The 275,819-nt window shown below is 42.2% G+C and overlaps 12 protein-coding genes and 1 long non-coding RNA gene across 33 annotated transcripts in view; 10 read left to right on the top strand and 3 right to left on the bottom strand.

The window, feature by feature from the left end:
- Positions 1–3,753, top strand: part of apex1 (APEX nuclease (multifunctional DNA repair enzyme) 1) — a 3,978-nt gene extending 225 nt beyond the window's left edge. Inside the window, exons 1-5 of one of the 2 annotated variants that reach the window (XM_077006697.1) lie at positions 1–253; positions 359–472; positions 572–729; positions 995–1,187; positions 2,380–3,753. The exon at positions 1–253 is cut by the window's left edge and continues 84 nt beyond it. In XM_077006697.1, the coding sequence (XP_076862812.1) occupies positions 409–472; positions 572–729; positions 995–1,187; positions 2,380–2,894 (930 nt within the window). In that variant the 5' untranslated portion in view covers positions 1–253; positions 359–408 and the 3' untranslated portion in view covers positions 2,895–3,753. The remainder of the gene's footprint in view (positions 254–358; positions 473–571; positions 730–994; positions 1,188–2,379) is intronic. The other variant, XM_077006696.1, reaches the window with a different exon arrangement.
- A 1,387-nt stretch (positions 3,754–5,140) lies between these two features.
- On the bottom strand, positions 5,141–11,936 carry LOC143514918 (uncharacterized). The gene is made up of 7 exons (XM_077006698.1): positions 11,754–11,936; positions 10,141–10,343; positions 9,887–9,976; positions 8,750–8,845; positions 8,534–8,644; positions 7,888–8,011; positions 5,141–7,684 (listed from the first exon to the last, which is right to left on the bottom strand). Exons 1-7 carry the CDS (start codon positions 11,785–11,787, stop codon positions 5,976–5,978), a joined length of 2,367 nt encoding a protein of 788 aa, XP_076862813.1. The 5' UTR covers positions 11,788–11,936; the 3' UTR covers positions 5,141–5,975.
- A 1,662-nt stretch (positions 11,937–13,598) lies between these two features.
- Positions 13,599–23,785, bottom strand: LOC143514920 (uncharacterized). The gene is made up of 5 exons (XR_013130987.1): positions 23,391–23,785; positions 23,144–23,195; positions 22,833–22,981; positions 15,371–15,503; positions 13,599–14,776 (listed from the first exon to the last, which is right to left on the bottom strand). It is a non-coding gene; the product is annotated as an uncharacterized LOC143514920 (long non-coding RNA).
- Positions 16,402–19,190, top strand: LOC143513885 (tetraspanin-7-like). Its single transcript, XM_077004580.1, has one exon. The coding sequence runs from the start codon at positions 16,444–16,446 to the stop codon at positions 17,563–17,565; it is 1,122 nt and encodes a 373-aa protein (XP_076860695.1). The 5' UTR covers positions 16,402–16,443; the 3' UTR covers positions 17,566–19,190.
- A 2,582-nt stretch (positions 23,786–26,367) lies between the features above and the next one.
- On the top strand, positions 26,368–35,299 carry LOC143514921 (angiopoietin-related protein 5-like). 3 transcript variants are annotated; one of them, XM_077006699.1, is made up of 7 exons: positions 26,368–26,572; positions 30,953–31,019; positions 31,980–32,013; positions 32,741–32,832; positions 33,865–33,982; positions 34,381–34,566; positions 34,707–35,299. In XM_077006699.1, the coding sequence occupies exons 2-7, from the start codon at positions 30,963–30,965 to the stop codon at positions 35,006–35,008; spliced, it is 789 nt and encodes a 262-aa protein (XP_076862814.1). In that variant the 5' UTR covers positions 26,368–26,572; positions 30,953–30,962; the 3' UTR covers positions 35,009–35,299. The 3 variants fall into 3 exon arrangements, with proteins under 3 accessions (XP_076862814.1, XP_076862815.1, XP_076862816.1); XM_077006700.1 differs by lacking the exon at positions 26,368–26,572 and adding an exon at positions 29,060–29,146; XM_077006701.1 differs by lacking the exons at positions 26,368–26,572; positions 30,953–31,019; positions 31,980–32,013; positions 32,741–32,832 and adding an exon at positions 32,869–33,292.
- Positions 35,300–50,233: 14,934 nt separating this feature from the next.
- Positions 50,234–71,636, top strand: mapk11 (mitogen-activated protein kinase 11). Of its 3 annotated transcripts, XM_077006706.1 has the most exons (13): positions 50,234–50,476; positions 52,515–52,568; positions 56,983–57,112; positions 61,940–61,998; positions 62,341–62,452; positions 62,576–62,608; positions 62,867–62,914; positions 63,026–63,140; positions 67,417–67,488; positions 68,237–68,316; positions 68,893–68,971; positions 69,159–69,332; positions 69,576–71,636. In XM_077006706.1, exons 2-13 carry the CDS (start codon positions 52,522–52,524, stop codon positions 69,647–69,649), a joined length of 1,023 nt encoding a protein of 340 aa, XP_076862821.1. In that variant the 5' UTR covers positions 50,234–50,476; positions 52,515–52,521; the 3' UTR covers positions 69,650–71,636. The 3 variants fall into 3 exon arrangements, with proteins under 3 accessions (XP_076862821.1, XP_076862819.1, XP_076862820.1); XM_077006704.1 differs by lacking the exon at positions 52,515–52,568; XM_077006705.1 differs by lacking the exon at positions 52,515–52,568 and having other exon boundaries at positions 62,579–62,608.
- Positions 71,637–71,674: 38 nt separating this feature from the next.
- Positions 71,675–77,701, top strand: mapk12b (mitogen-activated protein kinase 12b). The gene is made up of 12 exons (XM_077006703.1): positions 71,675–72,574; positions 73,481–73,610; positions 73,741–73,799; positions 73,922–74,033; positions 74,248–74,277; positions 74,531–74,578; positions 74,973–75,087; positions 75,553–75,624; positions 75,871–75,950; positions 76,311–76,386; positions 76,666–76,839; positions 77,067–77,701. The coding sequence occupies exons 1-12, from the start codon at positions 72,456–72,458 to the stop codon at positions 77,144–77,146; spliced, it is 1,095 nt and encodes a 364-aa protein (XP_076862818.1). The 5' UTR covers positions 71,675–72,455; the 3' UTR covers positions 77,147–77,701.
- Positions 77,702–88,154: 10,453 nt separating this feature from the next.
- On the top strand, positions 88,155–99,554 carry ccdc87 (coiled-coil domain containing 87). 4 transcript variants are annotated; one of them, XM_077006707.1, is made up of 21 exons: positions 88,155–88,631; positions 89,277–89,377; positions 89,879–90,102; positions 92,800–92,948; positions 93,144–93,394; positions 93,665–93,866; positions 93,967–94,060; positions 94,196–94,275; positions 94,483–94,640; positions 94,868–94,988; positions 95,359–95,568; positions 95,748–95,864; positions 96,037–96,161; positions 96,531–96,663; positions 96,786–96,889; positions 97,409–97,524; positions 97,883–97,917; positions 98,533–98,679; positions 98,762–98,876; positions 99,056–99,198; positions 99,269–99,554. In XM_077006707.1, the coding sequence occupies exons 3-21, from the start codon at positions 89,907–89,909 to the stop codon at positions 99,524–99,526; spliced, it is 2,754 nt and encodes a 917-aa protein (XP_076862822.1). In that variant the 5' UTR covers positions 88,155–88,631; positions 89,277–89,377; positions 89,879–89,906; the 3' UTR covers positions 99,527–99,554. The 4 variants fall into 4 exon arrangements, with proteins under 4 accessions (XP_076862822.1, XP_076862825.1, XP_076862823.1 ...); XM_077006710.1 differs by having other exon boundaries at positions 97,412–97,524; XM_077006708.1 differs by having other exon boundaries at positions 88,155–88,387.
- A 170-nt stretch (positions 99,555–99,724) lies between these two features.
- pnpla8 (patatin-like phospholipase domain containing 8) lies at positions 99,725–112,871 on the top strand. The gene is made up of 10 exons (XM_077006711.1): positions 99,725–99,864; positions 101,132–102,086; positions 103,162–103,311; positions 103,456–103,607; positions 103,752–103,846; positions 104,132–104,303; positions 104,450–104,507; positions 104,587–104,781; positions 111,164–111,362; positions 111,579–112,871. The coding sequence occupies exons 2-10, from the start codon at positions 101,307–101,309 to the stop codon at positions 111,851–111,853; spliced, it is 2,076 nt and encodes a 691-aa protein (XP_076862826.1). The 5' UTR covers positions 99,725–99,864; positions 101,132–101,306; the 3' UTR covers positions 111,854–112,871.
- On the bottom strand, positions 100,293–100,808 carry akap14 (A-kinase anchoring protein 14). Its single transcript, XM_077004629.1, has one exon. The coding sequence runs from the start codon at positions 100,806–100,808 to the stop codon at positions 100,293–100,295; it is 516 nt and encodes a 171-aa protein (XP_076860744.1).
- Positions 112,872–115,798: 2,927 nt separating the features above from the next.
- On the top strand, positions 115,799–166,487 carry nrcama (neuronal cell adhesion molecule a). 12 transcript variants are annotated; one of them, XM_077006712.1, is made up of 32 exons: positions 115,799–115,950; positions 136,193–136,266; positions 146,238–146,439; positions 147,063–147,080; positions 147,428–147,533; positions 147,830–148,023; positions 148,336–148,458; positions 148,679–148,849; positions 150,399–150,510; positions 150,613–150,797; positions 151,011–151,142; positions 151,253–151,396; positions 151,562–151,673; positions 152,508–152,671; positions 152,942–153,089; positions 153,349–153,473; positions 153,796–153,825; positions 154,173–154,274; positions 154,582–154,779; positions 155,180–155,250; positions 155,358–155,583; positions 155,699–155,814; positions 157,006–157,210; positions 157,377–157,499; positions 157,739–157,903; positions 158,460–158,495; positions 159,225–159,290; positions 159,577–159,699; positions 160,090–160,245; positions 160,848–160,979; positions 161,742–161,820; positions 163,411–166,487. In XM_077006712.1, the coding sequence occupies exons 3-32, from the start codon at positions 146,346–146,348 to the stop codon at positions 163,643–163,645; spliced, it is 3,891 nt and encodes a 1,296-aa protein (XP_076862827.1). In that variant the 5' UTR covers positions 115,799–115,950; positions 136,193–136,266; positions 146,238–146,345; the 3' UTR covers positions 163,646–166,487. The 12 variants fall into 12 exon arrangements, with proteins under 12 accessions (XP_076862827.1, XP_076862831.1, XP_076862829.1 ...); XM_077006713.1 differs by lacking the exon at positions 115,799–115,950 and adding an exon at positions 134,462–134,561; XM_077006716.1 differs by lacking the exon at positions 153,796–153,825.
- Positions 166,488–169,241: 2,754 nt separating this feature from the next.
- Positions 169,242–190,585, top strand: cntn1b (contactin 1b). The gene is made up of 24 exons (XM_077006725.1): positions 169,242–169,419; positions 176,084–176,162; positions 176,267–176,308; positions 176,445–176,571; positions 176,917–177,098; positions 180,852–180,947; positions 181,206–181,412; positions 181,610–181,709; positions 181,945–182,126; positions 182,345–182,469; positions 182,558–182,675; positions 184,383–184,533; positions 184,689–184,816; positions 185,004–185,176; positions 185,299–185,422; positions 185,625–185,792; positions 185,940–186,089; positions 187,160–187,230; positions 187,376–187,607; positions 187,830–187,942; positions 188,128–188,317; positions 188,714–188,829; positions 188,939–189,095; positions 189,714–190,585. Exons 2-24 carry the CDS (start codon positions 176,111–176,113, stop codon positions 189,794–189,796), a joined length of 3,087 nt encoding a protein of 1,028 aa, XP_076862840.1. The 5' UTR covers positions 169,242–169,419; positions 176,084–176,110; the 3' UTR covers positions 189,797–190,585.
- A 15,798-nt stretch (positions 190,586–206,383) lies between these two features.
- On the top strand, positions 206,384–253,089 carry pdzrn4 (PDZ domain containing ring finger 4). 2 transcript variants are annotated; one of them, XM_077006728.1, is made up of 8 exons: positions 206,384–206,497; positions 242,590–242,831; positions 243,964–244,066; positions 245,538–245,636; positions 246,962–247,024; positions 248,245–248,346; positions 249,146–249,262; positions 249,363–253,089. In XM_077006728.1, the coding sequence occupies exons 2-8, from the start codon at positions 242,641–242,643 to the stop codon at positions 250,944–250,946; spliced, it is 2,259 nt and encodes a 752-aa protein (XP_076862843.1). In that variant the 5' UTR covers positions 206,384–206,497; positions 242,590–242,640; the 3' UTR covers positions 250,947–253,089. The 2 variants fall into 2 exon arrangements, with proteins under 2 accessions (XP_076862843.1, XP_076862842.1); XM_077006727.1 differs by lacking the exon at positions 206,384–206,497 and adding an exon at positions 218,529–218,869.
- Positions 253,090–275,819: the final 22,730 nt, after the last annotated feature.

Below are 275,819 nucleotides of genomic sequence, written 5' to 3' on the forward strand. Positions count from 1 at the left end.
GTTAGTGTGCTTGTGCTACTTAACTCATTCATCTAGCTAGCGTGGTTAGCGACACAGCTAGCGCCCTCGCTCCTCTGCGCAGGCGCAGACCGAGCTGTGTATTTACAGTGGAGGTGATTTACGGTGTTTGTAGTACTGTAATTGCGTGAATACGTTCGTCGCTAGTACAGGGATATTTTTACATCTAGCTAAATATTAGCACTTACAGGGGGAGCAGTTTAGCATTGATTAGGAAAATTACGAATTGATTACGGTAAATGGAAATCTCTTCTTCGACCCTCAGTTAACAAAGACCGCTCTGCAACTGAGGTTGGGTTAAATCCGTGATGTTTAATGAACTGTGGTGTCTTTATCCAAGGTGTCCGGGTCTGTCTGTGTCTGCGAAGCTCGTGTCATTTCTCCGCAAACATGCCGAAAAGGGCCAAGAAAGCCGAGGAGGGTCCAGCAGACGGCGGGAACGACAACGGAACAGGTGCCCTGTGTTATCGGAACGGTTTAGTTCACGTAAAGGTATTACGTCTTGTGGCGTGGTTTATATTTTTATTAACCCCCTTTTTAATATAAATGACAGCAAAGAAAACCAAGAAGGCAAAAGAACCAGAGGAACCCGTTCTGTATGAAGACCCCCCGGATAAGACGAGCAGCAAGGACGGTCGTGCAGCCAACATGAAGATAACATCTTGGAACGTAGATGGGCTTCGTGCCTGGGTTAAGAAGAACGGAATTGATGTGAGTTCTGTGAAGAAAGATATACACATTTCCTTATCTATATTTTGGTATTGTAGCTATTGTATTGTAGTTGTTCATTGTTCATTTCTTTCTCATCCATCTATCAGTAGCCGGCCTTTTCTGAGTCCAGTTATTTTACATAGTGTACTGATCTGTATTGGATTGTCTACTATGGTTTTGTCCATTTACTTATTGTATTAGTTACACTCCTTCTAATGTATACAATGACACCTCCGAATACTTCTTTCCCTGTCACTGCACATAGTGGGTGCGTCAGGAGGATCCTGATGTGATCTGCCTTCAGGAGACAAAGTGTGCTGAGAAATCCTTGCCAAAAGATATCACCTCCATGCCTGAATATCCACATAAATACTGGTCTGGATCTGAAGACAAGGAGGGCTACAGCGGGGTGGCCATGCTATGCAAGACCGAGCCTCTCAATGTCACCTATGGCATTGGTGAGTGTTGCAAATATATCTTTACATATTACATATAAATGTAGGTCATGCAACCTGAATTTTTACTCAAGATGGGTAGGGCGGGGTGCACTAAACAAGAAAAAACTAAACTGTTACCTTTACATGCATTTTGCAGATGCTCTTATCCAGAGCTAGTATCAATCTCATTGTGAATAGTGATCTGAATCTTTAGATCAGTACAGTTCTGATACTAACGTTAAACCAAGGAGATTTTGGCTAGACATGCATGATACTCATTTGACACCATCTCCAAGGTGTGGTTGCTCTTTACTGGAAATGCATTATTACAAAGTCTCCTCTGTGTAGGACATCTTCTTTGTGAAAGCCTTTCATACAGTTTCAGGTAGGCTAAAATATGAATTTCAGTTAAATTAGAATAATATGTTTAAATAAAATGAATTACAAAGAATACCTCATCTTAAAAATCTTCAGCTTAAACGATCTGACAAGACCGACAGCATGAAACATGCTTGCTGGCTAGTAACAAACACATCTGCCATTTGGACGTATTTTTCGCTTGATGACAGAAATTACGTTTGTGCATGTGTGTGTTTAAAAATATGCATAAAGGAAGCAGACTCTGCCACAGCTGTGAGCACCCAAAAAGTAGATTTTGCAAAAGAGTAACATTTGAAATGTATTGATTCAGTCAGTATCCATCCATCTACACTATCCATCCATCTACATCCACTTATTTGGGTTGCAGGGGCAGTAGCCTAAGCAAGAAGGCCCAGGTTTCTCTGTCCCAAACCACCTCTTCTAGCTCTTAGTATTTATCACTAAACTTGCATAACTAGATCTAGTTATCTAGAAGGCTCTGTGTTAAAAATGGTGCCCTGTCAGGTCGAGTTCATGAAATTCTTTAGATATTTTCATTAGATAGACTATATTGTTTCTGATCAGACAGCATAACTTTTTTATAGAGAACTAAAATGTCCTTAATGTTAATTACTGGATTATTTTGACTTTGCTTGCTGTGTAGAAGCACTATTGAAGTTAGCAAAGCAAATCAAGCTACAGTTAATGCCACATTTGTTTTGATGGCTTCCGAAATCCCTGCTCACACTATGAAATTTATATTCCAAGATTGTGATTATTAATCTGGTATTTTTAACACCACACAAATGATCTCCTTCTTACCAATGTTCCTTCTTTGTTTTCTCCACCACAGGCAAAGAGGAGCATGACAAGGAAGGGCGTGTGATCACTGCTGAGTTCCCCTCCTTCTTCCTGGTAACGGCGTATGTGCCCAACTCTGGGCGAGGCCTTGTGCGCCTCGACTACCGTAAGACCTGGGATGTGGACTTCCGCACCTACCTCAGCAACCTGGACCAGCGCAAGCCGCTGGTGCTGTGTGGTGACCTCAACGTGGCGCATCAAGAGATCGACCTGAAGAACCCCAAGGGCAACCGCAAGAACGCCGGCTTCACCCCCGAGGAACGTGAGGGATTCAGCCAGCTGCTTGCCGCTGGCTTCACCGACTCCTTCCGTGAGCTGTATCCAGAGCAGACCAACGCCTACACCTTCTGGACCTACATGATGAACGCACGGGCCAAGAACGTGGGCTGGCGGCTGGACTACTTTTTGCTGTCTGCCGCCTTGCTCCCTGGCTTGTGTGACAGCAAGATTCGTAACAAAGCCATGGGCAGTGACCACTGCCCCATCACCTTGCACCTGGCTCTGTAGGGCTGATCCCTTGTAATGCCAGTATGTAATCTCATTCACTAGTATCTAAGGGTAGGTTTTTTTTTTTTTTTTCCTTTCTTCAATTTAGATATTCTCATGTTAACACCAGTAGTGTGTAGTGAAACTTTGTTTTATATCTCTTGCATATTAAAGGCACACATCTGGCATTAAGCTGTTCTGGTTAATACACTGACACATTGCAGAGACTTTGACCCATTCCCTGTGTTTTTTGTTTGGTTTACTCCAAAACTCTTGCTTCTAAATAGTGAAAATTAACATGTTCAAGAAAAGTGTTTTGTGGTTACTAATGTGAGAAATAAGAATTCCAAAATCAGAAAATGTTGATTAAATTGTTGTTTTGAATCTATATTAGCTTATATACTGTAATTGTGCATATAATGTCTCCTTATTCATGCCAAATTTGTCGTGCTCTTTTGAGGTTATTTAGAAGCATATTATTCCTACAGGTTAAATTCTCCACCAAAAATACTGTTAAAAATATAGGAAGTAGGATTTAGCATAGAGACACAGGCTTTAGATACAGGTATCTCTGAGTTGTAAACAGAATAAAGATTTGTTTATTCTTGCCTTGAGACTTAGATGTGGAATTCTCCCTGGAGTTGTGTATCAAGCTGTCATTGTTTGGTGCTGCTGCAGAATGATAAATTCCTGGTGCTAAAGTAGTCATGTCCTCACTGCATTTACTACAGTTGTTGCAAAGTAGTTACGGGGTTTTCATGAATTCACATAAAATGTAAACAAAAAGTCTTGTCACTGAACAGTCATTTTCATTCACTTTCATGTTTAGGAACTTTTCTGTTCATAATCATTTTTTAATAAAAGTAGTTTATTAAAAATATATATTGGTATTTTTTCTGTATGGGTCTATTGAGCTTTGGCTTAGTCATTTGTTTTGCTGTACTAAGTAGTTAGGAACAAATGGAAATATTAAATAATTAACTGTTTCTCAAGCAGGACTGGAACTAAATTCTACAGAAAGATCAACCTTTGGGATTGAACCTGGTGCAAGAGTCAGGACATTACCTAAATAAAATAAATTCAGTAAATTTAGCTCATTTAAAAATCACCAATATGTTAATTCTTTATTGTAAGTTAACATTAAGTCTACACATCATGTTCCAACTGAAGGTAGAATGTCAACTTTTACAGTACTCTTTTCCTGGTAGTAATAGTCATTGCAAAAAGGTCAAGACCAAGATAATGACAATTATATAGTTTTACTTTAAATCAGGGGTGTCAAACATACGACCTACTGGCCGGAACCGGACCGCCAGGGGGTTCAGTCCAGCCCGTGGAATAAACCTGCATTATTAAAGAAGAATCAACTCCATTTTATTAAAAATCTGCAGTTCCTATATAGTCAGTTCTATCGCTTTACCCGCTTTTTCTGTTGACCCTTGCACCCTTTTGAGTGAAATATCTTTGTTAAAAAAGAGAAAAGTGGACACAGATTGTCGGATTTTTCAAGAAAATTGTAAAGTTCATGTATTCAGAATTGCTTCACAGATGTGGAAAATGTCAGTGATCAGATGTTATGTATAATGCACTTAAATAAATGTTTAACTGAGTAAATTGCATACTATTCTTAAAAAGTAAAAGTCAGAAGTTGTTCATAATATATTTCGTAAAAGGACAATTCATTTCATATAAATATTTTTCTAATTTACTTTTTTGCACTAATACAAAAAAAAAAAATGTTGACTTATTTTTAGTTCCATGTAATTTTGAAATTGGTCTGGCCCCTTTGAGATCCGATTAAGTTGTATGCAGCCCCCAGACCAAAATAAGTTTGACACCCCTGCTTTAAATTGGTATCTTCGAGTTATTCACTACCACATAGGTGTGTGAGGTCAGGCCCTTGGGTATTTATAAATATCCATGTAGAAGGAGGCTTCAGAATAATAAAAAACGTTTTAGGCTTATCCAACACCTCACTGGTGTGGTCTGAAGTAATCACAAATGACCACCAGTGATCCCACCAACAACACACAATTTTCATAATTATTCAGAATTAGTACTGGAGCCACTTTTACTTTATTGTACTTAGCGTTATCACATTTGCCTTTTCAGTATTTAGTATTAGTTACCCCAATAACATAAAAGTGAACAACATACTTACATTAGTTAAAAACCTTATTAAAAACCATGCTTTGTCAGATGACTCACACAAGTCCATAAAATACAATGCAGATAGTAAAGAGTCAGCCATTGACTATTTGTTTATTTAATAATTTATTGAGTAAGAAAGACTTTGCATATTTACAAATCAATTTTGACTGTAGACTTTATTAGCAATGAATAAGATATGCCATTATTTTCAGTAGTTTCTTCTACCTCTTCCAAATGACTTTCTCAAAAGAGAGGTTTTACAATAAATGTTGAAAAGACTTAATTTGGAAATTCTAAATAAATGTTCCAAAAATGTATTTGTCCTAAACATAACTTTCTTTTAATGTTTTAATTGAACATTTATGTATTTATACAATCCCAATGCAAAGAGCACTACAGACTAGGATCAGGAATATCTTCAATATGTTGATCAATGTTCCTGGTACAGAAAATCAGTTACCATCAACAGCTTGTGATGGACCACTCCATGAAGTGAACTAATATTTCTTGTGGTATACAAGTAAAAAAAAAAAAAAAACAGTTCGAAACAAACAACAACAAGTATGAAAATATGTATTCTATGTAGCAAATCTAAATATCGCAACAAAATTATTTCATCTTACAAATGTACCTCATATTTTTGGTAGGTATGTGGCTCACACCTGTCGCTGCTGTCTGACTGTGTCCAACTTCCACATATCTCAAGTGATGGTTGGAATTTTTTTTGAAGTTCCTACAGATATCAACAGTTCCTCATTTTATACTTGCTGCTACACATCTGCACCATCATCACCTGCTCGATCAAACAGCACTTCTTTGTGTCCTCCCCTACAAGATTACCTCACTGCCATCCACAAAACCCGAGCCAGGCCATCTATATCGTAACTCGGGACAGAAGGCCGAGCTGCTCATCCAAAACGCTGGAGGAAGGTGCTGATGCTCCTCAGTCCTTTAGGAGCTCTTGGCGTGGCTGCGCTTGCGGCCGCTGGCCTGCTCGCACGCCCTGCGCTCGGCCAGGTGGGTGCGCTCGTGCTTGCGCAGGGGTGCGGCGAACTTGAAGCTCTTGCCGCACTGCGCGCATCGCCACGGCCGCTCGCCCGTGTGGCTCAGCATGTGGTTCTTCAGGTGCGACGAGTGCTTGTACGTCTTCCCGCACTCCGTGCAGGTAAAGGGCCTCTCGCCCGTATGCACCCGCTCGTGACGTTTCATGTTGCCGATCTGCGAGAAGCTCTTGCCGCACACGGCGCAGCTGAACGGACGCTCGCCCGTGTGCACTCGCATGTGGCAGCGCAGCATCTCGGGCCCGGCGAACGTTTTGTGGCAGACGGCGCAGGGGACTCGTGCGCGTGGCCTCTCGTGGTTCCGCTGGTGCTTCTTCAGGTCGAACATGTAGACGAAGGCCTTGCCGCAAATGGAGCACAGGTACTGCCGCTCACCCACGTGGTAGCCTTTGTGCCGGCGCAGCAGGCTGGCGTAGATGAAGCTCTTCCCGCACACGTTGCACTGGTAGGAGCGCGCCATGGAATGGTAGCGCACGTGGATGGCCAGCTTGAACGCTGTCGGGAAGCACTTCTCGCAGTGCGGGCACTGGTGCAGGCTCTCCGACGTGTGGCATTCGCGGTGGATCTTCAGGTACGAGCCCTGCGAGAAGCTCTTGCCGCAGACGGTGCACATGTACGGCTTCTCGCCCGTGTGCACGCGCGCATGCTTGACGAGGTCGGCCTTCTTGCGAAAGGTCTTGGCACACTGTACGCACTTGAAGGGTCGGGCGAGCGAGTGCGTTTTGATGTGGCTTGACAGGAAGCTGAAACAGCGGAAGCGCTTGCCGCAGTCCGAGCACTGGAACGGCCGCTCGCCCGTGTGCGTACGAGCGTGGTTCTTCAGCTGGCATTCGTAGCGGAACTCTTTCGTGCACACACGGCACACATGCTTCTTTTCTCCTGCGTCCTGAGGAACCCGGGATTCGGCCGGCGCTGCCAGCAACTTCCTGCCCAGTGATGGTTGGGTTGGGGCACTCTTCCTGTTAATAATGGCCTTGATCGATGGCGGTCTTTCAACAATGGGAACGTATGTCGTCTCTTCCGCAAGGACCTCCACAGGAGTAGTAGAAGGTAAGACAGGAAGGGATATCACCTTCCCGGCTATTTCAGAGATCCACTCCTCCATGCTCATTTCCCTTACACCAGGGGTCTCCGCTCCATCAGGCTGCTCTAGAAACTGCAGCTGAGTGGTCTCCTCTCCACCATTGTCCAATTCCGAAACTATGACAGTAGATCCATCTGCAGTGAGGTAGATCTGTTGGACTTCACACATCCCCGTATTGTTCTCTTGATAAATCGACTCCTCGTGTAGTTCATCCTCCACCCCGACTGTGCTGGGCTCGGCGATGCTGTCCAAATCCTCCACCTCCTCTGTGTCACTGGGGGTAGGGCTCATTATAGTGGCAGCAGCACAGTCAGACTCTGATGGGTTTTCTGTTACCGCTCGTGTAATAATGATTGTCTCTTGTGCCATGGACGAGGGAGATGGGATTTTGTCCTGTGCAACTGAACTGGCAGGCAACTGAACCTCCTCTTGTTCTACTGAAATAGAAGGTAGGACTGTCCCTCCTTCACTTGGGAGTGGCAAACAAACAACCTCTTTTGTTGAATGAATGGCTGCTGTCATAGGGGAAAAACAAAGAGGAAGAATTTTGCAGTCATTAACTATAACAATAATCACTTAAAATCAATATTGAATCTCTTGACAGAAAGCACTCCGTGCTTCAACACACTCAATTCCACTTGATCATTAACTATTGAGCAGAATCAGGTGTGTTCACACTACCCAGTGCTGGTATAATCAAAAACTCTGAGATGCTTACCATTTCTGTTACTGTGTCTCCTGGTTTTGAAATGTTGGAGCACATCCCGTAACTCTGCTGGGTCAGATAATGGCTGGACAATATCCTCCATGGCAGACAACGCACCACAGAGCCACGAGGCTGTCTGTAAAGTACAAAATGTTAATCTTAAAAACACTGTGTAGAAAGCTCACTTAATATAGACTGCATTAACCTCTTTAGTCTGTGTGAAGTTTGGTCAAAATGGCTCATGTTTCTATCATTAGATTTACTAGTATGTGGCTGGGATTGCCAGTATCTTATTTTTTGTACAAGGTGCAACAGAAATTGCTTAAATTACTGAGCAACTGGGTTAGAACACATTGTCACAAATTAATGACTGAGCCTAACAAAACCAAAAATCACAAATGTAATAATTGTAAATAGTTTTCACTTGAAGCAATTTTAGTAGCATATGAGCAGGGCAAATGAATAATTACTAATTTATTATTAAGGATGCAGAAATGTAATCCTGTCACAACAGGATATTTGTCCTTGCCCTGATAAAAAAAAACAACCATTGTTGTTCAACCATTGTTGTTGTGAAATTCATTGTTGATAAACAACAACAACAAATGAACAAATGCTAAATAAAGACACTGTTGCTCGTTTGGGTCAGATACTCCACCTCTTTAAGGTTCGGCACAGGCAGCAGTTCCTCTACTCGAGTGAGGAACTCCCACGCCAGGCTCTGCAGCACAGTGTCATATCCAGAACCATACTCAACAGGAAACACGTTCTGTGGAGACAAATTGGCAACAAGACAATAAGAAAATTGCAGAATGGGTAACAAGGAAAGACAAGGAAAGTTAAATTAAGAACAAAAAAGACCTGAATATCAAACCTGAAAAAAGTTCTCTCTTATGGCGGTGTCCTCCAAGATGTTATGGATCATCCTTATGAATTTGGTATTCACGATTTCACTTTCAACATCTTTGCACTGCAAATGTTCAAATGAAATAACATAACGTACTGATGTAAGCATAGGTCTGATATCAAACAGGTACAAATGTATAAAAATAAGCAATCTGCATTTCTCCATCTAGATATTTTCTTATTTAACAAACATTGCATGTCTGTATTACAGTATTTTTTTACAGAACAAATGTTTTAAACAATTAAAATGATTGGACATCTGGCATTTGAAGCTCATTTGAAATTAAACAGTTTTGTGGTAATATTTCCTAGTTTTTCATTGGCTGCACCACCTGGCAGGTAAAGTGCATCATGTGAGAGTTCAACGTAGCCAGTTTTTCAATAACTTAAAGAAATCTACACAATTTTTCACTCAGTCATAAAGATCACTTTGGGTCATCTTGATGAGGCAATATCCCGTTTACTATTGCTCCATCAAAGTTTTTCAGTTATCTTAACAGCCCTAAACATACTGGTATCTTAAAAGGCTGTTTAGTTGAAAGCTTTTAAACACAAAATTATTGCATTGTGTTTTATTTTGAATTTGTCTTAGTCTACTCACTTGCAGGGATGATTACATAGCTTATTATTTGAATGCGCAAGTAGTAAGAAGAAGTAAATCATATTTTAAGTGATAACATGTCATGAATTGATTCAATTGTTTAAAAAGGAAATATTACACTCAGTCACAAAAACATGCATGTCATCATTAAACCTTGTGTTTACCTCCACATACAGTAAATAGAGATTCAACATGTGGGCCGCAGTGCTAATGCTAGCGAGCCATTGCCCAAATTTTTTTGCTTTTTGTTTTCCAATATACACAGATATTTCAACAAACAGGTATTGCAGCAACATGGCATTGTATGTGCACATTTTTATTATTTGGTCTTTCTGATTTCAAGACTGCAACATGTAAGTGAGACCTCTTAAAGATCACATTTTGTTTGCTTGCATAATTGTGCATCTCAATGTGATTTTAATATACTGCTATCTTAATAAGCAACAATGAAATTGCTATATACCGTTTTGTCCAAAATATGTAAAACTATACGGTCACACCTACTTTATGAGTGAGGTTACGAAGTGTGTCCAAATGTGCTTGAATAATCCAGTGGTCAGGAGTTTTGTCCTTAAGACAGAGCTCTAGGATCACCTGCAAGAATTCATTATTAAGTGATTTACATGGGAGATACTAAATCTGATTTACATTTTGCATTGAGCTATTATCCAAATTTGACATGAAACATCACATTAACATTTTATTTATTTCTGAAATTCTTTTAATACAGATTATGATTTTCTTTATTCGAAGATTACCTTTTTCCGCAGGTGAAACACCAGCTTATTTACCAGACTTTGACTCATGATGTCTGGAACTGTTTCGGACACCAACATAACAAATTGCTCTAGCTTCGCATATTGTGTTACGTTGCGCCGCTGAACCACTTGCCAAAGAAAAGCTGACATTAGGCGCAGGGGTGGCACCACAAGGCGGAGGGCAGAAAGAGGGAGTGCAGGGGCTGAAAAAGAGGAAGCAGCAGTCGTTTAAGAGGGACATTTAGCTCCAGACCCCTTTGATTAGGGAATTGTTAGTGTTTGTCAGAGCAGAGTCAGTCAGAGTATATTTACACCTCACATTAAAATGCATTTTTGTTGATCGAATCACATTTACATTTCACTTGACCATTTCACTTGACAGATTTAAACTTTTTTTTTTACATAAGTGTAAACAGAATGCATATTCTGTATCCAGACATAATTACACAATGTATAAATTATGTCCAGATATAATTATAATTATATAATTGGAAATGTATCTGCTGACAGCAGAAATGACAACAGCTGCCTCACAAAGCCTTCTCCCGCACTGAAGCAGACACTTCACTGCCTGCTGTAGACCGTTTCTGCACATATTTCACAGCGTATAATACACTGGTATAATACACTTTCAGGGCCTAAAAGGGAAGGGATGTGTGGGTCAGTATGCTTTTTACTTGAGATGATATGACATCATCTGGTCACTCTGGGGCCACATTTTGGGGAAAGGGTAAATGAAATCTGGCCAAAAAATGCAGATACAATCCAAATATGAAGTACTTGTTCCCGCAGGTGTAATCAGGCATGTCAATCAATCATGGTTGCAAAATATGGACAGAAATACTGCATGAAAAACTGCAATTGGAATATGCTGTTAAAAATTTTTGTTGAACCCTTAAAGTGACATGGGTAAAAACTTATTAATGGATAAATGACAACCCCTATTGTTCCAAAAGGACATAGATATATTGTTTGAGCTGTCCTATTTCTATAATAATCACTGCATGAATTATTAATAACTGCAAGAAAATGCTACAATAGAAAGCCTAATATAGCTAAACCTCTAGAAATGCCAATGCACTGCAAAACAAATATGCATATACACAGCCTACTTCTTCACCAACAATCTTTATAATATGGGGATTTTTTATTATGTATTTCTAGTCTGGACTGAACAAAGACTATTAATAGCTGCATATTATTATTGTTGTTATTATTATCATCGTTAAAAACAATGGCAGCACCACAGAGGCCCACTGGGTGCCTTGGTAACAATCTAGTTAACTGTAGGAACTAAGCCATAAAAGTCGATATAACTCAGGATTGTTTTTGGCAAGTGATTGTTAGCAAATGGGCTAACGTGTAACCATAAGCACTATAGACCTAAACCCTTAGCCAAAATTACGAGGCAATGTTAATTACTCAGATGTTTGTCAAATATCTGTACTTGTATAAATCTGAGGGACAATGCTAGAACACAGTCTCGCCATGCCCGTACCTGCTATTTTGACACTATTGGATTTGCTTGCTAGCTTCACTCTCTCAAAATCGCGCCACTTATCAACTTGCTACCGTTTAGCTCGTAAGCTAAGTTGCTTATGGGTTTCACTTACTTGTTTGGCGACTCTCTGGAGCGACTATTTCCATTATGATTTTTTAAAGAAACGCGGAAGTATATATTTAACAAAATGTTAATAACCTCATATCAGTAAGGTATCGTATTATTAATAACAAAACAACTACTAATATGTATTTATCGTGAAGCTGACCGAAGCAACGAACAATCATGTGGAGCCGGAAATCGTACCGGATATACAAACCCCTTCTGTTTTGCAGCAACGGAAATTCGCTATAAATAACTTACAGTGCCCCTTGTGGTGCGGTGGTCAAGTGAACTGAAAAGCCTTTAACTTCTAATGCCCATTGTCATTAGATTGGTATTAGATAAGACCTTTCATTTCTTATTTCTTTTCATTATCTTATTTATTTATTTATGAGAGAACATGATGATCAGATCATTCATTGAAGAGGAAAATACAGATGTTGAATTGTTACTTCAGTGCCACGATTACGATGCAAAACCAGAACAATCAGCTTTGGCTTTAGCATGTGAGAAAATATAGATCCAGTAGCTGGTGATGGAAGAGCTGCGGAAGAGGCTGACTAAGGTTAGACTGAAGCAGTCATTTAGCTTGGAGAGGGTTATGCCTTATCAGGTTTGTATTATGTCATACTGATCCAATACAAGGTATGTATTAGGTCATACCAATCCTGTACCAAACTTGTATTATGTCATACTGATCTTATTCCAGGTATGTATTATGTCATACCAATCCTGTACCAAATTTGTATTATGTCATACTGATCCTGTACCAGGTTTGTATTGTGTCATACCAATCCAATATTATGTCATACTGATTCTATACTGGGTATGTATGCTATATATTATTCAGAATATACACCTGTCATTATTCATTCATGAGTAAATTAATAAAAGCAGGATACAGTTGACAATAACACACACTTACAGAATATGAATAAATAAAGATCTCTAATCAATCATTGGGACGTTTATAGCTGAATCCATGTTAATGAATTACTGAATGTTTACCTTTTACATTATGCTGCAGTTCCTTCTAACAGGACTGTAACATTTAGGCCAGTGTATTGCCATAGCCTCCTGTCAGCATCAATAATGGATTATGCTTTGATTTAAAGGTAACAATAATTTTCTTTCACTTGAAAGCTACTACCACCTACAAGCATTTTGGAGACAAATTGAACCTGTAACAAGGAGAATTGTAACTTTCTGTATACTTTATTGGGCACTATTGGAATATGGATGTCTCTTGAGAAAACTAGGGCCACAATGCCAACTGTGTTCTACAAGTACTCTGATACCCATTATTGACTGTGTGGAAATTAGATGTCAGATACCATCATCTTCACTTTTACAGAATGAGATGTTCTCACAGTGTCAATCTCACACTACCCTGAGATTGACTGGTGTGTCACCACATTATATTGTTACTTTTACTTGTCTTTCCTCATTGTATTCTGACTCAGTCAGTGATGTAAAGTGGTTCAGGCATTCTGGCACTATCCCTTTTGGTGAGCCCTGAACAGTTTACAGGCCACCTTTTCTCAGTATGCGGTCCCAACTTTCGCATGATGAAGTGCTGGTCACTCAGGACGTTGCACGGTTAATACACGTTGAGGGTTGAGTGGTGAGGGGAGAGGGGTGATGGGTGATGGGCGATGGTGAGTGTTGATAGGTGAGAGATCTTCGTTGGTACAGGTTTCAGTGACACTGTTAACAGCCTGTAATTTTACAACTTTGCTGTGATAAGGTACAAAAGCAGTATTCAAGACCAACACTGAGTGCAGAGTGTGCTATAGAAATGTTTCTCATACTGCCTATGACCTTTTAGATTGGATGGTGTCATAATTACAGCAACATCAGTTCACTACCTCACTTGATTCCTCCTTTCATGAGAATTTGGGTCTTGGTCTAATGATGACTATTTTGTCTATTGGCCCAGGTTTCACCCTGACAAAAAAAATTATAAAAAAACAATAATAAAAACACAATTGCAAAAATATTTAAAAAACTAATATAAACTTATATATCAGGCAAAGCATGTGAAATATTGTCTATGGCCAACTCTGTCAAAACAATGAGAACGAAACAAAATAATACTCAATAATGCATGGCTCACCTTCTCATGTTCCTTACCTTATACAATTTGTAGCCATGCATGGACAGATCATGCTTCCAATAAATTAATTTTACACTTCACAGACAGTGTTTACATTTAGATATCACTACACCAGGGCCTGCATATTTCATCTCAACATTTACTGCAGTTCTGGGCTTGTGCCACTGCTGCTCCGTCTCACTGCAGGTGTGGCCAGGAGACAAAACCTGCGCATTCAGCACCGAACTGTGTGCAGTTTCTAACAGTAAAGTAGCGATGTGGTTACACACTGCAGCTACACGTGAGCACTGATATGATATGAGGACAAGCAGGACAGAATCACTATATACAAAAGTATATTGAGAGAATATTTTACAAGCGCTGACATTGATATTCATCTGTTTCATTTATCGTACTTGAGCAGTGGTCCAAACAGATGCCACTGACTTTTGAGTGTAGTTAGACTGCTGGAGCAAGTTTGGGAACGATATTATACAATAACAGGATTTTTAAATACTGTAATTGTGGGATTTTTATATTGGGATGCCCGATTGTGAATAACATGGAATCAGGGAGCATCAAGGTTACCTCACAATTTTCATCTTTTAACAAGTCGACAACACCAAACTTGTAACAGCAATGCAAGCATTTACCAAGTATCTCAGAATATGACAGCTCTTGTCTTTATGACCTTGGTGATTTGATAGTCAGAGAAACCTGGTAATGATCTCTGATTTGTCTACATTTTCTTCTACTCTGCAGATACATGCCCTGATAGTCACATGTATGAGGAAGCATATACCTTAGACCCCTTATGCATTTTGGTGTGAGAAGTTTTTGTTATCAACCTACAATGCTACTAGCATCTGCTATGCTCATCTTTGGTAGTTCCTGACGGCCTTGTGAATATTCAGCAGGTCAGACAGAAGCGATGTAACCTGTTGTACAGAATACAGAGGTTTGTTGCGCATGCACCCACCTGTGACAGACCATTGAATAATCACAGATGTAGCTTGACTGCTGAAAGTCCTCCACTGCATGTCTACCAGCTTAAAACACTACCAGCATAAAACACCAGCTTACAAATCCATCTTAGGTGTGTTGGGACCCAGCTAGTGAAGATGATTTTTCATTTGCATTTACAGGATTAGCAAACATTCCGAAAATGTTACTTGCAATACTTACACATTATGAACAGGAACCATATTTGAGGAAACCAAATACATCATAATGAACTTAAAGGCTTTTATTGTTTATTCTTGTTTTATATGGACTTAAGCCAAAACTATTCTTGGAAAGCATCTTGGCAAAGTCATTTATTATCAGTCATTGTATTTGAGGTAATAGAATATTCAGTATCAAATACCACAGGTTAAGTATTTACGCTATATCACTTAAGATATATTTCCATAATCCTGGACATTACAGTATTAAGAAAATTCCTAATGCTAACTAAATGAATTATTATTACATGTTCCAGGAGTCTTGTTAGAACAAAGAAACAATATAGAATGTAAATACAAATGACTTACCAGACTCTGGAAATGAATAAGCTCTCCATCTTCATCTGCCCTGAATCACTGCAAGCCTGCCAGGCCACCGTTGGTCAGTCAGGGTTATTGATGGCTGTCCTTTTCTGACAGGACCTTCCATTTTATGAGGGCACTTAATTAATGGAAAAGCCAAGAATGACTATCATCAGGATGATGTTGATGTTGTGGCCTGGAGCCATTAAGAGATTACAGAGAGATATGTGCTTTCCCAGTAATCAACAACCGATTTTAAACGCTTTGCTGGTGGTGATGTCTGTCTATTTTTAACCCCTGCAATAATATAATCTGGGTGTTCCCTGGATGCATGCATAGTTTTTGTGTGTGTGTGTGTATGTGTGTGTGTGTGTTTGTTTGTATTCACGGATAGTCCAAATGAGAAGCAATGCTGTAACAAATTTATCCACCTGTAAAAAGTTTGAATATATGAATTCTTTTCTTATTATCATTTTTCACATTTTAAAATGTGAAGTTGCATTTCACAATGATGTCCAGGGAATCAAGACGCATTGACTAGTATTGTCAATGTAATGTTAACAGTTAGTACAGAACACAGTACGGGGATGTTATATTCTTTTGGGGCCCTGTAACTGTACAATACAAAAAATATTTTTGTCTACCACATATTTTGAATAGTCACCCCTGTATCAGCAGAGGCAGTTTCAGATGTGGGGTGTTAATAGCGTCCCAGATGCATCCAAAAAGCTCCGCCCACACTAACACGTCCCATCTGAAGAAGCACAGCGAAGCAGCCACAGTACTGGATAAAAGACTCACTGCAGAGGCATGGAGCGTTTATGGCTGGGCGAGTGCAAGCGATGTCAGATATAAAACTGTAAGCTCAGAGTGGGGCGTAGCTGCGGACGAAGATAAGACCTCCATGTGTTGATTCACTGTGGACAATTTATAGTGTCAGGAATGGGTGGGGGTGGAGGTGTGGGGGGTGGCTGTACGACAAAGAGTTGATGGCTAAGCTATAAAGAAGGGGGGGGGGGCAGTGAGGGATGCGAATGGACACTGAGAAACAAAGGGAGCAGATGAAGAGAGTGGAGTAAATGAGAGAGTGGACGGCGGACGGAACCAGACCGGCAACCATGAGCTGCACACTTGTGTCTGCGTCTTATGACTCTCTGCCCGCACGGCTGAGCCCCCAGCGCATGAAAGATCGGCACGCCGCTCGCCGGCTCTCGTCTCCACGTGGCTCAGGAGCTCCCGTCTCGCCTGGGGCGTTCCGCCGCTCCTCTGCCCTGCCCGGCTACCTGCTCTCGCCCTTCCAGGAGCCCGGAGAGCCCCGGCATCACGCACAGCAGCGCTTCTCCCTCTCGCTGGATTCCGAAGCCTCACTGGCGCCACATGTGGCCGTGGCGGGCGGCGCCCTGCCATGCTGCCAGGTAGTGGGGATGGTGCCGTTGCTACGCCTCGCACTGCTCATCTTCAGCTGCTTCTTCTGGGCGGCTGGACTGGCGATCTTCACACTGGGCATCTGGGTGCAAGCCTCACTGGCTGACTACATGCTGCTCTCAGTGAACCGTTACCCCAACGCCCCAGCAATACTGCTAGCCACAGGGGCGACCATCACCATCTGGGGATTTCTGGGCTGCCTGGGCGTGGCGGTCCGCCTGCCCTGCCTTCTCCGGGCCTACGGCTTCTTCCAGCTGGCTGTGCTCATTGGGGGTTTGGCTGCTGGTCTTTCGGGGCTTTTCTACAGAGAAGACATTGCTAGAGGTTTCCGCAGTGGCCTTCAGAGAGCCGTCCTGAGCTATGGGGATGACGAAGGCCTTGCCAACGCTCTAGATGGCATCCAGAGGGCACTTAAGTGCTGTGGGGCAGAAGGTTGGCGTGACTGGCTCCTGTCTGAATGGGCCACTCAAGAGGCTGTTTCGCCAGTAGGCAGCTTGGGCAATGACACATTTTCCGTGTCGGTGCCAGACAGCTGCTGCATACGTCGTAAGGCCTGTCATAACAGGCCTTTGCCAGAAGGGGGCAGTGGAGCCATTGAAGCTGTGGGGATTCACCAACATGGCTGCTTCAGGAAAGTCTTCAGTTTTGTTAATGATAATGTATTTCATATTGCAGCTTCTGTGCTCGGGCTTGCCTTTACCCAGGTGGCAGGTATTGCTTTAGCATGTATGCTTGCCAACCACATGGCTTCTCAGCCTCGTAGACAAGGTCGCTAAGAAATGTCAGGTTTCAGGAGAAAGACCAGCAATCCTATATTATTCTATGACAAGGCCAATTTCACACAGAAAGTCTAATCATATATTGAACAAGACTTTCAATAGAGAGTATGTAGAATTTAGACAAAGAAAGAAACATTCTTTAAAAGAGCAATAAGTCATTTTCATGAAATTTTTGAATGATTGTTTTTTATTTCTATGAAGTGAAGCTCAAGTGAGATTTGACCAAACTGCATTTGTAGTGTATGCTCCATAGAGCAAATCCACCCCAAATCTCTGAAACATAGTATACAAGTCAGTATAATATAATGTTTCATAATGTGAAGTGACTCATTGCTCTTTTAAGTACACAATATTGACTAGGGAGATGCTTCAAAAGGTGCTTTAAAGTTCTGTATATGTGCTGGATTCTAATCCATGCTGCAGAAACTCTGGACTTTAATTTACAAACTGTGCAACTATTCAAACTGTACACTATGACAGACTTTCTTTTGAGAAATACAATGCAATCGACTATATCAGAATTAAGTTTGATTTGACTTCGGATTGACTGTGGAATTTGTAACATTTGATTGGATTTTCTTATAACCATTTTAATATTAGTATCTATATTCCATAGCATTTATGCAGTAATATATAGTATACCAGGCATACCATATATAGTAGCTGTTTGTTGCATGATTTCAGATTAGTATTTAATGATAACCTACATGCAAATATTGCTGACACATTCTGTTTATAGTTTAAATGAGAGGGTGTATAATGTCCTTCACACAAAACAAAAACTGAATTGTTATTTGAAACAGTATTAAGTGAAAATGATTGTATTCACAATAAACCTTGCTATTATACCAACAAGTCCTAATTTTACTCTTAGATAAGATGGTTTACTGGACTTGGATAGCTGTATCTTTAGTGTTCTAGTGTGTTTTTATAGTTGTCTGCCTTAAAACAGAAAATCAACATAGTCTACTTATTATTTACATGTAAAAGATGGAGTTAAATGCTTAAAGCTACAGTGTATAGAGATGATGTCTTGCCGCTAGACTTTTCACATATTCTACTTTTGACAAGACAAATGTCTTACAGGACCGATTTCTGTGATGGCCACTTACTGTCTACAGATTTGATATAGTATAAACATTCATGCTCTGAGTGTTTCCTCATTGAATGATGAATCCAGAGTGTATGTAACATGCAGCATGCAGAAGAGTTATGCTATGGGAGGCGTATCCTTAAACTTGTCATATTCAAATACATGCAGATAGGGGAGTCATATTCTTAAACGTGTCAAATTCAAGTACATGCAGATCAGTTTTGCTAGGGAAGGCGTATTCTTAAACGTGTCATATTCAAATACAGAGCGTCATGCCTGTCACATGTTTGTGTGAAATGACAAATCAGCTTGCTTTATGGACAAACGCTTGCCTGCTGTAATATGTGTGCTCAGTAGAACCAGGCACCAGTAGGCCAATTGCAACAAACTTCACTGAACGCCAGGCAAGGCGATCTCTTCCTCTCCAATCTCTTCCTCTGCCCACAAGGTGACCTGTGCAAGTTGCTCTGCTATTGGATGCAAGGATTGTGTAAAGTAGGTTTTTTTGACAGTTTTGTGAGCCATGTAATAAATTAAAATGAATAAACATCCGAGTTTGACTCCTATTTTAATCATTCATCTTTACAGTCATCTTTACAGTGCTGTGCTTAAAGCTTTCAGCCATTACTGACACACTGTATTCTATGTGGTGTTATAATGTGTTTTTACATTAACTTTCCTAATGCACTTCAAAAAGGTAAATCTAGGTAGCCAAGTGTAATTAAACTGCTAGCACTTGCAAACAGGGGGACATATACTAGTGGTAATAAAATATAATGAGGTATTGAAACTGGGTTCCATTTCTCAAAAACCTTTGCAGCACTTTACATTATCTTCAGACTACAGAGTACCTGAAGACAAGAACAAGCCTCATTTGCATTGTAATACTATGAATGATTAATAGCTATATTTCTTTATCATGATTCCAAATTACAAATGTAAACAGGTCTTAAATTTTGCCTGAATCGGTCGATGGTATCTGGTTCCTGAACGACTCAACAGAGTGTGGATTCATGGCCAGTCAAACGAATCTCATTTTGACCTGAAGTCACCTTCGTGATTAGATTTTTCCTTTACCTGGGCAATACTGTGAAATACAGTTATAAGAAGGAAGCCTATAAATAAAGCAGTGCTACTTCTCTCGTGCTCTCTCTCATTCTATCAGTCTCTCTTTTACACAACCACACACACACACACACACAACTGGGATAGTGTGGATAGATACAATAAAAAATAAAATCACTGACATATCACAAAATGAGCAGTGTTTATAACACTGAGGCTGACCTGCTGCACAATCCACAAGCTTTCATACGAATCCTTTGGAATAATTCCACTCATCTATCCTACATGTAACAAATCCCAAGCGCCGTTTATAACATTGCCCTCAGAGTAGGCTTCATATTGTTTCAAACATCATAGTTTCACTTCATAAATGTTATACTGAAAAAAAAAACCCACCCTTCGGTTCTTCAGAATAACCTGGCTCACCAATGTCTCATCAGCCCCAGTCACCAGTCCACCAGGGTTCAGCTCAGCTTCTGAAGCAGCTCTGGTGGGACAGCGACTTGACGCAGAGTGTCTGAGCAGCTCTAAGTACATGTGAGGCTCTGGGCCTGACGCACTGTTCCTATGTGTGAGGCAACTTCATAACGATTCTATATGTTATTTGAGAGAAGTGGAGGTCAGTGGTAACTAAAGTGTCAACCCAGAGTAAATTGCTGGGATATTGAGGTCAGAGGCACAGAGCTGAGGGGTATTTCAGGCCAAACATATACCTTCCTCAGTCAGCTAAAATGTAAACAGGAGCCAGCTGCCTACCAGTTAAGGCTAATGTGAAAATATAGGAGATTAGTACAATGCAATACAATGTAAAATGCTATATAATGCAATACAATATCAACACCTATCATTTTAACATGGATGTGAAGAGGCTTCACTTGATGACCTTGATGGTCTGCATCCAATGGGACCCCTTAAACAATCATAAACTGCAGTTTCACTGAGCAGTTAGTATTGAGTGAGCTAGTACTCATATTAAAAATATGAACCATGCTTAATGCCACTTCATGTATAATTAAATTCTTCAAATTGTTTGTACTCACTGCTAATGAATTTGTTTGTAGCTCCAAACTCACTGTGCAATCAAATCAAATCAAATCAAATATACTTGTATAGCGCTTTTCACAACACATGTTGTCACAAAGCGCTTTACAGGATTTACAAGGTTAACAATGGTTAATAGCAATGGTTGCTTCCAGCCGAACATTAAATGCATGTGCATGTATCGCCTATAATGTCGTTTATAAGGCCAATCTTCCTGAATTCTAGTCCACATTTTTATTCCTGACACATACGGGCAATGTATTCAGACCTCTATGTCCAGGCACTTAGCCAGGCACATATCTGGTGCCTTTGGGGTTGGCAAGACTGGGAGCCTTTAGGCACTGGATTGAGAGTCTACTTTCTGTAACACAGAGATGACTATCACGATTGTGCCTGTGATGCTGCTCCTGAACATTCTCATATTCTGTTGTTTGGGAGGCCATATAATGTGCATAAGATGTGGAGTAATTGGTTTTATGTTCCTCATAAATTTGTGTTTTTACATTCTTTTGATCATCACTGTAAGTCACGCATACTGCAGCTTCATGCTACTCATGTCTATGGATGATGTCATGCATAAATGAACATAATTATGCAAGATAATCCTTAACAGACAACAGTCAGTCTTATATTCAAATATTTAAACAACATTTATAATAAATTATAAAGAAATTATAGAAATGTACAGAACTACATTCACTACATTCTGTACATTTCTATAATGGCTCCAACACAAAGCACTGGGTTTCCAGGCAAATGCTGCATACATTTGATGAGGAATGGCAGATATTTATTGATAATGTAAGGATGAAAATTCCACCTTTCTTTGTGGAGATACGCATCACTGTTTTGGTTATTGTTAAGTGCTATCACGTACACCAAGTTCTGAAAATCATTGTCACCCAGCAATAGAAAAAAAATATGCTGTTAATTTTTTGGTCTACATGGAATTACAGACATATATGTAATAATTATATTTATGAGGGAGAAAATGTATAAAAGGTATAAGCTAACAAATTTCGATTGTGGTGAAAAATCACAATTGACAAATATGGCACGTTTTCGTTTAGTTCCTGGTATATAGGCCAAATACTTTGTTGGATAAACATTGACACCTGCTGGTCATGTCTGTTATTGCAGTTAAGTGGCTAATGCATGTGCATTGAAATGTGAAATGAAATGTGCCATATTTTGTCAATTGTGATTTTTACACCCCAATCGAAATTTGTCCTCCGCTTTTAACCCATCTGTGCAGTCAGAACACACACACTAGTGATTACTAGGGGGCTGTGGATCACACGTGCCCAGAGCGGTGGGCAGCCCTAGCCCGGTGCCCGGGGAGCAGTTGGGGTTAGGTGCCTTGCTCAAGGGCACCTCAGTCATGGCCTGTCTGGGAATCGAACTCACAACCCTCCGGTCACAAGACCAGTTCCCTAACTGCCAGGCCATGACTGCCCCTGAGCAGCATTGTGGCTGCTCAGTCCCTTTATAAAGATATAGACTATAGTGTATGCCTTCCAGTCCATCCCATCCAAACAAGGCTTTTCTGGTTTGACACAAAGGTGTTTTTTTCCATTCAGGCTCAGGTTGTTTCATTATTTCATCAAGGCTTTCTGGCTTTTATCCTTCTAACATAAATCACTTAAGATATCCAATAGTTTATATAATATATAACGTAATATATAATGTGGCATGTCTGCATCTCACCACGAGTGCTTGCACCATTTATCTTCCACACGGTCAATGACTTCATCTGACAGCAGGCCAATAGTGCTGATCAGCATAATACACAAGAACCACTCAGTTACACCATCAAGACATTCTACTCTGAAATCCTGGCGGAGCACACCAATCGCAAGACAAGGAAGAATGTTGTTTTCAGATAGGCTGGAACCTCTAAGACAAACATCACTTTGATCTTTCCAGCCTGTCATATGTTTGCATTTATAATGTTCATGACCATATGACAATAAAACACCATTATACATGTTGCCAATATAGTTACGTGCAATGCCTTCCTGTTTAGTCTATCAGTTTAAAGTCACTGGAACAGCAGGAAACTTACTTGCTTCATTGTTGTTGCACTAGGTATGTCTTCTGGTCATGGTGTCCTCAACACAGACAATATGAGCATGCTGGTCCTCAGCATAGAAGTAAGGCCCCATTTAACTTTATGAACAGATGTTTCAAAATCTCCACATTTTACAGTGATAGCTAAAATGAGAATAAACAGATCACAGGAAACTTTTTTGTAATCAGATAAGTGAGGTGCACAACATCGACTTCTGCTAAAACTGCAGACCGAATGTAATGTGCTCCAAACAAATGCAAAGCTTAGCTTTAGTTCAACTGGCTGATTCACTGTGTCATTCTTACCCAGGGTTAACTTCGACCGTGAATTCATGTCCAGTGCTTCAGATGAGAATTGCTGCAACAGATCAGAAATGAAACACATTTACAGTTATGACATTTAGCAGACGCTCTTGTCCAGAGCGCCTTACAAAAGTGCTTTTGGGTGCCTCTGGAACTTGTCATCCTGGGCAGGGCCCTGGGCTTTGGGCTGCAGACATCCATGGCAGTAACCAATCAGGGTGAGTTCATGCCCTTGCACAAGAGCTTCTACCTGGGCACCACAAGGTGGAAGCAGGTCTCTTGAGAAGGGAGGAAGCGGACGATGCTGGGTTGGTGGTGGATGTGCTGAAGGTCATATGAAATCCAGGTTAGTATGAAAGCCACAACAAACTTTAAGAACAGAGCAGAGCATTTTAACGGTAGGATTTTTTTTGAGTAAATATGCATAAATGTAGAGAGAAAAAATAAGGATTCAGAATGAACTATCTCCAGAGTGACAGAAACAGCCAGAATCCTGCTGTTCCCAGAATCCTTCCTGACTGCAAATGATTCATCATACTGCGCCATGACGTGTGCATTAAATGTGCATTATTTATTTCCAGTTATTTTGCAAAAATAAACTTTCTTTGTAAGCAATGTGACCACTGACCACCTTTTTTGCTCCAGGCAAAGATTTCATCAACATGTTTTGCTTGCTGAGCTGAATATTGTGACCCATGGCAAGGAAACTGTGGGGGCGGTACAGGCTCCGTGCTGGACCTGATCCTGGTGCAGTATGACTCACCAAATGAAGTTTGTTAACCATCCCATTAAAACCTTGATAGCAGATGTATGTTGTGTCTGTGTCACAGAAAGACTAAATCATTATGTCGTATTTCATTGTTTTACTGTTGTACTGACTCCTTTTCATTACAATTCCATCAGTGCTTGGCACAAAAAGCAAAGGCAAAACACTGTGATAAGGTGAAAAGTCTGTACTGGGATGTTTTTTACGTGCATTAGGTCCTAGTGGGAATAGACCACATGTCTTGAAACAGATTTTTCATTTGCTATTTCAGAACTGTTAAATTAGCAAGCAGGTTCAGAACTGCTTGACAACTTGAGAAGTCACTTATTATAAAGTGTTACAGGAACATTTGTGCACCATTTACGTCTACCTTATCATTCTTAATGTTAATAATGAAAATTCCTCCTTTTTCAATTTATATTCAACTTCAACTCAAATGAAGGTTCTCTGTCAATCCTCCATAAAGCTGCTTAGTAAACACTGAAGCAAGTTCTGCTTCAGGGTACAACACAGTAATAGTATAGCAGCACAATACTGCACAATATAACACACTGTGAAATACAACGGTGAGAAAAGAGTACAGAACAAGCAGGAAAGATAATAAAGGCATTCAATTAAAGGACATACTGAAGCATGAAGAGAATACGGTATATATTGTTTGAAAAAAAGAGAGTAGTAACCCTGTCAGTGTACTCTGTTTATAGAAATATATTACTTTGCATTTCTTTCATCTGACAGCAAAGTGTTGCTGCAACAAACTAAGAAGTCAGGATGTCGTAAACTTCAAAACCACTTTCGATATTGAGTAATACTTGCTCTGTAAGATCAGCAGTATCTGTTTGCTAATGGAGATTAGCATTTAATTTATAAACAAAACTGAAGCTTTCTAAAGCAGTCACCTGATTTGTCATATATCACATCATGTGTTTCATGGACCTGTTAGATTGTTATTCAGCATCACTAGTCTACAATATAACCATGAGGCAGTATAGAGTATAGTTTTGTTTAAATTTAAATAAAACAATGCATCATCACCAATGCATAATAACGTACAGTGTTGCTCACTGGTATTTAGCAATACAATTCACGAATAAACTATATGATCCTTCAAGCATCATACATTATGGTCTAGTGTCCTTGGCTTGAACATGTGACTTCAAGACACAAAATTCAGCACGCATGCCGTGATATCTGACATTCTCATGACACAGTTGTATGCATCAAATTACTTGTAGGTGTGCAGTGTCTCGTTAGTGTTAATGCTATCCCAGCTTTCTCAATCAAATAAGTAACGATATGACCACTGAACTGGAGCGCATTTTGACAAATCATCATCTACATTCCCTAATCTATAGATTTTTGGGACATGAGTCCCCTTCTGAGTTTCCCGATTCACATAAAGACATACACTAGGTCCTGCCATTATTGTGAAACGTTTATACCGGAGGACCTTGTGGTAGTTGTTTCCTGCTTTTTTTTTCCTGTCGCTGAAACATAAATAACTTGTATGCGATGGCTGTTTTCACTGGAAGTTAAATAAATTAAAGGGGGTCTCTTGCTGTGGTTCATTTACCTTTTTACAGATGTTGTGTTTTCTGTTATTATTCTATAGGCTGTTTAGGTTTGCTGTTTGATGTCACATTTATCACATGTCCCTCCCAATTTAAATGAACACTTTTGCTTGTTGGTGATTTTCAGTTCACTTCTGTAAATACTGCAATGTTTGCCAGTACTGCAGTTTGCACCTGCTTTCCCTCCCTATTGATCCAGAAAACGAGAGCATGGGGTCATTAGCATACAAATCCAAAGCCAAGAAGATTACCTTTTCTTTACAGCACAGATATCTGAACCAGTTCAGTTAGTCCACGTGGCAATAGTACATACAACTGATCAAATAGAATAACAGTTCAATTATAAAGCCATGGTAGTGCATTGGAGCTATACACAATTAAATGTTGATATTCTAACTGTTTCTTCTCGCTTCAGATCTGTGTAGTGAGGATGACTATGACCCGGGCTGGATTACTGGATTACACTGTCACTACTTGGATAGTGACAGTGTGAGCACTCAGTCCTCCGTTAAAAATGAAAGCATTCAAATTAAATCTAAAGTCTATTAAATGAATCAGTATCGCTCTGTGTAAATATAAAAGTGGGTTAATGTTTTTATTCATTCAGTGTATTGGCTTATTTAGAATTGAGGTGTTAACGAAATGGGATCAAAACAGGGCCATCACTCCCATTCACCCAAACAATGATTAGCAGTGAACCTGTGCTTTGGTGCTCAGGTATCAGGCTTCTTTTAAACCCATCCCCACCCCACAAATCGCTGGTGTTTGTACTTTATGCTGTAGTGTGGCCAACATGCGTGCGCAATTTTCTGGCGACGTTTCCCTTTAAAGCACCTTTCGTAAAACATGGCTAATTCGTTCATCATATCGACAGGTGTGCGCAGGCGGACAGGTGTAATCTAGTCACCTCAGCTCCTCCCATTCACTTTAAAAAAATGTGTGGGACACGCTGTGAACAGTGACGGTTTCTTAAGAGAAACCCACCTACAACAGACTTGTGCTTGTGTTGCTGCTTTCGTAGAAAACGGAGATATTCCACTACTCTAACAGACAGCGAGGAAAAACTAACATCCTTATAGTTTTCACATATTTTAGGTAAGAAGATAAATGTTTGGCAGTTTTTCGCGTGTCGTATGGTTTTGTTTGTGGTTGTTTACTTGCATGTGAGCCCTCTAGGTTGGCGCATTTTTGTGGCTAATTCCTCTCGTAATCTGTGAGTTTGGCACTCCAGTGAGTCTATTTATTGTATTTCGTGAGTCACTGCACGTTTTGTTTCTTGAAGTGCAGGGACAAGAGTTTGGTCGTGTAGCCAGCTACGTTCATAAAACGTAAGATATAGGGCGACACTTTCAAGTTTGACGTGTATACACAAAAGGAAGGCTTAAACTGTGTTGGGTTTAAGAACACCACTACGCTTCAGGTGGGCCTAATTACGCACTTTACGCCATCTGTACGGGCAGACGTGAACAAAAAAGCTGAACCCAACAGGAAATACTTTCGTCCATACAATGTTTGTAAATACATGTTGTGGTTCCAAATTCGTTTGATCCCTTTTTTATAAGAAGGATGACCACACTGTTGGTATCGATTTTATTTTCTGACTGCGCTAAGGCTTTACTTACCTCTGTATATGCTCCCTTTGATTATGAGCTGAGAATGTTCAGTACCGTATGAGGTGGTTCATACCTGCTACAAGTGGCTTTGCCTGATGGACTAGTTGTAGTGAAGCAATAGAAATGACCTTACACATTTGACAGACGAATTAGTGTCCTCAAATCATTATGTTTTATCATGTGTATCATGTGTTATTCAAATCATTCTGTTGATCTCTGTAAGGGCGTACTCACACTAGGCTCTGCGATCCGGGCCCGGGCACGGTTGCCTGCCGAAGCACGGTTCGTTTGGCTAGTGTGAGCGCTCCAACCGTGCCCGGGCCCGGATCAGTTAACCGTGCTCGGGCCCGCTTTGAAGAGGTGGGCCAGGGCACGATTCATGTGGACTCGGGCACGGTTCGCTTCTAGTGTGAGCGCTATCCGTGCCCGGGCCCGCTTGGTGCCTCGTCTGATTGGTTCATTTCGCTGGAACTCAAACATGACATCAGTGATGCGACGCTCACGTTAAACAGTCATAGCGGCAAAGCGATTAGCAGACAATCGTTGTGTTAAATTATCGATAAATCTGTGCTTGCACCGTGTTTCTGCACTCCCAAAACGACTCCAAAAATACAATAAAAAGAGAATCATGAGCTCTATAGTGTTGTGCGAGCGCGCTTTTTTTCCAAATAAAGCGGCGTTGTGATGACGTAAGCGTGCTCGGGCCGGGTTGCTGAAGCGAGTGTGAGTGCAGGCCAGCGGGGGAGTGGGGAGGGGGGATAACCGGGCCCCAGCACGGATCCAGCAAACCGTGCCTAGTGTGAGTACGCCCTAAGAGTAATATGGCAGATGGAATGGTTCGCCACAGTGAGACTATTGCCAAAAGCTGTAAAGTAGGCGGGTAGCATGTACATGCTACAAGCACATGGTAAGTGTACTGAACTTTGGAGTCTGGTGTCTAGTGGATGTGGCCGCTATGTACAATGGGATTTGGACTGGTTTACTCTGGGAGTTTGCTGTCAGTGGGTGGGTCAAGTACTTGTTACAATAATTTCTCACTGTTTCTGTTGTGCGATACTGTTGACCGCAAGAATCGGTCAAGGTGAGTTTAGTCAGTAGTATGCTATTTAAAAATGTTAAATTGTGATTTTTACTATTCTGTATAAACAGAACGATTTACATTTTGCAACTTAATCTCTGACCTGAAGACAAGAGCATATTTAATACAGTATAGATTTTGCCTCGTTCTATAGCTTCTATATCTTATAGCTTTGTTCTTTGAAATAAGAGACTTGTAAAATGTTTCTTTAAATGTTTATGCTGTTTTGAACTGGTGAGCATGCTTTCACTATTCTAGACATAATAGAATGTACTGACAATTCTGAACTAAAGTGTTGAACAAATTTCCAAAATTCTCATAAAACCTGGTGTTAAACTGGTCAAGATACTGGTAAATTCATAATTTGCAGCACTTTGAATAAACTTTGTTTGGTTTACCATATGTTGACACGATTATGTATGGCACTGACATACTGCTGATCTATGGAGCACATTTTAAAATGCTTACTAATCCAGTAATTATGGTTAATTTGTCTGGTTTGAGACAAAACTTCCCCTAGTCTCGTGGTCAGTGGTTACATTGTAAACAAGCTTATCTGAAATTTCCTGCTGCTGAAGTGCTTTTTACCATCCAGAGAGCCTGAAATGAAGTATTGCTTGTTGTTAACTGCAAAAGCCCTCCTAGGTCTATTGGGGTTAAAGACCTCCTCAAATTCGACAACTGGTCGAAGAATGCAATAAAGGTATGATGGTTTCCCAATCTCCCTTCCTGGTTTTCACCGGCAGTCTGGTGGCTTTGCTGCCATTTGGCAGCCCGTTGGCCTTTGCAGATGTTCCTACTGGAACATAAGTGAGGTCATGTGTGGTGATGGGGCAGGAAAATGTTGTTGCAGTTGCTATTCTCCTCAAACTCTGTAGGGGTTGCTACCGGCCAGTATGCACTTTGGGTGATTGCGGGTTTCCATCATGACAGCTAAACATTCCCCCTGCTTTAACATGGTTCTGTTGACACATGAAGGTGAGTACTAAATGAATAGGATGGTGTCTGGTGGGTGTATGGGGTTTTTACCAATTAATGTAAATAAAGCTAACACTCTTATGAACTTCAACAAATGTGTTTTAAGGCAGTTTGCCTTAACTAGTCTTAGTAAGATGTATTTGTACATCTTACTATATAATCTTAGGTTGATAAAATATGCTGATATGGCTCTAGTTGGACTTTTTTATAAGGATAATGATAATTCTGATTATTCTGCTCAGGTCTTGAAGTTAGAACAGTGGTGTAAATCTAGCTACTTGTCAATTAATGCTGGGAAAACAAAGGAGCTTATTTTACATCACACAAACTCTCTTCCACCACTTATACTGTGCAACCAATCAGTGGAGAGGGTGAAGTGTTTCAGGTATTTGGGAATACAACTGGATCATCAGCTGAGTTTCGCAGATCATGTTGACAGTGTATGCAAGAAAGCCAGTCAGAGATTATACCTAATTAGGAAATTGAAGGAGTTTGGGGTTGAGAGTAAAATTCTCTGTAAGGTATATGTGAGTTTGATAGAGAGCATTCTGGTGTTCAATATTTCAGTCTGGTACGGACATTTGACAGAACTAAATAAAAGTAAATTGACCAGAACGATCAAGATAGCAGGGAAAATAATTGGCCAGCAACAAAAGTCACTAGACGTCCTTTATAGTAGAGCTTTGTCTAGAAAAGCTGTAGCAATAATTAGGGACCCCACACATCCTCTTCACACTGCGTTTGAGGTGCTCCCCTCAGGCCGGCGTTATAGAATGCCTCTGGTGAAAAAAAAGATCTATAAAGGAGCATTTGTTCCTAATGCTATCAAACAGATTAACAACTCACACTAATTTGTTCTAAGGTTTGTGTATGTTTTTATGTACTTATGATTATCGTTATTACTTTGGTTGTGGTGTTGCTGTGTTGTATGGTGGTGAAACCAAAGAAAAATTTTCTGCTTCGGCAGAACATTAAAGTTTTATTCTATTCTATTCTATTTCTGGTATATTGGGAAGTGAAACAAGGATACATTTGTCATACCAGTGTTGCAAATACTTAAGACAGCATTCTTTGCTGGTTATATTTATTCGCTGACAAATTTGTACAGCACAAGGGACATGTCTAGTTGATTTGTGTGAATGTGAGGTTCTCTTTGAAGTGGAGATGTGGTTTTAACACTGGGATAGTGAAAATGGCATAAGGATGCAATAAAGACTAACTATTGACAGGTTGATATTTGAGTATTCATCTTTTTCTTTTTTTTTGGCCCTGATGCTAAAAAATAACTTGTATGTGATGGATGTTTTGACTGGAAATTAAATCACTGACAAGGTGCTCTCTTGCTGAGGTCAGTAGTGTCTACCAGGTAAAATCGTGGAATTATTTATTTATTTTTTTTCCCTGGTTCATTTACCTTTTTTACAGATGTTTACTGTTTAGGTTTATTTGAAGTCACATTTATCACATGTCCCTCCCCGTACAGATGAACACTTTCACTCTTTGGTCATTTTCAGTTAATTTATGTAAATACTGCAGTGCCAATACCTGATCTTCCTGTTGATCCAGAAAACAAGACCATGGGGTCTTTAGCATACAAAACTAATGCCCAGAAAATGACCTTTTCTTTACAGCTGATGGGTAGATCCAGAAGCAGATATATTCATAAGTACAGTTGGTCTATGTGGCAATTGTGAATAAAACAGATGAAATGGAGTAAATATTAAATTATGAAACCATGGTGATTCATTGGAGCTTTGCACAATTAAATTTAGTTAAAGTGAGTCTTCCTCTTTCTTCTCATCTCAGATCTGTGAGGATGACTACGATCCAGGCTGCATTACTTTTAGTGACATTGTTTGCAGTCAGCTCCCTGGTAAGAATGAAAGAATTCTGGATGTGAACACATACTTTCCACACCTGTTGTGGACATGCCAAATGTCACAAATGTTACAAAATGGTACATATTAATATTGTGTGTGTCCTTGTCACTTTGTTTTGAAGGTCAGTCCAGGTTTGTGTGGTGGTCTGAGTACTTGGCAGTTGAGACAATGGACCATGAACATAGTGCGCTTTGTTCTGGATGCTTGTCGAACCCATTTCAGATTGTAGCTGCTGCTGTGTTCTGTTAAAGCAACTAGTGTGTGCATAGGGTGTGTGAAATCTATAGTCATCGCAGTAGTTTCTTAGTAGTACTGGGTAGTTGAGACGATGTGTCTTGAGCATAGAAGTTGGGTATTATTAGATCATAGTGGTTGGTTGGTTAATACATCCTAGCCAAGCCTTTTGCATGACTCCAGATGTTGGGTGCAGGATTTTATAATCTTCCTGTATTGTTACTTACTAATGTAGCTGTGAGATTTCCCACCAGGAGCAAAAGAAATGCATGCCTTCAGTTAAGTTCCAGTGTGTTCCAGAATTGATTTCATGGTATTGTTTTTTTTTTTTTTTAATCTATAGATTGAAAAATAACAAAGTATATAACTGATATGCACAAGAAATATAATTTGAGCAGTTCATCAGTTATCTTTGTGTGAACACCATGCACTGAGAAGTAGCATCTAGCTTTTATGATCTTGGATGGAACTGAATGACAGAACCTTAAGTGTACTGACATTTAGACTTACCAGTTCAGTCAGGCTTTATTAGATATTTTTCCTGCTGTTCAGAAATGGTGTTGCACTTCTCTTGAATGTTGTTGCATAACTTTATGCTCTTATTCTGTTGTATAATATTTTTTATTTTTCAGATGTATTGTTAATTAACTGTTTTCTGCTTTTAAGTGGTAAACCAGTGTAGAAAATGTACCATATAAATAACCATGTCTGGGCTGTAGGGGCTGCAAACACTGGGGTCTGCAGAGGTTCAAGGTGAGTCACCCCCTTCACCCCTCTTCATAAAAAAAAAAAAGAGGAATAATATTGTCTTATTGCTCCCAAATTCTCTTAATTCAAGGCATGGTTGCTATTTTATGTGCGTTTTGGTGAATGTGTACATGTGCAGTGGAGTAAGAGGTTGAATATATAGATAGGACATCTGCATCAACAATTCCCTAGCCATAAACAGTAGGTCAAAGGACACATGTGCACCTTGCATTTTGTTATGCTATGGATAAGACCTGAGAGGAAGCAATTTCCAGCTGTAATCTCATGTGGAATATAAGCTGAAATCCAGATCTCCCAGCTATGTAGCTGAAAGGTTATTGCATGTGTAAAATTTTAGATCCATATAGTTTTGTGACTTTCTGCTGTTTGAGTTTCAGTGGTCACTCGATTCCCTAAAAGCAAATTGAATATTAAAATATTCAATTTGCTCAGAATGAATACATCTGCCAAAAGTTGAAAATGAGCTCTAGGTTTAAACTCTTGGATTTTGATTGCATTATATTTTAACTTTGTTGGATGTGACTTTGCTTCAATCTGGCTTGAAACTCACTAATCTCTAGTGCACTAAATATAATCCATAAAGGGGAGCTATTGGCGCACTCTAGGAGTGCTTATGGAACTGGGCTTCTCTTCAGTGACATTTTGAATACCTCACCCCCTCTTCTCTTGCTTCTTTTCTCTCTTGCTCACACACTCTCGCTGTCTCTCTCAGGGACAGACTGTACAAACATAAAGCAACGTTCCCCCAGTGCACCAAGTGGCATCTACACTATACAGCCAACCGGAGCCAAAAAGGCTTTCAAGGTGCTAACAGTTAAACAAAGCCTAACCTAAAGAAAACAAACGAAGTAGCTGGCAAAAAATATGCTGGTACATTTTTATGCCTGGTTTTCATAATCGTTTTAACCAGAGATGGACATTCTAGGTTCAGAAAGATTGCTGGATTTTCTAATTTGTGCAAGCCAGGTAAAATTAGTGGAACCAACACAATCCAGATAGCCTGAGCAAAATCTTGGTGAGGACACTTACTTTCTGAAGCTGGAATTTCCACCTCTTGTTTTAACAGGGTCTTAGGGTGATGAGAGATGTTGTGTTGCTTATTGAAAATGTAACTTGATTCTGGTCATTTAGTTCCAGTGAAAGGAACTCCTTAATGCTTTACTATACCAAGAGTATCACCAACAGCTGTGTCGAGCAAAGAGAAACCCACACAACAAACACTGATAACTGCATTCATGATGTGACAACAGTCCAACCAAGACAAGTGAGTGGACAGAGCATTTGGTGTCTGTAAAATTATGTTGGCTGCCATCTCCTTCGCCCTTGGAACAAACAGCGGGGCCTTTGCAGCTGCTCAGGAGTAGTATATCTTGCCAAAGTACAAGCTCGTGAGTGAGACCACCATTTGCTGACAGGAGCCCCATTTTGTTGAAGTGGATTCTTTAGCAGAAAAGTGCCATTACAGAGGTCCTCTCAAAGGACAAGACCAGTGTGACAAGTGGTTCCCACCTGGCAGAGAGGATGACGCAGCTCACCTGGACAACAAAGACAACAGTAATGGGATACCTCAACAAAAACTGATTACCCAACAATAGATGATCTGCTTGACATGGCATACATCATTGCCCCAAGATTCAAGCTTCAATACACTCAGGAAGAGAGAACACGTCAAAGAAGGAACTGTGTTGGAGACACTGAAGGGAGAGCGCACCGTTGTAGTAAAGGAAGAAGAGTCCAGTGAAGAAGCCGTTTGAGAAGCTTCTGCAGTGCCACCAACCAAGAAAGTTGGTTCATTTTTCAGCCCACTTAAATCTTGCTGTGTACATTTTTCCCCAGGTTTACTGTAAGATGTTGGAGAATGAGGGGTGGACTGTAATTCAGACACGTACAGGAAGACGAGTTTCCTTCAATCAGAACTGGAAATCATACAGGGACGGATTTGGAAAGCTTCAGAGTAAGTTTTGGCTGTTGAATTTTTCCCAAAAAAACCTGAACTAAAATGTGAATTATGACTGCATTGACAAGTTCTTGCTGTTGTATTGGAAGGAGTGTCATGGAATAAATATCAGAGTCGTTTGGCCTTGAGGGTTGAGCTTTTGCAAACACGGTGCACTGTGCACACAGTGAACCCTAGTGTTGATATTTTCTTGTCTGTATGGGTATTTAAACTGTTGTAGACTCCAAGTTACTTGCAACTCCTGTAGAAGAATTATGTAACATGCTAGTAAATATTTACTGTAATACTGTACTTTTAATCATTCACCTGAACATGATAAGGTTATGAAATGTATTTCACAAGTCTGAATGTATGTTCAAGGAATTTGTTATTCTCTCGAACACTTCATTTTTCAGAGGATCACTGGCTGGGCCTGGCCAAGGTATGGGCTCTGACCAAAGATAAGAAGAGAAATTCAGTTCTCCAGGTAGATCTGTGGGACTTTGAGGGAGGTTATGCCTTTGCCCAATACCAAAACTTCAGTATTGGCAATGAGAGAACAGCCTATAAGCTCCACGTTGGTGCTTACAGTGGAAATGCAGGTACACTGTCTGAACTGCACTTTACACTTCACTTTACTGCACAAAGGTACTGCATTTACATTTTCTTGTAACTGAATCTGATTCAAAATGGCCTTTCACAAAAGGCCCATTTATAATTCTTTCCTGTCCCCGCTTCTAAGGTGACGCCATCCGTGGTGCATACGCTGGCATTGATGAGAATGGCTTTGGTTTCAGCACACTTGACCGCGACAATGATGGGTGCTCCCCCTGCATCTTTGGTGATATAGCCATGAACACCTGCAGCGGAATGGCGGGTGGTGGTGGCTGGTGGTTCAGCCGCTGTGGCTCTGCAGACCTCAGTGGCGAGTGGCACCCAGCCAGAAACAACCGAGGCTGGGCGTCTGGCCTCCACTGGAACACCTGGAAAGGTCCTGAGCCCTATTCGGTCAAGGCAACGTGCATGAGGATAAAGTCTGAGTGAACATTAAACATTCTTAAGTGGAAATGAGATCTGTCATCAGCAGTATATTTATGCCAATTTTAAGCAACCAATTCTGCAAGGATTATGACTTTGTAGGTCTTTCCTTCACTGTCATTGTTTTTGTCACTGCCAAAAATGTACATCTGCTATGCTGCAACTAATGCTGTGCTATTATAAACATGCAAGACCAAATTGCTTCATTATGTCTTGGAAAGAAAAGCAGATGTGTAACTACTGTTAAAGAAATTAACTGAACATGTAAAGTGGCTGGTAATAAATAATTCCCATTTATATGCCCGTTTAGCTGACTCATTTCTGATTTGTAGTAATTGTACTATTTACACAATGTCCTGTTGCCTACTAAATGGCCTATTACATGCCTATAAACTCAAAGTCAAACATGTAAGAGAATTTTTCTAATATAGCACATTTTTAAAGTCACTACTTTTTTTAGGTAATAAATGACACTGTCATTGTTATTCAGTTATTAATGTTGCATTTACTCGGTGATCGTTGGCATTCTGCTGGTATTAATTCAACCTGACTTACTCCTCTCACCCTCTTGTGATGATGGCTATTTTTTATTTTTGCAACCATTTTAACACTCAACTGAATTCATAATGCTCAGAAGCATTATTACCCAGTGGTGGACGAAGTACAGCAATTATGTACTTGAGTAAAAAAAGTAGTTACATTGCATTGAATATTACTCAAGTAAAAGTATTCACCTCAATTTTTTACTTGAGTAATAGTACAAAAGTATCTGCCTTCAAAAATACTTAAGTATTAAAAGTAAACACTTTTTTTTCTTAGCGTCACATCAAAACCCCTAGGCCTACTCGATCAACAAGTGAACAACAAAACAGTGCCTTACATTTGCCTAGCAAACACAAAATACTCAAAACTATATTATATTTAAGACCAAGTGCTTTTGAAGCAACAACGCAAAAAGCATTCATTCAAGTTTCATTATTTTATTTTTCATTCATTTCGGTTGTCAAAAAGCTAATAAAAAATAACACCATCACAACTGATGAAAATCAATAAAAACACAACTGATAAATCATTCACTATAAACATTACATTTGATGAAGCATTACCTAAGTTTTGAAGAGGCGATACAGTATATGAAGAGGTTATACGTTGTCCACTACATGGCGGGACAGGGACGCTTAGCAACTAGAACTGTGTGCAGCCCAACCAACTGAACTCATAATATTAAACTTGGCCAAATAATTAATAATTATTATTATACCAGTTAGTTCTGACCCTACAATGCGATTGGCTGAGAGGCGATCACTGTAACCGAAGCTCTCCATGTATTACTCCGCCACATACAGGTAACCTAGCAACGCAGCAGCGTTTACAGGCCAAACAGCGCAACTATAAACAAGCAGCAACATTATCAAAATGAATTACAGGGAGTTCGTTAAATCTATTGGCTTCGAAAGCATTTGTTTCGATCTGAAACTGAAGGCTGAAGCTATAAATGACCAGCCTGATTCTTCCAATGAGCCAAGGTTTGTCACGCTTACAAACAATGATTTGGATGAGCTGGAAATGCAGAGAAACGAAGTTAATACCGTAAAACAAACGTCCTGGGCTCTTAATGTATTTACATCCTGGTTAAAGAGCAACGACATTGCAATCGATTTTAGTATTAACCAAAATGAAATGAATCAGCTTTTACGACGTTTTATGGATCCGTCAGAAACGTGAAGGGAGAGTTATATAGCATCAGCAGCGTCGTTGGTTTAAGAGCTGGACTGAACAGATACCTGAACGAACCTCCAATCAGCCGTGGATGGTCAATAATTGTTGTACTTTATTTTTAATAAATACAATTTCATCAACAGTTGTTTTGTGTATATTTACCTCTATAATATTTATTGGGTAAGGCTGTTCCAGTGTTGTGTAAGTTTAGCAGCGAGCCATTGAATGGAACTATTTTAACTGGCGGAGTGTTTTTAACCAAACAGGTCGTATTTTCTCGTCCTCTTTAACTCAAAATCTTTCAATAAACAGCGATAATTGAACTGTGGTATAATCGCAATAATACACTCGAGGTTCGTGCTATAACGTGTAATATTGGCACTGCTGTGCTGATCTACGACCGCAGCACAGCAGTGCCAATATTACCCGTTATAGCACGAACCTCGAGTGTATTATTGCGTAAATAATTAATATAATAATAATAATTTTTATAATTTTGCTTCGCTTCGCTCATATTTGCTTGCCTTTGCCTCCCTCATAGGAATGAATTGCGAAGTTCGCTTCGCTTGGCCAAATTCGCGTGTATGTGTCCCCGGCTTTAACGTTTGATGTGGGAGTCTCCTGTGTTAAACTGGCGCTTAGCATCTCCACAGATTGCAATTTGGGTACTAGCACATTGCTTTGGATAAAAGCATCTGTTAAAAGTTGTGTATTTCAATGTGATTAACCAGGGTATATAAACCACCCTGTTGGTAGTACTCATCTAATGGCGAACTTACCTCGATGTGTTTTTTCAAGTTTGACGGCGAGTTCATAAATGATGACCGCGATGTGTTCTTCGGAATGCAGAGGAGACACTTGAAGGAATACGAATCATTTTTCTTTTCGAGGAATTTAAACTATTCGGCTAAATAAAAAGCCAGGGGTGTTGGGGAAAGCCATCTGTTGCAGCCATGTCAGATCCTCAGCCAATTAGCGTACAAATCTTAAACTCTTACTGAGCGCTGATTGGTTATAGTCTTTTATTAAGCGTTGATTTGAAAATAGAAAAGGAACGAGATGTTTCTGTAAATGTAACGAAGTGAAAAGTAAAAAGTTTCGCTTTGAAATGTAGTGAAGTAAAAGTATAAAGTCTTACCAAATAAAAGTACTTGAGTAAAGTACAGATACATGGAAATGTTACTTAAGTACAGTAACGAATTACATTTACTTCGTTACTGTCCACCACTGTTATTACCTACCATAAAAATCTAAGTTAAACAAAAAAAAAACACACCCTGTAAATATTCATTTATAGCTATATCAAAAGTAAGGAAACGAAAAAAATAAAATTAAAAAATAGTTTGGCAGAGGCTCATCCAATTCTGACATAAGCTATGGGGGAAAATGGAACCCTGTTGTGGCCATATTGAATGCCACAATCTTTGATTCAAATTCATTCATGCTTCTTGTCAACATACCTGTTATACCTATATCTCATGTTAAAATTGTGATTTGTACTTTTGTAGAGGCGATGTCATCCACAAATAGTCACCACTAATCACCACACCCACACCAATCCGCCTCATCTGGATTTTAAACCAACACGTGTGCTTACCTGCTTCCTCTGTGTGCAGTATTGTTTGTCTTGAGCATACATACAAAGCCTTATCTAAAAGCTAAATAATGCCTCCCTACCATCTCATTGTGTTTGTCTTTTGTCCCAGTGTCCTCACAGTACAGTACTTCCTAGCACCCACTCTGTCTTTGTCAGTCTATTAGCTTTGTTGTCCTATTCTCAATAGTTCCCTGTGTTTGGATTCTTCTACTTTAATACAGAAGATGCCAATGATGTCCACTTGAAAATGTAATACGAGATAGTATAATTGTGAGATGCAGTATTAGATGAGGCAGTAGGCAAGTGCATGATGCTTTCATTTAGGGCAATCTATAAATCTTAAGTCATATTTCAAGCCATAGTTAAAGATGCAGTAGACAAACGTGAAAACGTAATGAAAGGACCCAGGAAATTTAAATTGTGAAGAGAAAACGCTACAACTATTTGTCATTTGCCGCCATGACTGTTTAAAGTGAGCGTCGCATCACTGACGTCATGTTTGAGTAACGGCAAAATGAACCAATCACACGAGGCACCAAGCGGGCCCGGGCACGGATAGTGCTCACACTAGAAGCGAACCGTGCCCGAATCCAAGTGAATCGTGCCCTGGCCCACCTCTTCAAGCGGGCCCGGGCACAGTTCGGAGCGATCACACTAGACAAACAAACTGTGCTTTGGCAGGGAACCATGCCCGGGCCCGGATCACAGACCCTAGTGTGAGTACGCCCTTAAACTCTAAAAATGAGTTAGGACTGACTTGAAAACACAATGTTGGCTGAAAACACAATAGGAGAAGCTACATTCAGCTATGTTCAGCTGATCTATTATAGACTTGCTAGAGCAATGCATTTTAGGAGTGCACCTAAACACCTGATCCTCCATCTGTTATCAGACTGTGGCTCAGCTGTCCACAGCTACCACTGGTGAAGGAAAGAGCAAAGAATGAACAGAGAAAAAAGGGAGTATAAGTAGGTGAATGGAAGCTAAGAGAGAGAGAGAACCAGAGAGAGAGAGCAGGCAGTGTGAAGAACCATATGACCCCAGCAGGAGTTGTAGAACTGATGGCACAGAAATTCAGACTGAAGAACACTGGAATCTAGAGTTAGTGGTGGAAAAAGGGTTTGAGGATTGAGAGGATTGAGCAGGGATAGCAGGCAACCTTAAGGGAAACAGTGAGACACCTCAAATCACCCACTTGCAGTCTTCACACACTGCCAAAGATATAAAAAAAGATTTAACTCTAGAGCAACAGATACTGCACACAGTAAAAGCTGTGCTTATGTCAGACATCTTTCTAAATGCATTAAACTGCAGTTGGTAAACTCTCTTGAAAAAAGAAAGATTTATATCCAATTGTGTTAAATAATTATATACCTATTTCAAATCTACCTTTCATTGTTAAAATCTTTGAAAAAGTGGCCTTCAATTTTTTTTTATGCTCTAAATAGCTGATTTGACAACATTCAATCAGGGATAAGATATAACCACAGCACAGAGGCTCTTGTATTGTGTGACATGCTATCAGGTTTAACTACTGAAAATACTGTTTGAAAATTATTAAAATTTTGTTTTTAAATCTAAACTTTTTCAGATGATTTGGGTAGCTGAATAAATAAGGGATTAAATTCAAATATCTAAAAAAGATATAACACACGTTAAATCAACAATTCTTAAATAGAAAAATAGGCATCTGTTTGGAAACCTGTGACCTGTGAGTGATCCTTAAGGTTCTACTCTTAGGCCACTTCTACTCAGTTTGTATATGCTACCTCTTGGCCATATCTTCCAAGACCTTCAAATATCTTATCACTGCTATGCAGTTAATATTCAGATTTATAGCTCTCTCACAAAATGGTCATATCAACTCACTAAGTCAAAACAGGATGTGAAAAAATGTCATGCAGCTGAATAAAGATAAACTGTAATTATTGGATTTGGAAATAAAGACAAGAGAGATGCAATTTCTGCTCATCTTGTCCAATCAAAAGACCTAGTTCACAACCTATAGGTGTCTGATGTGCAATTACTAGCCATCATGTTTAATATTAAACCTGTCCTTTGGATGACTCTACAAAACTTACCAGGTTTATCTCTCATTTTGGACTTTTTAAAACCTGCTGTACTTCAAGACATACTAAATGTGATCAGGTCATTGAAGCCTTCCACCAGCTATCTTGACATAATACCATCACATTCTGTTGTAAGTCTATTTCACAGTATCAGTACATCTATTTTAGCTATAGTGAACTCTTCATTGTCAAATGGTTGTGTTCCATCTTATTTTAAACATAATATTGTTACACCTATCCTGAAAAGCCTAACCGTGACCCAACAATCCTCAGTAATTATAGACCAATCTTAAATTTACCCTTCATAGTCAAAATCCTGGAGAAGGTAGTGGCAAATCAGCTGACTGCCACCCTGGGCAAATATGAAGTGTACGACAACTTCCAGTCAGGTTTTCGTAAGCAGCACTCTACCGAGTCTGCTCTTGTTAAGATTCAAAATGATTTACTGATGTTTGCTGATGCTGAGAAATGCTCTGTGCTTGTTTTACTTGACCTGAGTTCTGCTTTCGACACGGTCAATCATACCATACTGACTGATAGGCAAAGGGACTGGGTTGGTATCACTAGATCAGCCCTCAAATGGTTTAACTCTTATATTGAAGGGAGCAGTTTCTCAGTGTCCTCCATTGATAATAGGTCACATGCAACCCCTATGTACTGTGGGGTTCCACAGGGATCAGTGTTGGGACCATTGCTTTTTTCAGTATATCTACTACTCATGGGCCAGCTAATTGGGAGTTTTAACATCTCTTACCATATTTTCGCTGACGAAATTCAATTGTATGTGTATTTTGTTCCAGGTGCGACAATTAATCTTGATAGGCTCTTAAATTGTGTAAATGCAATCAGTGGACTGGGCCTCCAGTAACTCGCTCCAACTAAACGCTGCTAAAATGGAGGCAATGATTATTGCACCTGACTGAGTTACTCCTGCTGTTGTAAAGAGCCTAGGCCCACCTTCCTCTGCAGTGCGCCCCAGTGTACGAAATCTGGGTGTCTTATTTGAAAAATCACATATGTTTGACTCCCACATAAACCAGCTGGTCAAGTCTAGTTATCACTTAAGGAACATCAGTAAGCTGAGGCATGTGGTCTCTCTTAAGGAGTTGTAGATGCTAGTGCACGCTTTTATTACCTTGGGACTCAACTATTGTAACTCACTATTACCTCTACAAGCGTCCAAGCTTGGGGCCGCTTACAAGCAGTTCAAAACGCGGTGGCGAGGCTGCTCACCAAGACTGGGAGACGCTCACACATCTCACCGCTGTTATTTTCACTTCATTGGTTGCCAGTGGAACGGAGACTTCATTTTAAGATCCTTCTACTTACTTTTAAATCTTTAAGGGGTCAGGCGCCAATCTACATTAGTGACCTCCTACAATGTTATGCACCTTCGAGGGTAGTAAGGTCAACCAAAGCCAACCTCTTGAATGTTCTATGCACTCCGATTAAAACACAAAAATAAAAGTTAAAACATTGCCCATGGCTTTGAGGACAACCGACTCTGTGGAATCATTAAAAAAAAAACAACAACTAAAGACACAACTTTTTAAGCAGGCATTCAAATAATGTTGTTATTACAGTGTATATTGTGTTAATTTTGTACAAATTGCTCATCTGGTTTATCTAATTTTATGTATTTCTTTTCTATATACCTCCACCATTGTAAAGCACTTTGTGATTCTGTCTGTGAAAGTGCTATATAAATAAACTTTACTTAATTAAAAAAAAATTAGATTTCTTACAAAAACAAGACCTTAAAATTGTCACTCATGCTTTTATTTCTAGGATTGATATGCAATGGTGCATTCTTCCTAAAAAGACAATATATTCAGCTAATTCAAAATGTGCCTGCCAGAGTTCCTACTAAAGCCAGATAAATTGAACAATAAAATACTTACATTGGTCCTACAATGTTAGAGATTTGACTTGAAGGCACTATTACTTGTTTGTAAATCACAGCATAGTTCAGGGCCAGTATATCTATATATAGCGTCAACTAGATGCCTAGCATAAGATAAAAAAAACACTTCAGCAAAGGATGCACCAGGAGATGATGAATACTAACAAGTAAGGTAACAATAATGAAACAAAACAAAGAGAGAAAACATCACTGACAGAAAACACAAGTCAAAGAGCATATGAGTTGATTTTGGCATGATCCACAAACACAAGTGAGAACATGAACATAGAAAGTAGAGAGCAGCATTAAGTGCATTTCCATTAGGATCAGGTGCTGGTACTCATGGGAGGTTGAACACTAAGGATGTAAAGTTAAGACCTGTGACCTGTCTGCCAGGCACTACTTCTGCGCTTCTCCTCCAGTCCTTGGGTACAATGGGCTTAAGAACAGAGAAGGCAAAAGGTATAGCTGACTTGGGAGATGGAGATGATAGGTGATCCAGGTGACCTGACTGTGGATCACATAGAGCCCAATGTAGTGTGGGCTCAACTTTCAGCATGTGTAGTCAGAGAAGCAGGTTCTGGGTTGACAGCAAGACCCTCTCCCTAGTCCGGTATGCAGGCGCCTCCCTGCGGTGGTGATTGGCCTGTGTCTTATGGCAACAGATGGCCCTCTCCAGGAGGATGTGAGTGGATGTCTACACATTTTGTAGTGTGCACTTCTGGTGTGGTGTGTTAGACCTAGAACACACTGAATATATAGTGTTGTATGTCGACATGTAGGGAAGATGACCAGTAGCAGCTGTCTGGAAGGTGTTGGGTATGGGCCATGCCGGGATGTCCTGTCCTAAAGGAGGTGGGCACCCAGGTCATGACCCAGCCCCTCAGCAGGTCCTGGTGGATAATCAGGTAACTCACAATTGGATGATGAACTCTGCCATGACGCTTGGAAACGTGTTGAGAAGGACAACTGATTGTCCAAAGTTACTTTGAACAGTTTCTGATGGTGTTAGCACAGTGTTCTTGAAAGAAACGGTGAGGTCATTGTGTGTTTCGGGTGTCTGAAATTCGGTTCTGCTAGGGTTGAGATTCAGATGGTGAGCAGTCATCCATGAAGCAATATCTGCCAAGCAGAAACCTGGGTGTCAGAATGTGGAAAGGAAATAATTAGCTGGGTATCATCAGCAAAGCAATGAGAAATCATGAGAACAAATAATGTCACTATGGAAATGAGTACGCGAAGAGAAGAGGGACTAGGACTGAGCCATGGGGTACTCCAGTGGAGAGTTTACATGGATTGGATGTAGATTCTCTCCATGTTACCTGATAGAAGCTGTTTTCCAGATATGACTGGAAACATTTTCAAGCAGAGCCAGTCACACCGAGGCTAGAAAGAACAAAGAGAAGGAGGATGTGATTGACGGTGTCGAAGGCTGCAGAAAGATCCAGAAGAATTAAAACTGATGAAAGCTTGTTTGCCTTGGCAGCAGCCACTGCTTTGAGGGCCGTTTCTGTTGATTGTGTCCTTTTGAAGCCCGACTGACTGGGACCATGGAGTTGGTTCTGGGTGAGGAAAAGAGATAATTGGTCATAGACCACTCGTTACAGAGTTTTTCATAGAAAAGGAAGAAGTGATACCAGCCTGTAGTTACTTATGTCAGAGCTGTACATGACCTGAAACTAAGAAGTTGTTGATGATGGCCAAGATAAATGGAAGGAGATCTTTTAAAATTGTGGAAAGAATTGGATCCAATGGGCATTTAGTAGGGTTGCTGGAAGTCTTGAAAGAAGAGAAAGGAATTGGAGAAAGAAGCTAAGGAATTGGGTGTCAGATACTAGTAGGAAAATTGGGAGCAGGGCAAAATGACTGATTGACTGCTGCAATCTTCTCTTCAAAGAAGATGACTAAGTCCTCAGGAGTGAGAGAGGATGGAGGAAGAGGTAGAGGAGGGTTAAGGAAAGAAGAATAAATATTATGTGGGTTGGACGTGGATGAGAACGTTGAAAGGAGGAGCTGATATGAGCCGTTCTTAATGCTCTCCTGTGGCTGTGTAGCACTTCTGTTAGCCAAGGGGTGGCTGGGACAGATCCCGTAAGCCTGGGAGAAGGAGGACACAAAAAATTGATTGGCGAAGAGAGCGTTCAGACAAAAGTATTGGTAATTGTGTCCAGGGAAAGAAAGGAAAAACAGTCCTGGTGAGGAAGGGAGGACAAGATAGTAGCAGCAAAGAGGGGGTGATGGAACGTAGATTTGGATGGAAGAATGTATGGAGGAAATGTAAGTGGAAATCACAGGGAGGGAGAAAAAGAAGGATAGAAGGTGATTGTCTGAGAGGTGGGGGGGGGGGGGGGGATTCAGGTCCAGAACAGGTCCAGAATGTCACCTGCAGTGTGAGTCAGAGGAGACAGGTTGATGGTAAGGTCAAATGAAGAATGCAAGACAAATGAAGTTTGACTGATGGAATGTTGAAGTCACAGAGGAGAATGAGTGGGTTTGCTTCAGTAGTGAATTGACTGAGGAAGGTATCAAGCTCATCACTGAAGTTCTCAGGGGAACCTGGAGGGTGATAAATCACAATGATGTGAAGATTATTGGGGAATGATACAGTGATAGCATGGAACTCAAAGGAAGAGATTGAAAGAGCTGAGAAGAAGTGTTGGGTCAGACGCCACTCTGGACATAGTAGTAGACCTGTGCAAACAACCCCTGCCAAGGCGCTGTGGGGAATGAGTGAATGAGAAGGCAGAGGACAGAGTTCTTCAGGGTGATCCAGGTTTTGGTCAGAGCCAGGAAGTGTAGTGAGTAGAGGGATGCAAGGGCTGAGATGAAGTTAGCCTTCTGGACAGCAGATTTGAGAATCCTCCTGTCACTGTGATTGGTACTTGTGATGAACATTGTGGGGAAATGAGGTTGCTGGTGTTGCGATGACTAGGATGTTGTCTATGAGCTCTGTGGGATACATACACAGAAATTGCCAAACACATTATGGAACAGAAACAAGCTTTAAAGATACTAGTAGGGAAACAGAATGGCAGGAAAAGATGAATGGGTTAAAGATTCAGTGTCATTGGAGGAAACTACATGAAAACCAGACAAGTCTTTAACAGAAGTTAGAAGCCACTACAGACTGCTAGTGGAGTTGTCCTAATTTATCTGTTTTAGTGCTGTATCCACTCCCAAATTTACACCTTGGACCTGGGCAACCTACACCTGCAGTGAGTAATTACAGCCAGCAACAGCTAACAAGCAACAAGATTAGGACAAGACGCCTGGATTTTAACAGTATCTGAGGCAAAAGCAATGTTTCAAGAGTAGATAAACAAAGCACACTGATTTTGATGACCAGGACATCCCAATTACTCATCACAGTTGAACTCAGTTGATTGCTTGCTGCTGTGTTTTTATAATTAATCCATAAAAGAATTCTCAAACCTAGTGCCTCCAAGGTGTTACAAAAAGACTAGGTTAAGTAATAATATTACTTAATATTACCAGTCATGGCCTGGTGGTAGGGAACTGGTCTTGTGACCAGAGGGTCGTGGGTTCGATTCCCAGACCTGAGGCCATGACTGAGGTGCCCTTGAGCAAGGCACCTAACCCCAACTGCTCCCCGGGTGCCGGGCTAGGGCTGCCCACCGCTCTGGGCACATGTGATCTACAGCCCCCATGTAATCACTAGTGTGTGTGTGTTCTAACTGCACAGATGGGTTAAAAGCGGAGGACAAATTTCGATTGCGGTGGAAAAATCACAACTGACAAAATACGGCATTTTTTAAACATTTTTATTATGCATAAATAATGCCAATTATTAATAAAGTATTGGCTACATTCTTTCAAAAACGAAATACCCTAGGAATGTTAAGAAATGGAAGAAATGTTATGTTATGTAAAAATACAATAATGAAGAGACACAAAACTAAGGATAAGGCTTCACAGTCCTGAGAAAATAGTTTATTAGCAAATGTATCTAGCAAAGTGATCCTGAAGAGGTCTGTGGTGTTTTGTAACCATATAAAATCCATATATATAAACACTCACAATAATCCATATAAACTGTCACTTTCTCAGTAACAGATGATAATCCGTGTCATTCTATCTCGGTAACAGAGAATAATCCATACAAACAGTTATTCTGTCTCAGTAACAGCAAATTAGGAATAGTGTTTGCTGCCTGTGAAGCCACACAGAATGTGCATGCACATCTTCTCACTTGGCAGAGAACTCTTTGTTCTTGCCTAGCAGTTGTACACTTGTAACCCCACACTTCTAGGGTCTGGAATGTTCCATTACAGCCATGGGGTTAAGTAGACTATTTAAAAGATCATTTCAGGCACGTCATAGACAAACACAAACATGGAATTAAAAGCAGCTAATGAGCATTTAAGAGTTGATCCTTATGACTGTCATGAATCTTATATATCTTCATATTACTGAGATAAGCACACTCCCCTTTGCCGCACATTTTCTGGTAAGTGTAAACATCACTGCACATGTCATGTCATACACAATGTGTGGGTGCATTCATGGTAATGACAATGATACTGTCTGCCATCATAAGTTTAAATTGTTCCAAATGGAACCAGCATTTGGATTTGGCTGAGCTATAAACATCTTGGACTGAAATGATCCATGGAGTATTTATTTCAATACTGATTAACTGTAATTTTGGGAGGATCGTAAAACTTCAGTGCATGTTGTAAAATCATCAGTACAAGAGTAAGTCATATAGATTCTGCAGAATAAGATCTGTTTCAGTGTTGTTTGGGTAGGGCTTGAGTGAAATGTGCTGTGCTGCAATGACCAGATTTTGAGTTGTTACAATAGTCTGAAGTGTCATGATAATGCATATGAATGCATATTTAGAAGTTCTATTTGTTTATTTTAACTTTAATTATTTTCATGTTTTTGATCAAGATGGTGTTCTATGATTAAAATGGTCATTGTTTTTGCATATAGCCAAGCATAACCACTCTTTTATAAAATTTTATAGAATTAGACCACTACGAGTTGCTACCTGATTCTATTCTCACTAAATGGTACAAAATAAGTGTGTTTAAGAGACATAAATCTGACTTTTAAATGACCTTATGGAGCCAAACTTCTCAAAGGATTTCAGTCAAGGATATACAGCTAAATAGAACATGAAACATGATTTAAGTTTGACGTCTAGCCTGCTTTTTGCACCTTTAATTGGTATTAGTGTTGTCAAAAAAATTGATATATCGATACGTATCAATACTGAACATTCTGAAACGGTACAATACTCGTTTTTCTTAAGTATCGATTCTTTTTACATAAAATCGCTTTCGTTTGACCCACCCAAGCTGCCATAATGCACAGGACAATTTGTAATGCTAAAATGGCAGCTAAAGCAAACGCAGTGCTGTTGGATTCGAAGCAGATACAGATGGAAAACCGAAGGACATGAACAAGCCAGTTTGCAAGCGGTGCTTTTGGAACATTTCACCGAAGGGCGCTAAAGCCTGGTTGAGTGACCATAGCGCTCGTCTTCGCCCACCTCGCGCGAACCTCCACGAGCGGTAGAGGCGTTTATACTTTCCGCTTTGCAGTGTTGTCCGAAACTATATGTGGTAGTATACCACAACACCCCTCAACAACAGGGGAATGAACACTTACCTGACGAATTTTAATGCTGCTTTGTGTTTCAGTGTGTTTCAGGTTTGAAAAGTGCTGGAATTTAGGCTAAAGTACTTGAAAATGTTGAAATTGTAACTTCTTCGTTTCACAACAAATATCTGTCTGACTGAACAGTTCTCTTGTATTACGTTAACAAATACGAGCCTCTTGTAATTCCAGGACGAAACATGAGAAAATGTGAAGACGTTAAGATTGGGCGTGTTGAAAATAAACAACCATTAAATAATATGATTAAAACACAATATTTTGAATCATTTCGAGTATATGTATAAATATTTAACTTAAGTTTAATGTGCTGGGAAATATTGGTACAAGGGCTTGAATTCCACCTTATAAAGGTGTATGAACCCTGCAAACATGACTTTGTTCATTGCGCTGAGGCGCGGTGCGCGCGAAGTTACAAAATTCGAGAGGTGCACGACCTCGCATGCGCCGCGCTTCAGCGCGATGAACAAATTCATGTTTGCAGGGTTCATACACCTTGTGGAATTCAAACACTTGTATGTCACTTTCAATGTCCATTTCAATATTTTCCAGCACGAGCAAAGATACTTTGTCAGACGTTCAAAAGACGTCCACTGAAAAGCTAGAATGAAAGTTTTTGCGACGTCTTTTTTAAACGTCTTTTGAACGTCTATTACTGCCATTCAGTTGCAGTTTTTGCATGTCCACTGACATCCAATAAAGGTCCTAGTCAGACATTCAGATAGAAAACTCATCATAGACGTCCATGTTAAGTTAAGTTAAGGTTAAGGTCCTAGTCACACTGTCAGATTTTGAACCAGTTTTGAACGTCCACCAGACATGCAAAAATGGGTCTGGACTGATACAGACATGATTTTAACGTCTTTCTGACGTCGCATGTTTGTTGGGATAAGTTAAATATTTATACATATACTTGAAATTATTCGCTTTTTTATCACATTATTTAGTGGTTGTTTATTTTCAAAACGCCCAATCTTAACATCTTCACATTTTCTCATGTTTCGTCCTGGAATTACAAGAACGTAATGCAAGAGAACTGTTCAGTCAGACAGCTATTTGTTGTGAAATGAAGTTACAATTTCAAGCATTTTCAAACACAAAGCAACATTGATTTGTTTGTTTATAAAAAAATAAAATAAAAAGGCTTTAAAACGGAAATTAGCACAGTATCTGACTTTGGTATTGAAAATGGTATCGAATTTCAATTTTTTTTATTTTTATTTTAACTATCGTTGTAATTCTTAGTATCGTGACAAGCCTAATTGGTATGCTGTTTAAAATATTTGATGGGCTTAGAAGATGTGGGTAGTGTGACGGGCGGGGTGTGCGAACTAAAAAGGAAGCGATCATGCCAAGTCTCAGGGAAAAAGGATGGTTTAATAGAAAGTGTGCAAACAAAAACCGCGCAATAGATCCAAATTAAGGATATAATGACCAGCGGTCAACTGGTACAAAGACAAGACATATATAGGCAAACAAACGACCCTCAGGTGAGACGGATCACGGCCTCCGCCCACCTGAGGGATGCACACGACGTCACAAAACAACAACAGCCGCTGTGGACGGAGGCGACCGGTAGGGGGCCGCCTCACCGTGACAGGTAGGCTATATACTTACTAGGGTATTTGTTAGAAACTTTCCCTTTTTCAGACTTATTACTTAGTTGTTTGTTGTAGATTTATCAACTTTAGAACAAATTTAGAAATGACTCTTGACAGGGTGCTGTGTTTATGTTGCTATGTTTATGGTATGCTTAGATTCTGCCCAAATAGTAGTGTAAGGATTTTTCCATGGAGGCAGATAAAGTGATTTTGTAAGTGGACAAGAGAATATGCTAAATGTGACAAATTAATTAATATCATGGTCTATTAATCATTAAACCCTGTGAGTAATGTATAATATGTGTATAAGTGTATACAGTTTTGGTTCACAACATTATGGAAATACAAAACTAAAAAACTGGTAAATACTCTTGATCTTTTTCTCTACGTTTAAATAATACCTACGTGCGTAATTCGAATTCTCTAATTTGTTTTAAGATATAAAAAGACTGTCTAGTAAACTCTGATCGCTTTCAATGTAATTAATTGACCACCCTTTTAGTACGTTGCTTCTAACTGTGATATATGCGCTGTCGACGTTAAAAGTAGATAGTGTCCATCTAACTGCTTGTTCTATTATTGTCACACCGTATTTTCCATGTTCTAAGACAGTTATCTGAGCAAACGCAGCCTGAAATTGCAGACACCCACCACGTCGCCTCTCACGTGCGCGCGCATACCCACAGACAGATGGTAAGACGGTGCTTCCCATTCTTGTAAATTGCGAGAACAGAAAGACCAGGCTAATTCGCCTCCGTATCCTTCTAATTGGAAGACTAATATTGCTACTGGATACAGTAGTTTAGTCAGGGATTATTTACTGGAGATAATGTCTGCCAAACCGGGATTCTATCGCCAAGAGCTCAGCAAGACTGTATGGGAGGTGCCCGAACGATACCAGAATCTCACGCCGGTTGGCTCCGGGGCGTATGGCTCAGTATGGTGAGTTCAGATTAAGGAGAGATGGGGCAGTTATGTAGCTCATCTTAACACAATACGATCACTCTCAAAACAAATGAAACTATTAGCCATTAGCCTAAATGTTATAGGCTGTTCTCGTTGAAATTCAATTGCCGGATAGCGACAATTGTCCAGCGGTCGGTAATGCAAAGGAGGATGGAATTGTAATAAATGCATTGCTGTGTTTTCACGGAGATAGGGTTTTAAGAGCCAGCTCTATAGCTTTCGTGTTACGATTTAGATCGCATTTACCTGATCAAACATACCTCAGCAATGCACATACAATTCCCGTGAGGCGCAGTTTGGAACATTGTTGAACACATTCGTTGACAGTTCTGTGGGTGGAGGAGATAACGCATAGGTTTAAAGTGGATAACGAAAATGGACCCCTGGATTGACATGCCATTATGTTGACTCATGCCTGCTGGAATAAAAACAACAACATTCTTACATGTTTTATCCATCTGGATCTTTTCTTTAAAACAAAATAATCAAGTAGGCTACTGTGTATTTGGCCATGAGTTTTCAGTCTTGCTGTGGACTCGCTTTTATATTAATTAGAAACTGGACTCACAGATCTATGATAGCAACTGTTTAGTCAGTTGTGTAGGACTGTACATTAAACATTTCAGGCTATCTGGCATGACTTGTGTTTAAAAGTAAGGTAACCTAGCCCTGAATGTAGCTCACAGAATCTGGCTCCAAGCTAGACCATGCCAATTCTAACCAGTGCCCACTATCTTTCAGGAAAAATGCCTGAACAACTAAATGAACATTTACCATGTTCCCAGTTTGGGTTTGTCCCAATACATAGCTAAAATGTGAATTTATTCAAAGAAAACATAACAATAACAAACTCTTCAAAATAAAATTCAAGAGTAGGGTAGACTGGGTATGGTTGTAACAATTTTTGCTTCAGCACCTGTAACTCACTGAGGTTTTGAGCTAGAGTTCTCAAACTTTTATACAAAGTACACACATGTGTTTTCTACAAATGGCACCAATTCAAACCTCAATTCAAAAATCACAGCCCTTGTGAGTTGATGTCAAATACATGGTGTTCTGTTGTTACAACGTACCCCACTACCGGGGTAGGTTGTAACACATGCTGGGGTAAGCTGTAACAATTAGACAAAAGAAGCAAAAACAGAAGCTATATGCTATATATATATATTCCTGAGTAAAACAGAAGGTGGATATGAGTTATGGTCAGATACACTGTTCATGCATATATATATATATATATATATATATATATATATATATATATATATATATATATATATATATATATATATATATATATGCATGAACAGTGTATCTCTCTCTGTGACTGACCATAACTCATATCCACCTTCTGTTTTACTCAGGAATGTGTGTTTGTGTGTGTGTGAGGGAGTGTGTGTGTGTGTGTTTGTGTGTAAATTAGTGTACTAGAACAAACTTATTTAACAATATGTATGGTTAATGAACACTAATACAATGTACCTGTGTAAAGAACATGTAGGTAAAATAATAAACAATATCAATGTGTGTGTGTGTGTGTGTGTGTGTGTGTGTGTGTGTGTGTGTGTATGTGTGTGTGTGTTACATGGCAGATACCATGTGCCTTTGCAACTGATCTGACTGACTTACCCTTCTTTGTGACTTCATCAGATGCTTTTTTAAAAACATTTGCAAGCATACCACTGTCAGTCTTTCTTTTCCACTAACTATGCATTCTTTAAAATGATTAAAATCAAGAAAGCTTTCTTAGTTGTATGTAAGGTGATGGTTGTAACACTTTTTAAAGCTGTTACAACCCACCCCACCCCTGTCAGTCATTGTTTAACTAGCTGTATTACCAAGGTGATTTGAAACTAACAGGGGAAAATGCATCACAATTTACCTGAGAAACAGTTACAGTTTAATGTAATATAATTTATATAGTTTTATCTGCAATAGTATAAGTACTAAACAAAATATAGTCTTGATACAGAAATTTACTTTCTCACCTCAAAATCTGTTTTTTTCTCTATAGAATCTGCATGTGCCTGTTTCCAGCCTTGATATTCACCATTCAGGGAGGAATTGGGTAAACACTGAAATGATCATATGACTCCTATCTTATCCGTGATCGGTGGAATTTATGGTGTTACAACTCTCCCCATGTTACAACCATACCCGGTCTCCCCTACACATGAAATAACATCTAAAATAACATCTAAACATAACCATGACTCAAAAAATATTGAGTGGTAATTTATTCAAAGGAATTGCAAACACGTGTTGGTTATCATGGGAGAGTCAGGGAGTGTTCACACAGACATGGACAGTGTGCTAGGTGGTTGCAGGAATGTTCAGGGTGCAATTGTAACTGTTCTTTCCACAACCATCAGGCAGTATGACCACATTTCAATAATGTGTACACATGGTCTTCCTACAAAAATAGGCATTAACTTGCACTGAGTAATAGCTATACCATTAGACACCTCACCCCTTGTGTGATTGGTTGCTATGGTGAGTGATATAGCTTCCTGCACAAGCTTCCTGTTTTACATTGACATCTTTCATTGAAATCCACAAATAGAAACTCATGCCATTTCCTGAAAACAAAAAAAAAAGTCTGTTAAAAAAAAAAAAAGTGTTTTGGTTTGTTTATGCATGTGTCTTTAAAATCTGTGTATCATTCATTCATTTGATATTCAACTGAAAATCAAAATCAGAAAATCAAAAAAACTATTCATTATTTTGTTTTTCGTTTTGAATATGAAAACAAAAAAACAAACCAGGCTTGTATTTTTCTGTTTTTTATTTGATGATCCAAACAAAAATTGCTAAATAAAAAATTGATTCAGAGCCAAACTTGATTTTGATTTTTTAACTTGACCCATTTGTGTGCCCCGGAAGTTACTGATTTGTTTATTTGTCGTGGGCTTCGTTGGTAAAGTTGGTTTCACGTTCGCACATTTGGAATTCTTTCTTCAATAATTTTAAGACAGTATCAGCAAAAGTGCCAAAATGGGCAAATTTTCATTTCTGGCAAACTAAATAAATACCTACAATTTTGTTTATGCCAGGAATATACATATTTTAAGTTGTCGACAACATTTTATTTAAAATGTACTATTGTGACCACTACAACGTCTAAGGCACCGTCTACAAATTACATTAACACAGTTAACACGGATGCAAGTGGCGGTAGTAAAGGTCCCAGAGCACTGCACAGTTTTTTTTTCTCAATAATTTCAATAGCTTTTCAATGGTCCATCATAAGACCACCAAACAAGTTGTATTACACAAAGTGCATCCTAAATAATAATCTACAACTTTTATATAGTTGTGTAATACAACTTGTAATACAACGGGCAGTCATGGTCTGATTGTAGGGAACTGGTCTTGTGACCGGAGGGTCGTGGGTTCGATTCCTAGACCTAAGGCCATGACTGAGGTGCCCTTGAGCAAGGCACCTAACCCCAACTGCTCCCTGAGCGCTGGGCTAGGGCTGCCCACCGCTCTGGGCATGTGTGCACCACAGGCCCCTAGTAATCACTACTGTGTGTGTTCTAACTGCACATAGGGGTAAAAAACGGAGGACAAATTTCGATTGCAGTGAAAAAATCACAATTGACAAAATATGGCACATTTACAATTATATGGGTATTTCTACCTTGCACCAATTTGTGGTGGTCTATTATGTCAATAGCTTTTAAACGGTGCATCATAAGATCATAAAACAAGTTCTTATATATTAAGCGCAATCCTAAGCAACAACCTACAGTTGTGTCACGTAGGGCAACGCCCCCTCTCGTAGCTGTCACTCTGGGTTCCCTCATGTCCGTGTTCCCTGCCTGTTTGTCCCGCCCTGCTCGTTTGTCTTCGTGTTTCCTTGTTTGTTACCACGCCCAGTGTCATTGCCATCACCTGTCCCTAGTTAGTTTCTATGTATAAAGTCCCGTCATTCCCCAGTCGTGTGATCCGTGATTTTGTCTACTTCGTGCCTTGTGCTTTGTTGCCTGTTGGTTGTGAGTATTGTTTCCGCTGCCTGCATTCCTGCCTGTTCCGTGTATCCCCGTCGTGTTTGGTTTATCTGTCCGAGTATGTCTGTTGTTATTTCTTGTATGGACTGCCTTCCCGTTATGACCCCTGCCTGCCACTACGACTCTGCTTTTGGAATTTCCTGTATTAAATCTCGCTCTCCTCCGCGTTTGTGTCCGTCTCCATGTTCTGCCCAGCGCAGATCGTTACAAGTTGTTACAGTTGTACAGTTGTTGTCAGTATTTCTACCTCTTACCTAATAGTCGTGGTGAGTTTTTATCTTATAATTTCAATAGCTTTTAAATGGTCCATCAGAACAGCACCAAACAAGTTGTATTACATTAAGCCCATGATGACCGGCAACCTACAACTCAGATATGGGTATTTTTACCTATTACCTAATGGTGGTGGTGAGTTTTTATCTAATTATTTCAATAGCTTTTGATAATATTCTTATTTTATGAACAGCACCTGTAAATACCCATGTGTGAGATGTAGGTTGTTGTTTAGGATGCACTTTGTGTAATACAACTTCTTAGGTGGTCTTCTGATGGACCATTTAAAAGCTATTGAAATAATAAGACAACAACTGAGTACTACAAATTGGTGCAAGGTACAAATACCTATGTAAGAGTTGTAAGTTGTTGTTTAGGATGCACTTAATATATAACTACTTGTTTTTCTTGCCCATGACTGTGTAGCATACAGAACTAGACCGAGGGACCAGTTTTAGTTCATTAGCTATTTAATATTGTCTTCAATATTGAACCTTTTCACAATATTCAAATTTTCTGAAATATATCAGTCTGCGTGCAATGAATGAGTATAATATACAAGTTTTACCTTTTGAATGGAATTACTGAAATAAATAATATACCAATATCCGTGTAACGTGGTGGGAGTCAGGGTTGGACACAATCGCGACAGTTGCACCTACTTTAACGGAGCTAGTCTCCTCTAAGTGAACCGTGCACATGCAGAGATTTCATGCACATTGCGTCAAATACTACGGTAAAGTCGGTTTCACGTTCGCATATTCAGAATTCGTTCTTCAATAGCTTTAAGACAGTTATAGACAAAGTGCCAAAATATGCAAATTCTAATTTCTGGCAACATAAACAACCACCTACAACTCTGTTTATGTCAGGAATAGGCATATTTTAAGTTGTAGATAACATGTTATTTAAAATGTACTGCTGTCACCTCTGCAATGTCTAAAGCACCATCTACAAATTACCTTTGTGCCGCCACTTGCGTCCGTGTTAACCGTGTTAAGGTAAATTGTAGATGGTGACTTAGACGTTGCAGAGGTGACAGCAGTACATTTAAAATAACATGTATAACACCAATAACACCTGATCCAGTCAACAACAGTAATAAAATCCCAACATTATAATTGTTTTCTCCAGAAGTCATTACGTTTTGAGTACCACACAGAACAAGTCTGCATGTGTTTTGCAGGGCGGTTTGTCTACATGATGCACACATACAGTAAATGTGGCAGTAAGAAGCTACTTGTTATGTTGTCAGCAGCACAGAAATGGTGATTAGTCACTTCTCCAACAGTTCACCAAGTGGTAAACAGGAAAAGAGGAAAATTTGTCAGCCAAGCAAAACAGAAATAACTCCAATTTACAAATAGTGTCACATTTATAAACATTTAGCTCATTTTGCAAGATGGGTGAGTTATTATAATTGTATAGAAAGTTGCTTCCATGACCTTGTTGATTTGTTTGATAAGAAATGGCTAGAACCCCTTATTTTGTTTGGCTATAGGTACCTTACCATTCTTTATTACTCAAATCATTCTATAGTTTTATTCTAAGTTGATTGGTTATTATAATTAATCAGTGGTAATGATTTTCTTTTAAAATATGTATTATGTAAGATTTTCTTACAATTTAGAATTAATATGCCTATATTTGCATGTTAAATAAAGACAAGTGGTTAAATGAAATCTTTATGATTCATGAACCACTGATATTTTCAGGAGGTTACTACTGGCAGAAAGAAAATGTCAGCAGAGACTATCTTCAGTGAGTCAAATGTATTTGTCAAGATATATTAAAGTATTGAAAAGGTTAAGAAAAAAACAGACTTTAAAACTACTGAATATTTTACTATAAATGCTGAATACTGAATTGTTCACTTATTGAATTCCTGTAAGATTGTGAATTTGCTGAAAAGCTGAGTGTTAGCAGTCTTACAAGTAGGTTTCCAGGAGTATGCCAGGTGATGCATATAACATAAAAATAATGTTACATTTGTCGCTAGACAACTCTCTTGCAACAGTATTCAAAAGGCCAATTATGGCAGTCAGACAATCTTTGTATGTTTATGAATATGCACATAACCAAGACCTGCCTTTTGTCATGTGTTAGACAGGAATGGGGGAGTGGCCTTTTAAAAAATTGGTAATGGCTCTTTGTGCTGTCTCTAATTTTACTGCTCTTCTGTTCTCTTCTCTCTAGCTCGGCGTATGATGTGATCCTCCGTCAGAAGGTTGCAGTTAAGAAGCTCTCTCGGCCGTTCCAGTCTCTCATCCATAGTAGGCGCTCTTATAGGGAACTGAGACTGCTCAAGCACATGAAACATGAGAATGTGAGTTGAGGCCGCACACCACACCAGTGTCAGTTACTCAGATACGCATGGTGCTGAGTTACATTTGGTTATGCCTGCAGTTTTCAAGGATTTTTTGTTAACTTTCAGTAGCTGTGTTTTATATATTTGTCAATAAAGCAACTTCAAACCATAATTAAAATATTTTATTTTCAATGGCTATTTTTAAAACTAGTTTTATTCCTCATACAAGTCTAGATGAGCTTTCTAAAGATAATTACAAAAAACCAAAAATATATACTTGAATATATACATACAGGAGAGACACAGTGGCTCTCTCCCGTATGGCCAAACTCCTCACATTATCTCTAAGAGAAAGCACGGATGACTTGCAGAGTAAAATTGTGTCCACAATCTCATTCTTTCGGTCACTATCAAGAACTTCACCAGAATGGTCTGGTACAGAATCCGCAACACTGCAGATGCTGCACTGATCCGTATGTCAACCTCCCGTTCCATCCTTGACTCTTTTTTATTGAGCTTGTTGTGAGCTAACTGCTGCTATGAAAGCTGCTTTTGTATAACATTGTATTGTTAGAGTACTAGGAAGATTTGAGTTAGCTAACATTAACTGTGTTCAGGTTGTCAGAAAACACTCTGAAACATGATATAACGTTAGTCCTCTTTAGAATTAATGTTAGTCTTATCTCAGGAAAGCTCAAACTGTCTCAGTATTAACATAACGTGTTTAGTAATCTCATTTCAGGTCAATTTGCAAGTAATTTGTGGCAGTGAATGACAAGAGAAGACATTTTTTGTGTGTCTTGCTTAGGCCACATGTCTTGCCTAAAGCTCACCCTTCCGTCTCCTTCACATCCTGAAGACATAGACAATTTGCCTTGTATACTTTCTCCTCAGACATAGCACTGATCATTTCATTTATTTCAAATTTTCTAGCAAAAGAAAGTACCACTGTAATGAGAGGAAGGCAGGATGCTGACACATTGGCGTAGTGTTCACAATAAACATTTATTTAAATAGCACATTAGCGCTTAGCAACGATAAACACACAATCTAGAGTCAACAAAACACGTTAGCACACCCAATAGGGACTAGGCTTGGAGAAAGACGAGCGACAAACACAACGTTGACACAAGTGCAACACATAACGGTAGCTCATAACGGTTATGAGAAAAGCAACAGGTGCGACAAATGATGAACACACAGATGAACACACACACACACATACAGAACCAAAACCCACAAACACACATACACATAGACACAGACAAATCCCAGGGAGGAGTCAGGGGTGGATCGTGACAACCATGTAATATGTTTGTACCATGTTTGGTTTTTGTAAAGTGTCCTTTTAATGGATGTGTCTAATAAACAAGTACAGATATTGATGGAATTTGTATTTATTAACTAATTATTGTACAAATCTTGTTCCACAACAATATAAATAAATGTGAAAATACTAAATAAATTATAATAATCCTTACTGCCTTTGATGGACTACTATTGGCGCATTTCCACTAGGGCCTGCTTGGCGCGGCACGGTTCGAAACGGATCGATTCGCAACGGAACGGTTTGGTTGCGTTGTGTTTCCATTACAATGGTGGACCACCACAATGTGGGTGGAGTCGCTGTTGGCGCGCGGGTTGTAGTGTCATGACATCATTTGTATGCGACCACAACACCGGTCGATGCCCCTTAACACATACCATTATTGTACCTTATTTATCTTTATCTTCATTATTGTATGTGGTTGCTCTAATTATTGATAATAATTTGGTATTACTCAAACAGGCTGAACACACCCTGCATAAAAAGCATCAGTCATACAATCAAATGAAATCAAACTTTATTATGAAATATAGATATTTAAAGTACAAAATATGTAAATAATATAGTTATAGTTAAAAAAAGTGCAAAAAGCAAATTACCTAAAAATAACGTATAGCTTTATATGAAATAATTATTTATAGTACTACAAGCAAAATTTTGTGTGCTTTTACTGGCGTCTGTCTCGCATGGTGTTCACAAGTTCGCCAAGCACCCCGAGGAAAGCCCGGTTGAAGGAAACATTTTCCGCCAACTCCGCTCGCCTCGTCAGTGGAAGGGGAATCTTGAACGTAAAAAATAACAAATATTAAACACAAGCATTCCCGTGAAAGCAACAATAATATAGCGTAACTGCACAAAATGTGTAGCACGTCATCGCTGCTCATGCTTTGTTTATGGCTACAGCTAACTAGCAACTAGCAAGGCTAAGAGCTAGCTATTGTACAGTAGTGACTGTGGTGGTAACATTTACTACAAACACAGCTCTAAATTCCTATGTTTACAATAGATGCGTTCATATTACGTTCATATTACATCTTTTACGAGCCTAGTAAAACTGTGAAATCACAATACACTCACCATTCTCCGTGGCCTCCAGCACCGACATTGTCATGTCCAGCACGTTTTCTCTTCCGGTACTGGCTGGCCGGTGACCGTATATGGCATCCATTTGCTTGAACCATTTCCAGTCTTTGCGGTTTTGCTTCGCTGCGTCCGTTATGGTCCTTCACCGCCCGGTAATCGCTTTTAAGCTTTTTTAGCTTGGACCGACCGGCACTGCTGAACGGACCGCTGGTAGCCATGAGTGGCCATTAGCGCGGAAACCTCCCTAAAAACTTTTACATTTCTAGTGGCCCCGTCCAGTTCGCCCTGGATTGTTTGATCGCTGATTATTAACAGAAAGGTTTGTACCTCGGTGTTTGACCAGGGAACAGACTTCTCTCCTTGGGTTTTAAAAATGGCTGAGGAGTCCATAGCATAGCGGAGGAGTCGCTCGCCTGACGCAACCTGTGACGACACTCCCTGGCCAATCAGTGTCATGCTGTTCTTCCACGTCACAGAACTGTACCGCTTTGGAACGGTTAGAACCTCGAGCGAGTAGGTATGAAAAAAGTACCCGAAAGTACTGGCAAACTGGGACCTGGTACTAATGGAAACACTCACAAACCGTCGCGAATCGAACCGTACCGCGCCAAGCAGGCCCTAGTGGAAATGGGCCATATGAGTCAGGGTCTCAGATATAGATGTGGTGATTCTTATCCCAGTTGTTTTGCACTTGGCTGCAAACTGATCCAACAAAAGACCATAGTGGTCCTCAAACAGAAGTGGAATCCTGAGGCCACCAAACTGAACCCCTTCTGCTGCTTAAAAGTTCATGTAAGTTATGAACAGTGATAAAGGATAGCCCAGGCAGAGTCCAATCATGACTGGGAACCAGTCTGGCTTACTAGTAAAAAGCTGGTCCAGTGTTCCACAATCAGGATGGAACCTGCATTGGTCCTCTTATAACTGAAGTTTGACTATCAACCAGACTCTTTTCTCTAGTACCCGTACATAGACCTTGCCAGGAAGGCTGAAGAGAGTGATCCCCCGATAGTTGTAGCACACCATTCCGGTCCTCTTTCTTAAAAGGTATTACCACCGATATAGTCACCAACAACCTTGAGGACAATCCTCCACTGCTAGCCATTCCAATGGAGGCACATAATGTGGCCCCCTCAGACTCAGACTCAATGAATCTGGCCTCCCTCGGGATGCAGTCTAAGCTCTGCCGAATGTGGAGTTGAAGATCTTTCTGACAGATTCTGCCAGACATTCTCAGCAAACCCTCACAATATGCTTGGGTCTACCAGGTCTGTCCATCATCCATGCCCACCATCTGATCCAACTCACCACTAGGTTGTGATCAGTTGGCACCTTAACTCCTCTCTTTTCCGGAGTGTCCAAGACATCCAGATTCAAGTTTGACAAAACGACTATAAAATTAATTGCACTGCAGTCTAAGATGTCCTGGAGCTATGTGCAGTTATAGACACGTGCCTTTGTGCTTGAACATGATGTTGGATATGGACAAACCATGGCAAGCACAGAATTCCAATAACAACACCACTCTGGGTCAGATCGGGGAGGCCATTCCTCCCACTCACATCCTTCCAGGTCCTACTGTCATTGCCCTCACGAGCATTCAAGTTCCCCAGCAGAATAATACAATCCCTTCCTAGGACTCCAAGAAGGCCAGGTACTCTGGACTGCCATTTGGTGCATAAAAGCAAACAACAATCCCATTCACATTCCCTAACCTGAAGGAGCAAGGAAGCAAACCTCTCATCTACTAGGGAAAACCCTAATGCACAGGCAGCAAGCAGGAGCTATGAGTAAGTCCACTCTTGCCTGACACCTTTCACCATGGGCAACAGAATGGAATAACATCCAACCTCTCTCGAGAGGATTGATTCCTGAGCCCACACTGTGAGTTGAGGTGAGCCCAGCTATATCTAGTTGGTGTCTCTCAGCCTCATGCACCAGCTCATGTTCCTGTTCAATCAAAGAGATCACATTCCATTTTCAAAAGCCAGTTTCAGTAATCAAGGATCAGAATGCCTTCAACGTGGTGGGCCCATGGGAGATTGGACCTATGAAGCTCATTTGGGCTGAGCCCGGTTAGAGTAACTAGATTAGGTTCAAATGGCTCAGCTCAAAATGGCTGAACTCAAGACTTCTGTAGTTCCATACTTATGATTTGGCATTTTTGACCTTGATATGTCAAGGAGAAGCTGTAATAGACATTACTGAGTACTACTGTAACACAGAGGTGTACAGCATTTATGTCCATGAAGACCTACCCCACAACTGAAGTTGAGTTAGGTTGAGAAAAACTCTAATAAGCCATTATTTATGCTTGACATATTACTCATAAATTGTGTGATGTATTGATCATTTGTGTGTGTGTGTGTGTGTGTGTGTGTGTGTGTGTGTGTGTGTGTGTGTGTGTGTGTGTGTGTGCGCACACATTATCTTAGGTAATTGGGTTGCTGGATGTTTTCTCTCCTGCAGCATCTCTTGAAGAATTCAATGAGGTGTAAGTATATCCCTGCAATTTTAGCCACAGTTTGGGTCATGTTATATTGCATTAAACATTTGCAAGCCATTACTAGCAATGGCTTGCATTGTTAGCTCTTGTTAGCTCAAGAATATTAAAGAGGAGCTGTCTTAGGTCTAGTGGGTATGTTAAAGGTACTTCAGATTGATAAATACTTTATTTATCCCAGAGGGAAATTCTTCTGTACTTTTACAGTAAAACACTGGGATCCACTCTAAGCTACAAAATGACCAGTGCTTGTTTACAGGTTGTTTAGTGGATTATGAGGTGTGTCACCTGGCTCAGGAGTGAAAATCCTTCTCCTCCATACCTTTTTTGCAGCTACCTCGTCACTAATCTGATGGGAGCAGATCTCAACAACATAGTGAAGTTTCAGCGCCTTTCAGATGAACATGTGCAGTTTCTGATTTATCAGTTGCTTCGAGGCCTTAAGGTTTTTTCAAGAAATGTTTTTTATTGAGCTTGATGTGAGAGAAAATCTTTAAAATGCACTTCTAACTTTCCCTTGGATTCTTTGTCTTCTTTTGTTTCCATCCTCTCTTCTCTTTATCCAAAGCAGTATATTCATTCAGCTGGTCTGATACACAGAGTAAGTGTATCAGTGTATCTTCTTGCTCAAAATTGTCTCAAAAACCCAGTAGATACAAAATGAGCAAAGTGCAAGTTTTGTAATTGGAAAAGCTTCCAGCAAGTTGTAGAACTGATGAAGAATTAAGCTATATAGCAAATAATAAGATAAAAAATAAGAAAAATAAGAATCATGTTTTTTTTTTTTGTAATTTACTACTATATCTACATTATCATGAATACATCATTCCATATTTGATTCTCCTATTGTGTTTTGTAGGATCTAAAGCCAAGCAATGTAGCTGTGAATGAAGACTGTGAGCTCAGGGTAATGCATTTTTTACAGTCAGTAATGCAAAATAACAAATATAAAAATATTAGATCTTGTATGTCCTCTGAGCTACTGATTATGTAATCGGTCCCATGATTGTGTCATCAGATTTTGGACTTTGGATTGGCCAGACAGACAGATGATGAGATGACAGGGTATGTAGCAACACGCTGGTACAGAGCACCAGAAATTATGCTCAACTGGATGCACTACAATCAAACAGGTGAGCAAGCACTTACCCAAGTAGTCATTAGTCATGTACTTTTTATTCTTTTTTCCATTTACTTTTTATCACTATTTTTAATATAGATTACAGATGTTTCAGTTTTAAAATACTGTATAATGAGATAAAGTTTACAGAAGTACTTAATCGCAAAATTCTGGGAATATGGTTCACTGACTAATAGGGTGTACTATAATTAGTTTTGCTGAAGCAGGTAAATTTCAACCAATGTTCACTGCCAACTTGCCATATGTTGACGCTTGGTCAGAAATCTTTGGCATGAGTACATACAAAAGGTTCCCTTTCAACAAGCCTGGCAGTCCCATAGATTTAAATTAAATTTCACATCCAAATTCGATGCTGATGACGAAATAGAACCTGATCCATTCGTAATGTTTAAAATAACATTTATTCAGCTGCCACTTAATAGAATAGAATAGAATAGAATAGAATAGAATAGAATAGGGCAAATTAATTGTATCATTTTTGCCTTGTGAAATAGTGTTTATCTGAAGAGTAATTGTCACAGGTGAAGAACATGCAGAAAAAAGGAAGGGAGCAAACGGGATTCTCCAGCTGAAGCATTCTTAATAAAATTAACGAAAAACCAAACCAAACATAAAAGTGCACAAACTACAACAAAAGAAGCCAGTGTAATGTACACTGACCGACAACGGTCATGAAACTAAACATGGCACTACATTATAACATAATAACCAGTTGGTGGCGATGAGAGATCAGAACAGAGTGCAGATGGCAAAAGCAAAAACAAACAAGTAAACAGTGGACATAAACAAGTAAACAACAGACTTAAAGCCACATGCAGAAGCGTCACATGCAGATGACTACCAACATGGGAAAGGGCTGTGACAGTAATCTTACAAATATGACATAATAATAATCTTTATTTGTATAGCACCTTTCATACATACATGTAACTCAAAGTGCTTTACAGTATAAATAAAAGAAACATTAAAAGGAGATAAGACAAAGACAAAAAGACAGAAGAAAATTTTAAAAGAAATTAAAGATAAAAATATTAAAATAACATAAAAAGTAAAAAGTGAAGTAAGTAAGATAATAAAAAGTAAAGTAAATAAGATAAGAAACTCTATCTTAATAGTTTTAACTAAAAGCGGATCTAAACAGGAATGTTTTGAGACTGCTCTTAAAACTATGCAGGGATGAAATGCCTCTGAGCTCTTCAGGAAGAGAATTCCAGAGCTTTGGGCCATAGTGGCTAAAAGCACCCTCGCCAATCTTTAATCGGCTTTTAGGAATCACCAGTAGATTACTGTTTGAAGACCTGAGAGACCTGACTGGAACATATCTAACCATCATTTCACTTAGGTAAAGAGGGGCAAGACCATGAAGACATTTAAAAACCATGACTAGAACCTTAAAATCTATTCTAAAGCTGACAGGTAACCAGTGCAGTGAGTGGAGTGCAGGTGTAATATGATCTCTCTTTCTCCTGCGGGTCAGAACCCTTGCAGCCGCGTTCTGAACTCGCTGTAGGTGCGAAATAGAGCTCTTTGGAAGAGCAGATAGAACAGCGTTACAATAATCTAGCCTTGATGTGATAAATGCATGGACAAGTTTTTCACTGTCAGCAGGAGAGAGCATATCTCGGACCTTAGCGATGTTTCGAAGATGAAAGTAAGCTGTCTTGCATGTAGTCATGATGTGTGATTTGAAGCTGAGCTCATTATCAAAGGTGACGCCCAGGTTCTTAACACATTGTCTGGCTTTCAGATTCATTTGATTTAAATAAGTCTGGACATCATTCCTTTGTGAATCACTGCCAAGAACAAGAACCTCTGTCTTCTGTTTATTTAACTGCAGAAAATTGTCAGACATCCATGTCTGTATATCATCTATGCAGTCAAACAGTGAGCAAATTGATTTTAGGGCTTTAGGTTCTAGCGAGATATAAAGTTGAGTGTCATCTGCATATTGATGATAACTAATACCATGTTTATTAATGATGTGTGGTAATGGAAGCATATATAGGTTGAATAGTAACGGCCCAAGAATTGATCCTTGGGGGACACCACAAGTTATTTTTTGACGTGTGGAGGAAGAGGTACCTAATGCTACATAGTAATCACGCCCAGTTAGGTACGATCTAAACCAGTCTAAGACTAAGCCACTAAGGCCTACCCAGCTCTGTAGTCGATCAAGAAGTATTTCATGATCAACGGTGTCAAAAGCGGCGCTTAAATCTAGCAGAAAAAGGACTGAGAGTTTGCCTGCATCCTTATTCAATCTCAAGTCATTTACTACCTTAACTAGGGCTGTTTCAGTGCTGTGGAGAGCTCTGAAACCAGATTGAAAAGTGTCATTTATTTGATTTACTTTGACATAGTAATTCAACTGGATTGACACTACTTTTTCAATGATTTTGCTAAGAAAGGAAAGGTTAGATATAGGTCGATAATTATTAAGAATTGTGGGATCAAGATTTCTGTTCTTTAATAGTGGTTTAACCATTGCAGTTTTAAAAATTTTAGGGAATTCACCCAATTGCAGAGACTGATTAACAATCGTTAGAACTTCATTTGCTAATGAGCTCAGAACCTGCTTGAAAAAGCTTGTTGGTAAAGGGTCCAGTTCACAAGTAGAGGATTTTAGTGATGAAATCACATCAAGTAGTGTTACCATGTCAACTTCTTGGAAATAAGACATATTAAAGTTAGGCTGAGTAACTGATATAAGGGTTGATGGTCTATTAGTGCTTGTTGCTATGTTCTGCCTTATACTAGTAATCTTGTCCTTAAAAAATATAGCAAACTCCTCACATTTTTCAACTGAAACAGTCTCAGGGAAGCCACAGGAGGTGGGGTTTACTAGCTGATCTATGCTTCTGAACAAGACAGCTGAGTTATTATTGGAGGAATTGATTAAGGTAGAGAAATAGTTTTTCCTTGCTGATTTCACTTCACTGTTGTAATTCTGCAATGTTGTTTTATAAATATCAAAATGTACTTGCAATTTTGACTTTCGCCAACGTCTCTCAGCCTGCCTACAATCTTGCCTAAATTTTACAATAGATGGAGTGTTTCTCCAGGGCATCTTAATTCTACCAGAGATTATTTTAGTTACCTTTGGTGCCACAGCATCAATACAGTTCCTAACTCTGTGTGTGAATGTTTCAACTAGCTCATTCCCATTTTCTGAGAGGGGAGGGAGGGACTGTATCATGTCTGTGAAGGCCACGGCACTGCCAGCACTGAGATAACGCTTGGTTATTGTGCGCTTTTCACTGAGTGTTCTAGTAGATAATGACATGTTGAAAAATACACCAAAATGGTCAGAGATTGCAACATCAGTAATTTCAGTATTATTAACCTCTATACGTTTAGAAATGACCAAATCTAAAATGTGGCCATGCTTATGAGTTGGGCCTGATACATGCTGTATGAGATCAAAAGAGTTAAGCATCCTCATGAATTCTGAAGTGATTGGATTTGTGGATATATCCATGTGAATATTAAAATCCCCAGCAATTAAAACATAATCAAAATCAATTAAAATCCTTGAAAGCATTTCTTCAAAATCTTCAAGAAAATCTGCATGTAGTCTGGGAGGATGATAGATAACAATCAAAAGAACTGAATAAGTACTGTTGAGTTGTACTGCCAGATATTCAAACGTAGGATGTTCCCCTAATGAGATCTGCTTACATCGGAATGCTTTATGGTAAAAACATGCAACACCACCACCTCTCTTATTTACTCTGGAGACATTAAAATAGTTAAAGTCGGGAGGTGAAGCTTCATTTAGCACTATTGCTCCATTGCTATCAAGCCAAGTCTCTGTTAGAAAAAGAAAGTCCAGACAGTAATCTTCAATTAATTTAGCTATTATAAAAGACTTGTTTGTGAGTGAGCGGACATTTAGTAAGGAGACTTTGAAGACTTGATGTGTTTGATCAGCATCGCTTACATCACTTGTGCATTTCACTGGGATCAAATTTTGTTTGTTACAATGTTTTGTACCCTTATGTTTTCTTCTGATTACATTTTTATTTCGACTCTGAGAGCCATGCCACCGGCTATTTAAAATAACTGGAATGTAGCACTGACTAGGAGCATGGGTTTAATGTCATCTACTGGCTTGATACACAAACAGTAAATGCTAATATTTGTAAATCTTGTGTATTTTTCATAGTTTAAAATAGTTACAGTTTAACCAAAAAATTTAATTTGTTATTATATAATTTACAGTACAGTTTATTAAAATCAAAGTGAATTGTTTTTATCTATTTTTTCAGTGGATATCTGGTCTGTTGGGTGCATAATGGGAGAGCTTCTCAAAGGAAAGGTTTTGTTTCCAGGCAATGACTGTATCCTTTACCCAGTACTAGAGGTGGACCTATGCCCCATGACTGAGCCACACCTAGGCACCGTCTTTGGGTGAGCTTCCTCGGGGAAGACAAAAAGTTAATTTGCGAAGCTTATATTATACTACAGAATCCAGTGGCATTAAGTAACATGACTAATAGCAAACATAACAAAAAATATAGATTTTGTTTACTTTTTGAAGTAATTCAGCTATGTACCGCATTGATTTACAGATGAAGAGGTTTAGAGGAACCTGTAAATTTGCTACAAAAAGGACAATATACAGTAATTATATATTCAACTTCCTGATTCTCCAAAATGTCAGGGCTGTGATGCATCGGAGGAGGCAGGCACGACGAAACAATAATGGTGAAACATAGAACATTTATTCAGACGAAAGTGCAGTTCAGCATGGTAACATGAGCACACATACATGGACACTCACGCAGGCATGAACTCAAGACAAAGACGAGCACGAGACATTGCGCGAACGCACATTAAATAGGTGTTGAACACATTCCCTGGTGATCACGAGACATGGCACAAGTGAGACTACGAACATGCTCACAAACAACCCACACCCACGGAACTACAAACATGGACATAACTGCATGCAGACGACATAACGACACGCCCACAAGGAGAGGTCCGGAGCTGTCACCGTGACAAGGGAAGATTCCATTTCAGTAAAGTGATGCTAGATAAGAATTCAGATTTCTGTGATTGTGATCTTTTACACTGCCTCTTCAGATATAGATCAGCTGAAAAGAATCATGGAAGTGGTTGGCACTCCAACTCCTGACCTGCTAAAGAAGATTTCATCAGAGCATGTGAGAATGACATTCTCACATGTGTGTAGAGAGTACAGTTTCTGCAGGAATGGTGGCTTAGCAGTTTCACAATTGCTAATTCATAAGATGTATAAAACATTATGATTGGTAAAGGTATAGGCCATGCGCTGCTTTACTGAAATGATTTACTGAAATCCAGTTGAATTATTATTGTTAATTTTAGAGAAATTATATACAATAGCAGATGATGTATTTAAGTGCAGTGCAAAAGTCAAGGGTGAGTAAACAGTCCAGGACCAGACAAATGGAAAACAAAATATACTAGGCTATCAGATCATTAGTCAAATATAGCAGAACTAGATTAAAAACTTTAAAAAAAAAGGTTTCCAAATGACAATCTAAGGCATGTAATTTGTAAATGAGAGCAAGAGACTTTGCAAAGGACTAAAGCAAAGAATGGAGTATTTAAAGGGTGAGTGAATTAAGGCACATGCAAAAGACATGGGGGTAGGGGGCAGATGGTGATCAACAGGACAGTACTGCGGACAACAGGAGGAACTCAGGATGGGAGTGGGGCACCTCCACATGACAACTAAAGGCTAACTTTTTGTCTAGGCCCAGAAATACATTCAATCCCTTCCATACATGCCCCAGCAGGATCTGGGGAAGATATTTAGAGGAGCCAATCCACTGGGTGAGACTGAATGGATACATTACACACAGCACTGTAATATTTGATTCTTAAGTCTTTCCCAACAGGCTAAAACAGTTGACAAATTATTTCTGACATGATCGATATCTATTTACTGTAATCTCAAGCCTAATTTTAACTTAAGTGCTCTCTTAATGCTCTCTTCTGATTCCTTCTCTCTCTCTTTTAGCGGTGGATCTGTTGAAGAGAATGTTGGTGTTGGACTGTGACAGGCGGATCTCTGCCAGTGAGGCCCTCTCTCACCCATACTTCTCCCAGTACCATGATCCTGAAGATGAGCCAGAGGCCCCGCCATATGACCAGACCCCGGAGAGCAAGGACCGCACACTGGAAGAATGGAAGGGTCAGAGAGAGCAAGACAGGGACCGAGTGGTTTAAAGTTGATAACATGATCAGATAATGCTTTAGAACATCATATGATGCATCTTAAGTGGTTTAAAGTAGCTTTATCTTGATACTGTTTGTAAGACTACAAAATAATATAATAATTCTACAAACAAACGAGCAATATGTATGTGCACATTACAGCAATGATAAGCATTCATTATTTTGTGCATACATTTATCCTTCTTCCATTTTTTCACAGAGCTGGTGTTTGAAGAAGTGAACAGTTTCAAAACACCTGTCAACAAAAAAGACAGTCTCCCTGCAGAACAGTAAAAGAACTATTAGGCCTAACCAACTACCCAGGAAGGACGAATATTCGTATGTCTCTCAACATACTCAACATTGAGAACTCTAAGCATTTGGAGGATAACTATAGATGTCCAGAAGTGGCAATGCATTACCATTCCTTAGGCATGATGCCTTTTTTATTTGTGTGTGTGTGTGTGTGTGTGTGTGTGTGTGTGTGTGTGTGTGTGTGTGTGTGTGTGTGTGTGTGTGTGTGTGTGTGTGTGTGTGTGTGTGTGTGTGTGTGCGTACCTGCTTGTTTCTTGGATACTGGAATATAGCATGGGTCTAGTTTTCAGGGCAAAAAACACATACATGCTCAGCCATTGTGTTAAGATTATTGGGAACCTGATGTGGTTTCCTCTCCTAGTATTCTTTATTTAAAGCGAGATAAATGGAAGGCAATCAGGACATGTGTGTTAGTCAACCTAAATGTGTCATGCAAGTGGGAATCTTGGAATGTGAAACATGTTTACAGAGTAGAGATTACAGTAGGTGGGCAAAATGGTGGAAACACAAGAAAAATTACTTCAATACTAATTCCACTGTTATTATTTTTTTTATGACATCTATGACATAACTTTGAAATTTAGTCTATGAGTATGCCCCAAGTTGTCAAAACAGCAAAAAGAGGTAGTGTCTTAGGACAAACAGTGTTTCAATACAATGTTTGAGGCATATTTAAAGCAGCCTCAGGAAGAAACAAGTGGCTGTTATACATGCTGCCCATGTATAAACATTAGCATTTAACAAAAGAACTCTTAAGTAGTGATCGACAATGTATTATTATCCCCATAAAGCCAATACTTTGCAATAGGTGTTTCACTGGAAAACAACTTGAATAATCGTAATAATATGGTGTAATATTTTTGTCATCCAGCAACAGTCAACTAATGTATCAGTTGTGTTTTACATTTTTCTGCGTTCTTAAACCCAGTTTCCCTTTCTACAGTGGATCTGTTCTACTTGAATAGTGGTTTCTTATTATAAACTATTTTTATTAGAAATAGTTCTAAAAATATATGACAGCATTCCTTAAGACTTGAAACACAGAAGACAATGCCCAAATAATCACTGTTATATCTGTATATTTGTGTTTCCATTCTTTTGTCATTCTTCTGCATTTACATTTTAACATATCAATACAGCATGTCTAAATATTGAAGTATATTAACGCAATATTCAATATAATCCATCTTTTACTTATCATCGTAGATGCATTATTGAAATCTTACAATACCTCAAGTGTTCAATTATGAATGACCAGACAGGAAACGTTTATGTTTGGATGCTGTGTGTTATTTCTCCACTGCCTAAGTGGCCAGTTCAGAGTTCAGAGGTATAGCGAAAGCCCATATGACGCAGAATGGAATTTCATTTTTGTAATGCTAATATAATGTACATACCAGCTAATGGATAAATCAGGATGAAAACATATTTACAGTTGTTACAATTAACTATATATTAATCCAAGATCAATTCATCTATTGGGCCCTGTCTACTTACATGTAATTAAACCATCCAAACATCTCAGTACTTGCTTTACCCAAAAGCATAAAAGTCATTTAAATATTTGCTTTCCTAAGGAAGCTTCAGCATTGTTTCCATGTCTTTTAAATCATTGTAATTATTTGTCTTTTGGGGTGTTTCTGTCTTTTTCCGAAAATGAAGACTGTTTAGCCTCAAAAGATATCTGATCTGTACTGAATGCGCTTAACGTTTGTGAGGTATGTTTTATATTTCAGAAAACATGAATGGATTTTCCTTCGTTGGTTTTATGATTCTTTGATTTATATAACAATCTTTTTATCACTCATGTCATGCATTTTAACATTATAATCTTGAATTTTATCTGTGCTCCGTGATTGTAGATCATAATAATTCTCACCATAGTTACATGTGGTGCAATGCAACAGATTTAGATCTGAAATTTACTTTGAACAAACAATAAATACAAATATTTGGTAGCGGGATGAAGCGGGGGGGGGGGGGGGGGGGGGGGATTGACGTATTTCCAAAATTCGAATTCTACTCTGGTTTCTCTTTTGTATTCAAGCATTTAAATGGAAGTTTGGGTGTCTAATCTCAAAGATCATCATTAGTGTTGACAGATTGCTGCAGCGGTGAAGTGCTTTTGAATTACAGCATTATTTAAATGTGTTAACAGTAGTAATACGTACGTTGTGTTTTTCTATCTTCTCTACATATCCTTCCTTGCCTTCGAAACAATTTGCCGTTCCGGTGTTCAGTTAAAACATGAGAAATGATCTCGCCTTTGTTACCAGTCCAACGTGTTCGCCTGTGTCCGATTCCACCTCCCCCTCAAAACTAAGTTAAGGGCTCGTAAGCAGCAGCCAGCAGTAATAGAAAGTTATGTAAAGTGTGTTAAATATTCGACTAAAATAAATCATTTTAAATGGACGTTGCTCCATATCTCAGACCCACATTTGGATCACAACATTAAATACTAAAACCAAATGCACCTTTTTTCATTATAGGGATGATATTTCGATGAGCTATGTCGAAATTCAAGAAGGGGAAAAAAATCATGTGTCATTTATTTATTTTAGTTTGTTGGAAACAGATCTTATTTTAAAATGTCTTGAAAAGAATGCCAGCATGTTTTAGTGTGATAGTTTTACATGTAAACTATTGGGGAAGTGTAACGCCCCCAGTGCCTCGCAGTCGGTGCATTGGTGTTTGGGTGTCTGTGAGAGTTTGGGGTTAAATAACCGTTTGAATAAATTCATGATACAGTACCATTTGAAAGACTCCGACGTTCCAACAGGTAAAAATGTCGCTTCGTACCAGGGCAGGATTCTACCGCCAAGATATAAATAAGACTGTTTGGGATGTACCGGAAAGATATCGAGATCTAGTCCAAGTGGGCACAGGAGCGTATGGAACGGTTTGGTAAGTAAATTAATATTAACTAGAATATTGTACGTATTACTTTAGTGCGTGTCAGTGACCTAACATTCACATTTAAAAGAAATAGCTAACCTTTTTGAGTTAAACGACAAAGTTACGCTTAATTTGCATAATTACGTTGAAAGTCAACGCTCTATATTCTCATCGCAATTACGCACAAGATCGCAGAATCCTTCGCGAGTTAACTGCAGCTGTGGTAAACTATTCAACGTTGGGATTTGTTACTTTTAGAAGTCGCTTGCAGTACCCTCTTAATCTGATTTCGGTACTCCTATTGGAAATGTCTTCACGAATGGTCCAAATAACAAAGAGCCCCCTTAGTTGGCATTGTTAACATTTAACAAGTTGAAACAGATGAATTAAACATCTATTTGTTCACTGTTTACGGTCTCAGCATTTTCACAGGTATTTATTTTTTAAAACGTTTCACATTTTTATGTGTATTAGTCATTTAAACGTTATACATTTATTTATATTCTGATGGAATCTCCCGTTTCAGAAGCAGAATGGCGTTGGTCATCTTCTATTAGGTCGAACAGGTCCATTGAACGAACAGGCCATTGGCCAGAATGGCTGTATTAGCTGGGGGTTCACTTCTTGAGTGGTCACTTTTTCTTTCCATTGGATGGCTAACAAATTGTTTTACCTTCCAAGCCTTAAATGCACAACCCGTTACAAAAATGACATCCTACAATAGTAGTAGTGGTTGCTTAGACAAAGTGTTGCTTCTGGTCTTCTAAAGATAGGATGCTGTATGTCAGCAACAACACTTATCAGATTAACCTTCTGAGTTTGCGATTTCCAGATGTTGGTAGAAGGTCTTAATGAATATGTTGTGTCTTATTTGAGTTTGCAAGTGTGCTTGGTCATCCTTTCTCTATTTCACAGTTCTGCCATGGACAGAAAAACAGGTGTACAGGTGGCCATCAAGAAACTCCACCGCCCCTTTCAGACTCGACTCTTTGCTAAGCGAGCTTACAGAGAGCTGAGACTGCTCAAGCATATGAAGCATGAAAATGTAGGATCTTAGAACTGTTGACCAGTAGAATTTGCTCAGATGTGAAAACCGCCATAGTTTCCCAGTGCCCTCATTACACAATAGATCTCAATACCTACATTTCTCCTATACTATATATTGACTGACACAGGTGATAGGTCTGTTGGATGTCTTCACTGCTGAACTATCACTGGACAGATTTTATGACTTGTGAGTTCATTTTTCATTTAATATTTCATTCTGGGAAAACACTGTTTCTAATTATTAAATCTCACTCCTCAAACCCACACAGGAGCAGCCTTTAAATGCGTCTTTATTATTCTTTCCGGCAGTTATTTGGTGATGCCATTCATGGGTACAGATCTTGGAAAACTGATGAAAATGGAAAAATTATCTGAAGACAGGGTACAGTTCCTGGTGTATCAAATGCTGAGGGGGCTGAAGGTTAGACACACACACACACACACACACAAACACACACACACACACACACACACACACACACACACACACACACACACACACACACACACACACACACACAATGTGACTCACTCTGACAAAAACCTTTGTAAAAGTAGATTGATGAGTGTGTGGGAATGTGGACTTTACCTTTATATGTTCTCTTGCATTTTGACTTGTTGCCCTTCATTCACAGTATATTCACTCTGCTGGGATCATTCACAGAGTATGTGACCTCTGACCTTTTAATGATATGCATTGGGGGCTGGGTGGTAGGCCACTCCATTCAACACCCACACCCATTCAGCCTCTGTGCACAGCTCTTTTCTGTGCTCTTCTTTTGAATGTCTTAAAGAATTTACAGATTACTTTTTATGTCTCTTTCTAACAAAACATAATAGAATGCCACTTTCACATGTAATGATCTCACATCTTTTGACCGTGTGGTTTTGAGTTATCTTTGTATGGATTTTCAACAGGACCTCAAACCAGGAAACCTGGCTGTGAATCAAAACTGTGAGCTAAAGGTATTTTACACATCTTGACAAAATGTAAATAAAAGCGTGAATACTGTATGTCAAAAGTGTTTGTTTTCCAAGATGTTCTTCAATAGTCAGTTTTCAGCACCCACATCAGATGGAGTATACTTTCATAAAGTATATGAATAACTGTATATATTCCTAACTGTGTAATTATTTTGTAATTATTAACAAAATAAAAGTTGTAATTATAACTTTTGTAATTATTATAAAATTTAGCCATTTCTGATGTTTTCAGCCAAAATGATGAATGATTAAAGGGATTGCATCATATGTAAAATGAAGTATAAATCAACCCTTTCATTACACTTTTGCCTATGCTGTAACTATATTCTGTTTCACAAGTTTTGATAATCGGGTTATTCTTGTACTCTGTCTGCAGATTCTGGATTTTGGTCTGGCCAGGCAGGCTGACTCTGAGATGACAGGTTATGTGGTGACTCGGTGGTATAGAGCACCTGAGGTCATCCTCAATTGGATGCACTACTCACAGACAGGTGACAGAAACAGATGTTATTACAGCATGTTTTATTCTGTTGTTAAATATGCAAATGTGAATAAAGGAAGTGAGGAAGTGAGGAGATCATTGGGGAGGGGGGGTATATTTGGCACTTATTACTTTTTCCTGGTTATTTTCTTGCACATGACTCTTAATTAAAGAGTGCATAACCGATGAAGTAATATAAAAATATAGTAGCCAGTTCTTAATAATTACTCTGAGCTTTGAATCACTCTCGATAGCTGTTGTTACGCTGAACATTGTGTTTAGTTGATCCACATACTAGCTTAGCTACTCTCAGGGGGCATCACAGTATGTTGTGCACATTCATCTTCATATAGATTTTGCAAGCAAAAATGTATTTGAATGACAATATGTAGCCATGTATAGCCTATACAGCACAACTGCATTTTGGGTAATCTCTTTCATTTCTTTTGTTCGTGCTCTCTCCACTTTCATTTAGTTGATATCTGGTCTGTTGGCTGTATCATGGCAGAGATGCTTCTTGGAAGGCCGCTCTTCAAAGGAAATGATCGTATCTTTCACACCTTCACACATCCTTGCTGCCTGGTGTATATATATATATATATATATATATATATATATATATATATATATATATATATATATATATATATATATATATATATTGGCATTGGCATTCTTTTTTTATACCAATAATTAAATAAGTGGCTTGAATTTTCATCAAGGTGAGCTGTGATATTGGCTTTAGCTGTGTGCCTTGTTTCTCTAAGAGTTAATCCATGACCTTGTGCATTAGATTTGGACCAGCTGAGAGAAATAATGAAAATTACAGGTACACCATCACAGGACTTCATCATGAAGCTCCAGAGTCAAGATGTGAGTGATGCTAAAACAGACATAAGCACACATAAACAGCGACACTCTTGTTGTCATGGACGTAGTTTTGATTTCACAAGTGGGGGGGACACAACCTGGGGTGGCGAACTGTTAAGCGGGGGGGGTGCTGCATGATCCTAGTGCTAGATTTGTCGCTATTTGGATATTGGTTTTTTTACCGTTAAAAAGTGGGGGGGACATGACTTTGTCACTACTTAAATATTTGGTTTTAACTGTAAAAACTGGGGGGGACCAAAACCGGCTTTTGAAAAAGTGGGGGGGACATGTCCCCCCCGTCCCCCCCCAAAACTACGTCCGTGCTTGTTGTCACATATTTACTCCAATGCATCACTTTTTCAGGCTAAAAACTACATTAGAAGTCTTCCAAAAGTGCCAAAGAAAGACTTGCGCTCAGTTTTTAAAGTCAGCTCAGATGGTAAGCAGAACAATTCAAATTTGCTGACTTTTTAAAAGTTTTTTCCCCTTAATCCAATTTTATTTGAAAAATACTTTTAATGCTTGTAGTTTTGTGTAGTTTTATTTGTAGTCAGTCAGTCAGTCAGATAGATAAACAGACTGACAGACTATCTATCTATCTATCTATCTATCTATCTATCTATCTATCTATCTATCTATCTATCTATCTATCTATCTATCTATCTATCTATCTATCTATCTATCTATCTATCTATCTATCTATCTATCTATCTATCAGTGGTGAGTGCTATGGAAAAGATGCTGGTGTTGGACCCGGACAGACGTGTCAGTGCTGCTTCAGCTTTGGAGCTGACGATGTTCTCTGAATTCCGAGAGCCTGAAGAAGAGACGGAGGCCCTGCCCTACGACCACTCCATGGACAACGCAGATCTTCAGCTGGAGCAGTGGAAACGTAAGAACAGAAAGGGGGGAGGAGAGCTGAAGAGGGATAAAAGAAGGACAGATAGGGTAGAGCTTGAATGAGTAAGAACATGGAGGTGAGTGTGGAACTAGAGCCAGAGGAAAGAAGGAGATGAGGGGAGAGAAGAATTATTTACAGATTCTCACAGTAAACTGTGATGTCACATGATGTCTATGAAGATGAATTGATGAATTAATGTCTCCTCTGTGTCTGCATAGGTCACACCTTTACAGAGATTCTCACCTTCCAGCCCCCATTAATAGAGCCCAGCAGAGACACCAAAGAGACATCTCTTTGAATGAAAACACACACACACAAACTCCTTTTTTCAGAGATGTCTATTTCTGTGCTTGAAGATGCTAAAATTAATGGACTATGTCAAAACACTCCCCCTCCAATGTTTATATAGCTTAAAAATGGTAGGCTTTTTTATACATTTGTATATATGTGGTACTTGTATTTTTATATCTAATTTAGAAAAAACATGTTTATGAATAAAAATATATTCAGTAAAGAAATTGGTACAAATTTAGTCACAGTCCTCAAAATATTGTGTGTAATATCCGCTTTTACAATGGTCACAACTCTACACATTTTTGGGTTCACACAGATGTGTTACTGTAACAATGTTTCTGAACTTCAAATAGCACATTCGAAGTCTAGTTTTGCTCCATGGGTACAGTGAAACATTGTGTAAGCACTTTTGCTCAAAACCGATACCAATGCTTTTCTGTTGAATTTGATTACTCTCACTTGCATTGATGACTGGACACTGTATAAATCATTGCATGTAAAATAGCATAGACAAAAGCAAAAATTGTAAAATATATATAGTAAATATTGGTGTCCTGTTTTTGCTGTGTGAAGTTATTCGATTATTTATGAGTCTTGAGATTTAGTTTTCTTATGCTTTAGAGTGACATGTCATACAGTCATGGGGCAGTCATGGTCCTGTGGTAGAGAACTGGTCTTGTGACTGGAGGGTCGTCGGTTCAATTCCCAGGCCTGAGGCCATGAGTGAGGTGCCCTTGAGCAAGGCACTTAACCCCTACTGCTCCCCGGGCGCCGGGCTAGGGCTGCCCACCGCTTTGGGCATGTGTGCACCACAGCCCCCTAGTAATCACTAGTGTGTGTTTGTGTGTGTGTTCTAATTGCACAGATGGGTAAATGTGGAGGACAAATTTCGATTGGGGTGTAAATTCACAATTGACAAATATTAAATTAAATTAAGTTAATTAGATTAAATACATGTATTGGGGAATGGGGGTACAGGTGCATGACATTCTAGAAGGCAGGGCCACAGTTGCCTTTATCCATACCACTAGCAAAACAAAAAGGAAACTTAAACGAGGGAGTGGATTATGTTTGACCAAAATCACAGTGGGCATTGCATTAGATTGGATTCAGGATATGAAGTACCATAGTTTTGGGGATTTAAGTACACAGATTAGAAATAGGTGCATGACATTAGTGCATGTGAGTTGAAATAGACGTGTCATTAGTGCATGTGAGTGGAGAGGCTGGGAGGTGTAGGTGCAGGTGATTTGACTCGACTTGACTTGAACTCGTCCAAAATAACTCATCACTAGCACAGTGTGCAAGTTTTAGAAAAAATACTGTCTTCATGTTGGCATTATTCCTTACTTTTGTTTTGGTGCCTTGGGAGGCAGCCCCTTTTCTCATGATGCATCACAACATTGCTTATTGTGAGTGGAAAATCAGAGAGAAGCGTCAAATGTAAACAAACGAGGGTGGCATGGCTTTGACTGGAGGACCATACTTGGTAGCCTTTGGCTATAGGGAGTTTAAAATCCTTGGACATAATCAAAGGATGGCAATATGTAAAGAATGTGGGAAAAATTTAAGACTATTACATGCCCATACTATAACCATCTCTTGTCTAGGCAACTAGTGGGCTTCTAAACAACCAAGTTGCAGACACCATGTTATCAGCAGTGATGGCTAAATTACCTTGAAAAAGTAATCCGATTACTGATTACTCCTTTTAAAAGTAACTTAGTTACGTTACTGATTACTTGATTTTAAAAGTAACTACGTTAGATTACAAGTTACTTTAGTAGTTACATTCAGCAGCAAAATTAATTTTTCCAATACTCACTTTATTGGAAGTGCATTTTTAACAGTAAAAATGTATTGAAGCAGGTTCGGTAACCGAGGCAGAAACTGCTTAATCCAAAAATCTAGAGGAGGGAAACTTTATTGATAACGCAACCCTGGCGCGTGCAGGCCCCGCCCCCCAGTGTCACTTAAACCTACATCATCCAATTGCACACCCGGAGAGCCAACCGCAGTTTTAGACCTGCAGTTCTAGACCGAGATGCATCCAATTGCACAGCCGGAGAGCCAACTGCAGTTCTAGACCTGCAGTTTTAGACCTGCAGTTCTAGACGTGCTGTAGTTTTAGACATGCGCCACCTAGCGGCTCGGAATGTAGCTAACGACAGCCAACTGCAGTTCTAGACCAGCAGTTCCAATGCATGCCGTAGGCTCAGGGGCTTGTATATTATACTTAAACACAGGATAAGATGGTGAAATATCCTATGCCACTCCCATACTCCTCACAAGGCCCTACCGCCCATCTTCTCTCCAACAACCATAACCGTGCATGTTATTAACCAACCAACCACTATTAGAACACTGCAACATCTACAAACTGATACTGGCTCGGCAAGGATCCAGAAGCACAGCGTACTATGTTCATGGTCCATTGCTTCAACTGCCAAGTACTCAGATCATCACATCAACCTGGACTGACCTTCAAACAAAGCAACAACGACATCCTAAACACACACCAGTTGCTTGAGCAGAACACAACAACAGCTACAATCTGATACTGGCTCGGCAAGGATCCAGAATCACAGCGTACTATGTTCATGGTCACTTGCCTCAACTGCCATGTACTCAGACCACAACACAGCCCTAGACAGACCTTCACGCAAAGTAACAGCGACCTTCAAACAAAGCAACAACGACATCCTAAACACACACCAGTTGTTTGAGCAGAACACAACAACAGCTACAATCTGATACTGGCTCGGCAAGGATCCAGAATCACAGCGTACTATGTTCATGGTCACTTGCCTCAACTGCCAAGTACTCAGACCACAACACAGCCCTAGACAGACCTTCACGCAAAGTAACAGCGACGCCCACAACCACTTACAAGCTCTTCACTGGGGTCATCAGGTGGGCACCTCCCTTCGTTGGTGTTTCATTGATTTGAGCCCACAACACCTCCAGGAGGCTCAACGGTGAGGGCTGGCGTCCCAGCCTCACCCCCCTCAAAGCTTGCTGTTCAACCACCTTTTATGTTACCCATTTCACCTTCCCAACGTCTCACTCATAAGACCGGTCAAGCCACCTTTATGGGACATGCCCCCAAGTAGTCTGTGCCCTCTTAATCCACAGCCATTGGCTAGCTCTTTCAGCTACCACCGACAGCTCCTTCACAGCTGATCTTAGCTTTCTCCCTCTAAGGCAGAACTGTGTTAACAACGATGTCATAGATTTAGCCACAAAGCCCCTAGCACCTACTTCTACTGGTCTTATGTGCGCCTGCCATCCGCGTTCTCGCACATTAGCCACCAAGTCAGCATATTTTAACTTTTTCCTCTCAAATGCTTCATCAACCGCGTCTTCAAATGGAACCGTTAATTCGATAAAGTAAACAATCCGTTTACTTTCCGAGTACAACACCATATCGGGCCTCAATGAAGTTACTGCTATGCACTCCGGAACCTGTAGTTTTCTCCCTATATCTACTAGAAGTTTCCAATCTCGTGCTTCACCCCACCTGCCAACATCAACGGCACAATCGCGTTCTCCTGCACATTTACCCTCCCTCACAAACCTATTTGCGTACCGATTACCAACACTAGTCAATGCATTAACCTCTAAGCGCTTCTTATCAAATAAACACGCTAGCACACTTAGAACTTGGTTATGCCTCCATGTATATCGCCCCTGTGACAAACTAACATGGCATGCGGACAAAATGTGCTTTAGCGAGCCAACTCCCGTGCACAACTTACATTTAGGATCTTCACCTACCCACTGTGCGAGGTTTTGAGGAGTTGGAAGGACATCATATGTTGCTCCAAGTAGAAACTTGATGCGCCCCGCGTCCATCGCCCAAATTTCCTGCCAGGTGAGCCGCCTATTTTCTACACTCTGCCAACGAAGCCATTGGCCTTGTTTTGCCTGAGACGCTGCTAATGCACGTCGAGCATCTTCTTCCTGTTCCCTTATAAAACTCACTACCATTCGCCTTCTCTCAGGTGACGTGGCTTTATTAAATGTTTTCCATGAGTCACCTGATCCAAAGCCCGCTTTTCCACATTGGACATAGCCTACTATATCGCGCAACACTAACGCGCTTTCGGCCGCTTGCGCCGCTACCCGTGGATTCCACTTCCTCCCTACCTTAGCCACTGATGCTGCTGTTCTTACGACATTATCCTTAGATCCTAATAGAATCACCTCTCGACTCACCCTCGCACATTTAAATTCCTCAACTAAGCTAGTCATAGGTAGTTCTAGTATGCCTTTTCCATATAATGCTACACTACTTAAACAACGTGGCAAACCTAACCATTTCCTTATTGTTTTATTCAAAATCCTTTCCAACCTCTCAACCTCTGTGATAGGTACCTCATAAATTGTCAGTGGCCATCTAATACGAGGAAGCAAGCCAAACTGGATACACCATAATTTTAATTTTCCTGGTAACAGCGACTTCTCTATTCTATTAATTGCCTGCACCAATTCTGTCTTTAAGATCGCCACCTGCTCCTTATCATTTAATGCTGCACTATACCATCTGCCCAAACTTTTAACTGGCTTCTCCTGCACCGATGGTATACACTCCCCTTCCATACAAAAGCTCTCCTGCACCAACTTGCCTTTAACTATTGATATACTTCTAGATTTATTAGGCTTTACCTTCATCCTAGCCCACCTAAGATTTCCCTGTATTTTTTCCAATAACCGCCGCGTGCAAGGTACTGTTGTTGTTAGTGTTGTCATGTCATCCATGAATGCCCTAATTGGAGGTAGCCGTAACCCATCTCGCAGTCTTTCACCGCCTACCACCCACTTTGAGGCCCTAATTATCACCTCCATGGCCATAGTAAATGCCAAAGGCGAAATGGTGCATCCGGCCATTATACCCATTTCCAACCTTTGCCATGCTGTAACAAATTCTCCTGTATTAAAACATAACTGAATATCCTCAAAGTATGCCTTAACCAGCCTAGTAATATTTGCTGGCACCTGAAAATATTCAAACGCCTTCCATATTAGGCTATGCGGCACGGACCCAAAAGCATTAGCTAGGTCTAAAAACACCACATGTAGGTCCCTACCCTCTCTCTTCGCTGCCTGGATCTGACTCCAGATCATACTACTATGTTCCAAACAACCTGCAAAACCAGGAATCCCTGCCTTTTGAACTGAGGTGTCAATTAATTTATTTGCTTTTAGGTACTCTACTAATCTCCTTGCTACTACACTAAAGAAGATTTTACCTTCTACATTAAGGAGACTTATTGGTCGAAACTGCTCTATCTCCTTGGAATCCTTTTCTTTTGGAATCAGGATGCCCACTGCTCTCCTCCACTCTTTTGGGATAGTCCCTTTTTTCCACATTATGACCATCATTCTCCACAAAAACTTCAGGACATCAGGTGCATTCTTATACACTTGATACGTCACACCGTTAGGCCCTGGCGCAGATCCAGCCTTTGCATGGCGAACCACATTTTGCACTTCCTTCCACTTTGGGAGGCTGACATCCATGCAGCCCCCTATTGTGCCCACTGGTGGTAATAATCCATTGTATAAAGAGTTTATTTGTTAAATATGCCCATTGATTCTCAATTGTTTTAGCCAAATCTCTAACATTTGACAAGTTTTAAACGATAATCTACACCACATTTTGTATTTAAATAGAAGTAGTACGCCTCATTTTCCCTGTTCTTTTAGGGAGTTTGGATTAATTTTGTCATTTACACACACAGCTTGTCTCCTGAAGATATTTTATTTTTAATTAAACTACTGGATTACTGGCATAGGCTATTTTATATTAAATCAGCAAAAATTGCATAATGTCCGGATGCTTTCAGTGAGTAAGCATACGTTTCCAGAATGTTAGGAGTGATTTATTTTACTTGTATACCTTCATTGGCATGCAACTAGCAAATATTATGTGATACGTGGGGTTTTTCGCTCACACGCCACACATCCGATTTCTCACGCCGAAAAAAAATCTAGTTTATTTACCTCTCTCTCTCTCTCTCTCTCTCTATATATATATATATATATATATATATATATATATATATATATATATATATATATATATATATATATATATATATATATATGATTCAATGAGTTACCAGTTCGCTCTGGCGCAAACACTGGCGATCGATCGATCGATCGCTATATAATACTTAATTTTTGTCCATTTTACGTTCGCCACCCCCCCCCCCCCCCGCAACAACTTACGTTCGCAGGACTAGCATTTCTCTCAAAGTCGAAGTAGCTATAAAGTAGCCATAAAGGTAGCCAGAGACACACTAACGCTAGCCAGATTCATCCTTCATGACATAAACATTGCGATAACACAAAAATGACCTTCAGACCGATCATATTTACATTTACATTTATGGCATTTAGCAGACTAAATATATGTCTATCATATATTAATATGCTCAATTGTATCAATATTCAGAACATAGTCTGGGTTCTTATGGGTTAATAATGATGGGGAAATGCTACTTTAGCTTGCTTACTACTTTTAGTATTAATAGTAGCGTAGTACGTGCTAATTTCCTTCCTTTAAGTTGTTTCAAATTTAATCAAAGCTACTAAATAGCCATAAAGGTAGCCAGAACTAATGAACTAAGACACACTAACGCTAGCCAGATTCATCACATAAACATTCATGACATAAACATTACGATAACCCAAAAATGACCTTCAGACATTATCATATATCTATCATATATTATTGCTGCTTATAAATATCATTCTTCCATCTGCTCCCGCGACATACTAAAACACTATCTGGATATTACGTTACATACATCTAAAACTACGGCACGTCTAGAACTGCAGGTCTAGAACTGCAGGTCTAAAACTGCGGTTGGCTCTCCGGGTGTGCAATTGGATGATGTAGTCTAGACCTGCAGTTCTAGACGTGCCGTAGTTTTAGATGTATGTATGTAGTGGTGAGAAAGAAGACAATGAGACATGAATGAAGACAACTCCTTCTGTGTGTTAAAAACATTGGTGGTGGTGGTGATGTAGCAGTGGTGGTAGTGGTAGTAGTGGTAGTGGTGATAAAGAAGACTAACTCCTTTGGTGTTAAAAACATTGGTAGTGGAAGTGGAGTTTATGGCCATAGAGATAATGGTCAAAGTACTGGTGGCGGTGCTAAAAGAGACTAAAGGGGACCCTGGAAATAAAGGGGATCCCAGAATTACAGGGACCCTGAAAATAAAGGGGACCCCAGAATTACAGGGGACCTGGAAATAAAGGGGACCACAGAATTACAGGGGACCCCAGAAATAAAGGGGACCGCAGAATTACAGGGGACCCTGGAAATAAAAGGGACCACAGAATTACAGGGGACCAGGAAATAAAGGGGACCCCAGAATTACAGGGGACCCAAAAAATAAAGGGGTCACCAGAATTACAAGGGACCCCAGAAATAAAGGGGACCGCAGAATTACAGGGGACCCTGGAAATAAAGTGGACCCCAGAAATAAAGGGGACCGCAGAATTACAGGGGACCCTGGAACTAAATGCGACCCCAGAAATAAAGGGGACCTAGAATTACAGGGGACCCTGGAATTACAAGGGAAGGGGTACTAGAACTAAACAGATGAAGCAGATGCAGCAATCCAGCAGATGCAGCAATCCAGCAGCCAATCAGCTACCATAGCTACTTTGACATAAAAGCAGACATCAAGAGACTTAGGTCAACACATTCTGTTGCGAAAACAGTAAGGGTTAGATTTCAGCAATGACATTTTATGAGAACGGAGCAGATTGCACTATGTTTGAAGATGCTGACGATGCAGAGATGGAAAAGCTTGTTGAAGCATTTGAAAAAAGAAGTGAAAAAAAAGTCTGAAAAGTGAGGAGAGCGGTCTGGACCAAGCAGACGGCTATATCAACAGAGCGGCCCTCGGAATTATTCGAGCGGTGACCGTGGATCTTTTGAGCCAGGTTATCGACAAAGATATCAAAGATAACTGTTACGGCTGCGAGATGGATCACCCAAGCCATCGTCAACATGCATGGCTGTATGAGCCTGAAGACTTCTACTTTGGCGTCGGTGCTCCTAAAATGCTAAAGAAGCTGTTTAAGCCGTGGTTCAGTCACACCCTATCCAGAGTTCTCAAGATGTGCGGCATTAACAAGCCTCCATCGCTGGAGAAAATCCAGGGTGCTGCAGAGGCCATGGTGGCTGAGCTTAGTGATGAACAGAACATTATGGGGGCTCTCAGAGACATCCGAGAGAAACATCTCAACGTCTGTAGTGAGGCCGTGTATGAGGACGTCACGGACTACTGGAAAATTCATGAGGCGTTGAATTGGAGTGAGAATCTTGTGTGAAATTCTTCACCTGCGTGTGTCAGGGCTGGCCCCAGGGCGGCTGGCTCCAGTTGCCACCAGGAGGAGCCCACGAGTCAGACCACAGGCTAATCAGCGATGATGGCATTCACCTGTCATCCTGTGTTTTTAAGGACGACAGACGCAGTGCTTCATTGCTGAGTTGTCTGCTTCATGTCGTCAACCTCACGCCATTTCCCTGTTGTCTCTGCTCGGTGTCTCGCCACCCTGCCTCTTGCTCGTTTCAGTTGTTTTGTTTGTTTCTCTGTACATTCGAGTTCTTACCTCCTGCGCCGCTCCCTGGCCTCTCTCAAGTTTTCCTCCCGTTGTTATTCTTCCTGTCCGTTTGGTTTTGGTTTTTGGGAAGGGTTTTTTGTTCTTCGCAGCGTTTGCCAGCTAGCCAGCTACCTCCCCTGGCGTCCTTGGTTTTCTTTTTGGTTTTCTGTGTGTTCTCTTCGCGTTGAGTATTTCCGCGATTGTTTTCTGTTTTCCCCTTTATACGCGTCGAGTTTCTCCGTGATTACTTTCAGTTTCACCCTTGTGCAATTATTCAGTGTACGGACGAGGCGCTTGGGTTCGCCATCATAAAACATCCGCGGGAGATTCCGTCCCCTACATCTCCCGCTCTGATAGCGTGAGCAACTGTTACAGCCCATTTTGAAATAAGCAAGATCTGATGATGTTATTGTTTTATCCTTCTGTTTGTATCAATAAAAGAATGGTCGTTAACAAGTCTGATCATTGTCTATTTACCGTACCACCATGACCGATCGAGTGTTCAAAAATATTTACTATACACCATCTCGTCCAGAGTGGTTTAAATCTCTATTCTAAAATAATGAATTCGTCTCTTCATTCTGAGTCGTCAAGGTTACAATATAATGACCTAGTGCGTTTCAAGGATGACTATAGGCATCATGTCATTGTTTCCCATGATCTCTGGTTGTAAGGGACAAAATACAAACACATTTTTTACAAACACCATCTGACAGGGTAGGTAGTTTTTTGAAACACAAGTTGACCAATCCTTAATATCTGCAGTCTAGCCATGCTGAAGGAATAAACCATTCAGTTAAGATGTCAATCAGATCAGAGAAATACACAAATAATTTTCATAGTCTCAAGTTTCAAGTCTCCCCCATTGTTTTTTGGTTGGCCACTATTTACAATTTATAGTCTAATTTATTTATGATGCTGCTAGCATACATTCTTACAAATAACTGCACATGAAAATCTTGAAACTGACAAGCAATACACTTGTGTGAGATCATACCCAAAGTAAGTTTTATTGAAATGAGTCAAATCATGAGTCAGTTAAATAAAAGTAGCTATAAGGCATAACTCAAGTCCCCATTTCTGAATAAAGCATATAGGTTATTGGAAGCAAACACAATGAGTGGGACTGATTTCCCCTGATTTGCGGTATCAGGACTGGTGCCAATTCCCCCTCTTGCCACCGGAGGTCCCCATCTCCGGAATAACAGACTCCCGTTTCAGCTGATGAGCATCCTACTGATTCCTTCGTTCGCCCACTCCAGGCAGCTACAGTGAATTCTCACTTTTTAATGTATAATTTTTTAACCTTTGTACAGTGTCCTTGGGTTTCTAGAAAGACACTATATAAAAATATTATTATTATTATTATTATTATTATTATTATTATTATTATTATTATTATTATTATTATTATTAAAATAAAAGTCGAGGACCAGGAGACAAACAGGCAGATGAGTCACTTGGTAAGCGTTACAAGAATAACAATACCTTGCAATGAGTTATTGGAAGCCTACAATATAAAAAGGGCAGCTCAAGATAATAGATTAAGGATCAGGTGCGGAAGTTTCAAACTCAGGTGAACTAGATTTGAACTGACCAGATGTTGGAGATGTCAAAGCAGGTAGGTGCAGGACATTTTGGGTGGAGCTAATAGATTGTGTGACATAACGATGAAAAAATGAACTAATTTGTTGATCTTTATTGTACATGTTTTGTTTTTGAAGAGTAAAAAAATAGAAAAAAGTAGCACTTGCAGTTGAGTTGAGATTTAGAATGTACTATCTCATGTTCGCCTTATTTTTTATGTGGGGGAGATTTGTAATTAACCTATATGCCTGACACTTTAATTTCTACATAGTGCACATGAAGAATGCATATGGACTTTGGCTGAAACTTTGTGCCTAATCCAAAAACCATCCACCCACATTTCTTCAGTTCTCAGAGTTTACCTGTCCTATCAAACTGTGTTTTGTCTTAATGTCCTGGTATAAACACTAGTGCCATGACGCTGACTTCTCAACACCATTGTTATGAAATCTCCACAAGGTTTACCACTATAGTAAATTATTCCATTATTTAAATTTGAAATTAAAATCCATTATATATTTTTATATCTGTATAGAGTGAGTCATGGTAGGAAAGTTATTAAGGGCAAAGCCAATCATTGGCACTATAGCCTACCAGTTTCAGGACATGGTTTCCTTAGCGTGTTCTGTTTCTAGCGCAGGCTAATTTGTTAATCAGTAGACTGCGTCCGTGATTTAGACTGCATTTTCTTTTCTTGCAATGACAACAAAACCACTTTCCCCCACTTTCTTATAATCGGTAACTCATTTAAGAGGATGTCTACGTCACTTCATTGTAGCCTCTGTAGTTATTGACCATGTTTCATCGAATGACAAACGAACGGCAAACATCTGTACTGTTGACTAATGTATAGTATTACATCTTAAATCAATACGCAACACTGGATTGATTTTGCTTCTTAAATGAATTGAGTTGTTAATATATGAAGTTGTCAGCCAAGGTGTGCATGTGTTTACTGTAAGTGATTTGCGTCCATGGCCTGGTTTCTAAGCAACAGGACCTGCTCGGACGTCGACAGAAGAATAGACAGCCGGTAACTTGTTTTAGTTGCAGCCGTTGCGTAGCGAGAAACAGCAAAAAAAATTTATGGGGCAACAGTGTTAATAACTGCATAATCTGAATTTTGTTTTGAGTGACAGGCGTTTCCAAGCAAAATATTTGATACAGAGCCCCTTATTCTGGTCCATATACAGGCTGCTTAGTTACAATGTTACAAATCTAACCTGTAAGCTAAACTTAGTTAATGGCGATAGCTCATGTGATTACGGAAATTGCGGGTAAGTAAATCTGTGCATTAACTTTTAAAGTATGTTTCTTAAGTAACATAGCGAAAATTTTTAGAATTCTATCCTGTTGAGCCTGATGAGTAGGCCTCGCTAGGTAATTGGCATCTATCTATCTATCTATCTATCTATCTATCTATCTATCTATCTATCTATCTATCTATCTATCTATCTATCTATCTATCTATCTACTGTATGTATATCATAACCATTATATATATATATATATATATATATATATATATATATATATATATATATGAAAAAAAAATGAAAAAGGCAACCTTCAACTCAACTGGAAAAAAAAGAAAAATCCTGACTAAGAAATAATTATTTCCCATAATTATTGGCACCCATAACAATTTCTTTTCTTGGAAATGTATTTGAACCATTTATGCCATTTGTACAGTAGTTTATAAATTGGATCAAAGTATCTAGGAACCTTTAATTAGTAATTCATCACTTCCTGTTTCCCTGGGGTATAAATATGTCATTACACAGATGTCTAGTTCTCTTACTCATTCTTAAACATGGGAAAGACAACATACTACTCAAGTAAGGCAGATGTGTGTCAACCTTCATAAATCAGGCAATGGATACAAGAAATAGCTACTCACCTGCAGATGCCCTTATTTACAGTCAGAGCAATCATCAAAGATTTACAAACATCTGGAACTGTGACAAAAAAGCTTGAAAGAGGATGCAAGTGTACCTTGCCACCATGCACAGTGAGAAGGATGGTAAGAGAAGTAAAAAGTTCTCCAAAACTCACTGTAAGATAATTTAATCAAATGGTAGCATCTTGGGGTTACAAAGTCTCCAAAAAAACCATCAGGTGTTATCTACATGCCAACAAGCTGTTTGGGAGGCATGCACGGAGAAAGCTTTTATGAGTTATACTCATGAGTGGAGTATGCCAAGCGGTACTGGGATTTTAATTGGGACTTTAACTGGGAGATATATATTATATCGCTACGCATCTTATCTATATACAAATTGTAGTAAAGTACACAAAGTTTCCAGAGAAACAGGACATTTCTGGACAGAGGTCCATATATATAGGTCCACACACACACACATATATACACATTATACACATTATATATATATATATATATATATATATATATATATATATATATATATATATATATATACACATTATACCTTGAAATTGTCACAGAACTATTATATTGGAGCAACCGTTAGATGCTAAAGGTCCTTTCTGTCTTTTGTTTCAGGCAATGTGCCACAGTGATACCAGGTGTGATGATGTCAGTTAAATTGATGCAAAGATATGACACTGCGAGTGCTGTGAACCAGAGGCTGAAAGCTGAATGTGATGATATGGCACTGTCCATTGGCCAGATGGTCACCTACTGCCAAGAGACACAAAAGTCTTTCCAGAACATTCTGGGGCCATTATCACTTTTCTCTCATGCAGACAGAGATGTGAAGAAAAGAGGTTACATTTTGCTTTTTTGTTTACATTTTAGGTGACATTTCCTTCACATTTTTATGTGACTACAGTTCTTCTCAGTTGATTTGGTACACAACTGTTTGCCTGCACTATATGGAACAAAGAAAAAACTACAAAATTAGAAACTTACTCTGAATATTGAAAACAACTTAAGGAATTACTGTAGTGCTTTCTTTTCTATTCATCCTGATGCTCCTCTCTGTTGGATGAGTGGTGAACCATTGCCTGATGGTGTTAAGAGTGGTGAAATATGATCACATATTTGGGCAAATCCTCTTGCATCACACCTCTTTCATTATCTGGGAGGAGATCCCTATAGAGGGTGTCCAAGAATGTGATGAGATGCTGTGTGTTATAGGGCCCTGTAATGGGAATATGTGTAAGCACGCCATTCTCTGACATAGCAGCACACATCGTGATGTTTCCTCCCCGTTGGCCTGGCACATCAATGGTGGCCCTTTGGCCAATGATGTTTCGACCATGCCTTCTGCATTTTGTAAGGTTGAAACCAGCCTCATCCAGGTATATAAAAGTTTGGAGTGGTTCTCTTGATTCCAGCTCCATAATATACTACAACACAAAAGGAGTAAAGAAGTACAGATAATACATATCACATACATTTCAGCCATGGCCAAGTGTGTCAGTATGCATAAAGGCTTTATCTGTACATACTGGTACCATAGCTCTTTCACCCTGTCACTATTTGGAAATTTATACAGCTGTTTCATGGTCATCTGCTGTCGTTTCAAAACCCAGTCAATAGTGGAGATGCTTACAGATGTAATAATTGGAAAATACACTGTTGTTTTGTATGATGGCTTGCTGGATCTCCCTCAGCCTTATGGAATTATTTGCTATGACCATGGCACATTTGGGCTCCTCTTGTTGAGGTGTGAACAGGGGACCTTTGCCACCCCTATGAGCTGGTCTTGCAATCCTATATGGTATAAGAATGTAAAAAAGCAAAACATAAGAATGAACACCATTTCAGGATTTGTCACTTTGCAGCATTACAGCAGAGTGAACATTTCTGAATTACAAACCTGTTGTCTCTACAAAATGTTTGGACAATTGAAGACACAGTTGTTCCTCCAATATTCGGCTATACCTGGCGACCAGCTTCAGCCATTGTGAGACCACAATTGTTGCCCTTATTTAATCTGGGACAAATCTATGGACATGTACCCTCCTACGTCTCCTATGTCCCCTCAGCCTTCCACCACGCAGTCTTACCCTTCCTCTTTCCATTGTGAGGCTTCATTTACACTGCAATGTTTTGTGTCTATATATACACACATACACATGCGCACACACACATATGTTTGTCAATAACAGGCTCATGAGATGTACCTCTGATCTATGTTTCAGATCACTGGATGATCTAAATGTTCACATATTCCCTTAACTGAAAGCCAAAGACATTTTTTAAAAGTGTAAAATAAATGTACAAAATATGCCTGAGAGATTATGATGACATGTTAAGCACTTTTGCATGTAATGACCTAGGCGATGATTTAAAGCCTAAAGGTTTTGGAGTGTAAGCCAATTCAACAGACAATCAGTATAACACAGACAATTGTCCATGACCATTTGCATGATTGTACAAAAGCATTTGCAAAATGTGAAACACAATGAGAAATGCAATTATGATGTGCACAAGTGACATGGAGATGTGGAGATTGAATGAACAGTTTTGAGAATTTCAGTTCTGATCTGAGAATTGAACCAAATCAACTTGAGAAAAACTGTAACATGCTACACCAACAATTGCTTTATGATTCTTAATGAATTCTTCATCAGAGGATGAGATCGCATCTCATAGGAGATCCCTATGAGATATTACAATTACCAGTTTAAAAGATCTAAGTAAGTTTTGGGGGCGATTTTATAAAATCCTGACATCCCATGGTTAGGCATATACAATCTAATCATTTTTAACTGTTCACCACTGGTCATTACTTTTCTTTCCCTTGTTGCTAGGATAGCATGATGGCTAAATGGTACAGACCTTTGTAGAGCGATATTGCTCAATAGGAGTTGTTAGACTGAAAGAAACACAAAGATGCAACCACTACTGAGTATCACCAAGAACAAGGTGTGTTAAGGGAAGCACCGGGGGCAGAGAAGCGATCAAGAGAGTCTTTATTGTCCATGACGAGACTCAAGCTAATAAAATAAAGTAGCTGATGAGGCAGCAGCAGCAACTCAAAGTGCTGGTAAACAGCGACAGCTGGTAGCACTGGTAACTACTCGAAGTGGTGAAGCTTAGCAGGGTTACGTGGGTGGACCAGAATGTGCACCTGGCCATAGAACAGCTGGGGCATGCAGCATTGACAGCAGGAAAATAGGCTTAAATAGGGTCTGCAAACAAATGATAAATGGCAAGAGGTGATGGGAATAAGTAGGTAATTGGCTTCTAGGCAGGGTAGGTTTGTGCATATGCGTGTGTGTGACAATTCGAATAGCTAGATTTGTACTATAAAAATCTTATATACAATGTATGTAATCTGTAATTTATAAGATTAATATACAAATTTACCAAACTGCCTTTCTTGTAACTACTTAAGATGTCCAAGATGTGGGTTTTACTATATATTGCAAATACATAATACATTCATAATAGAAGCTGTCACTCCTTCCCACGCCAAATAATTCCATTATCACATTACTTGTGTCTCTTAGACAGGGCTCAGGAGGCAAAGTGTGAGTTGTCAGCCTCTGAAGCGGTGCTGAACATTCCAGCCAGTCTGTCAGAACTCTGTCAACAGCTGAGAGGCAGAGTCCTGCAGAAGACACCCCAACACTGCTGCGCTGAGGACCAGGAAATGCTGGTCAGTCTTTCTCCAGAACCCTTGGAAGTGTTATGAGCATAACATTGCATACATTTGCTCATTAGGAATACTATACTAGAGATCTGGAATAATGGAGACCATTCTTGGTAGAATACAAGTGTACATCTGTATAAATGACCCAGGGTACGATTTTTGTAAACAAACCCTTGCCATGCTGTCTTTGTGGTCCCACAGGTGTCACTTATGACGTCTGAGCTGGGACTGATCTGGCACGACCTTTGCAGGCTGCACACTGACCCTACGCTGACCTCGGAGGAAAACTGGCGGTTAAGGAGCGGGACCTTTGGCAAAGTGCTTCATGTCTGCGAGCGCCTGTACCTGCACTACCTCCACCTGCTGGACGCGATGGGGCGGCGCGGCATCTTCAGCCGCTGGGCCAACCGCAGCCGCCTGGCTGCCCACATGGCCTTGGATCTCGGCAGCCTGTAAGAGGATCTATCGCCATCTTCTCTCCCCTCACTTCTTCCCTGTGCCGCTTTTGCTGATTTTATGCAAAGTTCGTATAGGCTTTCTATTTGGTTCCTGAGAGCATAAAAATGACTTTTTTTTAACTAGAAGAAGCCTCTTTTTAAATTTAAGCAGAGTAGGCCATACACAGCTGTTTCTGGGCTCCTGGCCATGTAGTGCATGTTATTCAGTGACTTGGCCTGTTAAGCGTGTTAAGGGATGTTGTTTTAGAGTATATCTGTTTACAGTTTGAACGTTCATTCAATACGACGTCGTGTTGCCAATGGGATCAAGTCAACACGGGGCACGGGGTACCAACATGTGGTGGGACAGAGGCAAGCTGATGATCACCGTGGTGAGCCAGACCTCACACTGCGCGTCAGGCCCAGCCGTAGGAAATGTGTGGCAAGCAGGCAGCAGCAGACCACAGTGGAGAAAGACATTCTAGAGGTTGTTGGACATTCAAGTGTTAGCATGAGGGCTGGAGAATGTATGCATCAGAGAAACAGTTGATCAGAGGAACAGTTGTTCTTTTTTTACCTCTCTTTAGATCCAAGAAAAAATAGGAGAGTTGGATCTGGAACGTGTGTATAAACTCATGCCTTGTCACATGGAGCCGGTAACCAGCAAAATGGAGAAGCTCTGTACGCAGCTCACACACATCCACACACCAGTGCTCTCTGCTTAGGCCTTTCTACTTGTCTTTATCTGTTCATCCGTTCCCAGTAAACCTCACACAGGCACACGTCTCTCAGTTACTGTGTATGACGTGTGTTCAGGTATCACACCCAGCACACCTAAAGCAGAGGAAGAGGAAGAGGAAAAGGAAGATCAGTTGAGGATCGTCACCCGGCTGAAGGTCATGGAGTTCTTGTATTTGTAAGATGATGACAGTGGTAAAACTGGTGTGTTTTTATAGTCCTTAAACTTCTTGAGTTCATTATGCATGATGATAATAAATGTATAAAAAATGGCAGTGATTGTCAAAAACATACATTTAAGCGTTGAAGGTGCTACTTATTCTATAAAGTTTGCAGCAAAATTTTGTTCCTAATGGGCCTCTCAGGGATGTAATTCCATGCCAGACCTGCAGAGGGAGACACTGCTGGTGGAGCTGGAGATTGCAGCACTTCCAGCACGACCTCAGTCCTCTTTAGGACTGCTGTCTACAGACCTGAGTTCTGGCCTGGAGAAATACATCACCCCTGCTGAGGATCTGAAGAGGTCCACCACACAAACACTCACACTCACAGATACACCACCTAACTTCTATACCAGCATGCGGATGCAGAACAGATGGTTTGTCAAATACAGGCAAATTAGCACATTATTGTCAGTGATTACATTATACCTGTGTGGAGAACATCAATTACAGAAAATAGCTGCAGTGGTAGACCACACACTAGATGTCACCCTGCTACCACAAACCCTCATTTGGTATTTGTATGTAGACTGATTCAGGATACAAATCCTATGGAAATGTCAGACTCTGACACAGACATTCCCCCTCTGATCCGAGCTTTGAGCACCAGCGGCTCCAGCAAACTCAAACAGCTGACCCTTGTTCTGCAGGTAAGCGCAAAGACCCAAACACTCTACACAAACACATCCTCCTGTGGAGCATGGGTGCACTAGAGGTAACTCTTACATGCCAGATATGTGCTGTGGCCGCATGGGCTGAAAAGAAGGATAGAATATCTGACTCAGAGACAACTGCTGCTGATTGTAGCACACAGCACTGTAAGACTGAACTGTATGTGTTGATTATCTGGATAGGATGACTGTGTGACTAGCACAGAGTGTGTAAGTAAATGAGACAGGGTGCAATATGTATCATAGCCTGATGAACAGTAACATCGACAAAGGACAGATGGTCTTGTAGCTGTTTCAGTGCTTCTGCTGTGTTTCTTTCACCCCTCTCTTGGCATCCGTGTCGCGACAGAAGCTGGAGGAAGAAAAGGAGTGGCGAAGAGAGACAGAGTGTCGGCTCGAGGCAGAGAGACCCCGGCCACCCCAGGTGGCGGTGGTGAGCATGAGTGTGCCCGTCCAGGGTGTGGTTCGGACGGCCGCTTCCCGCGTCTCTGACAGGGTCCGCCTGGACACCATGAGCATCAGCATGTACCCACCCGTCTACAATGACCTAACCGGAGAGGTGCTGTAATTCTCCTGATGTACCTCACACACACACTCACACAAACACTTAAGTATATCAGGAGCTATTTCTAGCTTTCAGTGTAACTGTGACATGCAGTATATTTAAGAATTCTCCATTATCTTTCATTTTGTTTAATTGTGTTAATTGATAAATATGTTACTGGAAATTTGTTCCAGATTGAAGCTTCATCGGTTAAATGTTTGGATCGGAACCTGTTTGTTGGTGATGAAATTAAAGACATCTACAAAGAGTTATCCCAAAGTTGTCCGAATGAGTATTTCAACTTTGATGAGGTCATTACCTAGCTTGCACTCCTGGATCTGAAATGTGATTTTGTGTTAGCAGTGTTCATTATCATGCGTTACATTTCATATGGATTCTAATAAAACTCAGACTTTCAAATGGAAATTAGTCCATCATGTCTCCCATAGTGAAATGTGCCTTTGCTTTTGTTTTGATGGTGAGGACCCAATGATAGAGCCTTGTCTGAGTAATGCCACACCTGTGCTGGATGTGAAAAAGAAGAAACATGACAAAAAATTGATGAATCCTGCACTGCAGATGCCAGATCCTTATGGCATATCTCAAAGGTTTTGCTCTCTCTCTCTTTCTCTCTCTTTTTCTCTCTCTGCAATTCTCTCTCTTCTTCTCACTGCTTCTCTTTCTCTCTGTCTTATGGGCATTTCCCATGTGGTTAGGAGACTGCAGTATCATGCAGCTCAGGTAGCACTTCTTAGTCCTGAGTACTGAGCACATAGTGCTACACACAACATTGTAATAATAACATAAGACACATCCCAATATGTATCCAAACAGCTAGCAGTCAGCTGTCAAAAGTAGTGGGAGGGAAGTCGGGTAAGTTGGGGAAGACGTATCTCTCCCACTTTTTCTTCTCACTCTGCTCCATTACTCCGTTATTTGTTTGTTTGTTTCTCTCGATCCTGTAATTTTGCTGAAAGCAGGAACCGCATGGAGATGGTGGCAGATCACAAGAGGCCAGTGGATGTCAGGTCTCGTGCGTATGCAGCATGGCGCCGGTGGTGGGAGTCCAACCTGACGCCAGATGATTACCTTAATTACATTTCCGAACAGGTGTTCCTGTCGTTGGCACGTGGGCGTGTCCATACATCTCTAAGTGTTTTCTAGCACTGATTAAATGAAAGTTACAGGTATGGCTGTCCACCTAACAGCTTCTTGCTGTTCCTCACATGAAGGAGTCCGATTACCTGCATGCCGTGTTTCACCTGTACGACAGTGACGACGACAATGAGGAGGTTGAGCGTGAGAAGCTCCTGCAGCTTCAGCAAGAGAGGAAAAGGTGATTCTGTGGAAAGATGAAGGGAAGGAATACTGCTTGTTTTCTTCTAACTGTCCAAGTTTTTCTTCAGTTTTCCACTTAAGCTGCTCTCACAGGGGCCATCGTCACACTCTGAGACACTTCATGTTCATCAGTATGTTCATCTTAGTTTGAAGAGCAGGTTGATTGATGATGATTTCTTATGATGTCAAAAGTAAAATCATTTAAGCATCTTGAATGAATGCCTGAAAGCTATTTTTTCTAAAAGGTGTATATAGTCAGAGCTACCTCAGCAAGTGTCGTTGAAGTGGATGTGTACAAGATGTGAGATTCAAACCTGGATCCGATAACCTCTGACAATGATAGTAATGATAGCTGTTCCTCACATCTGCATTACCAGCCTCCTGACATTTAACGTCCTTTATAAATTAAATAATTACTGTAAATCACAGGTCACCTGGCACTCCTTAGTGAAACCTGATGTAGGTGTTTTTTTTTACTGTATAAGCCTGTTCATCGTCACCTGTTCTTTCATCCCAGCAGGGAACAGGAAAAGGCCGATGTCCTGAGGAGGCACAAGGAGGCCTTTACGCCCGGCCTGTGGAACGTCAACACCGTGCTGCTGGGGGGACTGGGAAGAGAGCCACCACTACATGGCAAGTCCACCAGTTGCTGTGCTTCCCTACATAAACTATTTCAGTTAGTCTCACTGATTCTGATACACTCTCATACCTGAAGAAATGGGGCAGCCAGTACAGTGACATTGAGAGGGCTGTCTGGTCTGGGTCCGGGTGGAGGGGTCAGTTGAGGGTTGATGGCATCAGTGTCCCGCATTTTCACTTGGCTCACTGTGTATGTAGCCTTGAGCATTTAAACAAAGGTCATTGTTGAGCTCTTTTGTTACTTCTGACATATTATTATTATTATTATTACTTGTCATTTACTTCATGTAAAGGTTGAAAGGGCATGGTAATAAAAGCAGACTGAAATAGGCCTCTTTTTCATGTGTTTCAGAGGTGGAAGGAGCAGAAGACGAAATCCTGCACATGGTGCGCTGGTGTATTGTTTTCAATCAATCAATCAATCAATCAAATTTTATTTATACAGCGCTTTTTACAACAGTTGTTGTCACAAAGCAGCTTTACAAGTGCCGAGTCCTAGCCCCCAGTGAGCAAGCCAAAGGCAACAGTGGCAAGGAAAAACTCCCTAGTTTTTTTGCATGAGGAAGAAACCTTGAGAGGAACCAAGACTCAGGGGGAGAACCCATCCTCCGCTGGTCACCATGACAACAACAAAAATTTAGACAGAAGGAAATATAGAAAAGGAAAAAGATGTAATAATGTCCATCTTGGTGTAGGCATCCGGTTAGGAGGTGGCCGCCATGTGGAAAAATAAATAAATAAATAAAATAAAATAAAATAAAAGTGAATGTCTAGTTTGGAGTGAGGATATTGACATTTTCACATTGACATGACATGTCTCATATTTCACAGGAATTTCAGCAAGTTCCTTGTTTGCAGTTATTTGACGGGTTCACAAACACGCACAAAGCTTTACCAAAACACATTTTTTATCAGCGGAAAACACATTTTTGTGTGAGTCATTGTTAAATGATAATGCCCTTAAGCAGATCTTTAGGTAATGTGTTGTGTGTGTGGCTGCAGGAGGCAGTGGATGACCCCAGCATACAGCAGGAGCACTTGCAGGCCAGGCTGGAGAGGATCTGGACTATGCTGCACCTGCCTCAGGCTCAGAGGCTGGACATGGCCATCAAGTACAGCTCCAGCGCACAACAGGACAGGGTGGAGGAGGTAGGGCACCATGGCACAACACGCTTGTCCTGTCTTCATCACCTGTTTGCTACACACAGTACAAAACCCCATATGTTCTTAGGCTATAGTGGCATGGGAGAAGGCAGCTGAGCTGATCCAGCAGAGGGAGTGGGTATTGTTGCACCTGGAGCACTTTGAGAAGGAGGCATCTGACCCCAACAGGTTCTTCCAGCGAGGTGTGTATATCCTGGCTTGCTTCAGCAGGAAACAAATGAACCACCAAAACCTAAACTGTCACAGACTTTTAGATATGTGGCACGGCAAAGCAGAAAATGGAGACAGAATGAGTGTTCCACATATCCTCCATCTTCTCTCTTGCTTCGATATATACAATACCACATCCCTCTCTGTCCAGGTTACCGTGGTTCCTCTGCAGCCAGGATGGAGGAGGCAAGTGAAAGAGAGAGACTCCAGTCTCAGATAGCAGCTCTGGACAAGGCGTTGTCCCGTAGCATCCGTCACATGGCCGTCACCTTCAAGGACACTATCACATATAAGGTGAGCACACATTTGGTGGGCAGGGTTTGGGTTCTGCAACACTGATGTCACCGGCCTGACACTGTTGCAGGGACGGCCATACGGGGAGAAGATGCGCTGGGACCGTGTTGAGATGCTCTACTGGTTGCAGCAGGAGAGACGTGTTCAGGTCCTGGAGAACCTGGTGGAGGGGAGGGAGAAGGCATTGGCTAGGTTGCCGCCTCTTAACTCCAGCCACATAGTTCATCCCCACATCCACCCTACCCCAGAAGAACTTTCAACACTAGACAGTGAAGGGACTTTCCAGTCCAAGGAAATCCTGTTTCCCATGCTCAAATATTCAAGCTAATGCAAAATAAAATACATGTTTTGATGACTCTCTGTGTTACATTTTATCATACATTGGAAATCAAAAACTGCAAGAAAATGTTAGAGTAAGGAAACTTCAAAATTATGCAAAACAACGTGTTTATTCCGTTGTCCTGTAGGTGGCAATATGCTTGTTTTCCCTTTATATCAAATTCAATAGAAGAAGAAAAACCTCTTAGTTGCTTCCAAAGGAGCAGGCGTAGTTAGCGTAGCTAGCTTGTTTTTGTGTTTTTTAAAGAACAGACTAGGATTGATTGAGTTCGGTCAGCTCAGACTCTTTCTTAACAAAATGATAGCAAGTTGTTTGGGATGACAGGGGTATGTTATGCTGTTTTATGTGTTTGATTAAACAGTTCATAATATGATGTCATCCATTCATAACATCGTAACTAACTACAACACACCCATATCACCACAAGCTAGCTAGGCAGCTACGGTAGTTGCATTGGTAAACTAGCAGATGGTAACCGTGGCTATAAAGTTCACCTAACGTCGTTGCGTTGCATCTGTATAGCTAGCTCGTTATAACTGTATAACTAGCTTAGTTAGCTAACTCACAATCTTAGCTACATTAGGTAACTAGCAAGCTAGCTAGCTAACTGTCAAACTTCGTATTTTCGCTAAGCTAAGCTTCTTTTGTTAGTTAGGAGTTGTCCGTGGCTTGTCAGTGCTTCGTTCTCAATAAATGACACAATTTTGAAGGAATGTTTAATTTCTGTGTAACGTACACGTTTAATCATAGTGATTTAGAAAGTGACAGAATCTTGAAGCAAAGCTTTGCTCTCAATCACATCTTTTAGCCACTTTTCACGGAACCTCGTTTTTCCTGGGACATGTATAGTCCGGTTTGATTCGATTTGATAGTGGACGTCCACAGGCTGCGTTTGTGGTCTGATCTTGGAGAGTATAATGACAAAGTAGACCGATGCTGTGCTTTTAGGAATGGGGTTGCGATAGGTGGGGATGCTCCACTGGGCTTTGTAATGGTACTGTTTCTGGAAGTCTAGTTCGGTTTCCTGGATAAACTCAGTGCTGCACATCCAGCTCGGGTGCATCTCCCAAGTCCCCATGTAGTCCTTGATTAGTTTTTCCCCCAGCTCGACTGTAAAGTCTTTGGACGTGACCCAGTCGATGTTCCAGTCAGACTGTTTCCTCTCTGACTTAGATAAGCAGGTCAACATGTTGTGTGCACCATCCAAAACACTATTAACCAATTCTAATGATTTAAGCTCCAGCTGTTTGTCGGCCGGTGTGGTTTCCATTATGGTTACGATGTGTTTTGTCTGGATTATTTGGTAAAAGTTGTTTATAAAACGGTCGAGGTTTGTCTGTTTTAGTTAGCTAATGTTGTTGCAAGTTTCCTTGGCGACCAATACTCGGAAACTATTTCCGGGTTTTCGCTCGCGCCCAGTGTCTAATTCGGGAATTGTCTAGAATGTAACACTATTTTCTGATTGTTTAGAATATATTTTCCTTGTTCCTTTCCTTATATTTTCCTTTTTCTGGACTTTACATTCATCATGCAAAATAAGTGCGTCGGAGCCTGTTATTTTTCTTCTACTTATTAATGTTTTAATCTTTTTAGGCGGATTTAAGAATGAGCAATACTGCTTCATACAAACACACAGACTTCCTCTGCAGAAGTCAACAAGCCAAAGCTAACCACTACATACATGAAGGCTGTGGAAATTGGAAGGCTATGTATTGATGATCTAAAATCCCCACTTTAATACTGGAGTTCACCACAGTGGCCTCACCGCATGTCGCGCATCAAGAGCACACTGACCTCTGTCTCCAAAGCCATTAGTGGGACAGTGAACACAGAGCTCCTCTCCAAGATAACACGCATCCGCCCCAGCGCTGCCTCCCTGCGCAAGACCATGCAGGTCAAAGTGGAGTACCCCGAGTCTGAATCCGGTGTGGTTGTGAATGTGGCAGCACCCAAAGAGGAAGTGGACAGCAAAGACATCAGCGGAGATGCCCTCAAACTATCTGTTAGTCCAGCCATGCCCCCAGGGGTCGTGTCCACGGCAGTAGCCAAACAGATGCGGCAACATTTCCAGCCAGCGGCTTTCACCGTGGACATGGATGAGACCTGTAGCCAGTTGAATGAGCATGTCAACACATACTTTGGGAGCCAAGATGAAAACAGGCCTCAACAAAGGGTCAGAGACGCCACAATGCTTCCAAGCATGACTCACTATGCTGAGACAAAGGAAAATGGGCCTATGCCACAGCCTGTGGCTCAGAAAATTGACCCAGACCCACCCACCACACCGAGTCTCCCAACCACAGGGAGCACATTGCCAGTTATCCCGACTACAGAGAAAAAAGGCATCAGCCAGTACTTGTCTTACAAGAGGCCAAACATGCAAGCTTTTATGGGAAATTACATTGCCCCACTGGTTCCCAAGTTCAGGGCTGATTCCACTGATAAGGACAAGGCCCCTGATGTGGGCAAGGTTCAGAACTCGGAGCATGCAGAGACCAAGGCGCTGGAGGAGGAAAAGGCCCAAACTGTGCTCTCCCAGAAGGAAAAGGTATCACAGCCCAGAGTAAATTAAAAAGCTTACCAAAGACATTATAGTGAGCTTGATGATCTTTGGCTTTATTAACAGTTGTAAAATAGCAATTACATAAGACACCCTGCTGGATTGTGCACTAAGAAATTATTGTTATATTTTGATAGGGGTGAATATAAAATTATGATCAATTAGTAGGTGAGTTCCACTTAAGCCTAATTGCTATTCTAAATGTATGCATTGTCCATACACAACAGCAATAAATTGTTGAATTATATATAGGTTACAGACCAGAAAGTAAATAGGTTAGCTCACTGGGAGTGATGGTGCACCCAACCCCTTCAGCGCTTACATGTATCATCTGTGGTGTTGTCTAGCTATCATAATGCAGTAGTCTATTGGCTTGGCAACAGTAAAACTTTAGCAGACTTAGCAACAGGCAAAACAGAACCAGCAAAGAGATGTTTGATTTACCAATGAGCAAACTAGATTTAGAAACAGCAACTTGCACTGTATTCACGCACATATATTTTTGAGTGTCACAAGAAATCTGTTCCTAAAATAAATGTTTTTAGCTTTGGGTACTAAAACATAGTGATGATTGTGGATGTGGGTAATAACCACTGTCAAATTAAATTTATTCACTCCAAGCCATGGATTATACCATGTAGCTCTGTCTGCTTCACTTGAGGTGGTTCTCTGCTTTTGCAGTCCTACATTAAAGTCATTTATAACAGTGTTCCTCATGGCCCAGTGTTTGAGTCTGTTGTAGTAGACATTTCTTGCTCTATCCCAGCTACCAGTATGCCTCAAGCAAGTATTGAATGTTCTTAATGGCTTGATTCAGGCATGCCGGGAGCTTAGAGAAAAATTGTGAACTGGGTTAAGAAACTGCTTTTTGCTACAGTCCTACTAAATGCTTCTTTCTAACTAGCAGAAAATAGTGCACTATTTCCTTGTTTGCTGATTTGATTGAGCATAGCTGGGTATTGTCTCTTATGAAGTGCACAGTTTAGATGTGAGTGAACCCTTGTCAGATGTGAGCAAGTAGTACCCTCTTGTCTAACCGGCATATTTTGTGACTGGCATCTAGATCAGAGCACGTGTGGGTGTGGATAATAAGACCAGAGCACTGGTCCAGAGTATAAGGAAAGTCACCAAAATGAAGATCACCATCCACAGGGTGGAAGAGCTCAGCTACCACCTGTTGGAGTTCCCTGAGACCAGAGGGGTGGCTGTCACCGTAAGTCTGAGTGTCTTCCTGTAAATGTATGACTGTGTCTGTGTATCTCACTGGTTCATTATGAATCATCATTATTATCATCACAGTCTCTCACTTTTCCCACCTCCTTTCCCCATTCTGTCTCTTCCCACTTGCTCATCTCAGGAGAGAGTTATCCCATGTCTGCTACGCTTGCGTCAGATGCAGGACTCTGATCTGCAGGCTGCGGTGAGGCAGGCTCTGGCTCTAGTGGGCTACACTGACCCTGTCAAGGGCAGGGGCATCCGCGTCCTCTCCATCGATGGTGGAGGGACAAGGTATGGGAGTCCAGACACTAGTTCATAGGATATGCTGGCACCAATGTTTTCAGGCCTGAGGTTTTCCTCGGACCTGGATCAGGTAGTAGTAAAGGAGTCCTTCTGAAGTGTATATCTGATGTTTCCCTACTGTTCTTCACTTAGGGGACTTGTTGCACTGCAGACTTTGCACAGGCTGGAGAGCCTCACTGGGAAGCCCATCTATCAGTTGTTTGATTACATCTGTGGAGTCAGCACAGGTACAGAGCTGGAGATGTCTTACTATGACCCTCACCAGTTTTTGAACTTGATGTAAACTACACAAATGATTCTGTCAGTGGTGCAGGTAATACATAACATGGAGTCTGAAGTAGAGGACAATCCGAATGTATTAGCATCAACAAATGTCCTTATTAGTAGATCATTGCCAATCAGAATCAAATCCATGGAGAAACCAAACACAACAACCTTGTAAGAAAAGAGAAAACTCTTTGTGAAAGGCCCCTGTTTGTAGCTGTCAGTGAACTACTGTGGCTCCTGAGCAGGTGCCATCCTGGCCTTCATGCTGGGCGTGTACCGCATCCCTCTGCCTGAGTGTGAGGAGCTCTACAGGAAGCTGGGCTCCGACGTCTTCAAGCAGAACCTGATCGTCGGCACAGTGAAAATGGGCTGGAGCCACGCCTTCTACGACAGCCAGATCTGGGAGGACATCCTCAAGTGAGACAACTAAGCACTGTTCTTTGTCCACAATGTACAGTCACGTGAGGGCAGTGCTGTCAGCACCATCACATGATACAGAAATAGGGGATTCTGCAATGAGTTAAAAATATTAAGATCACACGTTTTACTTTCCAATCCTACAGGGAGAGATTGGGGCATAGTATTATGATTGAAACCGCCAAAGACTCAGATTGTCCAAAGGTGAGTTTCATTTAGACCCCCGGTTGACAGTCCTTGTCCTGTTGAACCAGCGCAGTTGATTTATGCCTTCATCCTCCAGGTGGCAGCAGTGAGCACCATAGTAAACAGAGGGCTGCCATTGAAGGCTTATGTCTTCAGGAACTACAGCTTCCTTCCAGGGGTACGCTTCCATTATCTAGGCGGCTGTCAGCATATGATGTGGCAGGCAATCCGAGCTTCATCTGCAGCCCCAGGATACTTCCAGGAGTATGTGCTTGGGAACGACCTGCACCAGGTACACATGCCATTGGTTTGAAAATTCATGCTAGTACTATTAATTAGGCCTTGATTATATTGACAGAAAAAAAGATGTATCTTTGTCAACATCTAGTGAATCTGTTATTTTTCCTTTGAGATCTGAAATATCGTCCAGTGCAGGCTCAAACATATACCAAAGTCAAAGTTCGGATGTCAAAGTCATAGTTCACTTTATACAGCTACAGTATATAGCTAGTGAGTAACTGAGTTTGACCTATTGGTTCTGTGTGTGTCATCATGGTACATCATGGCCCATAACCCAGCGAATCAGAGCAGAGCTCAATTATTCATGAGTTCATCAAAAAAAGGGCAGGGAAAAATACTAATTTCATTCTATGTCAAATTATAGGGTTGTAAACAGGCCTTTAAAACCTCATCTGGACAATTTAAAAATACTGAATAGATGCATTCTGTGGCACATTTATGTCATACATATACATAGATCTAAATAGATTTTACATGTCTGATTTTAATGGTTCACAGAGTGTACCAAGTCAGAGTGGTTTCACTTGAGGCCTGGACAGTGCCATGTTTGTTTGTTTTTCTTTTTTTGTCGTCAATTGATATTCTCTGCACTGCTCTGTAATACAGTGCAGGAAGAGATCAGCATGTAACTCTTCTATAAACTGGCAGTTACATTATGATATTATGGCAGTTCAATTACTTCCAGGGATTCCAGGGAAAATGTATTTAATAAATCACTTATTAATGATTACTTAATAATATTAAATTTAGCCATCAGTTCAAGTTAATATCAGGCCACAGTTGGATTGATTTGGCTGACTAAGCTCACAGTGACTCACAGGGATTCCATGCAGGAGATGGTCTTTGGCTGTCTCTGAGCTGGACCCTGTCAGGGATACCTGGGTGACCACATTGATTTCGCAGACAAACTAAAGAGTTTGCTGCACTTTCTTGAGAGCGAAATGAACAAAGATAGAATGAACCTGACAAAAAAACAAAAAACAAAAAATTTCCTTGTTGTTCCAAACTTGACCAGCTTGACCGTCCCCACTCTGCAAATTTGAAGTGAACACAAAAGCAATCACTGCCGTAGACAGTGCAGCAGAACACCACAGTCACTTGGCAGACCTTAGATCAGGCAGCCTCTACCTGAGGGACTTCAGCAGACAGTAGCTCAGACTGACCCTAGATCAGGCAGCCTCTACCTGAGGGACTTCAGCAGACAGTAGCTCAGACTGACCCTAGATCAGGCAGCCTCTACCTGAGGGACTTCAGCAGACAGTAGCTCAGACTGACCCTAGATCAGGCAGCCTCTACCTGAGGGACTTCAGCAGACAGTAGCTCAGACTGACCCTAGATCAGGCAGCCTCTACCTGAGGGACTTCAGCAGACAGTAGCTCAGACTGACCCTAGATCAGGCAGCCTCTACCTGAGGGACTTCAGCAGACAGTAGCTCAGACTGACCCTAGATCAGGCAGCCTCTACGTGAGGGACTTCAGCAGACAGTAGCTCAGACAGACCCTAGATCAGGCAGCCTCTACCTGAGGGACTTCAGCAGACAGTAGCTCAGACTGACCCTAGATCAGGCAGCCTCTACCTGAGGGACTTCAGCAGACAGTAGCTCAGATTGACCCTAGATCAGGCAGCCTCTACCTGAGGGACTTCAGCAGACAGTAGCTCAGACAAACCCTAGCTCACGGACTGGTATCGTAACTACTCTGTGTGTAACGTGCAGCAAAGATGGCAGGACATGTGAAGGGTGAGAGTGACAAGCTCTTAAACAGCGAAGGGTGAGAGTGACAAGAAATGAGCAACAGGTGTAGGGAATTAACTAATAATAAGGAGATAATGAGGAAGGCAGTGACTGAGCCGGAGTGGGCGTGTCCCTCACAGGCTGGGGCCCGGTGCATCCTGACATTTATAATTAAAGACTAATTGCAAAGTTACGTTGTTGACCAGACAGTTCTTGATTGTTAAATAATTTGTGAACTGTGAACAAGACATTAAAAGACTTACACACACAGCATAGCATTACAGCACTTATTTGTGGTGGATCTATGGTAGGAAAGCAATTAATGTTACATATTGATCATTCTTGCTAAAGAAATCAATACAAAGGTGTTCTTGGCATCCTTAAAATGCACCCAGAGAATTTTGTCAGTTCAAATCTGATGGACTTTTGGAAACATAAATTCTAACGTGTGTCGGTAGCAGACCCTGGGATAGTCAGGGCAAGGGTCCACATTACAATCTGGTTTACAACCTGAGCGCTCAGAGGGGAGTGGGAGAACATTGCCAGAGGGCAGTTAGCCTCAGGCCGAGTCATAAAACCAGACATAATCCTGTTAGTGGTATGAATGGCAGACACAATGATGCATCGGCATCTGGTTTCGCTGCTGTAACACCAGCTGAGTCGGCTTTGATTTACAGCTTGCGTGCTGGCTTGCTTGCCCGCCCAACATCTTCCGCATTTCAGAACAGTATTGAACTGCTCTCACTAAAGTTACAAATGGCCTCCTATTATCTGCTGATACGGGTGCCCTCTCTTTTGTTAATGGTTCTCCTTAATTGGCTCATCTCCTACATCTCAGATAGAAAACAGTTCATACTTATTCTACTCTCCTTTCTCAGGGGGTCAAAGGTTTAGTCTTTGGACCACTGCTGTTTGATAATGTCCTTCTGCGTGGTCATACGATTTATTTGAACTAGATTTTCATTTATATGCAGATGATTCCCAGATATACTTAAAGATGAAATCCATTAACAACCTGCTTCTCAGACGACCTGCCTATGAAGCATAATTTTCTCATGTTAAACAGGGACAAGGTCAAGCATATTCTCATTAACATAAAAAAATTACAACATTGCCAAAATTAGACCATCTCACATCCTGCTGCTGAAACTCTTATTTATGCCTTCACTTCCAGTCTTCTTGATTATTACACCCGTCTGCCCTCAGAATTAGCTCCTTCTTGCTTCAGAAACCTCAAATGTTTCACAAGTGAGCTGCATGTTTTCTAACACATCCCTGCTCATCTCAGCACATCACATCCATTTTACATAATTGCCATTGGTTCCTGGTTAAATATCGCACTCCTTTCAAAATTCTCCACCTTCATTCAAAGCTCTTAACAGTCTTGTTCCTGTCACAGTACGCCAGGCACCCAGCCATCAGGACACACCACACCCTCCCTGCTCCCAGTCTCCTGATTATTGATTACATGCAACTGTCTTTTGGTTGCTTTTTGTATCTCTCTCTCTTTAAAGCCCACAGGAACGCTCTTTGGATTGCTTCCTTGCTGCTGCACTAGACATCCCGAGTGTCTAAAAGAATGTAAAAAAGAGTGTCCAGCACACTTCTGTGCTTTATTTCGGCATTTTTACGTGAAACTCCAAATGTGCCCTTATGCCTCTGTCCCTCCTTGCACCCATCACAGTTCCCTCTTCTATCTGCTCTCCTTTAACCCTACAGACTCACCCATTCTCTCGGGTCCTCCTCTGCGGGCCTGTTAGCTCTCTTTTGGTTCTCTTTTATAGAACTCTTCCCGTCTCTGGAATTCACTCCCCTCAGAAGTCAGACCATCTCTTTCTACATTTCTCTTTTACCTAGTCTGATTGTGTGAATTATGTGTGACTTGTGTATTTGTGTGTTAACGGGCCGCCCAATGGAGGATGGGTTCCCCTTTGAGTCTTGGTTCTCCCAAGGTTTCTTCCTATTCCCCACCATCATAGGGAGTTTTTCCTCGCCACTGTCGCCTTTGGCTTGCTCATTAGGGTTCTGGACCCATAGTATTGTTAACCTTGTAAACCCTGTAAAGCTGCTTTGCGACAACTTGAGTTGTTAAAAGCGCTATACAAATAAACTTTGATTGATTGATTGATTGATTTCAACCGAACTTCAAAACACATCTGTTTCTGTTGCATTCAATCTCAAACCTACTCTGTTCCTCTCATGTCTATATGTCCCTCTCCTCAGATCATTATATAAATCTAACATAACTATAATTCACTCTATGAGTCAAATGAGAGTGAAGTCCTTGCACAGCACGAGGGGGCGACCCTGTTCCGCCTTGCCATGCTGTCGCCCCGGCAGACTCACGGCTGGGGGGGCCCTCAATGCGGCCGTTGTCTGGAAAGGGCACGGCGATAGGCAGCCGTGACACCAAATGAATGCTGCGATTCAGAAGCACCCTCTGCCTGAAGAGACGAGCACCCCCGGTGGAGAGGCCGGCCCCATTGATCTAGGGAAGTGGCGGGCACAGAACCGATGGTGCTGTGACACTAGGATGAGAGGGGATTGTCTGTGCTGGAGAGCCTGCTTGGCCTGTGGTGCATGTGGAAATATTTGCCTGGTTGCCAAGGCTGATGTGAAAGCATGGTGGGAACTCCTCGTGAATGGACGTAACAGCCATTTAGGGTTTTCTGTGGATTGGATGGTCCCTTTTTGAGAGAGCTAAGCAATACACAGATAACAAAGTGGCCCAGATATTTCTGTTTTTAGAGGTTTTCAAAAGCCCCGAGTTGAATCCCTGATGATAGAAGTGTGATCTGATTATTTTTTAATAACGTGTTTTCAGTAGTTTTTCAGGACCTCATTTAGTGGCTGCATGGACAAGTCATGTTGTCTATATGATCCCACTGCTGTGTGGACTGTACCACTACCACTATGCCCCAAACCTCTGAGATATGAAATTAGCTTGTTCTGTATTGATTCTTTGACATCAGGTTTTTGTTTGTTTTTAATGGAGGATTTTATCTTTTTCTTTGAATCCTTGGTGATGCAGGGTGACAGATGACTCAAAGGGAGGCTGGATCTGATGCACCTCAGGAGGTCTTCCCATGTCCACCCACAGCTTCCTGCCGCGTTCGTGTGCTCAGCATCACGCTGTTTATTCTAGGCTCTGTTTTTTAACCGAGGTCTTAACGCATCAGGCATTCCTTGGCTTCTCATCATATTCCTTCCAAGATGAACCTAGATGGCTCCCAGGCAAAACAGAACTTTGTGAATTAAGTGTCGTGGCAGACATGCAGGGTTCTTGTAACTCTTCTGTGGGCACTTTGTTTAGTCAGGTTTATTCAAAATGATTATGCCATTTGATTTTAATTGGAGAGTTGGGTGATAATATCCTGTGGTCTGAGGTGAAGTGAAATAAAACTGAAGAAACACAGTGTACTCTACAGAAATGTATAGGTGTCAGCTTTTTGTCGAACATCCTATTCGGCTAAGCTCTGTGTGAGATTTGTGGCTTTTCACCAGATAGATAATCAGCACCGCACATAATTCTTCGGTTTGCTTTGGATCTACCGCAGAGCTAAAGACATTTTTCTGTATGTACCGGTGGAACACAAATAATAGAATGTAGTCACTTTGTGGAGAGTGAGATATTAAGCTATAAAATATGTCCTCCCATGTATGTCATTAAGAGTTTGTGTGCCAGAATTGGATATGCACTTAGGCCTGTATGGTAGACTCCCTCTGTTTCCCATCTAAGTTTTTGTTTTTTCTTTTATATACAGCGTGAAAATAGCCCAGCAGGAGACATGCATGAGATGATGGATCGATCCAAGTGACCTTGAAAAGACAAAGCACCCCAAAGCCTGATTTGTAATAGTTACCAGTTCACTTATGCTTCTACCAAGGCTTTTACAGCAGGGTGTATGTGTGTGTGAATGAATAGATCTGTTTCCTTGCTTTATTTATAAGGTCTGTGTTAGAATGTTTTGCCCGCCAACTAAAAGTGTTATTTCTTTAGTTAAACAAAATGGTTTTTAATGTAATTGGAGATATTAAACAGTGACAGTGTGGAACAGAACAGATGATGGGAGGAAAGGATGAATCCCAGATCTTTTCCTTTGCTCTTCAACAGATCTTTTGCACGCCTTGTCCCACATGCACCCCTTGGCCCCTTTTGGGCTTCTGCTGATGGTCTGTTATTGTCTCTGTCATGGCTACATGGCTGTAGAGCTGTTCTGAATTGTACTGAGAGTAGCCCAACCCCTCTCTTGCAGTCCAGCCCCTCCCTTGCTGGCTGCACCCCATAGCCCCGCCCCCTCTCCTCACTCCTCCACATGCCCCACCTTCATAACTGGCATAACTGACTTGGCATAACCCATCATAACTGGCATAACTGACTTTGGAGGACAAGAGCTACCTGCCAATGCAGGTCTCCTATGGAGAAATCCAGTAGTGTAACGCAGCGCCTGTCACATGGCCTGCTCATGTCCAGGTACAGGGTAATGGTATAGTTTATGTACTACATCCGGTGATTCAGAACATATAGCAGCACTATTTGTCTGGTGTCCGTTTTCCAGCATTTTGTGTAAAGTCAAAAGATGACAGCGTCATGGTTATGAGCTGGGCCTCTGTCTACCTTTCTGTTGTTTGATGTGTGCAGGACGGCGGGTTGTTAATCAACAACCCAACGGCACTGGCCATCCATGAATGCAAGTGTCTGTGGCCCAACACGCCACTGCAATGCGTGGTGTCCCTCGGCACCGGCCGATACGAGCCCGCCAGTAAGAGTGCCACTGGTACCTCCACCAGCCTGAAGACAAAGCTCACCCATGTCATCAGCAGTGCCACGGACACCGAGGGTAAAGAACCCAGCTCTCCTCAACTCCTGTCATGGAATCTCCCATTAAGGCTGTTGATTCAGTTTTTTCATAATAGTTACGATTTCAGTAGATAGAGATATGCAGTTGAAATCAGACGTTTACATACACTATATATGGAGACACATATTCTTTATATTTCATATTGTTTATATTTCACACATGTATGCATACATGAACTTCCCTGCGCTCTTCTAGAGGTCCACACAATGCTAGACGCCCTCCTTCCCCCCGACACCTACTTCCGCTTCAATCCATACATGAGCGAGGACATCCCATTGGACGAGAGCCGGCGGGAGAGGCTCAACTTCCTGCAGGCAGAGGGCCAGCGCTACCTGGAGCGTAACGAGGCCAAACTGAAGAAGGCTGCTGGCGTACTGTCTCAGAACAAGAGCGCCATCCAGAGGCTGGCAGAGTGGTTGCAGCTTAAGGCCGACATGTATGACGGGCTCCCCTTCCACTCCAAACTGTAAACCTTGTCGAACTGGGGTCCACAAAGTCTTGCAACACCTGCTGTGCCATGTTCCAAAGATCACAGTTAAATCCCACATTGCACAAGCAGATGAGCCGAAAACCATGAACCAGTCAATGGATTGTCTCTGTGCAGCTCACCCCTGAGCAGTTGGTTTAGCAGTGGTCCAGTAGCCACTGTTTTATTGGTAAAACAGCAATTCTGTAGCAAAGCTGTTATTGCTGTTTCAATCATTCTCTCACTGGTCTCTGGTATGGCTTAGCCACAACAGTTGAAGGCACTTTTGGGGAAGTTATTGGTTTAATTAGACCATTAAAGAGCTTGAACTGAACTGAACACATGGGTTAATGAAAGGTTTCATGTCGACTGCATGGGAAAGCACTTTTTACTAATAGCATATTTTTACTTCCGTTTGTTTTCTTTGTGAACAAGTTCAGTTTCGTGCAGAAATTATCTTTTTTTTTTTTTTTTTTTTTTGGGGGGAGGGGGAGGGTAACTGTGTATGTGTACACTTGTTTCTCACCAAAACCCTTCACTGGTCAGTACTGTATGGCATGCACTGTAATTTTAAAAGCACTTGGATATTTTTTGTGATTGTGGGCTAAAACATTTCTTAATCCTCTAGTCTCGGTGGGATGATGATGAGTATGGGTCACGGTTATTATGAAATAGGGGGCGACTTTTAAATATTTAACATTGCTAAATGCCATCACACAGAACACTGTTGGGAGGGACTTTTAATACAGTTAAATTATCACCACAGGCTTCTCTATACTAAACCAATTACCTTAAATGGACCTTTTCAAAATGTCTATGTCGTATTTCAGATGATGAGTCAAAATGCAGGTACTTTAGTTTCATTCACTGGTTAAGTATGAATAGGGAAAACAAGAATTAAAGTGATCATGTTAACATTTATCATTATATGTAATAATGTTTTACAATTTACAGAAGTAAATTTTCCTCAAAGTGCTTTGATAAGAGCAACTTCAGATTCTAGAGACAAATAAATGACTCACTTCAGACTACAAGTGTGCATGTTATCTGTGTAAGTACTTAATCAAAACATATTGCTGAAAAATGTGTGTATACACATACACACACACACACAGTCGATTCCGGTCAATCGGACCACATCGGGACGCAATCATTTTGGTCCTAATAACCGGCTGGTCTGATTACACGAATATGCCTTATTGAACAAGACGGGACGTGCTATATATATATATATATATATATATATATATATATATATATATATATATATATATATATATATATATATATATATATATATATATATGTGATGTATTAACATGTAGTTATGACATTTTTTTTGCGGCACATGCGTATGGCGAAAGTACAGTACAAACGTTATGCATTGAGAAATTTATTTACAAATTCTTATAGGTCACGGTAGGCCGGTTCGACTCCACAGGGGACTTCACAACACTCCACCTCCCGTTCACTCCCTAGATCACAATCCCCCACCTACTGATCACTGCTCATCATTGCGTGCACCCATCACTAATTTCTGGTCGCCCTCTTTTATAAGCCCACAGGTCCTGCCTAATGTCGCTGTGCATTGCTTGGGCCTACCCGGACCTGCTGCTGCCCTCTGACGTTGCGCACTACTCGTTGACGGCCATGTTTGAGTGACTCTCTTCAGAGTTCAGAGCACTATCCACTCCTCTGATCCCTTGCATTTAACTACCATTAATTACCATTAGTTACCATTGTAATATCCATAGGGAGTTTACACTCACATTACTCAGTGCAGTATCATGTGTCTCAGCAAAATATTACTGCGCTGACTTTGGTGTTGATATAACACATTGGACCTACACCAGCAGATAACATTGATCACCAAATCATCACTGATTGTGGAAACTTCACACTATACCCCAATCAGCTTGGATTGTGCACCTCCCCACTCTTTCTCCAGACTCTGGGACCTTGATTTGCAAAATGAATGAAAGTACAAAATGATGAAAGCATTATTAACTTTCTTTTGAAAGCAACACCTTGAGAAATAGTCCAGTTCTTTTTCTCCTTGGCCCAGGTAAGAAGCTTCTGGCATTGTCTCTTGGTCACGTGTGCCTTGGCACAAGGAATGTGACAGTTGTAGCCCAAGTCCTGTATCTGTTTATGGTAGCTCTTGAAGCACTGACTCCAGCAGCAGTCCACTCCTTGTGAATCGCCCCAAAATTTTGAATGGCATTTTCTTGACAATCCTTTCAAGGCTGTGGTTATCCCGGGCACAGTTTAGTCACTAAGTAAACATGTCCTTGTAGTTTCCTGCTGTGCTCATTCTCCAATGAAGTGGATTGTGAACTGTGTCATTTTAAGTTAGCACATAAGTCATTTTCCCAGAACTACGTGTAGGTCACCTAGTGCCCAGCAGGACCTTGGATACTGGAACTTTACACTCTATGAGGAATGTCTTCTTCGGGGCCGGAAAAAATGCGATGATATGACAAATCCCACAAGTGTGTGTGAGGGGCAGTTGGATCCAGGGAAGTGAAATGAAGTTACACATCCAACATGCAATCACTGCTACAGCCTAGACACTCTCATTCATGAGTGTTACAGTGCATTCACTGAACACAAAGGTCCCTTCAAAACTGATGGTGTTGGGCACTTTGTGTTGAGTACTGTGTGTGTGAGAGAGAGATCTGTATTGTGTGTGATAGTTGTGGAGAATGAAGCCTGGTGACATGCTTTCCAGACCTGCTCTCTTCTCCTGCCACATAGAGCTCCAAACAGCAGGACCCAGGAACCCAGACCTGCCTCCCCATGTGTTCCCTAGCAACCACCCGCCCAAGCATTCTTGTTTCACTCTGAAGCGGAGGTTTCCATTGAATGGTTATTGATAGTAATAATATTGATAAGTAATGACTCAATATTGCTTTGTATATAAAATAACATCCCTATGTCTTTTATGTGGGGTTTATGGTTGAACAGGTGTTCTGGTCAATACAGTTCCCCCTCTTCCCCCAAAATCATTATGCAGTAACACCTGTTCAGATGAAGTTGTTTTCATCTGAACAGGTCAGTGGTCTAGTGGGGAGAATTGAATCCCATATTTCTGGTGTAGTTCTTCCGTAGCCGGGGCCCTGAGTCCCGCTGTTAGGCGTAACGAGATTCCACCTACGCTGCAAAGCAGTCGTGCAATCAAGATGCTCTGTTTCTCATTATATGTGAATATAAATGTGTCCGCGTTTCATACATAGCCTATTGCTAAAAATACTCCGTTGTTCGAGTTTGATTTGAAGTTGATTTGCGTCTGTGGCTGTCTGCGTATGCGTATGGGGGTGAGAATTATAACACTGGTCAATAAAAACTGATCTTTCTTGCTTCACAGGCAAAGTACTTTTTGCGTAAAAATTTGAATGTGTATTAGAATTTTTAGAATGCTCCTGTTTTCTGAGTGAAGGATCACCAAATTAAAAATTTTTTTACATCTACTTTTTTTTTACATTTTTATTTTTACAATATATTTTCCCTGTATTACTCATATATACAGTACATATAGCCTACATCTATACCTATTTTCAGGGTCATCGTTCTGTCGACATAGAGAGAATCCTCTTTTCTTGGTGCGCCTTTTCTATTCTATGCATATTGAAATGTGGAATAAAAAAATTACAGGCGTTAAATATATTCTTAACGCATATTTAGATTGAGCACACAAAAATACACAAAACAGATTTTTATTTGCAGGAAGCCAAATATTTCACCTTGGTGAACCTGTTACCTTTTCGGATGTTACTTAAACTTTTGATTCATTCACTGGTTTAAAAAAAACAGACTCGCACACAACTGTTGTAAGGCGATTGTCAACGTCAGGATCTATTCTCTATACCTAAATGGTGGCTGTTGCTGCAGCTGCGCTTGCACTCAGCGTCCGCGAGTGGGCGCTGCTCGGGCGGCGTGATGAGCGCGCTGGTGGAGGAGCCACAGAAAGGAGCGCGCTCGCTCAGGCTGCGGGAAGGTGCCGACCGCCCGGAGACAGACCCTATCCGGGATACGCGGGGGAAAGGCATCACCTCTTCAATTCTGTACAACCGGAGGGTCGGAGATCAAACGCGACAGTCGGTGAGTTTCGGCCAGGGATGTTTTCTTTCATCAACCGAAATGCCAAATCAATTTCACGTTTCATTTAGCCTATACAGTAGACACGGATTCAGTTAAAAAAATGCGCATTTGGTGCAGTGGATGAGTCGATGGGGAGGATGACCAGTTGTTCATTCCCCATAGCAACCGAGGATGGTGCAGTTATTGTTGAGGACACGGCAGGTGTCAGTTATACGTTTTGAAACCAGCATCAAGAGAAATAGATCATAGTCTATTTTGGGTGAGCCTGTTATAAGATAAACCGAACCGGACTGTTTCTATGCTGTTGTCTTATTGATGCATAGGCCTGCTGTAACTGAATAGGCCATTTTCGATGACCATCTTGTCGAGTCGGCGACAGGCAATTTATCTAATTTCTTCGCCTGTTGTCTTATTCAATTACGTGATCGTCGTTTTTATTTCACAATCCCCGAATGCTGATGCAATGTACTGATAGTGAATAAAGAATTAGTGAATAAATCATTATGTTCACAGTTCAAGAAGGCTGCAAGGAGCTAGCTGTCTGTACACAGGTGCAAGGATTTCAGTCGGGGGTTTGTAATGTTAGTGAGCTAGTACATGTAGGAAACATAATAACACAGGCACCCTTATATTTTATGATATATCGTGCACACTGGCCTCCTCATTCATCTGCATAGAGAATATGACCAGCTTCTGATGATGTCTCCCACCACGCGTCCATCAGGCAGACCTATGCATAATGATTCAGCTTGTGAGGTTGCTGTCATCTTACTTGTATGTGGAGTCAGAGTTATATACGGTTGTAGACTGTCATGGGATGATAACCGAATATTTGGATGGTTGGATACAATAGGGGTCGTTACCGTTTTGAGAGCCTTATCAGATAGTTCTCAGGAGCGACTAAGATGTAATTCTCTTGCGAGTACGGCGAGGTCTCAGTAGAGCGGTGACATGTCGCGGTACCTTGTACACGTGGCATTGTGACAGAAAACAAAATTATTAAACACTTCACCTTGTCGCCATTTCGCTTTTGTATAGGCTATAAGAAACCTAAACGTATTCTATATTATTGGCGCGAAAGAAGAAGGAGTTTTCTTTCTGATCGAGAAACAGCGCGTGTAGAAGAACGAGCAGAAAAACTAATTAAAGAGGCACACAATTATTAACAGTTTAGCACAGCTCAACTAAATCAATGACATCCACTAGGTTATTTATCAGGACATTCATTTTAAACTAAATTAAGTCTGTACAGAGTTTCTGAACATTGTGGGAGTATCTCCGCTCCTCACTGGCCCAACTGACCCACTCCCCGTATATGTGCCAGTGGTCGTAGGGGCACTTGGAGCTATGAACCCCAAACTGGAGGATTGGATCCAACAGATCCTGGGAATGACAACCTCTGGTAGATGTTTTAGTAAAAATATATGACTACCCACTGGAAGAGTGAGATGCGATTTATTTTTTCCGATCCAGTATTAATAATATTTGCTTTGTACAAAGTATTTTGAGGGAAAGAAAACAGGCTATAGACGACAACATTCTCATTCTGACACATCACCAGGTGGCTAATAATATTATTTATAGTATTACCTATATTTAGGCCTATATAGCTTATTGTCTATAGGCACCAATCTTATGCATCTTATCTTATGCAGCAAGAGAAAAACATTGGCCCACATTTTCTGAATGATCAATCTGGAGGGTTGATCATTCAGAAAATATGGGCCAATTTTTTCTTTTGCTGTAGGCAGTTCTAAAGGCTGGAGGTGCACGTAGCTATATACAGGGAGGAAAATAAGTATTTGAACACCTTTGCTTTTTCTCTCACTTAGAAATCATGGAGGGGTCTGACATTTTCATCTTAGGTGCATATCCACTGTGAGAGACATAATCTAAAAAAACAAAACTGGAAATCACAATGTATGATTTTTTAATAATTTGTTTGTGTGTTACTGCTGTAAATAATTATTAGAACACCTGTGAAAATCAATGTTAATATTTTGTACAGCAGCATTTGTTTGCAGTTACAGAAGTCAAACGATTCCTGTAATTTTTCACCAGGTTTGCACACACTGCATGTGACATTCGGGCGCAGCCAAGGACGAGACACAGAATGCGGAGCAAACGTAACTTTTAATTGACAGGTATTGCGCAATAGCGCACGAGTAACACGGAGCAAGCACACACACAACATGTAGACTTAGACAACGACGAGCACAGGACACTGCGCGAGCGCACATTAAATAGACAAACCACATTAGTCCCAGGTGATTATGAGACGATTCACAGGTGAGACACATTATCACACGACATAGCTATCACCACGGAGTTCCACAGACGCAGACAAAGCACGTGGACTACGTATACACACACCCAAAGGGGAGGGGCCGGGGTCCTCAACGTGACAGACACCCCCTCCAAGGGCACCACCCGTCCCGGGGTGCCAACAGGACCGAGTGCCCCGAACCCACGACGATGGGCGGATCCGACGCGCTCAGTCCTGCGTCTGGGAGGTGACTGCCCTTGGCGAAGCGTCCGTCCCGAATCGCCTAGCACACCCTCCCTGGGAAGACCGGGGAAAAAACATTAGACACATTAAACGACACGGTCACAAACACACACACAGGCATGCTTACACACAGTGGCACGAGAGGGAATAATGGGTTAGGTACACAAAGGGGAAGACTAACAAACACTGGTACACACACACACGACATAGGCGCCAGGCTTCGCGCCAGGAGGAGAGCGAGTAGGGGAGAGAGATCCGGAGCTGCTGGCGCTGCGTTGGGCAGTCCCCCTCCTGCCCTCGCTGCGGACCGGCGGACATGCCAGGTGCAGTGCGGCTGGCGGACGTGCCAGGTGCAGCGCGGCTGGCGGATGTGCCAGGTGCAGCGCGGCTGGCAGACGTACCAGGCGCAGCGCGAGGGAGCTCCTCCTCGTAATCCATCAGCTCCTCCTCACCCTCCAGGACCCCTTCCATGGACTCAGCCGGGCTCTCACCCCGGGAATAGTCCATGGGGCTGGCCCTGGAAGGTCTGGAGGACGCGGTCTCTCCAGGAGTCCTCCTCCCTTTTACAGTTCCCACGGAGGAGGGCAGGCTCTCTTCCTCGTCCTCCGTGTAGGGGTCGCTCTCGTATACTCCCGAGCCCACGGACGGGGAATAGTCCTTCGCGCCGTAATCCACAGTGGACCTGTCGTCCTCCGAAGGAGGGTAATGGTCCCGCTCCTCTTCACCCTCCTGTACCGTGGGAGAAACCCACAGGCGGAGAGAAGTAGTCCTCCTCCTCTGACTCCTGCTCCTCCTCCTCTTCACCGTAGTCTACGGTGGTGTCATCGTAGATGGAGGGAGGGTACTCCTCATCCTCCTCCCCCTCCCCAACATAGTCCACGGTGGGAGCGGAGTAAATGGACGGAGGGTAAATCTCCTCCTCCTCTGACTCCTCCTCGGAGTCTTCCTCCCCGAATTCCGTCTCCGGGGTCGACTCCGTGACGCCGATCACGCTGGGACCCTTCTCCGGAGGCGAGAGGGCGCGGGATGGAGGGGAGTGTCGCTCCGGAAGGTCTCCACCAGCTCGGGGTCTCTCTCTTCCACCTTCTGGGCTGAGGCCAGCTGGAGGGCGCACACCGGGTCCGACATCAGCTGTTCCCGAGTCGGTGGGTTCTCCTCCTCTCCAAGCTCGCCCTCTGGTGGCGATGCCTCAAAGAGCTCAGGGACGCTCACCCGTATGGGCGAGCTGTCCCGGGAAGGAGCGGGGTGCTTCTCCTCCCACACCCGCGCCGCTGTCCGGCGGTACTCCTCCGCCAACTCTGGTATGGAGGTTTCCCGTGCCGCGCACAGCAGGTAAGAACACTCCGGGTCCGTCATCAGCTGCGCCAGAGTCGACGGGGTTTTGCGGCGCGGGGGAGAGGAGGAAGAGCGGTGGTGCCGCTTGCTGGGGCGAAGCGCCTTCTTAGGCTGGGTGGCGTAGCCTGGCATCTTATCTTGGTGTCTCAGACGGCTCGTCGTTCTGTGACGTTCGGGCGCAGCCAAGGACGAGACACAGAATCCTCGGGTTGTGGAGCAAACGTAACTTTTAATTGACAGGTATTGCGCAATAGCGCACGAGTAACACGGAGCAAGCACACACACAACGTGTAGACTTAGACAACGACGAGCACAGGACACTGCGCGAGCGCACATTAAATAGACAAACCACATTAGCCCCACGTGATTACGAGACGATTCACAGGTGAGACACATTATCACACGACATAGCCATCACCACGGACTTCCACAGACGCAGACAAAGCACGTGGACTACGTATACACACACCCAAAGGGGAGGGGCCGGGGTCCTCAACGTGACACTGCAGCACGGATTTTGGCCCATTCATCCACTCAGATCTTCTCCAGATCAGCCAGGCTTCTGGGCTGTTGCTGAGGAACATGGAGTTTGAGCTCCCTCCAAAGATTTTCTATAGGGTTTAGGTCTGGACCTTGATATGCTTCTTACGGAGCCACTCCTTGGCTATCCTGGCTGTGTGCTTTGGGTCATTGTCATGTTGAAAGACCCAGCCATGATTTGTCTTCAATGCTCTAACCGAGGGAAGGAGGTTGTTCCCCAAAATCTCACAATACATGGCCCCAGTCATCCCCTCCTTACTACAGTGCAGTCGTTCTGTCCCATATGCAGAAAAACACCCCAAAGCATGATGCTTCCACCCCCATGATTCACAGTAGGGATGGTGTTTTGGGGATGGTACTCATCATTCTTTGTCCAAACACGGAGAGTGGAATTAAGACCAAAAAGTTCTCTGGATCATCCAAATGGTCATGGGCAAAGATGGGCCTGGACGTGTGCTGATTTAAGCAGGGGAACCTTCCATGCCATGCATGACTTTAAACTATGACGTCTTAGTGTATTACCCACAGTAACCTTGGAAACAGTGGTGCCAGCTCTGTTCATGTCATTGACCAGCTCCTCCCATGTAGTTCTGGGCTGATTCCTCACTTTTCTTAGAATCATTGCTATACAATGAGATCTTGAGGTGAGATCAGGCTGACAGAGATTGACAGTCATGTTTAGCTCCTTCCATTTCCTAATAATTGCTCCAACAGTTGATCTTTTTTCACAAAGCTGATTGGCAATTGCCCCATAGCCCTTTCCAGCCTTGTGAAGGTCTACAATTTTGTTTCTGGTGTCTTTGGACAGCTCTTTGGTCTTAGCCATGTTAGTAGTTAGAGTCTTACTGATTGTGTGGGGTGGACATGCAGCTAATGACCTCAAACAGGTGCTTCTAATTTAGAATAATAAGTGGAGTGGAGGTGGACTTTTTAGAGGCGGACTAACAGGTCTTTGAGGGCCAGAATTTTTGCTAATTGCTTATTTCTTATTTGTAGCAGTAATACACAAATAAATTATTTAAAAATCATACATTCTGATTTCTGGATTTTTTTAGATTGTCTCTCACTGTGGACATGCACCTAATGTGAAAATTGCAAACCCCTCCATGATTTCTTACCTGGGTGTTAAAATACCTCTTTTCCTCATTTTAAGCCATTACCTTATCCTTCTGCAAGGCCATGGTCTTTTAACCATTTTATCCTAATTTTGTCTTATTTGGGTAAAGAGATGCATGCACAAGCTTTACGTCAGCTCCTCTGAATTTCTTCAACTTGCCAAAGGCTTTTTAAATGCAGTGAAATTTGTGAATATATGAGAGAGTAAGGAGGAATTAGGATGAGCGACAGAATGAGGAGACAAAGTATAAAAAAGGAGTGAGACTCTCCCTAAGAAGGGCACTGGAATTGTGAACTTTAGTCTCTGCTATATTATTAATGTTGTAATATGTGTGAGAGTAAGATGAGACATTTATCTCATCATTCCTTCCTGCATGGCTTGGTGAGCATGTTCTTCTCCAATGCTACTCAAGGGGATTTCCTGCAGAGCTCAGCTCCTTACTAAATTTCAAACGGTTTAACTCTAATAACATTTGCATATTGTCGCGACCTAATTGAGAGACTGCTGCTGTTGGCTGCAACTCAGAGCCTGGGGGATCGAGGAAGGTCTGTGTACCGCCATCACACTCAGAAGGCTCGTGCTCTGGTTCTCCTTGCTGTGAAGATGAGAAACTCTGCTGGGTCATGCTCAGTCAAGAATCAGTAGACATCCCGTCACTTGTTAAGGGCCATGGGGACATCATTTGGCATCATTTAAAATATAATCTTTGTTCTGAGCCAGCAAATGATTACAAGCGATTAAGGTCAAAGAGAGCAGCCTGCTGGTATTCTGCACATTGTAATTATTTTGTGATTTTGAGACAAACCAGAGGACATCAACCTAACTGGACATTTTGCTGGATTTTGGGGGTCCTTGCTTTCCGTCTATTATTGATCTTCCCCTTTACTCAGTCAACCAGTGTAAGTGACATGGGAAAAATTTGTCTGGCCAGCATGGTTAGGGAACAGAGTCCCCAGCCATGGAATGAATCGTGTAAAGATGGGGATGAACTGTTTGTCTGCACTCCTATTCCTTTGCAAATGGCAAACTGAGTTAGCTCAGAGGACTCCATCAGATGGAGTAGGGAAGAAGCTAATAACCCAACTCAAGATCCACCCCCCACACACACACACACACAAAACAATTGAGTCCCAGCACTTAGCATCCCGTTGTTTTTCAGAGCCCTTCAGTTCTTTTCTCCACTGTCGTTGAGTTTAGACTTAACACCATGGTTAACCTGTTTATTTGCCACTGTTTACAGCAGAACCACTTGATCTTTCTTGAATGACATTGTGAAATGTAGATATTTGAGTTAGGAAAAGCCATCAGACCTATGGCATTTAATTGCTTGTGGTAGGCAGTTTTTTTTGTATAAACAATAAATTGGTGTGCTCGCTTGGCTTGATCTCACTCAGGCCTGTGAGCCATATACTCTTAGTGACTTAGTGATATGGAGCAGTCAAAGAAAGAGGTTCATGAATATCCAGGAGACGTGCTGTCAGTAAAATACATGGAGACTGCAGTTGTTTTAATGCAGCCACTGGCAGCCGGGTTCTCTAACCTAGAGCTCCATTACTATAGGGTGCTAGTGCAGCGCCCCCTGGCTGCAGTGTGGAGAGGGGAGGTCACGTGTGCTGCAGTATTGGCGCCCTGACTGAGGCCGCACTTCTAAAGCCCTGTGACAGCAAATGGCAAGAAAGAATGCCGCAGCCTTCTGGCCGCATCATCGTCAGCGTGTGTCCCAGAAGAGTGGGCTTGTCTTTGCAGAACTCAACGTGTGGGAAAAAGCGCACACACACAGCTATGTTATACAGGAGCAGGATTCTGGATGTGGGATGGTGTATGTGATTTTAATTACTTTTTCCATTTCTCTGTTAAAAAATAATTATCAGTTTTTTACATGATTCTATTTGTTTTTTTTTTATGTAGTCCTGCCAGGGCTCATTTCAATGGTAAATGACATCTGACTGAAACTTTCCCATTCGTTTATTAAATATGGTTTGAATGTGAGCCATTCTAAACTACTTACATAGTTTGACAGCCACTGCCTTTTCCTTTATTACATAGTTCTTAAATGTTTAGTCACAAACGTTGAGTTACCCTTGCAGCTTAACCACAGCATTTAGCCACAAATATGACCAACCTGGCCAGTTTCAGAAATGTGAATTATTTTAATTAGTGGGTCCTTTAAGCTCTCGGTTTTACAAGAGGCCTATGGTCAGAGATCCATTCTCTGCTTCTGAGAAATGCTTGCTGACTTCATGGCTGTGGGTAAATAGCTGGTGCTTGATGTCCTGAGTTAGCCCAGTACTGGAATCCTGTCTCATGGGACAGGCGTCCACTTCTGCCCAACCTCACTGTCTCCTGCCCTGATCTCAAAACACTTATTCATCTTAACACATGCCCTAGAACCCCCAACATTCCTTAGCGGGTGGTTTGGATTTCTGATCTGGTTTAGCTTGTATGTTCCCAGTGGTTTTTGAAGGCTTAAAACAATGCGGAATTTGAATTTAATTGTGAGCTGTTGTATTGCCTATTTTGGATCATGAAGCTAGCTTGGTTTTTGGAATGTAGGCTAATCTCACGAAGGAAATGTCTCCTGGTAGGTGCATTGGAAGAGAAAGCAGTGAAAGAAGTGATCCGTTTCTTTTTATGTCAGTCTTTATCTTACCTCTAAACTTGATACTGGATTGCAGAGTTTTTAACAGATATACTATCACACAACCAATAGAAATAGTGAGAAAAGGTGAAACTTGATTCCATTTCTGCTGAGCACTGCTCCCCAATGCTGTGTTCTTTTTTGGTGTTAAAGAATGTTGCATCATAGGATCATACCCAGTGAATATATGTGTAATCCTGTCCTATTTTCTGAATTTACATGTATTGTAAGTGGACCTTCTCCTGTTACTTGTCCTCAATTTAGGTCCTACCATTTTCAGTTCTGCCTCTGTAGGATGTTGAGATTGATTTATCTGTCTTACCATCCTTTACTGAAAAGACATCCTTAAAAACCTCCCTCTGTTTCTCGGAGTAAATACTAAATATGCTAAACGTAACAAAATGTATTGTTGTATGTAACAAAATGTATGTGTGTCAGTTTTGATTTATGATTTATGTTTACTGGATAGCTCTGTACTCAGTTGAAATCAACTTCAGAGTTACTGATGTTTATGAGCAAAGTACTTTCGTCCTGTAGGCGTGCAGCACCGTTTTCTTGTTGTTGTTTGTTGTTGTGTGGTTTGTAGTATATATAGGCTATATATAATATGATTAAACCAGCTAAATCAAACAATTCTCAATACCATTCATGACTTTGTACCATTCATGTACTGCTGTTTTTATTCAGTGTGGCACGTCGCATTTCTGTCGCCTTGGGAGACTGGAACTCTTAGCAGCCTTTCTTGCACCTCTGTGCAAGTCTGATTATAGCCTATATTTTTTCTGCATGTGAGATGTGTGTTTAAGGTCAGTAGAGCAGTAATGTCTTGGCATACCCTCTGACCCCCTCGGTGACACAATTGAGTACCAGTGTGCATTCACCTTGTGCTGTGTTTGCAGTGGGGAATTTGCCATTTCAAGTTGAGTTTACTCTCTGTTGAGTAATGGATTCCATTTGTACAGAAGATAAACAGCTTCAAATAATTAGTGATAATACTTTTACACATAATGTTTTATAACTGGGTTTATGAGCTGGTTATTTCTTAAGAAGACAGCTCCCGTGTCAGGCAAGGGTCCGGGCTTGATGTGGGCCCTGAACTGGTAAATGGTATTGGGACAGCTGAATGGAGACTGGAGACATGTGGAAAGAGGGAGGGAAGCTCATTTGGATCGAGTTTACCGCTTTGAGAACGATCAGGATATTCACGGACACATTAAGCTGCAAGCCCAAATCCGCAAGTTCCTCACACATGGTGGTGTTATTTAAATAAAGGGAATGGCCGAATGTGTGAGAATGTGTGTCTGTGTGTTTTGAGGCATAATATTAAATTTTTTTGTTGTTTTGTTGCTGATATGCAAATGTGTGTAAGGATATGGGCTTTGGCCTGTTCGTGGCTACATTAAAGAAGCATTCCAAATTGCTTTCCTTCAGTTGTCTATTCTCTTTATAACCAAATGGTTCGCTAACAGGACTCTGCGTGACTGACAGTTAAGGACTGATTAAGCAGAGGTGTCATCAACAGCCTGGCACTATTCAGACAAAACACAGACCCCAGTATTAAGGTTGTCCCTTGGTGGTGAATTTGCAGAGCAATAGCTCATTGCACAGGATGCTACTACCCCACACAGTCCTTAACCAACACCAACACCAGTGTGGTCCAAAACCAACACCAAAATGGTTTAACACACAAACGGTCCAATACCAACACAGCCCAACACCAACACAGTCCAGCAACATGATTCTGCATCCCAGCCCAGCTCTGTTACTCAGTAAATGAAATGTGTAGGGTGTAGGGTAATTCTTATTATTATTAAATCCATTTGGTCAGTTGGGATTCACAGCCAGTCCTGTGGAGACTGAGTGGAAGTATCCAAAAGTGTAGAATGCAATGTCTAGGGTTGTGGCCTTTCCTATGTGTGCTTGACAAAGCTTTGGGCTGGGAGTGGATTATAAAGTGGTAGCATGTGGACAAAAATGGCTGACAAAGTTTGCTCACACCCTGGAGACAGAGAGAAAGAAAGAAAGACCTCCAGCTATATTTGTGACTAATACAGCAGCTGCTCAGAGCTGGTGCAGTAAACACTGCATAGTGTACCGCTTCAGACTGATTCAATTTGTTTCTAACTCCTTTTAAAAATGAGTGTCACTGCTTTCTGCTTTTATGGCCACAGTGAAATTTAAACACGGTGTGAGCTTTCTTTTGACATATCACTGTTATTTACTGAGCGGGGTAACTTGATCAGATGATGTTCTCCTGACGCATGTCTTGTCTTGTGTGGTGCAAAGTGATAACAGCAAGACATCAGCATGCAATCTACAAAATCATGATTTGACGGAACAAAGAAAGAAAAGAAAAAAACATAAAAAACTACTTATGATTACAACACTACAAAACTACAACATGATAAAACTACTTATCATAATGCTTCTATCTCACAACAACCCTCTCTCTCTCTCTCTCTGGATATTGATATTCCTGGAGGACTAAGACCACACAAGCTTCCACCAGCCTCATCAGTTATCTTGACAAGCTGGTTCCTGCTAAAATGTTTTTAAGCCTTTATGGCTTCACGGTCGGCTTTATAGGTTTCCCTCTTTCCCACTTCTTCTTCATTGCCTTCCTTGGCTTGTGCAGTACTGCCATCTGTGTGTAAATAATTTTTATTCCTTTGTTTAGATGCTCCAAAATGAATAATTTTTGTGTTTAGTAATATTGTTATTACCTTCGCAACAAATGACCAGGTGACCCGTGTTGATTTATGGTGTCCTCATTCACTAGTGCGGATCATGCGACTGGATTTGAATACAGGACGCCGTTGATGTCATAATGCCTCTTTGCTTAATGAAAATGGATGCAGGAGGGGTTTTTTGTTGTTTTTTGCATGTGCACAGACTGGGGGCCCTGGGGCCCATGGGCGAGTGTGCTCGCTCGGCACACACGCCAGGGAAATGGCATGGCTGCCCACTCAAGCCTGACTGGATACAAATGGGGCTAAATGGCCCTGCTGTTGTCGGGGACAGTCCCCTTTGTCATCTTGACAGGTGGAGAATAGATACTGGCTCCATTCCAGTTGGCATACTCGCGTTCAGTATACTGGTATACTAATAGTATATTCCAGTAAGAAACACTAGAATATACTTTTTTGTTGCTTTGCATTCAGTATAGTTCGAATTGTTGCAATTGCGACACACTTTGATGTCATCATTGTCCACCATACTCACTTAAGCTACTGAGCTGCTTAACACCTTGGCTGTCGTCTAGATAATTTTATCAAGATGTAGTGTGTAGTGTTTTTCAGCAGAATATTGCTGTCCTTCAGGGACTTGAATTTACATTTACATTATTCGGCACAGGCTGTTGTCCAGAGCATCTTTACTGAATACATATTCTTATGTGAGCATAGATAGGTTTATGTCAATTATATTAACAGACAGACAGACAGGTTTTGGGGGATTTTGGGAATATTTTAGTGCTCAGAAGAGGTGAGTCTTCAGTCAGACAGCCAATGACTCAGCCGGACAGACAGCCGGAAATTCATTCCATCACTGGATGCCAGGACAGAAGAGCCTTGATGGACGTTTACATTGTGGCTTGATGGATGGTGGGTTGAGGCGAGCTGTACAATAGGCATCAGGGCAAGGGAGACCTGGTCAAGGTAGCATATATTGCACCGTGTGTGTGTGTGTGTGTGTGTGTGTGTGTGTGTGTGTGTTTTCAGTCTCAGACCATTTGTTTTCACTGAATAGGAACAATGTATACATGTTCTTAATAATCTGAAATCTCCAGTTATCTGTTTATGCAAGTGGATTCTGCAGCATGCTCTGAACTCTAAGATCAGAATATGTCCTAAAAGTCAGATTAAGAAAGCTGGATTTTAGCTCTGCAATCAGATTTCTCAGCATATCTACACTTACTCTGCTTTGGGTGTTTGGGTGTGCTTTGGGTGTTATGTTTTCTGGGTGTTATCTTTCTGCACTTCTCCATCCCTACACTTCTTATTGTACTCTCCTGTGCTTTCCAACACTCCTCGTTCTGTCTGTCTACTATGGGGGCACAAGCATGCAGCTACTCAGCCCCTCATCTCTGGAATTCTCTTCCTTCTGTCATTCGCACCACTCAGTCACTTTCTAGTTTCAGAACATCCCTTAAAACATATCTGTTCAAACTGTCTTACCTGTAAGTTATGTACCCAAATGTGTCTGTCTTGTAATGTGTCCTTGAGTGTCTTGAAAGGTGCCTAAAAATAAAATGAATAAATAAATAAATAAAATATATTGTAATCCAGTCTTTTGAGATCTGGTGGGACACAAGAGACATCACTTGTGCAGTAGGCCTATAGCTGACACAACACAATCACAGCTATGATCAGCATGGTCTTCAAGGGTCATGATAACATTGAGTGCATTTAAATGTACTTAATATTCTTAGAATCATATTTTGTCAGTAATCTGATCAATGCGTTGAAATATATTCAGATGTGATCATAGACCCATATTACCAGCAAACATGGATCTTTGTATTAAATGTAAGGAGGAGGATTTTTAATTGTATGCGATACTTAACAGGAAGCCGGTGGGGTTGCTTTAGGATTGGAGTTATGTGTTGGGTGGATGGAGTTTTAGTAATAATGCGAACAGCAATGTTCTGAACCATCTGAAGTTTATGTTAAATTTTGTGAGATAAACCATAAAGGAGAGCACTACAATAATCAATTCTGGATGTAACCAGGGCAAGAACAGCAGCAGAATTTGGAGAAAGGAATGGACGTATGTGATTTATGTTGCGTAAATGGAAAGAAGCGAATCCCGTGATATTGTTAATATACATATTATGTGCAGAAAAGAAAGATTGTTATCTAAGATGACACCTAAACTTTTAACCTGGGTGGAATGAGCGAGTTCTGAATCATCAGTGAGAATGAATTAGCTTTGGCAAGAGCAGACGGTGTACCAATCAGAATAATTTCTGTTTTATCAGTATTTAATTTGAGAAAGTTGTAGAGAACCATGCTCGAATTTCCGTTAAACAATCAGAGATAGATGATGGAGGAAGAGTAGCTGTAGGCATGGTGGACATGTAGACCTGCGTGTCAATGAAAACAATGAAAATAACAATGAAAATGAATGTCATGTTTTCTAAAGATATGGCCAATGGGGAGTAAGTAAAATAAATACTAGGGTCTCCAGAACAGAGCCCTGGGGAACACCACTAGTAACATGAGATGGATGCGAGTGGAAGTTTTTTAATTGGACATGCTGTACAGGTTCAGAAAGGTATGAGGAGAACCAGCCTAGCAGATTATCACTGAGACCAATATATGCTAAGCAATCTAACAAGATAGCAGGGTTGCCAACTCTCACGCTTTGAGCGTGAGACACATGCATTTAACCGTTTTCACACGCTCTAACGCCACACTTCCGATATCTCACGCCGAAAAAACCTCCTCCAGGTTCAAATCTCACTCCAAGTGATCTTCAAAAGTTGGCAACCCTGAGATAGAGTGAGGGATGGTGTCAAAACCTGTAGTTAAATTGAATAGGATGAGAAGGCTTAATAGATTTTTTTTTTTTCGCAACAAGAATAGCATCCTTAAATTTAAGGAGATGAGTGTGAAACATGTCCTTGTGGGATGTTAGTCCAGTTTTCTTGTACAGACGCTCCAAACAACAATTCAGAAGTGTACTATGGGGAAGAGTGAGTAAAGTGAACACTTCTAGTTTTCATGGGAGCAAGCTTGTCAAGAATATTATGGAGGTCATTATGGTATGAGGTGATAAGATCCAGTGCCGAATTCACGCAACCATTCCAGTTTAGAGCAGTGATTTCATTCTGAAGAGTAGTTAAATCCAGGGTTTCAATGTTCCGAAATGAGATGGTTCGGGATATAATGCTTTTTGGCATTGGCAGCATTACATTGAATGAAATGAGCTTGTGGTCAGATATTGGGACATCGGATGCTCCACAGTTCAGAGGGACTACACCAGAACAGCAGTATGTCCAGTATGTGTCCTTTACAGTGAGAGGTAAAGTCAATATTGTTGCTTCAGAATTGGGGGGGGGGGGGGGGGGGGGGGGGGGGGGGGGTGTTGGTGGTCATTTGGTGGCGTTGTGACAGGAAGTGTCTGTTCTGCAGCTAATGCTGTTATTTATTCATTCACAGTAGATCTGTAGCATCGGAGCATCTCTACTTATACTTATTGGCTGTAATGCTGGATCTAATGCTAGCCATGGGGTTGGCATGACAATATCCAGAGCATTTTCTCATCTCTGCGCTTTGAGACGCCAGACCTTTAACAGCATGGCTGCCAAAAATAACATAGAAAATATTGAACCGCACTGCGACGTTTGCGGATGAGTAACAGAATTCTGTTGGATGGGCATCAGGCTTATTTTACCATTAAAATAAAATCCTAAACGCTGCCTCCTTATCTGCCTCTGTCAGAGAGACCCATTCAGAAAGTGAGATTTGAGTAGATGTTAAAATGGCCCAGTGTGACTTTATGAGCCTCAAGACTGTGCGTTGACTGTATTTCTTGGTCGACTGAGTGAGCCTGCTGGCTTAGGGAAGGTCATTCCCCTCTAGTGGAGCTAATAATAGCTTGGAGCTACGCTGTTCCTTTAATCCAGAGGTCTCCTCCATCAGCCTTACACTTGGAATTGTCCTGCACTTCATTCAGGCAGCTGGTGCTCCACCCTTCTTTGTTTGCAGCTCCAGCTGGTGGTGCTTGCGGTGGAGGAACACATCCCTCATCAGCCTGCTCCGTCTGTCCCCCCAAAGCCCCACCCCCAACCCGGATTTTGACTGTTTGTTTACTCCGTTATTTTCTCGACTGGCTTCATCTTTGCGTCCTGTATGAGATTATGTCCTGTCTGAGGTGTTCGCATTTTTTTTTTGCTTTGTGTGGGGCCAAAGTTGGCGGGGGTGGCAACGGCGTTGATGGGCTCGTTGCCATGGCAATGATGTCGTGTGCTTGGACCACGCGTTCCGGGGGTCGTTCGTTGATGGCATTTGAAAGCCATGGTGAGAAGGCAGAAGTGGATGCTGAGAGATTAGAAGCCTCTGATTTGATTTTCTCTGCTGTGAACTCGTGTTTTCCTTTTAGAAATGTCATATTACTTTGGGTATTGGGCATTGGAGATAAGTGTGTGCATTAATCAGCTCTCTGTGGTTGGGTTCTTGCAGAGGGACTGCTTTACCTGCATGGAGGCCTTGTTAGTACCTCTTTTTAATGCTTGGCCATATGCTGTTATACTGTCCCAGCCAACTTGCCCATGTGGGGCCGAATTGATTTTAAATGGGCTGAAACCTGAACCATATTTTGTCCCCTGGCTACTCCTTGGGCCCTCACGTGGATGCCCACCTGGGCTGAGACACATTAGCCATAGGGTTACAAACTGGGGCCAGTAGGCTATGGACTTGAGGGGGTGACTGTCATCAAATTTTTTGTTTCTCAAAATCCTTATCAGCCAGTGCAAAAAGGCATGGCAAAACAAATGCAGACATTTAGGCAATTAGCTAACTGTTTTGTTACAATAAATATTATTCATAGGTTTATTTATTTTCAAAAGAGAAAAATCTGTGAAAAAAACAAATAAAAACCAACAAAAAACCTATCACTTTATTTTTACACAGTCTGAATAAATGTTACTTAATAGAAGCAGTTCAATGCATCTGAAGTACTGCAAAAAATTTACAAAACTCTTTGAACACTTTTTGCATCAAAACACAAAATCCATTATTAAGTAAACCAGTGCAGGGAGACGCATATACAGCCCACTGATGTTCTCCTGGGCAGCATCACTAGGCACCCACACCCAGCCATTAACCCAACCACAAGCCAGATCCCACCGGGCCCCTCCTGCCCACGTGGGCCCCACTGAGTCGTGCCCAGGCCCAGATTATGGCCACCAATTTAAACAGGCTGGCTCCATGGGAAGTGACACAGAAGGGGAAAGAGGACAAGGTAGACGGATAAAGATGAGTCGTGGAGTCATGCTGAGGTTGCGTGCAGGCCAGCGTAACCCTGCAGTCTGGTGCATACAGATCACTGAGGACCCGTGGACCAGCACAGGAAGTGTGTGCAGCCCTGCTGTGGTCCTGTTTCACTTTTCTCCCCACAGGAGGCCTTAATTCAGCCTGCTGCATTACCATGAGAAAAAAGAGTACGCTCTCGTTGCAACATGCGGCCCCAGCAGAGGTAGGACACCAGCTCCTGAATCAGGGTAATTAATTGCATTTGTAGCACCCCTTCCCCCATTTAATTGAATCCAGTTAAATGCATTTCGGTTCAATTCCTGAGAATTCGGTTCAATTCCTGAGAATAAGATACTGAAGAGGGCAAGTAATTCTGATATTAGTCCTGACCGATTAAGTCATAAGACATCCACTTAAGTGGTACAGTATTATACTATAAGGTAATTAACAGTAATTGCATATATTCTTTATATATATACCAGTATATAATATTTTTTAAACATTCACGATAATTTGAATTTGAATTTTTCACAGTAAAAAATTAAGTGCAATGCTCTCTCTCCCTTTCTCTTCCTCTCTCTCTCCCTCTCAGTTCTTCTCCCTCTATTTGTTTATTTCTCTATCTGTCTCTCTCCCCCATCCCTTTGTTTTCAAACTATATGACTTCCCATAAATGTTTATTTCTTAGAAAATCCAGTCTAGTGAGAACACACTCTGTGTATCCATAGCGCAACCATTCCTAAACACAGGCTCAGACCTCCACCCGGATCTACAGTCAATTTATTTATTTATTTATTTGCAAACTACATGAAAATGCTCTCTGCAGGATCAACAGTATAGTATAAAGCACCTCACTGAAATCAAAATAATTAAATTCAGAGAAACAGATGTAAAGAGCCAGCTGCTTTTTGGTCAGTCTGCTCCACACAGAGGCTGCTGGGATGTGTGTCCCTTGTTGTCCGCTGGCCCTGACAACGTGCTGATATTGGAAGGGGGACGGGCAGCAGCGGGCCTGTCCTGAACTAAAACCCACGGCAGGAGAGCTCTAAATCTCCTCTGTGAAAAGGCCTCTGCATGTTCTATTGTGTAGCTCTGTGTGTATGTGTGTGTGTGTGTGTGTGTGTGTGCACGCTCTCGCTTGGCTCCCCAGTCTGACGGATGTTAACACTCTGTCTGTGCAAATGAAAATGCTGAGAGAGTGGAAAGTCATTAGTGCCATTCATTCTACAGCATGAATATGTACATAACACACAGCCGTACTGGGTGGGGTGGGGGTGTTTGTATTGTATGGGAATTAGCAAATATATGTCTATACATATTTGAGCATTTGCATAGTAATGTGATTCTCATCATTTGAATGCTTATTCATAAAGCGGTAAGAAAATAGTATTTTGTTTTAAGCCTTGCTACTTTCAGTTCTCCTGTCACGTTCAGTGTTGAAGCCACTAGCCATTATGTGTCAGCTACTGGGAGGTTTTAATGGCCTTGTCTCAGGGGGCTAATTAATATTATTGGAGACAAAATTCTATTGTTCCTTGATTAGCCCTTGGGTTTTAGGAGTGTGGTTGTTCTGAGAAAGAGGTATCAGCTTCCTCATAATCTATAAAAAATGAGAATTTGAAAAGCTGCCTTACAGTTCACACTTACTGACAGATGTTACTCATCAAAGTGTGTATTTAATCAGTGGTATTGATAATAGTCAGGAGGTAGCAGTCAGGACAGCTAGGATGCTGTCGAAATGGTAGCCTGCATAAAAATGTTAGACGTTATGGGCCATCTGCTTGGTACATATGCAGCCTTTTGTAATGCTGCAATTCCTTTTGTCCTGAAAACAATGAAATATAGTGGCTTGTCCTTCATCCACAGATTTGAGATCAGCAGGCAAGGTTCTGGCATTTGAGCTGTGCATTGCATGATGGTACTTGTAGTTTATCGCATGTGCCGAGAACACCCTTTGTCTGGGCCCGCTGCTTTCAGCTATTAGAGGTTAATTGAAATCTTCAGCTCATCAGTGACAAGCAGACGTGGCAGACAAATCTGCCGTGCCCAAGAGCTGGCTCTGTTATTTCTATGAATATAAAGATGTCAGTCATTTCCCCACCCAGCATCCCTCCACCCGCATCCCGACAGATGCTGTCAGTGAACGTGTACAATGACAAAGGCACATGGAAATCTAGTGAGGGAGGAGGAAGAGGCGTAGGTGTGCACGCACGTGTGGGTGTGCCAGTGCTCACAGGGCCACACACACCATCAATACACACTACCAGCTTCACAGGGCTTGTGGAGCCACAGGGTCCGGGCTGAGAGGCACACCTCCCGCGTATGCTAACGGAGCCTGACCCCTCCCCCTCTCCCTGCAAGGTAGTTCCGCCCGCCTCTACCCCGGAACGACCGCTTTTCACCGAGACACTGGTGCCGGTGGGATATCGCTCCATCCTTTATTCTCTCGCTCTCCTCAGCTGTCACACCCCCGACTCAGGGTCACACCTGGAGAAGGTACGTGTGTCCGGTCTCTTCTCCTCTTTCGTTCCTTCTTTCACTTTGACTTTGGCTGTGAATCCATTTCAGATTGAAAGCCCCCGGCAGGTGCACGCCGTACCGTATATACCTGCTATCAGCTGTTTTGGTCTGATCACAGGGGGAAAGTCGGTCGGTTTCTTTGTTTACATTCGAACACTACAACAGTATAGTATGACTGTGAGGTCAAATATTTATTTTAGACAGTATGATTGTGAAAGCTTCAGTCTGTATTCATGACATGTGATTTGGAAAATGTCCCATCTTATGAATTATGAGATGTGTCTTTAACATATGTATGACTGCTCCAGGTTTTGGACTGTTTTTTTTTTTTCGTCTGTGTGTAGTGGAGGTATCCAGGCTGGTCTTGTGCCTGTGTCCTGTGTTTCTGCTGATACTTCTTCCTTGGCTGTGCGATGATGCAGCATTTTCCACGTTTTGGTCTTTCAATAATAGATGCAACCTTTTGAATCTGCCAGCAACAGCCCCCCCTGCAAATCTGGCATTCGCCCTGTCTCCATAGCAACAGCTCAGGTCAGCTCTTGCAAGGTGGGAGCCCATCAGAGCAGTTTTTAGCGATCTCCCCATCTCTCTCTTTCTCACTGTGGCTGCATGCGTGTGTAGCGTGTGTAGCGTGTGAGGATGGGGGGTGCAGGGCTCTCGTCCCTCACGTTCTTCGGTGGGAGCGGAAAACGAGACCCTGCCCAGGAGCACTGGCAGCTGTGGAGACCTTGTGATGTTTTTGCTAATGTGAAATTAATGTACACGTCTCCCGGGAGCAGTCTAACGTATGCACGAGCATGAAGCAGCACAGGGTGTGTGTGTGTGTGTGTGTGTGTGTGTGTGTGTGTGTGTGTGTGTGTGTGTGTGTTTGTGTGTGTGTGTGTGTGTGTGTGTGTGTGTGTGTGTGTGTGTGTGTGTGTACATTTGCAAATCAAATCCGGTTCTTTAATAATTTTGTCTGTTGATTTAGGACGAGTCTTTACATTGGCAACAAGACAATACATGTCCAAAATCCCAGCGGGGATTCCAATAAAGCATTACTGTGTGCATTCTATATATACGCTATTTTATATTATCTCTGTGTGTTTATGTATTTCTAAATGATTACATTTGTCCTCACCACCCTCTTATCACGTCTCAGGCGAGGAGACTCCTCATTAATCGAGGACGCTTTTGCTTAATTATCCGCTTTATTTAATTTTTCCTGCATTGAGATAAAAAACAGGGTCAAGAAGAAAAACAGAATGATTTGAATGGGGTCAGTGGTGCTGCTAGAATAAAAGATGGATTGAAAGATAAAATCTCAGGCATGCACAGACACTGAGGGGATTTAAATGTCCAGGACGTTCCACTGAACAAGCACATTTGTTGGCAGGCTGTCCCTCACAGGCCATAGTGCTTTCTATTAGAATCGTTTGCTTTGGTTGTCCTAATAGAATAGAGAAGAAGAACACCGCTGGAACACAACTGGCAGAATCAGAATGACATTCCAACTTTACAAACAATTAAACATTGTGTTTTGGTCTTTTCTTTTCTGGTAATAATTTTTATTTATTCTGAACTTAAAAGCTGTGTATTTTACAGTGTGATATTTTTTGTGCTTTCAGGTTTGAGAACCTGTAATCCACCAACTTGCGGACAAAAGTACAGGAGCAACACCAAGTCGAGTGGATCTAATGAGGTAAGGCTGGTAGTGTATATGTAGTGGGTTAAACTGGTCTTGTGACCGGAGGGTCGTGGGTTCAATTCCCAGGGCTGAGGCCATGACTGAGGTGCCTTTGAGCAAGGCACCTAACCCCAACTGCTCCCCAGGTGCCGGGCTAGGGCTGCCCACCACTCTGGGCACGTGTGCACCACAGCCCCCTAGTAATCACTACTGTGTGTGTGTGTGTGTTCTAACTGCACAGATGGGTAAATGCAGAGGACAAATTTCAATTGGGGTGGAAATCACAATTGACAAATATGGCACATTTACATATTGACTTCCTTCAACACATGTAAGATCAAAACAATAGGCAAGGACCAAATTATCACCATTTCTATAGTTATACTTTTTTTTCATAAATATATTATATAGTGTCATTTTCTTTACCAGCAATTCCTGTGACCGTCATCATGAGCATCACCCACATCACCGTGAACAGGTTCTTGTTCAACAGTTCAGTCCCAAACCCACTGATTAAACAGCACATTTCAAGCTTTTCTCTCATCCTGCACTACACTGTGACAGCTCACCCTGGTGTCTGCTCTCCCATGTCATATTAGATCAACATGTCTTGGGTGTGTTAGAGACCATCAACTTTCAGAAAATCCTGTGCAGTTCTCTTATCTCTTATAGAAATCATGCCATCTGTGACAATGCTTTGCTTCCCTCTTGGCTTGCTTCCATTAAAATGTGGGATGCCCAAAATGTCTGCACATGCTCAAAAGCTGTCATGAATATTTTATGTTCTGTTTTCTTTTTCTTCTTACAGTGTGTATTTGTGTCCTGTGAATAGATTTTTTAAAAAGCAATAGGTGCACTAACAATCATTTAGCTATTTCTGCCTATTTGTCACTATGTTTTAAACACCTTGACAAATACAGACCGCCTTTACTATCTTGTGTGATATTTTCATGTATACAGGATCCCATGGATATGAGGGCAACTCATAAAATTATCTAATTACTCGTCTATCCTCAGGGTGCTACAATGAGGAATTACATTTAAACTGGCTTCATATTTCTGGAGTTGTGTGACTAATCAGCATCATAATGGCCACATTATGACAAGGTAATAAATAAAAGATGCTGCCGATATTTTCGAGGAAAACTGCATGAGCGTACTTTAGAAGTGGCAGATTTTGGTAAATATTAAGCATCTCTGTAGTAAATATGAGGCATCTCAGAAGTAGATATGAGGCATCTCATTAGTAAATATGAGGTATCTCTGTAGTAAATATGAGGCATCTCAGTAGTAAATATGAGGTATCTGTAGTAAATATGAGACATCTCAGTAGTAAATATGAGGTATCTCTGTAGTAAATATGAGACATCTCAGTAGTAAATATGAGGTATCTCAGTCTAAATTGTCAATGAGGTCATGTTTGAACTGAGGTTTAAATTCTTAATTTCCTAATGAGGTCATGTTCAAACTGAGGTTTAAATCCTCTCAGTGAGGTCATGTTTGAGTCTGTGGTCAACAACTTCACTGTGACTTTCAGTGTAAGCAATTGCAGAGCTCAGATTGAACCATATGTGTGTATGGTTTCTAGGGCTCAACGGTCATTTCCAGGAGGGCATTGTTTGCTTCCTGGACAATGAACACAGCGCTGAAACCAAAGCTGGGATGGGTGCACTTTGGCACATGATGAAACATACAAACATATTACCTCCACTATAGAGGGCTTCAGTAAATTCAGTAAATTCAAGTTTAGCTGCTTCCCCTACATGTAGTGAAATCAAACTGAATCCTGTGTGTTGTGTTTGTTCTCTGCTGTTTCCAGAATGATCATCAGTGTTTTTTAGTCTGTATGTCTTTTTGTTACTTAATTTTAGCCTCATATTACTATTTATCAAAAATTCCCCAATGTGGGACTAATAAAGGATTACTTTACCTTATTTTACCCTCTGATTTTAAAACATGTAAATTATATGGTCTGCTCAACTGTATTTGATTATTTAAGGAAACAAACTTGATTTCCCACTTGACTTCCATTCTGTCAACTTGAATTCCCACTTGACATCCATTCTGTCCACTTGGTGTTCCACTTGCCTAAGAACATTTGGATTAGTCTTATCGTTGGACGACTGCTGGTTCAATTTCTGGTGATGCCAGCACCGTCTGGATGAGAGTCCAAGTGAGCATCACTCTCTGGTTGGGTTGGACAGATCACCCCTCCCCAGCTGTCTGCCTGGCAGTGTAGGTGGAGTTGTGGGGTGATGCCCTTCTCCAAGCATGTGGAGCCATGCGGTAATGTTGTGCTGGTAACAGTATATGTGTATCAGAGGAACCACGTGCTAGCCTACACCATCTTGGCTTGGTGGCATTGTACAATTTGTGGAGAATTCTTAAGCGTAGTAGGTGGAACTGACATTGTGAGAAAAAAAACTACTCTATTCAGAGAAACACAAAATATTGAGAACATTTCTCAACCTACCTCTTCAAATGATGGGAAATGCTGCACAGCCAAGGGTCCTTTGCCATGCCTTTGACCCAGCGGCCCATGGAGACACGTGAGTGTAGAGGTGTTAGATGGCTGTGGGGCATAAGCTGCATAAGCGTTCAGAAAGTAGAATAGCAAAATTTCCTCAGAGATAGATCTTCCATTTACTCTTTGTTTACTCTGGGGAGACCAATGCCATATTACCCATATGTCTACCCAAAGTCTATCAGGTGCCTTGACATTTTGATTACTGAAGGTCTATTGAGAATCTAGCTTTCAGCTGACGTTTGTCATGGTTCTGGAGTTTTGTCTTGTGACAGAGAGTATCTACATTTTTATTTACCAGAATTATTACCAGACTTGGCTCACACTGCTCGTAAACACCATAACACAACTGAAGCGACCCCACCAGAATTCTGCTGGTGGTCAGTGGCTTTAAAAGCCCAGGAGAGAAGGGAGGCTCATGTTCTGCAAACACTGCTGAAACAGGCGAGTCCTGCTAGCTCTCGCACAATCGCTTTCTGGCTCTTGTGTGGAAAGTGTTGAGCTCATGTATTTGTACAGGGTTGTTACACTAATGCCAGCCGCTGGAACACACACAATGCAGACGCAATGTTCAGAGTAGTCTGATTTCCAGGAGAGCTGGTTGTTGGCTTTGGGACATTGTTAATGATGGCACAGCTAAGGATTTTATAGAGCAGACCAGCTAATGTAAAAGGAAAATGATACAGGTGTATTGATTTTCAGTGGAGCGAAATTCATGAAATGATACATTTGTGTCAGCTTACTGGATATGAAATTCAACCCCTTTTTTCCTGCCATGAAGTCATGTCCTCCAAAATAGTTAACCCTCTTTCTTATGTTGTCTAACAATGTAACTGCAAGGCAAAACTCATCTTCATTTGTCGAAGAAGCACATGTAAGTAAATAATACTTACGTCAAAGAATGCTGGAATGCCTCTGTGACCCAGCTCTCTGCTATGCCAAACTGTGGCCTCAAAAGTGACATTTAATCAAGTGTGATCTCTTGCCCTGAAGACACTTGGCGCTTAGGTAAAGAATAGTTCCCTCTGGTCTGTTCCCAAGGACAGCGGAGAGCTCTCGAACGCTTCTCTGTGCAGCCTCCTTTTGGCACATTTACATTAAAATGACAGACGGGCCTGCACGCCTTTCTGTGTGTGCTTCTCCGTCTGTGTTTGCGTGTGTGAGAGAGGGTGACCGAGCCCATCGTGCGAGCACGTTGCCTTGGATACAGAGTGGAGGGGAAGTGGCGATCTCATCTCTCGAGCCCCGAGGCTTCAGCAGAGAGGGCGTACTGTTGCGGGGAGTGAAAGGACCCGGTTTTGCCCCAGTGTTCCCATGTGCTTGTTCCCATGTGTTCTCACCTAGTTGCCCATTAACGTACAGTTTGACCACTTAAGGGTTGTGCATTAGTATAACTAAACCTAAGATGTGACAGTGTGAAGAAATGAGAATGTCTCTTTAAATATGGTGAATAGACCTTTTTTTTTTTTTTTAAAGAGAGAAAATTATAAGCTGAGAGAGTCTGGGTTCAGTCGACTAGAGAGGACTCTTCCTGAAAGGTGCCTTGGGATCTGTGTAGTCTCAGGACCAATAGACAGTTAAGTATATTTGGCTTTGTTAGACATATTCATGTAGGCTCGACATTCCTGTACTGGATGTTGGTCTATGGTCTATGGACTATGGTGTGCTTGTGTGTGTGTGTGTTTGCCAATAACTTGCCCATTGCATTCCAGTGGCTACTTACATGATGGATGCGGTTCATGACACATGAATGCATCACATATTTGTCCTGTCCTACTGTAACTATCATTACTAATCCTATCACTATACTGACCACACACAAAAGTTAATACATGGAATCTCTTGGATCATAACTGCTATCTGGTTATACGTCAGATACTTCTAGTGTTGGCACCACACAACTGAAGTCCTTTTGGCCTGCAATCTCATAAACCCCTGTGCCAAGCTGCCTCAGTGTTTGTTTACACAAGTGAGTTAAGATGCACACAGGCCATGGCGTGAGGCCCATGTAACGTGACCAGATGAATACGGGCTATTATGGGTTGCTTTTAATTCAGTGTCAGTACACTAGCAAAACTTCATTCAGATGTTAATCACACTAACCGTTTGCATATACCTCTTTTAGTTAATGCAGGCATTATGTTGAGATAAACAAACGGGCAGCTTGTCCTTTCAAAAGCTGTTAGTCAAACACTTTAGAGATAAAGCGAATAGGTCAAAACAGACCTGGGAGGACAGTGTAAATCAAAAGCATGAGGTCTCCCCCACAGCCTGAGCAAACGTGTTCCTGTTATCTGCTTCTCATATTGTCATTTTGCAGGATAATTTGTTCACATGGTCATACCCATGAAAATTACACCTGGTCTATGCGATTGGAAAGTGTAGAAGGGAAGTGCATTACAGTCTGCATAGGGGTCCGTGACTCAGAAGCACCATGATTCATCTGACAGCCTTGCCTCCTGGTGCCTGTGGTCATCTAACAAAGCACCAAGCTTGAGCCAGCCCTGGCTACCCTAGGCAGGGTGCACTGATGTGGGGCTGGTGCCAGACCTTATGGTCCTTCTTTTGGCTCTGCAGCCTGGAGGAGTAAGGATCTTTGGCCAGGTTGTGTTGCGGAGGAGAGCCAGGAAGAACGGTGGACCAATGGCTTGCAGAAGGCGTGCTCAAGAGAGATTTCACTCACAGCCGCTGTGCCTGTGTAACGGAATTGGCGTCACGATCCCAACGCATTAGCTTCCCTTTTACGATCTCGCGTTTGTCAATCCCAGTGATTCACAATGTGCAGAGTAAGAGTCTGTCGCTTCACTGAGTCCCTAGATGAAGCAAGGTCAGGTGGTGAGGGGGTGATTTACCCTGCATGCTGATTGGTGGGAGCTGAGATAGGAGGTGATGGGGCTTAGCTAAGCCACACCACTACCTCAGACTCACAGCTTCCTATGTGTGTGCACTCACTTTCCCCTTCAGCTGTGTGTGTGATTGATTGTGCCCTCCTGGAGGTGACTAAACAATTTGTGTAGAACTTTATAGATCATGTAATGGAGTGTACAGTCATTCAGTCAAACAGAACTGAGTCTTATTACTTTGTGGCATAACATAGTAAAACTGCATTCTTATTTTAAAATATTGCTGTGTGTACAGCGCTGTCTAACCAATCCAGCAATTCAAAGGCATTTCCTGGGCATTCAAACCACTGAGCAGTGCCAGCTTGAGTTAAACATCCCACTTTCATTACTGGTGTGTTATCTTATCCAGTCCTTACGTAACACTTAGTCATTAACTGACTAAGAGTTATTGTAATTGTGCTTGTGTGTGTATGTGTGTGTATGTGTGTGTGTGTGTGTGTGTGTGTGTGTGTGTGTGTGTGTGCATACTAAGTCTACCTGATGATGCTTCTATATTTACAGCTTCTTTATTGTGATGGGCAGACGTTGGGGGAAGGTGGAGGAATCCTTTCTAGCCTGTCAACTAGTGTGAAGTGTGTCGTCAGCTAACCTACCATGGCCGTTGTCTTGCAGCACATGTACAGTCCATAAATAACTTAGAAATGTCAGCAAGGTCTGTGTCTATGCAGAAAAAAGTGGAGCAGTTTTGAGGAAGGGCATACACCTTTCCCCAGGTGTGTGTGTGTGCATGTGCGTGTGTGTGTGTGTGTGTGTGTGTGTGTGTGTGGATGTGTGTGTGTGTGTGTGGATGTGTGTGTGTGTGTGTGTGTGTGTGTGTGTGTGTCTGTACGTGTGTGTGTGCGTGTGTGCATGTGCGTGTGTGTGTGTGTGTGTGTGTGTGTGTGTGTGTGTGTGTGTGTGTGTGGATGTGTGTGTGCATTCACATGAATGTGTCTATTGGTGCTGTTCTATTGGCTGATCTCAGGTGGCTCCATGAAAGGACAAAGGAATGTTCTCCTTTCTTGGACATTGTAAAGTGTGAAGCAGAATCAGGAGATATGCACAATCTCATGTAAGTAGAAAGCTAGATGTCAATGCAAAGGTTTTCCAATGGTCTAAAGCAGCAGTTGTTTCTGTTCTTCCAGCACTGAAGTGGTAGGTCGTTAGATTGTTAGGCAGGACGTTCTAGGTGTCACTCATCTTACATTTGCCGTTGTTGCTGAGGTAGTGATAGTTTAAAAAGAGCCTCTTCTTGTGTGTTCTGCATAAAGGCTCTCCTTTCCTTAGTCATTACTGAGTTAATGATGTGTAAAGCCGAAGCAAGTATGTTAGAACGACACAATTTACATCTGACAATTTACATCTGCACCACTAATCGACTTGTGATGCAAAATATCTGCCTGAAAATATGCTTCGTTCTTGCATTTGGATGAATCGGGTCCTTTCACATGGCTGGACCTGGAGACCAAATCAATTTCTTCATGATGTTATTGGACGTTCCTGTGGGATTTTGCTAATGTAACTCTGGGCTATTGCTTAACATTATACAGTGTTTTTCATCTCTGTTGGCTCCTGCCATTCTCTTTCACATGTTGACAAGTCCATTATCTCCCCTGCGGTCCACCTAGCACCAAGTCATTAGTTCTCTTGGGCCTAACTAGCAATTGAGATTTGTGACCGAATGTTTGCATTTAAGCCAGTGTCCTCCTTTTTTGCCTTCAACAATGGGTTAAGGTTTGTCCTACAAGAACTAGCAGATGAAAAGTCTTGTGGTGTGGTTCAAAAAACAAAAAGTGGTGTCTGCTCCAGGCGAAAGCCGACCTTCCTGCAGCTGGGCCCTCTTGGGACGATATCATACGGGTATTTTTAACGACGCCGTTGCCACATTCGCCTTCCATGATTAACGGTGAAAAGACCATGGTGGTGCACTACGTCTGAGCTCTCCGAGCTGAACACCTGCAGTTTCCCAGAATGCAGCATATTCAGCAAGAACACCTGAGATGAAAACCTTTACAGTTTGTTAGTGGCCATGTTTGATGAGTAATCTTATAGCCATGCCTGCACCAAGCAGCGCCTTTTTATAGAAATGAAACACTGCACAAAGCTCAGCAGAAATTTTCAGTGATTTCCAATGATTTCCCATAGAATACAGTTAGACCGTGTGGCCGTTAAGTGAGCAGCAGTGTATCCTTTGTGCTGTATGTTTCTTTGCTGACCTAAGACGGGTCCCCACCTTCAGTTCAAGGCCAGCTTGGTGTGCTCTGTGTCCTAGATGTGTTTGAAGACCTCTCTCTCCTGCTTTGTCTGGCTCTCTGCCTAAATCGGTGAAGGCTGCAGATCTCATGAATTATGCAAAGTGAGGGATGTTTACCTGACGCAGCTTCCTAAGTATCGGAGCTTGCTTGCTCGGAGCCATTCCCGGGGACTGGCAGGCTGCACCTTTGAAGGTCCATATCCGGTTTTCCATGCTACTTTTCCACATCAACCACCCACACACTTAAGAAGGAAGCAATAAATGCTGCAAAGTATCATGCCTTAAAGAAAGCAGACGCGTGAATTTCAGCACTGATAAACCTGCTGTGCATCATTCTCATCATGGCGATAGCTTATGATTTCTCATTCCTTCTGGTTGCATTGGTGCTGCAGAGATATAACCAAAGGCTTAAATGCTGGTTTTGTCCATAAGGCAGGGTTAATCTCTGAATTATTGAAACCAAACTGATGAATTAAGGGATTTTTGGTATGTATAACGGTGTTGTTTTCCTCATTGCAGCAGAATAGCCCCTGCTTAATTTGGACTCTCAGTGTGTGATCCATATGCCAGCACCAAGCATGGTGACATCACAACAGCACCCTGGCTGAGTGCATTATCTCTGTCTCTCTCCCACTCTCTCTCTCTCTCTTTCTCTCTCTCTCTCTCTCTCTCTCTCTCTCACTCTCTCTCTAGGGTACCAAATCAAATCAGCTGCACCATAAGCAGCGTGACTGTTTAAGTCACAAAATGTTGCCTTTGCCAAAGTGTAAGTGTAGGAAACTTCACAGTTTATTAGCCAGCAGCCAGGCTAAAGTCAAAGTAAAATAAATGTATTTATAGAGTGCTATTAACAGCCGTTGTCACAAAGCAGCTTTACAGATGTCTGAGTCCAAGCCCACAGTGAGCAAGCCAAAAGGTGACACTGGCAATGTCAGTGTCTCTTAGAGCATAAGTAAGAAACCTTGAGAGGAACCAAGACTCAAAGGGAGGACCCATCCTCCTCTGGTCAATAGCAGATACCATATCAGCAACAACATAAACAATACAAGACAAATATGTAATATAAACGATTACTGAGGTACTGTTCATAGAGTGTTTTTATGTTACAGTGGTTTTGTTAAACGTATTGATCAAAACAGTAACCTCAAAGTTGTTTGATGTAAAATATGCCATATTTTGTCAATTGTGATTTTGTACACCGCAATCAAAATTTGTCCTCCACTTTTTACCCATCTGTGCAGTTAACACACACAAACACCAGTGGGGGCTTTACTAGGAGGCTGTGGTGCACACGTGCCCAGAGCGGTGGGCAGACCTAGCCCTAGCCTGGGGAGCAGTTGGGGTTAGGTGCATTTACATTTACGGCATTTGGCAGACGCCCTTATCCAGAGCGACTTACATTTTTATCTCATTTTTATACAAGTGAGCAATTGAGGGTTAAGGGCCTTGCTCAAGGGCACCTCAGTCATGACCTCAGGTCTGGGAATCGAACCCACAACCCTCCGGTCACAAGACCCGTTCCCTACCACCAGGTCATGACTGCCTTTATAATATATAAATATATTATGGTACTTGTACATCATTTAATTCAGTTCATAATTCCCTTACTTGTTTATCAATGTGAAAAACATCAGGTATTATGGAAACTTGTGCCAGATTGTAGCAGCTAAAAAAATATTTTACAGTGGCCTTGAGCATGGCCTCAAAATTATGACAATTTTTCTAATATTTGTAAGATGATTGTAGCACTGTAGCACTAAAATTATTATTATGAAAGATCTATAGACCATGCAGCTGTTGTTTGTGGAAAATACAAATGAGCACCAGGAGTCAGGCTTGTAATATAACCTGTTTTAGCTTAGCCATCACAAACCTAAGAGCTTTATCTTGAGTTTATTTCTGACTTATAAGTGGCTAGATAACATCAAGGCTAAACATAGGATTAGTATGATGGACCTAAATAATCAATTACAGTTTAGTTTGACAACAATAGTCTGTAGTGCATACTTTTATACAGTAGTCTATAGTGTACTTTTATACAGTATCCTGTAGTGTATACTTTTTGTTATCTACCACATAACTAATAAGATATGTATATCCAGGGTCGGAGTGGGCCCCCTTTTCAGCCCAGGAGCTTCATGCCCAAATCCGGCCCAAAATTATTTTCCCCTCCCAACCAGCCCAAACTAAAGATTGACATGAGCCGGCCCATCAGGAATCCTCCCGAATCTCCCGATTAGCCACTCCGGCTCTGTGTATATCTATTATTTTTATTTATCTATTATTTAACCTCTCTCTCTCTCTCTCTCTCTCTCATCCTCTTCAGCCTTTTTGTGGATGTCCTGTATGTCTGAACGCCAGCTTTGAGTGTGCAGACCAGGGGGCACGTTGCTTTGACCCAGAGGGGAAGGATTTCCCTGTGACACGCCTTGCCATGAACAGGAAGAGGAAATACACACTCTGTGGAGGAGCGGTGATGGTGCTGCTGCTGGGTCACCTGACCACTGCCTTAGAAGTGCCTCTGGACTGTAAGTATTATGTCTTCAGTGGCTGTAAATATATTTGTGGTCTTTTCGATCAGTGTTATTAAATTAGATTATGCACGATAACAATATATTCTGATTTTCTGTTAATGTAATGAGTTGAGCTATGCACTTCAGTCAGAGGCCTCTACAGTACAACTTCAAAATGGTTATTTTACTGGCAAAAAAAGCAGGCTTATTACTGCTTTTGTCCATCAGGACAGTGTTACGTAACCTGAGCCACCTGGTTTATTCAGCATCAGTACCACTTAAGCTAAAGGACTTGTGCATTGTTCTCTTGCTCCTGCTCTCTCCCTCACTCTCTCTCTCTCTCTCTCTCTCTCACTCTCTCTCTCTCTCTGTCCATTAAATTAAATCCAAATGAAAGCAATAACCTTATCCATATAGTAGAATTGAATAGAAATAATTCTATAATATGACATTTATTTGGAGTATAGGGCTTGAGAAATAATTATATGAAGACTACAATGTGCACCTTTTTTACAAACTAGAAACGTCTTAAGCAGGTGTATAATGTCTTGGGAACTGCAGTCTTTTCTTTCCTTGTGTCTAACACTCAGCTGTCTTACTCTCTGCTCACCTATTTGCTGACTCATTTGGACCTAAAGCTAAGTTCTTGGAGGGATGTAAGTTGGGGCCCTTTCGGTGGGATAGTGGGATGGTTGCTGTGGAATTCCTTCACTTGACTGGATTGCAGTGGTTGTGAATTTGCATGCTGCTCACATTTTCATGTTTTTATTTGCATAATAAATAACTGCCTATGGACAACAGCAAACCAAACGGAAAACATTTCTTTTAGAAGTTAACATTTTTTTTAAGTATGTTGTATCACCTTACTTTATGTTTTCCCTCTAGTTTTCCTTTAGTCAAATGGGCCTGAAAGAAGACGCATGCTGTGGATTTTGCTGTTTTGTGCTGTAGTGTATGTGTATGTGTATGTGTGTCTATGATAACACTTCACTTTCCCCTTCAGTGCAACAACCTCCCACTATAACCCACCAGTCCCCAAAGGATTACATCATTGACCCACGGGAAAACATTGTCATCCACTGTGAAGCGAAGGGGAAGCCACATCCCAGGTGGGTGTCAGTTGAATCTCCATGGTTACAGTTGCCATTGGCACTGCTTGACACATACCATCACACACCACCTTTCTGTCATCATTTGAACCCTGAGCGTGCTGCTGGGTGCTCTCAATCAACACCTACAACACAGCTCCTTCTCAGCTGGGGAAGTGGATGTCTGGTTGGTCAGAGATTATTGTACGGTTGGTCAGATTGGTCAGAGGTTCTTATCCGGTTGGTCTGATTGGTCAGAGATGCCTGTCCGGTTGGTTGTCAGAGGTTTCTGACTCTTCACTGCTCTTGTCACACAGCTTCTCATGGACGCGCAATGGTACACATTTCGATGTGGACAAAGATCCAAAGGTGATCACGAAGCCGAACTCGGGCACACTGATTATTGACACCAGCGGGGAGAAGGCTGAAGTGTATGAGGGCGTGTACCAGTGCACGGCGCGCAACCAGCACGGCACTGCCGTGTCCAACGACATCGTCATACGGCAGTCTAGTATGAGCCCCTCCTCTCTCACAGTGTCACCACATAGCTAGTCACCTGCATCCACACAAATAAACCGAATCGTCCACTCATCTATGTCAGCGCTGGCTATGGAGATGAGAATTCCTCATGTGTGGACTACAGGTTTGCTAAATATAGAAAATGAAAATGTAACCTGCCAGAACGTTGTACAATTTCACTCAGTGTGTGTGTGTGTGTGTGTGTGTGTGAGAGAGAGAGAGAGAGAGAGAGAGAGAGAGAGAGAGAGAGAGAGAGAGAAAGCAAGCCCCATGGTTTAGATTGTTTTACACTTATGTCTCACAGAGTCCCCCTTGTGGTCAAAGGAGAGAAATGAGCCAATTACAGTACAGGTGGGCGTGTCTCTGGTTCTGCACTGCAGACCCCCAGCTGGACTACCCCCACCCATCATTTTCTGGATGGACAACAGTGAGTTCCTCAACGAAACTTAAATTATAATTAACAACATGAGGTAATTTGAATGATTACTTCTGTCACTCAACCACAATATCACTGTTCTTAAAGTAGAACCAGTGCTTGAATGATATTAATGAAGTACATAATGATAATAATACCAATGCTAATGATAACAACAACAACAACAGTAAGTAGTTGTTTAAACATTGTCCATGTCTTCTCCCTTGGCTAGACTTCCAGAGGCTACCCCAAAACAGCCGCGTGTCTCAGGCACTGAACGGAGACCTGTACTTCTCCAACGTGCTGATAGAGGACACCAGGAGCGACTACATCTGCTACGCCCGCTTCCCCCACACGCAGACCATCCAGCAGAAGCAGCCTATCACGGTCACCGTGCTGGATGGTGAGGCCCTCCTCTCTCCTGGCCCTGCCTCCACCAGCCTCCACCCTTCAGTCTCTTTCTAGCAGTCACTCAGCCAGTCTAGGTTTCTTCAGGGATAAAAAGCACCAGCAGGGAGTCTGGCTCACTGGGTTCCTAGATGAACATTTATTTTGAAGGATATGGTGATAAATTTGCATTCTGATCTGAAATTCTGTGTGAAATTCCGTGTTGTGGTTCACTGTGGTTGTGAGCACCACAACTTCATGCCAAACTTACCAGCGTCATGTTACAATATCAGGATTTAATTTCCACCAGAAGTCATTATCTCCTTTGTGAAGCTGAAGCTTGCCTGGTAGAGATGATAGTACAAGATCATGGGTTTGCTTCACAGGGGAGCACATATGCTGTAATTATACTGTAATAGTGATGAAAACAGTCACTCCTGATATGTGTCTGCTGATTGCTCTAATGTCACTCCTTTTGTTGACTTTTAAGTCATTATATAAGTATCTCTCATTTTTCTTTGATCAACAGAGAGTGTTATGTTCTTGTAGCACTGCATGTTTGACTTTTTGTTGTATTCCAGTTTATACAATGAATGAAACAGTCTTGGCATCTTATTTGAATGACACTGATATTTTGGGTGGTGAGTTTGAGTAGACCTTGTCCAAGTGAACCCTACCTACCCCTGTAGTTCCAACTAACCAGTAGCATAACACACACACCCATTCTACCAGCACCTCAAATGTCTCAACTTCCAATATTCCACACTTGACTTTTCATCCACTTGGCATTAATACCACGCCAACCCTTCTGTCATCCATCTTTTACATCAAATGTATGAAAACTAAATGATGAAAAAGAGGCTGGTGCTGACATTAAAGGTATATTTTAATCTGGGTATCCAAAGATGTTTAAAGTGTTTCTAAACAATGAACAATAATTCATTGCATAACCACCAATGTCTGTGTGATGGCAGTAGCTGGCCCTTTTTCATCAGACAGAGTTAATGTACAAAAAAAAAACTAATCACTAAGCTTGTCTGTGTCTTTACACACAGTGTACCTAGTACAACCACTGAAGCAAGTGGTCAAATAAGAAAGGTGGTATTATTCTGGTTGGCCTTTCCTATTTAGCATGATTTCTTTCTCTTGATCCTTCAATTCTCTTTTTAAATCTAATTTAAAAAGACACAACCGAAGGATCTTGTCATCCAATCAGCAGTCTTTGCTATGCCAGGAGAGGTTCACTTTGTACACGTAAGGTGATGGTCATAATTTAATTTAATTTATGTCTTTAGTACAGTGAGGGAAAACCTGAAGAAACAGAGCAGTGTTGTTTACCAGTGGTCATTCACACTGTACAGACCCTCCGCCACCTTAAGGGCCAGTAGGGAGTCCTTCAGTTGTACACCAGTATTGTAGCAATGAATCTTTGCATTATAGCACAAGTTCTTACTTGTTTCCCATGCTGGTGTACCAGTCTTAACCACTTCTTGACTGGCCACTCGTTCTGACCATGGCTAATCCCTGTATGATGCGCATCTGACTATGGCTGCTCCGTGTTTCAGATCGGCCAGCCGGGGAGCGCGCCCCCTCCTTTATGTATCCGTCAGGGATGAACAGCACCACCCAGATACTACGGGGAGAGACTCTGGAGCTGGAGTGTATTGCCGATGGGCTGTGAGTACCAGTGTGCCGAACCATGCCACTGGAAAACTGAATCAGTGAGGTATTCCGCTCATCGTCCTGTTTGCTTATCTAATCACGTCTTTGCTATCTCAGTCCGACGCCAGAAATCTCCTGGGACAAGGAGAGCGGTGAACTACCCAGAAGCCGCTTGTCCTTTTTGAACTTCCAGAAGAGTCTGAGGATCAGTGAGGTGACTGAGGCGGATGGTGGAGAGTACCGCTGCATGGCCAGCAACCACCTGGGCAGTGCTTACCACATCATCACAGTGGTGGTCAAAGGTCTGGACTGACTTTCACATCGATAAATATCCAAATGTCTTAACTTAGCAACACTAACTATAAAGAAAAAAATATTAAAATATAAATGTAGGCAATGCATTTGATTACATTTACAGAAGGCTCTGGTGACCCTGTGCAGTGCTGACAGTACTCTACAATGGCAATGTAAACTATATATGGTAATTTACTGACTCTGATCCCATTCCCAAACAGCGGCTCCCTTTTGGATCAGTGCTCCGCGGAACCTCATCCTGGCCCCTGAAGAGTCAGGCATGCTCACGTGTCTGGCAGGGGGCAGCCCCAAACCCACCATCACCTGGTCCATCAATGGTAACTCCATTGAGAGTGAGTGTCCCTCGATCTGAGATCTCATCTCTACTCACATGGACAGCATGGTGAGATGAAGGATCTGAGACAGAATGGATTTGTTTATGTAGTGTTGGTTCCCTCTGTAGACTCACCCAATGATCCCCGTCGGAAAATAGAGGACAACATGGTCATCCTCAGCAACGTGCAGACTGGATCCAGTGCAGTATACCAGTGCAATGCTTCCAATGAGTTTGGCTACCTGCTGGCCAATGCCTTTGTCAGTGTTCTCGGTGAGTTACGCGTGTCTGTTCTTGTCTGTCAGGTAGGAGTTGACTGGAAAATGAGTCAGAACAAAACTTCTGATATCAGTAGAAACATCAACCATTGCTTATACATGGTTTCAGGAAGGGTTAGGAAGCAGTTTCTATTAGAACTTTCCTTCATTGTTCTTTCAGCTGAGCCTCCGAGGCTGCTGACACCACCAAACTACGTCTACCAGGTCATCAGCAACAGGCCAGCCATGTTGGACTGTGCCTCTTTTGGGTCTCCACTACCCAAGATTTCTTGGTATGTCAGCATCAACAGTGTCTGTATTGAAGTCCAACTTTAACTGTGTGTCTTGAATACTACAGTAGAGAATGCTCACAGCAGCTTCTTTCTTTGTCATTAAATGGCTGCATCTCAATTCAGGGGCTGCAGCCTACATAGACCGCGTAGACCGCAGCCCACGGTGGCCACACACTTCAAAGGCCGGGTAGGCTGTATCTCACGGCTGTTAAATGAGACAGTCTAGTCTTCGCAAGACGTATGTTTGCGTGACCACGCTCTGCCCCATTACATACGTGTTAGCGCACTGTCCGACAAATATCACATCACCCACAAATGCCTAAAAGAAAATGCATTGAACATGTATTCACATGTTTGGCGGGAAGTATAACTTCATAACAAAATTCAATGTATTTTTATAAACGTTACTCTTTAGTAAATACTCAAAGCACAGGTTTACCTGCAATATCATTAATAACTGGCATGTTATTTAGCATCTCATTGCAGTATAAATGTCCATATTTAAAAAATACCGACATTTAAAAACAAATTCTTCGGCCCGAACACTAGACTCCGCCTGTTTATTGTTCATAGAGCAATTAATCCTGGAGTATCATGGGATGCGAAGGATACTCAGATGCATCCTTCGTTTTCGGGGTTTTGAAGGCTACATTCGTCGGCCGCATAAGAAGGAGCCCACGAATTGGGACAGCCTCGTCGCGGCGCAGTGACGTAACCGGCCTACAAATGCGCACTTCGTGGGCTGCAGCCCCTGAATTGAGATACACCTAATGACTAGGCCCTTGTCTTGTCTCGTTGTTACCCTGATTTTTTTCATTGACTGGTTTTCTGTAGGTTCAAAGATGGCCAGACTTTATTGGATGGGGAAATGTATCTGGTGCATGAGAATGGTACTTTACAGATCACTGCAGCACAGCCAAAACACAGTGGGAAATACACATGTGTGGCTACAAATAACCAGGGTAGCAAGGAAAACCATGTCTACCTGGAAGTGAAAGGTAGGAATCCCATGTCGTTTATGATGCGCTTGCTTGTGATGAACTAATTTTAGCACACCATCCAAGCATGAGACTCATTTGTATGAAGTACTTTGAATTGTTATACAAATCTGTTTGTACTGGATGTTATATCAGAAGGTGAAGCAAATACGTAAAAATACTGAAATGAACAAGTTTGCGTGAAAGAGGGAGAAGAGAAGAATCGGCGAAGCGTTGACAAAGTAAGCGAAGATTCCCGAAGTGTCATGACAGGTTTTGCCTTGTTCTCAGAGCCCACACGAATCCTCCAACAGCCAGAGTACAAGGTGGTGCAGAGAGGAGCGAAGGCTGTGTTTGAGTGTAAGGTGACGCATGACCCAACATTGATCCTGGTCATGATCTGGCTCAAAGACAAAGGAGAGCTGCCCGATGATGATCGGTAAGGTCAAGGGTCTCCTGCTGGACTAGTGGTCAAATGATCACATGCAGACCAGAGTGGTATTATGGAGGTCTTTATAATAGAGAGTAGGATTTAGCTATTTTAGTTATCTTCTTAGAGCTGTGCTTTCGACATTGAACATGGACACTACATTTGAATCTTAGTGGTTTTGATTGATTTCCTAAACAGAGATAGGATGGAAGCATACAGTAAATATTAGATTCACAGTTCTGATGGTGGTGTTTTGGGGTCTCTATAGGTTTGTGGTGGATTCTGACAGTCTGACCATAAATAATGTGATGGAGCAGGATGAAGGCACCTACACGTGCATTATGAACACCACCCTGGATCAGGACTCAGCCAGTGCCATGCTGACAGTAGTCGGTAAGCTGTCCTCCTTCAGTCCTTTGTAGAAAACAAGGTGGTTTCTACAGTTTACCTTAGATAGCCTAGTAGTTAGATTTCTAGATATAGTAGTCAAGTTTTGTCAGATGTGTCAATGTTGAAATGTGGTTTCAGATTATTACATTACGTTTTAAAAGTGCTAGATTAGGTTTAAAACTGTTGATGTTTCATCTGTTGGTCAAACGTACATGTAGCTCAGGGCAGGGCAGTGTTCCTATGCAGTTAGCTGATTGACGGGGTTCCATTTTGGACTGTACCACTAATAATGAACCTCTCCCCTACTCTTGCCTCTCGCTGGCAGAAGCCACACCAACTCCACCTGTAGTCTACGGTAAATCATGGGATCTTAGCACCCTCCAATTCCCAAGCCCATTCCTGACACCTTTTTTTTAAGTTCCCCCTACCTTTTATACTCTGTGTGTTACTCTCATGCTACGGTGTGTCATAAGCTAAATGACAACAATTATGTGGACATTCAGTCGATTTTGTGGACATTCAGAATTCATTGAGTTTATTGTTTACCATTATTTATGTCTGAAGTCATTGGTAGGTCATTTCTGGGACACTACTTTTTTTGGTATTCAAACTCGCATGTGTGTAAGTTTTGTTGTGAAGCATGTGATCGCTAGATTGGATTTGTCATGTACTGTGAAATGATTGGTGTGCATGATCTTCTAGAGCGACCAGACCCACCCATAGACCTGGAGCTGACCGACCAGCGAGAGCGGAGTGTGCAGCTCACCTGGATCCCTGGAGATGAACACAACAGTCCCATTCAGGGTGGGCGCAACAAACCACTGAAATCAAAAAGGCATTTTGAATGTCTCTATATTCAAATATCTTTACATTTTTATTTATTTAAGTTCTTTAAAATATTTTCACCACCAAACATTGAAAAGTGACATACACCAAAAACTCAATTCCTGCAACAAAAAAGTCAAAGAAGCATTGTGTCATACACATAACAGATAACATAACAGATTTTTTTTAAAGCAGTTGACACAAATACAAAGAAGTAGTGAAACCAACAAAAGGAAATGACTCAAAAATGACCCTTTTCACCACGCCGAGTGTGTTGTTCCCACAGTGTTCCTGATCCAGTACGAGGATTCACTCCATGAGCCAGGGATGTGGAACAACTTGACGGAGGTGGAAGGTACAAGCACCACGGTGCTGCTGGACCTCTCCCCGTACGTGTACTACTCCTTCAGGGTGCTGGCGCTCAATGACGTAGGCCTGAGCGAGCCCAGCCTTCCATCCAGCCAGTACCGCACCAACCCTGCACGTGAGTGGCCCCTGGAGCTGTGTGCAAACGCCCTGCATAAATGCCCTGTGCTGTGCATGCTTGTTATAGGTTTTTTTAAGCTTAAGATAGCTGTATGTTTGAGGGCAATTGTAAATTTTTTAGAATCATGGCAGATAAACTCATGGGAACATATAAATGCAGCATGACTTGGTCAAAAATATTGTAAGTAAAATGCTACTGTATTTTATATATTGTAGTGTATTAAAGTTTTGGATCACATGCGTGTGATCACATGCATGTGATATAAAAGCAAGTCCATGCAGTTACAACTTTAGGATGTAAATGAAAAATAAAATGTTTTAATTGTCCAAGTCACTAAAATGCTTTAGAAAAGCAATATTGTTTCAGAAGCATTTCTGCTTTTGATGTGTTTTTTCAGAGCCTGATGAAAATCCATCAAATGTTGAGGTGGCTGGAACTGAGCCTGATAATATGGTGATCTCCTGGCAGGTAAAATGGTTCCAAACACATTATATTAAAACACACTGAAATCACAACTGCATTATGCCATTTTAGATGTGTTTCTTTGAATATTCAATATGTAAATTGATGATCAGGAGCTAACAGGACTTCAGTCCAACGGCCCTGGGCTTCAGTATAAAGTGAGCTGGAGACGGCAGGATGTAGGTGGAGACTGGATGTCAGTCACCGTGGCAAACGTCTCCGAATATATAGTGTCGGACACACCCACGTTCGTCCCATATGAGGTGACTGTGCAGGCTGAGAACAACTATGGGCCTGGCCCCAAACCAGAGGTGGTGCTTGGATACTCAGGAGAGGACCGTGAGTCTGCCACTGCAAGTTTTCAGCAATCTTAGGTTTCGACATCAAAGTAACTATAAAGAATATTCGATTCCTTACAGGAGAGACCATGCAATGCTCCTTCTGGATTTTGTAGGACCCATGGTGCCTCCGGAGAGCGTGCAGATGGTGGTGCAGAACAGCACGCTGGCTGAGGTCCACTGGAAGCCCATTCCATCCTCTGCAGTCAGAGGCAGAATGCTGGGATACAAGGTATGCTTAGACATACACAAGAACAACCATTGCTTGCCATCAAAACCCAGAACCCAATCAATGCCACTGTTGCTGGGTCCCTGAACACCTTTAGCCCAAGTTACACCTGGAGAAAATCCCTACATCCCTAGTGTAGTGAAAATTCTCAGTGAATCCAATTCTCTAAAAGCAAATACACTGTAGAATTTTGAAGGATTCTTGTGGATGTGACACAGAATTTTGCTTTGGAATTTAACACATAACTTTGGTTAGAAAAATTTACCATTGATGAAATCAGAGTGCTAAAAATCTCTAACTGTTAAAATGATCTGTTAGATAAATGGCAAAATATATTAATTGTTTTTGTACTGATCAACAGTGTTGGGAACATTACTTTAAAAAAGTAATTAGTTATAGTTACTCACTACTTGTTCAAAAAAGTAACTGAGTTAGTAACTGAATTACTCTATAATAAAAGTAACTCGTTACCAGGGAAAGTAACTATTTGCATTACAGTTTAAAAAAAGTTATATGCCAATGAATAAGGATTTTTTGAAAAAGCAGTTTTCACAGTCAGTTGAAATGAGTAGATCAGAAAGGTGTTTAACTTTAGATATTTATTGCACATCAACAGACCAATGCAAGATAAAATCATTTAAAATGCTTTGTAAAAAAATCTTTGTAAAAAAAAAAAAAAAAGTAAAAAAGCAAAAGTAAATAGTTACACTACTATATATAAAGTGCATTTACATCTATCAAATTAAATAAAATTCTCTCAAACTGAGACAACTAGTTTGTTCACAACAGAAGTAAACTTAACAATAAAACCTCTATTCTTAATTAAATAAATCAAATACCCAGTCTGGACATTCAGGAACTTCAAGTATTTTCTTAAATAATGTTTATATTGCCACCTTGAAAATGCTAATTGTTCTTCAGCTTGCTCCTGACTCGCCATTTCTGCCTCTTCTCCGTTTGTGTCGTGTGTCACTGGTGTGCTTCGGCGGGTGTGTAAAAACACTGGCTCTGATTGGCTACCATAATGCTGCCTTAGCCAATCGCTTACTGACTTGTTAAATTGTATTAACCAGTTTTGGTATATATAACTCCTGACAGATACAGAATACTCATCGATCCATCCATTCATTTTAGGGTTGAGTCAGACTAGGTTTTGCACATTCATGACTATATGGTGTGATTGATGTGTGGTAGGTGAGATATTGGAAGGAGAGGAGCCTGCTGAGGGAGGACTCCCAGCCTGAAGATCCGCGGGTGCTGATTCTCAGCGGGAATGAGACAGAAGGTCACCTCCCTGATCTGCATCCTTACAGCCAATACGTCATCAGTGTCCTGGCCTTCAACAGCAAGGGTGATGGGCCACCCAGCGCTGGCCAGCATTTTGAGACTCCAGAGGGAGGTAGGGTATGGTTTGCTAAGTCAAACGCTATGGTTTGCTATGGTTTGCTAACTCCAAATCTCTATCAGCACCAGCAATTCTGAAGCAACTTTTTCTTGGTATGTTCTTCTTGAGCAAGAGGACAGTTTTTTTCACTTTTTTCCATTTTCTTTTGTATTTTTGAAAGTTCCTGGACCTCCTGCCTTCATCAGAATCACAAACTCATATCTGGACTCGTTGACGGTGGAGTGGGGTCCTCCTGTGGATGACAATGGTCGCCTCACTGGCTACATGCTTAGATACCAGCCTGGTAAATAAGAAATGGAGGCCAAACACCTTGAAATCAAATTTCTGCTTAAAACAATGCTGTTGAGGGACTCATTAGCTGGTTGAAGTATTAACTTTCATTTTCAAACTTTAGGTATTTGGTTTTTATTTGAATGGCTGTTGCAGAGGGCACAATGGCCATCCTATCGACAAATGTTGAACCCTACACACTGTCTCTTTCCCATGCTCCTTCATGGTCTTTTGTCTCCCTTTCCTCCCTAGTTAATAACACGGAGGAGCTTAAAGAGTTGACTTTCCTGGCCAATGAGACTAGCGTCACTCTTGAGAACCTCAAGTACAGCACACGTTACATGTTCTACTTTAACGCCATGACAATCAAGGGCGCAGGGCCCGCTATCACCACGGCGATCACAATCATGGATGAAGGTGAGCCTCAGCGGAGACACGAAGCTCTCCTGAATGACTTCTACTTTGATCGAAAAGGAACTGTTTGACCTTAAGATATACTGCAAATCACCTTTAGATTTATTACACATTGATGCAGGATGATAATTTTTTAACTAACAGGCCAGGTTTTGGCAAATGGAGTTTTAAAAGCCATTTTGTGGCACAACACTGAAACTGCCCTCACTGAAACATACAGATATTATGAAGCACTTCGGTATTGCTGATTTTTAACAAACCATGATTGGCTTTCCCCTGCAGATTTTCTTTTTTAGGATGTGCAGTATTAAATAGCATCCACCAGTCCATCTGTATGCTACTGGATTGTACTCTAGCATGCTTCAGTATTGAGCTCCACTGATTTACTGTCTTACCTCAGACCAGCCTTCTGGGGACTACTGTACTCGTTCAGATCTCCTTCTGCTAGTATTACCAGTGTGAACACGGGGTTAGCTGGATCCCCTGTGTGGTGTGGTCCTTAACCCGTTGCTCACGGCTGCTCTGTGTATCTTTCTCCCTCTCCATTGGCCTTGTGAAGCACTGATACGGCAGCCCGCAATAGAGGCGGGTAAAGGTAACTCCTGACCCCGGCATGCATGTCGCCGGGGTGCATGTAGCCTCATGTGCATGAAAAGTCCAGATGCTTGCCACAGATCTGCTCCATACTAGGCATGGAGGACTATCACTGTCAGGGCCAAACTTCCATCTCTCTGCTTTCATTAGGGTCCTGCTCTAAACCTCTTTTGATGAGCAGACGTAGGATCCAGATTTAAGATGTAGTTTTGTTTGTTCATTGGCCCTACTGGATGATCCAGTAGATCTTGTTTCTTCCTCCTGCTTTTCCTCTTCATCTACACTACTGAAACGCATGATTCTGCATGTGTAATGTTTTGAATTAGCCTGAGTGATAACTTTAATTGGTACACCTACTATATCACTACTTAATCCATTTTACAATGAACCATAAGTCCACTTGTAAGTGCACTACTATTGTACTATAAGGCTGTTGCCTTACTGTCTAGGAATCCTGGACCCTGTTGTTCCATTCTGTCTTGGTCTCTTTCATGAGTGGCCTGATTTTGTCTAAAGCTCAGATTATATGGAATAATATAGAACTGGCCGAAAAAGGATTGGGAGTCTAAAGATGCAGATTGGTGGTATGTGTACCTAACAAACTTGACAACCCTAATAGTTGTACTCTTTGTCTGATGGGGTCTCTCTGTGCCCTACTCTTCTTGTGTGATGTTGGTGATCTTGGAAGCGTGTGATGTTGTATGTCTTGCTCTTCTTCATGTTCTTCCAGGCACTGAACCCCCTTCTCATCCAGTCTCCCCTGTCTCTCAGTCTGTGCAGCCACCATTTTACAAGGGTACAAAACACCCACCTCTATCCTTTACCCTCTTTTCTCTTGTGTGTGTGTGTGTGAGTCTGAAATAGCATTCCTTTTACAGGCACGGATTTGATTTTTATTGAAAACGATTCAGAATAATTATCTGTGTACAAAGGACCACATGGAAATGTCTCTATATCATCTTGTGCAAAAATGTCTGGTGAAGATTTTGGATAGCTTGTCATGTTTTAGATCACAGTTTATACTGCTTGGTCGCGCCACAGTAACCGTCGGCATGACGTGTGTGTGTGTTTGTTGTGGGCAGCACGTCCGGTAGGTCCAGTGTTCGGGAGTGTGAACTTTTCTCTGGAAGAGGACCATGCCATCTTAAATTGGGAATATTCTGGGACGGAAAAGAATGTGTTTGTGGAATATGTGTCAGACAACAGTAAGCTCTTCCTCCTCGTATCCTGAGATTAGCAGACGTGCTAGTTATGCTAAACTGCTGTCAGGCATTTCAGAGCTACTTGCAGTCTTGGAAGGACATAATTGTTACCACAAAGACAGAATTGTTTCTACAGTCATGTTACCACTTCTTGTAGTATGCATTTATGAATTCGATGCCTCTCAATAAAAAGTAAAATTAGCAATGAATACATATCTAGCATCACTCTGTGTATGATAGCTTATTAGTGTCATGAACCTCTTAAAACCAGTCTCAACTTTTACAAAATATAATTGGTTCATATTACCTCGGATATACGTGTGGGATTTGACACCATGTTTCTCGTTGTTGCACAATCCGAATCACCGTCCCCTCCCCCGCGCCTCTCCTCAGGTAAAGAGGCCTGGAAGAGGGAGTTTGTAAACGGCTCCCAGACGTATCGGTTAAAGGGGCTAAAGGCGGGCGTGACCTATAGGGTGCGTGTGGTGGCCAAAGACCACGCCCATGTGACCGTCCACAGCACAGATGAGCTGCTAATTGCGGTTCCAGGTGAGGGAGCAGTACCAGCTCGGAGAGCATGCCACCCTGGATGGGGGGTTGGAGGGTGGGGTCATGACTCCACCAATGCAGTCCTGCTCTAGGGTAGAACGTGACTTTGAAGGATGTGAAAGGTCACAGTTGATCAGATGGAAAGGAGAGACATGGCATGCTTTTGTATTTATTTGATCAATTCTTTCATCTGCATAATTTTTGTGACCATTTGCTGAACTATAGATGTTGATATCGATAACCCATCCATCTCGCAGCATGTGAATTTTGTGACTTTCCTTTTCAGTTCGCTTTCCTTGTTTGTGATTTCATGTTCATGTTGCTCACTGGTAAATAATTTCTTGTTGCAGGTATTGTTTACAGTATTTGCACAAACACCACCATGCGGATATATAATGGAACTGTACACGCTTCAGCTCCTGTTTACTGTTGTGTACATGTGATTTATAAGTTCAGAAGGAAGTTACAGAGGTTATTATTACTTCTTGGTTGACTTGTGTGTGTGTGTGTGTGTGTGTGTGTGTGTGTGTGTGTGTGTGTGTGTGTGTGTGTGTGTGTGTGTGTGTGTGTGTGTGTGTGTGTGTGTGTATGCATGTGTGCAGCTATGACCAGCAGACAGGTCGATATAGCCACACAAGGTTGGTTCATTGGACTAATGTGTGCCATCGCTCTGCTGATCCTCATCCTTCTCATCGTCTGCTTCATCAAGAGAAACAAAGGTGGCAAATACCCAGGTGAGAGAGAATGTGTGTCTTTGTGTGTGTTATTGTGTGTTTCTGTGTGTGTTATTGTGTCTTTGCATCTGTGTATGTGTTATTGTGTGTCTTTGCATCTGTGTATGTGTTATTGTGTGTCTGTGTCTTATTGTGTGTGTGTGTCTGTGTGTGTGTGTGTGTGTTATTGTACGTTAGTCTGTATGTTATTGTGTGTGTATCTGTGTGTTATTATGTGCGTGTGTCTGCATGTGTGTTATCATGTGTTTTTCTGTGTGTTCGGGTAGAAGAAATAACAAGGTACCTGCTGATACATATAGTGTCTGTTGATGTAAGTAGATCCTTCTAAAAAAATGTATGAATTAACTGTTAGCAGGGTTGATTACTGTAGTCTCCTCTACAGACTCAGATTAAAAATTCAACTCTGGCAACTTTCACCAGAAGCAAAAGAAAAAAAACACATTTGCAGCAGAATAGATACTTCAAGATACTGCTCCACTTTTCAAGATGTTTTAAAGATACTGCTCCATGTCAAACTCGAAGTATAACATAATATTTCACAATACAAAATCTACACAGCAAAATTCCCAGTACTGAATTAACTCCCGCAATTCTTATTTGTGTCAGATCCACATACATAAACAATCAGGATTCTGCTTTGTGAAATCTATGACCAGTAAAAACTAAATGCTTGTATGTCCTGGTGTTATCCAACACGTTTTGTAACAGTTCCACATAAGGTAAATATGCACAACAAATAACTTTCACCTCTTTGGCACACAGTGAAAGAAAAGGAGGAGGCTCACCAGGACCCAGAGATACAGCCTATGAAAGAGGATGATGGGACATTTGGAGAGTACAGGTGAATGAACAAGAAACAGCCAGTACATTCCCAAATTTCCAACATTAAATCCCACGTTATGTCTAGAAAAAAGTCCTGTACCCTTTCAGTTTTAATGTCATCCAACTCCTCTCATACCATACCCAACTCATCTCATACCATACCCAACTCCTCACATACCATACCCAACTCCTCACATACCATACCCAACTCCCCTCATACCATACCCAACTCCTTCATACCATACCCAACTCCTCTCATACCATACCCAACTCCTTCATACCATACCCAACTCCTCTCATACCATACCCAACTCCTTCATACCATACCCAACTCTTTCATACCATACCCAACTTCTTCATACCATACCCAACTCCTTCATACCATACACAACTCCTCTCATACCATACCCAACTCCTTCATACCATAAACAACTTCTCTCATACCATACCCAACTCCTTCATACCATACACAACTCCTCTCATACCATACCCAACTCCTTCATACCATACACAACTCCTCTCATACATACCCAACTCCTTCATACCATACCCAACTCCTTCATACTATACCCACCTCCTCTCATACCATACCCAACTCCTTCATACCATACCCAACTCCTTCATACTATACCCACCTCCTCTCACACCATACCCAACTCCTTTCATACCATACCCAACTCCTCTCATACCATACCCAACTCCTCAAAGTCTGCACATGGAATTATACCATAAATCTGGAATGTGTGCAGATGAGTCCATGGTTCAACTTAAATGTTAAACTTATAATGATGAATTAACTTCTAATGATGAACTATTATTTAACAAAAAAGTATATGGATGAGATTATGTGGCTTACATAGCTGATGTTACCTAAAGTATATATGGATTTGGCAAAGCATTAACAGAAAATAGATGTAGTGTGAAACAAACTTTCATTACTCGTTAGCTCCGTAGTCCCAGGGCAGAACATCAGACCTGTTCTGGTCTATCAGCTACATTTAGGATACGTGGAAGATCATCAATCTGTTGTCATTATTCATCATTTCCTATTTTCACTGTTTTAATTCACTCACCCACGTAACATGGGAAATGATGTTTATTGTCTTACTAGTCCTTACATGTTCTTTGTATTTGGGGAACATGTAGGTCATTGGAGAGGTAAGAGGGAAACTGCTAGTTTTGCATGCAAAGGAATCCTTGTTGGTTTGAATAAAAAATGAGAAAATAAGTCCATCAAAAGAAAAATGCTTCCTGCTAACTGCATCTAATGTTACTCTCACAGTTTTCTGCTTGAGTTTGCATAATGTATGACTAATGTATGTTTACCTTTTTCAGATGCCTTGTGTTTTTTGTTTGATAGCAATAGTCAAACTTTGATTTTAGTTCTAGAAGTTCTAAAAGATTTTAGATGCTTTTAGATGATTTCTAGAAGCTATAGCTTTTGCATTTTGGCATACTGTCATACCTGAGTGCATGATGGCACAGCTGAGAAGATAAGCCCATGACTAGCGACTGTGACCATGTTGCTCATCTGCACGGCTCCTTACCACGCCCGTCTTGCTGGTATGTTTTTTAAAGTGTCTTTCCATGTGTCTTCCTCTGTTTTTAGTGACACAGAGGACCACAAGCCTCTGAAAGGCAGCCGGAGCCCATCCAATGGCACGGTGAAGAAGGACGACAGCGACGACAGCCTGGTAGACTATGGTGAGGGTGGCGATGGACAGTTCAACGAGGATGGTTCCTTCATCGGCCAGTACAGCGGCAAGAAGGAGAAGGACACAGCTGAGGGCAATGAGAGCTCAGAGGCCCCGTCGCCAGTCAATGCCATGAACTCGTTCGTGTAACGGCTCCAGGCCATGTGACCTTTGACATCGCCGGAACATCATAACTCCCCCACCCCCACACTCTCTCTCACACACACACACACACACACACACACACACACACACACACACACACACACACACACCATCCCTATGTCCCTCCTTGTCACACCTTCATCTGGAGAGCAGGATGTCCATATTTCACTGTGACCCTCCTGACATTACATTGCCACGAAGGAAAAAAAAACCCATACACAATCCAACCCAATCATCAGAAAGACAGAGAAAAAGAGAGCAAGTATGTGTGAGAGTGAGAGAAAGAGAGTGAGAGATGGGGGGAGGAGGCTAAGAGAGACAGAGAAGATCAGTGAGACAGGAGAAAGCAATATCCACAGGAGGAAAGCTCTGTCACCGAAGGCCAGTCCTCCCCCGACTATTCAAAGTGAATACAGGAGGACCTTAATCTGACGACTGCTGTATTATCTTTTGCAAACATGTATATGTGTGTACACGAATGTATAGAAAAGATATACACATATATGAAGATTATTTTTTGGAAGGTGGTGGTCAGTAGGCACTGAATCCCGTGTCCCTCCGTGCTGCTCCGGGCGCTGCATGGACCAGGCACCGCCGCCACCCCGCGCTCCTCTGTGATGGGCTGGGGCGCCAGGTGAACGGAACGAGGTGGCACTCGTCTGCCTTTCTGCTGCCTTTATGTTCTGTCGTCACAGTGTTGAAGCCGGTATTATGTGTGCTCAAAGCCCCAGTGTCTCTGTGAACACACTCATGGAACACGTGGCTATGTGTAAATGCTATTTTTTGACATCTTTTGTGCTGGATGGGAGCTGCAGCAAATGATTTCGATGGAAACCTTCACAAACACAAAAACACACATACACACACAAGCATACTCTTGACTGTCCCATAGCTTTTTACAACTATGTTTTTTTGTTTCTTTTTTCTTTTTTTATTAGTTCTGTTGGACTTACGGTTTTGTAAAGGTTTGATTGGTTTGCATGAGCTAACTCTCTTCTGGGAAAGTCTGGGATTTCTGGTTGTGTCTCGTTCTTTATTGTTGTCACATGGCATTATGGAGAGGGGCCCCCTCATGGCCATAATACAGCCACTGGTCATCTTGTCTTCTGCATTGCTCTGTGGCCACATAGGTTCTCCAGACTGCATCTTGCCATGCAGACAGTCTGGGCCACATGAAGGGTTCCTCAGTGCCTTGGTAGAGAGCAGTGTTCTGTGGTCGCACACAAACCACTTTCCACTTTCCCAACCAACCCATTCATCTTAGAGGGCATGACCATTCTCGAGGCCCTGCAGATCAGCCAATCATAGTCCTGGGGGTTGGGAATGGGGCGGTGAGATGTCAGAGCTCTGCAGTGGAGCGAGCACCTGTCACCACCCAAGCGATATGCAAAGATGATGTCATCCATGTTGTGCCACTCGGCTGTCCTGTAACTCTGCAGTTTATGATCTGGAGACATACACCTGCCATTCCACACTGTAGAGAGAGGCTGTGCGTGATCTGGAGAAGCAGCTAGACCTACTGCCAATCAAACTCTCGCGTGTGAACTGCCACAGTTGCTGACCAGAAGCAGATTGATCCGTCACACTGGAGACAGTTGGGGTTATTTATGAATAAGGAATGAAGGGCCTGCAGAAATCTCAGTCTATGTGAAAGCAAGTAGGTTGGGGAGAAAGGCCCTTTTCACATATAACCGTTTTTAATTGCATGTTGTCGACTTTTGCAAGCTGTCAAGTTCAATCAACAGTTCGCAAAAACAATGCTAAAGTGTTGCTGTCATCATGCTTGGAGCGCATGTGCTTGTGGGTAGGACTGTTCATGCGTTTATGTGAACATGCATGTACAGGTGTGCATGCCTGTGTGTGCACAAGAAGGTGTGAGTGAACAGTATATGTGTGTGTGTGTGTGTGTGTGCGTGTGCGTGTGTGTGTGTGTGTGTGTGTGTGTGTGTGTGTGTGTGTCTGTGTGTGTGTCTGTGTCTGTGTGTGAGAGAGAGAGACTGTGTGTACAAGAGAAAAGAAGAACAGTCTGTGTATACATCAACAAGGTATATTCGTGTGTATGTGTGTGTCTGTGTTCATGGTAGTGGTGTGTGTGGGACTGGTTGAGATTGGCCTCCTTTTGCCAAGGCTCTAGATTTCATTTAGTTCACCATAACTTGCATCAAGTTTTTTTAGTTTTCATTCGTCTGTTTTTTAATATGTAGATATTGTGTTGCTTTGTAAATATCCAAGACGGTGGTTTCACACACGTGGGACAGTGAGAAGAGAAGGAGAAGGTCCCACATGCTTATGTGCAGTACCTTTTGAAACAAACAGCAAAACTTATCTCAGATCATCGGACGAGGTGACTTCCATCTTCACGTCACTGCTATCTAGTGGGAAGCATTGTGTTTAACAGTCTTCTTCATGAATGACACTCCTTCTGCTGTGATTGTAGCTGTGGTGTTTTGTGGCCAGGTGACTGCTAGGCCCAGACTTTCCACAGTGCTGGCAATCCTTTACGCTCAGCACACTATGGGCTGTTTGTGCACACGTTTGAACCACAATCATGCAGATCCTAAAAGACTGTGATTCCTCGACTGCACAGGTGCGTGTGCAGATTCACATGTGGAGGTTTTTTTGTTAGTTTGTTTCTTTAGTTTTTGCGACTGGTAATGAGATGTGATAGAATACGATATATAACATTCTGGTTAATGTCGAGGCTTCATGGGGAAAAAAGCATGAAAGGTTGTAAAATGGTTTACTCTCTATGATATAATTGCAAAATATTTTGTATTTTAACTGAAAAACATGAAATAAATGTTGGTTTCAGGATTTCACTACCAAACCATGTTCAGTTTATTCTGCCAATACCTTTTTATTTGTGAACAGAAACAAGGTTATGTTGAAGCAAAGTGATGCAATATGTTCATACAAGACATGTCTTTGAATATCAAAGTTGTGCCAGCATTTTAGTACTATTTTATGTCACATAGGTCCACATTACTATAATGTTAAAGTGACTTCAAAAGTCAGAAATAAGAAAATGCATTTGTGTTTTTTGGGTGAGACTTCATGACTACCTGACTAGTCACTGTTGTTATTATTACTGCTGTTTAATGTTACCCTTCTAATGTAATGTACTTACACATAGCTAACATACCTAATGCTAGCTCACTAGTTTGCTAATTAGATTCAATTTCTTTGCAGAATTGTCTGGGGTTTTTCAGGGGGGTTGCTGCAGTATTTGTCCAACAATGCAGGCTAACCGTTATTCTCAGACCATTTCTGTGTTGTCGTGTTAACGTCGTGTTTATGCAATATCAGGCATCCCAAGTTGCAAAAGTTGATTTCCCCCCCCCCCCCCCCCCCCCCCCCCCCAGAGGTTAAGTTGTTGAGCGGGGGGGGATTAGAGAAAAAAAAATCTGTCGCCTGTGTGCACGTTTGTGTGGGTCACTCGTTCTGAATTTCGGGAGTTTTCCGGGAGACTTGGGATGTCTGCAATATGCATTCTTGTCACAAACATTTTCTGCTCAGTCAAGTTTACTTCTTGAACATGAATGCAGATAGCTGAAGAATACATGGTTAATGTGTTCTTGCTAAATTATGTTACTTGGAGTGGCATTGGGAGGCTGACACTCTTGTAAGGTTCCATTAGCATATCTAACTTTTGACAGATGTGCAGACAGCTAATAGCAGACAATGTCACAGCAATGGATTCAGTCAAAAAAGCTAGTTTCAAAGCACATCAAATGCATTCTATGGAAACCTACACCAACATATTTCTATCTACAGAACAGTAGCTAAACTGCTCATGATACTGACAATAGCAGGATAAACTGCATAATATAGTTTTCCTCACATAAGTTCAGATTGTCCTGCCACTCTTTTTGGTAAAGTTTAACCTAGAACGTGGTTTTATTTAGATACTGCATGTATCTGCATTTGAAAGGACTCAATTACAAATTCAAGATTATATTGATAAGCATGATTACAACAGTAGATAACACATCCTCCTCTACAGGTCTGAGTCAATTCTTGAGTCTCTGTGGTGCAGGTTTAACTCAAGTCTCAAGTATCTCAAATATCTTAAAATAAATTGCAAAGATAAAAAGCAGTAGCATGTTTCTAGCTACACCACAAAAGTAAAAAACTTATTACTGCTGATATGGAATTTACCAGGAAAAGTGCTTAGGCTATTAACTAGGTTTAGTTTTCATCCCAATAGGCTAGCTAGCTAACACTGTGTGTTTTAAGATGTCTTATAAAACTTTATCAGTGTCCTTTATTTTGGTAATTATGTTTGTCTTACTCAAAGGTTACAATCAAAGTCTGACTCAAAGTCTGACTGAAAGGTTACAATTAAAGGAGCTCATTGTGCCCATAAATAGAAATAAATAAATAGATATTGAATAAATAAATACTGCACATTACCATATTGGAACTGACAGGCAAGACACTTATATGCGATGAGATAGAAAAGATGTTTAATTCCTCTACCCCCTCCAAACATACACCCGCACACTTAAATTCACAATGCCATGAGTCAGTAAGTCAGCAAAAGTCAATCGTGTTACTCGTTATTTTAAGAAAAAGCTCACGTTCAATTGTGAGACTTTCAATATACATGGGAAAGGATATAATGATCCCTGATTTGTCAAATTCAAAGTCACGTTTATTTACAGTAGGCTATATAGCGCTTTTTACAAGACATGTTGTCACAAAGCAGCTTTACAATCATATGAGACCAGATCCCTAATGAGCAAGCCAGAGGCAACAGTGGCAAGGAAACTATCATGGCAGGGATTAAGAAAAAACCTTGGGAGGGCCAAGACACAAAAGATCTGGGATCAAAAGGGTTTGTGATCGTGTTGTTTTTCAATACTTCTTCATTGTGAACTCATTCAGAACCATCAGACAAATTCACTCAGGGAATGTGATGGCAGCAAAACACACATTAGTGAATATCCATGTGGGACAGTGGTAACTCAGTGATTAAGGTCCTTGCCTAGTAATGGGAATGTTGCAAGTTGAAGCATCACTGCCAATTTACCACTTTCGGGGACGTGAGCAAGGTCCTTGATCTGGTTGAACTGCATTCAGTTGTTTTATGAGTTGCTTTGGATAAAAGTGTTAGCTGAATAACGCAAATAATTTGCACATTTCGTGCAATTACATATTTCCACCAGAGAGGCCGCCAATACCCCAAACGTACGCAGTAAGAGCGAAGACTTTTTGCCAACAGTTCTATTCGGTCATCCGACTCTTTCTTTATCTCTTTGACGTTGATTTTGTCAATGGCACTTAGTAGATTAGTATTTATTCTGATTATCATACTAATGACAGTGTTTGCTGAACAAATAGATTTTGATTATACCTCTCTCTTTTTTCACTCAGTCATCAAATGAGTCTCTCTCTCTCTCTCTCTCTGTGTCTGTGTGTGTATATATCACCACTACAGTTTGAATTTATATTACAGTACAGCGCATTATATATAATGATTCATAACACCAGTGTAATCTTGTGTTATATACTCAACTCAGTAATGTTATAGTCAGAGGTGGTACACTAGCTCCACGAATATCCTTGCCAACTGATGCCTTTGCTCTGTCCAATAGAAACCCGAACTGCGCTACTGTCTGGACGTGCCGTTCACTCTGTTCCATCCAATAGCTGAGAACCGTGGCGGGGCTCCTTGGCGCGGCTGTGGGACGATGCGGCGGTCCTGACCCAGGTGTGCTTAGGAAAAGAGTTAATGGACGTTTAATCGCACACTACAGGTACGTTTTCCTTGTATATGTGTCGCATTGCAGGGTGTTTGTTAATGTGAAAGTTCCATGTTAGCTGAGAGAGAGTTTATAAAATCACAAAGCGTCCGAAAGAGATAGTTGCAGAGTACCGCAATGCAGAAAGACCGGCCCGTTTGATTCTGCATGTGTGCCGTTTTGGTAAATAATTATGTCAGTCCCTTGGTATCGCTTAACATCTTTTTATATTTCCAAGAGCTGTTTGGGACATGATTACATCAAAGTGTAATTAATCAAAGGCAGGTATATCACTTAAGTTTGGTTTCTCTCCATCGGGCACAGTAAGCACTTTCAGTTGCCTGACCGGTAAGCATACGCGTGCCACCATGACGGACTGATATCGTTGCAGACGGCGTGCTAAGGGCGAGGTTAAAGGCAGTGGCGCAGTACATTAGACTGGCACTGTTTTAGATGTGCATGGGTGGGGCTGGCAGACTTATTCAGAATACTGATTCTATACTCCCTTTGATTGAATTGAGTACATTTTGAATTTTATGAGACAGATCAAACTATACAATGACGCCGATACAGAGTGAAACAATTGTCGAGAGTTTTTTTAACTGTACATTTGTCAGGAGATTGCGTTGAAAGCTTTTAAATGTCTTTCGCCAGCTGTTCTTCGTGGCTTTAAAAAGATCGGATGTGTTTTTTTCGGGTACATAGAGCTTAAAGCAAGCAACGACCTAAATCTGCGCGTCGGTCAAAGAGGAGGCAGCAGACGAGATTATGTGATGAACTCCACACAGGACGTTAGCTGGGAGAGAGGAGCGCGCGAGGCAGGCCAGGGTTCCTCCTGGCGTTTTTTAGAACGCGAGAACGCGTGCGCACAGCTTCGGGGTTTTGATGCCCTTCCCTGTAGGTTTCAGAATGTAAGACTTGTTCGACTTAATGCGGCACTGCGTGGACCGACGCTGCTTGGCCCATTACGGTGCATGTCATTTAATGTTTTGGTCTGATTGCGCGTCACAAGGACATCCGCTGCTATAATATCGTGAGAGCGAAGGCAGCCGCACGTTTCAAAGCCGGCGCATCTGCACTTGCTCGTCACGTGATTGTGAGAGACGAAACGTTTGGGTGACAAAGCTTAATCTCCGCCGACATCATCGGCGCAGATGGAAATTCTGAAGTGAGGGGGACCAAGCTGTACAATATATACGTTTATGCTTGTAGATGCTAGATTTCGGATGGGGTCAATATAAATCTGGAGGGGACATGTCCCCCCCCCCCCGTCCCCAGTGCCATCTGCGCCCCTGGCCGACATACATGTAATCCCAAACAACAGCCAAAACAACATAATTATATAGAATACATAAAATACGAATAACATTCAGTTTGTGTGGATATTATAAATTCATGTCAAATTTAATTATATATTCTTCAAAGACGTTTAATATACAACAGATCAGAAACTGAGTTCTGATTGAATAATCAGTGTTTCACTGATCCTGATTGATCATTGATTGAAAATAAATAGGGCATGCACAATCCATATAAAACCATTCAGTTCGTTGAAGTCTCTAAAACAGCACAAGATGTCAAAGAACTTCCTTTAGATTTGAAAAAAAGAATACAAATGAAAGTTCATCGTTGCTTGTCAGCTAGAAAACCATGGACAATGTCATTCAGTCCTTCAAGAAGACTGGCAATGTGAAGTAAGCTGCAGCATCCTGGACGAAGACCTAAACTCACCCCTCAAGATGAGCACCATGCACTGCAAGTTTTGGAAGAAACTGAAGAACAAGTTCTTTAGAATCAGCCAACTCCATACAGCAGCAGACTGCTCAACTCTATACAGCAGCAGACTGCTCAATTCTATACAGCAGTAGACTGCTCAACTCTATACAGCAGCAGACTGCTCAAATCTGTACAGCAGCAGACTGCTCAATTCTAGACAACAGTAGACTGCTCAACTCTATACAGCAGCAGACTGTGGTGAAAGTTTCAGCGGACTCCGACCACGTAGGAAAACATTACTAAAACCCAAGCACAAAAAAGACAGAATGGTTTTTGCTAAAAACTAGGGGTGGGACGCGATCAAAAAAATTAATCGAATTAATCGGAAGCTTTGTAATTAATTAATCGAAATTAATCGCATTTTAATCGCATTTCAGTATTTAACATGAGAAATATTAATTTAAGTTTGAATGATGAATGAATCAATGAACATAATCATAAACTTCAACATCTTGTTTATTTTTCCACCAGTCTACTACATAGACCAATAGATGAGTGCAAAAAACAGTTCAGAACACTGGAAATTCTGACCAAAAATGTTGTTTAATTTTGGAAGTTTTGCTCAGGATATTGGAAGAATTGAAGTTAATCAGAAGATGTTTTTTAATACCATTTTAGATGGTATATTTTTCTTTAATTTTCCAGGCCTCTGCCACAGGGATCTCCATAGTGCCTATAAGTGGTCTTCTGCATGCTCAAAGCAAATGACTGGATCTTCATCATCTATAATATGAGCTGTCACAGACACCAAGATAATTCTTGTTGCTAACAGAGGTCCAGTGATCCCCAGTCAGAGCCACATTTGTTTCTTCACAATAACCTGTTTTACTTCCCTTTCCTCATCATACAGCTGCTGGATTTTCTTCGACATTGTCTTTCTGGACGGCAGTTCTTAACTTGCATCAGTTGACACAATTTGCAGTGCTTCTTGCAAGCCTTTAGCTTCGACCACAGAGAGCGAACAACACTAAATAATATGACGCGTCACGTATAAACGCGTGCGGAGTCGCGCGCGACGGTCACTCGCGAAAGTTTAATCCAGTCTTAATGGTCCAATGAAGGTAATTTAAAAACCAGGGGTGAGTTTCCCAAAACGTTCTTAGCGCTAAGTACATCTTAACCTCGTACGTAAGAACGAGGTTACGAAGTACTTAGCGCTAAGAACGTTTTGGGAAACTCACCCCAGGACATTTCCTCACTTAAAAAAAACCCGCGACGCCCGGGACAGGATGTGAAATACGGACATGTCCCGGAAAATACGGACGTTTGTTCACCATATCGTACTAGGAATACAATTAGCAGCTAAGTGGCTAAGTGATCATTACTGACCTGCGCGTTAGCCCCAACATGTTTTGCGTTGGTGTGGTAACGAAGGGTGGAAGTGCTCCCGTGATAAGCGAACTCCTTCCTACATAAAATTTAAATTTCCCATCCACCAGCGTAGCCTCTTCAGTCATCTGCATCATGCTCATCTTATTGTGCGTCCATATACTCTGTATGTCTGGAACTCGTGCACGGGGAAACATTCCACGGTGCAAAAGTGTCTCATGCGTTAAAATGCGTTAATATTTTTAGTGCGTTAATTTTCCTGTAATTAATTAATCGAAATTAACGCGTTAAAGTCCCACCACTACTAAAAACATTTAGCCAAAAACACAACACTTTTGGGATTGCTTTCTTTGGTCAGATGACACCAAAATCAATTTCCTCGGAACAGATGGTATCCAAAAGGTGTGGCGCAGGTGTGGGAGAAGACTACCATGATAAATGCATGGTCCTGACAATAAAGCAAGATGGTGGAAATGTGTTTGTTTGTATGAGTGCCAAGGATGCAGGACAACTGTGTTTCATAGATGGCATCATGAACACTGAAAAATGGTGTGACATTTTGGAAGAGAACATTCCCCTGTTGGAGACATTGGGTCGACAAGCAGTTTTTCAGCATGATAATGATCCCGAACACACAGCCAGGGCCACAACTGCCTTTTTACAACACAAAAGTGAAAGTCTTAGTGTATGTAACCTGATTTAAACCCCATTGAGTATCTTTGGGGAGTTCTAAAAAGTTTGGGGAGTTAATTCAAGCCCGAAAGGAAATTATCCAACAGGAATGGAGTTATCTATGATGGCAAAGGTGGACACACAAAATACTAGTTTCATGTCACATTTTACAGGTTTGACTGGGAGTATACTCATTTTTGATTGTCTACTATTAGCAGTATATTAAGTGTAAACCAGTATACTAAATGTTTCTTTCATTGGCATTTGCAATAGTTATGTTGGGATTAGTCAGATGTTTACTAAGCAAAGCTGCTAGAACTATTTTGCCATTGGGTTTTCTAGATTTTTGTTTCTCTAGATGTTTGTGTATACTAACAATGGGTGTGCTAATTTCTGAGCTATATTGTATATGTATGAATCCTGTAAGATCTGCTGGCTCACATGGAGTTTGATGAGTAAAACTGTCCAGAGGACGTGTCTCTGCTTAGCTTTTTCCCAGACTGCACCAAGTTGTTACATTGTGCTGTGATGGTGCACGCTGTTAGACATTATGTGCAGGGGTGGAGCATTGGGGTGATATCAACAAATAAACAAATAACATAAACAAACCAACATTTTAAAATCTATAATTCTTAATTACATGTATCTCTAATAAATGTATCTCCTTCTAATTAACATTAACAGAAAAACCAATTGCTGAAGTTCAGAAGTTCTTTTAGGTGGTTATTGTTACTGTAGTGCTGGTAAATGGTTAAGTCTTCAGAGGTGAGCATGGTGCTGTCACGTTGTGGGGGGGCCCCCTACCGATCGCCCCCGGTTACAGCGGCAGCGGTCCTGTTTTTGGTCACGTGATGTTCGTCCCTCAGGTGGGCGGGACCCGTGATCCGTCTCACCTGAGGGTCGTTTGTTCGTCTATATATGTCTTGTCTTTGTACCAGTTGACTGCTGGTTATTATTTCCTTCATTTGGAACAATGCACGGGTTTTTGGTTTGCACACTTTCTATTAAACCATCCTATTTCCCTGAGACTTGGCGTGATCGCTTCCTTTTTGAGTTGCTCACCCTGCCCGTCACAGGTGCTGCACATTTGGGCCCATGATTGGCTCTGCCAATAGTTATATGTGTTGTGAACATTATTATTATGTTCTTTCTGGTTCAAAATAATACATATGACCCTGCTCCTTCACTCCCCTACCTAAATGTTTGTGTTAGAGTCTGTAAAAGTTATCATAATGGTTGAATAAAACATTGGCATAAACACATGTAAATGTACATATAAACTGAAGAACATGCTGCAATTCATCTGCAAAAAATCTGGTGTAATCATTTTTACTACACATGTACATAATATGGAGTGGTGGTTCTAACACAACACTGGCTGATTCATTATGCTTATCAAACTTTTCATAAGACTGACAATTTCTAATAACAAACTGTAACAGTGCAAGTAAACTGAATCTTGTCACATGTTTAGAACATTTTAAAAAATAAAATCAGTTTAATCTTGTAGTACCAACTGAATACATACAAATAAAGATGGTTAATTTTTAAGATTTGTTCATAAACAAAGATAAGATTATTCATAGGCATCTCATCCTGTTCATACCAACACAACACACAGGAAATTAACTGAGACATAAACTAAAAAACACTTCCTAATTAAGTCTAAGACATTAATTGTTCACATACTGTTCATTCATCTGTGACGTTCCCATACTGTTCCTTCATGTGTGATGTTCACATACTGTTCCTTCATGTGTGGCGTTCCCGTACTGTTCTTCCTTTGTGATTGTTCCTATGCTGTTCCTTCATGTGTGGCGTTCCCGTACTGTTCTTCCTTTGTGATTGTTCCTATGCTGTTCCTTCATGTGTGGCGTTCCCGTACTGTTCTTCCTTTGTGATTGTTCCTATGCTGTTCCTTCATGTGTGGCGTTCCCGTACTGTTCTTCCATTGTGATTGTTCCTATGCTGTTCCTTCATGTGTGGCGTTCCCGTACTGTTCCTTCATGTGTGGCGTTCCCATACTGTTCCTTCATGTGTGATGTTCCCGTACTGTTCCTTCATGTGTGGCGTTCCCGTACTGTTCCTTCATGTGTGGCGTTCCCGTACTGTTCCTTCATGTGTGGCGTTCCCGTACTGTTCCTTCATGTGTGGTGTTCCCGTACTGTTCTTCCTTTGTGATTGTTCCTATGCTGTTTCTTCATCTATGATTGTTCCTGTTCTGTTATGAGTTCTGGCTTATAATATGTTGGCATATATTTGTGCATATGTATGCTTCATAGCTCAATGGTTGTGGAAGATATGCAATAATTTGCTGTAGAAAATAAGGGAGTGCTAAAGGAGATATGATCACTTAGATGTGTTTATGTAGATTCTGTACTGAAAGGGAGTCCATACAGATTCACACAGGAAGCCCTGGCTCCTCCCTCTGTCATGTGTTTCTGCAGAGTCATGCACAGATGGCAGGACACAGCAGTGCCACTACTGTGGTGCAGATGCTTGCACAGAACATCTATACTGCATTTGAATGAGAAGCAATGCTTGGGGGTCTGACTGAGTCAGGCTATGATTTTGCTGAGTCAGGCTCTGGAAAAAGATATATTCTTTGCTCTAGCAGAGGAAACATCAGCCTTTCATGTCTCCTGGGCTTGTCTATAATAAGCTGAGCTTTGAGCTGTTACGGTTGTCTGGAGAAAGCATTTTTGGATGTATGGATGGATGGTTTGCTATGTGAGGGGAAAGGAGACATTAAGTCAGACATGAGTGTCTATGTACAGAATCTGGACATAAACAGGTTTAGGCAGACCAAGACCATTTTTAAACTAATTTAAGACCAGCATGTTAACAGGCTGAATTATCTTAATTGGGATGGGTTCTCTCTCTCTGGCTGTCTAACCTTCAGGATCGTGTGATTGGTGAGGGCATCACCATGGCAACCTCACTCCTCCTGTGCAGTCTTGCCTCTTTGCTTTCATCAGTGGGTGGGTATCTGTTAAATGCTTCATTTCAATTCAGTTCTCAAGTAACACAAAATATGGTATTAGAATGTGTAATAACTTTAGTGTCTGTTACATCCCTCCTGTAGATGCAATCAAGCCCAGGTTCTTTGAGCCCAGAATCTTTGACAGTAAGTCACATAGCTTCTGGTTCCAGATTTACTTGCATGAAATCCTACAGAATTCATTTTGATGCAGGATATGTAAAATACTATTGCTGGATCCACTCTGAGAACTTGACTGTAATGACGTGTGTTTGTGTGTCAGAGGAAGCCACCGGTTTCGGCCCCATATTCGAGGAGGAACCTTTGGACACTGTGTATGCTGAGGATTCACCTGAAGCTAAGATCTCCATGAACTGCAGAGTGCGCGCTAACCCACCGGCCACAATCAAGTAACTTCAGTTCCTCTGCTGTTGTTCTCAATGGTTGCATGATTCTAAATTATTTAAATGGATCATATGTTTGTCAATGAGTTACCAAAACACCTCAAGAGTACTCATTTGAAATAGATTACTCAAAATACTCACAGCTCGCAATACTAAAAAAGTATAATACTCATTGCCTTATTGCTCTTTAATATCATTACAATAATGAGCAGTATTGCAACAATCATTAACACGCAATATATTTTACAACTCCTAGTGTAACTTTACAATTACTGTAACAGATTTTTTTTTTTCAGTGAATTACTTCCTATGTTTCATATCTTACTTGCTAAACCAACATTGTATTTGTAGGTGGTGGCATAATAATTGGGAGATCAAGTTGATGGAGCAGCCTGATGAGCACTACAGTTTAGTGGGTGGAAACCTAGTCATCACCAACCCAGATAAGAGCAAGCATACTGGGAAATACGTGTGCGTGGCCAAGAACATCTATGGCACGGTCATCAGCAAAGAGGCTGTCGTCAAGTTTGGATGTAAGTGAAATACATTTACGTTATCCTCCAAAGTGAGTCTTAGCCTCAAAGTTTTTTCAGTACAATGATTCTTGTTCTTATGGGCAGAATTAGTCATTAGTCATTAAGTCATTATTATTTGGCATAGTCAAAAAGAATCTGATGTGACACATACCCAATAAGAAGCCATATAATTTGTCTGGATAGGCCTGTCGTAATAATTACATTATCGACTTATCGTACGATAATTTTTTTAACCGCGATCATTTTTGCTGATGTCGATAATTGGCCATTGGGTTTTCGCGCAATTTGTTTACATGAGAATAAACCGCAACTACGTGAGATTTCAGAAAGGCACGCAGTGGTGCTCTCTCACACCCCCCTCCTTAAAGCCCCCCGCACACAGCGAGCAACTAGCTGAGCAAACGGTCACGCGTGCCCGTTTGCTCAGCTAGTTGCTCGCCGTGTGCGGACGCTTGAGACAGAATTCTCTGCCTCTTGAGCCTGTGAGACATTTATCTAAAGCCCCCCGCACACAGCGAGCAACTAGCTGAGCAAACGGTCACGCGTGCCCGTTTGCTCAGCTAGTTGCTCGCCGTGTGCGGACGCTTGAGACAGAATTCTGTGCCTCTTGAGCCTGTGAGACATTTATCTAACGTGTTTGATATTTTCAGGCACGCGTGCCCGAAATCTCACCGTGTGCGCTCGGCTGAGCAATTTGGCTCAGCAACTTTTCGTCACCAGCCAATTGGAAGCTCGCTTGGCGTCACATGACACTTCGGCGTTTACGCCGTTAACGGCCATCACTAAAGCCTGGTTCACACTACACGACTTTTCAGTCGTCAGGTTTTTGTGCCGTTCGCACTACACGACTGGTCGTGCTGTAATCGCGAGTCTTTCAGTTGTTGTGGCGTTCACACTACATGACTGATCGGCGACGCGGGCTCACGAATTACACGACTGGGGAATCGCCGACTCATCTGGCTGCCGTCCAAAAACACGAGAACACGAAACTCTCCCAGAACCAGCAACACCACGTAGAAGAAAAAAACAATGTACATGTACTCCACATTTTCGTTATTGTTATTTATTTATTTTTACCGTTTAAACACTCCATAGTCCCAAGTTGCCAGAATTATTTCATCTCTCCGTTGCAGTGAACATAGTTATAATCAATCGCACTATTTCTCCAGTGCTGTCACAATAACTTAAACACAGTGTTGTAGTAAAGTTGTAAGAAAGGTGAGGATTTTGTGTGTTTGCTGGGTTACTGTTTTGAAAGCATTCTTGAAAGTTTTTTACATTCTTCAGAGATATCTTCAGCGGTGCCGCGGTTCTCTCTCCGCGTTCCCATTGGCTGTAGCTAGACGCTGCTGCCGACTCGCAGTGGCCGACTGCTAGATATTAAACATGCTAGATATCTGCCAGTCGTCTGCGACCAGTCGGCGACGACTCGGCGAGCGTCTTTCAGCGTCTTTCAGCAGTTCACACTACACGACTGAGCGAGCGACGAGTGATCGCCGATTCGCCTCCGACCACAGTTTTTGTCGGCGATCAGTCGGCGACTGAAAAACCAGCCTAAAATCGTGTAGTGTGAACCAGGCTTAATCAAAAGTAAAGAAAGAAGTTGAACAAATAATAACAACCATGAAATTTAAGATAACATGGCTTATTACATCGAATTTGGCGATAGAACAAGAAAATAATCATTTAATCAATTCGGTGTCGTGAAACATGTCTTTATGAAACATAGCAGCATTTTTATTTGGTTGAGACACCATATACTGACGACACCGAATTAGGGTTGCCTGTCTGACAAAAAACAAGGACACTGTCATACTGACACAGTGGGGGGTGGTGGGTGGCGAGTGTAAATTGTTGACGGAGGGGGGGGGTGGCGTAAAATGTTACCGGGGGTGTCAAATGGACACAGCGAGAAAAAAAAGACAGATTTAAAGTGTGCAGAAACAGTCTAAATAGTCGTTTGAACTAACCTAGTGAAAACCAGGACATTAAATGATTTTTTTTGCCGAGACCTAATATTAAAAAGAAGAAAAACCGGGACAGGTGGCAACCCTACACCGAATTGATTAAATTATTATTTTATTATTCTATCGCCAAATTCGATGTAATAAGCCATGTTAACTATCTTATATCTCATGGTTGTTGTCTCATCTTATATCTCATTTATTATCTGTTCAACTTCTTTCTTTACTTTTGATTAGTGATGGCCGTTAACGGCGTAAACGCCGAAGTGTCATGTGACGCCAAGCGAGCTTCCAATTGGCTGGTGACGAAAAGTTGCTGAGCCAAATTGCTCAGCCGAGCGCACACGGTGAGATTTCGGGCACGCGTGCCAGAAAATATCAAACACGTTAGATAAATGTCTCACAGGCTCAAGAGGCACAGAATTCTGTCTCAAGCGTCCGCACACGGCGAGCAACTAGCTGAGCAAACGGGCACGCGTAACCGTTTGCTCAGCTAGTTGCTCGCTGTGTGCGGGGGGCTTAAGGGAAGACGAATCTGTGATCAGAGAGCGACATCTACCGGTTAGGAAATGAGTGCAGTACACGGAATGCGCATGCTTCAATAACAGTGCCTCCACACACACACACAGGTGGAGATGTGTTAACTCGCCAACGTATTCAAGGCTAATAATACTCGAAATGATTCGAAATAATTCGCCTTTTATCACATTATTTAATGGTTGTTTATTATAGTGACCGTAGCGCGCGACTCCGCCCACCTCGCGCGAACCTGCGCGAACGGTGAAAGCATTGTTGTTCGAAACGATATGTGGTAGAAATTAAAGACAGGGAACTGAACATTTACCTGACGAATTTTAATGTTGCTTTGTGTTTCAGGTTTGAAAAGAGCTGGAATTTAGGCTAAAGTACTTGAAAAATGCTGGAATTTGTTCGTTTCTTGTAATTCCAGGACGAAACATGAGAGAACGTGAAGACGTTAAGATTGGGCGTTTTGAAAATAAACAACCATTAATTAATGTGATAAAAAGCGAATTATTTCGAATATATGTATAAATATTTAACTTAATCAAAAACATGACTTTGTTAAATGCGCTGAGGCGCGTAGCGCGCGAAGTTCGAGAGGTGCACGACCTCGTGAATCGACAGCGCGCGATCTCTCGCGCACGGGCGAAGCCACCGCGATTACGTCATTTTCGCCGCGCGGACCCTTGCGCCGCGTCAAGTACAAACCAGGCTTAACTCGCTATATAGTCAGAGATGCTGCCGTTAAATACGGTCGAAAAGAAAACATTTATAAACATGCTGCAAAGATTTGACAAGGAGTATGAACTGCCAAAGAAAACCTATATCTCCCAAACTGCCATTACAACCTTATATAATGAAGTGAAAGATGGCATTCTGAAGGAGATTAAAGACATCTCATTTTACTCTGCCATTAGAGATATGTGGTCAAGCTCAAATATGACACCATACATGAGCTTTACAATACATTACATTACTGCAAACTGGTGTAATTGTATTCTTATGCTACTATATTATTATTGTGGCACATTGTCTTAAAGCTCCTTTGGGGAGCCCTATAATGGCACTTTAAAATGACAATATTATCGTTTATCGCAATAATTTCTGGGACAATATATTGTTCTAAAAATTTTGTTATCGTGACAGGTCTATGTCTGGATACTGTTGCTAATAGCAGTTTTTGTGTTTCTGTACATTTCTGTGTTTAGTTTCTAAGGATCTTATTCATTGTTCACTGTATATTTCTGTGTCCCTCTCTGTCCAGTTCTGGACCAGTTTTCTACTGACGAGAGAGAGGCTGTGCATGTTAAAGAAGGACAGGGGGTCGTCTTTCAGTGTGTGCCGCCCTCTCGCTATCCAGGTAATGTGCTTACAAAAAAACGTAGGACAACAAAATAGAATTGTTTAATACACACGTAACTGTATAATACACAATAGATTTGATCAAGTAGGCTATGTCAATTGTATACTATAGTCAGGATCAAAAATCAAGACCTTTGCATGTTATATACATGCTCTGATAAAGTGTGTTTATGCAGTCCACAGATCCTCACTAAACCCATCTCAGCTGAAAACGCATGATGTTAATGCTGCTCACTCTCCTCTGTTTCTCTCTTAGCTGATGTGATGTACCGCTGGATCTACAACGATTTCCCCAACTTCATCATCCCAGACCAGAGGCGCTTTGTGTCTCAGTCCACAGGGAACCTCTACATTGCCAAAGTGGAGGCCTCCGATATTGGCAACTACTCATGCTTCGTGTCCAGTCCTACCATTGGCAAGAGTGTGTTCAGCACCCCTATCCCACTGTTACCTGTCATAGAGAGTGAGTATAGGCCTGCATATGACAAGGATACTCATTTACTAATGATTATACATTATGCATTGTCGTCATAAATATGCATTGTCACATTCATAAATATGCATATCCAGAGTATCTTTAAGTTGCAAGGAGGGGCAGTGTCTACTCCTGTACGCTGCTATGAGATCGCTGGAAAATCTTCTTCCTCTGTCACCTTTCAGAGGAAGTGAAGCGGTATCCTGCAGACATCCAAGTGAAATTTCCTAAGACCTATGCTCTGGTTGGGCAGAACGTCACGTTGGAGTGCTTTGCCTTGGGGAAGTAAGTTGTCAACGTCGGATATAGCAAAAACCTGTTAGATGCACTCTGTGTAGCCCATGGGAAACACCATGTCAGCATAGTTTATTCAACGTTATGCATCTATTTATTGTAGCAAACCATCTCATGCCAAATGAAGGAGGCAGAATCAGAGACTCCATGGCTAGTCTGAGGGTTCAAGTAGGGAGGATTCACCAGTGTTTAGCCCATCAAGACCATGTTCTTGTCTCCCATGCAGCCCTCTGCCGCATGTGCGCTGGAGGAAGCTGGACGCAGACCTCCCGCCCAACTACGAGGTTAGCATGAACGGTGCGCTGCTGCACCTCATGAATGTGCAGTATGAGGACGAGGGCAGCTACGAGTGCGAGGCTCTCAACGTCCGTGGGATGGACTGGTACCGCCAGTGGCTCTACGTGGAGGGTGAGGACGCCTGCTGTAGCAATGCAGCTGACGTGGATTAGAATTTTTTTATAAAATCATATTATGCAAATAAATATGATGAAATAAATAAATGAAAATGCAATACTTGGGCGTGTCCTGAGAAACAAGCATGCAGGGTCACTTATGAGAAGAGGCTGCTGTTTGTGGGTCTTATGGCTCCACGGGTCTCAGTGGATCACTATGGTCTCTATGTCCAGGAGCACCTGAGTGGGCGGAGCATATTAACGATACCGAAAAGGATGTCGGCAGTGAGCTCACTCTGTCCTGCACAGCTGTGGGCAAGCCGTTACCATGGATACGCTGGCTGAAGGATGGCTACTCGGTCAGTTGCCCATTGTGGAGGGTCAAAAACGGGGGGTTATATCGTGCTTAACACAGAAGGCTGATGTCAGAATGACTCTTGTGTCCAGTATGGTAAGGGAGAGCTGAAGTTTTCCAGTCTAACTTTTGAAGACTCAGGCATGTACCAGTGTGTCGCTGAGAACAACTGGGGGGCTATCTATGCCAGCGCAGAGCTGCGGGTGGTCTGTAAGTCCCTGTAGACACTCACACACACACATGCACACGCACACACACACACACACACGCACACACACACACACACACCAGAGGTGGGGACTCGAGTCACATGACTTGGACTCGAGTCAGACTCGAGTCATTAATATTAAGACTTTTGACTTGACTTGAAAAAATATTCAGAGACTTAGACTTGACTTGGACTTTTACACCAATAACTTGGGACTTGAATTGGACTTGAACCTGTTTACTTGCAAAGACTTGATTTTTTTTACCCCAAATCTAAATTTTAAAACGCATATTAATATTTATAAAGTGCGCCCCATTAATTTCATTTCCGTCCTTCTGACGCAGACCAGTCCTCTGCTTTTCCATACTCTGTACGTGTGTGTGTGCATGAGCTGCAGCACAACCAATCAAATGGGGGGTTGGCGAACGTAAATTTTTACCGGGCGGGGTGTAAAATGGACACAAATTAAGTATTATATCGCGATCGATCGATCGCCAGTGGTTGGTGCCAGAGCGAACTAGTAACTCATTGAATCATAGATGTGGATCAGAGGTAAATAAACTAGAATTTTTCCGGCGTGAGAAATCGGATGTGTGGCGTGAGAGCGTGTGAAGACGGTCAAATGCGTGTGTCTCACGCTCAATGCGTGAGAGTTGGCATCCCTGGGTTCTGTATCTGAACTCGGGGAAGAGAGCCTCTCTCTGTCACCATCATAATATCCAGTTCTATCCCAGCATGGATTGTGTATTTGAAGACATCTACGTCGAGAAAAAAAATATATTGACAAAAGTGGAGCGAGTTTTCAGCTATGGGGACATCATTCATCGTGCACAAATGACACATACTTTTGGCCAGCAAATGCAATGCAGAATAGTTTACTGAAATGTCTAAAGTTGCAGATTCCTGTTAATTGTTCAGTTCTTATATTTGTTTGTCTTGTGTCACTCACACATGTTCTCCAAGAAACCAGATAAGAGAAGAGAGGGAAAATGCTGTTATGGTTCTTTGTATTGTACTGTGAAAATATCAGCACTTTTTATTTGAACATGGAGTTCTACTTATGACTTTTTCACAGAATATTTATTTCTGGAAAATTGTAGTTTAAAGTATGAATATTTTTGCAGCTAAGTTTAACAAATTGAACTGTGCAATAAAGAGGTGTAATTTTAATTTTTTTTTATACTTCATGTTTTCAGTTGCACATGTTTTATCAAGATTTGAGGAGAATACAGATTTAAAAAAGAACGCATGTCTATTATTTACATTTAAAATATACCTGCAACATTGGTAAAAAAAAAAAAAAAAGACTCGAAAGGACTTGAAATTCCAAGTTTCAGACTTGGGACTTGACTTGATTATTGCCTGTCTTGACTCGAGACTTGACTTGACTTGAGTGTCTTTGCTTGAGACTTGACTCGGGACTTGAGGTATAAAGACTTGGACTTACTTGAGACTTGCAAAACACTGACTTGGTCCCACCTCTGACACACACACACACACACACACACACACACACACACACACACACACACTCCTCCTTTCACCACTCACATAAGTGCACCATGAGATTCATTCCCGCGTGGAAACCTCCCTATGTCCTTCACGTCTACTTCCACTCTTGGCCGATACAAGTGTCCCGCTAACATGCCACATCCCGCTAACACGCTACATCCCGCTAATAAGCTACATATACTCCATGCTCTCCCTAGCATGCGCTCCCACGTTCATATACAATCCTGTGAAGAAGACCCTGCTGGGTGCCGAGAACGGCCGTGTGGTCATCGAGTGCAAACCACGTGCGGCACCGAAGCCGAGATTCGTGTGGAAACGAGGCTCCCTTCTGCTAACCAACTCCTCCCGGTTAGTTACACTCAGGTTCACCTTGCTGAATAATCAGTATATTGTGATAAATTTTGACAAATTATATTGTGATAATGTTGGAATATGTACATGTATTATCCCTGTTGCTGTTCATAATACCCAGTTATTTCTGTCTCCTATCTGACGTGTCACAGTATGTTGATCTGGGATGATGGGAGTCTGGAGATCCTGAACGTCACCAAGAATGACGAGGGCTCTTATACGTGCTACGCCGAGAACGACCGCGGCAAAGACAACAGCACAGGGATCCTCAGCATAACTGGTCAGTGAACGGGTTCTCACAGCACCATCTGACACGGCTGTGGATTAGGAAGGACACTCATTACAAACCAGTGTACAGTATTGCAGTATTACAGCAGTGTAGCTACTTTCTTGGTAACAAGTGAAGGTGTTTCTGGGTGGCTAAGAGTACTAATGCCTTCGTGTGTACATGCGTGTATCTGATTCAGAGGCTACTAAGATCACAGAAGCCCCGTCGGACATGGAGGTGGCTGTGGGAGACTCTGCTGTTCTCCCGTGCTCTGCTTCATATGACTCCAGCTTGGACATCACCTTCATATGGTCACTGGACTCCTACGTCATCAACTTCGACACTGACTTTGAGCACTATGAGAAGCGTATGGTAAGCACAAGCCTCACGCTCAAGCTCAGGGAGAAGCAGAACTTCAACACTTCTTTGTTGCACTCCTTGACTGCAGTATTCCGGCTCTCACGATGAAGCCAGACGTGTTTATTTGTGTTCAGGATCAAGCAAACAGAGGGGACTTGCTGATTAAGAACATTCAGATTGCGCATGCTGGGAATTACATCTGCACAGCACAGACCATTGTCGACAACGCCACCGCAGTCGCTAACGTATATGTCAAAGGTCGGCCACAACCACTGATTTTGTTCAGTACAAGACTTAATATGCAAATGATAGCCGAAGGTTGTCTCAGTAGTATTGTAATGGGTACTGATCTGTTTACCCAGTGAATAGTTATTCAGTTATGAACAATAGGCAGCTACTCTTTAAAATGACTTTGGCAGTAAACCACAAACACAGTGAATCCTTGGGAATCTGTTTCCAGGTAGGCCTGGTCCTCCAGGCTGGGTGCGTGTGGAGGAGGTCAGAGACACGTCTGTAAAATTGGTGTGGAACCTGGGCTCGGATCATGGCAGCCCCCTCATCCAGCATGTCATACAGAGCCGAGACTTCTACGCTCTAGACCCAGAGGACTGGAAAACTGCAGTTACCTGTGAGTCCAGTAGAGGGCAACAAACCATGTTTAGGCTGTGATTGCAACTTTACTCTTTAAAACCTTGAAATTTTATTCTGTGCTATGAAGCATACTGAATTTCTAGCCGCATAAGTGAAGTTCCAACACGAGGCTTGTCTTCTTCAGCTCCTGTGTTCTTGGACGGGAAGGCTGAGACTGCAGAGGTCACTGACCTCTACCCATGGATGGAGTATGAATTTCGTGTGTATGCCATCAATGAGGTGGGAGCAGGAGAGAGCAGCCTACCCTCCTTTAAAATCAAAACCTGGGATGCAAGTGAGTGCCTTTCCTCACACCACCAAGAACAAATAAGTCCCTCTGCAGCTGATGAAGGTGCTTCACTTATGGATGAAAATATAATACACTGATGTGCCAGATGTCATGGGACAGTAAGAACGTAAATCGATGATGAAGTGCCGTTACCTCCCAGAAAGCCCAGAAACAGCCACAGCTGTTTAATGTGTGAGGTATTATCATGTGAGGATGGTTAAACACTGGGCGATATACATTGTTGTAGTTTGAAGAAGGCATGATAGTGGATGTCAGATAGATTTGGAATTCCATTTCCACGGATGTGTGTGAATTTAAAGGTACTCAATCCACAGTGCTATGTGTACACCATGTCTCCATGGTTACTCATCACACACACATTGATCCTGTCAGATTCATTAATGCAGTAAATAATGTTTCCAGGATCTCACATTTTTAAAAAATATTTTGCTTGCCTTCTGCCTTTTGTACATTATTGTTTTGCCCCTTTTGTACTGTGCTTATCTGACTTCTTTTTTTGGATTCTGGCCTGTCTGGTTTTTGACACTTGCCTCTGGCTCTGTGATACTGTTCTCAGTGAAGTCCCCCTGCTCATGGATCTATGTGACTTTGACTGATGGTGGACCCCTGTTGTCAACAAGGCACTGTGAGGGTTCAGGTGACTGGTGTGGCCTGCACACCGTCCCTTCTGACATTTCCCATCCACTTGTAGAATCAGTGGAGCACTTCATTGTGCTATAGGGCATCCTGCTTGATACTAGTTCCTGTTCTATGACTTTTGGCACATGAGTGTATATTGCTTTAGATTTTGGACAACCTCAGCTATGATGAATAATTTCATAAACAACTGCTTAGTTTATGGTTTTGTACATAAGCCTTTGTAGATGTCAGTATGACTAAGCAAGTTATGTTCATGATGTGTTATAAGTGTTGAGGAATTTCCTACTGTAAGCCAAAGTGCTGCCAGTTCCTGCCCTGTCCAATTTGAGCCCTTTCATCTCCAGAGCTGCGAGTCCCACAGAGAAAAGTATACCCTTCCCCACAAAGGAAGTATAACCAAGTTTTGCTACTTTCAGTTCCCACGATGTCTCCCACTGATGTGAGTGGCTACGTTGGCATGAACAGGGAGCTCATTATCACCTGGACTGTAGGTTCTCATACTGTGCTGCATAAGCATGTGTTCATTGTTGCTGTTTGTTAATGTTTGTTGTTTATTTTTGTTCACTGTTCGTTATTATAAAGCTCTGAGCTCTCTGAATGACTCATTCCTCCATGTCCTCTGCCTCTCACAGCCTATGAAGCCGCAGTACTTCTTCGGCAAAAAGTTCGGCTATGTGGTGATGTTCAAGGCATATGAGGACAAAGACTGGCAGTGGGCGACGGTGGATGACCCAGAGGTCAGGCGCTTCGTCTATAGAGAACCTGTCATCCCCAACATCGAGCTTGAGGTCAAGGTCAAAGGCTACAACAGCAAAGGGGAGGGGCCAACTAGTGTGAAATCTGTGTTGTACTCATCTGATACTGGTGAGGAGACACTGTCTTGCCTTCGCTGGGGGTGGGGCCACCAAACAGCACATTTTACACTAGTAAAACACTGATACCAATGAATGGATTTTAGAGTCCTACCAGTCTTACTGCTGGCCTTGAGGAAACTCCTTGACTTTCCCTTCCTGATCATAGTAGGTGACAGTCGGTGAAACTTGGTGTGACTGTCCCGACCTGTTGTACCACGGCTTCTCCCTGCAGCCCCCACAGAGGCCCCGCTGGACGTGTACGCTCGGCAGGTCACCTCTACCGAAGCCCTTGTGTGGTGGATGCCAGTCTACCAGGTCCCTCCTCACTGGGTGGATGGCTACCAGGTAAGCCGTGCTCCACCTCCACTCTCTGCTGGTCATGACACCTCTGCAGCATTCCAATCAGGATACACCCAGTAATCCAAATGTATAATCCCAATCCTGACATTCAGCCCCACTGGAATCCAGCACTGCTGGCGCCCATGCAGGCCCGGCCCCTTGACGCGCCTCCCCTTTCCCCTTCTGCACAGATTCGCTACTGGAGGAAGTATGATGACAACGAGGCGTCGGCGTCACGCATCCTTGTGTCGAGCGCGATGAACCACACGCGGCTAGAGAACATGCGGCCGGACTCACACTACCTGATTGAGGTGCGCGCCTACAACGGCGCCGGGTTGGGCCCGCCCAGCGAGCACTGTGAGATGTTCACCCGGAGACCACGTATGCCTGCCATCTCGCACCACATAACTCACACACAGCATCCAGCAGCGTGCTGAAATGCCTCCTCTATAGAGAGCAACATAAGACAAGAATAGTGCATATTCAGAATTTATATTACTTTATTTATTTTGCAAAGGGCATATATAAATAATTTATTCTTTTGTAACATTTACTGTAAAAATATATTCTGACACTCACTCATGCTTACCTGTGCCACTAGTACTACCAGTACCACCAGTATTATTAACTTGCAATGTCAGAAACTTTGCTTTGTCACTTCTAACCAAACCCCACACTCAATCCTGGATCATTTCCAAAAACAACTCCAATAGAGTCATTAGTGTAACATTTTGCTGTTGTGTATGCTTTGTTGTACATTCTTTACTCTTTCTCCAGCTCCAGCTCGGCGTCTAAGAGTGTACAAATATGTCAGCTATGACCGCAAATGGCTGTATATCTACTGGGATCACATCTATAACTACTGGAACGAGTCATATGTAGAAGGATATAAGGTGGGTAATTGAATAACATCAGAGATGGCACGCTGATAAGTAATTATGTTCAATAAGACGTCATATCCGTCAGTGTGGAGTTTCTTTCTGGATCTTCCTTGTGCCACAGATCTTGTTCAGGAAGGAAGGCGAGCGATATGGGAAGGTGTACACCACAGGCAACCACTATTTTGACTTACCCATGCCTGAGACAGGTGACTACCTGGTGGAGATCCGGCCCCGCTGCGAGGGTGGAGACGGCCTCATCTCACAGATACGGGTGCAAGGTGATTGTCACCCATGGTGGACCCGCTCTTATCTGGGTGGACCCACTCTCACCCAGGACAGACCCGCTCTTATCCGGGCAAACCCACTTTCACCCAGGGTGGACCCGCTCTTATCCGGGCAGACCCACTCTCACCCAGGGAGGACCCGCTCTTATCCGGGCTTACCCACTCTCACACAGGGTGGACCCGCTCTTATCCGCGCGGATGCGCTCTTACCCAGGGCGGACCCGCTCTTATCCGGGCGGACTCACTCTCACTCAAGGCGGACGCGCTCTTATCCGGGCGGACGCGCTCTCTCCCATGGTGGACCCCCTCTTATCCGTACCCATTTTCACCAGCTACCTCTCTCCCTCCCTGGTGGTCTCTCACTTTGCCATGCCACTTTCCACCCCCCCACCCACACAAAAAAATGTGAAATGCAATGTTACTACTAAAGTATAAATGCTAAAGTATAAATGCTGACACCATACCGTAGCATGTTATCCAGACAAATTCACACAAATGTATTTCATCATAGTCGAGTCATAGTTCTGATAAGTTTACAAGATGTTATTTTAAACCGACCTTTGCTTATCAGCCCGTGACCTGACCCGTGACCTGTGTCCTGTCATCCTACAGGACGAGCCAGTCTGTGCTGCCAGTCTCTCGGTGCTATCTCTCTACTGCTGCTGGCCCTGGCCTGGATGACCTTGGGCCTGTGAGGAGACCCTTCTTTCCTCTAACTGGACAGTAGAGGCACCTGACCCTAACTCTACTGTTCAATGTTCACAGGTGCAGTTTGTAGACCACTATATGGAATTATTTGTAATAACCTTCTGATTGGCCTTATCGAGAATCCTCAACCTCTTGAATCTATTCATTTAAATAGAAGCAGATTGTCCCACCGAAATAATGCTATAGTCATGTGATAAAGATAATCTGATATCAGATTACAGGAATTTTAATATCACCAATTGTTTGCTTGCCATACAATCACTCCTTTTGTGCAGTCCTTTACCAACTATTGCATATTTTAGATTTCATTGGTGTTTGACATTTGATAATATATTGTGGCAAAATGAAAATACTTTTAGCTGTGCCTAGCTTTGAATAACGCTTTAGCTCTGTAAAAAGCCAGATGAAAGGTCAATTCTATTTGGTCAGAATGTATGAAATCGGGTCAATGTTTGAGTACTTCTTTGACTGCACTGACAGAACTGCCTCTATTTAGTTACTGGCTGTAGTTCAACGGTCCATGATGGCAAAATGTTGCCTTATATTTTGTTGCATATGCCATATAGTAGGCTACGTACATTAGAGACTACGCTGCTCACCACCGCAAAACCATCTCTGCATCACGTTTGTATATATTTGTTACTGGTATCTGAGATGCAGTTTCACGCCATTCACATTTATGACAGTTATGTGTTGTATAGGAATCCATGCAGCACAGTATGTAAACAAAACAAAACAAAATCCTGTCCTCAATAAAATTTGTATTTTGAACGGAAGAGACTTAGTCAAAAATCCTCTCATGAACTTGCTCTGCTCACTCACACTTGCACTTTCTGCAAAAGACCAAATTGTGTCACAAATAGTGACTAATGTTGATTATCGTGTTGCAGAGGCAGCTGTTCAAGGGTGGGATATATTAGGTTGCAAGTGAACAGTCAGTTCTTGAAATTCATGTGATGGAAGAAGAAGAAATGGGTAAGTGTGTGAAATCTGAGTGACTCTGACAAGGGCCGAACTGATGCCTAAATGAAAAGGTCAGAGAACCTACAAAACACCAGGTGTTGTGTTCCCGTGTTGTGTGCAGAGGGTAGAACCTACCAAAAGTGATTCAAGGTGAACAGGTGAATTGACGATGGGTTTGTGGGTGCCCAAGGCTCACTGATGCTTATGGGTAGTGAAGGCTAGCCCACCTGGTCATATCCCACAGAAGAGCTACTGTAAAGGTTAATTTTGGCAATTATACACATGTTGTCAGTACAATGCACCAGAGCTTGCTATGTGGGGCTGTGTAGACACTGACAGGTGAGAGTGTCTGTGCTGACCCCAATGTCTACACTGGACATGTGAGCATCAGATCTGGATCATGGAGAAGTGAAAGAAGGTAGCCTAGACAGATGATTCACATTCTGTTTTACATTATGTGGATGGCTTGCTAGGTATGCACCGCTTACCTTGGGAAGAGATGCATTATGGGAAGAAGGCAAGCTGGTGGAGGTAGCATGATGCTCTGGACAATGTTTTGCTGGGAAGCCTTAAGTCTCTGTATTCATATGGAGACGTTGATATGTACCACCTAGCTAGACAATGTTGCAATTTAAACATACTCATGGCAACTGTATTCCCTAACAACAGTGACATCTCAAGGACAAAGCTTACTGTCGTACTCCACAAATGGCTCAGGAACGGTGTGAGCAGCATGACAAAAAAAATCAGAGATTTAATTTGGCCTCCAGATTCCCAAGATTGCAATCTGATCAAGAAGCTGTGAGATGTGCTGTCCAGGACAGGATCTGAACGATCTGCTCCTCATGTCTTAATGCTAGATATCGCGACACCTTCAGAGGTTGTGTGTAGTTGATGCTTTGTAGTACAGCAGTTTTGGTGGCACAAGAAGAACTTGCATTAATGTCATGTGGTATTAATGTCATGTGGTATTAATGTCATGTAATGAAGTAAACACTGATTTGTAATAGCAAACATGTGTGTTGCACATCAGCAACATCCTGATGGTCCCAAACACACATAAATGTTACAGGCCAAAAATGCCCATGCTGTGATTTGGTCTCAGTTCTGGATCCTTCAAAGGTTGAAAAGCAGTCATTTCCAACAGACCTTATTGTAAATAAACACATGCCAGTGAGATTAGTGTCTTACTACATCGCTCTTTGGAACACGTGATGAAAAAACTAAGAAACCACTAAGGTGGACCCCAAAGATGAAAAAACTAAGGAAACACTAAGGTGGACTCCAAAGTTTTCCTGGTATGAAATGCACTTCCTGTGTCCTACCAGCAGATGTCAGCATAACTTTATTGTACAGTATAATGTTTGTTTTTTTCCTCAGTTTTCAGGCTTCATTACAAACATATTTGATCGCAACCACCTTCTCAAAATATGTAAAGGTAACAAAGATAGTGTATAATTTGATTAATATCATATATGTCAATGATGTGACAGAATTGTTTCATGGACTACTATCATACTACCATACATGCAATTTTTTATGCACTGACAGAGGGAAAATTTAAATAGCCAGCAACATGTGGGCAGATAAATCACACTGTATGTTAGGGAGGGAAGCAGATGGCATGGTTTGGTACAGAGTGAGTCTCCCACCCACTCTCCAGATGCAGCACAGTCTTTTGTGAAGTAGTCGATTCATTTGTCAGTTGTCAATACTAAATAGCAAGCGAGACGCAGGCAGTTATGGACTGTGGTGAACGAAGCGCTGGGCTTTGAAGGGCCGCCATATAGAAGGCTGACTACAGTCATATCTGACTGCCCTTCATATTTCAACCTGTTTCATATGTTACTACCGTATTACCATATAACAAATACACCACATAGATGCACTGACAGTGAAATAACAGTCCTTGGTTATCAAAAGCCCTATCCGGACGGGATTAGTTTCTCAGGGGGTCCTGGGGTAATTTTCTCTTTTACGGGGGGTCCTCTGTGATTTTAATCCCGTCCGGAACGAGCATGTCCGTGTTTTTCTCAGACGTCCTCAGAGAAAATTACAGGCGGAATTACCTACTGTTTTTCGCTGTACTCCGTGGTCGTCTGGTAATTTTAGTCCCGTCCGGATCCACATGTCTGAGTTTATACATGCAGACATCACCTCGCGTTTAATAAAACAGCTATATGTCCACTGCCACGCACCGTAGTTACACGTTGGGCGCGCGTTTTCACGGAGATCCACGTAAAGACAGCGGTGAGCGAAAATGGATTTACTGGATTTTTTAATGGATTTATTTTATTTTATTTAACGGATTTATTTAGCTATTTACATTCATTAGCGATTTTTTATAATGTGTTTTCTGTATTGGTTTAACAAAATAGCTTAACTTAAACGGAGATCTTAAATGCTGAACTGAACAGTAGTAAAGTTAAAAGTTAAAAAGGAATCATCAGAGTTGGCAGTGTGACATTATTAAACATGCTATCACGTGACAAGGCGATGTCATGTGACCGAGAAAGCCAAAAACTCACGGGTCCTCCTGTTTTTTCAATTGCTGTCCGGATGCAAGAGTTTTATCACTGAGTACAAGGGTGAAATATTTTTCACAGACGTCCCCCTGAAAAACTAATCCCGTCCGGATAGGGCTATATTCTGATTATGTTTTAATACAGTGTATTTAGAAGTAATTTTACAAAACACACACACACACACACAGAGACAGACACACATACACACACACACACACACTCATGCAAGAGTCTTTTTTCATTGCAATGTGTCAACCTGGTGTTGCTAGGACAGAACTGGGGACACCAGCATGCATGAGTCTCTGAAACAGGACTGAACTTTGTCACATTGCCAATATAACCACAATTCTGATTAATGCCAATTCTTAATAAAATTGGTTAATATGGTTCATGAAGGTATCCTTTTAAAATGAATGCAGCTACACAGGTCTCCTTAACAGAACGTGCTTGTTAAAACGATTATACATGATAACATTTAACTACAACTATAATTACTGTAATTACAACTGTAATAATGAAATTAAAATAGCATGCTTTCTGATACTTAGGTACGTTAATTGGTAATTAATTGCATAGTTGAAACAGTAGAAATGTACACAGTGGCCCTGTTTTGCTCAGGTAGCATTTCTCCAGTGGGATCTACGCCATAGTTGCCAGGGAGTATCAGAGCATGGCATAGTGGGTGATGTTGCTGACAGATGTTCATAATCAAGGCAGAAGAAGCACTCTTCAGGAGAAGAGTCAAAGCTGTGCGAGTTCTGAAATGAAGACATGGTGCATCAGAAGACACAGGAGCCTGAAAAAGTGGACGATGTCATTATAAATGCTCTGTAAATCTGGACATACCCAAGACGCCCAGAGGTTGGAGGAAGTTGGAGGAAGTTAAAATGAATGAGTGGTTTGTGAAGGCGTGGTACAGTGAGGAAAATATAGAAAAATATTTGAACACCCTGCAACTTTGCAAGTTCTCCCACTTAGAAATCATGGAGGGGTCTGAAATTTTCATCTTAGGTGCATGTCCACTGTGAGAGACATAATAAAAAATCCAGAGATCACAATGTATAATTAAAAAAAATATTTAAAAAGATAGAAAGAGAAAGAGGGTAGGAGATAGGAGATAAGGCAGATATATAGAGAGCATTTTTAATAACATTGTCCATGTATACAGGCCCCAATGTCTACACAACTCACACAGCTTTGAATATATATTACTGCTACAATGTTCAGAAACACATGAAAAGCACTATATACTGTTGTGCCAGGCTGGGATTACACCCAGCGTTGGACTCAGTGCCAATGGTAATAGCACTATATACTTACAGTATGTCCCAGGCCTGGATTAAACACAGTTCCAGTGGTAAATCACCATGGTTAGTCTAGGCCTTGGCTTAATCTGAATCTAGAGAAATAAAGTCTAAGTGTTTTGAAAACTGGCATACATTTCCGATATGCATGGGAAATGTAACTCCAAATTGTTCCTGCTGATATTTCTCTTTTACTGGTATCAGTGGAAAACTTCTCATATTACTGCTCACAGTCAGACACTACACCTTGCCTGGCATAAGTTTGGAATTTCATTATCCAGAATCAGCCTATGTTGTCTTATGTCTTTTTCTGGAATCAGCCTGTGTTGTCTTATGTCGTTATCCAGAATCAAGTTGCATTGTCTTATGCTGTTGCTACTGTTGCTGTAAAAGGCAGTGTCCTTCTTGAGCTGTGATAATAGTAGATTAAAAGGTTTTGGTTAAAATTTAAAGGATCACTCATCTCTTTCTCTCTCTCTTTCTCTCTCTCTCTCTCTAAACTGAAGGAGGCCTCCCTTCTTGCTGGCTAAGCCAAACTATAGAAAGTTCTGCTAGTTGGGGTGGGGGGGCACAGATTTCCATGGTGTTCATGAGTAAACACTTCTCCACATTGCCGCTGGGCACTTTTTGATTAGCCAGGTTCGAGGACCACCACCAAGGCAGGGTAGACCACCTCCTCCTGCGAAACTCTCGGGCAGCAGTACCTGCTTTCGCTAGCCTCTATGTATGTTATCGATGGTGAAACGGAGACAAAACACTAACCTGGAAGTCCAAACACCAACCTGCGAGGCTAAGCGCTAACCTGCAAGGCCAAGCGCTAACCGTTACCTCGCCTCGAAGTCGCTTGGCTTGACGGCATCCCAAGACGGCTTGACCGACTTTGTTCAAAGAGCGACGGCCTACAGGGGCCCAATTGTGCAGTTCCTCCGGATATGCGGAATTCCACACTGGTAATCTCCAAGCCCATAGCGACGTGTTAGGAAGTCCTGCCTGTGCATGCAGTCCCAGCGAGACTCGATGAATTTCCCTACTGAGTGGCACTGTCCATTATTTAGTAGGGCTGTTATAGCTGGTGGGGGGATGGTATGAATAATCTTACACTCTCAGCGGCGAAGAGTTGAGCTAGCAATAAAGTCCGGGACCATGGCAAGCCCGTGTCAGGATGCATGTAGAATGGCATGTATTGCCCATGACAGTGGTTCATAAATCACTGTGTCAGTGGCAGCGCCTGTGGAGGCGGCTGTGTTCTGGATAGAGAGGAGACGCTGGGGAAGGAGATAGCACAGAGGGGGCTTGATGAGCAGACACACACCTCCACGCACACACACCAACACACACACGCATGCAAGCACATGCACACACACAAACACACACACACACACACACACACACACACACACACACACAAACTATTCTCCTGGGCCAGTTTGATCCGGGTTGTCATTCAATACACACCATTCTATGTCGGTGTGTTACCTTGTCTGTCAAGTCTCCAGTAGTTTTACTGGCATGGCAGGGGGTGTCATATATGATCGGAATTGCTTGTTACAGTGACACTTTTATTGGGCTGTTTACCCAGTAAAGAACAGCAAAGTGGGGCTCCTCCTGTGGTTGCGATGGGTTATCCTTCCCATAGCGCTCTGCAGGCTGTCACTGGGCTGTCTTTCTCTGGCAGCATCCCCAAAATTCAAAGGTGAAGCAGGTTAGGCTTCCTCACTTCAGCAGACTTCAGAGGAGTAGCGCTAGTTTCCAAGGTTAGGGCTGGGGTTGGGGAGCAGATGCTTCTCAAGTTCTTCCTATTCGGCTTGGCAGAGTTCTGCTGGTTTCTGCCTGCTACCTTCTGTAAGACCTCCAGTGAGATTCAGAAAATCCACCAAACAGGACAGTGGCTTGGCAAGAAACACACAGCATGGCACACTTCTCTGGTCTTTTCTAATTAAGGCTCTTCTCTGGTCTTTTCTAATTTAGGATTAGGAGTTACCCAGAATGCTGAGGAGTACTGTGGCGGCAGCCTTTCATGTACAGAATCATTTTTCAAATCACCTCGTCTGATTGACAGGTTCTGCCTTTGCAGGAGATAAACTAGTGGCTGGCCTGTGGAAAATCGTTTCTCCTCAGCTCCATGCCACACTAAGGCTTTGGGATGCTGTGAGATTCCTGTTTGTGTTTTGCTGTGACAGATGTTGAGCTGGAGCTGCAGTTCTGAAATGGCAGCAGACCCAGTGCTAGTGGCAGCAGTAATGGGGCATGCGGTGGCAGAGGCAGGAAGGGGCGGTCATGTTATTAAGTGTGTACGTGTCACAGGAAAAGCAGTAGATGGGGAGATGAAAGCCAGTGCTTCTCTCTCCTCTGCCAAAGACACTCTTCCGCCAAGGGCTTCACTCCAGCCCTATGTCTTTCCAAACACCAATGCAAGCTCTAGCCCCTGGTCATACAGGGATTCTAGTCGGGATGAACATTCTGGAAATCTCTTTGTAAGCCTCCCTGTATGCAAGAGAGATACAGAGTATGAAAAAGGCCAAGACACTGGATCTCAGAGGTAGAGGTATGATCAGCCAACAGTGCTGTGGTGATCTGGTCTAGACGTACAGCCGTACAAATTCTGTGGTCAGTACCATTCTACAGGAACACACGAGAGATGAAAAACTGCATTCTGTGAATCCTTTAGAGGCAGGAGGCTGCCGTTGAAGTCTTTTGATATTGAATTCTCTTTCAGAGACCCGTCTGAGCCCCATTGTAATCCCAAACCACAGACAGGTCAGTCTGCATTTCTGTGTCCTGTATCATTAGGAAAGAGAGAGACACAGTGTGAAAGAGAGACACATAAAGAGAGACAGAGAGAATCAGCGAAAGAGCAAAAACAAGGCAGAGTGTGAGAGAGAAGACAAAGAGTCAGAGGGAGAGAGAGACAGAGTGAGAGAGACAGAGAAACGGAGGTCTAGGGAGGCAGGATGAGAGACAGAGAGGGAGAGAGAGAGAGAGGGGGAGAGAGAGAGGAAAAATGAGCCACAGTTGAGAAAGTGAGAGGCAAGTCTAAAGGGAGTGGAAGGTTACCGTGGCGATGCGCAGGGCCTGGGAGACAGTGACATCGCTGCTTTTCTTTCGGGCTGACTGACGGATCATCTGTAGCAGAAAGACAACCCTGAGACAAGGTGCTTCAACCACCACAAAGAAAGAGACGCCCCTCGTGCATCGCTTCCCTTTGAGGCTATGATCACACATCTAAGGCGCGGGGTTCAGAGGAAGAGTAGTCCAGAGGAAGCCACACCGCTCGACTGGCATGTAGCCCATGAGCAGAGGAGAAGGCTAACCGCACATGCAAGAGACATATGAAAGATTCACGACGCATCATGGCGCGTGCGTGCGTACGTGCGTACATGCGTGCGTGCGTTTTTGAGCTTCCCATTTCATTTGGGTGTCATGTGTCTTACATGACTCTGGCACCCATTGATGTATAAAGTTACCATAGATGTTTTCCCTCGATTTAATTATGAATCAGGCTGCAGTTGAGATGGTGGGAAGACCTCCTCTGGGCGATTCTCGCATGCACACACACCACACACACACACACACACACACACACACACACACACACACACACACACACACACCTATGCGTACAAAGTGAAACCTCGGTGATCGTACGTGCACCTGCGTGGCTAGGTCGCGGTGTGAGGTGTCTGATGTCTCGTTCCCGGTAGCAGAGGCTGCTGTTTGACTGTAAATGCATCGCCTAACTGAGACAGATGCATTTTTAATGGCCCAGCCTAGACCGCCCTTCCTCATCAAACGCGCAGGACGGTTTAATATGGCCAGGTTGGGGAGAGCACTAATAAGGCGGCTGTTGGCAAGCAGGCCGTGCTGCTGGTGCCTGCCACTGGTGTGCAGGTCACTGGAGTCGAGCTAACGAGGAAGAGACACACAGGGGGACCTGCAAGTCTGTGATGAAGGCCCCTGCTTACACAGACATGCCCATTTTGATGGGATTTAGTTTTGCTCAGTTCGTAGGAACCAAATATCTCCAGAGTAAAAACATGAAAAATGGACCGTGTTTACATAAAATCTCACATGTTTACATGGACTCCTCTGTGTTTATATGAAATCTGACACGGTTGCATGAACTCTTCTGTGTTTAAACATTTAAATAAACGGTTTGTTTGACTAATGTGATCGCTCCGAACCGTGCCCGGGCCCGGCCCAGTTAACTGTGCCCGGGCTCGTTTGAAGAGGTCGGCCAGGGCACGATTCGCGTGGACTCGGTATCCGTGCCCGGGCACGCTTGGTGCCTCGTGTGATTGGTTCATTTTGCCGGAACTCAAACATGACGTCAGTGATGCGATGCTCACGTTAAACAGTCATGGCGGCAAATTACAAATGATCGATAAATCTGTGCTTGCACCGTGTTTCTGCACTCCCAAAAATACAATAAAAAGAGAATTGGGAACTCCATAGCTTTGTGCGAGCGCGCTTTTTTTCCAAATAAAGTGGCGTTGTGATGACGTAAGCGTGCTCGGGCCGGCTTGATGAAGCCAGTGTGAGTGCAGGCCAGAGGGGGAGTGGGGAGGGGGAATAACCGGGCCCCAGCTCGGAACGAGCAAACCGTGCCTAGTGTGAGTACGCCCTAAAAAGCTAATGTGTACAGGTACATCTTTAGCCTTTTTTTAAACAATTCTATTGCTCCATCCCTTCTAATATCAAAGGGCAGACTACCCCAAAGCTTTGGGACACATACTGCAAAGGCACAGTCACCATTTCGCTTTCATTTTGCCCTAGGGACTTCTAGAAACCTTTGACTATAGAGCCTCAATGATCTGGCATTTGAGTATGGGACTAATAATTCAGAAGTGTAATTTGGACCATGACCATTTCTTGCCTGATAATATAAAAAAATTAAAATTAACCCTAACAGCAATGGGCAGCCAATGCGATGATGCCAATACTGGTATCATATGCTTGCTCTTCACTCATCGTGTTGCTTTCTTAAAAATCTGCAGCCATGTCAAAGATTTTTTATAAAAGACATGAATAAAACATTACAATAATCAAGATGTGATGGTATAAAAGCATCAATTACTCTCTCTGTATTTTTAAAAGTACCTGTATCTGTCTCTGTGTCTAATTTTGTCTATATCTGTTAACTGAAAATATTTACTACTTGTACTACTTTCTTTTAGATCAAGATGAAATATTACTCCCAAATTTCTAGAACAAGAATTGATTCTAGAGAGCCAATGGGCCAAGCTCCTTCTTAGCACCTTTTATACCTTTTACCAGTACCTCAGTTTGTTCTTGTTCAGCTTGAGGGAATTGCAGGTCATCCACTCCTTAATGGATTTAATGCATTCAGTTAAACTTATAAAGTCTACTGAAATAATTTCTCTTTACCGAGAGATAAAGCTGCATATCATCAGCATACAAATGATAAGTAATATTAAACCAATTAATCAATTTACCCAGAGGGAGCTTATATAATGAAAATAAATAGGACCAAGAACTGATCCTTGTGGGATCCCACAGGAAATATCGGCACAGGAGAACAATCTGTTATCTGTACAAACCATAAACTTTCTATTCGATAAGTATGGAACATGTAGTCCCAGATATTCCTACACATTTGTGCAATCTCTCAATTAAAATGTTGTGATCAACCATATGTCCCCACACTGATATCTACCAAAACCAATATAGACACATGCCCAGTATTAACATTAATTAAATGATCATTTAGAACAGTACCCGTATATTTTTAAAACCTGACTGAAATTTCAAGATACTGTACTGTTTTCTTCCAAACTGGCTAAAAGTTGTTTTGCAACTACTTGCTCCATTGTTTATTAAAGAAAGGGTAACTTTGAAATTGGTCTATAATTCACACAACTGAAGAGATGCCGATTTGGCTATTTTAAAAACGGGATGCAACATGAACTGAGAGATAGATTGACGATGTTCTGAACCAATACCAACAGAGAGCTTTAGTTGGAATAATATCTCCTAGAGAAGCAGAGGTATTCACACTATGATCAACCTCATTGAATTCTTAAAACCTGAATTCTTAAGGCTGAAGGCAGTTACCCTACCAAGGATTTGAACCCATGTCAGAAAGGAAGTAAAGAGGAGCTTTCACTACCAAAGACCCAGCTCGATAGCATAGCAACCAGAACACTCATTTAACCATTCTAAGTGACAAGCTCCGTTACACCATTCTGATGAGCCATTTTGAGATATTTACATTTTTACATTTACGGCATTTAGCAGACGCTCTTATCCAGAGCGACTTAGAAAGTGCTTTGCTTCTGATCACAGAATACATCCTAGGAAATAGTACAGATAGGCCAGAATTCAAGACACCATTGAGTCAGACTACTACTAAACTACAGGAGTCAATATCATTACCTAGTGTTTTGCAAGTTAGGCATTTGCCAAGAAGCAAAAATAACCATAGACAGACATACAATTTAAGAACACGGCAAGTGGTATCAACTGAGTTAGTGCTCTGGTAAGAACTCAACAAACAGGTGAGTCTTCAGTCTACGCTTGAAGATAGCAATAGACTCTGCAGTCCTAGCAGCTAATGGAAGATCGTTCCACCATCTTGGAGCCAGGACGGAGAATAGTCTGGAGCTTTGTCTTCCATGAGACTTTAAGCATGGAGTTTCAAGTCGAGCCAAGCTTGAGGTTCTAAGTGTTCGCTGTACAGATCGGCTTTTGACCATGGACATCATGTAGGGAGGGGCCAGTCCATTTTTGGCTTTGTAAGCAAGCATCAAGGTTTTATATCTGAGATCTTCTGAAGTTAACTGTTAAGCATATCTAAGTGTAATGTTGTGCAAGGAAGCAGGACACCAAGCAGAGAGCAGGCAATTTGAACATTACACACACTAGTCAGAGAACATCTGACAACGCTAGACAACACACACGCTTAAATACAAGAACATAAACAAATGCAACACATAACATTAACAAGAGAGGTGATCCAATTAACAGACAAAAACACAAACACACACGAACGTAAACATATGTAGACACTGATGTAGATACCAACACAGATGAAGGGAGGAGTGAGGAACGGTACCATGACACTTAGGTCCCTGACTTTATCCATTAAAAAAAAGTAAAATTATCGCCAACAATCACAGAACTAGAAGCACTCTGAGTAAAACCATTTACTAAGTAGTCTATCATAGAGAACATTATTAATGCATTAAAATATTTGGTTCTTGCATCCCTAACCATGTCATTAAACTGACCAAGTCTCCTTTAAATACAGATAATGTACATGAAGCTGAGATTTACACCATTCATGTTCCATGTGTTTATACGAACTCTTCTGCGGTTACACAAACTCTTCTGTGGTTATATGAAATCCATGTCTGACTTGGCTAAAAGCTAAAAGAGCCACTGAATGTCCTTTTTGCTTCCTGGTTAGTGCTGATGCAAACATAGTTACTTACACAGACAAGAAATCATAAGATTGTGTGTGTGTGTGTGTGTGTGTATGTATGTATGTATGTATGTTCATGTATGTGTACAAGAGAAAAAAAGAGAGAAGGAAAATGACAGGCAGATAATTTATCATGTCTAAGGTGGGGGGTTGGGAGTCTGAAATCATGATTTAGATTAGCATTTCATCAAGGCCCATTAACCTAAACAACATCTTCAAAGGCATGAGTTCCTAATTAATCTATTGAGACCTTGCCTAGAACATTTCTTGCGTTTCTAAAAGGCTCTGATTGTAAAGGAATTCCGTCTTTGTTCAGCTGTGCTCATCAGAGCATAATTGCCACTTTTCTCTACAGTCAAGATTTGTGTATCTATAAAAAGTCAGATATGGATTTAAATTGTCAGTAGTTTACCAAGTAGCTTCATGCTGTATTATGCTGTGAATTATGTTTTCATACACACACACATACACACACACACACACACAGTTCTTACTTCTGGTACACTCCTGTGCTCAGTAACACTCTTTTGTTGAGTACAAAGTGTTTTGTGTGACAGCATGGAGAGTCTCCATAGTCTCCAGAATTGCTTACAAGGCTGTTGAAAAGGCAGACCAGCCATTACACTTGGGAGAAAAAGAGTTTGCAAAGAGCTGCTGGATTACTTTATGCAATATTGAATGGGCCTGGTTACATTCTGAGATTAGTTAATAAAGCAATTGACTGACTGAGCAATGTCCTGGGATTAGTTAATGAAACACATTGAGCAGACTGGGTTGTATTCCAGGATTAGTTAACATAACATTGAGCAAGTTGGGCTGTATTATGGGATTAGTTCATGAAGCACCGAACAGACCAGGTTAGATTCCATAATTACTGGATGGGTTGGGTTATATTTTGGGATTAGTTCATGAAACACTGGATGGGTTGGGTTATATTCCAGGATTAAATGCTGAATGATTGAAATGCTGAGTGCCTTCTCCCACTGAGATATGTCAACAAAGAGGGAAAGGTTTCACAGTCTGTGCATTTGAGACAAACACAAACACATGCAAATGCATGCACGCACACACAAAAACACACACACACACACAAAATAATTTTTGCAATCTTTCAGCCACGTGGCTTTTTATACGCAATGACAGTTTAGATTAATGACTGTGTCCCAACAGACTGTGTTTTACTCAACCACCCCATTCTCCATTGCACTAATTAGAGCAATAAGACCCCAAACCCCCATCCAACCCCCCACCCCCCACGGACTAGAATATATTTAACAGAAACAGCACGGCGAACCTTTAGAAGGTAGTAATCTTATCTCTGCCTGGGTAAGCACTGTTCCAGCAATCCATAATGCTTAATAGTAGTCTCAGAGCACAGACGGCATTAAATATTTATCTTCTTTCTTCATGGGGGCTTGCATGTCTGCACACAGCGCACTGACTGTGTTTGTAGCTCCACGTGTTGCAAAGCAGAGACGGATGTGTTAAAGCATGCTGGGATGCAGAGACTGTCTGCAGAGGGCAGCAGGAGGTGATGAGACAGGAGTTCTGACAGTAAAAACACAGGATTGCAGCACCTAATCAAAAGACTAATGAGACTTGTGTGTGCGTGTGTGTGTGTGTGTGTGATGACATATCTTAGCCATTATGCTACAGCAGTTTTTCTCAACCCAGTCCTTGGGACTCACCAGCTGTTCCACATTCCTGCTCTGCACCAGCTCTAAACCAAGCCACTCAGGACACTCAAAACCTGGTGGAGGCATATTAGGAACTAGGTTAGAGAAGACATATGGACCATCTGTTCCAGCTGGTCATGAAGACTGGGATGAGAAACTGCTTCAAACTACTGCACTTTAAAGTTAGGGAGTGTGTGTGTGTGTGTGTGTGTGTGTGTGTGTGTGTGTGTGTGTGTGTGTGTGTGTGTGTGTGTGTGTGTGTGTGTGTGTGTGTGTGTGTGTGAGTAAGAGAGAGAGAGAGAGGCAGAATTGATGCTTAAAATTTCAAGCTAATTATATTCAGTCTCTTTTGTGTTCATGATAAGGGCAGGTTCTCATTTTTATCTTGTTTTGTCTGCTACTTCAGGTCTTCCTCAGGGATCATTCCTTCTTATGCAGTACCTGAGCAGTGCATTTCTGTATAACTCCCTAGTGTGCTTAACATGCAAAGCCACGCACAAGTTGCTTTTGACACCTGGCCTCAGGCTTCACTGAGATCTGTCCTAAACTCCATCAGTCCCCATCACCTGATCAGTTCTAGGACCAGTGCAGTGCTCCTCATTGCCTTTCCATTCGCTGTGCTAACAATCCTCCCATTTTCACTTGCGAAAGAGCGGGACACCCGAGACTATGACTAAACCTCTGGCAGAATGATTAATCTGCAACATCCAGGTTAATGCATCAGGATATGGAGGTTTCAAAAAGCTCGGTCACTGTTGGGTCAGAGTCCAAGGAAAGGGCAAAGTTCATGTCCCCATAGATGGTCTTCTGCACTATCGTTCCATGCAAAGGAAAGTGAGATGACCTCTGGCACAATGGGATGTGAAGTCAGAGTCACAGGGGTCTCTGCCAGGAATCAGTTCAGAGTGTGATACATTACAGTACCCTCTTCCCAGCACTGGCCCATCTGTGCCTCTCAGCCGATAAACACCCCTGCTGCTAATAGATTATCTGTGCATAATGATATTGGCTTCATATACCATGTGAGGCTGGTACAGTTGGTATTGAACCTTGAGATGGAAATCCCTGTTACATGAACATAGCCTGTCCATGCATGCGTTGTTTCCTGTCTGCTGCGAGCCATGTGCTTATTGGCCGAGATCTTTCGCTCCATTTGTGAAGAGAGTGTTTGTACAGCTTTGGCCTGATGGATATCTCCCACTGCTCGACCTATACTCCTTATATGTCACTCCTTCATCTGTTCCACCAGCCACACTGTCCTTGAGGTGCATGCAAACATGCAGACTGGTCATGCAGATTATCCATCGACCTTTGACTAGGGGCTGACCCCAGAACATTCTGCAGGGATTTAGGGATGGGAGTGAATCTGTTCCAGAGAGGGATGACATCTGGTCCCCCCAATACCCTCCCCCTCACCCCAGCCCCACCTAGCAAGGTCAATGTGCACTCTGAGAATGACTGACAGATCCTCCTCAGTGAGTGGGCATGGGCTCTGTTATGCATATGAGCAGAGCTGTGATACAGTCTCACAGAACGTGGTTTCATTTTTCAGCTTCAGCTCTCCCTGCTGGATCTACTTTATATTCTGAGCAAAATGGCCCTTGTTTAGTGTGGTATGTTAAGTGTTTCAGCATAAGCCAATGCGGACAGGCCTGGCATTTCTGATATGTGTTCTGAAGTCATGCCATATTTGCTGCAGTAATGACTAAACCTCCATGTTGAATTTTGCTACAATTTGTAGTATATAGTGAAAAATAAAAAAAGATGTCATCAAACATAACTTCTTCCTTTCATTTCAAAATGAGGAAAACACAGACTCTCCAAGTTTTGCACCGCAAGTCTAACGAGCATGAAGATTGAAAAGCTTGGTATAAACTCACCAAAACGTAAGGGTTTCTCACGGTCTCACTTTTAACAAAGACATTGCTGTTAAAAGTGCTGTTCGTATGCAGGAGATGTGCTGATAAAGACGACGACTAGACTAGTCTAGTAGATTGGAGGGCCTTTACTCTAGTAGACTCAACCTGGGCCTTTAGGAACGGCAAAATCCGAGAGTGAATCAAAACAACCGTGAGCTGCCCCATCTCTCAGATACACAGTGATTATTTTGTTGTTTATTATCAACTTAGCCAGAAAAGGCAGCAGACTTCTCATCTACCCTGACAGTGCCCTGTTGTTAGTCCTCCTTTGGGAGAATGTTTTGCGTCCTTCGAGCGAGCTCGTTCTTCCGGATGTCTGATGCGGATCCATTAGCAGAGCGGAGCAGAACAGATCTCCCTTGCTGGGCACCTGGGGAGGTTCTCGTGAGCCTCCTTCCCAATAGCACTCATGGCAGCAGGTTATTAAGGGCAGATGCCCGTCTTCTTTCTCTTTCTAAGTATAAGCGCACACGCGCAATTACGCTCGCGAAGCCTCAGAACGCATTTATAGAGAGCTGACTGTCCTGCTATAGGCTATGTTAACTATATGCTGTCATTTTCAGATCGCCGTTGTCTTTGAATAAAAGGTCATTTGAACCCTATTAAAGGACTCTTTGGATGGCCGCGTGAAGCTCTCTTGCTTATCCGCGTTCCCACAATAAAGGCATAGCGCTATTACACTCCTATTTGTGCCTTTGCGGGTGTATTGATCCGCGCACTGTCGCAGCTCTCTCGAGATGTATGAATGAACGTCATAGCACGGCTCGGTGCAGTGTTCGCCACGAATACACGCGTGTGGCCTGCTGAAGAAGCAGAGTGATCTTCAAAGGAGCCTCAATGTATTGATCCTGGCAGATAAGGTTTGGTGTAATTAATTTGATTAGCGCCGACTTTGTTGGCCACATCAAAGCAACGATTCTTAGGTTTCCGCTGACCTTCTAATGATTAGTCCTTTTTAAATGTGCGTGAGCGCGCGCACACGTGGGCGTATGGGAGGGTGTCTAAGAGAAATCCAATTTTAGATAATGGAGACTGTAATTGAAATTTATTTTGCCACTACAATTCGGACCGCCAATTTATCTGGCTGAGTTTAATGGCTACAGCTTTACTGTGGGAAGCGTGGCTTTTAAGATTTACATTAAACTAACGTCATCAAACACTTTAACATTCCCTTGCATTTGCCCTCTTTACTTCGACATTAGCTGTAGCCTACCAATCTTCATTTCTGCGCGAGCTAGCGCATTAACGGTCGAAAACATATGGTGTAAACATAAATTGCTTTTGAATCGTGTTTCCTAGACCTGAAATAAATAGCATAACACTGCGATTAGTCTTTAGACTTATGCCTTGTTTATTTTTACAGCAGGAAACATACCTGTTAATTTTTAAAAATATCTTTTGGTTTCACTTTTTATGAGGGAAAAAAAGCAGTTGCTATGGCGGTCTTATCTCTCATTGCCTCGAATACATCAAATAGTGCGAATCACTGAACTGTGGGCTAAATTATCCTCCTGAGTCCTGCACACGCATTTGGTTCTCTGTACTGAGTCTGTGTGTAGCACCGTGGTTCATTAGCCGATCCGCAGACAGCAACATCACCACTGCCGGAAACTTCTGCATACTTTGTGATAAAAAAAAACGCTTTTATGGCTCAGTGGGCACAGTATACCCTAACACACCTCAAACTACTTTACATAGGCCTACAGCTGAAACTGGAAGATGCAGGTAATTTGATTAAAATTAAATGGCAGTAAAAGGGCTTCGCAGATGTATTCACCGCTTCCTACACAACAACCTGGGTCGTTTTAAGTGTCATATTTGGCAAATGTTCTGATCCAGATTGATTTACATATGAATCAGTATGACAGCATGTGTCCTTCCTGGAAATCGAACCCACAATAACATTTTAACTGTAACACACTTTACTTTTAATATTCAAGAACATTTAAAACCATTTACTTTACCTGTTGCGCTCAAATATAAATATTGAGGACATATACTTCACTTGTTATAATAAGCGTAACGATCTTGTGTACTTTGTCTACCATTTTCTTTATTTGCTTATGTTGAGATTGTGCTTCTGACAAAACATCAAAGCCTCTGATGTACTGTCCCTCAAACATTAATGATGGCATCTGGTACCTATCTATGACTGGCCTGTTCTTTCTGCTGTCTGTCAGCTCGACGTTCACAAGCCACAAATAGCCAATTACCTCAGCTTCTAAAAGTCACAACAGGCCAATAAGCAAACAACCACTCTGGGATTTCTCTCGGGCCCAGGAGGTGCACAGATAACCCTGTACAGCTCCTCCCCACACACCTGATACCAGACCCCAGCCCCACCTCACATTCACGAATCACTTGCCACACGTTTCTGCTTGACCGTTGGCCACTCTTGAACCCTGGAGGGGTGTGTGTGTGTGTGTGTTCCTGGTAGAGGGGAACGGTGTTCTGCTAGGCATCTGGGGTCTCTGAGAGCTACTGTAAATCAGCTTTTAATGAGGCGCAGAGCTGATATCGTGGCTGGAGCCACCATGCTTTTGGACTCCTGGGGCCTCGTCCGTCATGAAAGCCTAGGAGATGTGACTTGTGGACACTCGACCGTTTGCTGGCGGGGCGTTGCCGGAGGCCAGCTGCGCAGACATGTTCTTCTTGGATTTTAGCAGGTTCTACCAAGTCCTGATAACTGGGACATTCCACTGGGGATGTCTGGATAAAGCTGAAGTTGCTCTTGACTGAATTTGTCTGTGAAGGGACGGAGGTGGTATTTCACCACTGTGTTGTTTGATGTGGTGTGAAATTTCTGGTTTATTCAATCTTTCTTGATAGGATGAGTTGTTGAAACACTGCTGGTACAAGTCTCTGTGACAGTCAGATGAAAAATATATAGACATTTATGAGTTCAGTGCTCGAATGAATAAATATATATTTCAGACAATTTGGACCAGTTTAGGATTTTTTTGACTCTTGCTCAAGATTAATTAAGTTTGACTGCTGTTCCAGTCCCACGAACTGGGGAGATTCAGCTATACAGAGGTAGTTTGGTCTCTGTGAACTTAAACATTGTAGGTGCTAATCCATCAGTGTTGGCTTTGCTTTGCCTAACTCTGGTCAAGATATTTGAGGTGTGGATTGATGTTGTGTTATCGCTGTCTCAGAACTAGTCAGCACATCATCAGGTAACCATCATGCCTGTCATGAGCAGGCCATTCAAACAGGGAGGAGATGTTCAGCTGGTTGGGCTGGATGGGGCCCTTGTGTGCAAAACATCACACTGCAGTGCACTGAGCCTCCAGCACAGCTTTCTGGGGGTCTGTCAAGGCAACATCACTTCAGACAGAACCACTGTGGACTGTGGACTTAAAGGAAGGGCTGGATTTCCTGATGTCTATAAGCATTGATTCTGAGAGTGTGCTCTTAAAAAGGAGAGTGTGAGAGTAGGGGCTATAATGATTTCATTAGTGCTGGATGGCTCTATCATGCTAGATGGGCTTTTATTCCTCTCTGCACAGCTTGCCGACAGCTGACCTATGGTCAGTGTTCACTTATTAACAGTGTGTCTCTCTCTGTTTCTTCTGTCACTGACAGCTGACCTCTGGTCAGTGTTCGCTCATTAACATTGTGTCTCCTCTCTGTCCTTTTTCTCTCTCCTCTCTCTCTACTCTTAGTTCCAGGCAATTTGAGGTAGTTTTACCAGAATGTTATTATTAATTTGAAAATGATTATCACTAAAATTAATACAAATTAAAAATACACTGAGTGTTTATATACATGAATGAGTTTATATATATATATATATGTGTGTATTTATCTCCCCCATCTCACTCAGTCCTCCCTCTCTCTCTCTGTGGAGCAGGGCTAAACTGAGAGAGTAGTGTGTGTGAGTGCTGATTAGCTATGGTCCACCCTGAAGAGGAAGGGGGCTGCCATCTCTATGTGTCGGACCAACTTCAGTGGCATTAGCGCGAGTATGGGGTTTCACTTCAGAGCTGGCAGGTCTAAAAGCCTCTCTTCCCTTTTAAACGCTTGTGATTGGGTGCACTTGAGGTGTAGTTCTCAACGGTCTGTGCCATCAGATCTCTCTTGAAATAGGTCTTGACTCGTTCCCCTGCATTTTGCCCGAATATTCTGCAAATGCCTGGGTGTGTTTCCATACAGGAATTCTAGAACAGGATTTCTGACTCTCCACACTTTTGCTGGATGTGTCATGGGGAGTGTATGCGCAGGGCAGGGTGCAGCGAGAGGGGTTGTAAATCCACAGGCGGGTGGGCAGATGGAGGTCTGGATCAACTGGAGGAGAGCTGAGCACTGACATTATCAACACAGCCTGGGGGATTTTCACGAGGCCTTGCGGCGTCGCAGAGTAACAACCTCCTAAGGGTTATGGTGGAGAGGGTGTGTGTGTGTGTGTGTGTGTGTGTGTGTGTGTGTGTGTGTGTGTATGGAATTTTATTCCATGAGAACTCTGAAGGATATGCCAGTTTGTATCAGCGTCTGTATCTTACTCGGAACCACCTAGACGAGGCTGTGAGGAGAAAACGATTAGTGGCCCCGCTGAAGCTGAACTGTCATTTTAGCTCCTGCCTTTACAGTCCAGCTATTCTCTGGTTCTCATCCACCTCATTGTGATCGGGTGAGTCTAGTGGCTGATACCACAAATCCACCTGCTACCCACCCGCTATGCGTTCCGCTGCGTGTACAACGTCAAAACACGCCGCCCTGGTCTCGCCTAGCTGCTGTCAATGTGAATTTAAATAAATACATTTTGCATTGTGTGCATACAGGCGCAAGCCGAACGCTGTCGCACGCACGCTTGCCCGCTGAGTGCAGCGACGGCTCTCCGGTGTCTATTTTTGAAATGAATCTCACCTTGCTACCTCTTTGTCACGAACTCCGTTACATGCCGAGGTTGCTATGACAACCATGACAAGGGTAGGGAACCTGTTTTGGGGGAAGGGAGAAGAAGAAGACGGAAAAGTTAAAGGAGAAGAATGAGATTATCCGCATCTCCATCAAGCGGATTTCCATGCGCACGTCTTGTTCAACCCAACCAGAAAATCAATGTTCATCGTCAGTTAGATGGCGGGCCATACTGACGTATCTCTGCAGCTGCGACTCCCTTTAGGCAGCCAGAATCACTTTGCTGCTGTTCAGCTTCAGGACTCTCTAAATGGCGATGAAGTTGTTTGCTTTCATGGCGTTGTCACAGGCCTCTTTGCTGAAACACGCAGGTTCCCACTTCACAAAACAGGGCTGTGTAATGGAGCGTTCTTGAGAAAATGCAGTGAGACAGTACATTGTGAAAATACAGATGACTGCAAACTCCCAAGGATATTGAAGTATAGTTATATTAATTTACAAAAGGAAAAAAATGGACAGAGATAATAGGCCTTCATCTTTCTTAGAGCACAATGCACTAGAACATTCTTCAGAGTGCAATATACTGCAGGAGTTATATATATATATATATATATATATATATATATATATATATATATATATATATATATATATATATATATATATATATATATACAAATTGCACTTGCATATGATCCATCCTATAAGAGTGCAATTTGGTATTTCTTAACCTATCAAGATGTACTGTATTGCTCTCTGAAAAAGCTTCTTGTATCCCAAGAAACCAAGTATTGCACTTACTGGTGTTAATCTTGACAGCAAAATCATTCTGTCAAAGTAGAGCCAACTCACTCATATCAGGGAAGCAGAGAAAGAAAACCCTTCCTTTGGGGTCCCTCTTTTCATCCTGGAATAATGTTTTAACATGAGAGAGAGAAGAAGGAAGAGACAGACAGTGACAGACACACAGAAAAAGGAGATGATTTTTAAAGGAAACAGAACTTCTTCAAAGTTATTTGAGAATTTCAAACCTGCAAATGGTCAGATTGTTTTAGCATACTGCCTACAGTCCTTCATTTAATAAGAAATCTAGTTTGTATTTACCATCATTCTTTGCAGCTCCAAAGTCTCCTTTTAGTGATGAGATATAAGGGGCTCCATAATGACTGTAAAATTGCATTGCATACGTGTCGGCATACACAGCTTCAGCTTTCAGATTGCATGCCCCATGGGGCCTGGGCCAATCTCGACCCAGTAAAAGTTTTATAGGGCTATTATTGCAACCTGGGGACCAGGAGTAACACACCAAGCTATGGGATAGGGTGTGTGTGTGTGTGTGTGTGTATGTGTCTTTACGCGTGTGTTTGGGTGGTTTATGCCCTTAGTGTAAATTTGTCTTATACATCTGCTTTCCTGTGCCCCACAGGGCCAGATTCCTTGCTACAGTCTTGCTTGTTATTGAAAATATTGACTGGTCTCCTGGTGGGATACATGGGGACACACAGAAACTGCAATCAATGCAGCAAGTGTTACTATTTACCCTCGGTCCACAGCTGCAAGCGTAATGTCCACCACGCCGGGACGACTCGTCCTTACACAGCTGCGACCCGGATTTTATTTTTTTGAGGGGGGGGGCTGGTATTTTGATTCCGCACTTCGTGATCAGGAATCCTCTATAGGACAGGAAGGATTTGGAAGTGCATAGTCTCCAAGGGGTGGATACTATCCGGAGGGGGGTTTATGTATGTTATGAGTAAAGGATGTGGTAGGCTTAGGGGGTGGGGAGGGGTGTGGCCAGCAGCCACAGACCAGGCTGCAGAAAACACCTGAACCAAGCGAAGAAAGGAGGCTGATGGAGTGTGTCAAATCTGCCCTTTCACTTCCTAAAGCCTCGTTCTGTGGGCCAAGATTAGGAGTTTTAAATGCAAAGTGCCTCCAAGCCTTAAACTAGACAGATCCAGAGATAAAGGTTGCATGCAAAACATGTGGCAAATGAAAGAGATCGAGACCCACTACAGGTTTCTTTCGTGTGTGTGTCTGTGTGTGTCCATTCATGTGTTCTGTCCTCTGTGCAGTGATTACATGGCCAATGCTTAGTGTTATAATCTAGTTAAGCACCTGGACAATGGGGGAACAGCTGGTGTGGCCTTCATGTGCACTTGTTTATATACACACACACTCTCTCTCTCTCTCTCTCTCTCTCTCTCTCTCTCTCTCTCTCTCTCTCTCTCTCTCTCTCACACACACACACATACACACACATACATTAACTCTTAGCGCAAAAGAACAAGACAATAACAAATGCACCATAAAGAGTGAACTGAGATCCCTCTTTGAATATACAGTCAACACAACAGCTGGCTAAGTGCAACCTGACACGACTGGACTCTCCAGGGTGAGAGGGAGAGAGATCGGGCGAGGGGAGGAGAGGGGAGGAGAGTGAATAGGTGGCATTAGTTTACTGTACTCCTGCTGTGCAAATGTAACCATAGCCAGCTCTGCCATGGAGAGCAGTTGGTAGTCACTGAGTTTGGCTCTTAATGGCAGGCGCTTCAGATCTGGCACAGATGCTGGGGGTGCTTTAAAAGACCCTCTAGGGCTGTTTCCAGCCCCACAGCCAGAGAGAGTGGTTTTACTGCCAGGCTGGACTGGGGGGAACCCCATAATCTTGTTTATGGGAGCTGCTCTATTGGGTTAACATGTCAGAGAGGAGCCTGCCCGCACGTTAGCTCGTGTGACCGTGTATGGATTGTGGTGGGGGCTGGCCGTTGAAAGCCCATCATTTCTGGTACAGCGATGTGGTGAGCCCCAGCTGTGAGGCAGATGGACCCTGTTCTCTCTCCGATTGAGCTGATGCAAAAATGAGCCTTGGCCAGCAAGCTGAGCAATCGTGCGCCTCCTTAAGCTGAGCTATCACACGCCTCCTTCACTATCTTCTACACAACAAAATCTTGAGTGCTGTGACGCTGTGTCCAGCAGCAGTAAAATTAACACCACCCTTGCTAATTAGTCACTTTGGGTGTGTAGTGAAGGAAGAAGGTAGCATCCATACCCATCAGCGAACTACAGCTTTGAGGGTGACAAATTTGTGCTCTGGCACTCAGACCCAAGTGCCAGCTCTCTGATAGCCACAGCACATATTTTATTCTCTTGAGTGACAGACTCAATCGAACTTCCATCTACTTCAGGTGGCAACAGAACTCCATCACAAGGTGTTAATTTAGTACTGGGAAGGGAGGGGTTCTACTAAAACCTAACATCTAATGCTCTAACCCCAATGAAGTTCATTGGGTCTTAATCTGACAGAGTTCAGAGGGTACTTGAGCCTGATGAGACAGCATGGATGTTATCATTTAAACACCAGTAAATGTTTTTTCCAAAACTTATCACTAAACTTACTTAAAATGGTGCCTGTTCGCCTGATTCAAAATAATTTCTGTTGAATTACCTGTCTGATCTGAGACATTTGCTTTCCTTTGCCAAGTATGTAGCTGTCGTTTGTAAGGTAGATGCCATGGATCTTTCCGTGGATGTGTGAGTCATCTGAGGAGTGAGAGATGTCATTTGATTCAAGATTGTCAGGTGCCTTATGAACAAGTAAGGCTGCTTACATATTTACATATTTAACCTGCATTTTGTATCCTGGTTACTTAAAGTACATAGAAAATGCTCTGGCTTGCCAGTGGACGTGCCAATACTGCCACTACCTGCCCCTACCTGAGGCTGCGCGGCCTAGATACAGAACTATAAAACTGGACTGATACTAGTTGGGCCGGCCAATGGAGATTGGGTTCCCTTCTGATTCATGGTCCTCCCGAGGTTTCTTTCTAATCCCTGCCTAGGGAGTTTTTCCTTGCCACTGTTGTCACTGGCTTGCTCATTAGGGATTTTGACCCACGTGTTTGTAAAGCTGCTTTGTGACAACATGTGTGGTAAAAGACACTATATGTATATATTCACTACCGTTCAAAAGTTTGGGGTCACCTAGACAATTTTGTGTTTTCCCTGACATCTCATACTTTTATTTATCAAATGAGTTGCAAAATGAATAGAAATATAGTCCAGACATTGACAAGGTAGAAATAATGGGTTTTTTTATTTGAAATTATTTTCTACTTTAAACTTTGCTTTCGTCAAAGAATGCTCCCTTAGCAGCAATTACAGCATTGCAGACCTTTGGCACTCTAGCTGTTAATTTGCTGAGGTAATCTGGAGAAATTTCACCCCATGTTTCCAGAAGCCGCTCCCACAAGTTTGATTGGGTTAATGGGCACTTTTTTCGTACCATACGGTCAAGCTGCTCCCACAACAGCTCAATGGGGTTGAGATCTGGTGACTGCGCTGGCCACTCCATTACCGATAATACACCAGCTGCCTGCTTCTTCTTTAAATAGTTTGTGCATAATTTGGAGGTGTGCTTTGGGTCATTGTCCTGTTGCAGGATGAAATTGGCTCCAATCAAGCGCTGTCCACAGGGTATGGCATAGTGTTGCATGATAGTGATAGCCTTTCTTATTCAAAATCCCTTTTACCTTGTTCAAATCTCCCACTTTACCAGCACCAAAGCAACCCCAGACCATCACATTACCTCCACCATGTTTGACAGATGGTGTCAGGCACTCTTCCAGCATCTTTTCAGTTGTTCTGCGTCTCACAAATGTTCGTCTGTGTAATCCAAACACCTCAAACTTTGATTCATCTGTCCATAACACTTTTTTCCAATCCTTCCTCTGTCCAATGTCTGTGTTCTTTTGCCCATATTAATCTTTTTCTTTTATTAGCCAGATATGGCTTTTTCTTTGCCACTCTGCCCTGAAGGCCAGCATCCCGGAGTCGCCCCTTCACTGTAGACATTGACACTGGTATTTTGCGGGTACTATTTAATGAAGCTGCCAGTTGAGGACCTGTGAGGCGTCGATTTCTCAAACTGGAGACTAATGTACTTGTCTTCTTGCTCAGTTGTGCAGCGGGGCCTTCCACTTCTCCTTCTACTCTGGTTAGAGCCTGTCTGTGCTCTCCTCTGAAGGGAGTAGTACACACCATTGTAGGAAATCTTCAGTTTCTTGGCAATGTCTCGCATGGAATAGACTTCCTTTCTCAGAACAAGAATAGACTGTCGAGTTTCAATTGAAAGTTGTTTTTTTCTGGCCATTTTGTGAGTTTAATCGAACCAACAATTGTAATGCTCCAGATTCTCAACTAGCTCAAAGGAAGGTCAGTTTTATAGCTTCTCTAATCAACAAAACTGTTTTCAGCTGTGCTAACCTACTTGCACAAAGGTTTTCAAGGGTTTTCTAAATATCCAATAGCCTCCTTACAGAGTTTGCAAACACAATGTACCATTAGAACACTGGAGTGATGGTTGTTGGAAATGGGTCTCCATACATCTATGTAGATATTGCATTAAAAACCAGATGTTTACAGCTAGAATAGTCATTTACCACATTAATAAGGTATAGAGTGTATTTTTGATGCATTTAATGTTAGCTAAATAGAAAAAAAAACTGCTTTTCTTTCAAAAATAAGAACATTTCTAAGTGACCCCAAACTTTTGAACGGTAGTGTGTATATATATATATATATATATATATATATATATATATATATATATATATATATATATATATATATATATATATAAATATAAAATTTATTTTCACTTTGACTGTGACTGCCTGGGTGAAACCTTCCTCATCTGACACCTGTCCATTGTCTCCTTATGGAACGTTTTATGGGGGAGAAAAAAGTTCCTGATATTTCCTCTAGGAGGATCGGTGGTTAGAGTCAGAGCTTAGTCAGCAGTGAACATGCTGAGTGAACATGACGGTGTTAACAGCCAAGGTTGAAAAAGCTTTGATCATTTGCTAAGACACAACTGACATTTCTGCCACAATGATATCACTGGGGTCAGAATTGTAAATGAGTGCTTTTCCAGGACTTGTAAAAATTAACCCTCTTCTTACATATATTTTACATACACAGACAACGTCATCAAGGTTCATCGAGGGGATTTTACCCTTGCAGACTGCATATTTAATTTTGAACTTGATCCTGACTTGAACCTGTATGACCGTGGTGTTGAATGTGCTGCTGTTTCCGGGTATCTCAGGGTTACAGAGATGAGGTCACCTCACCGTAGCAGCTCAAAGCACTTTCTGGTGATGTCACCTTTAAAGGGTCACTGGGATGACATCTCCTCTTGTTATCCTAAAGAACACCTTCTCAGATGACCTTTTCATGCTTTTGTGAAAATGAGAAGGATAAAACTGAATGTCTCTGATTTTGCCTTTTTAGGAAGCACAGAATAATTTCAAAGTGTTCAGTGTACTAAATTGTGGTGTCGGTTTCCAACTGAAACAGTATGAGGTCAGAAGACTTAAATGTACAGATGAGGGACAAATTAAAAAGGGATAAACAACATCGTGTGTCTTAGTAATGTGTTGGGCCTTTAAGTGATCCATAGACTGTACACCACACTGGAACACCACTCTTCCCTCAACTGGACTTCTGATGATGATAGTGTCTAACACACTTGTCCAATGGTCCACATCAGGCTTCCACTGCTGTTCACTTGGGTTATATGAAGGCCCCACCTTATGACCTACTTCATTTTGATTCTCATAAAACCATTCAGAGATCCCTCCTGTCTTATTCTGGGGGGAGACCACTTCTATCAGGAATGATTTTTTATAAAATCATTCTTATAAAAGTTGTTCAATCAGAATAACATTACACATTTGCAGTGAGCCTCCTTTCTGAAGGAATAAATGGCTCTAACCTTGCAAGCAAAACCTTCCCTATAGCATAATGGAGCATTCAGACCTGAACGTTTTTCATGGTGAACACCAAACATGGACCTGCCCAATTGTTGAGAATGTGGTAAAGTGACCATGTCATACTCTACCATACTTTTCCAGACCAGTGCCAATGTATTTTGCAATTCTCTTTGAAAGTTAGATATTTTCCTTTTGCTCTCTTGATCCGAACTTCAAACTAGGCCTGCTCAGCATTTTTATGTAGGCCACAGTATTAATGATTGTGTCATGAAGTGCAGTGCATGTTTGTGTGTGTGTGTTAGCTGGAGGGGTGTGAAGCACAGGGAGGTTCCTGATGTGGGCATCAGTGCTCACCCTTCTACTCTTCTGGCCTGCCGAGTGAAATTAAAGCTCTGCAAATCGGATTACTGCCTCCCGAGAGACGCGGTCCACAGCCAGCAGACAACTGCCCTGCTCGTCTGCTGTTAACTGCACATCCCTCTCGCCACCTCTGCAGCTAGTCAGGAAGCCAATTTGTTGACAATCAGTTGTCATGCTTTACAGCAGGTGCTCCATTTTTTACATTTTTAACTGGACATATTTTACTAATAACATTATGATTATCAAGTCATTTCAAAGTAGCAACACTGTTCATGTAAAACCCTAATGATGTTTGTGCTATAACAACATATTACCCATATTTTTGTAATACTTTATTAGCACTTTATTATTTCTTGCTGTACAGTTTTTATTTTGTTCAAATATCAGAATCTATTGAACTGCAATAGTAACTGACTGGGTGAACTTACACAGACATAAAGAAAAGGTCAAAACTACATAAAGGGAAGTATACACATACAAAATGGAAACAAAAATAAACATGTTTGTATTTAATATTGCAGCAAATATCGTACATAATGATTTTAGCATAAGCTACTATGTTTGTAAGCCATAAACATAATGCATTAATGAAATGGAAACGATACCTTGTAAATATACTGAAATATAAAACCAGTTAACACACACACACACACACACACACACACACACATACACACACACACACACTGCTCTTCTACCACCTTTAATAACCAATGGAGCTGTTTTTTTATTCATGACTTGAAGTAAGTGTAGTCTTGCGCACGAGTCAGAGGGAGAGATAGAGCGAGAGAGTGAGAGAAGGGGGCGTGTCTTTAAGCGAGCTCTACTACAGCACGCGCGTGTGTGCGAATGTGCTTCAGTAGTATGCGCGCGAACGAGAGAGGAGAGAGGCAGAGACACACAGAACCGGTCAACGGAACGCGCCGAACTCGGCTACTGTCACGCCCGCTCAAACACACACTTTTTGGAAGCCGGTGAAAAAAAAGATCTTGAGATTTTGGTCCGGTGTGTTTATTGTTTCGCATGTGAGCGGAAGAGCGGGAGGGGCGATCCCCCGATGAGAAACGCTGCTCAGAAGTTGCGGGAGCTCCCTAGTGTGGGTGCGTGTGCGTGGAGCGCTAGCGGACGCCCGCGGGGTGGTCCCACCGCCTCCTCCCCTCGGACAGGATGGGCTGCAATCTGTGCACGCTACAAAAGAGAGAGGAACACTACAAACTGCTGTACGAGATCGCCCAGGTAAAGCACCCTGTTCGTGGCAGTTTCTCGAGGGCTTGTCATACCTGTCTGAGGTATTATCTAACTGTGTCCGTCGGAGTTAGGGCTGGACACTTAGGTCAGTTAGGTCACTCTCTCTCTCTCTCTCTCTCTCTCTCTCTCTCTCTCTCTCTCTCTCTCTCATATCACTTGCTTTTGGGGGTCATGGGTTAAAAGAATATCCTCCAGTGAGTTGACAACATCAACAACCGTTTTCGCTTGTATTGACACTGGAGTTGCGATTACTGTGGTAGCACGTGTGCTTATGACATCTGATGATATCTTGGCCTCACTTGTTGCCACTGGACAGCTCGGCGATGACACGCGCTGTAAGATGCGCTTTGCTGCCGTGTGACGCGCGATGACCTAAAAGGTTTCATTCATGCTGGAGCTCCGCATCACTGCGTGTTTCAGTTCAGCCTCTGTTATTAATCCAGTAGCTGTTATTGCGTGTGATGTGAATTTGAGTAACCCTACCTGACATTTAAATTTTTTATTTTGTTTTGGATGCACTTTTTCTCAGGCATGAAAGATGATGATCTGAGACTAGTTTGGTTATTTTGGCTTGGGCCATTAAGCTTGGCTTTTGGGGTGGAGGGGCAGGTCTGGGACCAGCTCATATCCCTCCTGGCTCCTTTCCTTTCGTGGCGGGGCAATTCTGGCTTCACGCCCCTCACGGGAGGAACGCTAAATCTCTTTTGAGCACCGCACGTGCTAATGAATATTTTCACGCCGCTCTGAACGCAACCTTATTCAGCCCTTTTACAAAGCGGCTTTGCGCTTTAATTAGATGTAAACAGGTCCCTTTTTGTGTTCATAGACGACTATCAGAAAGATTATTCCTGTTGGTTGCTGGTTAGAGGTGATAGGAAGTTCTCTCTTTTTGAGAAAAAGAATTGCAACTGCTCTAAACAGAGGGATATGACTCAGAGCAGCTGTGGTTCAGAAAGCTTTAGCACTTGTCCCTGTCAGATTCCCAGTTGTCCTCGGTTGCCTGGTATAACAACTACACGTATGTGGAGCTATTACTTCTTTTGTGGCTGGTCATTGAGGAGTGAAGTGCAGTAAAAGGGGGACTTGGCAACCGGCTTTATCCCTCACTAAGTACTCTTCTTAGACGACAAAGAGGTGCATCCTCTCCTATTTCTGTCCTTTTGTGTGGCATTCGTGTCAGCTCCTTTTTGGGTAATTTGTGTTATGCATTGGCGCTCTGCACGTGTGTTCCTGGTGTGCTTTTGCTGGTATTTCCCAAATGACACAAGAGTGTTTTTTATTTGTCACATGACATTACTCCTAATCAAGTAAAGAGCATTCAGTTCATACAGGAACCACATCTGGAGAGAAGCCCTGCCAAACACAGTGAGTAGAGATGTGAAGGAGGAGTCTGGAAGTGCAGGAGCCTCGAAGGGGCTGGAACTCTCATTGGAGCAAATTTCCTCAGCAATGCCACTGAAAGTGTGTCAGGGAGGCTGTGTCTAACCTCTTACTCTGCCTGTGTCTCTTTTTACAGTGCTCAGTTCTCTTGTTACAATGGCCATATCTAATTACAGCTGCTAAGGCTCTGTAATAATACAAGTTAATGAGAATGATAAAAGGATAGTAAAATGCCTATTTTAAGCTACAACATAATTATATTAAATCGTAATATTGGAATCGTGTGAAAAAAATGTATAATACCATTGATGAAGGAGCAGAAATTAAATATGAGTTCACCAATATAAGAGCTGTGACACTGGTGGTGTTCCTTCTCATGGAAGTGTCTATATGTGTGCGAGTCACACTCTTTGTGACACACACACACACACACACACACACACACACAGTGCGCATGTCTGATAGTTCGTGGTAGTTAGATCTTCTAGTCCTGGGGGTGTGAGAGAGTTATGATTAATGAATGTAGTGTGAGCGTTCTTACTTTCATGTGCTTGCCACAGACACCTAATGCCCCTTCCTCTCTTTTTGCTCCACTCACCATAAGGCTCCTGTGTATTTTGCATGTTTCTCCCACTCTGTCTCTCATTTTCTCTCTTCCTGTCTCACTCTCAAAGATGTTTTGAGCTGCAATTACGGATATTCAAGATTAAACATTTTTGTTTAAGATTTTTGTTTTCATATGCACTAAGTAGATCTTTTGTAAAAAATTATTTATTTGTATGAATAAAAAAAATAATGCTAAATTTTGACTTTTTGGTCGAAAATACCTCAGCTGTGATGATCACCGATGATCATTTGTCAGGACCTGATGGCGGAGTGAGACAGTGAGACTCTGTGTCTTCTAAGTGACCTGCCACCAGGGGCATCTAGGAGCATGTTCAAGCCAAAAGGTCTGAATGTGGGCCAGTAAACCGTCTGCCCATTTACCAAAGAAAAAATCCTTGCATATTATTTTCAACATAACAGTGTACAGGAACGACTCATCTAAGCATCCAAACCTCTATCTTGTATATATCTTTATCTTATCTTTATCTATCTATCTATCTATATATATATATATATATATATATATATATATATATATATATATATATATATATATATATATCAGTGGGGAACCGTCAGGGCCCTCTACGCCCTCTCAGAGGGCCTAAAATATTCTTAAAACATTATATATATAATTATCCAATTTTATTTTATCTACTTACAGTATTACAATCGACATCTAAACAATTACAAAAAATATAAGCAAATAAAATATTCAACCGTGTCTATTCAATCTGTGTTGGAAGGTGAGGGGTTAAGTGGAAGCCTGTGAGCCTGTCTCTCCCCCTATCAGGACTGTGATGCCCGCTGTTCGTTTACAGATATAATTCAGCGCAATACCAGTTTCAAATGACAGTAAAATTGACCAATCATATCTTCCCTCTTAGTGGGCGGGCTTAACTGTATGATAATTTCCGCCCGCTGTGGTGACGCTAGCTGTCGTTAGCCTACCGCCGCTAGCTAGTTTCGATTCGGCCCTTTGACGTCCTCATTTACATATTCCGCTTGCGAGAACCACGGAGCTGTGAAACCTTATTTTGTTTGGAAACTTATTTTGCTTAACAAGTTATCTAGTACAAATGTTATTTGAACGCACTACATGCGTTTCTAAAGCTATACTGTCGTCTCGGTTTTTTCTTTATTATTTAGTGCAGTTTATTAGGAGAGGAAAAAAAAAATTGGGGGGGTGTAGCGGGCCCAGGTTTATAGGTCACGGTTCGCTACTGATATATATATATATATATATATATATATATATATATATATATATATATATATATATATATATATATATATATATATATATATATATATATAATGTAGCAGGATAAATGACAAAAAGGTATTAGAGTATGTTTCAACAGCCTATTAGACAAAGTACGGCTTAGCTTGGTGGGCTTGGAGCCAGTCTGCGTCTAACATGACAAAGTGGCCAAGAGGAACCATACAGGAACAGAAAATGTGCTGCTGTGTGCTGATGGCCGTGGAGAGTAACATCAACCATTTTGGCAAGGGACTATAACTCCACACCTTCAGAGAAAAGGAATGGCTCACCTGGCTTGTGATTTGTGATTTGTGCACGTGTGTATTCCAGGTATTGCCTAAGTGGGTGGGTGGATGGTTTTCTGTGTGTGTGTGTGTGTGTGTGACAGTGAGAGGCATGGTGACTAGTATTTCGGTGCACGCAGAAACCCCCTTATTGGCTTATTTCTCTGCAGGCCCTAACCCTTGTCTGTTACCCACAAATGTAGTAATCCATCTTGTTGTCCCAATGCTGCTCTCTAACTGATTCTGTTCCTCCATAAAACACAACAGGGTCACGAGAAGAAAGGCAGGGAAAATGTGCTGTTTTGATTGATCTTGTGTCCAGGCTGAGATGATAACCCTGACTGATAGCACACACCCTACAGGGATCTCCGAAACACTCTGAGACTGACTGTGAACATCTATGTGCGTGTGTTCATGTGTGTGCATGCATGTGTGTGTGAGAGAGAGAGCGTGTATGTACACGTCTGTTCATCTGTCATGGGAATCTTATTGGAAAAGAATGTTATTCATCTATTGGGGACAGTGGGGTGGATTGACAGATAAAATAGCCCCTCCCCCTCTCTAAGGTGGAGCTCCTTTAGGCTAATATGGAGATATAGGAATATATATCATTGCGGCTGGTCTGTTCATCTTTTTCCACTTAACCAGCAGTCCACCAACTAGGAGACATACGGATGGCCGCATACAAATGTTTGTCATTTGCCATCTAATATTCCACACCAATAATTCAATGTTGCCTAATGTCATTTATGATAATATGCTAGAATAGACAAAAAGAATTGTGATGCCAAGCAGACTTTAACCATGTGAATTATATATAATTATGTATAAAATAAATGTATAACCACATGGGCTATACGAGTATACATGGTAAAATGCATGTCTGTGTGTATGTTTGTTGTTCATTGTTGTAATGTTGTTTTCAAATAAAACCCAATTCGCACAGTATGAGGTTTATTCAAATTTAATGGAAAACCGTATAATCGCAACAAAAGCTGCAGGCTTTTAAAAGGGACGGAAGATTCAAACTGAAGCTTTGAGCCACTTTATGCTTAATTGGCTAGGATGAGTAATATCTAACATTTACTGCCACGTTAGATATAGTGCCTCTCTTATTGGCTACACCAGTGAATGCATTTAGTGCAAGGCAATTCTACAGATGTGTAGTAAACAACTCAGTTGGGAGATAATAAGAGTGCAAAAAATAAACAAAAACACAAGCTGTGATTTCTAAGTTGAGTTTCAGTTGAGTATATTACATCCCTGTTCGGCTTCCCAGCAGTTCTCCGTCTCTTGACAGCTGACGGCTTGCGAAGTCTACTATATAGGATGCTCAAGTGACCTTTTCCTGCACTGAGGTCTTTCATCCCAGAGAGAGTGGGACTTGACCTTTCCATCTGCTCATCACACCCTCTGTGCCGGTCCATCCACCTGTATGCTCTTTACTACACTTCCACCATCTCAGCCCTTTCACGTGCCATCGCATGACTCCATGATGTCTGCATGTGTCTTTACACCATGTGTGTGTGCGTGTGTGTGTGTGTTTGTTCATGTGGAGGAGGTATTAAAATCATGGCATCATATGTGTTGGCCACCATGAACTCCTCACTGCTACATAAAACATAAAGTCAGCCGTAGCGAAACAGCTGCCTGTTCATATGTAGGGATTAGTGGAGCTCTGCCCCATATGTAGCCGCGCCTACACTCACCACTCCCCATCACACCACTCCTTCCTCTCCGTTTGAGGCAGGTCATTGCGCTGTTCGTGAACCAGGGGCGATCTCGCAGCACAATGGTGTGTTTGCTTCTCAGAGAATCACACCCATTCTCTCTTTTGTTGGGGTTTAAGCTGCGGAGGTATGAAACGCTCGTCGTGGTGAATCAGATGGAAGAGGAACTGACCTCTCTGCCCCCACTAGACCTGCGTGGGGGTAATTAGTGCCAGGCTGCTGAGCTCCTTGCGAATTGATTGGTAATTATGAAGCAAAGCTCGGCTGCCCAGGCCCCCTTCATTACCCCCATGGTCCTCAGTGACATGTCCCACTTATATAGAAGACTGAGATGATTATGCCAATTTTGCACGTCAGTGCTGCAAGTGAACGGACTCTAACCCCTGCAAATATAATGAAATGTCATTAATTTAATAGCAGTAATTAGTCAATTATGCAGCCGTGCCACTTACAACAGTGACAGGCACAACTAAATAAAGGTTTTAGCTTCTAACTAGGCATCGTGGTAGACATGCGTCTTTCTAACGATTGTTTCGTATTCTTGCGCTCAACCTCTCAACTTGTGGAACCACTTTTGGACAAATTGCACACCAGTGCCCGCTCTGACTTAAAAACCACGATGTTAATGACATGAACATGCAAAACTTTTTATTTTATTTTATATTTAAAATTTTATATATATCTATTTTCAAATCTGTAAAAAATGACTATGTAACTCATGCAGAAACGAACAATGCCAAACATACTGGCTGCAGAAGCCTGTTCTGAGAGGAGTGATGCATGGTGGAACATGGGTTCTAGCAGCTAGAGAGCACAGTAAAGTGTGGCAGCGTGATTATCACCTGATTAACGTACCCATATGGCTAAAAGACACATGGGTAACACCTCGGCTGGAACAGAGCCAAGAGAGGAAATGGCTAAGTGTATGTAGGGCCTGGAGCACAGACACAAATTCAGAACTCTACAGATGGGGAAAGCAAAGGGCATGGAACTTAAATATCGACAAGAACTTACAATAATTGGATGAATCAAATGTATGTGAAAACCGAAACTGTTTCATACGGTGATGGATTTATTGCTGCTGAAAGCATTTCCAATTAGAAATGGCTTGGCAGCTGTGCAGTGAAGAGGCCAGATGTGATTGGGGCATCCTGCTATGGTGTAGGGGGAGTAGGGGCAGAGGAGCAGATCTGAGAGCTCATAGCCAGTGCTACATTATCAAAATGTAGGTTGTTGAACACATTGAAACACTGAACAGCTGAATGTAACTAAACCCATTATACTATGATAACTTCATTAGTACATTGTTTTATAGCTGTGCATAATAGGCTAACAAACATTTTACCTATAGATGTCATCTAGGGTTGCACAATGTATCGTTTGTAAATCGGTAAGACAGTAATGACCTCCACAATATTGATGTCACAGTGGGAAATGGTATGAAAATGAGTTTTATAACAAATCACGACATTTCTTCTTGGTGGTCTGGTAGCATTGTGACCGATCTCAACTAGCACAAATGAAAGTTCTCCTGGTGTTTTTGGCATTCATGTGATCAATAATAATTTTGGTAGATTATACATGCACATCCACACTCATCTAGCAGTTTTAAGATATTATAATATAATGCATGCTGCATATCCGTATATACCAAAATATTTTTTTCAAATTCACATAGCCTATCGCCAGCTTTTATTAGCCTTCTTCGTGGGTGACGTAAAAATTTGATGACAAAAGGCAATTGCACGCATTTATGGATCTTTAAAGTTTAGAGTACTTTAAGCCTTTGGAGCATAAGCTGATAAATACGCATTTACATACACAAAATACCTAGACATCACCTGACCATTTCCAGAACAGTTCATTCACTGCCACTGGAAAACCTAACTGTGCAAGAGAACAAGACAAGCTTCCAGCTGTCAGCTAACCTCTGAGCACATAGAACTGATCGCAACGATATTGGCTTGTGAAAGAAACATCTACGCAGTGGGGGCACCCAATAAAGTGATCACTCGTATTCCTTTTTCTGTCGCCCATTTCAGCAGCAATCCTTGCCAGATCACGCCTGCTTTCTTGATGTGTGAAGCGTCATGCGCAGTTACGGCTCTTTGGCGCCTTCTCAGCCTTAAACTGCCGACGATATGCAAATGAATCTGTTTGCATTATTTTCACGCACGATTTCTGCACCGCCGGCTTTCACCACTCCAGACAGAGACTTAAAACCGCCTGCTTGTTTGTCTGTGCAGTAAGCCACAGCTCACGCCGTCAGAAAATCAGCTCCCGTTCATTTTCCCGCCTGTGCTCCCGCTCTCTTTCAGCAAACGGCTGCCTGAAGTAGCGGAGTGCGTCTTTGCACTGTGTTTCTGCAGCTGTCGAAATGCTGGGATCACTTAATCATTTCTGGACTTCTTGCACGTTTCCGAGCACTCAGTCTTTTCAAGAAAGGGTAACATTTATATTAGAGTAGCACACCAAACCGCAGCTAACGTCAAAAACCACGGACTACAGCATTAATAAACCATAAGCAATATTTTCAAAGCAATAAATGTCACTTTCCAAACTGATGTAACATTACGTATATATTACTTTCCTGTTACTATGAAACTTTCTACGATGTAGTTACACTGACATTTTTTCAGCCCATCTATCTCCAAGGCTCTGATCATCTGATCACACATCCAAGTAATCACCTCCTTACCAACCTCTTCCTAACCTGAAGTGGGTGTATCAAATTATTAGACACTCATCTCCAATGAGACGTAACATCGACTCTACAGTGTTTTTGAAAGTATTGCTTTCGTTTCTTTCAAGGCTACAAGTATTATAATACAATTATTCAGTCATTGTCATTGTCATTTTGTGTTAACCATTTTCAAGGCCATATAAATCGAACAAGTTTACTTGGCCTGCTACCATTATTGTTTCATTTTGTATGGTCAGTAAGTGTTGTGTACTTTACTAACATAGCCTGGAATGTACTAAATAGAGCATTAGCATACTATAGTAGTAAACTGCAGCAGAGACAGTCGGTCGTCCAGAGTTATAGTACCTATCAGTGAATGACCCCTGGTATGAGACGTGATAAAATCGTGAGACATTACCGGGAGGGGGGAGGCTGAGGTGAGCGTGCTAATCAGTTCCTTGGCACAAGACACATTAGCTACTGCAAAATGCAACTTTATCTTGCTAGTAACTCAAAAATAGTTTTTGACACATTGTAGCATGAACACTACCCAAATGTTCTGTAGGCAATCAGAACGCTCTATAATGACTCCCATCGCACTTTTTCTGTCTCTTTTGGTGATCCGAACAAAGAGCAAATAAAGCTGCCTTTTTATTGTCAGTTTATTCCCCTGATTTGTAATTCATCGCAGGTTTCAGTAGATGAAGAATGAAGGCTGGTTTTTTGAAGCGGCAACCAATGGAATAGGTTCTCATAAAACAAACGGTTGGGGAAAAAAATCTGCATGACAACTACTCAATGCAGTAAATGGGAGCAGGAGACAAATGTGGGTCGGGAAAATATTTGACCCCTCCCCTTATTTTATAGCACTGTTGCGTGCAGATCTCAGAGGCAATTGTCCTTGTACTGCTAAGGCATAATCGGAGAACTTCCTTGCGTTTGTTTAGTAGGGAGTAACCAGGAAGACAATACCCTTTACACTTGCAGCTGTACTGGAAAGCAGAGAATCAGTAGTATGTATCAGGGATGATGACTTAGTGTGAGTGAGTGTGTGTCCCCATGTGTGAGACAGAGATTTGCCCGGTCTTGACATATGTGTCAAGTCTTGACGTGTCTGCCCTTGGTTGTCGGAAGATGTCTGTGAGGATACCTGTGCGCACACATCCACCATACCCGTGAGATTGAAAACGATACGTTACAGACTTGATTTGAGTAACGGAGGTGATGAGCAATCACTATTACTGACCATCACTGCCATCTTACCACACAGCTCGGGGGGGGGGGGGGGGGGGGTTGGGGGGGGTTGGCGGCTCAGTAGTGCCCCTTTCTCCCACAGACCAACAGCGGCAGTACGAGTGATTTTGCCCTTTGTCCTTCTGATATCAGCTTTTCCCCATCAGCAGGGTATTGTATGCAATACCAATACCTGCCTGGGGTAACTCAAATGGTCCTACAAAGGACCAAAATAGCTTGCACCTGGGTGACCCTGGACAGTCTTGGCATTTGAAGACACATTGGAAAGGAACATGGAAATGGTTTCTATCATTAAGGAAGCTGCCGGTGGTATATAGGATGTGTGTAAATATATCTGTGTCAAAATATGACTGTTGGCATAGGCAATATATGTGATATATATATATATATATATATATATATATATATATATATATATATATATATATATATATATATATATATAGTATGTTGCATTGACAAACAGGTTATGATACTGCATGTGTCAGTTTGAGCATGCATGTTTTTTATGAGCAATAGGTATCTAGTGAGCTAATATGGGTACACACACACACACACACACACACACACACACACACACACACACACACCCACACACACACACAAACACCTCTAAGCACAGAGTGAGAAAGTGATAGTAGACAGAAGGGTCAGAGCTCCTGTCTGTTCCCCTTGGCTGGCCCCAGCCCCCTGGGTGAGTGACAGCCTGTCCGGCCACTGACAGCCCCTGGCTCAGGCTGCTCTGGTTCCTCTGAGCCTGTGTCTGATAACACGCCACTCCAACCTCATCCATCATTCAGCATCTTGACACAGCCTCCATAAAGCAGTACAAAACATTAACTTGCTGCACAATGATCATGTGAGTACGTGGACATGTGTGTGTTGCATTATTTTGAACAGGTGTCCAGTGTGGGCCTGCCGTCTACAGCCAGTGCCATATGCCACCTTTTCTGACAGCTCCCAGGATAACCCAGGCAGGCATCGGCAAGGCCAACCTTAAAGCTGGTTAAAAAACAGCCGAGTGGCCACTGGCTCTGAGCCAGGTTTCACATTTATCCAGGCGCGTGCGCTGAGCCGGCACGTGCCTTCAGATCCCTCCGGACCGGCCCGGCCCAGTTCAGATCCCGGCATCAAGCATACCATCTGTGGCCGGCGGTGGGCGGTGTCCCGCTGTCTGAGAACCGGATCCGGGTGGTGCTGTTCACAGCGGCAGCAGCACACACTCCATGTGGCCCCTCCCCCCCAGAGCGCACAGATCTTCTGAGGCGGCCACAGCTAGGGTGTCGGAAGGCGTTCGGATCTCCTCTAAACCTGTGTGGAATTCTAATTGAAGAGTGCCGATGTCTGATTAGCCAGCTATGCCTAATCCTCTGAGTCATTTGGGCTATCTTTCTCATTGTTAGAGCTGGGTGACTATGTGTTCAAAAGTAAATTCTATTGCAACTTCTAGTATTTCCATATTATAAGATCTAAAGGTTTGAGATAATTCAGGCAATTCAGGTATATCTGTGTATGGTGTTTGCAGGTACCAGTGCAGGTAGTAACACCTAGGTTAAAAAACACTGAAGCCAGTAATACAAGTGTGTTCACAAGGTCTTAGGCTTGGAAGTGTGTGTGCGAGTGTGTTTGTGTGTATGATTTCATTCCCAGCCTGTTCTGCTCTGCTGCTGGTGTGTGCAGGGTGCGAGGTTTTCATCCGGGGCACCAGTAGGCATTAATCCCTCTTCCCTTGCGATTAATGAGGCTAATTGGCATGATGGAGGAAGAACATCCACACTGAGTGAGACAAACCGCCCAGCTGAAGGTGCAAGCTCTTATTCAAAGCGTGGCCCAGTTCGAAGCCAATGCTCCTCACGTGTGTGCCGTTCGTGTGACCACGTGCAGAGTCTGCAGCTGCGTTTGCTGGCATGAGCACTTTTTGGCTCCTGAGATGCCAGGCTGACCGGCTAGCAGCAGCCCGGGTCCGACAGCGAGCAGATGCCCCTCCCCCTGGCAGCGCGCCAGCTTTGGCCATGCGCTCCACCTGTAGGAGGCGCATTAGTGCCCCATCGAGCACCAGGGCAGGTCAACGCTGTGTCCTCGCGCGGATAAATCAGCCTCACCTCATCTGTTACATACACAGAGGCTAAACAAAGCAGGCTTGGCAAGTCCATCTGTAATGAAAAGGCCCGATCACACTCTGTTTGAGAACAGAACCCTTCATAGTCCACTGACAGTGAATAGAAGCATTAGCAGGGCACTAGGGACTGAGGTCCTTAATGTGGTGATCAGATCAGATATGTGAGCATCATCTCATATATTCTAAAGCAGAATGGATGGGTGATGTAAGAATGGCATCATATACAGAGCTCTGAATACAAGCAGTGATGGGCAGGCAGTGACACTGAAAATGTGATCCGTACCTTTCTATTTTTGTTTTATTTTGTTTGCTCTCTTGCCTCCGGGTGTGGAGGAGTATGTTTGTATGAAGCATCCAATTCCTGTTGATTCTCGCAGGTGTTGTTTTATAAGATCCGACTACAATGTACCATGAAGTGAATTGCAAACTGAAATGCCTTGCGATCACTTGTGTCCCCAGTGATGTCTCCAGGACTGGTCACCTGCATGGAATCAGTTGAAATAATAAAACATGCTCACATGCTCATTTCAGTCCCAGATCCATTAGCACCATATTTCCCTGACGTGGAGTCTAGTTTATAGGATGTCCTTTCATGTTCCCGCCAGTGAGTGCAGCTTCTAATTACTTAGCAGTAAACATCTGGGCTCTTCTTGATACAATTTCTTGGAGCGCGGGCACTGATCTCAGATCAGTTGTTGCCTTTAATATTTCAGCGAATCACATTATATGGCCAGATGGAAGCTGGTCTCAGGCATGTAGAGGTGCTGTGTTTATGATGAGGGATTATTGCATTTGGCGAGTGTGGGAGGGGCCAGACAGTGAGGCCCTGGCCACCGCCGCAATGCAGACATTAGCAATGGGGGGAGATATGAGGGGCCATGAGGGGGTTAGTTGGGTTGTGGCTAATGTGCACAGCACTGCACGGCTTCCGTTTATGACGGCCTTTATCGTCTAGCTGTGTGTCTCCTTTGTTGATTGTCTTCTCTCTTCTGTGCTTTGCTTCTAGTTTACTGTCAAGCACTCTCATCCCTATATCGAGTCATTAAAGGGCAGGATTGTAGACTCCTGCCATACCAGAGGGGGTTTACTGAGAACTGAAGCAGCCAGAAGCCCCTAAATAACACACGTTAGCCTCGCTATGACACTGAGCTACATGACCCGTGGCCATCCCATCTTTTTGCCGATGTGGCACTGTTTTTACATTTTTAAATGTAATTACATCACAGACCACATCCACGCACATGTAGACCAGTCTTATGATGTTAATACACTTTGCTCGCAGTCAGTCAGCTGTATATACGAAGGTAGCAAGGATGTGATACCCGCGTCCTTGCCCTTAATGGCTAGCATTTGGCTCGCTGCTTGGGAGTCGTGTGGGGCCTTGTTAATACGAACCATGTTAATGCTCTTCGTCATGTCCTAACACATGCCATCCATGTGAAAGTGCCATTACCTCGGTACCCACAAATGGCCATGTTGGTCCGCTGTGATACGTGTCCCTGTTGTGATGCACACGTTATTTGTTTGATGCATGCTCACAGAAAAGTGGGTCAAGACTATAAGACCCTATGGATGCAGTGCAGCCATTAATGGATTCTGATGTGAGATGTTTCCTCAGAGGTGGAACCACTACACTGCCAGCGCTGCTGTAGTGAAGATCAGTAAAGGAGCCGCAGGAAGTGGGTGCAAATTAGCACTCCATGACAGCCAAGAAAGTCCAGGGGAATGCAGCATGTGTTAACAAACAACCTCCAGAACATTCTAGAAGCTGCTGTTCCCTTGGTGTTGCTGTAACATCACAGTTGCCTTATTCTGGAGATGGGAAGATTAGGAAGCCATGATTGTCAACCGCTACACACAGTTTGGTAATGAATGGCAATGAGTAGTCCATAAGCATAATGAGGACAGAATGCCTGAATGTCAACCACCACTTATAATCAGATTTTATTGACCAAAGTGCTTAAAGTTCTTTTGGGTCATGTCAGCCGGCAGTGGTTTATCTGTGTGTGCCTAATTTTCAGCATTCTGAATTAGAAGCGTAAGGACCGATACTCCAAGCTGATGTGCTGGAGAACTGGTAAAGGAAGGCTGGAATGATAAAGAGCACAAATATAAAGGGGTTTGATGAACTGCTAACCAGAGCTGGGAGCTGTACATTCATATGCTGATGCTTAGTTTACAGTCTATCTGTGCTATGTCCAGATGAGTGTGTAATGAGGCATACCTTACCCTACTCTGTTAGTCAACATATGTTTTTGCAGGGTTATTTTGTCTGCACACCCACTCTTTGTCTTAATACTCATCTCCCTCTCTCTCTCTCTCTCTCTCTCTCTCTCTCTCTCTCTCTCTCTCTCTCTCTCTCTCTCTCTCTCTCTTTCTCACTCTCTGTACATCTCCTTGTGCATGTGCGTGTATACTATGCATTGTGCTAAAGTGCTAATTGCTTCTCATTAATTCCTTGTCACTTTGATTAATTGGTGCGGATAGGCCACGGAAAATAGCTCGTGTACAAACACTTAATAGACTCTTTCTGAATGTATGAATATTTGAATGTGTAAGTGAATGTACTGGAAACATTGCCAGTTCCAATTTGAGAGAAAAAAGCGCTAATCACTAATGTGAACAACAGTAAGCCATATCGGGGCCTCCGTGTGACTGAACTGAACAGCCCATGTGGGACCCTCTCGAGTGCTGAGTGCTTGTTTTTAGATACCCTAATATGGTGGTCTGTCTTCTCTCCCAAGGGCTCCTTGCCCTTCAACTGTCACATGGTTATTTTTTTGTCTGCATGTAAGTGAGCTGTGTATATATTAGGCTTGTCCCGATCCGATATTTGGATCGGATTGGCCTCCGATATTTGCAAAAAATGTGTATCGGTATCGGATCGGCAGGCACGAGAAACTGCCGATCCAGTTTTTTTTTTTGTGTGTAAAGTCCCATCCGGGTTTTCCAGCGCACCAATTTAGATAATCCATTCCAGTTTTTGCTGTGTTTTTCACCAGTGAGAGTAAAATCCGGTCCGCATTTTCCAGCACACCTCCTCAATTTAGCTCAGTGGCATATCCTAACCCAGTGGTTCCCAAACTTTTTCTGCCGTGCCCCCCTTTAGTAGATGAGAATACTTTTGCGCCCTTTCCCCCCACACACCCCCCCCTATTGACACAGGTCCAAGCTCCGCCCCCCCGCTCCACTAGCTCCGCGCCCCACCTAGGGAGCGCGTCCCCCACTTTGGGAACCACTGTCCTAACCATTAAGACGGCCGTGTAAATTTGAAATTATCTGTAAAAATGTCAGTTGTGTGCACTGTAAAAAACAGAACTTAAAATTGCTCGCCTTACTATGATTTTTAGTTTAGCTGAGCCAAAAATAATTAATTTCACCATAAACTATAACAAAGTAATTGGATCAGCTTACTTTATTGAGTTTCTTGTTAAAAGTTGATCTGACATTACAACCTGCATTGTCAAAATATACAAATTGTAGTTGAACCCTAGTTAAGGCCAGGCCAACTCCTCTGCACATGCTCAATTTGACTCCTTAGTTGGACTCCGGACATCTTGAGATGGATTTCACCTGCGGCAAGCAGCAACCTATGCTACTCTGAACTGAATATTAACGTCCAAATGTGTTTTGTCATTTGTCTTATATGACCCAACTTCAGTTAGCTACCGTATTCTTAGTATTGAATTTAGATATTTATGTACATGTGAAATATACATTATCTGAACAAGATATAATAAGTTAGCATAACATTTGGAATTGTTATTTGGAACAAGAAATAATAAGTTGGCTCAACTGTGAGTGAATTTCTTAAAAACTTAAGAGTTTGAGTTGGGATCAAAACTCAAAAATCGAGTGCATTAAGTTGCCTTGAAATTTTGAGTTTTCTCAACTTTTTATTTTTTACAGTGTGGGATTATTTTACTTTAAAGGACGACAATGACGAAGAGGTAGAGTGCAACATATGCCACGGTAAAGTCAAGCGTTATGGTAAAGCTGTAAGAACTTTTAATACAACCAATCTAATCAAGCATTTAGCGAAATACCACCATAAACAACATGAAGAGTTTCTAAAGAAACTTCAATTCCATATTGAAATGCTCGTCTTTGTAAAAAAATAATCTCCCCATCATGCTCGGACTGCAGGCAAGGCAAACAGTTGGAATTGAAGGGAGTCAAATCATCAAATCAAATTTTATTAATATAGCGCTTTTAACAACAGTTGTTGTCATAAAGCAGCTTTACAAGTGTGGAGGAGATTGGGGAGTAGAAGGCATTTTGCTTTTAAATAGTTTATGATATTTGCATTAATATTTACAATAATATTTGCACTTATGACTTTTTATGCCTTGGTTTACTTATGTCATTTCTGTTTGTTATTTATTATTTTGTCTATTTTGAGTTTATTCATGCTAAATAAACAGGTTAGTTTCTCCTTACCAACCATTCAAACACACCTAATTCAGCTGGCTACTTGTTATCAACATGAGTTTGACAACAAAGTAAGTTGGCTAAATAACTTTAAACTTTAATACATGCTCGGATAGGCCGGTATCGGAAGTGCAAATAAATATCGGTATCGGATTGGAAGTTCAAAAAGCTGGATCGGGACATCCCTAGTAAATATGTGTTTGTGTGTGTGTATGTGAGTGTGTTTCATAATTATTTGTATTTCACCCTGTTTTTCATCCAGATTTCTATATCAGTCATGCAGCTTAGTGCTACTGCTAATCAAAGGCCTCTGAAGAGTCTGGTTGTGTGCGGTAGGCACCACGCTACGCTCGGAGAAGGTCACCAAGCTACCGCCAATGACACGTGACCTCACTGTGGCGCGCGATGACAGGAAAACACTCCTGTCCTTCTCAGTTGGAATGCACCCTGTCAAGTTTTACACGGCCACCCCCAGACGACACAGGGCGTATACGAGCCCCGATTTCAAAGCGCAACTCCACGCAGCCGGGAGCCGCTTTCGCGAAGCGAGCCCTGACGTGCGAGCGCTTTGTTGTCGCTGCTCTCTTTCTTGTGGGCGCGGATGCAGCACCACTGCTCACCCTGCGAATATTATCTTCACGCGGAGCGCATTCAGCCGTCTGCACGGGGATTCCTCCCAGCCTTTGTGCTCCCTTTCCTCTCCAACCTCCTATTTTTTGGCATCACTGAGAACTTTATAGATTTCAGCCACTCATGAAACCATTCAGGATCCCTTGCTTCCGTGGAGAAAAAAACACCTCCGCAAGGATGAAGGTCTCGATGGGGAAATATCAGAGGTGAAACGTATCGCATTCCTCTGCGATAGAGAGCGGGCGTGGTGGTCGGAGTGGAATCGACTAAATGACGATGCGCCGTGGAATGCAGACACGTCTGAGTGGAGGCCCAGCGTGTAAATGGCACCACACCCCGTCTGCAGCCTCCACACTGCAAACACCCGCCGATTCGTTGCATTTTTAAGGATTGCTTGTGTCACGTACGCAATCCGCGCGTCTTTTTTCAGTCCAGCGCCTAATGAAACAGGATGTGGGCGGTGGGTCTGCCGGATGTTTTCTTCATCCCCGACTGCTCCACTGCAAAATGAGTCGGTCTGGGGTCGGGAATGAGATTGCGGAGAGTGAAATGCGTGAGCGATGGTGCTCTGGCCCCTGTCTCAAGCACCCGATTGCATTTTCTGATTGTCTGGCCTTTTCCCAGCTCGCCAGGCCGCTCTGGTCCTCCTCTGTATTCTGACTGCTAGAAAAGCACGCCGTGAGCGGAATTGGCGTGAGCGGAATCAGCGCGAACGGATCGGTTTTTGGGGTCTGGTGGATGGGGGCTTGTTTGGGGCTTGTTTTGAGCCTGAAGAAATGCAGGGAGAGAGTGGAGCTTTCCCTTCAGGGAAAAGAAAAGCCCCTGTCGTCGTGTCCCTATCTTTTCTTCTGGCAGCTGCTGGAGAGACAGACAATACACTTTTGAATGAGGGTTGTCCAAACAACCCCTGGGGCCTGTGCAAGTCTTTGTGGATTGATGTAATTTGTGCATGAGTGTGTGTCTGTGCTTGTGTTCATGTGAATGAGTGTGTAAGTGTGTGTGTGAGTGTGTGCTATGTTTGTCTCCATACATTGGCTGCGTGGCCGAGAGCTACTCATGCATCTGTTATCTTCACATGCCACACACACACAAACACACAAACACACTGCCTATAGTGTTAATGCTTCAGTTCTCTTATCTCACCTGTGTAAATGGCACAGCTGGAAGGGAATAATGCCTCTGATGATGCTAGCCACCTACAGTGCACTGACCCACATATGAGAACTCCTGCATATCATCTAAACATGTTTACAAACAAACAAACAAACACACACACACACACACACACACACACACCCCTCTCCGCCTTGCCCTCTGTCCCTGTGGCTGGATTTTTAATGACTCTGTTAATTTGTTAATTACATTATTTCATTTTTGCACCTTGACTGAAAATTATCAGTGTGCTCTATAAAGCTCTGCTAATAGCAACCAGAAAAACATGAAGATAAAAGTTGGTTTAAAAAGAGCTCAAAATATTAAATGTGGCTGTGAAAGTGTTTGCAGGATCTGGGTAAATGAAACATGTCATTAAAGTTGGTCATTTATATGCTATAATAAAATTCTTGCCTAAGGCAGTTGTCTATAAAATATCAATCAAAACCAACTAACAGAATCCCTTAGGGGGAAAACAAGTAAACAATGGTAAAACTGTTGAGGTGCATTTGAACGTGTTAATGAAACCAATGTCGTGTGTAGACGAAAACAGAAGCCGTTGATCTGAAGGGGGTTTAGCCACAAAAACTAATGTGCTACCAGTCCTATAGTAATAAGACAGGTCTAATGGTATACCCACAACCCCCAGCTGTCTCTCTCTCAACATATGTGATTCCATGAAGCAGCTACATTATTATGAGATCAATACTTCTCCATGCTAACAAACTCATTTATACTGTTGTTATACATCGACACGAAAACCACGTTGACAACTGACATTTTCATGGTTGTGTTTTGCAGAGGACGGCAGTGGGGGGGTGTCCTGAGATCAGCTCAAACTAGAGAACCAGGAACAAGAAGCCATAGTCTATTGACATCAGTGACCTTTGACTTGATACCATACTGCCAAAGCCACTATGGTTTGCCCCTGAATGCCTGTTGTAAAGCAGCGTTTGAGGAGGCTAGATATTGTGGAGTGAATGCTAATACTTCTATAAGCTCACTACTTCAGGGTACATTCATTATGTATATCATAGCTTGCAGGGCATATAGATAGTTGAATGGATGTTGACCTGAACAACTGCAGGTAGAAAAGACACTGAGCATGTCCAAATGAGGAAATGGCGAGCAGGAAGGGACCTGTGCCAGGGGGTGGAGTCTAACTAGGTCTGGCCAATTACTTGTGACTGATGGCAAGAAAACCCCACCCCCCTTCATGTTCAGCACCACTGGATGTTTGTTCCTCAAGCACTGTTTAAACATCTATCCAGAATTATTAGCAAAAAACAAACTCATAATGAAGGTATAATAATTATTGTGTTACTACTGTAAGAGGTACCAACATATATACTGAGACAAAACTACTGTATCTTCATAAATGTCTCTAATCTTATGATCCTGCTACGTGGGTTATAAGTGAATGGGTGTTCCATCAAAGGACATGCTACTGCTTGCTCTTATATGTCAGTGGATTGCGATGCACTCCAGATACACCCGGTGGTCATGACCTGGTCCCATTTCAGTGTGTGTTATTTCCTCCACTCACCCGCTCACATCTGCTGAGCATTTCAGACGAAGGCTGGCTCCCCCTCTGAGCAGGTAGAAGTGTGCCCCGCCTCCATTCCATTATTATGCAGCTTTTTATTATTTACTTAATTGGCCCATCTGTCAGGACCCAGCGGTGTTGACTGTCCCCAACCCACCCCCCACATGCCACTGCACATGGTTCTGCTGATTAACAACAGCCATGTTTGACAGTGGGAAGCTGTATGGCTGTGTCACCAGGTGGACAGTACCACCGACTGGGCTTGGGGGTGTTTCAGGTGGGCATAAAGCCTGTTAATACTATCAAATTTTAGGTGGCACAAACTTGTTTGTCAGGCCATTGGAACGATAAACAGCAGGAATTTTAGCTTGTTTTGTTGCAAACCTGAGGCATTATACTCTGGCACTACATCTAATATAAAAGAAAAAGGTTTTTCTCTTAATAGGCAAACAAAGTGTGAAACAGTATAATAAGAATCAAGGTGTGCCAGGTGTGGATTTGAAACTCATTTAACAAACTGAGATTTAAAAACAGCTATTAAAATCCCATTTGGGTTCTGCTGCTTCATATTAATAATGATTCCTTAGAACTGGCTCACTAACACCATTAGGTTCTATTTGTCCCAGATTCCTTTAGCTCCTGCTTCAAAGCCTCATAATTCAAAGCTTCCTTGTAGAATAAATACACTGCTGTCGGAGTAGTCTGTGTGTAGACGGTGACATCGCTGTGTGGATGCGCACCTGGCAGGGAAATCCAGGCCTGGCGCTGTGCCAAGGATGGCAGTGGCCAGGTTGGCGGTGGAGAGGGTTGGCCTGCCCGGACAACCGTCGCTTCAGGCACAGCTGCGCTCCTGTGCAGGTCACACTGTCTCGGCCCTGCCTGTCTCTCTGTGAGATGAAGCTCGTCCTGCAGCTGTTGCTGATATGATTTTGGGTGCTTGTTGTCAGCGTGGACATACAGTTGTGGTCAAAAGTTTACATACACTTGTAAAAAACATAATGTTATGGCTGTCTTGAGTTTTCAATAAGTTCTACAACTCTTATTTTTCTGTGATAGAGTGATCGGAACACATACATGTTTGTCACAAAAAACAGTCATAAAATTTGGTTCTTTCATAAATTTATTATGGGTCTGCTGAAAATGTCACCAAATCTGCTGGGTCAAAAATATACATACAGCAACATTAGTATTTGGTTACATGTCCCTTGGCCATTTTCACGGCAACTAGGCGCTTTTGGTAGCCATCCACAAGCTCCTGGCAAGCTTCAGGTCGAATGTTTGACCACTCTTCTTGACAGAATTGGTGCAGTTCAGCTAAATGTGATGGTTTTCTTGCATGAACCTGTTTCTTTAGCACTGTCCACATGTTCTCAATGGGGTTTAAGTCAGGACTTTGGGAAGGCCATTCTAAAACCTTAATTCTAGCCTGGTTTAGCCATTCCTTTACCACTTTTGATGTGTGTTTTGGGTCATTGTCTTGTTGGAACACCCAACTGCGCCCAAGACCCAACCTTCGGGCTGATGGTTTTAAGTTTTCCTGCAGAATTTGGAGGTAATCCTCCTTCTTCATTATCCCATTTACTTTCTGCAAAGAACCAGTTCCACTGGCAGCAAAACATCCCCAGAGCATAATACTACCACCACCATGCTTGACAGTAGGCATGGTGTTCCTGGGATTAAAGGCCTCACCTTTTCTCCTCCAAACATATTGCTGGGTGTTGTGGCCAAACAGCTCAATTTTTGTTTCGTCTGACCAGAGAACTTTCCTCCAGAAGGTTTTATCTTTGTCCATGTGATCAGCAGCAAACTTCAGCCGAGTCTTAAGGTGCCTTTTCTGGAGCAAGGGCTTCTTTCTTGCACGGCAGCCTCTCAGTCCATGGCGATGTAAAACACGCTTGACTGTGGAGACTGACACCTGTGTTCCATCAGCTTCCAAATCCTTGCAGACCTGCTTCTTGGTGATTCTTGGTTGACTCTTGACCATCCTGACCAATCTCCTCTCGGCAGCATGTGATAGCTTGCGTTTTCTTCCTGATCGTGGCAGTGACACAACTGTTCCATGCACTTTGTACTTGCGTATAATTGTCTGCACAGTTGCTCTTGGGACCTGTAGCTGCTTTGAAATGGCTCCAAGTGACTTCCCTGACTTGTTCAAGTCAATAATTCGCTTTTTCAGATCCACACTGAGTTCCTTTGACTTTCCCATTGTAGCTTTTGTAGCTGAGTCTAATCACTGGGTCAAATGAGCCCTATTTAAATGGGCTCATGAGAAGTCAACAGCTGTAGTCAATCAGAATCACTTACAAGAAGTGAAGAGGCCATGACATGAAGCTAATTTGATTGACACAACTCGCTACATCACCAAAATTGACAAATTTTGTTGCTGTATGTATATTTTTGACCCAGCAGATTTGGTGACATTTTCAGCAGACCCATAATAAATTTATGAAAGAACCAAATTTTATGACTGTTTTTTGTGACAAACATGTATGTGTTCCGATCACTCTATCACAGAAAAATAAGAGTTGTAGAACTTATTGAAAACTCAAGACAGCCATAACATTATGTTTTTTACAAGTGTATGTAAACTTTTGACCACAACTGTACTTTCCTCAGCCTGAAGTGAAGAAATTTGGAGCTAATAAATAATTGATCGTCGAGATATGGCGTCCTTCATTCCGCATGTTGTCACTCAAATTGTCTAATAGAAACTGACAACAAACTCAATGCAGAACTTGCCGTTCGAGACATAACTTTGATGTTTGATGCTAAGAGCTCTGCTAGAATATTGCAAAATTGCAAAATCTTATTTTATAGCTCCAGGCAGCCATTCTGCAGTAATACATGCAGGTTTGCACAGTTCTGCACAGCAATATTTGCATGTACACATAGTTCTATTCAAAATATTGATTGGGACTATAAATGAAGACACTAGTGGTCAACTGATATGGGGATTTTAATGGCAGGGTAACTGATGGCTGACACCATAATGACAGTTATTTTTATTTTGTAAAAGAGTCAGCATCAAAAATATTAATTAGGGGAAGACATATTGGCATATTGGCATCAGTTGATTAATTGGTTGACCACTACAAGACTAGTCTTTACCTTAACCATTTGGAATTTTCCCTACAAATTAGGTCATACGAACTGTTCCAGGTTTGCAATCATTAGACCATGATATGAGTCGAGTGCCAGTTGAAAAATGAGAGGAAACGTGAGGCTGAAACGTGAGGCTGGTCACTACACTGCGCACACAGCGATAACGTCCTGTCGTGTTTGCATGACATCCCCACTACAGTAGCTATCTGCCTGCCAAACAGGATGCTTTTCACAGTAATTGCAATTATGGACAATGTAATTACTAGAATTACACAAGGTTTTTTTTACCATTGTTCTTCAGAGATAAAATGCAGCAATGAAAGATACAAACGACAATGGGGTTTTCTCTGTACATGAAGTTGGGGCAGTTGTGATTTAATTTGGTTTAGACAACATGTCTCAGAGAGAATTCTGTCAGGCAGTGATTCATTTTGTTTATGTTTCAGTCTGTCAGTATGAGGACTGTGTATACTCTTAAGTGTTGAAATCCATATTCATTTGAAATAATTCACTAACCGTATATGTGTGTGTACGTGTTTAAACAAATGTAAAAAACCAAAGGTTTGGCTTTAAAAACGGTCTTATTGGACTCACTGAAAATTCCAATATGCAAGTTCCATTAAAATTCAGCTCTCACTATACGGCTGACTTGTTCTCTCCTGCACTTCTTTAAAAAGATAATTGGTTGAAATGCAGGTCACAGAAAGGTTTGAAGAAACCCATTTAATTGGTTAGGCAGTGAGCTGTTGTCGGGGTTCAGTGGAGGTCGGCAGTGTTGCTTTGACAGGTGTCAGGTGTGGCCTGTCAAACATCAGTTTGATTATGAACAGCAGGTCTTTTGTGAGCTTCATATATCAGATGGACACAGATGCATACATGAACAGACAAACAGACGCAGACACACGCACACACACGGACCCACAGACGTGTGCACCAGTTCTCATATTGGCAGCAAGTGCCTTGTAGACCGGATGACAAATTCCTCACCTTGTGATGTACAGAATGCCTGTCCATTTTATTTGTGCAAAGCTGTCACAGTAAGCTGAAAGATATAGAACCATAATGCACTGGCACTGTGGTGCCTCCCTTTTGCTTGTGGTCTATAAGTGGGTTATAATTACATGTGTGCAGTCCATGAAGTGTCCTGTACCGGCATGACGTCCTACACTCAGGGCCATCTTTAGGCTGCAACAGGACAAAAAAAAATCAGCACCACCCTTGTCGTCCCGACCTTTTGCACCTGCATTTTTCAGTCTAAAGTAAAAAAACAACAAGCCAACAACTCTTGATTTCAGTTCTATTTGGAAGTTCGGAACTGCAGAACACTAAACGAACAGTACAGTAAAATGTAAATTTCTCACAGACAGACAGACACAATCAGTAAATAATTACTATTATTGTTAATAAATAATTATGCATTCCATTCATTTCGCCTCTAGGCCATGGCCTAGTTGGCCTAGGCCAAAATGTGGGGCTGCGTACAATGTATCCTACACCCTAATGCATCTTTTTGTCTCACCCGGATAGGTAAACGGGCGGGACTTTTCTAAGGCAGGCCATGAGGCGGCTGTCGAGGCGATGCGGAAGGACCCCGTGGTTGTCCAGGTGTTGCGGCGGGGTCCCGCAACTAGCGGCAATGAACAGGATGGGGCCACGGTGGACGTGTGCACTCAGACGGACATCACCTTTGAGCACATCGCGGCTCTGGCAAAACTGAGGCCTGTCACCCCACCTGTTCCGGACATCTGCCCATTCCTGCTCTCAGACAGGTACGTGCTGTCATAGTGCGTTCTCATGGCAGTCACATGTTTGCGTACAATCGTACGTACCTGCGCTACGATGCTAGGATGAAGTGGTAGCATGGCTTATGGATGCTGTGCACTGGCGGATTGTACAACCTTGTTTGCTGTAGAGAAAGGAGTTATTTGTACATGTAGGCTCATGTGTTATTTGCTGCTTTTTTCTGGACGATATAAGACGTTATAAGATCCACTTACTCAATATGCATTTACGTTAATAAAACATTTTGATTAGTAATCTTCATACTTACTGGAAGGTACCCTTAGAAATGTCTACATCTTGTATGAGCTCACGCACGATGGCTTTTGTCTTTCGTGTTTACAACAGCGACGAAAATCAGGTTTCAGATCAGGTTTCAGCAACTTCTGACTGCTGATTGTTGCACCTCCAGCTACTCCCATGTAACCAAAGTTCATCCAAGTGCCTTCCTTCATCTCTGCTGCTTTGGGCTTCTGGAATCATGTCTTCATCTTACTGCACGTCAGCGGGCCATCCTTCAAGGCGTCACGTGTTCAAGGCATCACGTGTTCTGTGAATAACATGGCCTTGTATTTAAGACATGACCATGATGCGTGGAGAATTTCTTCATTATCAAATAACTGCCAAAATCTTTTTTTTTTCATGCAGAGCTTCCACTCCTACCCCCACCCCCACCCCCGCTAATGTCATAAACCTTCACCAAGCTTCGCATGTAATTACCGTTCCTGCTAGCACCATCCATTGGCTTAATGAGGAGTTTACAGGGTGATTAAAAACAAAATGGAGTGGCAAAGTAGGACGAACAGAGGCGTGCTCATCCTGTTTATGGCCCATAACAGTGGCCGGCCAGCAACAATTTGTCTTCCAAAATTACTGCGTTATTTCTAATTGCTCTTTGCCATAACCTGCGAAAAAGGCACGGAAGCAGCCTTTATGACAGTAGCATTGCTCTTTTAACTATAATATTCCGACCTGCAAACTAGATGCTCTTTAACCTGGATAAGAACCATATAAGGCATAAAGGACAGAGCCAGATCAGAATGGTCAGAATCAAAGCTGAGGGGTTGAGTATATGTTTGTGTTTGCTTAGTTTTTTCAAATCTAACACTTGTGTTGCTCCAGCTGCCCCTCTATCCAGACGATGGAACACGAGTACTTTGAGTGTCCGGAGTATCTGTCCACCCCTCGGGCGGAGGTCGAACGGACAGATGATTTTGAGTATGAGGTGCGTGCCATGTCAACCATTCTGTTGGAAAACTGAGGTGACAAACGCATTGAATGAATCTTACGTGTTGACAAAATATGTGCGGGATCCAAGAAAATCAATCCTTCCTTTCTGGAAGTCTTCCTCTCTAGAAATCTTCCTCTCTAGTATTCTCTGGGTATTCCACTCCATCACTCTGTGCTGTTTCACACATGAATGAGCTTTCCCCATGCATGATGGGCCTTCTGTCCATCTGTCATGGATATGTCCCCTCACTGGGCCGCCGAGAAGCTAATGACCCCCCGTGAATGCATTTCTGATGGAGGCTTATATCATAGTCATAACAGTGGTTTGATAAAGTACGGTTCAAATTTACCAATATACAGAAAGTACGCTGTGTAGAGAAAGCGCCATTATGAGACCTTTGTCCAACGGCTCTGTGCCGCATAAGCAGAAACAACAGAGGCTCCAAGAGATTATGAGTTATTGCCAAGTCTAAGGGATAGATCAATACTCAAACATGTTAAGGCTGGAAAGATAAATATCCTTCCCAGAGTTTATTGGCGTTACTCTAGCTCTATATAAAATAGAGAACAATAGCACTCATAATTTTGCCACATATGTAAAGTTGAGATTATCTCATCTCTGAAACAGTGTGTGGAGCTATATTCTTAGAGCCATCTTAGGATGGTTTTAGCACCACAATCTTTAAAAAGGGAGAGGGAGTTCATTCAAATGCACACATGTATTTGAGTATGATTCTGCTTGGTCGTGGTTCCTGACTCTGGCCATGTATGGCTAGGCACCTCTGTCAGATTGATAAATAGCCTCTTTCTGGTCCGGCGAACACAGCTCAGGGTTGTTAGCACTGCCAAGCCGTCGGTTGCAGCTAAACGGTGTCCTCTGTCAAATGAACGCCACTACCTTTCCCGGCTAGGACCACAGCTCTGACGTGCCCTTCATGCATATACCTGATTAATTCAGTTCTCAGACTACTATTATGCTACACAAATTTTATCTCTTTTTTGATTCTTAGATCACCACAGGATTTTGATTTTGAGATTAAAGTTTCACATTAACCGCAACATAACTTACCAAACATCCCTAGGCTAATATGTTATAACATATAATTAAACACTAGTCTGGTCAGAGAGGCTCTCTAAATGAAGCTTGTCAGTGCGGGTTTAGAATGGTTTAAGATCACTTGTCAGTTGTGATGCCGTGCACATTAACGATCATAAAAGTGCTCATTAAGCGATTTGTGATGTACAGTGCCCTTCCGCACTTTACTGGCTGCTGCAGCTTTTTGAAGCTTTAATGGGTTCAAAGTCATGCCACACTTGGGGGAAGTGGAGGGGTCCACGTCCTGTCACCCTGTTTATTAAAATAATTTATAGTATTTATAATAGTGATATATAGCCTGTGTTCTCATTTTGAACATTAAAGACATTTTGGGGGATGGATGGATTAAATGTGTAATATTTTGTACCAGGAGGTGGAGTTGTGTCGTCTGAACAGTCAGGAGAAGTTGGGCCTTACGCTCTGCTACAGGACTGATGACGAAGAGGACACAGATATCTATGTCAGTCAGGTAAGAACATCTGGCCGTACGCTGAAATAACTGAGATGGGTATCTTGCATTATATTTTAATGGTAATGTTTATAATAGTTTACACAACACTCAGCAGCACAGAGTTGGATGCGAGGTCTAACGCAACCTTTCAGATGAATTCAAGGTATCGAATGAATGCACCAGCAGAGGCAGTTTCCCCGGTAACGCAATTAAAAGATAAGCTGGAGTTCTTTTTGATACACATTCATTGTTTTTGAGCCGCGCCCCCTCCCCAACTCCAAATCTCTGCAACAGTGCTTTTGTGAAGTCACAACACCAGTCAAATTATCTGCCGAGACAAAGCCATGTGAGCAGAGATTTCACATTCCCAACTCTACCCTTCCTGTGTTTTAGCGGAGGATTTTAATTAGTTAGGAGCGAAACTCCTCTCGTCTTCTGCAGAGGATAATAGATTACTTGTTCCCAATGCTGTTTCTGACACATTACTACGAAGCACAGAAGCAAAGAATGCATTCTAGTGGAAGAACTTCTCTCTTGTCGAGCAGATTCAGCCTGCTGTAGCAGCACATTTCTGTTTGAGATATGTAAATACAGCACATCTAACATCAGAATGGTTTTAGAAGCACCTAAAATGTTTTTTTACCACCTTTCTCATGTCGCCAGCAGAAGGGAGCTCGTAAACAACACGCCAACCTACATAGAAATTCTATTTATACACCTCTGAGGGGGAGAAGAGGGAATATGCAAATTCAGCTCATTAAATATGCATGTATAAATTTGATGTTTGTGTGTCACCGCTCTGTGGTTTTCTGCTCTTCTACGTTCCCCCCCACTTTTCTGCTGCACGTGCCGTAACCCCCACCCCTTCCGAATTAAATTGTTAGAACAAAGCCAGAGATCATTCCTGGGTTGGTGAAATATAGAAGAATAAGACAGAAAAATAATCGGATACAGAGCTTTTGGGGTCGAAATGAAATGTGACAGCTCCTACACTTCAGGCACTGTCAACATTACTCTTGACTTTATTTTTTTTGATTGACATAATCAGTTGTCAGAGCTTCTTTTTAACATCGTATGAAGCAACAACTGATTATGTTCATAAAAGGTGTTATTTCACAACTTGACATGACGATGAATAAATGAAAGACATATTTGAACAGAATACTGTGGCACATAATGATGAAAATAAATAAATATATATGATCTGGAAATAAAGATCTGTCAAACTCACTCAGCATCAGAGTATCACGTGGAGAATTGTAATCTCAGTTGGCATACTGGAGAAGATTAAAACCTGAGTACGGTCACCTGAACACACATCTGCTCTCCCATGTCTGTCCTAGGTTGGCCCTCTCAGCATAGCTGCCCGAGATGGACGCATCAGAGAGGGAGATCGAATTTTGCAGGTAGAGTTCCTACCACAATGTTGCTGACGGAAATATTTGCATGCACTGGCACACACACACACACACACACACACACACACACACACACACACACACACACACACACACACAGAGTAACATACACCACACACATATTCCCCCACTCAGACTGATGCATCCAATCCTTCATACACACACACTTGTGCGCACACACATGTCCCCACTCACATCGATGCACACAATTCTTCACACACACACACACACACACACACACACACACACACACACACACACACACACACACACACACACACACACACACACACACACACACAGTATATGTGTATAAAGGTTCCAGAAAGGAGTTTCCATCATCCATTGGTTCTATGTTTGAGATATCCTGGGGCTCAGGCAGCAGTGCCTGGATCGCATACATGGAACTAATTTTTGCATTCCTTTGCCTCAACATTTAGAGCATGTAGCAGGCTCGTATGTATCAATATTTTGGGAAAGCAAAGGGGTATATGGTGTGGAGTAATTAAAGGGGTATACAGTGTGGAGTAATTAAAGGGGTATACGGTGTGGAGTAATTAAAGGGTTATATGGTGTGGAGTTATTAAAGAGGTATACGGTGTAGAGTAGTTAAAGTGTTATATGGTGTGGAGTAATTAAAGGGGTATATGGTGTGGAGTAATTAAAGGGGATATACGGTGTGGAGTAATTATAGGGGTATACGGTGTGGAGTAATTAAAGGGGTATACGGTGTGGAGTAATTAAAGGTGAGGAGAGACACAAATCCAAGCACTCAGAGTGTATTTCACATTTCTGTCTCTATCTCTGTCTCTCTCTTTCTGTCTCACTCCTTCTCCCTGCCTCTATTATCTCTTTGTGACAGTCCCATTACGTTATACTGGGAGAGATGAATGCCACCTGTCAGAGCACGGTTAATTGTGTGCCTGACCGTGTGCTGCTAGGACTCGTATATGAATGCGTGAGACTCCCAGGGGTAGGGCCACGCCCCCTGTAATCCGTTCGCCTTGCGTATTCTTAATAGACTAGGGGTTCTTATCTCAGGATGGGAGCTGTATCCATGTGTGCATGCGTGTTTGTGTGTGCCCCAATTTATTTACTTTGAAACAGGGATACCTTTGTTCCCCTCTTGTCGATGATGCGGTGTGGTTTGGATAGTAATGGTGGTTTGTCATTATTATTTTTCTGTGTGTGTGTGTGTTTTTCCTCAGATAAATGGCTGTGATGTGCAGGACAGGGAGAAGGCCGTGGCGCTTCTCTCAAATGAAGACACCAGGAAGATCGTACTGCTGGTTACCAGGCCGGGAGCACAGGTAGGCCAGCACATTCCCTGTTCTCCACAGCCTTCGTGGTGGGTGTCCTGCGATGAGGAGAGCTCACCCATTCACCTAATGACACACACTGTACATACTACACACAGACAGAATGCCACTAGAAATGTGAAGGTGGTCAGTCCACACCTCTAAATGAACCAGAGCCTCCACTCTCCTTGTAGCACTTACTTCAGTCGCCAGCTTTACTATAATACGAGTCCATTTCGACACGTCCACTGAACAAAAATCGCCAACCCCATCTTTTCATAATCTGCCAGTTTTTAATTTGATTTTTTAATAGTCTGCTCTGTGTTCTTTGGCCTTTCCCTCAGTAGTGCTTGAAATCTACCGTCTGGGGATGGGCAGAGTTGGGGAAAGAAACCTGCAGCTAGTTCAAAGGGATCGATGAAAACCGAGAGACTTGAGCCATAGTCTTTAGGCTTCCTTTCTTTTCCAACTTTCATTTATTTAAGTCCTGGTGGGTTTTTTATTAGCACTCTTTGCCTGGGGTTGTGTAGCTTCACAGCCAGATTTCAGAACCTGTTCCACTTTTGCACTAACAGAGGAAGGCCATGAAAGGGTAAAAAGAATGAACTTACAACCAGTCATCATGTAGATTTATTTGAACTGAAGATAAAGTAAATTTTAACTACTGGCAAAGTAGCACTCGCTTGCTACCAGTGGTATTTCTATTTTACATTTACTCAGAATTATGTTTGAGTTATGCTGGAGGAACATACAGTGCATTGCTATATAGCACATGCAAAGTCTAAATCAGCATCATTGTCTCTTCTTTCAGATGGATGATGGCTGGTTGGATGAAGAACAGCATGACTATCTGGAGGAGCTAAAGATGGAGATCCTGGAAGAGCAGAGAAAAGAGGAGATCTTTCAGATGGCCGATTGTCATCAGCAAGTGAGTGAGACCTAACATGCAAGCCCAGCTTGAGATGTATTTCCCCCTTTTCAAAGCAGCCTCTCAACCAGATGATGTGACTGTGTGTGTTTCTTTGCAGTCCAAGATGCCGGAGGAGGATGGAGCAGTCACAGATACAGCCACCTGCTCCTCCACCCTGCAGGATAAAGACAGCGGGGTTGGGCGAGGGGGCGAGGAGAGCTCAGAGCCGCACGCCCAAATAAGGACTCAAAAACATGCACGGCAAAGGTGGGAGGTGGAGCCTCATCTCATTCCCACGGAACCCTCGGGCCTGGCCCCGCATCAGGCGGTGGGCCAGGAGGGCGGGCGGAACCAGGCGGGCATGGAGCGAGACCGTTTTCGGCAACTGCTGGAGCTGAAGTGCCAGATCCGGAACGGCGGAGAGTGTGGCCTGGTGTACCGGCGCAGCAGCACCATCGCGTGCAGCGTGACGGAGCAGGCGGGCGGCGGCGTGGGCGTGGAGCGAGAGCTGCGCATGTTGAATGAGGAGCTGCGCAGCATTGAGCGCGAGTGCCAGAGCCTCATGCAAGCGCACCGCCTACGCAGGGGTGGGCGGGGTCGACCAGGCCACGAAGGGCGTGTGGGCGGGGCCAAGCTGGCTGACATCACCGAGCAGCCCGAGAGGGTAGCGGCGGGTGAGAAGTTGAAGGACAAGGACACCTCGAGCGCATACAACACGGCAGAGAGCTCCCGCTCCACACCGCTGGGCACGGAGGGCTCGCCCGATCACTCATTGCAGCGGCGAGCCGGCCTCGCCAACCAGAGGAGTCTGCGAGGAGTCCACACCCTGGGCACCTCACGCAGTAGCCCCCTAACTGCACACGACTCCCCCAGCCACAGCCAGACCTTACCCGCCCACGATAAGGTCACCCCAGGCCCGCAGACACCCATCACTAGCCCCGGCTCGCAGGGGCCATGCCAGGCCCTGTCCAGTAGCCTAGAGCAGAGCCCCAGCAACCCGTCTGAGTCTGACCCTGCCCTCCCTGCTGACGATGAGCGCTGCGAGCGGGCGCGGAGGCGGAGCCGGCCCACCGCCCCGCCCCGCCACCCGACCCCGGCCGCCATCCCCGCCCTCGCCACCCGCCACTACCAGAGCTACCTGCAGCTCCTGCAGCAGCAACAGCAGCAGCGCTCCTCCTCCCCGGAGCACTCACCAAGCCAGCTGAGCCTTCTGGGCCTACGCGGCCGCCCCTCGCCCCCGTCCCTGGCCCCGCCCTCCTCCTCCGCGGCCGCCGCCCGCCTAGAGTGGAAGGTGAAGGTGCGCGCGGCCGCCCGCCGGCCCGCTCGCGACCGCATACTGCGCGAGCGCGCCCTGCGCATCCGCGAGGAGCGCAGCGGCGGCATGACGACGGACGACGACGCGGCCAGCGAGCTGAAGATGGGCCGCTACTGGAGCAAGGAGGAGCGCAAGCAGCAGCTGGCCCGGGCCCGAGAGCAGCGGCGCCGGCGCGAGTTCATGCAGCGCTGCCGTCTGGAGTGGCTGCGGCAGGCGGCCGGCGCCGAGGTCAGCGTGCTGGAGCTCAGCCACAGGAAAATGCTGAAGAAACGCAGCCGCAAGATCCTGGACAACTGGATGACCATCCAGGAGCTGGTGAGTCACGGGGCCAGAGCGCCTGACGGCACCAAAGTGCACAACGCCTTCCTGTCCGTCACCACCGTGTAGGGGCCCCCGGGGGCCCGCCGATGCTCACCCTGAGCTCATCTCTTTGCACTGACCTCCTGTGGCATGACTTTTTTTTATTGTGCAAATGGAGCTATTTTTCACATTTTGTAAATTCGGAGCGACACCTCGCGGAGACGTTTCGCTCAAGATGGATGTTGTTTTGAGTGAAACAAAACAGTGATTGAATGTTTAAGCTTTTATATATTAACTGGAGGTATTTGACCACTGGAGACCTCTTCATCTTTTTCTACATTTGCTGAAGACTGATGGGGCTCAAATGCGGCTTCAAAAACAACAGTTTACTGTTTCACATTCTGATGTCACTGCCCTTTACAATAGTTTTATTATTAATAATTTTAAATGTCGTCTTAAATGTTCAGAGTACTTGAATTTTTCAGTATGCATTTATGCAGCTATTTTACTGTTTTTGTCAACTCTCAAATGTACTGTAAATATTCATTTTCCTTCATATTAACTTCTGAGGTAAATGTTTTATTTGAACTTAAAAGGTTTACAATACAATGGTCAAAAGCTGTTTAATGCAGTATTAATGGCACCATTGACATGCAGTATTCATGGTCCTTTCTCATTGTTCGGTATACAGTATATTTTGTAAAATTTCCACTCACTATATATCATTTCACCTCTGATGCCAAATAAGGTAATGAGCTGTATTGGAGTCTGATGGTATGGGATGTCTCTGAAGGTTTGTAGCAGGTCTGAACATCCTCAGTGTTGTGCCTAAGAATATGGTGCTTTTTCACTCTCTGCAGTGACCTGTTTTCCTGCTCCACGTTGTGTGGTGAACAACTGTACATTTCTGCTCACTTCTTGATCCTCTACACTTCAACAATGCATCACCAGTTTAGCTGACCATCTTGTAGCCTGGTCAACGTGTTCTAGGTGTGCTACTCTGACAAAAAAAGAAGAATAAATTATTGGTATAAAACTCAATGCAGTTTTGCATGCCATTTTTTACTGACTGACTGTGGTGAACCATATCATCCAGACTGACTGCTTGAATGAACTGAGATGAAATGTCCAGGTGTCTCGCATGAACCAAGCTCCATCCTGAAACGCAGATGACATCAGCGGCTGCCTGTATCCCTGCTGAAAATACCATCCGCGTCACTGCCGTCAAACCGCACGTCACGCCCAACAAATCCAATCGAGCGCAGACGTCTTGTATCATGAAAGGGGCTCCCCGAATGAAGAGCTCCTGCTCTCTCGCTCTCATTATTTTGGGCAGGCCCGGATGAAAGAGCGAATGCTGGGATCTCATTAATTCTCAAAGGGGAAAAAATCACCGCCTTAGTCTGAGGAGTGTCTGCTGCCCTCAATATTAAAGCGCTGTGAGCTTATGAGTTCAGGTGCGTTACAAGCACTTGAAGTGTGTAATATGCCTGTGTTTGTCAAGGGTGATCGTGTCAATGGCCTGGGTCAACATGGTCGTTGCTAGATGACAGAAAATTTTTAGGCCTTGAATGTATGTGTGAGGAATAAGAAGAAGTTCCCTAATGATCCAACTCTCTCTACCTTCTATGTATCGATTTTTGACCACTGGCAGTCTTCAAAGACTTTTTGTCTGTGTTGAGATAGTCCTATTCAGTGTAGTGATTATGAACTTTTTACTCCAAGATCAAAGAACCAGTTGCTATGTGCATTTTGATTCTTTTCTCCCATTCAATTATTCTGAGATTTTCAGCTGTATTAACATACCACACAGTTTCAGCTGAACCGAAGGTAAAGCAATTAGTAACATCAGTATTTAGTTGGCAACTCTCACTTTTTCAAAGTGATGCAAAGGTGCATCTCCCGTGATCACTTTAATCTTCATTGTTCATTACCTTGAGCATTTTTAGCTTGCTTTTGTTGTGCAGATGAAATTTGTGTTAACGTACCATATTAATTAAGCAACCGAAGTAAATACCAAGTGGGCAGTTCAGCACAGCAGTAACTAACACACACATTGATGTTGATAAGGCTGGACACAACAGGTGCATGTTCTTTAAGCGTCTTGCTGCTTGGCTCAGAACCCCTTTGTGGTAACAATCTTGGATGTTTACACTGTGGGTGTGGATCTGCGTAATTCCCTCGCTCTGTCTTTCAGCTAATTATTGAGCACAAGTTGAAACAGGTGTGTCCGCACAGGAAAGTACTGCAGAGTGCCAACCTGCAGTTTGTCTTCATATCCAACTTAATTCATTATTCAAAAAGCTGTATACAGACCCTTTGTAAAGCATTTTTATATAAAAAACGGCAAAAATTAAAAGTGCTACACAACCACAGCAGCCTCATCACTTGTGGTTTATTAAGAACATGCGAAGCTCACACTAATATGCCTGTGTCACTATTGTGCTTACAAACTCACTGTAGCAAAATCTTATTTTGTGCTTCCCTGCCAAAACATTCTAGTATTTTTAGAATCAACGTCAAACCAGAACACACTTGCAGCATCTATGCACTACACAACATGATACATGGATGCTGGCGTTCTGCTGGAACAATGGCATCGTTTTTGATTATTTCCCTCTTTAAAGTAATATGACGAGCCGCACTTCGCTTCCTGTGTGCGTGCAGCTTTATCGGGATGTCCTCATTTATCTTGTTATTGCTCTCCTCCATATTCATTTATTCATAACTACTCAAAATGACTGACAGGGAAGAAGTGGTGGATGCAGGGAGGAGGCATTTCAGATCTCCCTCTCCTCTCCCTCTCTCTCTCTCTCTCTCTATCTATCTATCTATCTATCTATCTCCTTCTGCAGTAAAAGGTATCAAAGCATGGTGAGACCATGGCCTCTCTTGTGCTGGTATTCTGTCGCAGATGTGATTAATCCTGACTTTCACACCCCAGATAATTGAATAAATTCCAATTTAGCTCTTGGTCACGCTGCTATTCTGTACCTCACTGGAACTTCGCATGGGTGACTGTGATGGGCTCAGCACAGGCCTCCATCACAGCACAAACCTCCATCATAGCATAGGCCTCCTTCACAGCACAAACCTCCTTCATAGCACGGGCCTCCATCTCAGCACAGGCCTCCATCACAACACAGACCTCCTTCACAGCACAGTCCTCCTTCACAGGCTCAGGGTTGTGCCCTCCGACTCCACAATGTCCACAGCTAAATGAAACTGTAAATGATTTGGAGAGTAAACAGGATGCCTCACGACTTGCTGACCAGGCCTTTGTAACTCATAAATATCCTTTGAAGTTTTAGCAGAGACTGGTGTCAGTGGGGTAGAATATGTTCAGTGATAGACAATGAAATGAGCAGGGTTTTTCATATACATATGACTTCATTCATTAACATTTGCTTTGGAAGATAAACTGAATGCTTTTTGAACTCTGTGATGGACTCTTTACTCTAATTTGTCTCATTACTAAGGAAACAAAGGCACGTTTAATGAGTTGGAGCTGAAATGGATTAAAATCTTAAAGGTAACTCTTAGACCAGGAAAAACCTCCTTGGTGCTTGCAACACAGTTTCGAGTTGCTGTGTCATAAAAAACTGCCATTACATTACTACCAGCTCAGCATAAAACTGATGGCAATTATTTTTCAACAGGAGTGCATTTCTAATGCAGTTTTTTCCAATGCATGTATTTTTCTAATGCTTAGTAGGCTATGCAGACGTCCAATAACCAAACTTTCTTTTTACATACAGGGCTGTTATTGACTGACCTGGGTCAGACATATTCCCTGATGTGCATAAAACATATTTACTGTCCTAGGCTAGACCCATCTACTGATTTGGTTAGACATATCCCGTGACCTGTGTTGGACATATTCACTGATATCTACTGATACTGCCTCTGGAGATCTACCATTCTGCAACCACACTGAAGTTCCAAACACCTGGCTGTAACATCCAGGCAATAAAGGATTTGATGAAGTTTGTGAGGCCTGTTAGATTAGGGTTTGAACTAAACTCTGTAGGGTGGTCAATCTCCAGGCATGGACTTTAACACTCCTGGTTCAGTGTTTTCCCAGGACTGGGGTTGCTGCCAACACTGCCAGTTGAACTGGGTCGTGTTGGGGTGCTAGGGGATGCTGTTTAAGCAAAAAAAGCATTTGCTAGTAAAGTAATTTTCCTGATGTGGCTTGGTTGACTGCAAATTATAAAATGAAAAACACATAGAAAAAAAATCATGGCACACCCAGCCTATTACTATAAGTGTGTGACATTATGTGGCTGGACAGTACCCAACATTACAACTGTAACTGGCACAAATTGTTTATGAGGCCACTTAATGACCAACAGTTTCATTAATTTATAGAACAAGCCTGTAATTACACTATAATTATGGGTGTTGTAAGTAGCAATGAGAACATAATGAAATATAACCTTTTAACCCCTGTCTAATCAAAACACTATGAAGCAATGAATTTATCATATGCACTTTTAATTCATAACATGTAAGATGCAGTTTTATATTGCAGAATAATTATGTATTTATAATATTTAATAAAATGCATTTGATGTGTCCTTGGTGTCATTTTTATTGGAAAATAGCCCATATGTATCTCAGGAAAACACATTTAAGATTGCACACAATATGGTAAGAATGAGTAATTGATTAGTAGCCTGTGAGATTGATTTTTATGTGTATGGCTGGAACAGCTGAACCCACTTATCAGATGATGAAAGGCTAGTAAATATGTGTGTGTGTGTGTGTGTGTGTGTGTGTGTGTGTGTGTGTGTGTGTGTGTGTGTACACGCGAGTATGTGTTGATGAGGTCAGTATAGTTTGGAAATTGGAGAAGGTGTGGCTAATGGTGCAGTAATCCATTGTGTGCTGCTTTGCTTACAAAAAAGGTGAAGCTGAATGTAAGTTTGAGAAAGAGCTGTCCTGGCTCTTTGTGAAAGCACACATTATCCCATAAAGGCATGCAGTTTGGAGAAAATTCCCTCATCCTATGATGGGAATTTGTTTAGACAAATTACTTCCTTTTCAATATCACAGATTATTTTCCAGTTTCCTGTTTTTAATAAAAGTAAAACTAAAATGTTGAAATTTGTTATTGGGAGTTAATATCATTATTTTGTTATTTTAATATTTTTCTATTTTGTTAAACAGTTTTTATGAAGAATGCATCAGTTATGTAAAAAAACAGAAACTTTTAAAAAATATCATTAATTAGGAACACATATTTTTGGCATTTTAGATCATTTAGTCCTGCTTCAGTTAATTGCATGCTGTTGTAGACCAATGGACCTGCTCACCACAGATCTCTCCCAGCAAAACCAGTTTGACGCAATGCCACTGAAAACGTCTCAGCAGCAGCGCACTCATGTGATGTAAAAATGAAAACTGTCCATCATCATTCTCCCCTGTTCTGGAAAGTTCTCTTTTCCTAACCCTGACATGTGACGCTCAGGGACAGACTCTAATGAGCCTCTCAGTAAGCTGAGCACTTGGTGGTGGGTGAGGGAAGGTTTGGCAGAATGGGCTTCTGAATTATCATCACGTGCCACTGAACTGCTAGCATTCGGTTTCTCCAAAACAATGGGAGCGAGTCCACCAGGGACACCCTCGTTTAGCACTAAAATGAAAAGAAAAGAAAGGAATAAGAACCCAGATATCGCGTCCCCATTGCTTAATCTGTGTTAGTCTGTGTTAAAATAAAAAGATCCAGACTGGGAAGAAAAAACTGCGAAAGCTTGAACAAAAGGAATAATTATCATGTTGACGTGGAAACATAATGGATGAGGTGGAGGGGGCTAAGAAAAGAGTGATGTGTGTGTGTGTGTGTGTGTGTGTGTGTGTGTGTGTGCGTGTGTGTGTGTGCGCGTGCGCGTGTGTATGTGTGTGTGTGTGTATGTGTGTGTGTGTGTGTGTGTGTGTTTGTGTGCATGCGCACATGACATTGATCTGGCTTTAAAAGAACACACTGAATATATAAAGTATACAAACAGAGAATGGCTATAAAACAGCATTGAGAGTTGATGCTAGGGCCTGTTTCATGAGTACTAAACATTTGTTTTCTACGTCTGTCATGGCTCTTATTCTGAATGTTACATCACCCCACCCAGTTTTCCTTCCTCGTTAAATAGCAGACCCTGCTACAAGCTGCGTCTTGGTTTCTGGCAGTCTTAAATGCCCAGGGAGAAGGATTATAATGATGCTTGGGCAGCAAGTCACACACTCAACACACTCACACAAACATTCACACACACACTCACATGCACTCCCCTCCTCAAACACCATTTTCAAGTAAATATTCTCCACTTACCCTTATCTAGCCTTTGCAGGTAAAACTTCCACCATATGATGACTTTATTTAGCTTTATTTGGACTCATTCAAGAAACAATTTACTAATGGTCCATAAATTGAGAATCATTTCTAATGTTTAAAGAGCAGAATTTGTGGGGTTGGCCTACATATTTCTCGCAACTAGCGAGAGTCAGAACATTAATCCCTGCCCCATAGGTTCATATTTATCCTAGAGGCATCTTACCAAGCGCCCTTCATCCTAGGTTTTAGGTCGGAAGCTGTTTCCCTTTAGCGGGGATGCTAAATTCAGAGATATCGATCCGGACCAGATGGGTTGTCTTGGCTTCACTCTCCACAGCGTCAGCCTTATTGCTAGACACCTGTTTGCCACTCCACCTCCAGACCCTTCCTCACATATCTTCTGGGAAAGAAAACCACAGATCATGATGGAGGTCTTCATCTTGCATGTAGTCCTATTGGACACTCCAGGTTCAATGCAAGTTATGTTTGTTGAATTCAAACAGATGGTCGTACCAGTTTTTTCCCCACACTGATAGGTCCTTTAAAGAAATTGCAGTTGTCACCAGTTGATAGCTTTTTATTGAGTCAGCTGGCTTTTGTAAACATGAGATGTATTATTTTCTTTCTAACATGTTTGCACATTTAGTTAAAGTAGTACACTTTGCGTCTGGCCAATATTCTAAGTGCTTTGATCATTGTAATAAAAAGATTCAAAGAGGCATTTGACCATATGGACCATCACATCTCCACCTCCAAAGTATTTATATTCTCTCAGTTCTCACCATTAACTTTTTAAGTGTCATTTACTCTGATGAAACAAAATTGGGTTTATGGACAAGTGCGTGGTTGAGCATTCTATTCTGTCGACTAGAAACATCTCTAAGGCAACACGAGATGTGTTGCTCTGGTCCTGTTTTTATTTTTTTAATGATCACAGATGGTGCCTCTTTCAAAAAATCTTTACAAATCCCCCTGAAGCCTTATGTAATGAAGAGCAAATCAAACCAAATGGAAGGACTCTTAGAGAATGATTGAGCAATCCTATTTGGACTTTGTAATACACAAAAGCATATTCACCAACATTTCATTGCAGCTGATTGAAGTTTGTTATGTGGTACTCAGAGAGAAGTCTGAAATTTGATGAACTGAAATCAGCATTCAGACTCAATCTCTAGTCCATAACAAAGTAACCTATTCAGTAACCTATTTTATCTTTCAATTTACCATTGTAATTATACTTATGCACAGGATGAGATGTAAAAATACTCTATGACAATCCATAGAGTCATAGAGTCATCCATCTAATTCCACGAACCACAAGATTGCGAGATCTACTCAGAGATCATCAGGTAGGCTCTTCTCTTCATTAGTGTTTCACTGAATTAAACCCACGACACCCCCAGATGCCTTTAATTTGTCATCAGTATTAGGAATCGTTAGCGTCATAAGTCCAGTGGCTGCAATGCAAACTGCCTGTACATGCTGCAGCCAATAAACATTTCCATGAAGCATTAAAGTTTGTTGAGGCATGAGACACGGGCCAAATGGTGTTGGTTCCCTTTGGTTCAGTAGCACTGGAACTCACACACTTAGAAGTAGCATGGGCATCCGAACGTCTAGAGCAAGGAAACGCACGCACTTCAGACGCTCTCTAATCAATAAAAAATTAATTTGAAGAATGGGAGTGAGATCACAATCAGGCTGTGCAGCACCCCGGGGGAGGTCTAAGTATATTATCTGACAGCAAGACAAACAGGGCTGCATGAGGATATTGATTTAACTAATTAATGAAACACAAGATCAGGTTTGTGCTTTGAATCATAGAGGCCTGATACATGCCACTATTCAAACTTGAGTTATTGCGTTCCTATGGCTTATTAAAAAAAAGTACTGATATCTAGAGCCACAGAAAGAGTCTTTCCTTACAAAGTAAACCCTCTTTCACCTCCATCTTTTAAGACTCATTCAGAACAATTTAACAATTTCTTGGTCATCAGCCTTATCTACCCTGTGCTTTGACTTCATGTTCTATTACTCTCTGTCTCACATGGGCATACACACACACACACACACACACACACACACACACACACACACACACACACACACACACACACACACACACACACACTGATGGCACCAATTTTGAAAAATCTGGTTTAGTGGGTCACACCCATTGAGCAAAATATATCACCTCCTCTCAGTTGTTCTATAATTAACCAATCCATCTTTCGTTAACACATGCTGAGATCTTATTTGGACTTCGGTTTGGCACAGAGGGAACCTGGACTCCTTCAAACAGAGAATCTGGTTGGTGTTGAGAAAGTATTAATTCGGGTGAAGAGCAAAAACACTAAAATCCAAAATTAATGGAAATATTGAACACTACATTTATGTTTTACTCAAACGGTGGACCATGATTTGCATGAACTGAAGTCGGCAGATTTTGATGGTGTCTCAAATTATCTTAGTCTTAGGGTTGATTCTGTTGCTTGGTTTACCACTGTAATATAGTGATGTACTTAGCTCATTATTATACACATATCATAGTATTAAAGATCCTAGAGAGCTTGGCCCTCAGTCCCATTTGTGCCTCATTTCATTTCTAAGTAAATGGTCTTCCACTCAGAATGAGAAATGAAATGGCTCTGACATGATGCTAAGTCACGCACCCAAACCCAGATAAAAAAGATGAATCCTGAAGAATTGTTGAACTTTAACCTGTATGGAAATGACCTCAGAGTGTTTCTAATATGTGCCCTGCTTGTCTCCATCTCCCATTAATCTTTATGGCTTACACTGGATTGCATTTTCATATCAGTATTAGCACATGACCTTTTCAGTACAAGGCTGCTGGTTTTAACCAAACACAAGGGAATGTAACTCCTTACCAGATAGAAGGTTATTATGAATAAAGTGACACAAATGTAGCTCCAGGCCTGAACCTAGACACAATTTGAGGAGAACATAGCTCTGGTTACTGTGTGTGTGTGTGTGTGTGTGTGTGTGTGTGTGTGTGTGTGTGTGTGTGTGTGTGCGTGTGTGTGTGTGTGTGTGTGTGTGTGTGTGAGAGAGAGAGAGAGAGAGAGAGAGAGAGAGAGAGAGAGAGAGAGAGAGAGAGAGAGAGAGAGAGAGAGATTATATACCTCATTGCAATGTAGGTTACAAGAAGTTCTCAGAGAGCTTGATCCTAATTGGAAAGAATTTATGTTGAACTTCGGTGAGGAATAAAATCCCTGTAAATGTTTTAATAGCAATTATTCTAGATGCCCTGACACTGACAGATTGCGCGCGCGCGCGCGCACACACACACACACACACACACACACACACACACACACACAGGAATTAATCTCTCACTGTATACGTTGGTTTGTGAAATAAATAACAGTCTCCTGCAACTCACCCAGGACTGATGGACAAACAAGCTGAGGAAACATTGCTGGATTTCCGTCTGGCTCATACGTAGCATGCACCTTTCTGACAACACAGCCCACATCTTCTTCAGTCTGTTTTTTTACGTCATCATTTATAATACAGAGGACTTGGAGAAGCAAACGGCTTCAGGAAGTCACAAACCTCTAACTGCAGAGTAAAATTGCAAAAAAAGTGTTGAGTTAGCTGTAATTCAACATTTTAAGAGTTTATTTAACACAGCTAGTTTAAGAGTTCATTTAACACAGTTTATTTACTTTATGGTACTCTCTAGAAAAGTTATTCTTTACAACAAGCCTTTATTTATAAATCTAGAAAGAAACCTGCTGTACCGTAATGCATAATAACCTTACTATCTTATTTTTTAAATGTATTTGTTACCAGTTAAAGATTTCTGGAAAACAAGTAAATAAGAATAAAAATATAATAATAAAATACACCCTTTAAGGTCTATTCACACTTCATTTCATGTTTAAGACTCCAGGGTGTTGGTGTCTCATTCTGACAAAACATATCACTGTTTTTTGAAGCCACTTTATTCTCTAGACAACATGCACCTCCTTCCAGTGCGTTGAGGCTGTTTGGCATCTGTCAGAAGCTCCTATCCCCTTTCCTCTTCCACAACACGCAGTCAAGGGGAAATTAATTAGCCGGTGGGAAGGCAGCCAGATGGGTCTGAAGGACACTCTCTCTGCCTCAGGTGAGAAGGCCCAGTCGCATTACATGCAACAACTGTCAAACCGCACTTTGCACATCCCCCACGGGCGTCAGCGATCACGTCTTGTCTGTATGCTCCAGAGACTCGACACATAGCCCTCTGATGCCCATGAAACTATTGATAACCAGGGGAAAAGACATGCAAAAGAGGCTTCCTTTAATGTTTCGGTACCTCAAATGTTGTTAAGAAGCTCGGAATGGGTGAGAGTTATTCTAATCTTTAACATTATCTCCAACATTCAAACAGGCAATCCATCCTAGTCACTAATGCTGGTCCTTTTGTTCAGCCTTTCTGCTGCAGATGTGCAAACCAGTTAACATAATCAGCAGGTTTTCAGGACATACGCAGGACAATAAAAGCCAATCTTACATGAATGAACTGAAAAGGTGGTGGCAAACAGCCGTTGTGATTTTTGCCACTGTGCATTAGATAAAGGGAGATAAAGGGAGACTGAAAAGAGCTCTATCAATTAGGGGGCTGTTGTTCCCTATTCATCCATAATTACACGCGGAGAGACAGAAAGCTCTTCAGTTCTTGGGAAAGGTGTTATCCAGGGACTAGGGTTGCAACGGTATGAGATTTTCACGGTATGATAACCGTCTCAGAAAATACCGCGGTATCACGGTTATCACGGTATCACAGTTAGTTTGTATATTATTAAAAGATACACTGACCCTTAAAGAAATTACAACAAGTTTTTTTTTGTTCAATTAACTATTGTAGAAACCTGCAACTATTGTATACAAAATGTCTCCTTAAAAAAAAAAAAAAAAAGCTGTAAACATGTTTATATAAATACTGCAAAATTAGAGAAACCTAAATCATGGATTTCAGTACAAATATTTAAGTTTAAATTATTTAATATCTGATCAACTCAGCCTGGGTCAGTGTCTGATCAACAACTGTTGTAAACGTCCGTTGTACTGCCACCAGATACTGTAGAAAGAGAGGATTTATTTCTGACATCATCACAATAGAGATTTCTATTTTAAGGCTTTCACACCGAGTCTGGTTTTAACATGTGAAAAACAGGCACGTTAGAATTTGAAAATGAACGCATGTAAATTAATGGCGTCTTTCACATCCAGTGAAGGCAAGGACCATAAAAAGCTAGGTTTATACTTTTCACTAGTGACCATAGCGCGACTCCGCACAGTTCTCTCGTATTACGTTAACAAATACGAGCCTCTTGTAATTCCAGGACGAAACATGAGAGAACGTGAAGACGTTAAGATTGGGCGTTTTGAAAATAAACAACCATTAAATAATGTGATGAAAAAGCGAATTATTTCGAGTATATGTATAAATATTTAACTTTATTAAGTTTATGGTGCTGGGAAATATTGAACTGGACCTTGAAAGTGAAGTACAAGTGTTTTAATTCCACCTTATAAAGGTGCATGAACCCTGCAAATAAGACTTTGTTCATCGCGCTGAGGCGCGGCGCGCGCAAAGTTACAAAATTCGAGAGGTGCACGACCTCGCTAATCGACAGCGCGATTACGTCATTTTCGCCGCTGACATTAGTTTAGCTTTTTTTGTTAAAAAATGTGTTAAGTCTGATACACTTTCTGCCATTCTCACCGCTGTGCTGAGTAGCTGAACCGGAGCGGAGTTGCGCATGCGCGGGTCAGTTTCTCCGCTGGCTTGCTTTTTACCGGTAATAAGCAAACGCACACGGTATGATAACCGTGCATTTTAATACCGTGGTATACCGTGAAACCGGATACCGCTGCAACCCTACCAGGGACCAGTTCACAGTGGCATGAGCTATGATAACAATAGATATAAACACTTCCAAAATAGGCAAACAATTGACAACAGAAATTTGTATCTCATTAATTATTGAAGCCTATGTGGTGATTTTTCATCTCCCAAGCACGTCTTAATCTTGAGGTGAGCATGTTTAAACTTTTAATCTGTCTTATCCCAAAAAAGCTTTAACGTCATGGCAACAACTGCAAAATAATAATGGGAAGGCCTACATTACGAGGCACAATTAAGACATGCAATTACTGCAGAATAATAGATTTGGCATAGATTGCTTTTGTGCTGCATCAGTAAATGCATGCAAGTTTCTCCAAATTAATGTCAACAGAAGGTCTTCAACAGACTAATTTTATCTTTCGGCCCATTTTAAGGCTTTAAGGCTTTGAACAAAGACAGCAAGTTTCAGTATCAGTCTACAAACAAGGCATACGTGTCAAATTAAATGTGTGGCTGAGGAAATGATGCAGTTCAGATGTCATCTACGAGTAACAAATTTTCCTCCACGTCTGGGAATGTGAGGCAGCAAATTGTTCTCCGCCATCTTAAACTGACAGCTTAATTACCCTCAGCCAATAGGAAGGAGGGGAGGTCTTTGAAAGGGCCGCACATTTAGAGGGTAGCCTATATCAATATATATGGATATATTTCAGTCAAAAGAGTAATAAGGAAATCAACCAGGTTTAAAATGTTTTTTTTCTTTTGTACATTTACAGAGAATTTAAGGAGTAGCCTACTGGTGCCAGGATTTATCTCATACTGAAATTTACTAAAAAATACTAACCATTTAAATTGAACAGCATCGTTCATTTGACTGAAATTTCAGTTCACTTCACTTTACCATAGTTTGCAAATCGATTGCATTGAAGTGGTCTCTTCTTGCGCACAAAACATCAGTCAGAAATATATATTAAATAAACCCTTAAAAAAAGAGAAAACCTTTGGACACGAAACCCTAAAAGAAGTTCAGTCCAAGGCACAGCTGTACGCGATCGAGTACGAACAGCCTTAGGCTAAAGGTTGACGATTTGTCTTTAATGATTATGCTGCTATCTTAAGTCTCGTATATCCATAATTATCTGAGCCAGAGTGGATTTGAAGATGTTAACATCAATTACAAATGCTAATTAAGTTATGAAATGGATGGCATCATGGCACGTAAATGACTTATTGGTTCTGATTGGTTTTGTCAAACGAGTTGAGAGTAGTGGAGTGTTCTTCACCTTGTCACTGAAGATCATTAATGCAAGGTGCACAGTACACAATTTTAGCATCAATTTTGCTGCCGCAGACAAATCTCTGGGCTCAGCCCACTTCAGCACCAAATCGATGCGCGCGCCCAGTACAACCTTCAGGTTACCTGAATGGTTCAGCCAGGCGAATTTCCCGCTCTGTGAGCTGTCGCACACCCTACAATACTTTCAAACGTTTGACATTCTCGGCGATGAATTCTGCGAGATCTTGTTAAGAGTAGCGATGATCAGCAGCCTCTGACATTGCAAAAGAAAAAAATGCTCATAGTAACAACTGGACAACAACTTGTAACGTCGGGGTGCAGCATGAAAGACGAGACAACAGAAGCGCAAGACAGCGCACACAGAAACACCTATACATACACGTAACGTCGAGAATCAGACAACGACAAGCACAAGACACTACGCGAACGCACATTAAATAGACAGACCACATGAGCCCCAAGTGATTACGAGACGAGCCACAGGTGGGACGGATGAACACACACAAACAACCACACCCACGAGGATCCACTGACGCAGACGGCAGACGCAGACAATGTAAACACACGCCCACAGGGAGGGGTCCGGAGCTGTTCCGTAACAGAACCCCCCACCAGGGTCCCACTACTCCCAGAGCGTCCGGCGCAGCTGGAAAACCCCGAACCTACACCGACGAGCAGGTCCGGAGCCGCTGGGTACACGAACCTCCGAGAGCCGTCTCCCCCGATGGCAGGACTGTCACGAATCCCCTAAAACACCCTCCCTGGGAAGACCGGGGAAAACACGTTAGACACACCGAACGGGATGTTCACAAACACACAAACAGGCACAACGACACACAGGGGCACGAAAGGGCAAACGGGATTCGGTAAACAGACGGGAATACAGACGAATCCAGGGACAGACACACACGTAACAGGCGCCAGACTACGTGCCAAAAGAAGAGCGATTAGGGGAGAGAGATCCGGAGCCGCCGGAGCGGCGGTGGGCAGTCCCCCTCTAGTTCGCCGGGTACCGCTCGGCTGGCGAACGCGGCTGGTGCAGCGCGGCTGGCGGACTCGCCCGGTGCAGCGCGGCTGGCGGACGCACCTGGTGCAGCGTGGCTGGCGGACGCGCCTGGTACAGCGCGACTGGCGAACGCGCCCTGGTGCAGCGCTGCTGACGGACGAGCCTGGTGAGCCGTAGGGATCTCCCTCCTCGCTCCGCGACCGCACTCTGGAGCGGGCGGTGTGGGCTTCTTCTCCGACCTCCATCTCCTCTTCCTCCTCACTGCCCAAGCTCCAGACCATCGGAGAGCCTGGACTCTCACCCCGAGAGCAGTCCATGGCACTCCCCGCGGATGGGTCAGGGGACGCGCTCACCACCGTGCTGGTTCTCCCCCTCACGGTCTTTACGGAGCGCTCTGACACCACCGGGCTACCCTCATCCTCCGTATATGGGTCGCTGTCCGTGCCCTCGGACACGCCCGAGTACACGGACGGAGGGTAGTCTTCCTCGCCTTCTCCGTAGTAGATGGTGGGAGCGGAATATAAGGAGGGTGGATAGTCCCCTTCGCCCTCACTAAGGTCGTCTGCAGAAGCAGAGCCAACGGAGGGAGGGTAGTCCAGCCCCTCCTCCTCGCCTTCCCCATAGTCCACCGTGGGGGCGGAGCAGACCGAGGGAGCCGGGTCCACTCCTCCGCAGTAGTCCACAATGGACGCTTCGCCCACCGACGGAGGGTAGCCCTCCTCCTCGTCCGAGTCCTCTGCCTCAGAATCCCCCTCTCCAAACTCGTTCTCTGGGATCTTCTCCACACCGCCGAGCGCAAAGGAGCTCACCCGCAGGGGTGAAAGCTCCCTGGATGAAGGGGGGTGGTACGTCTCCCAAAGTCGCACCGCCTCCTGGCGGAGCTTCTCTGCCGCCTCGGGGTTGTGGTGCACCCTTGCTTGTCGTAGCAGGGATGCACAGACCGGGTCCAGCTCGAGCTGCGCCAAAGTCGGCGGGGCTTCGCGGCGCGGGGGGGAGGAAGAAGAGCGGTGGTGCCGCTTGCTGGGCTTCTTCCCCTTTTTGGGCTTCGCCTTGTAGCCTGGCATTGTGTCTCGTTGTCGGCTTGTCGTTCTGTAACGTCGGGGTGCAGCATGAAGGACGAGACATGGATCCTTGCTTTTGCAGCCAACGTCACTGCTTTATTCAACAGAAGTGCAAGACAGCGCACACAGAAACACCTATACATACACGTAACGTGGAGAATCAGACAGAGCCGGCCCTGACCAATGTGGTGCCCTAGGCAAGATTTTGGTTGGTGCCCCCTGTATCATCAATCATCGGGTTGATTGTGTCACTATTAAAGAAACAAATAAAAAACAAATGACTTAAATATTACCATATAACAAGCAATAAATATAAAGGTGTTGCACAAAAAATATTTTAAAACTATTTTACATAACGTAGTGCAGAGAACAACTTTTAAATATTAATAATAAATTAAAAAAATAAATTAAAAACAACAACTACCACCAGTGCAAATCAGGGCAATTTGCCTACTGCAACATTATTATTTCAAAAGTGCATCCGCAATGAACAGTTAGTATATATTTATTTTAAGCTAAGCTAATCATAGCACCTACTAGGATTGGGCAGTATGATGACTGTGTCGGTTTTCACTAAGATCATACAGAGGGGAAAAAGCCACAATGACGATTGAGTGTTAGTTGTGAGTCAAGCGAGCTGGTTTCAAAGAAAAACACAACAGCTACAGATTGGCAACATTTTGGATTTGTTTCAAATAAAAATGAGAGACCATTGGAGCACTCCCCCACGGGGGGGGGGGGGGGGGGGGGGGAGTTATACATTATATTATATATATTTATGTTTTAAGAATATTTTTAGGCCCTCTGGGCCCTGACGGTTCCCCACTGCGATGAATACACGTTATTTTTGGGTTTTGGTTTTGTTTCTCTAGCTATATTTAACTTTGCGTGCTTGTGACTATCTGTGCTGTAAAGCTCAGGTGTTTTAGCAGAGGATTCAATGTACAAAAATTACACTTGGGTCCACCCTTCTCTATATTATTTCAGACGGTGTGTACATTCCCGTGCTCACCGCATTACAATTATACTGTGTGAAGGTCAGTTCCAACTTTGTGTGGTTCATGGAAGAGGTCCATAAACTCAAAGTATACATTATTTGTGGATTTGTGTTTAATGTGTATTGTATTGCATGTTATGCTATTTTATTTTATTTTTATTTTGATTGTTTGTTGTATTTCTGTATTTTACACATTATTTATGAGAATATGTACAGCACTTTGGGCAACCTTGGTGGCATAGAAAGTGCTTTATAAATACATTTTATTTACTTACTTACTTACTTACTTAACCAAACAATATACAGGTGTTTAAGTGTGAAGCAGTGGGTTGTAGACTGAGCTCGGCTGTTATGTTACACTTCATTTTTGTGTCTTTTCGTTATCTTGGCCCTGTTTTCAAGATATCATTAATCTGGATCAATTCAGATCTCATGATACCCAGCTTTTGAAATTTCTGTTCAAATAAGAACAATTTATTAGTTTTTGTTTGAACATGTTCAAACACTTTGTGTTTTATCACACTATATATACAACCTCCACTTGTCTTTGAAGAATAGACAATCATTTCTGGTCACGTTTACCCAATCAGTTCTTCCTCCACAGTTTCCTTTTAATATTCTCTATCTTGTTTCAGTACAAACTAGTGCTGAAATGAACACTAAAGACAGTTTTCCAAGCTTCATTCTGATAGTTTCCAAGTATTTCTTGTGGAAGAGCTGCATTTGTGGATCAGGAGCTCCTCTTCAGGGATTTCTACAGTTGAAAGATCATGTAGTGCATGAGCCTTGTCTGCAATCGTTCTTGTCTACTTGAAAAATACACCAGGTCATGGGTGATACAGTGTGAGCAGTATAGCAATTCTGAGATTTGGAACATTGTGTAAGGCATAAGGGGTTTGATACACACACACACACACACACACACACACACACACACACACACACACACACACACACACACACACACACTATGTGATGACTGTTACCCACTTCCTTTCCTTGAGTAATCTATTATTTCTAAAATCTAGTGATGGGTATTTCAGAGATTAACCATTTTGTTAACATTAATTCAAATTATACAATGGCACAAGAACAGCTTTTGACTGGCCTCTCCACCACCCCTCTGCCCATGTCTGCATGCACACTGAGTCACTCACTGAGTCAGTTACATAAAATGTCTGGTCTAGTGCTTCAGTCTCCTCTTAGATCCATGCAGGTCTGGTCTGGATGTTTCTCGGGGGATTTCCGGTGCATCTCATCACTTGACCTTGGTCTGATCTCCCCCCACTGCCAGCTGTCAGTGCCCTTGTATTCACCCTCAGCGTGGTGTTTTTATTCATCTTTTATAGGAAACTTTGGACATCTCAACTATCAACGGGTTCATTACGTTTGATAGCATCATCTCTCTAAATGATAAGGGCTTGCTCTACTACTTAATAATTATCACAAATCAAGTATATCTCCATTTAGGTCTAACAATGAAACTGACAATATATCTTGAAAAATGACACTTGACCAAGACAAACGATCACAAATGATTACATTACAATCTGTAGTTTAGTCTACCCAAAATAAAAACTGATAGAATTTTTAGATGTTAGGTCTATATAAAACCCATTGCCTAAATATTATGTACAACTGAGAATGACAAAAGAATGTATTAGAATTTATATTTATTTTAATGTAGCTGTAGTGTCTTTAGGTCATGGTTCAGCTCTGGTGAAGGGCATGAAGCAGCTCAGTCTCTGGAACGACGGGTGCTCTTCGATATGGGGTGCTTGGTAGCTGCACATCTGCAAACTTCTATGTGTGCTGAATTCCTCGCAAAGGAGATGGGACAGCAGCAGTGAAGCCCACCGTAACCTGGACTCATATATGCAGAGTTACCTGCAGATGGAGCATCATGCAACTATATTAATCCCTTCTTAAACATTCATCTATGAACTGGGATGTTAATGCATTATAGTCAATAGGTCAGAGTAAGTAGAAAATTGATAATTATGCACCGCATTAGGAAGAAAGTATGGGCCATTAATAAGAAATAAAAACGTTTGTGGGTCTTGCAGACGTTCTTTGGCCCTTAATTAACGGCTGTGTTGACTACTGAATAGGCCTCGTTCTATGCAGGAGCACAAGGAGAAGAGGCTGATGATGTCAAAGCAACACCATCATACATACACACACTGGTGAAATGACTGCTGTGACAACCACCATGTACAAATGGGCTTATTACTAGTCCAAATAATTTGCACATGTGCAAATGTCACAACCAAACATGGTCATGAGAGGCCGTCAGTTCTGTTCATAAGAAAATGAAAAGGGGGCATGCGGGAACTCACACGACTTCCACCAACATTTTGAGAGGTTGGCACTGGCAAGCCTTGGTCTGGGCCTCAGAGAGACGCTTGATTTGTGTCCAGTCTCAACCCCAGCCTGCCTAGCCGTGCTCTCCCTGCCGTCACCAACCCCTCCAAGGAGCCCACACAAAGGGATGGCACGCCCGACAGGTAATTGGCATCTGCGGGGAAGCGGGAGATCCCACAATGCAATGGGGGCTGTCCATAGGCGCTTCTTTTGCACGCTGGTAATTACCTAATTGAAAGGCTCACTGGGGGAGAAGGAAGGAGAGAGATAAGGTCTGTTTCCCTCTGCCCAGCCAGAGGCTCCACAGCTGCCTGCTGTGGTGCCTGAGGTAAATATTGTCCGCCAAATGGAGAGAGGGGGATGGGGGGGGGGGGGGGGGGGGTGGAATTGGAAGAGTATTGTACAGGTGCACAGGACTCAAAAGAGGCTGAGGGGGAGGGAGAGCTATGAGAGAACCACACAATAGGAGCAGAGATCGTGGTCAATTTCTCTGGCCATCACCTGGTCCAGAGAGCCTGAGTCAAAGACCAGACACAAAAGCTAAAAGAAAGCCAGCATCTCTTTTATTGTAAGTATGGGAGATTTATTCAAACAGCAAATGAACAGGCATTGATATTTGACATCTTTTTTTTTTTACATTTTAGAGCTTTAAATTCCTGAAGGTTAGAGTTCAAGCTGCCAGAAGATTAGACCAATGTTTCTCAATCCGGTCCTTGGGTCCCACCAGTGGGTTCCACATTTTTGTTCTAACCTAATGTGTCAGGAACTTGGACAGAGCAATGCTGTGGAACTGTCATGTGGACCCTGAGGACTGGGTTGAGAAACATTGGATTAGACCACGCCTTGATTTTGTTAAGATTTTCTAAAGTCTTAACCATCCGGCATTTGCTGATTTTATTTTCATTGCTGACAAGGCCACAGGAGTCAACAAAGACACTGCACATCTAGGCTGTGAACCGCAGCTGACTAGCAAGCCCTAAAGGAAGAGCACTTTTTCCCTTTTGTCCTAACTGTCCTTGGGAACTGTCCTCTTTCATGTTCTACAGGTGAAACAGTAACAAAGACACTAATGTTTTTCTTTCTGAAATATCCTTAAAATATATGTCTTCCAAGGCAAATGAGTGCAGCTCTCAAAGCATATTCACTCCTTTAAAAAATTTCCTGAAAAACATGATTTTTTTCAGATGTCTTCAGATGTTTCATTTATAATGCCCTTTTAAGTTAGGTGTTTACAGCTTGAACCGTGGGATTTTTTGGCTTTGTTGTAGCAGAGAAAACAGCAGGCAACTTCTCCCAGAAGAGGTGTATTACATCACCTCTGACCTTGAAATGTGTTATACTGTATATACATATAAGTTAACTTGGGACTTAACAGATGAGATGTGCCATATCACACATGAAGCAGTATCAATGTTTCCCTGCATTCAGACGCCATATTCCTTCCTTATTTGTGTTTTTTTAAGCTTGGTTTTCTCCCAATGTTAATAATCTCCAATTCCACTCACTAGCTAATTAATTTTCCCTCCATCGCACAATACTATCAAGCCAGGAGTGTGTAGGCTAGCATGTGGTTCCTCAGATACACACATAGCTAGCCACCACATCTTCTTGAACTGCTGCCAATGCAAAGCCAATAGATGGTTTTGTGTACTTGGAGGAGAGGGCGAAACCACTAGCTCAGCCAAGACTGGCAAACAGAGGCTCTGATTGGTTATTTCTGTGTTGACATGTTTGGAAGATGCGCTTCATCAAGAGGTTTTTGTTACTGTTGTTCTCTTTCCTGTTCATAATCACCTCATCATTTCAGTAGTAATGTTCTTTCAAGAGAGTCCTGCAAACTGCAGGAGCTGTAGTAAAGCAACATTTATTTGTCCAAGTATCTGTCAGACCTGAGGTCGTTACCTCAGACCGCCACCAGAGGTCGCAATCATCAGAATTTTAGGAATCAGCTGTTTTGCGCTAACACTAATTGACTCAGTTTTTACACCTGCCTACTCCAGCCCCACCCTGCAAAGTATTGCCATCTCTTTATGAGTGCCTACTAAGCGTTATCCTAGTGATATTCTGGTTGTCCTCTTGGTTTTTTGATATCATTCTGGTTTTTGTCTTTTTGCCTCTGCCTAGCCATCTGGTACTTCTGCCTGATCTCATCGGATTGTGTTCTGCTGTTCCGCCTCTGGATTTCTACCTCTCCTCATGTGCCTCTAGCCTGACCCTCACTTTACTGTCGGCTGTTTGCATGTTATTGCCCTCTTATTGATATTAAAGGCCACTTCTCCATGCTCTGCTTATGGATCCTAATTCCCAGATTATCAGTCGTTACAGTATTCAAGCCATTAGAGCAGGCTAATAAAATGATCTTATTGAAGCAGAAGTAATAATATATATATATATATATATATATATATATATATATATATATATATATATATATATATATATATATATATTAGGGAGGAGAGGTATATTGGTAGGAGGGTCTTGAGTATGGAACTTCCAGACAAGAGGAGGAGAGGTAGACCTAAGAGGAAGTTTATGGATGCAGTGGTAGAGGATATGAGAGTGGCTGGTGTGTCAGAGGAGGACACTCAGGACAGGGCCAGATGGAGGAGTTTGATCCGCTGTGGCAACCCCTAAATGGAAATGGCCAAAAGAAGAAGAAATATATATGTGTGTGTGTGTGTAGATAGTAAGATATACACAGTCTATATATATATATATATATATATATATATATATATATATATATATATATATATATATATATATATATATATATATATATACACAGTATATATATTTGAATTATCAATTAGATTTATCAATTGCAATTGACTTTATATCTCAAAAGCAGCTTGTGATGTGAACCAATGCTGACCTCTGGTGGTTACTTCACAAACTGCGCTAGTATGGCTGAGATCGTTGTTCTCGTTGTACCACATGCAAGGGGTCAAATGTTGAGTTACTCAGGCTGCCATAACAAATATGGCATTCGTAAAGGTTTACCAACTGAACTGGTGTGGTGGCATCAATGAAACAGTTATGTCCTCCTTTATTTCTGCACATTTACATTTATAGCAACGAATGAATTATTATGGTGGTGGGCCAGAGGCTAATGATACCATTAAACTATTATCCTACCTGAGAAAACACACACACACACACACACACACACACACACACACACACACACACACAGAGAGAGAGAAAAGAAAAAAAGGAAAAGAAAAAATCCCATCCCTTTTTCACCCATCTCTTTCCTCAAACTTGCACCTTTTGTGAGAGGCCTGAGTGTATTTTTGCTGTTCCTGGGAGTGTGTGGTTCTGGACTGAGATTGATGTTATCTTTCCTGGGATCTGCTGGAGCCCCACCTTCAACTTAGAGGTTCCCTTTCCAAGTGTCCTGTCAGCACAGAGATGCGATATATTAGTCTTACTGATTTCTACATCTTATCTTCTACCACAATGTCTGGTTGTTTCAAGACTTCTTGTTTGTCTGTGTGGGTCTGGAGGTCCCACATCATCTCAGCTGTATTGTTCACCACTCCAGTCATATAGACAGCTCATGTGCCTTGTTGCTGTATGTGATCCCTGCCACTAGACACTCAGTGTACATTTCACTGATATGCTGTGGATTCAGAAATGATTTAGTCCCATTTAGTTTAGGCACGCTGTACTGAACTGTGGATTTGATTTTGAATGCACCAGTAACAAAGTGATTTCTTATTCACAGTTCACACTCTTTATTTAATACTTTTTAGAAGCTCTCATTGCAGCATCTAAGAAAGCATTTTATTAATATCTTAATTCTTACCTTATCTTAATTGCACACTTTCTCTTCATCATTATGGGGGATTAAGTGCAGAATTGGTAGGTAAAAATGGTAATTACATCCATTATTGCTGATGAACCTCTCTTGATTAATAGGACATATTGGAGAGAGGTACATCAACTGTGCAAGTAAAGTGCTTCTGAATTATTAGGAGGAGGAACCAGTTTATAAATGGAAAAGTAGATGTTTAAATCACAATAACATTCTGGTCCATATGATCCAAGGTCCAAGAGTGTAGATCAGTTCTTTTAAGTTTTCTCATTTCATTGCTGCCACAGCAACAACTGGCAGATATTATGTAAATAGATATTCATTTAACTCTTGACTTCACGAGAATGTATTTGATGATTTTGTATTTGTCTCATCTGTAGGAGACCAGTGGAGGATCCATCCAGGAGAATTTTGAAGTGTTGATTTATAAATATATGTGCTCTGATAAGATTTACAACTTGCCTACGAAGCCAAAAGCGAACCTGCTCCCTCCTGATAGTGACAGTTGAAACCTGAGCTGTACCCCGAGCCCTTCACACTGCAAGAACAGCCTGGCTTGTTCCACCATCCTTCAAAATTCAAGGAAGACAAATATGATCAAGATCTTCTCCATCTTAGCACCCAGTTGGTGCTGACTGTCCAAACAGCAAAGTCCCTCACTGTCTTCATATGGCAACATAATTTAAGCCTAATCACGAGCTTGTAAGAAATCTAGATGTGCATAAATGGTTTTGCTGCATTTGCCAGATAGTGACATGGGTGTTTGGACTCATTACAGATAGCATAGCTTCCTTATCAGTTGCAGTGCAGCTGAGATAACACAGAGATATGCAGCATGCTTGGAGGTCACAGGCAATTGGGGCTAATAGACAATTCGCTCCTTGGTCTTTGTTGAGGGACAGGTTGTGAACAGCACAACAGCTCACCAGGTTCTGTATTTCCATGCTGTAAGCAGATACGTCACCGCTGGAAATTGGCCCAATAACCATTGCATCATCTACTTCATATTGGTGGTGGTGCACGTGGGGACACAGTCGTGTGAGCAGAGGACAGGACTCAGCATGCAGCCCTACGGTGGGCCCATGCTCAGAGTTATTGTGGTGGACTGGTGGGGGGCCCAGTCTCACTGCTTGAGGACGCTCTGACAGGAAGTTTAGGATCCAATTGCACAGTGATGAGCTGATGCCTTGCTGGTAGAGTTTGGAATTGAGCTTGATGGAAATGATGAGATTGAAAGCAGAGCTACAGTCCACAAATAGCATCCTCACGTACGTGCCCCATTTCTGCAGGCGAGTCAGAACGACGTGAAGAGTGAAGCATCTTCTGTGGATGTGTTTCTCCTCTACACAAACTGCAACGGGTCCAGGGAGGTAGGCAGGGGGCTTTGATGTGAGATATGCCCTTCATTATGGAGCATTTGAGAGCACCTTGTATCCTGTTTGTTATGATGTTTGTTTTCTTTGGCATCAACACTGCGATGGCTGACTTTGAGCGCGTGGGGACCGTCGCCAGTCCTTCAGCACCCGTCCTGGAAGCCCTTCAGGGACTGCACCTTTGCATGGGTTGTCCCTCTGCAGCACACACTGTACATGATGAGTGCTCAGCATGAGAACCCGTTAATCCTTCGTGACTTGTGTCTGCTACTGTTTCTGCTGTCAAAGATGCAGAGCTGGTTGGACGGTGTGTTGTTGTTGTTGTTGTGAGGGCAGGCTAGCTTTGTAGTTGGTGATGGACCAGATGCTTTGCCATATGCTTCAGATATCAATGCTGTTTAAGTGGTTCTCTACATGCTGTATATGAAGGAAACATCTTACACAGACCTGGTTAAATTTCTCTGCTACAATAAAGGTACCATCAGGACATCACTGTTTACCTGTGTACCTGGACTATCACTAGCTTAGCATTCACTTGTGGGGAATGTCAATAAAAATAAAAACAGAAAACCTCTGTGGAAGATGAATCAGCCTGGTTTTTAAGTAGCCGAAATTCTATGTCTGTCAAACAATAGCTCTCAACTCCAACATTATATATATATACCACGTGTTGTTGAAGTTAATACAAACCCAACCAGCTCCATCCTGTCCGGACATCTGTGTTTGGTCTGCTTGATGCCGCGAGATGCCAGCTAGTTCCACAGCTGCATCACGAACAAGCAGCACTTCTGCAGTGTCCTCACTGTGTTGAGCACACAGAAAACCCTTGGTAGATGAGGTCTGTGGAG

The sequence above is a fragment of the Brachyhypopomus gauderio genome, chromosome 5 (assembly GCF_052324685.1).
Source record: "Brachyhypopomus gauderio isolate BG-103 chromosome 5, BGAUD_0.2, whole genome shotgun sequence".
In the NCBI taxonomy this organism is placed as follows: Eukaryota; Metazoa; Chordata; class Actinopteri; order Gymnotiformes; family Hypopomidae; genus Brachyhypopomus; species Brachyhypopomus gauderio.

Bases quoted from the DNA above. Each gene is read 5' to 3' on its own strand.
- mapk12b (XM_077006703.1), top strand. From the start codon at position 72,456: ATGTCGCTTCGTACCAGGGCAGGATTCTACCGCCAAGATATAAATAAG. The intron at 75,088-75,552 runs GTGACAGAAACA...ACTTTCATTTAG, and splicing joins GATGCACTACTCACAGACAG to TTGATATCTGGTCTGTTGGC. The intron at 76,840-77,066 runs GTAAGAACAGAA...GTGTCTGCATAG, and splicing joins TCAGCTGGAGCAGTGGAAAC to GTCACACCTTTACAGAGATT.
- LOC143514918 (XM_077006698.1), bottom strand. From the start codon at position 11,787: ATGGAAATAGTCGCTCCAGAGAGTCGCCAAACAA. The intron at 10,344-11,753 runs GTAAGTGAAACC...CCTCTTTTTCAG, and splicing joins TCCAGAGAGTCGCCAAACAA to CCCCTGCACTCCCTCTTTCT. The intron at 8,645-8,749 runs GTTTGATATTCA...TTGTCTCCACAG, and splicing joins TAAGAGAGAACTTTTTTCAG to AACGTGTTTCCTGTTGAGTA.
- akap14 (XM_077004629.1), bottom strand. From the start codon at position 100,808: ATGGAAACCACACCGGCCGACAAACAGCTGGAGCTTAAATCATTAGAA.
- mapk11 (XM_077006704.1), top strand. From the start codon at position 50,364: ATGTCTGCCAAACCGGGATTCTATCGCCAAGAGCTCAGCAAGACTGTA. The intron at 61,999-62,340 runs GTAAGTATATCC...CCTTTTTTGCAG, and splicing joins CTTGAAGAATTCAATGAGGT to CTACCTCGTCACTAATCTGA. The intron at 68,972-69,158 runs GTGAGACTGAAT...TCTCTCTTTTAG, and splicing joins TAGAGGAGCCAATCCACTGG to CGGTGGATCTGTTGAAGAGA.
- pnpla8 (XM_077006711.1), top strand. From the start codon at position 101,307: ATGTCGCGCATCAAGAGCACACTGACCTCTGTCTCCAAAGCCATTAGT. The intron at 103,608-103,751 runs GTATGGGAGTCC...TTCTTCACTTAG, and splicing joins ATCGATGGTGGAGGGACAAG to GGGACTTGTTGCACTGCAGA. The intron at 104,304-104,449 runs GTGAGACAACTA...CCAATCCTACAG, and splicing joins ATCTGGGAGGACATCCTCAA to GGAGAGATTGGGGCATAGTA.
- cntn1b (XM_077006725.1), top strand. From the start codon at position 176,111: ATGGCAACCTCACTCCTCCTGTGCAGTCTTGCCTCTTTGCTTTCATCA. The intron at 180,948-181,205 runs GTAATGTGCTTA...TTTCTCTCTTAG, and splicing joins GCCGCCCTCTCGCTATCCAG to CTGATGTGATGTACCGCTGG. The intron at 181,413-181,609 runs GTGAGTATAGGC...GTCACCTTTCAG, and splicing joins ACTGTTACCTGTCATAGAGA to AGGAAGTGAAGCGGTATCCT.
- LOC143513885 (XM_077004580.1), top strand. From the start codon at position 16,444: ATGAGAGAGTGGACGGCGGACGGAACCAGACCGGCAACCATGAGCTGC.
- ccdc87 (XM_077006707.1), top strand. From the start codon at position 89,907: ATGATGTCAGTTAAATTGATGCAAAGATATGACACTGCGAGTGCTGTG. The intron at 95,569-95,747 runs GTGCTGTAATTC...AATTTGTTCCAG, and splicing joins ACAATGACCTAACCGGAGAG to ATTGAAGCTTCATCGGTTAA. The intron at 96,162-96,530 runs GTTTTGCTCTCT...TTTTGCTGAAAG, and splicing joins CCTTATGGCATATCTCAAAG to CAGGAACCGCATGGAGATGG.
- nrcama (XM_077006712.1), top strand. From the start codon at position 146,346: ATGAACAGGAAGAGGAAATACACACTCTGTGGAGGAGCGGTGATGGTG. The intron at 148,024-148,335 runs GTATGAGCCCCT...TATGTCTCACAG, and splicing joins CATCGTCATACGGCAGTCTA to AGTCCCCCTTGTGGTCAAAG. The intron at 153,474-153,795 runs GTAAGCTGTCCT...TCTCGCTGGCAG, and splicing joins TGCCATGCTGACAGTAGTCG to AAGCCACACCAACTCCACCT.
- LOC143514921 (XM_077006699.1), top strand. From the start codon at position 30,963: ATGACTACGATCCAGGCTGCATTACTTTTAGTGACATTGTTTGCAGTC. The intron at 32,014-32,740 runs GTGAGTCACCCC...TGTCTCTCTCAG, and splicing joins GGGGTCTGCAGAGGTTCAAG to GGACAGACTGTACAAACATA. The intron at 32,833-33,864 runs GTGCTAACAGTT...ATTTTTCCCCAG, and splicing joins GAGCCAAAAAGGCTTTCAAG to GTTTACTGTAAGATGTTGGA.
- pdzrn4 (XM_077006727.1), top strand. From the start codon at position 218,801: ATGGGCTGCAATCTGTGCACGCTACAAAAGAGAGAGGAACACTACAAA. The intron at 242,832-243,963 runs GTACGTGCTGTC...GTGTTGCTCCAG, and splicing joins CCATTCCTGCTCTCAGACAG to CTGCCCCTCTATCCAGACGA. The intron at 248,347-249,145 runs GTAGGCCAGCAC...CTCTTCTTTCAG, and splicing joins TTACCAGGCCGGGAGCACAG to ATGGATGATGGCTGGTTGGA.